This window comes from Delphinus delphis, chromosome 17, assembly GCF_949987515.2.
Source record: "Delphinus delphis chromosome 17, mDelDel1.2, whole genome shotgun sequence".
NCBI lineage: Eukaryota > Metazoa > Chordata > Mammalia > Artiodactyla > Delphinidae > Delphinus > Delphinus delphis.
This window is the reverse complement of record NC_082699.1, coordinates 23791935-24080292: the sequence shown is the minus strand read 5'-3', so window position 1 is coordinate 24080292 and position 288358 is coordinate 23791935. Positions and strand designations below refer to the sequence as shown.

Below are 288358 nucleotides of genomic sequence, written 5' to 3'. Positions count from 1 at the left end.
TTGCCTTCAATAGAACCGTGTTTCTTTCTTTCATAGCAGATAATTCAGTTTGTAATCATACATTTATATAATTGTGTAATTAATATCTGTCTCTTCCACTTAACTGCAAGCTTCATGAAAGCAGTTAGTTTTGCGGGCTTGTGCTTGTCACTGTATACTCAGCATCTAGCACAAATAATATGTGTAACAATATAAATAACATAACGTAGAAATAAACAGGTGTCATAACAAAAGTTCATTAAGATGTTAACTGAGCTCAGAAGTGGAAGAGGTTTCATTTAGCTGAAATAATCAGATAAGGCTCTATGGCACTGAAAGACAACTGGGCTGCATCCTGGAGTCATGTGGGGAACTTTGAGGCATATTGATGTAGGGGCCTCAAAATATTAAACATAGAATTACCATATGATCCACCAATTCCACTTATGGGTATATACACAAAAGAAACGAGAGCAAAGACTTGAACACATATTCATACACCAATGTTCATAGCAGTATATTCACAATAGCCAAAAGGTAAAAATAATCCAAGTGTCCACCAACAGGCAGTGTGGTATATATCAATACATACAATGGAATATTGTTCACCCTTAAAAAGTAAGGAAATTCTGATATATTACAACATGGATGAAACTTGAAGACATTAGGCTAAGTGAATAAGGCAGACATGAAAGGACGAATGTATGATTCCGCTTCTGTGAGGTACCTCGAATTGGCAAATTCTTAGAGACAGAAAGTAGAATAGTAGTTACCAGGTTGGAGAGGAAAATGGAAGGAAGAGTTAGTGTTCAACGGGAACAAAGTTTCTGTTTGGGATGATGAAGTTCTGGATACGGATGTTGTTGATGGTTGCACAACTCATGAATGTACTTAAGTGAATGATTAATGAACTTGACCCTGGAGAATGGATGAAGTGGTAAATTTTATCTATCTTTATTTCACCACCTTAAGAAAAAAGGTCTCAAAAAAGAAAAAAGTCCTGATGACCACATCCAACCTCTGTAGGTTCTGACTGAATTGGTCTGGGGTGTGGTTTGGACATTGGGATTTTTCTTAAAACTGTTGTGCGGTCAAGGGTGAGAAACACTGTTGCTGGAGCCCAGGAAGCACACTTGGCTGTGAGAGACTGAAAAATGACGGAACAGGGCAGTGACATCAGCAAGATGGCAGACTAGGAAGCTACAGGCACTGTTCTCCCATAGAAACACCAGGTAAACAACATACACATCAAAGCACTTTTGTGGGAACTGTAGACATCAGTTGGGATCTACACCAACAAGGCAAATCCCTAAACAAGAAGAAGCCACAGTCAGAATGGTAGGAAATTTCAGTGTTTTTGTTCACCCTTGCCCCATTTCCATCCCAGCGTGATGAAATAAGGAGGAAGCCACCCAATTCCCAGTTCCTTTCTCAGGATGAAATGAAAAAAAGTGGAACTTGTTTGCACCCTTCAGGCTTGTCTGGGGGTTACCAAAGTGACTGGTTTCACTCTTGCCTGACACAGAGGGCTGCTAGGAATCGTGCTATAATTGGGATATCAAACTGGAGGCGGCTGAAAGCAGTGGCCATAGGGAGAGCTGCAGGAGGACTGCAGCCCAAGAGATTACAGGCAGAAGAGTGCAATAGAATATCTAAGGCCCTGAGAAAAAGCAAAAGTGAGATTCTAAGGGAAATTATGACATCTAAAAGTAGTCATGTATGTGGGTGAATTGGGGTGGCAGGGGAGAGGAACAGGACACACATAGGCCCAGGGAAGAGGCATCAGCAACTACCATGAAAATAGACATATAGCTCAATGGAACAAAACTGAGAGTTCAGGGGTGAAAAAAACACCTTCATATTTGTGGTCAATTGATTTTTGGCAAGGATACCAAGGCAGTGCAACAGGGAAAGAATAGTCATTTCAACAAATGATGCTGGAACAACTGAATATTCACATACAAAAGAATGAAATTGGACCCTTAACTTACAGCATACACAAAAATTATCCCAGAAACTCTTAGAAGAAAACACAGGCATAAATTTTCATGACTTTGGATTAGACGGTAATTTCTTAGATATGACAAAAGCACAAGCAACAAAACAAAAAATAGATAAATTGGACTTCATCAAAATTAAAAACTTTTATGCTTCAAAGAACACCATTGAGAAAGTGAAAAAACAACTCACAAAATTGGAGAAATTATTTTTAAATCATGAGATTTAACAAGAGACTTGTGTTTAGAATATATAAAGAACTCACAACTCAATAACAAAAGAATAACCCAATTTAAAAATGAGCAAAGGGCTTCCCTGGTGGCGCAGCGGTTGGGAGTCCACCTGCCGATGCAGGGGACACGGGTTCGTGCCCCGGTCTGGGAAGATCTCACATGCCGCAGAGTGGCTGGGCCTGTGAGCCATGGCCGCTGAGCCTGCGTGTCCAGAGCCTGTGCTCCACAATGGGAGAGGCCACAACAGTGAGAGGCCCGCGTACCGCAAAAAAAAAAAAAAAAAAAAGAGCAAAAATTTGAATAGATATTTGGGCAAAGAAGACATATGAATGGCCAAAAAGGACATAAAAACGTGCTCAATATCATTAACCATCAGAGAAATGCAAATTAAAACCACAATGGAATACCATTCTACTCCTGGTGAAAATGCTGTGAATTGTTGAAATGTCAATAAAGGATTGAGAATATTACATACACTTAGTTGATAAAGCAGTGTCAGGGTTTCAGAGGATTGACTTCAATTTTGAAAGAAGGTATACTGTGGGTAAGATGCTATCAAACAGCATTGTATGCTACAGAGAAATCTTCTATGAAATCAATCAACGCAGAAAACCTCATTATTTTCTTGTTTTAAGAAGTTGCTATAGCCACCCCAACCATCAGCAACCACCACCCTGATTAGTCAGTAGCCATCAGCATCAAGGCAAGACCCTACATCACCTCTGAAGGCTCAGATGTTGGTTAACATTTTTTAGCAAGAAAGTATTTTTTTTTTTTTTTTTTTTTTTTTTGCTGTACGCGGGCCTCTCACTGTTGTGGCCTCTCCCGTTGCAGAGCACAGGCTCCGGACGCACAGGCTCAGCGGCCATGGCTCACAGGCCCAGCCGTTCCATGGCATGTGGGACCCTCCCGGACCGAGGCACGAACCCGTGTCCCCTGCATCAGCAGGCGGACTCTCAACCGCTGCGCCACCAGGGAAGCCCAAGAAAGTATTTTTAAATTGAGGTATGTACATTGTTTTATTAGACATAATGGTATTGCACACTTAATAGACTACATTATGATATAAACATAACTTTTATATATACTGAGAAACCAAAAAATTCATGTGACTTGCTTCATTGCAATATTCAGTTTGTTGCAGTGGTCTGGAACCAAACCCAAAATAGTTTTGAGATATGCCTATACCAGAAAAACTGGGGAAATCAGAATAAAATCGGTTGTAGTAATGTCAATACCCTAGTTGTGATATTGTACTACAGTTTTTACAAGATGTTATTACTGAGGGAAACTGACAAAGAATACCTTAAATTTCTCTGTATTATTTCTTACAACTGCATGTACATCTACAATTATCTTGAAATAAAAAGGTTAATTAAAAATACATAAAAGAATACAATAAAATAAATATACAATAAAATAAAAATTTTGACTTAAAAAACATTAAGCAGAAGAAAATAAAGGGAGAAAAAGACATCATAGCGTGCAAAAGACAAAAAGTCTAATCTAGATAAAAATTTAACTCAAGCTACAGAAGCATATTACTCAACTCCCTTCTCAATATAGCACAACCAAATAAAAACATCAGATCCGTAAGAAAGGCAATAAAATTTTTAAAAGGACAATTTCTAGATGAAGTAAACAAGTTGAAAGACAAAACAGCAATATTTTAGAGCTAAAAAAATTAAGACAGAATAAAAACTGCTGAAAATTAAATTACTGACCCAGTGAATGCAAATGAAAAAAACAAAACAATTATACAGAAGACAATATATATGTAGATAAACATAATCCAATATAAGAATAATTGATACATGAGTCAAAAAAACCTCAAAATAGGAGATATATTCAAAGATATAATACAAGAGAATTGTCTGAATTTTAAGATATTACTGAAACTATAGATGAAAAGTGAATACCATGTTCTGGAAACATTTAAATTAGAATATCAATATCAAAGTTTATTCTAAGTACACCACTGAACTTGAAGAAAATCTTCAGGCATCTACCAGGAAAAATAAATCACCTATAAAGAAGAAAATCATGTTGGTCTCAGACTTGCCTCAAACTCATTTACTGCCAAAAATAATGGAATGATGAAATTCGATTTGCTCACTACAAAATATGGCTCTGTATACTTCTTTTCCCAGGTAAGTATAAGTAATAGACACAGTAACCAGAATACTGGAGCCATAATTCATGTCATAGCAATATAGGAAAGGAGCATGAGACATAGAAAGGAGCTCATGTTCTGAAACTGTCGGTGGTACCAAATTAATAGCAAGCTATTATCAGTAGTTCAGGGGATAAAACACAGATATTATCAATCAGTGATTATTTTGTACCCCAAAACTTTGCCACGGCTTTCCAACACTTCTATAACACAGGTGTCTCACTTTACAGAGAGAAAATTAATGCTAAGGTAGATGAATCATACTACATTCAGAGCATACATTGCTCTGAATCATACCGTTAAAGCTGTTGTTTGAATTTTGTTCTACCTAACTCAAAGTCAATTCTTACCTAACAGTGTAATCATATCTAGATAGAATACAAAATTTTAATTTTCTTCTTTTGGCTTATTTTTTTCTAAAGTTTCAACATTGACATGTGTTGCTTTTCCTATTTAAAAAAAAAAGTAGGCTTTTAAAAGATTCACGCAAAGGTTCTTTTTCATAGATATAATATATAAATCTAATCCTTGGAATTTTAAATCTCTTGATGCCAGTATGGCAGTTGAAATTGGTTGGTCATTTGAAAGCTTAGTGCACATAGTTTTTCTCATTTTTTAACTCATTTTAAGAGGGTTAAATACAAAATAAATACGGAAATAATGGTCACATGGCTTGGACATATATACACTACCAAATGTAAAATAGATAGCTAGTGGGAAGTAGCTGCATAGCACAGGGAGATCAGCTCAGTGCTTTGTGACCACCTAGAGGGGTAGGATAGGGAGGGTGGGAGGGAGGGAGACGCAAGAGGGAAGAGATATGGGGACATATGTATATATGTATAACTGATTCACTTTGTTATAAAGCAGAAACTAACACACCATTGTAAAGCAATTATACCCCAATAAAGATGTGGAAAAAAAAAAGAAAGAAATAACGGTCACAAATTCAGAAATTAAATTGGCTGGATTTTACTAGTCTAGACTAACACAGTCTGTTTCCTGGAAATGTGTCTAAGCCTTCTGTCTTTTTTTTTTTTTTAACTGTTTGGATAAAACACACACACACAACACACACACACACCACACACACACACACACACACACACACACACACACACACCACAGTACCACTATTCCTGTGGTGCAGTATGAAGCTGTATGGATTAGGACGCCAGAGGGATCCAGGCCTCACCCAATTCAGGGCCATTGCCACCCATGATGGGCAAAGGTCTTCTCCCATAGAACAGAGCATTGTAAGCCTAGTTGGAAACAAGCTTCCCTGGAAGGGGACAGATGATTCCGGCATGAGATGGCAGACTCAGCCTGGCCAGTTGACATCTCTCGCCAGACAAGCAGCCTCTGTCTGTCAAGTTCCTTGAACTTTGAGTCACTGGCTTGGGTGCCAAGCTAAGAACATGGCCAAGTCCTGAGCAGAACGCCTTTTCTCCCCGAAGAGCCAGCGAGGAATCAATGATGAGGAACCTGCCAATTTTCTGTCGCTTGGAAGGCTTCCAAACCCAGGATCATACTCAGGGAACCAAAGTCCCAGAGGCCTGTGTATGGAAGCAAACAGGACTCTTTTTCCTCTTTCAAAACATTGCTACAAGTAGGTCTGAAATACTGTGAGGAAATAATGTATTTCTAATTTGTCAGATAAGCAAAAGCAGGCAGTTAGCAGAGAAAAAGTGATCTCATGAACTGGCAAGTTTTTCATCCTTCACACTCATTTATGTTGGGGTAAATCATTTTAAACAATTTCCTCTGACTTGGAAGTTTTGAAACAGAAGGGAATTCAAAGCACAGTTTTTGGTTTGGTTTGGTTTGCTTTGGTAGCTGTTCCTCAGAGTTCATTAAGGAAGGAGACAGTGGGACGTTGAGAGATTTAATGTCCCAGACTGTTTTTAAAGCCAAGGTTTAAGAAATGTTACCTCATACATAAACAGGAATGTTCAGTTACACTCAGGCAATTCTGTTATACTGTGGCCTTGTAAAGGGTCCATGATCTGGGGCAGTTTGTGGTTCCCTCTTCCTACCCCCCATTTTAAACAAGTACCCCTAGAGCAATCCCTTTGATCACACAATGGATGAGGTAACAGCTAGAAATAATCTTTGAAGAAGTGATGATTTCACCAGAACAGGGGCTCAGATGATAACACTGTAACCTTTTGAAAGTCTGAAAGCAGTAATTAGAGGGTTACTTTCTGAGGGGCTGTCTTTATTTTCTTAGACTAGAAAACATCCATTTTCGAAAACAAGAAAAAAAATGGATACCTTAAAATGAGCAGAGCCCTTTGTAACTATGGTCATGGTAAATGGACTAAATGAAACTCTCACCTAGTTTATGACAAGACCTTCAATTTCCCTGAAATTTCATTTGGAAAGCAAGGAGGAAATAGCTGGTTGAATGAATGAATGCCTCTGGAATGTAATCTTCCTAAATCAATTGATCTCAAGTCCTTTTAAGAGTTCTCTTAGCTTTCGAACTTCCCAGGATATTGGCTGCTTCTACAACTGTGGGTAGGTTTCAACTCATGTTCACAGAAGGGGAGGGGCAATTTCTCTGAAAGAAACGTGATTTGCAGAGATACAGCTCCATCTGACTGAACCACAGAAAACCAGGGCTCCTGCAGAGACAGCCCCTTTAAGCATCTCAGTCTAAATCATACAGAACAAGTTTCCAATGTCTCACAGGAGAGTTCAGCTTCTCAGAGCTATTGGCTTCTCATCGATCTTTATTTCATTCAATGATCTTTGAATCATTTGGGTTTCTTTCTTAGAACAAATAGAATTTATACCAGGGGGTATTCAAGTCTCTACATTTATTGTGTAACCCAAATATAAGCAGATCTCCTGTGGTCTCATCTCTATATTCAAAGGACCAGTCCAGCTGCCAGGTAGCAATTTAAGAGGATTTGAATCTTTATTTTCATCTCTCTCAGAGGTTCTAACTGAGAAGCCCCAAGCCCCTTCTTCCCCAGCCACAGGTTTTGTACCTCCTGCAGAGCCTGCAAAATCCAGAATCCCCTCTCCAGCACAGCCCACTGCACCTTCTCTGCCCTCTTCTTCTTGTGTAGCTCTGCATTGTCATGCTAAGAAATTTGCCCCATCTTCCTCCCTTTCTACCAACCTTTCCATCTCAGCCCTCAATTCTCTGATCCCTTTTTTATCTAGTCTACCCTCTTCCGTTCTCCCAAGTTTTCTTCATAAACCATCCAGGAACCCAGCTGGATTCTCACTTAGTAGGTGGGAAGGGAGAAGCAGAAATCCATGGATAAGTTGAGGGCCTGGGAAGGAAGAAACTGAATACATTTGTCCATAAAAACTCCACCCACCGCACTTGCAAGACAGAAGCACAGCTTGCAAGCACAGCTGATACCATCTTTCCCCAGATCCTAGAGCACCCATCAAAACCTCCTGGACCCTAACCTGCTGCAAATCTGTATTCTATTTCCCCTCTCAAGGGAGCATCTGCCAGAAAGAAGCTTCTAAGCACCAAGAAGCAAGGAGCAAGATAGCTGTGAATCCCAAGGGTCTGTAGCCACTCATACCTTCTTTCCTCCCCCTTCTCCCTTCTGCATTTTGACCCTAAGAATTACAGTTTTTTCTTGTGTGCAATTTATGGAATTCACACCCAATCTAACATGGCCAGAATATTGGGGGAGGGGGGGAGGGTGAAGGAGGGTAGAGGAGATGTGGAAATCTTTTCATTAAAGGACCCTCCGAGCCAATTTGGGTGGCAATCCCAGTCACTGGGCTTGTTGCTCTTTCCCCCGGAATCACATCTTGGAAGGTGCTCATTGAGAACGCTCTATAATCAGACCTGCTGCTCCACAGAGGTAGAGCCAAATATTAGAGCCTCATGTCCTGAAATCTGTTGTACTGTCTGGTAAATGTGTCAATACTCACCAAAGTGCCCTGACTATTCTTTCTTTATTGCACCCAGGAATGTTAAAAGATGAGGCCCCTTGATGTGAACATTCTCTCTAAAACTGAAACGTGGATTACTTCACAAGTCAGGGCTTGCAAAGCTATGCATGTGGCACTAAATTTATTGACTTTCTTCCCACCACAGAGTATCAACCATGCCATTGACTTTAAGATGGCTTTGTGTAAACTAGTCCATTGCTTAGAATTTAATGGAAAAGTTGCTCTATCTCCCTCTCATTTAATACACACACGCATACATTTTTTTTCCCATTCGCATCACCTTTATTATGTCCTCCTACATAATTCCTGGGCTCATCTCTTATGCCTGGCCACCCAAGCCTCAACTTATTTCTTCCCTCATCCACCTTTTCAGTCCTGAATTACCTGACCCCCCGCCCTTTCTTTCTTCTCCCATTTAGCTCCCTTTATCCCGGCCAATACCGTCATCGACAACAATTATTTGGTGCTTAGTAAGTGCTCCTCACAACTCTGTTCATTTGGAGAAACACCAATCAGAGGTTTCCAAAAAGTGGCAGCACGCCCTGAAAATAAAGCTCAGAACAGGCCGTCTCGTGTCTATGCTTGAATAAATCCAGATCTCTCGGACCTCGTTGCTGTTTGGGTAAAACAAGAAAGCAGGTTCTGATTCAAGTCAGCAAATTTTTAAAGGAAATTAAGCAAATGGGTGCAGGTCAAGAGATTAAACTGAACTACTCTCTATGGAAGAGCTTCCGGCCAGTGACTTTACCCTGGTACCCCTCCTGAGGGACGGATGCGCTGGCATGGTGCGTGGACCTGCTGTTTTATTTGTTTGATTGTTTTGACCATCATACACTTCACTCATTCAAACCAGGGTTTCCTGAGTGGTGTTGCTTTCCAGGAGTGCAGGTGTGCAACAGGGAGAAAGGGGCTTTATTGGGGAATGAGGCATCCAGAGATCTGAGTTCATCAAATTGCTTAAACCTTGCTGGGTCTCAGTTTTATCTATAAAGTAAGGAAGTCACATCGAGAGACCCCCTAGATTCCTTGCAGAGCTGCTGATCTGTGATTCTTATTGGTTAAGAACTGCAGTGCTGTTTGCTAGCAATGTAACGTACAAAGTAACGCATTGTAGTTCGACGGCTCTGCAGGTAAGTAGTGAGGGGCGGGCATGAGAAAAGCAAAGTCAGGAAGTCTACAGTGTTTTGGCATTTGTAGACGAAAAGTAGTATATTCAAAATCCTGCCCTCACATAGGAAAGGAAAGCTACAGAATGGTAATTTATTTACTTATAATAGAAAGCTAGATTAGCCCAAATTGAGAATGTATTAGCTGTTTAGGTTGTGATTATGATTGCTGAAGAAAAAAAGCTTTAAAATGCTTTGGGGGAGATCTAATTTAAAAGAAACAAATAGATTACATTTTCTTAATTTAGCAGTCAGTTAACTGTGACTCATCCTCCTTTCTCTGCTCATGTGACCAGGATAGTAAATACGGTATTGACAAGAAAATCTAGCCCGCCTGTCAGAAGATGCCAACCCTCCTCAGACTGAAACCCCAGTGAAAATGCGTTTATTTCCTGTTTTCTTTGCATAACCCAATTGCAGGGACGATGCCAGTGTTTATTATAGTGCCCTATGTGAAAAGGGGCTGATTGCTTATTTCTAACTTATGAACTGCAAATATTGTGGCAAACCCTCGCGCCTTCCACTTCCTGCTTTTAGAGAGCCCTGAGTCTGAATGAATAGAGATGAATAGGTGCTTGTCTGCCTCCAGTTCCTGAGAGGATCTGCCCAAGCTCTGGAAAATCTCCTTTTCCTTCAAGGTGTTTTTCAACAATAAGAGCTTTAAGACAGATGTGCACTGGTTCATAAACCAGCTCTGCCTCCTAGAGTCTGTGGGACTTTGGGAAAGTTACTGATACTCTCATTGCTTGGTTTCCTCATCTACAAAGAAGATAAAAGTACACTTCTTTCATACAAACGTTGAAAGTAAATGGTACGAATTTTAAAGTACTTACAAGCATTGTATCTTTAGGGTAAATGTTGACGATGACATAGTAACTACTGCTGGTGTAATCATAGCAAACATTCATTGGTATGAGTTGTAACTAAGGTAATAATATAAATACACCCCCAACAGAAATACAGAGACGTGTACCTATATGGAGAGAAACCATCCCGCTCCATGCAGGGTAGCAAGCAGGGGTTTTTGTTTCCTCAAGGAGAAAATGTGGATCCACTTACTGTGGGTTTTTTTTGTTTGGTTTTTTGGTGTTTTTTTCCCACTTACTGTGTTTGGAACCAAAGGACTCCAAGGTGAGTTGATATTGCTGCATTTGAGTGATGATTGGTAATGCTACACAAGTACCAGTGAGACAGGCTGGGACCTGGGACCTGGGACCCTTTGCTGCAGTGCTTGTACCTGGACAACCATCTCCTGGAACAAAATACAAAGAAACTCTAAGGGACTAAAAATAACTGTGTGCTTGCCCAGCTGGGGCAAATTATGAACAACAAGGTACAAAAAGACCAAAAACCTAACTGCCACTTCTGAAGAGCCAGGAGCAAAAGCAGGGTACTGCGCACGCCCCGTGCACACACCACCACCAAAGGGGTGGGCAAACAACCTAAGACACCCCTCCGGCCAACCCTGGACACACCCCTATCCTCCCGGCCGCCCCCCACGCCCCTGCCCCAGGGAGGGAGCAAGGGAACTTGTCGCTTGTTCTCACTCCCCCACTGCTGCAGCAGGAGCCCCAATAAAGCCTTGCCGGAATTTGTCTGGCTTCTTGTCAATTTCTATTGCTTAAGGAGGCCAAGAGCCCTGGTCAGTAATACCAGGCAAGCAGGAAAGCGGCTGTCTTGCGCTTGGGCCAAATACGGAAGGACACCAGGGAGCCCCTTCCTACCGTGCTAGTATGGGGGTTAGGCTCTCTGCTTTCTTAGTCTAACGAGAGAAGGAATTGGTTGTGGAGTTGCAATTGCCAGGAACCTGAACAGTAAAATTTGAGGTACCTCTCCTTTCTTCTCCTTCCCTTCTCCCTCACCCCCAACCAAGCAAACCAAAACAATTTCTCCTCCTAGCCTGTCCTAAAGCTTAACTCCTGGAGAGTGATGATATATTTGTTTGGAACTCAAAGAGTTTGAAATTTTCAAAAGTCTTCTATGAAAATGCAAAGACCAATGGAACGCATACACACTCAAATCGTAGTACCCCAAGAAACGTAAAGAAAATAGAATATAATGCCCTTATTTTTCCAAACTCAAAAAGTGAAACCCAAAAGCATTCAGTGATTTGTTTAAAACTACACAGTGGGATGGTGGCAGAGATGGGAGGAGATTGCTCAGTGAAATGCTCTTTCTACTGCCTCTTCAGAGCCATCATCAGCTGTGAATATTCTTGGGGAGGTAGGAGTATTCGTAGCGTGGCCTATAACACTGGTTTTCAAGCTCAGTGTGGGCCAGAGCAACTGCTCTTTAATCTCATACACATATTGTCCCTATAAGGCTTTGTTTCAGGAATAGTCTATGATTTAAAATGTATGGTTTTATGGTATTCCTTTACAGCCACAAAGACCTGCTGGACAGCCGGCCTTGCTGAAGAAAACACAAAATATGTTGTCATGTGGATTGTGGTAAGAAGTGGAGAAGGAAACCCAGAGCTCTCGGTTCTAGAGAGGGAAGCTTAGTAAAATTAACACCATGAGGGGGTCTGTGCAGTGAGGGCAGCACCAGACGCATGAGGACTTGGGAGCAGAGGAGGAGCTGAGAGGGAGAGGAATGAAAAGAAGTGAAAAAAGGGCCACAAAAATGTTTTTTGCTACAGTTACATTGTAAATCCATGTGCATTTCATTCTGGTTTGTTAATGGTGTGCAACAGAAATGCACCCTGATTATTTTACATAAAAGGTCATATATTGGGCTTCCCTGGTCATGTGCTCACTTCCTGGTTGCAGGAGAGGAGGCTCTGGCCCCTCATCTTCACTAGTAGGAGGCAGGTATTACTCTCCACCCAGGCCATATCGTTTGGGGGAAAGGAATTTTCTGAAAAAAGAATTAGGGGTTCTTGAGTACAAACCTGCATCTTAGTTGGTGGATAGGAGGATGATTCTGAATACAGAATGGCACCTGTCATGTGGCCCTGATCCCCACCCTGGTCCCCATGCACTCCTAGTTGAGTCAGACAGCAGATGGGCTGTAAACGAAAAGCAAAAGAGCTTTTCTTACATTTTTAGGAAAACACTAGAACTACAGCTCTAGACATCAGGGTACCAGGGCACAAGCAGCACTGCTTGAGTTAAGGCTGATGTGAGTCCTCCCTCTTCCCCGTTTGCCACAGACCACTGGACAATATGCCCTATGGGGGAGGGAATCCCACGGAGGCAGAGGTGCCGCCACAGCACAGGAGCAGCTCCCAGCAAGAGAAGAAGCGTGTGAGCCAGGCTCATGCAGGTGGGAGTGCCAGCCATTGACATCCGAGTTATTACCATCAATGTGACCTCATTAGATTCCGAAGCCTAATGAGGAAAAATTCAATATGTCCTCCAAAGAAAATTTTGAAGAGGAATGAAAGGGGCGTTGGGACTACCTGGAGTGCCCAGGGGCTCTCCTTCTTACAACCTGAGTCATCTTGGGCAAGTTACAGAATGCCTTTGAGATTCAGTTCCCTTGACTGTAAAATGGAAACCCTAATCCCATGGGTTATTGTGAAAATTAACTGAGGTTGCCAGCTAAAAGTTGGTACCTGCCATCTGCCGCTACAAGGATTAAGTCGCTCGCTGCTGCAGTCCCTGACCTTCAACACACCCTGAAAGGAGTTCAGGGTGGAGATCAGGCATGAGGCACTCTGTGCTCTGGGAAAAACTAGCAGAACAGGTATTTAGGTAGGTAGATATTTTCAGAAGATTTTATGAGCCCAAATTCTTGCATCTCCTCGTATCTAGAAAAGCACTAAAATCATTATCGGAGACATCTGCTCCTTGTGACTAGCAGTAAACGTCAGGAGACTAGCAGCAACATTCCACGAAAATGTGTGCTTGACTGCACGTCTACCCCTTCACAAAATCACGTATGTACTGGCTTCCCCACTGCCTGCCTGCTCGGAGCAGTTCCTTAGAGTTACCTGAGATGCTGTCTCCCAGGCTATAGTCCTCATTGTGCCCCAAATAAAACTTAACTCATAACTTTTTTTTTTTGCGGTACGCGGGCCTCTCACTGTTGTAGCCTCTCCCGTTGCGGAGCACAGGCTCCGGACGCGCAGGCTCAGCGGCCATGGCTCACGGGCCCAGCCGCTCCGCGGCACGTGGGACCCTCCCAGACCGGGGCACGAACCCATGTTCCCTGCATCGGCAGGTGGACTCTCAACCACTGCGCCACCAGGGAAGCCCTTAATTCATAACTCTTACATTGTGCATAATCTTTTCAGTTGACAAGATGAAAGGATCAAACACAGCCCAATAGGCAGTAATGCTCAACACATGGGAGAGAAATGTCTGCATAATAATCACCATAAAATGCTAACAACTCAATGAGTGCTTCCTCTGCTCAGGCAGACTGTAGTTCTACCTCTGCTGTCAGACATCCCAGCTTCAAAATCCTGCACCTGCTACTCAGGAGCTAGCTGTGGGGCCTTTAGGCATGTTCCTCAACCTCTCTGAGTTCTCAGGGTCCACCTGCCTGCTCTTACTTACCTCACCGGTTTGTTGAGAAGATTAACTGAGATGAAACGTGTAGAGCAGATGAAACAATGCCTGACATATACTAAGTTCTCGATAATGTGAGACATTATTGCTTCTGGTATTACCCTTATTTTCCACAATGCTACCTACCCAATATGAATAAAGGGGCTGCACTACCCTCACCTCAGTACATTCCTCCCCATATTTGGCCCACTGGGTTAAAGCAACAAAGGGTGACCAAAGATGTTGACATCATGGAGGAGAGGGGAAAATAAGGCCAGAGGAGATGAGGGCAAAGAGGGATAAGAGGAGACCTTGGTGCATTGATATCTGATCGTGGGAGATGGGCCCCCAAGTCACATTCATGCACCTGTTTGGGCTCCAGCATTTTCCACCAAGCCCTGTAGTCTAGAAGAGCCCTCTGAATGTGATTTTTTTCTAAAGTTTGTAAGCAGGTAGGGTAGGGGTCCCCGAAGAAAGAGAGCCAGCCATGACTTTCTTGACCTAAGAGAAGCCAATGGTGTCCTAAGCCATTTTGTGATGTAAACCTGGCCACAATGTTTGCCCTTGAAGAGCTCTCAGTAATGATCTTAAGGGAAGTAAGGGAATGCAGGAACAAAGGAAAAGCAGTCAGGAAACAATAGTTCCGTGATAAACAGGGTCCTATTTCCTCCTAAGGGATATACATAATAATCTGGCCCTCCTGACTTCAATCAGCTAAAGCTTGGACTCCGGCAACCTTTGCCCCAATTCTATGCTGAATTCTCCTCTGCTCAAGACCCTTTAAGCATGTACCCTTAGCTTAAAACTTCCCCAATTTTACTCCTTGGAGAGACACTGCTTTGGGAAAAATCCTCGGTGTTCTCCTTACTCGCTGCCAGCAATACGTCCTTTCTTCTCCCAATCTTTGGCTTGGTTGTGTCTTTTGGGTCAACACCCACCGAGAGGTGAACCCAGCTTTCGGGTAACAATATGACTGATCTTAGGAAGCAAATATTTCATTAGTACTCTCTAAGTGTGAGGACTGCTACAGAGGTATTAAATTGGTGGACATCCGGGCAAGATTTAAGGAGGAAGAGCCTTATTTGGGGGAAAAGTGATTCCAGTGCAATGATTAATGACTGGATTAGAAACGTGTAGTGCTCAGGGAAAACCATCTGTATATTTGAGATGCCCCAAAGTGCCTGGTATCAAGACTGTTTACAAAACATTGTAAAATCTTGAGAGATGTATGTATGAGGAAAAAGGAACACTGAAAAATAAAAAGAGAAAGAAGCTTAAAAATAGCAAGATGACCAAACCCAACTGCCTGCATTGTTTCAGGCTTTTAAGTAATGAGTGAAGGAGACATTTAGAATCAGGCAATTGAAAGAAGAGAAAAAAAGTTCCAGACGATGGTAAAATTACTAAACATATAACAAATTCAAAAGGGAGAGCACACAAAAAACATGTCATTTAGGAATACATGGGTGTCTGCTGTCTTGAACATCTTTGAGATCAACGAAGCAGAGAGATTCAAGGAGACAGCAGGGCTCAAAATCAACTCAACTCCAAGAGCAGACTGATATTCAAAGAGAAATGGAGCAGAAGTCTTTGTTAATCATAATAAAGAATTTGCTGTATTCAAATGAAATAACAGCAAAGTGGAAGTATGCCAGGGCAATACCAGTTTTCCAAGCAGGAATAAAGGGAACGCTAGGAAATTACAGAGCATTCATCTCAATGTCTGTAATTTGCAAAATAATGGAAACAATAGCAGGGTAAGTTTGCCAAATGCATTTACAAATGAGTATCATTCCCTTTAATCAAGCTAGAGATAACCAACAAAGCAGGATAGAGGACTGGGGGGTTTGAATCTCTCTCTCTCTCTCTCTCTCTCTCTCTTTTTTTTGATGGGGCTATGACACAATTAATAATTACATATGACTTATTTAACTTTAATGTCCAGATTATTTTTATATAGTAGCTACTTCTCATGTGGCCATTAGAGACGAGAGTAAGATAAAAGTAAAGCAGAGAAAGACAAAGTACTCTGTCTCCATTGTATGGGATGTACTACTATATATTTTTTTGCTTAACAGCAAACTGTGGCAGAGAGCTAAAAGGGAATGTAAAAAATCCAAATAAGCCATCCTCTGAGCATGGAATCAGACCCCCCTGAGGTGCATTTATACCTGAGGGCAGGTTGCTCTCTCAGCCCGCTCTTAGAACATCCTTCTTTCTTGACACTTTGCTGCAATTTAAGACCATTTTCTATTGTCCTGTCTTCAGTGAAGACCAAACTGCTAGACAGCGTCCTCCTGATGCTGGAAAACCTGCCTTTGGTCACCACTGGCAAGAGTCCACAGATTCAATGATTTCGCCATACTCCTTTGACATTGGTTTTATATTAATTTATTAACTTGAATACTTAGCTCATTGGGAAAGAACCCTGAGCTTCTAGGAATTAGACAGCGTGGTGAAACCAGGCTACTAACCCAGGTCAAGCGTGTCTGACCCGGGTTGGTACTGTGAGATGAGCAAAGCACTTGAACCTCTGGACGGCTGGCTGACAGGTGTCCCCACTAACCCATGATTTCTCCAGTGGTTCCAATACCCCATTAGTTCCACTTTGTTTCATTCCTCCAATGTCCACAGCAGGTATAACAACATTGCCCTCCAGTTCCTATCCTCTTTCTCGATTCTTCAGCCTTGAAAATGGCCTTCTTCTTGAGTAATGGAAACCACTGGGTTTTAAAGCTCCTAAATTTTCCTTACACATACACACAACCTTTTTACGTCCATTGCCATTCTTACCATTTCAGGAGAAGATGCATTCTTTTCTTCGTTGAAGATTAATGTCTCCAACTGTGTGCTTCAGAATCCACCCCCTTCTGTCCCTCTGAGAGCCTCTCGCTCTTCAGTCTCCTTTTCAGCAGGCTCTTTCTCCTCCATCTATAAGCATTTTCAAGACTCTGACACATAAAATGCTTCCCAAAACCCAGTGCCACCTTCTAACTACTTACTTTTTCTCTCCATGCCTTCAAAGTTAAGATTCTTGACGAAATAATCTCTACTCACAGCGGCATTTCTTCACCCCCAAACCTGGATGTAACTAGTTTCCCATTCCTAACAATGCAGGGAAAGATACTCCAGCAAAGGTTTCCAGCCTAGTTCATAGTGCCCAGGAACGCCCTGTGTAAGTGATACAGTTGCCAGATGAATGACGGCTGTTCTGTCTTACGGTAGTAGACTGCCACTCCATAGGGCTGTTTAAAAAATCTGTGTGGGGCCTCCCTGGTGGCGCAGTGGCTGAGAGTCCGCCTGCCGATGCAGGGGACACGGGTTCGTGCCCCGGTCCGGGAAGATCCCACATGCCGCGGAGCGGCTGGGCCCGTGAGCCATGGCCGCTGAGCCTGCGCGTCCGGAGCCTGTGCTCCGCAACGGGAGAGGCCACAGCAGTGAGAGGCCCGCGCACCACAAAAAAAAAAAAAAAAAAAAAAAATCTGTGTGTTTGGTCACTGCATAAGAACATGTAGATGTGTCATTACATATTAGTGAAAAACATGGGGAGGCTGGCCCACCAATCCCCTTCCCTGAGAACTCTGGGGTGAGATGCTAGAGTCACGTGTGATCCCCCCCACATGCTCCTCCCTCCAAGTTGTGAGTCTCAGCCAATTCAGCAAGGAATTAACAAGGGTGGGGTGGGGGGAGATTCAGTCTCCCCCCATGAGATTCAGTCTCCTCTGGGTCTTCGAACTTGGAAGATCAGGTAAGGTCCAATCTGGGATTCAGAGACAGCAAAGCATGCCTTCACGGGCATGTGAAGGAGGCGGGGAAAGAATGTGAGGGAGAGAGAGAGAGAAACAAAGAAAGAGACAGAGACACAGAGAGGGTAGCTTTCCAGGCCAGGCTCCAGGCTTTCCTGAGGCCCAGCTGTGCTTCCAGACTTCGGGTTCTGTAAGCCACCATGTGTCCTCCTGAAGAATTCTCTCCATCTACTTTGGCTCCTATGTATGGAGCAACCAGAGTGATTTTTTTTTAAAAAAACATCAAATCTGGTAATGGCCACACTGGCCTTCTTTTAATCTCTCCAACTCGCCATGTCCTCTCTGGCTACAGGACCTTGGCATGTGATGTCCTCTTTATCTAGACGTGCCTCCACCCCTGACTCCAGCCCTAACTTCTCTTCTCTAGCGCACGGTGGTAACTTTACATTTATTTATATGATTCTTTGACGTCTGACTCCTTCGTGTAGTCACCCATCAGCGTCGCTCAAATGCTTGGGCCAGTGCCAAACACAGAGTACACACTCAATGGTTTGTTGAAGGAAGGAAGAAAGAAAATATCAAAGTCACTGATTTTGCTGTGGTTGGAGATTTTCTGTTAAGTCCCCAAAATACCTCCCTTAGGTCATCCCATGATTTTAGATTTATTTCTCCCATTAGAGAGCGGACCTTCCAGGTTAGCAAGCGTCTTCTCCTCTCAGTACATCGTCTTTCACACGTTGAGACAGAGACCAGTCCTCTCTAAGGGTCTCTGAACACAAGCAGGTTTGGGGACACAAGCAAGAAAGGAAGGGGAAAGGCATCAAAGCAAGCCTTCCAAAGCTCACTTGTTACAGAGAGACACAGAGAGAGAGAAACAGAAAGAACCATAAGACACTAAAGTAAATTAAAATACACATACTAAATAAGCCACATGCTTCCGCAAAGAGCTTACAAATTTCTTTCCCATAAGCATATCAATAGAGAGGTGATTTCTTCTCACCCACAGAAATATGGTGTGAGGGTTTTTTTTTGTTTTGTTTTTTGGGTTTTTTTTATTGTCTTCTGGGAATTAGAATAAGGTGAGGAAAGTGTCCTCTACTTTTTTTTTTTGCGGTACGCGGGCCTCTCACTGTTGTGGCCTCTCCCATCGTGGAGCACAGGCTCCGGATGCGCAGGCTCAGCGGCCATGGCTCACAGGCCCAGCCGCTCCGCAGCATGTGGGATCTTCCCGGACCGGGGCACAAAGCCGTGTCCCCTGCATCAGCAGGCGGACTCTCAATCACTGCGCCACCAGGGAAGCCCTCTACTTTCTACTAATCCACCGCTGAGCCCCTGGCAGAGCATGACCTGCCACCTCCCTTGGGAAGCTCTTATTATGCTCCATCTGAGAGTGAGAAAGAATAAGGAGGAGAGGAAAACAAAGTGTGCTTTCCTACCTTCTTTTTATTTTGATTCCATAATTGACTTGGTATACCTAGCAGGGTTTCCATCTCCTTCTCCCTCACAAAATGGGTTTTGGGGGTTTGGAAGGGAACTTTCACTGGAGTAGTAAAAATTCTTAGTTACTGTATGTCTTTAATATCAGTACAAGAAGATAGTATATCCAAAGAACACGCTTAATTACTCAAGTGCTTCCCACCGGGATCAAAGAATTCCCTTGTCTTCCCTTGAAAATCTTAAAAATTCTCTCCCATGTGTTAAAGACTTCAAGTTCTTTACCTCCCAAGGAGGACCACTTTCCCTCCTTACCCTGAACCAGCACAATTCACTACTCACTACTCCAGAAAGTTTGCCTTTGATTAGCTTTAACCTACGTGTGATGCTGATGATGACAATGATGATGATTCAATCCACTCTGCTCTGTGAGCCATCAGTGCTCATTTAATTGGTTTGCAGTAGACCACTGGACATTTTTTTTTTTTTTTTTTTTTTTGCGGTACGCGGGCCTCTCACTGTTGTGGCCTCTCCCGTTGCAGAGCACAGGCTACGGACGCGCAGGCCCAGCGACCATGGCTCACGGGCCCAGCCGCTCCGCGGCATGTGGGATCTTCCCGGACTGGGGCACGAACCCGTGTCCCCTGCATCGGCAGGCAGACTCTCAACCACTGCGCCACCAGGGAAGCCCTGGACATTTATTTATAATCATGAGATTCTTAATTGTTCTCATGTGCTTGTTTCTTTATTCAGTGTCTGAAGTCCTTAAAGAAAAGGATCTTTATATACACATGCAACACACACACACACACACACACACACACACACACACACACACGCAGATACTTCTAATTCAATTACATTCCAAAAGCATTTATTCCATGGTACCAGTACCTGGCACATGGCTAAGGGCATACTGTGTACAGAATATACAGTAACTACCGAAGAAAACATTTTTAGAATAGGAAAGACACTCCTTGCCTTGGGTATGTTGATAGACACCTAATTCTGTAGGAAATATATATATATATATATATATATGTATATATATGCATGTTTTATGTATATTCATATACACATGGGAAATAGGTCAAAAATTTTAGCTGATTTGTAAACATACGTGAATGTTTAGAATGCACACATATCTGAACCAATAAGCACAACGAGAGATCATAAAAGCTGCTGAGGGGGTTGGGAAACCTTGCAGAAACAACACCTGAGCTGGGTATAGACAGATGAAGAACTTCCCAAGGAGAAGAGGAGAAGCTTCATCCCAGGTGAGAGAACAACCGTACAGAAGCTAAGAGGAGACATAGAAAACTGGAGGTTAAGAGAGCAGGGAAAAGTTGGACGTGACTTGTGATGCAGAGATACATGAGATGGGTCTGGAAAGACAGGCTGGGACCTGTTCGTTAAGAAATGTGTTCTTTACCCTACAGATAAAGAGCCTTGGAAGGCTTCTCGGTAGACATGAGACAGGAGAGAATATGTGTTTCAACAAGATTTTCCCTGGCAGCAGTTTGGAGGATGATTGGAGGCAGTGGTTTGTGAAACTACAGAACAGTTAGGTGATGTGGCTGATAATAACCACATGAAGGCTGTGGCAGTGAAAGGGGTGAGAAGAGAAGGACATCTCAGAGGAGGACTGAGGACCCATGGGTGGAGGCAGACAGGTGTGGAGGACTTGGCAGTGAGTCCCCTTGAAGATGCACAGCTTGCTTGGTGACAGAATTCCTTAATCTTGTAGAGCTATGGGTGGCTGAGTTTCTGCACCTATTAATATAGGAGTGGCATCCAGGTTTTCTGGGACCTGAAGTTTAATTAACTTGAAGAGCCCTCTTAGGAAAAAAATACAAGATAGGTACAAAATGAATATTCATTCATTTAGAAGGAGAGAAGACATCTGAAAAGCCCCACAAAATTCAGAAAATGACATCATAACTCTATTATAACTATTATTAATTAGCTGCCTGACACACCCCTACAACACTTTTCCCCTACATCTTTTCTCTGAATTCAGGTAAAAGTTACATAACATAAAGTTCACTGTTTGAAAGCATACAATTTAGTGGTTTTTAGTTTATTCACGGTCATGCAAGCATCACCACTATCTAATTGCAAACTATTTCTATCACTCCCCCAAAATCTCTGTTACTATTAGCAGTCAGGCCCAATCCCCCCATCTCCCTGTCCCTGGGGAGCACTAATCTATTTTTTGTCCTTATGGATTTGCCCATCCTGGACCTTTCATATAATTGGTATCATAGAGTATGTGGTCTTTTGTGTCTGGCTTCTTTCATAACATTTTAAGGTTCATCCATGTTGTAGAGGACTTTATATCTTTAAAATTTTTATTGAAGTGAAATTTACATCACATAAATTTAACCATTTTAGAGTGAGAAATTCAAGTGGGATTTGGAATTGATACATTCTCAGTGTTGTGCAACCATCACCTCTATCTAGTTCTGGAACAGTTTTATCACCCCCAGAGGAAACCCCATACACATCAAGCAGTTATTTCCCATTTCTCCCTCCCCCAACTTCTGGCAACCAACAATCTACTCTCTGCCTCAACGGATTTACCTACTCTGGGTATTTCACATAAACGGAATTGTGTTGTATGTGACCGTCTGTGTCTGGTTTCTGTCACTTCGCGTAATGTTTTGTAGCAGGTATTGGTACTTAATTGCTTTTTATGGCTGAATAATATTCCATTGCATGAATATATCATAATTTGTTTATCCATTCATATGTTGATGGAAATATGGTTTTTTTTCTGCCTTTTGGCTATTGTAAATAGGACTACTATGAACATAAGTGTACGTGGATTTCTTTGAGTAGCCATTTTCAATTATTTGGGGTATATACCTAGGAGTGGAATTGCTGAGTCATATGGTAATTTTTTGTTAACTTTTTGAAGAAGTGCCAAATCATTTTCTGAAGTAACTACACCATTTTATGTTCTTGCCTGAATGTATAAGAGTTCTAATTCCTCCACATCTTCCTCAGCACTTGTTGGGTTTTTTTTTCTCATTATAGTCATCCTAGTGGATGTGAAGTGGCATCTCATTATTGTTTTGACTTGCATGTTACTAATAACTAACGATGTTGGGCATCTTTATGCATACTTGTTGACCATTTGCATATCTTCTTTGGAGAAATATATATTCAGATCCTTTACTCATTTTTAATTAGGGTGTTTGTCCTTTTGTTGTTGAGTCATAAATGTTCTTTATTGTGTTCTTTGCTACCTATCAATTCTTCTATTTCCTTGCTGATCTTCTGTCTAGTTGTAGCCATTATTGAAAGTGGGACACGGAAGTCTCCAACAATTACTGTTGAATTGTTTATTTCTTCCTTCAATTCCGTTAGCTTTTGTTTCAGTATTTTGGAGCTCCATTGTTAGGTGTATGTATGTTTATAATTGTTATATCTTCCTGATGGATTGATTCTTCTATTATTATAAAATATCCTTTGCTCTAGTAACAATTGAAATCTATTTTGTCTGATATTTCTATAGCAACTTGAGCTCTTTTTGTTACCATTTATACAGAATATCTTTTTCCATCCTTTTCCTTTCAACCTACTTGTATTCTTTGGATCTAAAATGTGTCTTTTGTAGGATGACATATAGTTGGATCTTCTTTTAAGTCTGCTTTATCAATTTCTGTCTCTTAATTGGAGAGTTTAATTCATTTACATTTAATGTAACTACTTATAAGGAAGGAGAACTTCTGCCATTTTGCTATTTGTTTTCTATATGTCTTAGACATTTTTTGTCCCTCAATTCCTCTATTACTGCTCTCTTTTATGTTAAATAGATATTTTCTACATGGCATTTTAATTCCCTGGTCATTCCTTTTACTACATATTTTTGAATTATTTTCCTAGTGGTTGCCCTGGGGATTAAAATAAACCTCTTAATTTATAACAATCTAGTTTAGAGTAACATCAACTGAATATTTTTAAAATAAATTTATTTATTTATTTTTGGCTGCATTGGGTCTTCGTTGCTGTGAGCAGGCTTTCTCTAGTTGTGGCGAGTGGGGGCTACTCTTTGTTGTGGTGTGCGAGCTTCTCATTGCTTTGGCTTCTGTTGTTGCACAAGCTTCTCATTGAGGTGGTTTGTCTTTTTGCAGAGCACAGGCTCTAGGCACATGGGCTTCAGTAGTTGTGGCTCACGGGCTCTAGAGTGCAGGCTCAGTAGTTGTGGTGCACGGGCTTAGTTGCTCTGCGGCATGTGGGATCTTCCTGGACCAGGGCTGGAACTCGTGTCCCCTGCATTGGCATGTGTATTCTTAACCACTGCACCACCAGGAAAGTCCCTAACGTCAACTGAATTTTAGTATTCCAAATCTTTGCTCCTATCTAGTTCAATTTTCCCTTCTCTCCTGCTCAGCATTGTTACTATTACAAATTACATCTTCATACATTGTGTGCCCATTAACAGATTGATAAATATTGCTTTATGCAGTTGCCTTTAAATCAGATAGAAAAAAGATAGTTTCAAACAAAAAATACAGTCATACTGTTTTTTTTTTTCGCGGTATGCGGACCTCTCACTGTTGTGGCCTCTCCCTTGGCAGAGCACAGACTTCGGACGTGCAGGCTCAGCGGCCATGGCTCACGGGCCCAGCCGCTCCGTGGCATGTGGGATCTTCCCTGACCGGGGCACGAACCTGTGTCCCCTGCATCGGCAGGCGGACTCTCAACCACTGCGCCACCAGGGAAGCCCCCGTCTTTTATATTTACTCATGTAATTATCTTTATCAGAGATCTTTATTTCTTCATATGACTACAAATTACCATCTAGGTGTCCTTTTATTTCAGCCTAAAGGACTTTCTTTAGCATTTCTTGTAGGATAAGTCTGCTAACAACAGACTCTCTTTTTGTTTATCTGGGAATATCTTAATTTCTCTTCATTTTTAAATGATACTTTTGCCAGATATAAAATTTTTCATTGACTTTTTTTCTCTTTGAGCACTTTGAATGCCTTCTTCCACTGCTTCCTAACCTCTATGGTTTCTGATGAGAAATCTGCTGTTTATCTTTTTGAGGGGCACTTGTAGATGATTAGTCATTTTTCCCTTTGTGCACTCAAGATTCTTTGTCTTTGGCTTTTGATTGGTTAATTATGATGTGTATTATTGTGGATCTCTTTGAGTTTACCCTACTTGGAGTTTATTGAGATTCTTGGATTTGTAGACAATGCTTTTCATCAAATTTTAGTTTTCTAGCATTATTTCTTCAAATACTTTTCTCATCCTTTCACTTTTTCCTCTCCTAGGACTAACATTATGCATATGATGGTGCCCCACAGGTTTCTAAAACTTTATTCACTTTTTGCTTCATTCTTTTTTTCTTTTGTTCCTCATACTGGATAATCTCAATTGACTTGCGTCTGCAAGTTGTTGACTCTTCTACCTGCTCATACCTGCTGTTGAACTCCTCTGGTAAATATTTTTATTTCAGTCATTGCACTTTTCAGTTCTAGAATTTCTATTTGGTTCTTTTAAAAATATAATTTCTTTTTATTGATATTCTTTATTTGATAAGACATCATTCTGATACTTTCCTTTAGTTCTTTAGATATGGTTTCCTTTAGCTCTTTGAACATATTTCAAGTAGTTTATTTAAAGTCTTTTACTAGTAAGTCCAGTGTCTGGACTTCCTCAGGGACAGCTTCTTTTAATGCTTCCTTTTCCTGTTTTCACCATTATTTTTTCTTTGCATGCTTCATAATTTTTAGTTGAAAATTGGGCATTTTGTATCTTATAATGTGGAAGCACTAGTAATCAGGTTCTCTCCTCTTTTCAAGATTTGTTGTTTGCTGTTTATTTTACTTATTTTTCTCTATTTATTTAATGACTTTTATGAACTAATTCTGAAAACTCTGTATTCTTTGTCATATGTGGCCACTGAAGTCACTGTTCTGCTAGATTGGTAGTCAGCTAATGATTAAACAGATATTTCCTTAAATAACTCATACCAAAAATATTTCAAGTTTTTGGCCAAGGGGCTCTGTGTGTGTGGTTGGCATGCCTTCATCACTCAGCCTGGTAGTTTACAACTCTGCCTTAGCCTTCACTTTCTCTAGTGTAGAACCTCAAGGTCAGCCAGAGGTCAGATCCTACAGCCTTCTCATGTTGTTCCTGAGCACCCAGGGCATTCTAGGTTCCCAGGAATATGTGTGAGCTTTTCAAAGCCTTTATGGACATCTCATTTCCCAGTCTTTTCTCCCAAGCTTTGTGGTTTATGCCAACTGTTATCTATAGCCTCAGGCAGCAGCAGCTAAAACATTTGCCTTTAAATGCTTTGGACAAATGCCCCACTCCCTCCCAGTAGCTTTTGAACTGGACCAGTTCCAAATCAGGGCAAATAAAGACAAGTGTTTTGAGCTGGTCTTCCATGGAGCCACCAGATAAAAAGGAAATAATTACAATTCTTTGCAAATAATGTCCATTCTGTCCCTCCAGTACTGAAAATATGGGCTGTTTTTTCAAGGCTACCTCTGAGCTGGGGTGTGGGGAAGGTCCCAGGCTAGAATAAAATGTCACAAAGCTCACTGTTCCTACTGAGATTCGCCACTTTCCTTGAATAAGCACTTCCTGATTACTGCAAGCCCTTAGTTAATTTCCAGGGTTGTGGAAAAGTTGATTCTGACAATTTTTGCCAGGTTTTTCTTTTTTTTTTCTTTTTGCAGTACACGGGCCTCTCACTGTTGTGGCCTCTCCGTTGTAGAGCACAGGCTCCGGACACGCAGGCTGAGCGGCCATGGCTCACGGGCCCAGGCACTCCACAGCATGTGGGATCTTCCCAGACTGGGGCACGAACCCGTGTCCCCTGCATTGGCAGGCAGATGTTTAACCACTGCGCCACCAGGGAAGCCCCCAGGTTTTTCTTTGTTTTTCTGGAGAAGAAGAATATTGGCATTCTTTTCCACTTTCACTGACACCACCACTTCTCTCTGTATACTCTTTTATTATTTCTTCATATGAAAACAAGTTTGTAATGTGTTTCTATTGAAAAATTAGAAGGATAGTCCAGTCTTTCTTTTAGCATAGTTGATCAAACTTTAAAAAAGATTGACAGTTTAGAACAATTTCTTGCAGCTACGCGGAATGCCACATTTATAACTTCCTCCAGTTTCTTGTTCAGGCAGGGCTTCTTGCTACAGCAAGCCCTCAGAGAACTCCAGCTCTTTGATCATAGTTGGCATGGCTCCTGCAACTAGTACCCTAGCAGCTGGTTAGGTTTGGTCAGGTCCTTTCACCTCTTCCTCATATTCCTACCCACATTGGGCTGGTCCTGGGGTTGAGGGAAGACACCTGGAAGCCTGGGTCTTAAAGTACCCTGGGCGCAGCGCAGCCTCAGTCTCAGACCCTTCTCCAAGGCTCAAAATTGAAGTCCAAATGCTCCCTGACAACTGCCAGAGGCAAGGTGTCACAAGAGGCCAGGTGGATATGAAGGTAGTGCTGGCAGTCTGTCAACCCTACCCACAACTCTTGGACCACCAGTAGGGCACATACAAAATAGACACAAAAGTGATTATACAATCAACACAAATACCCATCAATTGATGACTGGATAAAGAAAACGTGGTCTATCCATACCATGGACTATTACTTGGCAGTAAAAAGAGATAAAGTTCTGGTACCTATTGCAACATAGGTGAACCTTGAAAACTTTATGTTAAACGAAAGAAGCCAGTCACAAAAAAGCACATGTTATATGATTCCCTTTATATGAAATGTCCAGAATGGGCAAATCTATAGAAAGAGAAAGTAGATCAGTGGTTGCCTGAGTTAAGGGTGTGAGAGTGGTAATGGGGAGAGACTGCTAATGGATCCTGGGTTTCTTTTTCGGGATGATGAAATGTACTAAAATTAGATTATGGTGTTGGTTGCACAGCTCTGCATATACTAAAAGACACTGAATTGTACAGTTTAAATGGATGTGTTTTATGTTATGTGTATAATATCTTAGTAAAGCTGTTAAAAATTATGTATATAGAGGGGAAGCCCAGGCTAGGGCAGCACTCTTGTCCTCAGGCATGTGCTAGAGCTACTGCTTCTTTTGCTTCTCTCTGAGGAGAGCGTGCAGCCTCGGAAGGGGCACTGATCAGTGAGGGGCCCTGAAGCTTGAGCTACATTCACTCCACTCCAAGGAAATCTGTCTTTGGATATGCTCCCAACATTCTTCTCTTTTCTTTTTTTCTTTCTTTTCCTTCCCTTCCTTCCTTCCTTTCTCTGTTGGTTATGTGACTCCTTCAGGTCGGCAAAACTTTTTTTTAATGTTGGCAGATACATACTCAGTTAAATGAACATTCCCATCTTCACTGACTCATTTGTTGGGAACAAGCTACAGGTTAGGGTGAAGGGAGGTGGATGGCAGGGCCCAGAGAGATGAAAGGAGGAGTGACATTTTTAAAAGTATCAATGTATGAGTGATAACCCCTCAACTTAAAACAATGAAAATCCATCAAACCAATCTTTTCTTTCATTTGTCTACAGACCCTAGGACAGATGGTGACATTGGGGGCAGCAACCAGAAAATCCAAGTTGGCCTCAGAAGCAATGGTAGATTTGACGGTACCTTTGGAATCACATCTAAGGGATGCCTCGGCTCATGGAATTCCATCCCAGCCCCCACCCTATAGATCCCAAGTCCCCTTTGAACAAGCACAGACATCTTTTCCTGATTCTTCCATAGTCATTTCCAGAACTGTGCCCAGGCTTTCCTATAAACAATTTTGGTTTGGTTAACTTTGGGCTGAGTCATAGACCCTTACAGGACTAGAACGTTCTGACAGTTTTGGTGAATGCCCCTCTTGGGATGGGGAGCACTGTCAGTCTCTTTCCCATTCTCTCATCACCATCACTATTTGTGAAGGGAGCCTTGCCTCTGTGACCCTGGGGTTTGGCAAGGCACCAAAAGGTCCGTTTTTGTCAAGGAGCTTACCTCCCAAAAGGAGAGTGTGTTGTGGCACAATGTGTCAGCGGCCCCCAAACCTGCCTCCCCTACACCCTGGACACACGCAGAGTCAGGCTACATTTCTCAGTCTGACTGACAGTTCGCTGGGATCGTTTTACTGAGGTCTGGCCACGTAGAATGCGGGCAGAAATGATAGGCGCCACCTCCAGGTCTGTTCCCCTACCAAAACAGCTAAGCCCATGGCTCCGCTCTGCAGTTTTCACCTGGCTGGCGACCTGAACAGCCGTAAGTTAAAGATGGCAGAGCCAAAAGCAAAAAGGGGCTGAGGCCCTGAATCACCATCAGAAGACTGCCCACATTGGACTGTTAAAAGAATGGAACTTTTATTGCGTCAGACATTGATATTTGGAGGTTTCTCTGGACCTAGGGATGCCCTAACTAGAACAAATGTATTTTAAATGGGCCTGACCATATTACAATCAAATTTCATTGCTGTGTAACAGATTTCCTCAAAATGTAGTGACTTAAGACAACACACATGTCTTATCTCCTATTTTCTGGGGGTCAGGAATTCAGGGTGTCTCTAGCTCCGGGGCTCACAAGGCTGCAGTCATTTCACGGCTCTCATGGCAGAGAAGCCACCCCCAAGCTCAGTCTTGTGGCTGTTGACAGCTGTTAGTTCCATGGCTACACACATGGCTATTAAATTCAGTTCCTCAGTCATACTAACCACATTTCAGTGCTGAATGACCACATGTGGCTAGTGGCTACCGTTTTGGAACAGTGTGGGTCTAGAACATTTCCACTGTCACAGAAAGTTCTTTGGGACCGTACTGCAAAAACAAAACAAAACAAAAAAACTGCTCTCTCTAAAATGCTGACTTTTCCCAGAATTATGAAGCAATAAACATCTCTGTTCTGAGGCACCCAAACTCTCTTTTTCTGCCTCCATTGCCACTCATATTCTTCCTCTGTCTCTCTTTTCAGGAACTCAGCTGCAACTAGCTTCTCTCCTTCTTGAGAACCTGCTCTCAAGGAAGAAGTGATTAAACTCATTCACACTGAGGTGTAAGTGACTACCTTTTAACCTCATAATGTCCTCGAAAACATCTTCATTCCAACAAGACCGAGTCTACAGCTGAAGAAATAAATTTTTAATTGTAACACTTTATTTTTTTTAACATCTTTATTGGAGTATAATTGCGTTACAATGGTGTGTTAGTTTCTGCTTTATAACAAAGTGAATCAGCTATACATATACATATATCCCCATATCTCCTCCCTCTTGCATCTCCCTCCCACCCTCCCTATCCCCCCCCTCTAGGTGGTCACAAAGCACCGAGCTGATCTCCCCGAGCGATGCGGCTGCTTCCCACTAGCTATCTAGTTTACATTTGGTAGTGTATATAGGTCCATGCCACTCTCTCACTTTGTCCCAGCTTACCCTTCCCCTCCCCCAATTGTAACACTTTAAATAGCCGCAGGGCTCATTGAGGTGGAGCTCACCCCACTGCCCAGCTGCACACCACCCACCCACCCCAGATTGGGAGTGGTTGGGGGATGGAATCCTCAAGTCTTACTAAATGCTTTTGGAACTTGAAGAATCCTTTCTGCAATGAGAATAGTCACCCCTAATCTATCTGGTTTATGATTCAGAGTTTCACACAGGAATTTTCCCAAAGTAGGTAACAATTTGGATATGGATGTGTTCGAACTTAGCAAAAAGCAAACACATCATATAGTAGAGACTGTCTGTCTATATTTATAACAAGAGGGCACAGATCGGGTGAACAGCGTTACGACATTCAATGCCTAGCTTTTCTTCCTAGCATAAATGAATCCATCATTTAACTTGTTTCAGCCAGAAGGCCAGCCTTTCAATCGCAGAGGGGAAACAAGTTCATGGACAGAAGAGGCAGAAAGCGCAGGAAAGGACTCCGTTGGTTACCACCCAGGTGCTTTTCCACCTGAGCTCACAGGCCGCTTATTAGAGCCTGGTGCTCTATATTCACCCTGGAGGCTTGAGCAAGGTCGTGGCGGGTACGCACATAATTTGCCACATTGCCTCCCCGTGATCGTTCGGAAGCGAGAGGGGCTGTCTCTAATGACAGGTCACGAACATTCGCCAGGCGGTTCCTTTATGCCTGCCTCGTCGGGCTGGGCGCTGGCAGCCCTGCCATTCAGGCACTTGTTTTTGTTATGGAACAAAAGCCTCACTCCCAGCTGTGGCGCCAAAATCTAGCTCACACTGTACGTGTAACTGACAGCTCGGCAGCCGGCGGAGGGGAGGCCGGGCTGGGCTCCTCCAATCGAGGCACCCCTGCTTGCAACCCCGCGTGTTTACAGGCAGCCGTTGCCGGGTAGGGAGCCCGGGGAAAACCAGGACGTGGAGTAGCTCGGAGTGGGCGGGCGCCCCAGGAGAAAAGTGAAAGTGTGCGGCCAGCGACTCGCGAGGAAGCCACGTTGTCACCCCGGGCCCGCGGCAAGGTGCTGTGAGTGTATTTGGTTAACGCCTGCAAGCAATTTCCCTGGCAAATCCTTCTAACTCCGTGTGCACAGTCTCTGTGATTATAGGGCGATAGAGTAGCAGAATGTGTCCTCTTCACTGGGGCGGGGGAGGGGAGGGGGAAGGAAGGGACTGATAGATACCCAGTTAAGACCTCCATACCCCATCAGGTGCTCTGCAGTGACACAGGTGAGAGAAAACTGAAGGAGTTGATGGCTTATAGTTTTGAGAGGTTGATTGCTTCCTGCAACCCTTCAAAGCAGAATGTCATTGCCATCATCATGATGATGCTTATTAAACATTAAATCGTGTTTGCCGCTGTGTGCTCAAGCCACAGGTTCTTTTTACTTACATGGTTCAATAACTTGTCTGAGCCTTGAGTAGTGAATAGAGTAACATAGCAAAGAAAGTTCCCAGAGAGTGCTTTGCAAAATGAATATGCAAGATCTGTATCTGTTACACAGCAGGCAAAATAAAACAGATTCATGCCTACTCAGTGGACACCAGGAGACTGAAAAGCATTTAGCTTTGGGGGCAATTAAATGATTGTGAGTTTGGAGTTTCTGGGTTGGACGCAGTAGAGCTCAGAGGCTGAACGGTAGCTCTGTAGTCTGCCCACCCAAGGGCTGCTGCTGCTTCTGCACCTGCTGGTTGTGTGATTTTGGACAAGACTTCACCTCCATTTTCTTATCAATAAAGTGAAGATAATACATCCAGACTTGCTGGGAAGGTTTAACAGAATAATTTATGTAACGTGGCTGGCACTTAGAAAGCGCACAAAAAATGAATGTGTTTATTTGATGCCAATGTATAATGGAGACTTTTCCACAGATAATGATATGATGATAGGCACATTCTTCCGCATGAAGAAAAAAGCATTTAGGGCAGTATACCTAGCACGTATGAGCACCCACTTATTGTTGGTGACGCTGCTGCTGAAATCAGACAGATCCTCGCTCTGCCTGGCTCTGCCAGTGCCTTAATTTTCTCATCTGTAATGTGGATGTGATAATAGTACCAATCTCATAGGACCACTGAGAGGATCAAGTGAGATAACTCATGAAACTGACACCTGGCAACACTCAGTAAGTGTCAGCTATTATTACTATCTTCAGCATCTGATGGGTGATCATTCTAGAAATTATGGCTTGGTGCTAGACTATATTTTCCTTGTAGTATAATTTAAGGACAGGAGGAGAATGAAGTTTTCCTTAGGAACATGTCCCATCATGTCTGTGCCCCTCTTCCCTTTAGATCTGGGTCCTCTCTTTTTCTCTAGGCTCCTACTGCCCTTTCGATGCCCCAGCTGCCCAGGACTCTGCATTCTGACATCAACCAGACCTTTCCTCTCTGTAGCACTTCTTTTTTAAATGCTTATTTTGAGATCATTGTAGATTCACATGCAGTTGTAAGAAATCACACAGAGAGACCCTGTGTACCCTTCACCCAGTTTCCCCCAATGGTAGCATCTAGTACAATAGTATAATATTACAACCAGGATATCATCATTGATACAATACACCTTATTAAGATCTTACCAGTTTTACATGCAGTTGTGTGTGTGTGTGTGTGTGTGTGTGTAGTTAGTTCTATGCAATTCTGTCATATGTGTAGATTTGTATGATCACCACAACAGTCAAGATTCAGAACAATTCTGTCACAAGGGTCCCTTGTCTGCCACTCTTTTTACCCTAGACCTTCTCTGATCCCACCTCCCCACCATTTTCACAAAACTTTTCTCTCCTGAAGTCAAAGACCTGCTAAGAGTGTGTGTAACCCATCACAGATAAATTCTGGCTAGGGGATTATTGGATGATAACTGTTGAATGGAGCATACCCCCAAGATCATTGTATTCTCAGAGAGAGCTTCAATAATTTTGCTCTGAGCAGTAGGAGAATATCAAGGGAGAAAGCAGAAGGAAAATGGGGTTCAGAATTATCAATCGACTTTTAATGTGCATGAAAAAGGTTGGGGTGGGGAAGAAACATAGAAGTCTCTTATAGGACCAGAAGTGTACTAGAATGATCCATCTAAATGGAAGCTAACACACACACACACACACACACACACACGTCTTAGTCTGTTTGGGTTTCTACAACAAAGTACCATAGATTGGGTGGCTTACAAATGGCAAACATTTGCTTTTCACAGTTCTGCAAGCTGGAAAGCACAAGATCATGACACTGGCAAATTCAGTGTCTGCTGAGGACCCACTTCCTCATAGACAGAGGTCTTCTCATTGCAACCTCACATAGTAGGAAGGGTGAAGGAGCTCTCTCAGCCCTCTTTTATTAGGGCACTAATCCCATTCATGAGGAGCCTGCCCTCATGACCTATTCACCTCCCAAAGCCCCCACCTCCTAATACCATCCCCTTGGGGGTTAGGTTTCAACATATAAACTTTGGGAAGGACATGAACATTCAGACCATAGCATACATCTTTAAAATGAGGTGTCTTGGGCTTCCCTGGTGGTGCAGTGGTTGAGAATCTGCCTGCTAATGCAGGGGACACGGGTTCGAGCCCTTTTCTGGGAGGATCCCATATGCCACGGAGCAACTAGGCCGGTGAGCCACAACTACTGAGCCTGCGCGTCTGGAGCCTGTGCTCCGTAACAAGAGAGGCCGCGATAGTCAGAGGCCCGCGCACCGCGATCAAGAGTGGTCCCTGCTTGCCACAACTAGAGAAAGCCCTCGCACAGAAACGAAGACCCAACACAGCAAAAATAAATAAATAAATTACTAAACTCCTACCCCCAACATCTTCTAAAAAAAAAAAAAAATGAGGTGGCTTTCAGAAACTTCTCCCCTTCACCACCACCCCCATTACCTATTGGAACAAATAAGAAGTCTATTTGCTGCAGCTCAAGAACTGAATCTCTTTCCTGTTCCCTCTGAATAGCACGGGTCAGAAGTTAAACAACCAGTCAATGCCTAGACTTGCAATCTCCACCGCAGAGCCCTGTTTGATTGCCTATGGCCAACCACAGCCTTTAAGTGCTGGTGACCCTGACATATTCTACAAGGCACAGAAAGCACTGGCTTAAAGCCTGACAGGGTGTGAGGGTGAAAAGCATTCCCTTTACAAATTTTGACATAATTAGAATGCATAATTTTCTACAAGTATTTTTTTTTGTCCCACAGACTTCTTTCAGAATCTGACTACAGCGCAAAACCGGAGAGTGAGAAGTGGAGGCCTTGGGCTTCGTATCACAAAGATGCCCTTCTATCGAGGAGCAGAGCCCAGGCACAAATCCTCCTGGCTTTCTGTGATGCTACTGGCAATTGCAGAAAGGGTAGTGGGGTTGAGAGAGACAGGTGAGAAGGAGGGACACCGCTGGAGGGGATGTTTGGCGCAGATGTCTCTTATGTTCTGAAACTGTGGTACCTGTATCAGCACCACCCCCATCTGCGGAATCAGAGACTTTGAGGCTGTGTGCCATTAACCTGTGGGGTTTTTTTTTCATTTCCTTCCCTGGTGGCGCAGTGGTTGAGAGTCCGCGTGCCGATGCGGGGGACATGGGTTCGTGCCCCGGTCCGGGCAGATCCCACATGCCGCAGAGCGGCTGGGCCCGTGAGCCATGGCCACTGAGCCTGCGCGTCCGGAGCCTGTGCTCCGCAACGGGAGAGGCCACAGCAGTGAGAGGCCCGCGTACCGCAAAAAAAAATAAATAAAATAAAATATATTTAAAAAAATAAAAAAATAAAATAAATAAAATTTTATTTTAAAGAAAACTCAAGCATTAAATCACAGTTCATACTTTATATGGAGATTCAAAGATATACAAAGTTCCAAGTATAATTAAGTACTGGTTTTACTAATCTCAACTCCTACTTATTACTAACCCATTATGTTTGTTTGAACCTGTGTTTTAATAAACGCTCCGGGTGCTTCTGAGGCACGGCTGAAGTTTGAGAACCACTGAAACTTACCACAAAAAGATGCAAAAATCAGTTTGTCAGCTCACTAGATTGGATAATCGTTCTTCCAGGGATGGAGATGGAAGAGTCGAGTATGACTTTAAATTCAGGAAAGAAATGTTTGAGCATCTACAAATGCTAGGTGCTATTCTAGCAAGATTGATGATGTCTTAACCTCACGGAGCTTGTCTTCTAGCTGCTGGTAATAAGTGCTCTAAAGAAAAAAAAAGCATCAGATTTGGAGGGCGGTTTTAGCAGGGGGGTGAGGAAAGGCCTCTTTAAGGACATGACATTTGAGCAGACGCCTGAGTGGAGTGCGGGAGCCAGTAGCCAAGCTAAGATCTGAAGGAAGGGCACTCTGGCAGAAGGGACTAGAAGAGTGGACAGCCTGACATGAACATGAGTCTGGTGTGATCAAGAAAGACTGAGAAGGCTCTGTGGACAGAAGGGAAGGAGAGGAGAGCAGGTGAGTGAGAGGTGGGATTCTACAGGGTGTTCTAGGCCTTTCAAGGATGTTTCTATTTCTTCTGAGTCTGATGGGAAATTATCGGAGGTTCTTGGATAGGAGAGAAGCGTACTTTGTTTTCTGTACTTAAGACCATTTGGCTGCTATGTGAAACCCTTTCCCTCACCTGGGTACACATTAGGGTGCCCTTAGCCACACTGAGTGGAGAAAAGAGATTGTCAAATGTTTCCAAATATGAGTATTCACATTTCTCTGTGGCACTGAAATCATGGTTCCCGGATTGAGAAGAGGAGAGGATGTGGCAATGGAGGGGTTCCTCCGCAGACCATCTAACACGTCTTGATTTCCCCGCTCTGGACCGTTGGTCCTTGTGTGAAGTGAATGATGGCAGTGCCGCTGCCACTGCTGAAGGCTTCCATCGGGCAGCTGAGCCACAAACCTGCACAGAAAGAGTTGTGCTCAAAAGTAAGACAACATAGACTTTGGAGGGGAAACATCAAAAAGAACTGTTATTTTAATGAGATGTGTCCTGGCATTGCCAAACATGTATTCCCATCCCCTGGGTGGAGTTCCTGAATTTTCTGTGCTGCCCCTGTGCCTCTGCCTCCATGCTGCCTCTCCCTGGAATGTCCTTCCTGCCACTTCATCATCTGGTGGATCCCCACTCACCTTGTAACACTTGGCTTCAGCAGGACCTCATTCCACAAGCCTTCTCTGACCTACCCTGCCCAGACTGGCTTCCTCCTTCTCCATCATCCCCAAATACCCTTGTAGACCATGCTTATGTCTTTACCAGAGGCACTGTACTAATGTGATCCCGTGGCTGTGTCCTCCGTTAGACCAGGAGCTCCTGAGTGCAGTAACTGGGTAATGGTCTGGGCATCTCAGAGTCCAGCAAAGACCTTGGCACACACAGGAGACACTCAATAGCCTTTTTTAAAGGATTGGCCTTCATGGCTGCATTTGGTTCGATTTGGTTTCATATTTTCAAATCTTGGTCTCGTGTAATCCATGGAAGGAGACAGAATGTGTACTATGTGGTGTCATTTGAAATGTGTGGGTATATGGTGTCAGGCAGGGTTCTTAGCCTCCCAATGTGACATGTCCCCTACCATCTAAACTGAACCTGAAATTACTCCATTAAAAGTCACCCCTTAATTTAAACTCCACTGGCTAATCTATAAATACCCCTCGAGAGCATAAACTTCCAAGTTCAGTGCTTCTTAACGAAACGTGCTTACAAACTACCTGGGGATCTTGTTAAAACCCAGATTCTGATTCTGGGGGCAGGAAGGTTAAGATTCTGCATTTCAAATTAGTTGCTTGTCTGCAGATCACACCGTGGTGGCCATGGTCTAGGCAGTGGTTCTCAAACCTTAGAGTGTATCAGAATCACCTGGGGGGCTTCTTAAACCCTGCCCCCAGATTTTCTGATTCATTAGGTCTAGGGCATAGCTTAAGATTTTGCGTCTAAGAGGTTTCCGGGTAATGCTGCTGGTCAATGGAGAACCACAGCACACGTCAAATGTGTTTGCCTTCTTCACTCTTACACCAGCTCTGAGAGAAACTGGAGAACTTCCCACAGTTCAACAGTGGAAACACCATTTGTGGGAGCCAATTTCAGCTGCTGCTTCCTCATGCCATGATTTGACCCTGACCTGTATCTGCTATTTCTCCCATTCTCCTGAGGGACCAGTGCTGATTTCCACCACTCTTTGGAAACCCACCAGCACAGAGAAAATAGAAGCCCTTGGGTTTGAACTAAATCAAATTCTTATCTGGTCTCCTACTTACAAAAATATCTGCAATCTATATCATTCTTGAGGTTCTTTCTCTCGTATGAGACAAATAAGTAACCCTCTACTAATGCAGTCAGTTTATCCACTGGGCTCTTAGGGTCTTTTGTCTTCAGTTACTCCTCTTTTTTTTTTTTTTTTTTTTTTTTTTTTTTTGCGTTATGTGGGCCTCTCACTGTCGTGGCCTCTCTCGTTGCGGAGCACAGGCTCCGGACATGTTGGCTCAGCGGCCATGGCTTATGGGCCTAGCCGCTCTGCGGCATGTGGGATCTTCCTGGACCAGGGCACGAACCCGTGTCCCCTGCGTCGGCAGGTGGACTCTCAACCACTGCGCCACCAGGGAAGCCCAGTTACTCCTCTTAATTCCTATTTCTTTTCTATTTTATTCTAATCATATCCAAGTCTTTCTCATCTTCAAAAAATCCTCTTTATCCTATCTCCTTCCCTCCTTCCTTTAAGAGTTAAATTTCTAGAAAACAATAAAAACCTGAAATGTACACTAATTACTTCCTTAATTCTCAGCCATTTTTTAAATCCACTGCAATCTGACTTTCATTTTTAGGAGTCCCCTGAAAAATGCTCTTGTTAATATCACCAACTTGTTACCAAACTCAATTGGCAATTTTCAGTCCTCATCTGCCATCACAAAACATGTTCAATTACATTAGCAAACATCTACATATGCTAATGAGTCCTGTACCAGGCAGGATGCAAGCAGGGAAAGAGAAAACACTCTAAATTTTAATATATAAGGAATTTCATCCCCCCTGGTGATGGAAGAGCTGAGCAAACAAACAAGAGTTGTTGAGACAACCCAGAAAGTAGTGACTGGAAGCTGCTATCCCCTAGGCTTGAGGGATGACAGGAAGAGGTGGGGCCATACCGTGGTCAATGGTTCTAGTGATCTGGTGAAAACTGGAGCCGCTGGTCTATGTGGGGCAACTGGAGCCTTGGAGGAGACGAGCCCAGCGGGAGGACACCTCTAGAGCAGAGATGGGGGAGGCATTTCCTGGCTTCTGCCTTCTCTCTAATCTCCCATCAATGCCTCTCTTTGGCTAAACCCAGTTAGCAGCCCCTGCAAAGAGTGTCTGAGAGAAACAGCTTGCAGAGATTGACAACCTACAATAAAGAGCAAATTGGGGGAAGAGTGAGGAATGGATCCAATGGCAAATTGGCCAAGGATCAGCAAAGCTCCTAAGTCAATATACCCAAAACATGATCACACAACTTGCCCTGGATGCCCATGAGCACCTCAAACTCAACATTTCCCCAAATGGTACTATCTTCCCCAATAAGCCTGCTTCCCTCTGCTCCCCTACCCACTGTGACTCTCACTAGGCTCAACCTAGTCCCATGCGTTGGAAACAAACAATTTTTCTTTGTTCCTTCTTCTCCCGTGTTGACCAATCCTATTGGTCAAGAGGTTTTGTTGATTTCTGTTTTGCATATTTCTTAAAGCTACCCTCTCCTCGCTTTACCCTGTGTTGCAGCTTTAGTTCCAACTGTCTTTGTTTCTCACTGGACTAAGGAAGAACTCCCTGCCTCTACGACCATTCCCTTCCAGTTTATGTTCTGGGCTGCTGCCGGAATAACCTTCCTAACATGCACATTGAACTGCATTCCTCCTCTGCTCAAAAATTCTTCAGTGTCCCCAACAAGCTCCCAAGTCCTCCTAGAACAGGTAGGTTCTGAATCTCCCACAGGCCCAAGCACAAGATAGCTCTCAGTTCCTAACGCAGAATTCTCCTTCGCCAAGGAAAGAGAAGAAACTGGAGAATAGGAAGTGGAAGAAACCATAAGTGTATTGTACCCACCCCTCCCAGTGTCACAGGACTAACCTGGAAATGGGGCTCACTTCATGCACTTGCCGACTGTCACCCAGGGCCCCATGCTTAGAAGATGCCACGTTTGGTTTAGTGCTCTGCTGTCTGTCTTGAAATTTATGGTCATTTTGAGCAAGGAGCCCTGCATATGTATCTTTCATTAGGCTCCGCAAATTATGTAGCTAATCCCGGCCAGGAATATCTACAGTCCTAAGTAACACAAGCTAAATGCTCTTCTAAAAGGTGACAGCTCATATACCCAGGGTGATATCTGATTTTAGATTCTAGAAGATAGGGAATGAGTGATGATTTTCAAGGTATTAAAAGGAATACAGAGGTCATTGAGAACAAGAAATTGAACATGAAGTGAGAATGGGAGAGAGGTATTTAAAGCTAACAAGAAAACAGTATCACTAACAGAATAATATAGAAGTAGTGAAAAAAAAAACCTCATGAAACAACTTGGGTGAAATGACTATGGCATCATGACTGAAACTCTGTATTGAAAACCCATAGGGAAAGATTTTAAAACTAGTAAAGATCATTATTTTTATTTTTATTTTTTTTGCGGTACACGGGCCTCTCACTGTTGTGGCCTCTCTCGTTGCAGAGCACAGGTTCCGGACGCGCAGGCTCAGCGGCCATGGCTCACGGGTCCAGCCGCTCCGTGGCACGTGGGATCCTCCCAGACCGGGACACGAACCCGCGTCCCCTGCATCGGCAGGCGGACTCTCAACCACTGCGCCACCAGGGAAGCCCATGATCATTATTTTTATATCCAAGGTCCCAACTAGCAGTTTTTTCTTTTCAGTGAGAATTGAATAAGGGAAATTAGCCCTAATTTTCTGAAGGACACACTTAGGCTAAATAGAAGAAAAACTTTTATGTGTGGATTTTTATATATAACATAGTAAATTACCAAAGATCCAAGACTATTCTCATAGTTTTTGCTGCTCACCCTTCTTGTCCCTGCCTCTTTTTTCTCCTTCCTTTTCTGTTTCTCTTCATTTTTCTTCTCTTCCCTTCCCTTAACTTCTGGAAAGGAGCAAGAAACAACAGTATTTATACCAGGTTTTGTTTGAAATTTCAGTTTAGGCCAAAGGTCTTGGAATCAGCTTTGTCGTGTGGAAGTAACATATCAAGTGGCAGTTACTGGCTGTGACTAGGTAAGGATGAAGTTACTGGGGGCATGCGGATAGCGGGGTTTATATATAGAAGGTGGTGGGACAAGAAGTTTTGCCATCGCTTTTAAAGAAATGACAGAAAAAACTTGCAAGTAATCTCTGCATCCCTAATGAAAGAAATTGAAGACGATAAAGGCTGATACTCCCCACCCCCGGCCCTCCTTCACTCCAGGCATGTGGGCCAGATGGACAGTCTCTATATCTACACTGGTTTAGGGAAAATTCTAGACCTAGTATTGAAGGTATAGAGCACCTAGGAATTTTTAGACAGTTTGCAAAATTCTGTCTTTTATTTTTCATATTAACAGGCATGATATTACCAACAACAAAAAGAAATTTACAACTAGCTTTTAAGAAATCCCAGGGGCATTTATATCAACACGTGTTAATGTCTCATTATATTTTATGGCTTTCAAGACTCTTATAATAGGTTACTGGGGTTAATTCAGGTACTTCTTTCCTTGGAATAGCTTGAGAATAAAATAACAAACATAGGAACTAAAATGGTGTAGATAAAAATAATTCTGGAAGCAGTGGGGATACATTAGGTGCTTTTGATAGCTCACCACCCTTCAACCTGAAAATAGCCTAATTGGAAGCCTGATGAAGGTAATAAATGAGAATTGTTAAATATAAGCTAACAGTTCAAAACCATTAGGTTTTTTTTTCCTTTTCTTTTCTTGCGGTACGCGGGCCTCTCACTGTTGTGGCCTCTCCCGCTGCAGAGCACAGGCTCCGGACAGGCAGGCTCAGTGGCCATGGCTCACGGGCCCAGCCGCTCCATGGCATGTGGGATCCTCCCGGACCGGGGCACGAACCCGTGTCCCCTGCATTGGCAGGCGGACTCTCAACCACTGCGCCACCAGGGAAGCCCAAAACATTAGCTTTTTAAAATTAGGTAAGTAGATGAGAAAACACAGTTTGGATTTTAGACTTGCAGCAAAGTTTCATGAGCGTAATTTGTTTCCTTCATTAGCTCAGTCACATTCACCTAAAAATGGATCTGTAAAGTAGAAAATGACCCTTGAAAGGTCTGAGCCTGCACTATCCAACCCCATAGCCACTAGCTACATGTGGCTATTTAAACTTAATGAAAATTAAATGCAATTTAAAATTTAGTTCTTATTTGTACTAGCCACATTTCAAGTGCTCCATAGCTACATGTGGCTAGTGGCTACCATATTGGACAGCGCAGATATAAACCAATTCCATTTTTATAGAATGTGCTAGCAGATGAACCAATTGTATGCTCACATTTATATTCATGTTAAATACTTTAAAGAGGTTAAGTTTAGTATTTTAAAAAACATTACTTATTAGAGATATTATTGTTTGGATGATAATTATTTAAACTTAAAAATATTTCTATTAAAATGAAGGATGGGGTTTCCCTGGTGGCGCAGTGGTTGAGAGTCTGCCTGCCGATGCAGGGGACGCGGGTTTGTGCCCCGGTCCGGGAAGATCCCACATGCCGCGGAGCGGCTGGGTCCGTGAGCCATGGCCACTGAGCCTGCGCGTCCGGAGCCTGTGCTCCGCAATGGGAGAGGCCACAACAGTGAGAGGCCCACGTACCGCAAAAAAAAAAAAAAAAGAAGGATTAAGCAAGAGTTATTAACTTAAAATACAGACAGGAAGGCATGTAATCAATACTAAGTAAATGAGAATCAAATTTGAAAACTTAATTTTAAGAATAATCAATTAGCACATTCTGTAGTATAAGGAAGTTAGTATGTTGGATAACATATAAACAAAATTGAAATGAAGACTTGCAGCAAAAATAAATAAATAAATTAAAAGAATTGAAGGAAAATGACAAAGGATGAAGTCTAGCAGAGGTTATTAGTACAAACCTCAGGGGAAAACAGTGATAGGAATTTGTAAATAAAATCAGCAAAGAAGGAAAAAGAAAGGCCCATAGACACATCTAAAGCTTTGGGGAAGAAAACATGAAGAAATTTAAAGAGAAAGAGCAAAGCTAGGGAAGTATCTGCAAAAACTATGACGAGAGGACTTTTAATGTGGAGCACTTATACCAGTGGAGCGGAAAACCCAGACTCTTATAGGAATATGGGCAAAGGATAAGAAAAGAATTTGCAGAAGAGGAAATAAAACTTGAACACATGGGGAAATACTTTGTTAATGATCAAAGGAAGAAATTAAACCAAAATGAGATTTGATGGAACATTTATCAAAGTAGCAAAGAGAGGGAAAGATGGAAAGAATGAGATATGATATGATCAAAGCAAGGGAGAGTGCAGAAAATCGGCCACTTTCCCATGGTTGTCAGAATGTCAATTGTGGTAACTCCTTTGGAAAGCCATCTAGTGAAATGTATCAAGAAAATGTGCACACCCTGGGACCACTGATTCCACTTCTGGCTCTGATCCTAAGGAAGGAATCCAGAAGATGTATAATGTTTTCTGTACAAAAGTTGGCAGTGCCCTGTTGAAAATAGCAAGACATGGTGAAATCATAGCACAACAGCTGGACAGAATATTCTGTAGTAAAAATTATGCTATGAAGAGTTTTTACTCTTTATTTTAAAGTGACCTATATAATATCTGAACACAAATTCAAGTTTATAAAAAATCCAAAAATACAGAAAGTAGGAGGCCTCCTTTACCTCTTCCCTCAGTCCCGTTCACCTCTCCCAGGGCTGGGAGGTAACTTTCAGTCACTTTCCCATCTATCTATCTACTTTTCCATCTGAAATCACATTATGTAGAGTGTACATTATACTCTGTGGGATTTTGCTTTAAACACAAATGAGATCATGTATAAATATAATTTTACATCTTGCCTTTTCCATTTAAAACTTTGAGCCTCTTCCCTTTTAGTACAGAGAGACCTCCCTCACTTTTTTTAGCTGCTGCATAGTGGTTCCCTTGTTGTCAAAGGCTTCTTTTTAAACCCTTCTCCTTTTGATGAGTATTTACGCTGCTTTCAATATTCTATTAAAACCAGTGCCGTAACAAGGACCCCCTCTGTGCTCCTTTGTGCTCATGTACCAATATTTCTCTAGGGTCCACAGCTAGAAGTGAAATCACTGGTTTCCAATGGTAAGTGCATTTTAGAATTATGGTAAATACTGCAACAGTATCCATGAGGCCCCATTTCTCCATACTGTCAGTCACACTGAATATTATCAAAGCTTTAACATTTCTACCAGTCTGATAGGTGAATATTATACTTAATTGTTTTAATGAAACTGAATTGTTTGTACTTGGCTGTATATTAATCCTTGATTTTATGTTGAAAACCAACAATCTTTTGCCTTTTAAAACTCTTTAATGGTACTTTTGCCATAAAGTTTAAAGTTATTTTTGTGTGTGTGATCAAATTTATCAGCCTTTTGCTATGGCTCTGACTTGACATCCTGTTTATAATGGCTGTCATTCCCCAGGGTTTATAAAAATATTCATGCACATTTTCTTGTAATATTTTCACAATTTATTTTTTCCTACTAGCTCACAATCCATCTACAAGTTATATTGCCATATGTGAGCAAAAGCTTAAATTATAAAACCAGGTGGAAAAACAAAACAAAAAAAACATGCATAGAAAATTTTTTAAAAAATACCAAAACAATACCAGTAGTTGTCTTTTGGTAGGGAGATTAGATTAGATGTGTTGTTTTTCCTTTGACTCATTTTTACGTTTCAGATTTTAGATAATATTGGTTATATTTATAAGACATGGTGGCCTTTTATGTTCTTTTTCTGCCCAGGACAGTAACCATCCTTCTTCCCTTTAACCATGTGGTTTGGTGAAGGCTGCCAATCACAGCACTCCACCCTTGGCCACAGACACGGACTCATAACCCAGAGGGCCACCCAGGGTCCTTTGCAGGGATTTCCTTAACTACTGCAGGCAGCAAAGAACTCCTCTCCTCCTGGTCACAAGGCTGATAGGTGTATGGCCAGAGCTGCCTATGACTTGGGTCTAGTCGACCAGACAACGAAACAAGTCACACAGACACACAGACACACAGACACACACACACACAGACACACACACACACACAGAAAGATAGAGGACCACACATCACATAAGCCCCGAATCTAATTTTCCCCAAACTGAGGCCCATCTGTGGTTGAGTTATCCAAACTGATAAATCCCTTCCCTCCTTTTTATTTTGGGTGAGTGGGGATTTCGGTTACTTGTACCAGAAGGATCTTAGATGAAAAAAAGCGATAGGAAAAGAAAGATGAGAGCAAAACTGCAGAGATATGAAAATACCATTAGTAGGAAGTAAATATACATCTTGGGTGGAGGCAATCCTCAGTTTCTAGAAAGAGATGTTAATACAAATAATACAAAATAGCAACTACTTGGTTTGTAGTCATTAGGGCAACTTATCACCAAAGAGATAACTAGTAAAATAAGATGGTAGCAAGTGTTTGCACAGTTTCAAAATTTTGCATTCCCAGCAAAGCAGCGAGGGCCAATGAAATTAAGGGTGAGGTTGATAGGAACAGAGACGGCAGTCCTAAAATACAGCATGTCACATTGGGCTAGAGGGGATGTCTATATGAGATCCTACATACATTTGTAGGTATACATGTTAGACTCCATTCGTGGATTTTAATAATGGGCATTTGGCTTAATCTCAAACTTAAATCATACTCCGGGTCCATATCTTACATAATGGATCGCGAAAGCTGAAAGACCTTAAAGACTACAACTCGTTAATCTTACAGTGGTGAACCCTGCCAAGATTAGGGGACTTAACTATTCATATGGCAAGTAATCCTCAGATCTGGATTCAAACTCACGTCTCTGGGATCCCAGTCCAGTGTTCTTTCCATTGCCTTTCAAGTGCCAATATGAGATGACTAAAATGATCAGGAAACAAACAAAATCACTCTCTCGTCTACACACACACACACACACACACACACACACACACACACACCCCACACCACCTCAAAATAGCAAATGTGTCACATAAAAAAGAAAGTAATTCTATCAGTTTTATGCTCACTAAAAAAAATAATAAATTGAAAAAACAATCCAAGTCTCTGGGAGCTATTTTAAAGAACTGTGTAGAAAGTACATTGTATTGTTAAAGAGGGTTTGAGTTAATTGCTCATGGAAGAAACATTTATCTGGGTGGAGGTTTATGCTTGACTTACACAGGCTTTCAGCCTGAAGGGTGTAATAGCTGAATGATTCTCTAAACCTTAATCTATTTTTCATACGGTGCGATGACAGTCATCATCTGAAATCATTTTTACGTTTCCCAGAAGTGTGGAAAAGCTAACTTAATCTTACTTTTATAACTTGTTTAAAGGGCACCTTTTTACTTTTAGTTTTAAAATAATTTTTGAAAGGAGCTGCCACTCTCAAGGAATCCATCTATTTAAGGTTCTCAAGGACATAAATGAGCTCTTGTGGAAGGGTAGACATTTGTTATATTTCTGCCGCGGTTATGGTTATCCTTGATGATTTGGGGAGTGTGATTATTCTTTTTCTGACTCTCGAATTTTTTTTTTTTTTTTTTGCGGTACGCGGGCCTCTCACTGTTGTGGCCTCTCCCGTTGCGGAGCATAGGCTCCGGACGCGCAGGCTCAGCGGCCACGGCTCACGGGCCCAGCCGCTCCGCGGCATGTGGGATCTTCCCGGACCAGAGCACGAACCCGTGTCCCCTGCATCGGCAGGCGGACTCTCAACCACTGCGCCACCAGGGAAGCCCCTCAATCAACTTTTACATTATGATTCGTACTGTTCGTAGGTTTGTTTTAATATATTTATTTATATTAAATATAATATGAAATATATATTCGAGAAATACATAATAAATTTTAATAAATATAATTATAGATCATTATCAATAAATATAATAAATTACAAATAAGAAATTAAATAAATATTAAATATAAATATTTACTTCTTTATATTAAACTTCCAGCACTCTCTACCCCTCTTGTGCTTTATTTTCCTCTATAGCACTTATGGCATCTATGAAATCATAGAGTTCACTTATGTTCTTTGGTGGTGTCTACTCTCCTCCCAGTGAGGGTTATTTTGTTCACTGCTGCACACCAGTGCCAAGAACAATGCGTGGCATTTAGCAGGGCTCAATAAATACATATTGAATGAATTGGTGGCGTGTTGTAAATGATGTTAAACCAGATTCTCTGGAAGACGTGCCTTCTGTGTCCCATGACTTAGAGGCACACCTCATCCTCAGTGACAATTGTTCCCAGTACTAGAAGTAAAAACATGTTACGTTTGGGGAACAGAGGAGAGGGAAGCAACACTGGCTCCTCCCCACGTGCCTGGCATCACGAGATATTTCTTGATTTCTGAGCCATGAGTTCCATAAGCAGTGCTCCACGAGCCCATGTAATGACACATTTCTTGATTCCTGATGAATCAGGTAATTTGAGTTTATTTCTCGCTATATGTGCTCTGATTTCATGAGGTTGGTCTGCAGTGGCCTGAATTTGCCTGGATAATACTGGTCTCCCTGCCCATCTAGATCCTTCTCTCCCTGCCCATCTAGATCCTTCTCTTCTCTCAAAGCCCAGCTTGCACCAAACCTCTTTTGTGACATTAGCCTTAACTTAGTGGTCCCAATATCAAGGTCAGTCTTTTTCTCCTGCTCAGAGGGCAGCATCTTGGGCCCAGTGAAGCCAGGGAATGGATGTGTGTGGGCTCCACTGAGGTGGCCTGAGAGAAAGAACAAGTTGATTTCAAAGTACATGTAGCAATTTTGAAAGAAAGTACAATGGTGTAAATTAGTACCTCCTCCACTAAACCACAAACACCAATCAGGAACTCATTTTACTCCTCTGTCTTTCCTCTCAGTTTTCAGGAAAACACTTACTTTCCATCATCTATGACAGTTTTAGACATAAAAAGCTTACCTTTGGCCTGCCCATAGCCCCTTGATAAGATGTAGTCAGGCTTTAAATGCAGGTTCTTGTAGTCACTGACAGTTCTGAGCTCGCTAAAAGACAGCTACCTTGTTATTCTTTGACAGCACCCCAAAATACCTTGTTTATACACCACCATCAATACATTTAATGTAACAAGCCCTTATATAGATCTTCCTTGTGCCAGGCACTCTTCTAAGATGATTACACATATTAACTCATTATCCTACAAAACAACTTTACTATTAGGAAGGTTCTACTATTATCCCCATTTTACAGATGAGGAAACTGAGGCACAGAGAGGGTGAGTAAAGCCATATAGCTGGTAAATCCAGAACTGGGATTCAGACCCAGGTACTCTGGCTCCTGAGACCACGTGTTTAACCATTAGTCCACTTGTCTCACCTTTGTTCTTCTCCACCAGCCTCCCTGTACCTATCAGCCAACCCCTTGCCACTGATCTTTTCTTTGCGGTACACGGGCCTCTCACTGTTGTGGCCTCTCCCGTCGCGGAGCAACAGGCTCCGGATGCGCAGGCTCAGCGGCCATGGCTCATGGGCCCAGCCGCTCCGCGGCACGTGGGATCTTCCCGGAGCGGGGCACGAACCCGTGTCCCCTGCATCGGCAGGCGGACTCTCAACCACTGCGCCACCAGGGAAGCCCCTTTGCCTCTGATCTTTATTCTTCCTGGTCAGAGAAAGACCCTGCGGCCTTTTTCTAAAATCATCCCTCAAATGGACCAAGGTAAATTTCTTGCAATTGAAATCATTTCAGTGACCTTCATTCTTCACAAACACTCACCGATGCTGATTAGTTTACTTCTTGGCTGACCCCTGCTTTTCCATGCTTTGATCAAACACAACCATCTCTTAAAATGCTCAGACCATTTTCTTTTCTCTCTCTGCATTCTCCAATGAAATGTTGGCAAATGGAAAGTTCAACCGGAAAATGCCTTGATCTGAATGAAGTTTGGGGAAGATGAATCCAGTGCTGATGGTTGGAGGGGGTCAGGGCAGGGTGTGTTATTGAGAAACTGGGTGTAGAAAGCTTGTTAGATAGAAACTTTAACTTTTGTGGTCATGAAATTCTGTAGGAGCTTTGGGAATGGAAAGGAAGGGGTGGATTCAAGAGGCATTTCAGAAAGAACAATGGATTGGACTTGTGGGCAACTGCCTCTAGGAATAAGGTGGAGAAGGGAGTGAACATGATACCGCTATTTTGGGCCTGAATGATTATAATGAGAGTGTCGTTACTTGAAATAGGTCTATCAGGAAGCTACTCTGATTCAGGAAGAAGAAAAAGTTCATTTTAGAATTTTTGTCATCATCCCACTGGAAATGTTCAACAGTTGGAAGACACCATAAGTGAGCATTTAATGAGCTGCCTTCAAGTGTCTAACAGGGCACATGATGTTAAATCTCCTACAGTAATTACCATGAAGGGGAGCTGAGGGTGAGGTCACCTTTTACACTGGCCTCATGGAGGCACTTGCCAGAGTGTGTGGTGAGTGAGATCCTCTCCAGCTCTCAGCTACAGAGGTGGAATTTGGCTTATGATTTGAATGTAAAGGACACGGCTTACCATACAGCCTAACCCCAAACAGTAGCAAATGACTTTTCTTTGTCACACCTAAAAATCCTTAGAAAGTGACAGTGCCATTAGTTATGTGGCAAACTGGTTCTGTGTTTGATCTTACTTCGTATTAATTTTTACAATAACAAACTCAAGTGATCTTGAGCCCTCGCCCCGGTTTGTTTCTCCAAAGGCCCGGACAGTGCCAGCAGTCTACACATTGAATGGTGAGAACCGAAGGCTTCTTGAAATTTAGCCTTATAATCAGGCACTCAAGGTAAAAATGCAGAAATAAAAGCTGCAAGTCTTAGCATAGCGCCAAAAGAGCTCAATAGGAAGGGCCTAGAATGGTGTGTTCAAGGAGACGGAGAGATTGGCGGGCAATGTCCTGAAACAGTACCTCAACAATCCAAAGGAGTCTGATGATTCAGGTTAGGAATTAACGCCAAATCTCGGGTTGGTACACCCTCCCCGATTTCATATAAGCTCAAGAGTAGTCGCCTTGCCCGGCAGAGACCATTAAATGACTTGCGGCAAATCTCTTCCTTCAAAAGTCTGACTTTGACCGCCAACCTTACTTCCAGCCAAGTCGATCCCCCTCCCTCCAAAGGGGATAAGCTGCCACGGGTTAGCGTGGGCCCTCGCGGCTGGGCCGACTGTTCGGAAGCACCCGATTTTCGGAGGCTGTGGGACGGAAAAATAAATCCAGTCCGGGTTTTGTCTGCGCGGGGCGACCGGAGGGCTGCGAGGAATGGCTCGAGAAGAGGGGGGCGGTAGTGGAAAATACACAACACAAACAGCTCGCGCCGGGGCACGGCAGCTGCAGGCCCGGAGCGCGCGGGCCCGGTAGCCGGCCGCATGGAGCGAAGCGCGGCCCGCGGCTCCGGGGCGGCGGCGGCGGCGAAGGCGGCAGCGCGCCGCTCGCTCACACCCACCCCCGCCCGCGGCCGCCGCGCCGCCCCGCCGTAGCCGCCGGCCGCCGGCGTCCCCACGGGCCGGTCCAGCGAAGGCGGCGCCCGCGCCTCTGCAGCCAGTGGCAGCCGGCGGCCCGGGGAGGCGGCCCCCGCAGCCCCCCGCAGCCCCGCGCCCCGGGCGCCTGCGACCACAGCGGCCGCCCGGGGAGGAAGAGGAGGAGGAGGAGGACGAGGGGGGAGGTGACAAACTCCGGCTCGGCGCGGCGGCAAGCAGCCCGCGGTCAGGCATGCAGGCGCGGCGTCTAGCCAAGCGCTCCAGCCTGGGCAGCCGCCGGGGGAACGCCGCGCTGCAGCCGCCAGGCCCCGCGCCCGCCCGGGAAGGCGCGCTGCCCGGGCTCCCGCTTCCCGCCCCGACCCCGGCCCCGGCGCCGGCCCCAGCCCCGGTCCCGGAGAGCTGGAGGCCGCCACTGCCGCCGCCGCGCAGCGCCGGGACCGGCCCCCCTCGGGCCGCCGGGGCCGCCGCCGCCGCCTCGTCTCCGGTGCTGCTGCTTCTGGGGGAGGAAGACGAGGACGAAGAGGGCGGGAGCAGGCGGCGGAGGGGGCTCGGGCGGGTGCAGCCGAAGCCCCGAGGGGGCGCGGAGGAGGAGGATGACGACGAGGAAGACGAGGACGAGGAGGTGGTCGTCGAGGTGGTGGACGGCGACGACGACGACGAGGACGGCGAGGAGCGCTTCGTGGCCCTCGGCCCCGGCCGCCAGCTCCCAAAGGGCCCGGGCCGGGGAGCATTGAAGGTGTGTGCGGGTTGCGGGGACTAGCGCGCGCGGGACCCTCCTGCGCGGTGAGGGGACGGGCCCGGGGGCCCGGCGCGGAGCGGGTTGAGGCCGGTACCGGGGACCGCAGAGGCCGGGCCGGGAGGGGTGTGTCCGGCGGCTCGGGTGGCCGCGCGGGCAGAGCCAGGGGGCTGATGAGCTCACCGCTCGGGCCCCAGCACCTTCACCGGGCGGCCGCTCCCTCTTTCCTCCAAGGCCGAGGCCGGCGTGCTGTCTGATGTGGGTGCGGGCAAAGGACGCTTCTCCCGAGCGAGGCGGGGAACTTGGCGATGGGACGAGGTAGGCGCCGGTCTGCGGCCGGTGGGGACGGGCGAGGTAGGGAGGCAGTGAGGTTGTAGTCCTTCCCGAGGAAGCACGAGTGGCCCCCTTCCCCTTATTCTGAGGACTAGTCAAGCTCATAGGAATTAGCAAACAGCTTGTCTTCTCAATCTCTCAACCCCTCCTGCCTCCAAGAACAATTGTGGATGAGTTTCCGTCAAAAGCGCCTGTGAGGGAACCGGTAAACCCAGAAGAGCAAAAAACCAAGTCCCGGTGTATACATGCATTTTGCTGGCAGCTTTTGGCAATGCCGCCCCGCCCACCCCGTACCCGCGGCTTAAAACTCGACATTGTTTGGCATTGGGGTTTTTTTCCCCTCCTCAACATAGCAAATGGGAAAAAAAAATAGGAAACCAGAGAAAGTGGGGGGGAATTTGCCATTTAAAATAGACGTGAGTTTCTGCTGAGAATTCAAGCAAAGGCCCTTGTGTACTGAAGCACCGAGAGATCTTTCCGTTTGTATATCTTCAGGAGATAAGGGCTTTATTATTACACAACTGACTGGCTGGGCTTTCAGGCATGTGATTGGCCAACGCAAACCACGTTGAGGTTCTTGCACAGTGTATGTTGCTAAGAAGTTTTGAGGGCAGCAAGTGGGAAGCAATGGAGAGAGTGATTTTTCTGAAGAGTGGTGCTTAAAATCAACTGGATAAAACTATTGATCGGAGTTTTCAGAAGATATTGGTATTTCAGGAAGAAAAACACATAAACAAATGAGCTTACTAGTTAGAGACTATGAAAAAAAAATCTTAAGGGGCTTGCAGAAAAAAGTCAGCTCCTCAAAGCATGAAATTGCAGTTCCAAAGAAATATTAAACGTCAGCATTTAGAATAGCCCCAGAGTAGACATGGGCACAGACTTCTTTCCTAGACCACCCTGGAAATACCAACTCTGGGAGTGAGAAATTTTCAGCAAGTAGTCGTTTGGGATGATAGTTTTTGACAGTTGCTTGTTGGAATTCAGACCATGACCACCATCATTACCGTGGTCTAATAAAAAGCCTGCATCGTATGGCTACAGGATATAGCTGGGTTTGGAATTAAATCACATGACATCAGTGACATTAAGGAACAAAAGTAGGACTTTTTAGCATTTTTGTCCAGAAATACTGAAAAGATGTCTTGTGGTTTGGACGGTGGTTGCACAGCTTGTGATAGAAAAGTTGATTATAATTTATGGTCCGTGCTCAAAGCAAACTCAATGTAGAAAAAAAAAATCAAATATATAAGAATAAAAGAACTAGGGTGTGATCATTCACACTATCAGAAAAGATTTTTCACATCTCCGAGCAAATTTCTGCTTAATTCTTTCAAAAGGGGCTTCATTTTATACTGTTGTTGTTTGCCCACAACTTTTCAGGAATTTATATATTGAGTAGCTTGAGGTATAATTTTTATAATCTTTTCCTGCTTTAAAGCCATCTTGACACTGCATCTGAAGAGGTTTTTCTGATGAATAAAATAGTATCATCTTATTCGAATGCATAGATGAATGTCAATATCTTATATATATTTAGGCATTCATTTATTCGCATATTTATCGAGCAACCTAATATGTGTCAAGGACTATTCTAGAACACAGCAGTAAGCACCTTCCAGATGCCCACATCCAGCAAGAGAAGCTGGAAGCAGAGCAAGAAGCAACCAAACAGACAAATAAATAAGCATGGTGCTTGAGATTGTGATGCATGCCATGAGGGAAATAATGATACCTCAGTGTCTAGGAGGAAGGAGACAGCTTGTAGGGAGAAGGCCTCTCTGAGGAGGGGACATTTGATCTGAGATTTGAGACATGCAACTTGGGAAGATCCTTCCGGAATAACAGTTGCAAAAGTCTTGAGGTGGGAAGGAGAAGAGGATGAGTATGGCTGGATCTTGCTGGAGATATGTCAGGGAGACAGGTAAAGGCCAGCGACGTAGAGCCTGGTGGACCTTTTTAAAGTAGAGTAAGAAGTCTTTGGAATGTTTTAAACATGCAAAATGTTTTGTATTTTTAATAAGGTCACGCTGTGTGGAGTATAGAGGACAGCAGGGAGGAGCAGGGGTCCAGTTCGATGGCGATCGTTGAAGTCCACGTGAGAGGCGAGGGCACTTTGGACTAGGAGTGGTGTTAGAGAGGAGGGAACAAATTCAGGATCGATCGTGAAGATCCACCTGCAATAACTTGCTGATGGATTATGTGGCGGGGCGGGAGGGTGACAGAAAGAAGGCAATGCAGGATGAGGCCCCAGCGTAAAGGTTGGCCAAATGTGCCATTTGCTGAGATTGGGCAAACTGGGAGAACAACAGGTTTTTGTGAAGAGAAAAATCAAGTCTTCTCTTTGGGGCCTGTTAAGTCCGAGATGACGCTTAGACACCGGCATGGAAACTTCAAGTAGGCGGATGGCTGTAAGGTGTGGAGCTGAGGGGAGAGGCCACGGCTAGAGAGAGAAATTTGGGAGATGTGTTGATGTCATTTAAAGCTGGGGATGAGAAGGAGAGTACAGCAGGCCAGAGGAGAGTACAGCCTTGGGCCGGACTCTGGGGCACAGCACTGTTTAAGTTTGGGTGTGGGAGGAGAAGCCAGCAAAGACGATTGAGAAGCAGCAGCTAAACATGTCAAAGGAAAACTAGAAAATGGATAGTCCATTTAGTTCCAGAAGTAGGGAGTAATGAACTGTGTTGAATACCACTGGGATATGCGTAGGATAAGAACAGAGACATGTTCATGTGGATTCGATAATATGGAACGTATGGGTATCCGTAACCAAAGAATGTGAAGTCAGGGATGCGACCCAAGTGGGCTGAGCAGTGAGTAGAGGCAAGGACATAGTGAAAAACTCTCTTGTTGGAAAGGAGAACAGAGAGAAGGGGGAGAGAGCATATGGTTTAGATTGTTTTGAAGATAGGATACTGTACACTCTAATGTGACTACAGCATGTTGGGAATGATCTGTTGTGTGTGTAGGAAGTGTATTTGTTTTCTGTCGCTGTGTAACAAAGCACCACAAACCTCTTGGCTCACAACCATCCTCCCGGTATCTGTGGGTTAGGAGTCGGGGCCAGGCTTGGCTGGGTCTGCTGATGAGTCTCACAGGGCTGCAGTCAAAATGTTGGGTGGGCTGTGGTCTCTTTGGGAGGCTTGACTGGGGAAGAATTCACTTCTCAGCTCCCTCAGGTTGTTAGCAGAATTCATTCCCTTGCATCTGTTAGGTGTGAGGATCCAGCTTCTTGCTGCCTGTTACCTGTAGGCTGCCCTCAGCTCCTAGAGCCCCTCTCCCCCAGCCACTCTCCCCCACCCCACCTCTACTCCTGCAGTACTTTATTACATGGTTTCCTCAACATGGCCTCTTACTTCATCAAGTCAGCAAGGAGAATCTTAGCCCCTGTCTGCTGGCAAGATGGAGACTCATATAAGGCACTGTAATCACAGGAGCAGTACTCCATCATCTTTGCCATATTCTATTGGTTAGAAGTGAATCATGGGTTCCACCCACACTTAAGCGGGGGAGATATGCAAGGGCATGAATACCAAGAGGTGAGGGTCGTCAGGGGTTACCGTGGGGAGGAACCGAAGATGCAGAGAAAAGAGGGATAAGTTCAGGAGGAAGGTCCTTAGAAAAGTCATAGGGCAGGGGACCTGGAACCCAAGTATAGGGATTGGTCTTTGACAGAAGCAAAGACCCTTCTTCCATTAGGGAGAAGGTAGAGAAAGTAAATCCAGATGTGGGTAGTTGTATATTGGATGGTGGTCAGAGGAAGTAGTATTCACCTGATGGCTTCTGTTTTCCCCCTGCAGCAGGAGGGAAGGCCATCAGCTGAGAGCAAAAGAGATTTGGGATAAGAGCTAAAGAGATAGTGTTGTGGGAGAGTGGGAGAGCAAATGTACCAGGGAAATCAGATAGAGTTGCTAGACGGTATCAAGGGCCCATCTGATGTTTGTGGTTCTACTTGTACAGTGTAAGCAGTCTGTCTGGGTATGTGATTTTCCCCACCTTCATTCCATTAGCTCAAGCATAGAGTGATAATAACAAACAGAATGCCAGCTAACGTTTATTAAGTTATTTAATTACCATGCTAGTGCAAGTCTAAGTGTACGGTCTCATTTAAACTTCATTACCTATCCCTGAGTCAGGCATGATTATAGCATCCTCATTTTACTGAAGTGATAAGCAGTTTACTTAAAGATACACAGGTGTGAGGTGGCAGAGCAAGGTTTTGAGCCCTGGGCAGTCTCACTCCAGAGCTAGTACCATGAGGCCTTACACTTTACTGTCTCTTGGAGACAAAGCAGAGAGCTGGATTCAGCAGAGATGCAGTTTAGCCAGGTGGGTGAGCAATGACAAGAGAGAGAACACACTGTTGACGAAGTTGGCACTGCTGTGACTGTAACGATGGACTATGGGATCTAAGAAAAGTAAGGACAGGAAGGGGCCATGGGCTGGTAAAAAAGTCAGGGGTCAGTGGATTGGAGAAAACAAAGAGGAATCAATAAAATCATTAAAAGAATGGGAATGAAATGCAGGACAACTTGGGTTCCAAGGTAATGTTAATATGAATGAATATTTGCTGAATACTTATAAGCCAAGAGCTGCACTAAATGCTTTCTATGAAGGAGGATCTATGAGAAATTATGGTTTGGGAATCAATATTCTCCAGCTGAGTATACTGACTTGGATGTGAATTAGCACACCTGAGGCTGTATGGGCACAAGCAGAGCCCTGGTTCACATCCATAGCCTGTGCTTTTAATCTCCCTCTATTTATTTGTGATGTTTATGCCCACTTATATCCAGGAGTATTTGGGAAGGCTGAAGAAATAGAGGAATAGATGCTACTAAGTATCTGAGATGCTTGATTACTGTAATGGCTGCTAATTTGGGCTTTAAATGAGACAAGAAGACAAACTGGGTATTACACAGTTTTCAGTTTCTGATCGAGGAAGCTTACATATTTATGGGCAGTGATAAGATTCCACACACCCCCAAAAAACAAAAAAATAGCCTCCTGGGCCCTTGAATGAGGAACACCAGGTAAATAATGTCTCCAACCAGAGCTTAATAATAAAATTTTAAAAAAAATACAAGGACACTGTCAAACGGAGGAAGGATTCTAAAATAAGTTGCTACTCAGTGGGCAAAACAGTAGGGGGCTGAGATAACTAGGCTCAGAGCTGTGCTCTGCGATGCTGTGTATTAGTTATGGACAAGAGCCAGAGAGTCTGAAGGGATTGATAGTGTAGTGTCATAATAAGGTTAGGAGACACCTGGACCTGAAAGACCGCTATTAGTTCTATCAAGAGTACATCTGTTGGAAAACTGGGAAGAAAGTTTGTTTTTTTTTTAATTTTTAAATTTTTAAAACAAATTTAGTTATTTATTTATTTTGGCTGTATTGGGTCTTCGTTGCTGCGCGCGGGCTTTCTCTGGTTGTGGTGAGCAGGGGCTACTCTTCTTTATGGTGCACGGGCTTCTCATTGCAGTGGCTTCTCTTGTTGCGGAGCGTGGGCTCTAGGCACCCAGGCTTCAGTAGTTGTGGCACATGGGCTCAGTAGCTGTGGCGCACGGGCTTAGTTGCTCCGTGCGGCATGTGAGATCTTCCTGGACCAGGGCTCGAACCCATGTCCCCTGCATTGGCAGGCAGATTCTTAACCACTGCGCCACCAGAGAAGTCCAAGGGAAGAAAGGTGGTTGTTTTTTTTTTGCGGTACGCGGGCCTCTCACCGTTGTGGCCTCTCCCGTTGCGGAGCACAGGCTCCGGACGCGCAGGCTCAGCGGCCATGGCTCACGGGCCCATCCGATCCGCGGCATGTGGGATCTTCCCGGGCCGGGGCACGAAGCCGTGTCCCCTGCATCGGCAGGCGGACTCTCAACCACTGTGCCACCAGGGAAGCCCGGAAGAAAGGTTTTTAAGTGAGATAATATATGTCAGAGTGCCCACCTTCAGTGCTTAATAAATATTAACGGAGAGGAATCTGTTTCATGTGTGCCAGCTCTTTGGGGTGGTTAGCACATCTATTAGACTGTCTCTGGGCTATCAGATGGCTTTAAGAAGCCTTTGGCAGGGACCCGTGCAGCAAGCACTGAATTCCAGTTTGCTGATAAGTATGTGTGTTGCAAATGGTCTGCGTTGGCTCGAGGGGAAGGCATGTGCATCTGATACCAGGCAAAGTTGTCATTCACTGAATTGTCGACTGCCAGACTTGGAAGGGAAACAGAGATTATCTGGTAACCTGACACCCCCTTTAGACTGCTCAGGACACCGGGACTAGGGAAGGTGAAATGCCTTGTCTGGCTAGGGCTGCTTAGCCACTTAGGTGGGACCAGGATTAGCACCCTGGTCTGCCCAACCCCAAGTTCTCGCCCTCCTTGCTGGGTTAGTCCTTTGTGCCTGGAATGATCTGCGGTTAGTTCACTGCCTTAGAGTTGTGGTGAGAGAAATCACAGTTTCCTGAAGTCATCTACCACTCACTGCTTATCAACTTCTATTTTCGGAATGCTCTTCCTTCCTAAAGTACCTCAGGGAGAGGTGGTCTCATTTCTGGCTGTGGGAGGTGGGCAGGACCCTCTGTGAATCCTGTCCAGGTCAGTCCCCCTCCCTGTGCAGTTCCCAGGGGACACGTGTGCCCAGAGGATGATAGAGAATGGCAAATGAGCCCCATTTCATCGTGAACCGAGTTCCCTTCATCTCTGGCTTGGTGTGCCTGGTAGACTGGCCTGGAAGACGTAGTTTATACTCAGCCCTTAACTAGGGCCTCTCCTCCACCAGATTTGACTGCTGGTTGGGCCTGCAGTGCCCCGTAGCACAAGGGTTAGAAAAGGAGGAAAAGTGAGAAGTCAGCCCTGCCTGGAATCCCCTCACCTGAGCTTAGTGAGGAGGCGCCAGGGAGCTACCGCTGGGATGTCCTTGATCTCTGAGAGCCCCCGGAGCCTATTCATTGGTAAATGGGCCCTGGTCACATTACCCTGTCTTCCTGCTCATGGGTGCTCAAAGGGAAGAAGAGTGGGAGCCTCTCCCTGCCCACTGCAGTGTGCGCAGTCAGAACTTCTGGTCTGCACACAACAACCAGTCTTGTACCATGGCTTGATACAATGTCTGCTAAAGCTGAGGAAACTTGACCTTTAATTGTCCTGTCCCATCTCTATGAAGGTAAATGCACGGTTTCCATTAGACTTTCTGAAATATTTGAGAATACTTAGAGACCCTTATAGCCAACCTTCCAGCCTAGTCGAATCTCTGAAATAAGAATGATTTTCTTTGGGTTTGCTGTCCATGTTTCTGGTCATTCCCTCAGGAGATGTTTATTATGGGCCATGGCTTGCCATGTTCCTGATATGCATGTGGGAAACAGCAGTCAATAAGGCCGACTTCCACTTCCGGGGAGCCTACAGCCTGGCAAATTCCTGCCAGATTGTCGATAAAGAAGTTCAAAGCCCCTTTTCCTCTTTATCCCCAAGATGAAGGTTACATCTGCCAAGAGACCTTGCTAGGCTACCACAGTTTGGGATGTAATTTTGATGCATATCCTAAAACATTTGTAGCCAGTCTATATGAAGAAGATTATATGGGCTGGCCAGGAGGTAATTCCTGAATAGCTAGTCAAAGGATGAGTTTAGATCACCAAATCTGGCACATAACTTCAGTTGGTCTCATTTACTGGATGAAGTGGAACGGAATATAACTCTGAGATTCGTGTAGTGGAATTAGAGTGATTCAGTTCTCACACTTCATTGAAGATACTATTTGGAAAACCCAGTGTTATAATTTATACATAGGGGAAATAGGCTTGGCTCTAGAGTTTTGAAGGAGAGTCTGTAGTTTTAGGGTAAGAACTTTGCAGTAACATACAAGAGGGGATCTCATCTTGCAGAAGACCATGGAGCCTTGAGGTGCAAAGAATTAAAAGGATTCTGCCTGTCCATGGCTCCATGAGGACTAAGAGTGTATAGTCTCCATGCTACACATGGCAATTTCCAGTGACACACTTGCTTTCCTTACGTTCTTGTCATAATGGAAGGCTGAGCGAAAGTAAAGCCTCACTGATGCGAACTAATTGGGGATGGCTGGTCTCTCCTTGTGGTGATGGAAGTGTTCTGTATTTTGCCTGTGGTGGTGGATACACATACCTACATATGATAAAATTGCATAGAACTAAATAATATGCACTTGCACACATACACAAGTGAATACACGTAAAACTGGAAAAATCTGAATAAGGTTGGTAGATTATATCAATGTCAATTTCCTGGTTGTAATATTGTACTATTATTTTGCAAGAGTTACCACTGGAGGAAAAAAAAAAAAGTGCTCCAACATTTTAAATTAAATCCAATTTTTTCAAGGCAATGTGCCTTGAAATATCATTTAATAAAACGTACAGACAGGATAATTTTAGTCCATTAATATGACCTGTGTAGTGGGCTTGTTAGTAAGATGGGAGGGAACATGGTTGAGTCAAAGCAGATGATTCCTCTATCTGGCCCCCTCCCCACTATTTCCTCTGTGAGGTAACAGGCCCTGGGTTCAAATTCTGGCTTCTCCCCTTGCTAGTTGCATGGCCTTATCAAGTAACTTGATGTCTCAGTGCTTCAGTGTTAGCAAAGAAAATTGGTATAATATTGTTCTGTCTTTGCCTATTGTTATTAAATATGGCCCACAGACCTCCTGCAATTAGACATGGATGGCAATTTATCGCCTTTATGGTTCCAGAAAAGAATCTTTTGTAAAACTTCGTTCAAGGCTTCAAAATCCTACAGTTAGTTTGACCGTTACAACCGCCTGCTTGTTCCACACTACCAAGGTATTTCAGAGAGCTGCTTCCTGAAGTGACTTCGTTCATCTGAACTCTGGGGTGTTCCATTGTATCGGTGGTGAGCTTGAATCTTCCCTTTCATCTCAGGAAGCTGTGAGTCATTTATCTACTTGTGCGAAGAGGACAGAAACATTCTAGCTCTCAGGCTCATCAGTCTGTTCAGATCTATAGCTCTTATATTGGAAAAAACCTGGCTAGTAGCCATACAGGTGGGAAAAGGCTTACCACGCACGTTGAATTATGTGTCTATGTGTCGTTGAAGCCTGCGATGGAAATACAGTGATGTCACCTTTCACCTCTAACTTGCATGTGGCTGAGAACCCCTGAGGTGTGAATTCGCCCTTTCCATCCTCCTCTGCACTGGTGTCTACGACCTGTTGTGCTTTTGTTTGGTGAAGAACTCACTGTTCTTTGGGTAGATGGGGATGCAGAGCCCAAAGTATACTTCTAAACTCTTGTAAATACTTGCTTCTACTATTGGAAGATATCTAGATGGAGGAGAAATGGACTCTGGTTAAACAGCATGGGGAAATTCCAGTCAAAAAGAGAGATACAGATTTTTTTTTAAGTTATAAAATGTTTTAAACATAGAGGAAATTGAATGAGTAGTACAACACCCATATACCTATGAAGAAGTTATTGACTATAGATGCCAAGGGCCATTTTGAATTTCTAAGAAGGTGAATATAGATTGTGGCATTCATGTATTTATTGGACTACAGAGACTTTTTTTTTTTTCCTAGAACGTCTTTCCCTTGGGATACATTTTGGGAAATACCAGTTTAAAATTATTTTTCTAAATGGGAAACCCATGGATAAGTGGCTTATACTTGGGATAACTTACTAAAACTACATGATTAAAGAAATAAATTGTCATACGCACAAAGAAAGGTTAAAATATTGTTAGTGGGTCCAGCAAGCTTTGAAATATTCTTTCTCATAAAGCTGCTAATTTCTTCAGTATCAAGTTTCTAAAAAAAAAAAAAAAGGAGTATTTTATGTGGTGAATTTTCACTTGTGTATCCGTGAATACCATTCCTGTGGGTGAAATTTAAAAACCGGTAGCAAACCCTACTTCTCTTGGCAAATCAGGCTCCATGATGGGTCTAGTGGAGGAGATAGGAGGTATGGGAAGTGCTATCATGACAGAATTACAAGGTTCCCAGGGAGCAGAAAAACACACGGTGCTGATACTCAGGCAGGTATATTTAATAATATGTTTTCCACATTCTAGAAGAAAAAAGATTGAAAGTATCACAATTGTTTAAATGAAGAGAATGTATAAATTCAGTAGGAGACTAGGATTGACACATTTTCTGTCAACAACAGTATGACTACTACAAATAAAGGGGTTAAGCATTTGTGAACACAGTACCTTGTGTAAGGACTCTTTACTAGCTATTGTTCAACATTTATTTCAGTATTACCCAACATTTAATGCATTATAATTTTTAGGGGGCTCTCATAGCTAACTTGGTAATCTTGGAAGGTGGATTTTATTATCTCCATGCTATACATGTGGAAAATAAGTGTTGGAGAAGAATGGAGCAGTTTCTGTGGACAAAAAAATAGAGAGAGAATTTTTTTTTTTACCAAATGACATATTTGTCAAACATTTCAGAAAACATTTGGGGCCAACAGATTTAAAAAATAATTGGAATTGTTACCTAAGCAACAATGGAAATTTAAGGAAAGAAGGGCTTTATTTTGCAGTAAATTTTAAATTAAAAGAACATGAAATACAATTTTCATAGGTTGCCATAATCACTTTCATGTAGCTTATTTATTCTTTGAAAGTCGCTACAAGTGCTTGCTGAAGAACAAACCTCACTAATATGTATCAGTTTGGGTTAGGATCCAAAGTTTAACTTAAAGAACATTTTTTTTTTTAAATGTAAGCTTTTGACAGTGTTTCAGTGAACAAGTTCGTATACTTACAACTCAAAACTAGTTTAACAAAATGTTAGAAAAATAGTAGAAATATTAGCATAAGGATCTTACGACTTACAAAAAAATGAATATGTGGAGAGTATCTGAAGGAAAAATTGTCTTTTTCATCAGATATTACTTGCAATAAAAATTATCTCAGAAAAAGGAGGAAAATGGGCCTCTGAGCCTATGTAAGCATCCACCGCACACTATAGCATCTTAGAGTGGGAAAGAGGAGGTGGACAGTATGGGAGGAGCCACTAGAAGGTTTGAAATGACCCAAGGTAGGGTTTATGGAAAGGGAAGAGGAACTGCCATGCCTGGTGGATGTTTATGAGGTTCTGAAAATGTGCTCTTAGCCATCTGTTGGGTGACAGCAATATTCTTCAGCTCTTTATTCTTATTCTAAAAGAGAGTTCTATTCAAATAGGTCTCTCAACTCTCTGTATTGATTTTGTCACTTGAAATTTTCTTGCAATCTAGCACAGAGGTTATAAGAGAAAATTCTTTTTACTTTAAAAACTATCATAGAAATAATGTAGTTTTCACTGCTTGTGAACTATGGCTATCTTTATGTGTTAAAATTGAGTTATCTCAGAGATCTTCTTTAAATTCAGTGACAAGTTAATGGTTTGATTGTTTAAAAAATTTGCGTGGCAGGTGGTTGCTACTTCATTCAATCCCATGGTTATTTCATTCAACAACTATTCACTGAGCTCCTACTCTTTGTCAGCTCCAAGGACACAGGAGAGAAGAGACGTCGGAAGGGTTCCCGTTCACATTCTAGCTGGAGAGACAGACAGTAAACTTTGCGGACGGTTGTGCGTTGCTAAGCTCGGAACGCATGGAGGAAGAGAAGAGTTGGGTTGGAAAGGGGAATCGAGTTCTGTCTTAACTATGTTAAGTGTGAGATGCCTGTAAGACCCCCATGTGGAGATGTCAGGTAGGCTGGAGGTAGGTGGAGAAGACAGAACTAATGATAAAAATCAGAAGTCATGGGCACATGGACAATATTTAAAGTGATGGGATTGGGTGAGAATACCTACAGCGCAGGTAGAAAGAGAAGGTGCCTAGGACTGGGCCCTGGAACGCTTCAAATGTAATTCTCCATCTCTCTATTTCTCTCTCTCAACACCTTTCTTATGATTTAATTCAGGTAACATACCATATAATGCTCCCTTTTAAAATACACAAGTCAATGTTTTCTAGTACAGTCAAAGAGCTGTACAGCCATCACCACAATCAAATTTTGGAATATTTTGTCACCCCAAAAAGAAACACTGTACCCATTAGCAGTCACTACTCCGTACTGCTTTGTATGCATCTATACTTGTGTTGTTTTACTTTATTTTTCAGTGCCAGTAAGTCTTTATTCATTCATTGTGCTTCTTCAGGAAGAAAAGAAAGCAGGAGGGAGAGAAGGGTTAACATGCGTTAGAAAACAGTAAGAGGAGGGAGAGAAAAGAAAAATCCAGTACAGCAAACTCAACCATTTAATGAATAAACCCCAATGATGGGGTCACCACAGCCCAAGGGAGTCTAGTCTACTGCAGTTCAGGAAAAAGGGGAAAGGAATCAGAGAAAGGACACAGACAGGTCCTCATTTTCCTCCCCCACTCTCTTCCTTCTTGTAAATTCCAGATAAAACTTTGGTTTCTAGCAGTAAACATGGAGTTGAATTACATCCAGTCTACATCCTATTAGATGATCTTGCATTCACTTTGACATCGGATTCTTGCATCAGCAGAGGAGTCCCTGAGTGCATTGGATAGACTTTCTTTCCCTTCTCAGTCTCCCACTCTGAGTTTCTATGGGGAAGCCCCTTGCTATGGGTTGGAAATGAGGGCTAAAGAATTCCTAGTTTATTCAGGTTTTATGCAAGTCTTTTAGGGTTTAGAGTCATCCCGAGAATTAAATATGTATGTGTGTCTTGTTGTTTGTTTTGGCTAAAGGTGGGACAGGAGGCAAGTTTTCAGGACAGCAGAACTTGTCCAAAATAGGAAGTAAGGGAAGGAGAAGGATGAGAAAATGGGCAAGGAAGTCCTGCTTTGTGAAAAGTGGCACTGAGCTTATAGTTCACATCTTCTGGCCTGGTGCAGACTCTTTTGACAAAAATGCTTGGATTATTTTTCTTTCAATACAAAAAGAAATGTGTAAACAAGAAAACCCCAAAACAACATAAGAAAGACCAACATATTATATTTACACAAACTAGATCACATAGCAGTCACCAAACCAGCCACTGGTGATGTCCTACAAAGCTTGGATAAATCCAGAAACTGGAGAGAGCTCGATTTTGGAAGACTGCACCCAGGATGATACACCTCGCCCACTGTTTTCTATTACATTTGCCATATTTCAGCACACAGTGCTCGGCGAGGTAGGTCTGTGCTGCTCTCCCGCTTTGTCAGTAGAGTTCTCTTTTCTCCATTAGCTACCCGGGCACTGTTGTTACCCCTGCAGCAGGGGACACTGGCCCTGGAACCACAAAGAAGCTCTTGTTTAGAGGACCATCTGGAAGCCACACAGAAGTACAGAGTTTTGAAAGGTTAAGGATTCTAAATTTTGTTCCAGGCATACATCCCAGGCAGCATGGGAGAGTACAGAAGTTTCATTCTTAAAATCTTGCTTACCTAACACTATCTTGAGATTTTTATACATGCAAGAGTGCGTGTGCTTACACACACACACACACACACACACACACACACACACACACACACACACACCCCTACACACACCTTTGTGTAGTGTAGACTTAGCTTAATCCAACGGAAGATAAGATCTCATGTGGAAAGTGAGCCAGTGTCCCAGAATTAAAGGTTTGGTCAGGAATCCTTAAAAAAATAATACACACACACACACACACACACACACACACACACACAGGCCTTACTCTTTGTTTTCACTCAGACCCTTTGGTCAACTCTGACCTGTTTTAACCTCTCTGTGTCACCTTCCTGTTCAGGGCTGATTTACAGTCATCCGGTTGTGAGGTAAGTCAAAGTCGTTCTTTAGAGTAAAGTTATTCCTGCTCTGGAGCCCTGAGATTCCTCCTATACCTGAGAACACAGTGTGCAAATGAGGGCCTCTCAGAATAGTGTATTCAAAAATACAAAGCCAAAAGAGTTATGTTAAGAAAAATAAAGAAAAAGATTTAAGTACACAACAAATGTCATTCCTACATAGCTAGTACTTTGGCATCCTGAGGGGAAGCATGACCCAAGTTAGAGTTATGAGCAAAGAAAATTGTAATAGATCAGAATGGCAGGGGAGTGAACCCTCGTGGCAGCAGGCCTTCAGGTGGTCCCCCAACACCCTTTTTTCTACTATCATAACCCGTGGCTTAGGATAGTTCCTAGAACCCTGTACCAACAGTGGGTCATAGAGGAGACAAGACACGGAAGAACCCTGCCCTACCCCGAGAGAGTCCCTATCACACAAAGTAGTAGCTTCTTGAACCTATTAACCTGGTCTTAACGTTTTATCTTTTTATTGACACTTTAGCATAGGACATAGATCCCTCTTCAAAAGGAAAACAGCTTCCCTATCTAGGCCATTTTCTAGCCTAGAACCTAAAACCTATGATCAGAGATAAAGGAGAATATCTCATAAAGTTAAAAGAGTCAATTTATCAAGAAGACATAAAACCCTAAATATTTATACACCTAATACAGCTTCAAAATATGTGAAGCAAAAGCCTACAGAACCAAAGGGAGAAATAGACAAATCTACAGTTATAGCTGAATATTTTAATTACACTCAATTATTGATGGTTGGTAGCAAGAAAATATAAGAATATAGAATATTTGAACAATATTGTCAGCCAACTTAACCTAATTAACATTTATAGAACACTACACTGAATAATTGAAAAATACTGCTTTTAATTGTATAATAAATATTTACAGAGATATACTGTATACTGGAGGGAAAGCCAAGTCTCAGTAAATTTCAAAGGATTGAATTAAACAGAGTAAATTCTTTAACCACAACGGAATTAAATTTAAAAATCATTTAAAAAGTCACTAGAGGGCTTCCCTGGTGGCGCAGTGGTTGAGAGTCCGCCTGCCGATGCGGGGACACGGGTTCGTGCCCCGGTCCGGGAGGATCCCACATGTCACAGAGCAGCTGGGCCCGTGAGCCATGGCTGCTGAGCCTGCGCGTCCGGAGCCTGTGCTCCGCAACGGGAGAGGCCACAACAGTGAGAGGCCCGCGTACCGCAAAAAAAAAAAAAAAAAAGGTCACTAGAAAATCTCCAAATATATGAAAGTTGGTCAGTATTCTTCTAAATAATCACTTGGAAGAAAGAAGAAATCACAGTGGTAATTAGAGCTTTAATTGAAAATTAAAATGCATCCTATCAAAGTTTGCAGAAGTTAAATCACAGCTTAGAGGGAAATATATAGCTTTAATTCAGTGATCTAATCTGCCATCCAAAGAAGCTAGAAAAAGGAGAGGAAAGAAATAAAAAAAGGTACGGTGGGAAATCAATGAAATAAGAAATAAAAAACAATAGGGAAAATATATGAAACCAAAAGCTGATTCTTTGAGAAGATCAAATCCTAGTTATACCGATTTTATAAAGAGAGAAAGCACAAACTGCCAAAATCCAGAATGAAAGAGAGGATGTCTTACAGATCTACAGACTTTAAAAGCTTAATTAGGACATATTACTTTATGTTAGTAGAGGACTTTATGCCAGTATGTTTGACAGCTTGGATGAAATGGGAAAATTCCTTGAAAAACCTAAATTAACAAAACTGACCACCAGAAGTAACAGGATGTTTGAATAACCTACCATCTGTTAAAGAAATGGAATTTATAATTGAGAACCTTTGCACGTGGAAAACTCCAGGCCTGGATGCTTCACTAATGAACTCTATCAAATACTTAAGGAAGACATACGTAATACTAATCTTACAAAACCCTTTACCAAAAAAAGGAAGATGGTATATTCCCAATAAATTTTATGAGGCCAACATAACCCTAATACTAAAAACATACAATGACATTACATATAAAGAACATTATAGAACTTTAATATACATAGATACAAAAATACTAAACAAAATATTAGCAAATCAAATCTAGCCATATAAAAATGGATAATACATTATGACCAAAGTTTCTTTTTTTTCTTCCAGGAATATAATTTTTGTTAAATACTTGAAAATCAATTGGTGTAATTAACTATATTAATTAGATAGAAAGGAAAAAGCCACATGATCATGTCAATAGATGTAGAGAAAACAAAGTTCAACACCTATTCGTGATTTAAAAAAACAAAAACCTCTCAACAAATTAGAAGTAGGATGGAAATTCTCGAATTGATAAAGAGCATATATAAGAAACCTATAACATCACACTTAACAGCAAAAGACAATTTCCTCCACCAATATTAGGAACAAGACAAGGATGTATGCTCTAACTCCTTTGTTCAACATAGTGCTAGAGGTTTAGCCAGTGTGATAAGGCAAGAAAAATAAATGAAAGGCATAAAGATTAGGAAAAAAAGAAAGTAAAACTGTCTCTATGTGCAGATGATATGATCATCTATGGAGAAAATCCTAAGGAATAACAAAACTACCAGAAATGATGAGTGAACTTAGAAAGGTCACAGTATACAAGGTCAGTTTAGAAAAATCAGTTTCATGTACCGCATTGAAAAAATGAAATTTAAAAAAAATGTTTATAATGGCATCAAAATCTAAACATTCATGGATAAAATTAATGAAAATATACAAAAAATATGTGTGAAATCTATTAGACAGTGATGGGAGTAGTTAAAGAAGACCTAAACAAATGAATTGACCTACCATGTTCAATTAGTAAGCTCAATATGGTTAAGATGTCAGTTCTTCACAAATTGATGTATAGATTCAGTGCCATTCCCAGTGAAAATCTCAGCAGGACTTTTTGTAGTAATTCACAAGCTAATAGAAAATGTCTGTGGAAATACAAAATATCAATATATAATAGAAAAATAAGAACAAAATTACAAGACTTACTCTACTTGATTTCAGGACTTACTATAAAGTGAGAGTTATCCAGACATTGTGCAACTGGTGCTACAGGATAGAAAGGTAGAGTCATGCAACAGAATAGAGAGGCCAAATACAGACTGACATAGAAATGGCTTAACAAAGTCACCAAAGAAATTCAGTGGAGAAGTCTTTTCAACTAACGGTCATAGAGAGAAAAGAAAAAACCTCTATCCCCACCTTGCACCATACACAAAAATTACTTCAAAATGAATCATATATATAAATATAAAAGCTAAAACTTATAAACTTCTTGAAGAAAATAGAGGAGAAATCTTTTCAACCTCAGGGTAGGTGAAGAATTTCTAGACAAGAAAGCACTAACTATAAAAGAGAAATAATTAATGAATTAGATGTTATCAAATTTAAATATGTATGACCATCAAAGGACACAATTAAGAAAATAGATTAATAATTAAATAGATTTCCTCTCTTATTACTTTTACCTGGGAATATCCAAACATTGCATTGATTTTTTGCTTACTCTGTACCAGTCCCTTTGCTGGATGCAGAGGATATACTGTTGGACAAGAAAGATGTGGTCCTCATGGAACATTCAGTTTAGTGGGAGAAATAGACAACCAAATAAATAATTACAATATGAAATGACAACTGCAAGGATGGGAAAAGTATAACACTCATATTATGGTTTTCATTTTACAAATGTAGAAACCTGGCAGTGGTTAAGAATTTACTAAGTTGCAAAGGCAGTCTTAGCTCATACTTGCTGACTCCTATTCTCCCCCTTGCCCTCCACCTTTTTTTTTTTTCTTTCCATTCTAAGCAAAGGGAGCAGAATTTTAAACTTAAGCTTAGTGGCCAGGATCAAGTAGCAAATGGTATTCACGCTTTTAGTATACTAGGAAGAGAAATGGAATTGTAGCTATTTAAAGAAATTCCATTTCAATGTTGCTGTTTTAAAGCCTTGTTTTAAAGTTAGTTTTTCAGACTATGACGTCGACATCAAAGTTAGGCAAGTTTCTCAAAGGATATTCTCTTGCTGTATAGTGCCCAGTGAGTTGCAAAGGAGAGCTCTGTGCAGGCAGCCCGTCTGATCTTTGCTTTGGTAACTAGTTTTGGTGTATCCTTTTTTTAAAAGTTGGCAAAGTTAACAGGAAGGTGCTGGGAAGCAGAAGTAGAGAAAAATATAGGACTTGGAGCATCTCACTTGGGAGAGAAGACTTTACGTTTTAAAGTAAATGTGTAATGGGAAATGCATGCTTTTGTCCTTCTTTTTACCCTTGCATTTGTGACAACAAAATATTTATTGTGTCTTGTGCTCTTACAGTGCTTTGTACTCTTTAGAATCATTTCACATACAGTACCTTTTGTATTTCTTATGTTTTTGACAGTCACCATCATTTCAGTTTAATCATGAGGCAACCCTGGGCAGAGGTTAAATGGCTATTTCAGGATGACTTCATAAACAACTTTGAATCCTTTCTTTCTGATTTTCCCCCTGTTTTTGTCTCATCTGCCATATATTTGTAGATTTTCATGTTTCATTATGACTCATTCTTGCTTTAGTCTTCTGTTTTCCCATGTCGAACTAGTGATACTTATCTTGTCTCCCAGTGACTTCCAAGCCATCATCGTCTTTCCTTCCTCCAAAAAGTCGTATTATTCTGACTTTCTCCATTGTTAGTGGTACCAGACCCCATTAAAGATACTTGAGTAGGAGTGATTGCTCAATAAACGTTTATATGCGTAGAAAATGAAAGAACAAGCATGCCATTGTACATTTTCTGTTGATTTTCCTCTACCACCTTCCTTCTCTGTATCTCATTTATTACCAAGCCATATTTATGTTTTCTACCATGTTTTTTTCTTCCCTAATAATTACTCTCTTTATTCCTATAGTATCATCATTGCGTACTTTCTGCTTCCATTCCCTCCTCATTAAAGTCTGTTTTCCACAAACCTGCTAAAATAATCTTGGGTTTTATGTAACTTTTTCATATCATAGAAGTAATATTTGTCCTTATAATTCACAAGTCCCCATAAGAAGAAGGAAGGAATTAATAATCACCTAGAATTCCACTCATCTTTCACCTTGCTGTGTATATTCTTCCGGACCACAAAAATGATATCATTTATAGGGAGATCACTTATCTGGCAACCTCTATTCTTGGTGACCTACCTTAAAAGAAAATTAAGCTAACAATGCCTGAGGAACTGAAATAGATGTAAAAATACAGCTCATATGTGTTTAATTCAAATCGGAAAACATTTATTTAGGACCATGGTATACAAAACACCATGCTAGGCACTTTGAGGGCTCAAAGGTAGCAACGATTATTTATTTTCTAGGAATAGTCAGTCCAGTGAGAAGCGCCAGCCTGTTGCCTTATTCACGCTTAACACTCAGTCCCAACAAATGAGGTTATGTGGTTTCTTGGCCCACAGCAAATGAAAAGTTGGGAATTAGCAGAAAGAGAATACATCTCTCCATTAACCGTCAGTGTCCTGAGAGCAGCAAGCATAAAACTGGTGTTGATGGAGCGTATGGAACCTATATTAAAAACACTGTGCAAGAGATCATATGAAATAAAAAGTTTTAAAACTCTGGATCCGTGGCAAGGAGTTCCTGAGGGCATATCACTCTATGTTACAGTTTAATAACCTTTCTATAACATTGTACCATCAAGCGAAGTTTGTTATGCTCAGTAGGGAAGCAAGAAAGCAACTAATACATTTCTGAGAAATTTACAACAACAATTATTAAAGTTTATCAGCCAAAGCAGTAGAAACTTCCTTTATTAAAAATTGATTTATGTGGCATAAGTGTACCAACATTGTTAGGCTTATCTTTTTTACCATGAGTACATCAGTATGGAGGTACGTCCCCAAATAATTTCATTCATCCCCAACAGTTGTCTAAGGGTCCTTGTCACCAAAGCCCCATGTTGTTTCCCTGCCCTTCCTTTCCAGGTGCAGATCTTAAAGATACAAGAGGTGATATTCTAACCTTAGTGTCCAGGGTACACTGGACATATAACATGGAGTGCGTTTTTTCAAGAGGATCCCTATTGACTGAGGGCACTGGATTTCTTTCTTAGCTATTGCTTTCCAAGTTGTATTGCCTTCTAGATTCACCTACCAGAAAAGTAAGTCCCACCCTACATGGCTACTAGCATACAGGATTCTGAACAAGCATGGCTTTTCTCTCTCAGCTCTTACTTCTAAATGGGAGTCCTGAGAGATCCCTGCCTGGGCCAGCTGGAAAAAAACAAAAATGTCCCAGCCTGTGTACTTGGCGCATGCCTTTTTCCTAGATCATGAGAATAAACTTGCCCCTGTTTTCCAAAAACGAAACAATAGCCTAATCCATCAGGCCAATGGTTGGGGCCAATCAGGAAGCAAGCCTGCTCAGTGTGTCACCTGCTTTATGTCAGGCGCTTTCCCACGGTCCCCACCTGAGGTGTTTCTGTCAAATAGGGGAAACAAACATGTTTGCGATATTCACAGTCCAGCCTTTTGAGTTCTGTAAGAACAAGCTCAGAAGTGTTCTGGGAACACAGAAAGGGGGAAATGACTACTCACGGGAGTCCATGAGGGCTTTGGAGTAAATGATGTTAGAACTGAGTCTAAAGGGTGAGAAAGAGATTGTAAAGTGAGAAGGGGGAGAATGCCACTCTAGGCGAAAAGCAAAGCAAAATAAAACAACAGCGGGAAGCACAGAGCAAGTGCAGAGACCAGGGGACAGGAAGGAGCCTGGTGGAAGGACAGGGTGAGGGTGGCAGGCCTTAGTGCCAGACTGCATCCGTTTTGCTGACTTTACCGGTGACATGCCATCATCTAAGAAGCATTTCGAGGTTATAGGGAGATTTTTTTTTTTTTTTAATTTTGGAGGGAGGGGGATGCTTAAGTACTTTTTATCCCATGCATGTATTATACATGATTTTTAAGTTGTGTTTCTATAAATACAGAAATAATGAGCTGTGGAAAGATTGTGATAGCCTGTCAATTCTGAAAAAAAAAAAAACCCAACAATGTGCAAACAGTGAAGTTTCTATGTTAGAGGATACAAACAGAAAACAAACAAACAAACAAAAAAACCCTCATGGTGTGGTGAGTTTAATCCCATACCATGCATGTGATATAAAGCAAATAATGGGGCTGTAATTTAAAAGCAAGCCACAATAATAGTCAAGATTAAGAATGAATTTCTATCCAGTACATGATTGAAAAGCAAATATAAAGGTACAGAGTCAGCAAAGTTACCAAAAAAATGAGTAGGAACCTGAAAGTTACCATTGAATATGAATGCAAAAAAATATTTCCGAAAAAAAATATTTCAGGAAAAACTGATGTGAAACACAGCAAAACAAACTGAATGGAATCCTGGTATGTGATGCTCATGGAACAATAAAAACACATATTTTATCGGGCAAGAAAAATTGATTTCTAAAAAGAAACATATTTCAGTGAACTTTAAAGCTATATAACAAGCTCCTAAAATGGTAACAGAACTATCATAAAAGTTTTAATCTTCATCCTCAGAGCTGAAAAGTCCATCATCTTCAGAGCCAGGTAAACAGAGCCTGAAAATCCACCATCATTACCAAAATCCAAATCATTATTGGAACTCACTGCAGTGCAAAATTAGTCAGCCCCCTATGCAGGTTACCACTCTCCAGTTCCTTATAGTGTTTTGTTGCAAAGTTTCTACTGTTAAGATGGAACTGAGTATTATAGTAATGCCTTTGTCATCATCTTTGGGCCACAGATTACAATAGTAATAAATTTAAATCTTAAGTGTGAGGGAAGTAATTAATTCCACCTCAGATGAGCTGGACTTACCTGTTGCATGTGGCTTATTTCTGTGAAGAAAAGGACCGACCTGAGTCTTTCCTAGGATGTTTTGTGTTGCTGGGCTTGCCACTGAGGAGGGCAGGGGCAGGGTAGTGCAGTGGTGTCTGGTAACCAGTAGCTGGTGATTACCATCTCCTGTGGCGGTCCACCTTCTGCCCATAACATGGTATCCTAAGCATAGAACATATTTGGAGGTAAATCTGGGCATCTGAATAGAAGTCTCTTTCATACGTGTTATTGCATATAAATGAGGTTACTTGCCTTGAATTTGTTCAGATTTGCAGAATTGTGTGACAAATACAAGTCTGTACCTTTTTTCTCTGAGTTATTATATTCTTCTTATTATATATATTCTTATTATATTTAAGATAGAACCGTATAATACTTAAATGTAGTACTCACTTATCCCCTTAATATTATTCCATGTATCCTCAACTACAGTTTTAGCTGCTTGAAGGTACCTTTATTATTTTAATCCCCCAGTATGGGGTGGGACAGTAGTGATTGATTATTTTATTATTTGTGTTAAGGACTGTGGCATAGTGGGAAATTCAGAGGCCTAAATCTTATTTTTAACCTAGCTCTTAACTAAAAGATTACACTGTAATCTTGAGTAAATTTCTTTACTGCTTGTTCCTTTGTTCACCTGTAAAATGGGAGTAGACTATATATTTTTCTTTCTTACATTTTTTAACTTTAAAAAAAGCTTTAAAAGATAATTGTAAATTCACCCACAGTAGTTCTAAGAAATAATACAGAGAGATCCTGTATATACTTCACCCAGTTGCCTCCAGTGGGACCATCTTGCATAATTCCAGTGCAATATCACAACCAGGAAATTGACATTGATAACAGTTCACTGACCTTATTCACATTTTACCAGTTTACATGCATCTGTGTGTGTGCGCAACATTGTCACATGTGTAGATTCATGTGACCGATACCACAGTGAACATAAGGAGCAGTCCCATCACAAGGATCCCTCTTGTTGCCATTTATTTATTGATTTATTTAGGCCATGTGTGGTCTTAGTTGCGGCACGTGGGATCTTCATTTGTGGCATGTGGGATCTTTAGTTGTGGCATGTTGCCCTTTTATAGCCACAGCTACCTCTTTCCCACCTCTAAATCCCTAACCCCTAGAAACCACTAATCTGTTTTCCATGTCTATAACTTTATCACTCAAGAATGTTATATAAATAGAATTGTATAGTCTGTAACCTTTTGAGATTGGCTTTTTTCATGCAACATAATTCCCTTGCGATCCACCCAAGTGTTGGAGGAGGTCATTGAGAGGATGTGACCACCGGTTGACCCCAGAGTTGGACCTGGGCCATTGGAGGCTCCTCACCCCCGCCCCTGTCCTTGGGATGTACATTCTGCCCACTGTTTGCACACTAGGAGCTGTTTCAAGAATGCAGCCTTAAGAGAGAAAGGTGTTGCTGAGACCACCTGGACTAGATAGTGGCTGAACCCAGTTAAGGCCTCTGTACAAGCTCTTAAGATTCTGGTGGGTGTGTGGAGATTTAGTCATCTTGCAGTCGCCCAAGGGAAGCCTCCTGTGTAAGTTTCCTCGCTTATTAAAACCACCACCCAACAATCTGGAGTGGCTGCCTCTTTCTTCTGTCTCTCCCTGCCCTCTGTATATGGGGACCAGTTCCAGATTTGACCTGGGAAGCCCCCAAGGTTTTGAACGAACCCCAAGTAGTTGCATGTATCAGTAGTTTGTTCCTTTTAATTACTGAGTGGTATTCCATGGTACGGATGTATCACAGTTTGTTTAATTGAAAGACATTTGGTTTGTTTCCTGTTTTGGGCTATTATGTATAAAGCTACTGTGAACATTCATGTACACATTGAATTTGGTGTACACTTTGCTGTATACCTGAAACTAACACAACATTGTAAATAAACTATACTTCAATTTAAAAAAAATTAGGGACTTCCCTGCTGGCGCAGTGGTTAAGAATCTGCCTGCCAATGCAGGGGACACGGGTTCAATCCCTGGTCCAGGAAGATCCCACATGCCATGGAGCAACTAAGTCCATGCGCCACAACTACTGAGCCTGCGCTCTAGAGCCTGTGAGCCACAACTACTGAAGTCCGTGCGCCTGGAGCCCATGCTCTGCAACAAGAGATGCCACTGCAATGAGAAGCCCGTGCACCACAATGAAGAGTAGCCCCCACTCGCCACAACTAGAGAAAGCCCACACGCAGCAACGAAGACCCAACGCAGCCATAAATAAATTAATTAATTAATTTGAAAAATGAAAAAAAAAAACTTTGCTGGGATTTTGATAAACCTACATTGACAACTTTACTAGGTTGGGTCTTCCAATCCTCAATATGTCTCTGCATATATTTATGTCTTCCTTCATTTCTTTCAGCAGTGCTTTTGAATTTTCAGGAAACAGATTATTCTGTATATGTTTTTGCTAGATTTATATCTAAGTATTTCGTTTTGAGTGATTGTAAGTGTAACTGTGTTTTAAATTTCAGTTTCCATGTGTTTGTTCTAAGTATATAGAAATGTGATTGTTTCTTGCATTGTTAATCTTGTATCCTATGATCTTGGTGAGCTAGATTTGGAGTCCTTTTAGCTCTGAAAATCTAAAAGTACACTGACTAATTATTCTTCATCTCCAGTGAAGATGGAATGAGTGGAAACCAAGTTGAGTTTCTCTGGAGTGGAAACCAGGTTAAGTCCAACCAAAGAAGAACTTATTAACCAAAAACAGGACCACTTCAATAGACCACCTAGAAAATGCCTCCTTCTCTGAGAGTTTTGACAGCGCTATAGTTAGCTTTTCATGGAAGACATACTGCTTGGCTTTAGATAATCTATTTAGTTCCCCAGTAAACCCCAAAGATCTCTTGATTCCTTTAAAAATGGTCTGGTAACAGTATCCTCAAAGTAGGAGAATTAAGACTTGAATATGTGTGTGTGTGTGTGTGTGTGTATTAGGTCTCTTTACTTTAAAATCTGGGTTACTCAGTAAGTCTGGAATGTTTTTTAGTTGTACCCTCCAAAATAAATATCAATTATATTTTAAAGTTTCTGCTTAGGAAATAAATAGTTGCTGCTGGAAACTACATGCACGTTTCACTCACAAGCACCTGCTAAAAAACACCAGTGAAGAGTATGTAAGTCGTTGTCCATGAAACGAGTCCCTCAGTATGGCCCTGGATTACTTTGGTAGGGATGCAGATCTCTGCAAAACCAAAAGGCTGAGCTAGTCATGCATGATTCATGAACAGCGTTTCCTGATAACAGTCCAAGGTAGCTTCGTCCTGTCCTTCGAAAGCTTGAACATCCAACACATAAACCCAGCAATATAGAAATCAACAAGACATTCTTTATTTCATTTATTTAGTATTACTATAAACGAATAGTGCAACACAGTTTTTGGTGTCGCAGAGGTTAGGGGTTCAGGCATTTGACTTTAGCAATTAAAAAAAAATCTTCTAAAATTAAAGCACATACTTCCCTCCCCACTGAGAATGAACATGGTGACTTAGGAATATCAGGTACTGGGGTTTTAATGTGGAGACTCTTATGTCATTCAGAGTTATTAACATCTGAGTGAAATGGCCCCTAATTGCTAAATTTTGCAGATTTTTTTTTGTGTGTTCTTCCTTTGGGGGTATTTGGTTGTGCCTCTTCTGCTTCAAAATCTTACTTGATAATCAAGTCTAAATTCATGATTCTGAGGATGGTTTCTTATCATCTTACTAACAGTAAAGCCCACAGTCTTGAAGACTGATGGTTCCTTTCTCAATGCTGAGAGACCTTCCAAATTCTTGGTGATGTTTGTAGAAGTCTGTGTCTAGACGTGTGGCGTACTTCTGTCCTTAAAAGAGGAACGCAGAGTATTGGAGTATACCAGCTCTTTTTTGTTCTGATATGAGCTAGGCAATTAGTGAGAGAGACGCAAACAGCACAAGTCACATCAGCACCACTTTTAATCATCAAGTGCTTGAACCTCCTAAGTGTAGCCAAGACCCTTCTTATCAGCAGGGTCAGCTTCCGGTGTGAGGAAATTGAAGTGCAAGTGCAGGAAATGACCTGCATTAGATTTGGCATCGAGAAGGCCCTACTGATGACTGTGTTTGCCTAGAGCTCAGTGGGATCAGAGTCACTACAAAAGCGAGGAAGGGTGTGGCATAGGTGCTGTAGGGCTATATATTATGAAGTAATATGTGTTCTTCTATGTATATTAGGTTTCGGTGGTCTTAAGAGGCTAAAAGTTTATTGAGGAGAGCATAAATATATGATAAGCAAATAGAACAGAAGAGAAGAATATAGGTCCTCTGTAGATTCCATTTGTAAATCTTTATGGTAAGCACCTCAGGGGCTCCAGGCTTTCTTGAAATCAAAGTCAAGAAATATTTCACATGCAGAAATAATTTTTAAACTGAGGGTTTTGATCGTCTCCACATAAAATTTTAATAGCCTATTTAGCTTGGAGGTAGCATTTTAAAATTTAAACTCCAAGATGAAGTAAAATGAGAAAAACAGCTTTTGTTTCCTGCCTTCAGATCTTTAAATGCCTTGTCAGATCCCTGACTCCCAAAGTGGGATGGTAGAGCCACCGCTCTGCCCGTATTTGGAGGTTGTAGGAGGGAAGTAAAGAACACAAACGCTTCTCACTGGTTCCCTCTCCTTCACTTCTCCCCCAAATCAAACCCGGCACCCACTCCTGTTGATTTTACTTCCTGAGTATTTCTCAAGTCAGTCTCCTCGCCATCCGTGCCATCACTATCCAAGCATCTCTCCACTAGGCTGTTGCCTACAGCCCCCTGGCTGATCTCCCTGTGTATTAGGGTTCTGCTGCCATTGTAAGAGGTTACTGGACCACAAGTTTAGTGGCTTAAACCAACACAGATGTATTCTGATTTGGAGGTCAGAGGTCCACAGTGGTTCTGACTTGGGTAAAGTCAAGGTGTTGTCAGGGGTGGTTCCTTCTGGAGGCTGTAGGGGTTGCAAGATCCTTAATCCCATCTGCAGAGTTACTTTTGCCGTATAAGGTAACATTCACAGGTTCCTGGCATTAGCATGTGGATGTCTTTGGGGGCCATTATTCAGCCTACCGTATCTTGCATCCACTTCGCCTCTCTGCTGTTCACCTTGACACTGCAGCCAGAGCAAATGGCACATCTGATCTATAACCCTTCCTCTTCCCAGTTTAAACCCCATCCATGAATTCCATGATCTTAGGATCAAGACCATAGTTTTTACCATTCCTTGCTAAGGCTGCCATAACCAAATGCCATAGACTCTGGTACTTAGGCAACAGAAATTTCTATTCTCACACTTCTGGGGGCTCGAAATCCACGATCAAGGTTCTGGCAGGTTTGGTTTCTTCTGAGCTCTGTCTCTCCTTGGCTTGAAGATGGCCACCTTCTCTCTGTGTCCTCACATGTTCATCCTTTGGTCTGCATGTTTTCTCTGTCCCAATCTCCTTTTCTTAGGAGGACACCAGTCATATTGGATTGGGGCCCACCTATAAGACCTCATTTTGTATTAATTACCTCTTGAAAGGCCCTGTCTCCAAATACAGCTACATTCTGAGGTACTAGGAATGAGGATTTCAACATATGAATTTGGGGCATGGGGGGACACAATTCAGCTCCTAACACATGGTCTAGCCCCCTCTCTCTCGTGTCCTCATCTCATACTCCACACCATGCTTTACTCTGGTCTCCAGCCTTACTGACTCTCTTTCAAGTTCTTAAGCTCGCCGTGCTTTCCTGACACAACCACCCATCACCTGGTAGCTCCACCTCTCATCAGACCTCAGTCCATCCGTCACTTCCTGCTATGGACTGAGTGTTTGTGTCCTCCGCCCCCAGCCCCAAATTCATATGTTGAAGTCTAATACCCAATGTGATGGTGTTTGGAGATGGGACCTTTGGGAGGTATTCGACTTGGATGAGGTCTTGGGGTAGAGCCCCATGATGGAAATGATGTCCTTATAAAGTCCGGCGCTCTCTCTCTCTGCCACAGAGGACACAGCTGTCTATGAACCAGGAAGCTAGCCCTCACCAGGTAGCAAACCTTCCAGGGACTGGATCTTGGACTTGTCAACCTCCAGAACTGTGAAGAATAAACGTTTGTTGTTTAAGCCATCCAGTCTATGGTATTTTTGTTATAGCAGCACAAACCGACAAAGACGCTTTCTCAGAGTTGTCTTCCCAGACCTCTCTGATTTTTCACCTTTCATGTGCTCATAGCTCATATACTTCTCTATCAGAGCATTTGTTGCAGTTGTAATATTATTTATGTTTGTGTGGTTCATTTATTTCTGACCCTCCTTCCCACTGATCTCAAGCTCCATGGGTATAGCGACCTTTGTACTTTTTTAATGTATAGATATGTGTATTTATCACTCTTATCTCTTGTGCCTACAGTACCTAGTAAAAATATGTGTTAAATGAATGCCTACTTTTCAAGCAAACACTCTTCTCAAAGGTCTACTAAAATACCTTTCTTTCTTATTATCACTAGGAAAAAGGAGATGGATTTATGTGTGGGTTGGAATAAATATTCAAGCTTTCGAATTTTTATCTCCTTTAAAATCTTTTATACAACCTCTTTTAGAAAGTGTTCCAGGAAAATGATCTTTAAATAAGAAAATTAAGAGATGTTTTAGTTGGGAATTAATGTATTAACATATACTTTAAAATTGTGTGTTATACAGAGATACAGAAGGTGTTTATATAGTGTCTATCACTGGTCTGCTGTTTTCCTGGAAGAATGTACATGCTTCTGGCTGTAAACAACTTATTTGCCTTTTGAAGCTAGAGAATAAATTGTGGCTTATTCATATTTTACCTTTTTCCTTTAACAGAATATCCTATAAATAGCTAACATATGAACAAAAGAGTTCAACTTTTAAAAACCTGAATGTGTGCTCTTTGACATTCATAAACATATGACATATGAATCATTTGCTCTGTGTAGGGTCCTGTGATAAGTAGTATTTGGCTGCCAGCCAAGTTTCATTTCTTCTACTAGGGGTGTCAGGGCCGCATGGTTGTGTTTATCAGGTGAATTTTAGTATACCACGCCTGTCAAACTACTTACAGAATCCCACCGTCTACAAATTCTGTCTTTGAAAGTAGTAAATTAGATGCCACCATTCTAGAATATACGTTCCTCTTTCATTAACTTAGTAAAGTTTATACTAATACAAAGCTCCTGTTTTTTTTAAAAAAAACTATAAATTGAATTAATCCATAGGCTAAATATTTTTTAAAAATTTTCTTCCATATGATTTGCAGCAGTAAACAGCCATGGATACGTTTTAATATACGAGATACGTTTTAGCAACAGCCAAAGTAGAGTTGTCTTTTTGCTCATTTCTTGAGTTGAAGATGAAAGCAGATGTCTGCAGGTGAGAAGGTGAACCTCTATTTGGCATGTTTTCTAGCTTGTAGGCTTGCCCTCTGTGTCTGTTAGGGAGACTCGTGCAGGATCCTGTTGATGTGAAGAAGATTGCTACTGTTGTTGAACAAGGTTTGGGATGTAGAGCAGAGCAAGGGATGATGTGCTATCACTGAACACTTCCTCTTCCTTCTTCCTGCCCTTCCTGTGCGTTCCTGAGTAAGTGGGATGGTTTGGACCATATGGTCAGAGACACTGATGGCACCCCACTGGGCTCACTCCAGGCAAAAACTTTTAACGGAGAGATGGGTTTCGTTATCTCTTCCTGGGTTGTTTTTTTTTTTTTGCTATTTCTATTTTTCTTATGACCCGTTTCCCACTCAAGGCTCCCAGAAGCCTTACCTACCTCTAGCTGCCCCTGGTGACCCAAACTCTTCTCTCTGAGCAGAGCCCCATCTCCCCCACCGGAACCTCCTGTTTTTGTATGTTTGCGTGTCCTCTGATGCACTAAACCTGTGTCAGATTGCTACAGTACTTTGTCTTTCACTTCCCAGCACACTGGATATTAACTAGTCTCACAAACTAATTCTCAGTAAGGTATTGCCAGAGAGAAATGATGTCTATTTACCGTGCATCAGTCACTTTACTAGATATTCCCCTTTGGTCCTTTCTACCAACCTATCATCCCTGTGTTATAGGTGAACACCAGACCTTGAAGTGCAGACAGGTTAATAAACTTTCCCCAGATCAACTACCTAGCAAGTGGCAGGACTGGGATTTGATTTCAGTTGTACATGATTTCACAACAAACGTAGACTCCTTTTCCTGGTTTAGTTATAGTTTAACCAAGGATGCTGGGTTAATGATATAATGAACCCTATGATTTAACCCTATTGATAATATTTCTGGCATTCTTAGCCATTGGAACGTATATCTCAACCAGGTATCTTTATGGCATCTTCAAGTTGTATCACATAGGTAGTTGCCTAATTAAATGATGTTTTTATAAGTTTTATAGCTATAACTAAGAACACTAGTTTATTAGCATTAATTTTTAAATGGTATGTTAAAATTATGAAATCTTCTTTCTTATTTTATTCTCTCAATAACATTCTGAGAAGTTAAGAGTAGAAGTGGGTAGATTAGACCAGAAGTTATTGTAGTAGTCCAAAAAAAAAATGATGGTGGCAATAAAAACAGAGAAAAGTACATAGATTAAAAATATGTGTTGGGGGTAGCAGATAGAGGAGGCTGCAAAGAAAAGAAAGAAAGAAATCCGGAAACGTGTGGTGGCATGGCAATACTGTACATTGGCTCGTTCAACACCTCTGTATCCCCTTCGTATATTATTTTTCTGTGCTGCTGTGGCTGGAACTTCCCAGATACCTTGCAGCTAGAATTCTGTGTGACTTAGGTTCTGTCAAAGCAATGCACCCACCTGAGGCATGTGACTAGGCACAAATAAGGCAGTGAGGGGTAGCCATGTACAGAATCGACCTTCTGGCAAAACACAGTGTCAGAGTTTCCTGGCGCTGCAGGAGCATCTGTTGTGGAAGTTGTAGCTTTCAGTACCTGTTGTCGCGTGGTACTTCTGCTAGTTCAGACTTGGGATGTGGTCAGACCTTCCTCCCGGCTCTGTGCAGTTGAACATCCCAGCCTGACTCTCCAGGGTTCTTAAAGAGTCTGTTGTCTTGCTCTGCAAATAAGAATTGGCACTGGGGCTTCCCTGGTGGCACAGTGGTTGAGCATCCGCCTGCCGATGCAGGGGACACGGGTTCGTGCCCCGGTCCGGGAAGATCCCACATGCCGCGGAGCGGCTGGGCCCGTGAGCCATGGCCGCTGAGCCTGCGCGTCCGGAGCCTGTGCTCCTCGACGGGAGAGGCCGCAACAGTGAGAGTCCCGCTATCGGAAAAAAAAAAAAGAATTGGCACTGGTCCTGCTATCATAAAGCCAAGAGAAGATGATGCTTCAGGGAGGCTAGTTGTGTTTAGTACTGAGAGAATGGAAATTTTAAAGTATGTATTTATTACATTTAGTGATGTACTCTGTATAGTTCACTGTGACTCTAGCAAAAGCATGCTTTCTTTTTGTTTTGGAGGAAGTAGAAATCAATGACAATAAGCTGAAGAGTAAATAGGAGGCAGGGAGTGAAGACAGCTCATGTACACATCTCTACTGATAACTCGACTTCAACAGGGCATACAGCAGAGGTGCAGTCGTTGAGGATGATCAGAGGTCAAAATAAGGTGGGTTCTTTTTTTAAAGATAGGGGATACTGGAGAATGTTTGACTGCTGATGGGAAGTATCCAGGAGAGAGGAGAGAGCAATGAGGGCAAAGACCTGTGAGACCTTGAGTCAGTTACGTAGTAATTTTAGTTTTAGTTTTCTTATCTATAGTTTTCTTACCTATAAAGTTTGGTTAATAAGATCTTCCTCTTAGGATTTTTTGGGACTGGAATGAAATAATGTATATGAAGAAATTTTAATGCAGTGTCTTGTACTTAGTAAGGGTTTAATAAATGTGGCCATTGTTATTATTCCTACTACTTTTGCTGTTGTTATTGTCTTCTGTATACTTCAGAGTATTGTGAGTATGGAATCACTTCTGTCTCCAGATTTTACAAGTCTTCCTTTCGGCTCCTATAGGCTGGCCCCATTGCTGTCTTATCATCACGTAATTACATTAGTTAAGCAAACATTTACCAAGCACCTTGAATGTGCCAAGTGTGCATACATCAGGTGTCTGGGATACAAAACTGAGCAAAACTTGTTCTCTGCGTCTAAGTAGCATCTGGACCACTAGAGGAGAGGTCTAGGGGAAGCATGACTACCTTATACAAGTTTTATATTGTATCAGTCAGGGTTCTAACAGGAGCAGAACTGCTAGGAGGTATGTGTGGGTGTGTGTATGTGTGTTGTATTTTTTCATTTGTACGTACATGCATGCACACACACATACAGGCACACATTTGCTTATTTATTATAGCTGGCTAAGCAAGCCTGAAGTCCACGGCCAGCAAGGCAGGAAGGAAGGATCGTGACCAGACTGAAACCCCACGAGCACACCTTTCTATCTTAAGGTCTTCCTAAAGCTCATTGTCATGGGTTAGCCCAGCTCTTCCGTTGAGCCATCTACCTTCTTATGAAGGACTGTGTTGAAGTGGAACGTATTTCTCTCTCATGTTCCCATCTACTCTCTCATACACCTGTTGGACCTTTATTCTAAAGAATTAAATTTATGATAAGCAGATTTACAGATTTATTCTAATATGTACTGTTTAATTTCTTGAATACACTCTAGCTGCATTTATTAGCAGATTTTATTTAGTCATCTGTGCAGCTAGTAGAAGTAATTGGCTGTCTGTGAATTAAGAGCCACATGCAATCTAAAATGTGAATTCATTAGCTTTCAACTTGAGTTCTTAATTTCACCTGCTGTTTACTGCGCAAAGGAATGACAAATTGTATTTAAATAAAATGTATATTTAAGGAAGAACACTTAGCAACTGACAATTCTTTTTTACTTAAAAGCTGCTTCTTAATCTGCTCTGAAAATTAAAGAGGTTGTGTTAGCCTGTGGCAACCACCGATGAACTGGAAATGCTGCATTTATAGTTCTTATTGCCAGAGGAATTCAAGGCATTGGGTTAGTTAGTCCAACTCTTTTTGTTGCAAGAAGTTGAAACCAGCTCAGGTTTTGCAAAAAAAGAAAGGTGGGGTGAGGGGGGGGGCGGAGATTCTGATAATGAGGCGGGAGATGCAGGTGTCCAGGCACAGAGGCGACCTACAGACAGTCCACTCAGGCTCAGGGTGGACAAGGACTTGGGGGGCGGGGGGATGAGGCAGCTGTCAGACGCCTGGTCTGTCTGAGGACCTTCCTGCCCTCTGTTCCTATTTCTCTCCAAAGTGTTCCTCACTCTTTCCTGGTTTCCTCTACTTTCTCACATGCCCGTGGCCTGACCTGGTCACCCATGCTGTCACTCCCAGCCACTAGTACTAATTGACATCAGTTTCTGGTCTCTCAGATTAGGTTCTTGAAAGAAAGGATTTTCTTGGTCCTGTTTGTGGCCAGAGAAATTGTGCATTGTCCTTTTCGAGAACTGATTTGTCCTTTAATTTATATGTATCAGGAGTACATTCTCCAACTTACCAAAAAGTTCTGTTCCTACCACTTCTGGGAAATGTGTGGTTTGGTCAGAAAAATCATGTTTTAAAGTCTCATTTGATTCCCAGGTCAATGGCAAACAACCATATAAACCCATGAAGAAAATGAACTCAAACACATTGCTTGAATTGCCAAGAATCTCTTCTTTTTTGCTGTGTATGTTTGTGCCTAGGATTCAGGCCAGGTGGGGACAAGGTTGCTCAGAGACCCTCAGTAGGGGAGGAGAGGAGACTTCAGGGAGATGGGGATGGGCTCCAGTAGGCGGCCACAGAAGAGGCTCTGTGAAGTATACAGTCTCCAGAGTAGCTCTCTGTTTCGTGTGATGGGCAGAGGAAGGTTCCAGTGAGAGGAGACTGTGAGATTCGCCTGGGGCGAAATTACAAAGAGGAAAGGTCAGAGACAGTGATGCCTATTTTGTGCCCAGGGGCCCCGGTCCTCCTGGCAGTGGTGGTGGGCAGTGGCAATCGTGGGCTCTATGTGGCAGTCATAGCAATTGATATGGACAAGTCTTCCGTAGGTTAGCTGCCCCTCAGCAAAACAGCTGTCTGTCCTCCTTCAGAAAGAAACTTCTAAGAAAATACTTCAGGTGGGACCCAAACCCTATCAGCAGAAATAGTTACTATGAACCAAATGTGGAAGAAATGAAAGATGACATTGAATTTCATATTGTTATTCTTTTTATTTTTATTATTTTTTTTGCCGTACGCGGGCCTCTCACTGTTGTGGCCTCTCCCATTGCGGAGCACAGCCTCCGGACACGCAGGCTCAGCGGCCATGGCTCACAGGCTCAGCTGCTCCGCGGCGTGTGGGATCTTCCCGGACCAGGGCACGAACCCGTGTCCCCTGCATCGGCAGGCGGACCCTCAACCACTGCGCCACCAGGGAAGCCCCATATTGTTATTCTTGACTATAAATGTTAGAATTGATGGGGAGAATAAGTGGCCTGGATTTGCTATGAGCCTCAGATAGGTGTGGGAAGTGTTTCTGGGCATCCCTGGGGACCAGACTGCTCCATGTCCTGCCCCTTATAGGAATCTCCACTCCCCAGGAGTTTTGAAAATTATAGAACTTTCTAACTGTGACTTGGTTGTGAAATTCTGCCTTATCTCTCTACAGGTTTGTCCTGGATTAACTGGGCGATATTTGTAGAAGGAAAGTTCAGAGTCCCTTAATTTAAAAGTAAAACAAACCCTATTTTCTTTATAGATTTTATTATACAATAAAGATCGCATTCCTGGAGATAAAATCCTCCATGAAATAAAATTCAACACTTGATAAGGAAAGGAGTAATATAGGCCATCCTGTAATTACTTCTCACCTCTTCTCCAAATTATAGCACAATTCACTCTTTCCTTCTTGGTAGCTTAGGAAATTTCTATTGAATATGACCCCACTCTTTGCAGGTCCAGGAACTTGGCATCCATCCTCCTCAGATTTTATTAGTAGGTGCTACCCTATAGCACATATAATCACCTAAAAATGCATTCATTTATTGACTCCCTAAATGCCTATTGAGGGCACCCTCTGTTTCAGATACTCTTCCAGGTACTGGAAACATCAGTACACAAAATAAAACTACCCTCGTAGAGCAAGATTCTGGCAATGCAGCCTGGACAATAAACATAATAGATAATAAATTATGCAGTTTGTTGTAAGTGCTGTAGAACAACAGTAGAATAGAATATGGGAGATGAAGAGTGGGAGATGCACACTGCAATTTAAATAGGAGGGTCAGAGTTGGCTTCACTGAGAAAGAGATGTTTGAACAAAGGCTGAAAGGGTGAGGAAGCCAGCAGTGTGGATGTATTGATACGAAGGAAGAACAGTCCTGGGAGATGGGGCAGCCAGTGAGAAGGCCTGAGGCAGGGGTGTGCCTGGCCTGCTCAAGGCCAGCAAGGGTCGAGGGAGAGGTAAGAGGGGAGGCAGGAAGTAGGAGAGGGTAAAAAGAAGGATTTGGGGGGGCCAAACCAAATGGGGCCTTGGAGGCCATCGCCAGGACCTTGGCTTTTATTCTTTGTCAAATGGGGAGCCACTGGAGGGTGCATGATCTGACTCTGGTTGGTAAGGGACAAGGTGGCTACTGTTATTCAGAAGGAACTGGAGGGTGGGAAAGGCATGGCAAGGAAGGAGACAGGGATCCAGGGAGGAGACTATTGTACACATTCAGGCAAGAGATAATGGTGGCTTGACCAAGATGGTAACTGTGGAGGTGATAAGAAGTGACTGGATTCTGTATATATTCTGAAGGTAAAGGCCACAGGGTTTTCACATGATTGGGTGTGATTGGTTGAATTAAACTCTGACTTATGTAAAATAAATGGAATACCTAATTACTGTATTAAGTTCAAAATTCTCTATACTAAAGTTAAATCCAGTGAGGTAGATCCCTATTGATATTTCCTCTCTCTCCTTACACCTGGTTGGAAAAAATACACAGGTGACTTTAGCCCGGCTTGAAGTTAATATTGAACTTTATAGAAATAGGTATTTCCATTCAGGATTGTAGAAAGGATTTTTTAAAATACGCAGTTTGTTCTCACTTGCATCATGTTAATAGAAGGCTTGAAACTTCAGCCAAGTAGTCGTCCACCAAAAATGTTTGCAATAACTTTCCTAAATGTGTGTCTGACTCATCTGCCATTAGGCAAACCAAGTCATGCTTTGTTGAATATTAAACTGTCAAGATATTAGAGGTGAAACGTGCTGTAGTAAACCTGGCGTTAACAACACTGATCGCTGCGGTAGTGTAGCTGTGTGGCTGCCATCACGGTGAGGGTCTCGGCACTGTCGTGCTGAGTTTTACTTCTTGCACCATCATCACACCAGCAAACCAGAATGATTTTCACCAGCTAGTTACTCTGTCTTGGTATAGAGAGATAATAAACTTGAGGGTAAAGCAGTCAAAAAACACTTCATTGTTTTCAGAGGGCTAAGGGAATAATATAATCAAGGGACTAGCAATTGGAAGCAATTATTTTTAAAGTGTTTCTACTACAGCTATTCATTAGGACTGGATAGATTTGCCATCCAACTTATTTTTCTGTGTACATAGCATGAAATTTGAAGCATTTAATTTGAAGTGATGAGTAAAGTTCTGTTGACTGTTTTTGGACACAGTCTTTGTCAGTCGACTCAAGAGTCTGGTCTTTCTTTGACCATGACCCTTAGTAGTAATATTTTAAATTAACTTAAAAATCAGTTGTTCCTATTATTAACATAACCTTTGCTTCTTTTGTAGCATGTTTCGAATTCTGGGAGTCTGATTACGTGCTCCACACTGTAGTTGGCGTGTCATTGTCATCTGTTACTAAATATGTATATTTATGTGTTTTGAAAGCAAGTTTAAAAAATAAATCCTAAGGTGGGGAAACACAATCTGAAATAGGGAAAATTCTCTTATAGTTTGTCAGCTGGGACTGTGTGGTTGCCTGGTGAATGCAAGAGTCTTAAAGCGTTGCTTGGCCAAATGGACCATTCACTTGCCTCCCGTGGCTCGCTCTCCGAGAGTGGTTTTTGCTGTGGCCTGAATTTCATTTCCTTTTCCAAAATTTCTATACTACTTTCTTACTATTCAGAAAGCCCCAGAAGGCAAATGGGTTGACTTTTTGCAGATTATTCCTGGAAATCCAGTTAATCTCCAGAGCCAATTCCTCAAATCTTATTGGGTTGAGATGAGTAAGTGAGGACAGTTTCCAAGAGTGAGTGTTGACACATGCGTTTTGGCATCTTATTACCGTATATTCATGGGGAGGGTGTTGGGATTAAGGTAGCCTGGAATGCACTTGAGTGTAGACAGAAGGAAGGATTGACCAAGCAAGTGGACTGATGCTAGAAGCCATTCTGTTTTCTGATGTGCTGTTAGAATCCTCCTATGGAAACCAGATGTTTTTGTATTGAGAAAAGCTGACGAGCTTCAGTCCAGTTTACAAAGGACACCATTTAGAGAAATTCAGGATTGAAATAGATACTGTTAACTTCTTGTTTAAAAAATTGCAATTTTCCCCAGTATATCATATTTACAGTTAGGCTGTTTATCTTCATTTAGGAAAACAAAAGCTGTTCGTTGGAATAAAAATTTTGAGTTTTATTTGTCAGTTAGCTCAAGCTTTGTCCCCTTGCAGGAAATTACACTGGATAAAGCGTGTGTCTGTGATGTGCTATTGAAGGGCTTCTGTGTTGGGTAGGAAGAAGGAATTCAATGGTAGTGCTTGTAATACAGGATAGCTGAGAGGTGCTGGTAAGCAAGGAAAGTAATAGTGCAGTTGGATGGATCATTTTAAGTAATTCATTTTTCCCCTTTAGTATGTGCATATATACTAGTAACTGAAAGCTAAGTAGAAGAAAAAGGTATTAGTTATATAAATGCCAGATTCTTGAGAAACTTAATTATGTAAAAATGATGTGTATTTTTTTTAGAACAGAATAACTTTATAAATTTTAAAATACCAAACTATACACGAACATTGTAAAAATTGCAAAATTGGACTGTAATTCTGCTTCCAAGGAGAACCATTCTTAACATTTTGGAATGTCCTTTCAGAATTGTTTTCCTCTTTATATATATACATCCCTCCGCCCCGAGATTATATTGCATAAACTCATTTGGATTTCCTTTTTTCAATTAATGTATTAAATGTCTTTCCATTTCAATAAATAAAGAAATATATCTTTGTTTTTAACTATACATTTTATTTGTTCATATTTAACCCCAAATTTATTGATGGATGTTTAGGGAATTTGCATTTTTTTAATATTGTAAGAAATTCTGTGCTAAATATTCTTGTGTGCTTTTCTAGGTAATTTTTTTCCCCTTAGATGTAGAATTGCTAAATCAGAGGGGTGCACCATTAAGTTCGCTGCCTTTTGCCATGCTGTCCTCCTTCAACATGTATATCCCTACCAACAGGTGTTGAGAGTGCCAGTTCCCTCATATGTTGACCAGCACGGAGGATTATTCCTCCTACTTTTTGTGAACCTCTAAAAAATTCTCTTTGTATTAATTTTTAAAATTTGAAAACCTTAAAAAAGTAAAAAAATCCCCCATAATCTCACCACTTGGAAGTTGTGTGTGTGTCTGTATGTGTGTACGCGTGTATCTAATTATACAAGAAAAGAAGTAGAAGAACCTTCTTGGCCCAGAAGGTGTGTAGCTTTTTAGCAAACTACTTTGTTTTTGAAAAGCAGTGAAATCACGCCTAACATGCTAGTCTGCAACTTACCTGTTTCTCTTAGTAGATCATGAGCAAATGTGTTCCTCTTAATAGATTGTGGATTTATTCTGATGCCCTTCTTTTTAGTGACTTCATGGTTAAGTCCATTGTATGGGCGTTCCATAGTTTGTTCCCCCATAAAGAAAATTTTGGTTGGTTGAGTCAGCAATTCGAACCTCCACGTTTTCCTACAAAAATGCTTGCACAAGTATAAAGGTACATGCATACATACAACAAGGATATTCATTGTGGCATTATGTTTAACGATGAAAAATTGAAAAATACCTCAATGTCTGTGAGGAAGGGATGGGTTAAAAAATATGATCCTGTGAAATGTTATAGTATTCAAAAATTTTTAATATAGTACAACTAACATGAAAAGATGCCCATGATTTATTGTGTATTGCAGAGCAATACATGCAGTATAAGCACATTCATGTTTAGACACTCCAGACAGTATATATACGCAGATAGGTATTTAATGCCTTTTAAGTAAGTTGAAGTTTTGCAGTAAATTGTTAAAAGCTATTCTTTCTAGGGGTTAGACCTGAGGGTGGGGAAGAATAGAAAACTGTCCCCATTTTATTTTATACACATTTTTACTGAAATTTTAACAACAAGCATATATTTTGTAGTAAATGAACATTTGAAAAACTGAAAAGTGCATTCAGATTCTATAGGAATAGTGCAAAATAAAATGTTTATGTGAGACTAGGTAGTCTCTGAGATTCCACCTGCTTAACAGATTATGAGTCCATGAAATCACAGTCAAGTAAAAAGTAGTAAATCTTTCTTATAGATACAAAATGTCTCATTCACAGTGTGGTGGAAGAGTGAGAAGAAAAGAGGAAGAGAGAGTAAACCATAAGGTCAGAATGCGGTCAGCCAGAAGCAAGAGTGGGCACCACTGATCCTGGTTCCGGAGGAGCACGGAACTCAAATTCCTCTTCAAAAGGGCTCTAACACGTATTTAAGAGAAGCTATGGGGGCCTTAAACCTTCTGTTTTTTAGATGAAATATGCCCAGATTTCTCCCAATAAGATCCTTTGTCATCCTGATCACCCTGCTGTGTTTATTCCGATTTGTCAATGTCCATCTTGAAATTTGACAACCAGAATCATATTCTACTGCCTTCCAATTTACAGTCTTGTCACTGTGGGATACAGTCAGATTAACCCTTCCTCATGCAGGAGACACTTTAAAAAAAATCTAGACTAAGATTATTCCCAAACCTCTGCCTTGTATTTTCTCCTCGAAATTCCTGGTTAAGAGTTTTGCTGTTTTTTCTTCATTATTTGCCACCTAGGGCTTCTAGATTTGGGGCATTTGTTTGTTTTCTCTGGTTGTCTTCTATTGTTGAACCTTTGCCTCCCCTTGAGCTGTTTCACAGAGAGATTTCTCAGATTTCCCCAACTTTTCTTTTAACAAAAATATCAGCTCATGTGAGTCACATCATTAATTGATACCGGCTTCAAGGAAGGAAGCTAACTCGGCCCAGGCCCTGCAGATCACCAGAAGGGTTTCCTTTTGTCACCAGGGCATTGTGCAAGTTGGGAAAAAAATAAGTAAGAGTGCCCTCTCTGGGCAGATGAAGTACAAAAAGTTCTTCTCCGGGTGGATGAATTAGAAAAATGTCCCTTTTCCATGGGTGAAGAGGCCTGGGGACCTGGCTTGAGTGGGGACTGGATTTTAGCTGATCTTTCTTGTGTGCAGGGTATAACAGCACAGCTACTTGCAGCAGCCTGGGTTGTCAAGCACCTCGTGGCTGCCTCTTTGTGGCACCGTTTCCCAGTTTCTGGTCCAGGTGGTTCTTGGGGAATATACTTTCTACACCAGTTACTCCTGGTTTGGTTCTTTCCTCCTTTCCTTTTTTTTTTTTAAATCAACAGTACTATCGAGGTATAATTTACATACCATAATATTCATCCCATTGTAAGAATACAGTTCAGGGATTTTTGATAAATTCATAGCATTGTACAAATCACTACAGTCTAGTTCCAGAACATTTCCATCATGGCAAAAAGTTCTCCGGTGCCCGTTTGCAATCAGTTCCTGCTCTCAACCCCAGCCCCAGGCAATCCCTGGTCTGCTTTGTGTCTTTATGGATTTGCCTTTTCCGGAAATCTCATATAAATGGGCTCATATCTTCCTTTATCTGCTTTCCTCAGCTGATCTGCTGGAGGTGCAATGGCTGCCCCCTTTTACTCCTCCTCCAAACCCTCACTCATCCCTTCCTTTCCATCCTGCCTCAGCATTCAAATGGGCTCTATTACCTCCCATCTTAGAGCATTCTCCTTTGTCCAGCATCCAACCCAGCCACCACCCTATTTCTCTGGGCCATTTCTGAGCCCATGTCTTAAGATTTGACTTCATATACTTGCTCCATTCTCTTCTCTCCGTGTACTCTCCTTTTAAAAAATATTTTTAAATATAATATCTGATATGAATAAAAGAACATTAAAAAGAAACTATAGGGGCTTCCCTGGTGGCGCAGTAGTTAAGAATCCGCCTGCCAATGCAGGGGACACAGGTTCGATTCCCTGGTCCGGGAAGATCCCACATGCCATGGAGCAAGTACACCTGTGCGCCACAGCTACTGAGCCTGCTCTCTAGGGCCCCAGTGACATAACTACTGACCCCGCATGCTGCAACTGCTGAGGCCCACGCGCCTAGAGCCCGTGCTCCGCAGCAAGAGAAGCCACCGCAATGAGAAGCCCGCGCACCACAACGAAGGGTATCCCCCGCTCACTGCAACTAGAGAAAGCCTGTGCACAGCAATAAAGACCCAACGCAGCCAAAAATAACTAAATAAAATAAATTTAAAAAAGAGAACATGTAATATACATATACATTTAAGGCATAGTGATATAATGAACATCTACACCTGTGACCCACTCCTTCCACCAGCCTTACAAACAGTGGAACCTATGACTCAAAGTATCTAAAGTCTCTTGCTCACCTCTACACTTTTTTCTCTTCTTTGATCATTTCTAACTCATTTTAATTCCACTTTTAAAAAGGAGTCTGGGCTAAGTAGTCTTTGAAATTCATTACATTGCTAAAATTTCCTGATTATTATTGAGAGATTAATTTTATGTTTAGAATGTATTATGGAAGATTTATAGCTTACATTGTTGAATATTACCATAATTTATTTTATTATGAAGTCTCAGCTAAGAGCATGACATACAATTATAATATCATTTCTATAGGAAGTTTATTCTACTTTGTATTAATTTGCTTTAGATGCTGGCTTTTTTCCCCAAATATTTGGAGCTAAAAGCTAAACTTTCTGTAATGTTCTCCCTCAACCCTCCTCTCTTTGGATTGAATTCATTTAACCAGTCCAGTTGACCCCAAGGGAGGTATGGATGTCAATTATTGCTACAACTTAATACTAATGACTACTTAAATATTTAATTACTGTAACACTTGACACTTAGGGAGAAACTATTTATAATCATCAAAACCACGCCTTTGTTTTCATCTTTCATGCCTGGCGTTTGGCATATTCCTGTTGTAACATCGCTGGGAATGAGCTGCTCTAGAGGTGGAAAAAATGCCTCCCTCTCTCTTCCACCTCCAGGCAGAAGAAGTTGCACTGAAAGTGATTAGTGATGGATATTTTAAAAATTTATAATTACATTAGTCAGTTTTCCAAACTACGTTTTTATTGAAAATTTATTGCATTTTAGAAGTGTGAAATATTTTCTTATTCCTTTCTATTGAGTATCGATGTCATTTAAACAGTTAGCTCTTAAAAGCACTCATTTTTCTTGGACTCTTACTTTGCTTCATTAACTAGTGCATTCTAAGAAATATGGTAACTCTTTAATGAGTTGCAAGTAGACCCAGGTGGCTGACCATTGTCCTGTGGAGCTGGGGCTCGGTCTGGCAGGAACACCATGGAAGATACTCTCTTTTTCCTGACAAGTGCAGGCCAAGGAGAGCAGGGAGCTCAGTTTAGGGCTCTGTGTTCTTGTGAAAGATACATTCCAGCCAAGGCAATCCTGAGGCACAAGTCATCCCTGGGCTCGGGAAGAATACATATGTGAGCAGGTCCTGTGACTCCCAACACACATATACTTCAGAGTTTTCCTTTAGTCTGAGGGTTTCTAGTCATTAATACCATACTTTGCCAGTCTCTGCTGTTACTGGGCCCACATATTCTCATTTTATTCTGAAGATGCTGTATGTTTATGGCTTTAGCTCCTATTATTCTAAATCTGTTTGATCACATGCTTTGTGCTTTTCCTCCTAACTAAAATTAAAAAGAAACAAATAAGCATATCCTCTATTTAAGTGGGCGAGTGAAGCTTTACTGACTATGTACACTGACTTCATGAAAGGGAGAGACTGTCTCTGGACCTGTGAAATGTCTTATAGATGCACATATTTTGAAACATACTCTGCTGATGAGTGAGGCTCTGGGTTGCCAGATAGTCTGGTTCTTCTTTGTATACTTAGGACTTTAACAAGTTCACTCCAGACCTCATTTACAGCACCAATGACATTACAAAATCCTTTTTCTTTTTTAACTTTAGTCTCCTTTTTCAGTCATCACAGTCCTAAAATCTGAAATGTTCCTTTTCTACCGATTCACTTTTTGTAATTAGAATTTCATTTCTTTTTTTATGAAATCAAAAGTATCTTCTCTAGAAAAATACATATTTTTCTATTCTTCTACCAAATTTGTCAAACTTTATAAAATTATAGGCCTCTTTATTTTCCTTAACCAGTTTTAATTCCTTGAGGTCTAAATTCATATTAGTCTTAAACTTTAATCACCATTGCATTTAGTAAAAAATCATAAGAAAAATTAATATGACTTTTTAATTGTCATACTAATGAAGGATTTCATTAAGATCTTAACTGCTATAAATAAAGGATAAAAAACAATTCTTCATTAGATAAAGAGTGTGGTTAAGATCAGTATCATAGTCAAAGATATAAGGCTTGATTTTATATATATAGCTCTCTTCATTAAACATAATCAGCATGAAATATTTAAGAATTTATTTACTTAATTGAGTTTTCTCAGTTGTAGAAGAGAAAACAATAATGTTTTAAATTTTTAGATTTTTCTAAGTCTCACGCTTTCAAGCCTTCGAAGTTTTTGCACATCTGAAAGGCTTTTCTCGTGCTTGCGATGCTTCTTGTTTGCATTATGACAGGTGGTGCCTCAATTGTGCATTACTTTGTAATGTCAGTTATTTGATTTCTGTGTGACTTTTTTCCCATTTAAACTATAAAATCTTCAAGATGAACAGGGACAGCAGAGTCTGTGGTCTCCCGTCATGGCCATCTGCACATAGTCATGCAAAGCTGATATTTTGGGTGACTAAGAATTTTTGCATTTCATTTCACAGGTGGGGAGCATTAAGCGGGAAATGGCCTTCACATTTCAACCAGAGGACTTAAAACGTGACTCTAGTAAAAAACTGTCTCATCAACACTTGTTCCCCTTGGCCATGGAGGAGGATGTGAAAACAGCAGACACCAAAAAAGTCAACCGAGTCCTTGACCATGAAAAAGAAAACACTCGCTCCATCTGTCTCCTTGAACAAAAACGAAAAGTTGTTTCTTCCAATATTGACGTTCCTCCAGCAAGGTAAGGGACCGTTAGACCTTATATGTGTCTGCTCCAGGAAGTCAGTGGAGAGCATGTATAGTCTCCGCCGTATCTCTCTAAAGTATAGACTTAGGAAGGTTTTTCTGCCAAGAACATTTTTCTGTTGCTTGTGTGAAATAGAGCAGGTGGCCGTGCTCTTCAGAACTGACTCAGGCTGTAGTAGTTGGAACTACTGTGGCTCTAGAAAAGAATGTTTTATTAGATTTTGGCAAATGAACAACAAGAGCAAAAGAATAAATATAAAAAAATAAAAGAAACATGAAATGTATGACCGAGCGTAGCCACTTAAAAGCAAGAATACTCATATCTTTTGGTCAGGTGTTGGAGAGCTATGGCTGTAGGGCAGATTCAGCCCCTGGCCTGTTTTTGTTTGGCCTGCCAGATAAGAATAGTTTTACATTTTTAAAGGGAAAAGTAAGTGTAGAATATGGGATATAGATCATAGATGGCCTGCAAAGCCTAAAATATTTATGTGTGACTCATTATAGAAAAAGTTTGGTGATCCCAGGTTTATATCATGGTAATCCTTTTAAGACAGATCTAGCTTAGAACTGGGCCAAGAGGGTTTATCTGAAATATTAAAAGGCTTTTATTACATTGTAATTCTATTTAAACCACATCCAGCGCCATTGAACCAAAGGACAACATTATGGCAGAATGACAGTGGAACAGTAGTAGAATATACATGCTAGACCTTTTACTTATTTTCTTGCCTGTCATTTATCTCACCTAGAAAGTAAGTTCCATGTTGGCCGTGATTTTAGTCCATCTTGTTCAGTGGTGTAGCCCTAGTATTAAAACCATGTTGAATTATATATTAAGAGCTCAATAAATATTTGTTGAATGAAGAAAAGAAAGGAGATGCTGTAGCATGAAAGCTTGCTTATTTTTAATATGTGAAATATATTTTGTTACCAAAAAACATCTGTAATGAAATGTTATAAGCAATTGTTTGAGAAGTTCTGCGTTTGTTTGAGTGGTTTCTGATAGCTAACTAGGAAAATAGTATCTTTAGAAAAGGAATAAATGTTCCTTTTCTACTGATTCACTTTTTGTAATTAGAATTTCATTTCTTTTTATATGAAATCAAAAGTATCTTCTCTAGAAAAATACATATTTTTCTATTCTTCTACCAAATTTGTCAAACTTTATAAAATTATAGGCCTCTTTATTTTCCTTAACTTTTAATTGAAACTTTTCATATATTCATTACCTCTGTTTAACTACTTGGAATTATTTGCTTTTCTCATTTATTCATATAAAATACATGCTGAATTCTTTAGGATTAGTTCCTTTAACTGGGGGTTCATTATGAAATGTCTTATCATGCCCTGAACCTGGTAGGCACCTCAGTTCATATCCGTTATTTGGTTGACTCATAGGTAAAATGACATGTAATTTGAAATGTGAAGAGCTATGGTTTTATTTTTTTGCTAAGCCTGTAGGACAAGAATTAGACTTCCCAATATTACATAGTTTAGGGCCAACTTGCAATTCTGTAGAACTTACTCTACATAAAATTTTCATTAGACCATTTTATATGTTGAAAGACCTGGAATTCATAATTTTAACTTGTCATCGATGGTTTTAGGTATATCTTTAGTCTTTAATTTTTACCCACTTGCAGTAGTTTCTGGGGAAAATAATGAAGAGAGGAAGAAGAAAAATGTTTTCTGCCTTTTCTGGCTCTGTTGTGTGGAATATTCTTTCTTCCCTCTCAAATTCACTGAGTGCACTTAAAAGTCAAGCCAGTGTTATTATGGAGTTCTTTAAACAATATTGGGACATTAATTGGAAACCCAGTTAATGTGCAGCAACAATTCCCCAATGACAAGGTATAGCATAGATGTGTTAATCTATTATGGGAAAGACTAGTTAAAGCTTCATTGTTTGAGATCTCCAGTGATACACTTATTTTCATTGCTGTAGTAAGAGTTTAATTATCACAAATATGCCAACAGTTGGTGAAATAAATTACTCTTTTTTAAAGTGATGATGAAGGAATCAGAAGTTGTGGAGTTCATCTAACTCTCCACTCTTTCTGTTCTATTTTCTTTTACTGTTATCAAGTTATTTTGTAAATGTAAACTTTCCACTGTCATCTAAATAGATCAATATTTTGTTTTAAAGAAACTCCTTTACTGGACATGTAGGAAGATACAGGATTTTTCTTTTTGTTTTTTTTAGAAGAAATCGTTATATCTGTTGGCAGTACGTAAATAATGAGACTTGAGTAAGTCTACGGGTATACGGGAATATTGGTATGAGTAAACCTTTATATCTATATCTTATATAGTATATCATATATAACACACGTGTATTATATATACCCCATATACATATTCTGTATCGCTATATCTAGCCACATGGTTATTGCAACTTATTACTCTTCTAAATCCAGACATTAGGTATTGGCCAGCTCTTAGAAGGGCAGGACAACGATTTTAGGTGAATAGAGTATGACTGGTGCAGAGCTCCTCATTGGTTTAAAATCAGTTCTCTATAATCTTTCTCATTTTATATTTTGCTTATTGCCACTGTAGCTAACAGGATTTTTGTTGAACTTCACTTTCTGTGGTTTGTAAGATGAAATATGAAGTTTTTTCTATGGTTTGTGTAATGAAAACAATGGGTATATTTTATATGTTTTTTCATATCCCTAGAAAGTTCTGAGAACCACGCCCCTCTTTAATCACTGTACCTCACTGCAATTAAGCATCACTGATTTCATCTCCATTCAATAGACATTTATTGAGTACCTGCTATGAACTCAGTACTCAGTAAAAAAGTGAATGAGGCAGCATGCTAACCCTCCAGGACCTTACCATCAGAGAGCCAGACACCTAAGTGGTTAATATCAAATAACTTGCTCTCTTCTCATTAGAACTGGGTGAATTTGTATGTAATGGAGAATCTCTTAGTATTAGGAAAGTTGTTAGTGTGACACAACTATTTAAAAGCCTAATTTCCTTTTATTAATATCTTTTTCAAGATGGGGATAAATGGAACAGAGGAGGAACTCTGTATCTGAGATCTGCATTACAAAATCCGTTTCTTTACCCATTTTCTGAGGACGCACTTAAGAGCTGCTAGTTTCAGGAAAACATAAATTTAAGTAAGTTATTAATCCAGATGTGTCAGGCTGGGTCATCTGAGAAGCAAATGCCAAGATAGGATTGAACGTGCAAGTGTTTTATTAGGATAAACACCTGGGGTGGGTGGAGGCAGGGAAGGCAGGAGGTGCGAGTCAGACTAAGGTGCAGGTCTGAGCCCAGTGAGGGAGAGGGGTGAGGGAAGGCTGGATGGAAGTGTCTGAGACTGCCTCGCAAGGCCACCGGGACTCCTGCATTATATTAATTACATGAGTTATATTAATGCAAGAGAGTCCACTTACCCACGGGATATTGCTTGATTGATTTCAGGAAGAAACAGTGTTTTTTTTCTTTTTTTGTTTCCCGGTGGGGGGCAGGCGGGGGGTGGTGCAGAGGGGTGAATGCATTATAAGGTGAGGTCCTCAAAATATCCCTTGAATTATTCCAGGTTCTTCAGGGGAGAAAACTAAATAGGAAGAGCACAAGAGTATGTAAAAGAGCATGCGAATGAGCAGTGTTCGTCTTTGGACCTAAAGATCTATCGTTGATGGAAAAAAAATTCTTTCCAATTTTAAAGATGATGGAGGAGGAATAAGTTGGTGGGGCGTGAGGTGACCTGTACGAGGCGTGTCAGTGCTAACAGTGGGGACAGCAGCCTTTAAATGACTGATCCCTCTCTCTGAAGGTTTCATCACTTATTCATTTAGTAATGTCTGGTTATAAAAGATAACAGCTCCCTCCGAAAGAGACTGTGAATTGAAAATGAGGAGTTACTAATTATAAACATGTTATCTTAAGTATTTTTTAATCTTCAGGGAAAATACTAGCTTTAGTGATCTCTATGGCGAGTTAGGAAAATGAGCTTTAAGAGGATAAGGAGAGGAATACAAAGAGACGGGGGTGTGAAGAGTTGAGCCAGAATGAAAATCCAATACTGTAGTTTGGCCCAAGAAGTGAATAGGAGGCCAAGGTCAGTAAAGACAAAGGCCAGTCAGAGATTTCCTGTGGGCAGAGCTCAGTGGTCCATTAGCCAAGACAGTATTTTAGCCTTATTGGAAAAAGATGATGAGCCTGGGCCCAGATAATCAATGAAACATGCCCAGTTTAGTGGTGGAAATTTGGGGAAAAGAAAGAAAGATTTGAAATCCAGAGTAGGGAATTTAAAGATTTTTCCAGGGATGTAGGGCGTAGAACTAGTCGGAAGGAATTGTTCAGTTCTTGGGATGTGTGCCAAGCTATTGCAGTAGCACGAGACTTCTGTGAATTGGCCTGACTGAATACCGTTGGTAACACCAAATTCTTTCAAAGTCCAAGTAATGCTCATTTCAGTGTTTGACCTGTCCTGATGGGTAAACTAGGCATGTTGGTAAAGCCTGTAAGTACCAGAAAATAAAACATAAAGGACTCAGGAGAGCCACTTTTGGAGGAGAAATTTTCTACTCATTTTAACTCTGCCTGGTTATAGGTAAGGATTGAGGTTTCTTTTTATTTTCCCATATGGATATCCAGTTGTTACAGTTGTTGGACAGATTAGCCTTTCCCCATTGCATTACCTTGACATCTTTTTCAAAATCAACTGACCATATATGTGCGTGTCTAGCTCTGGACTCTGTTCTGTATCTGTGTGTCTATCCTTATGCCAGTACTACAGTCTCTTTTTTTTTAACATCTTTATTGGAGTATAATTGCTTTACAATGTTGTGTTAGTTTCTTCCGTACAACAAAGTGAATCAGCTATAGGCATACATATATCCCCGTATCCCCTCCCTCTTGCGTCTCCCTCCCACCCTCCTTATCCCACCCCTCTAGGTGGTCACAAAGCACCGAGCTGATATTCCTGTGCTCTGCAGCTGCTTCGCACTAGCTATCTGTTTTACATTTGGTAGTGTATATATGTCAGTGTTACTCTCTCACTTCATCCCAGCTTACCCTTCCCCCTCCCCATGTCCTCAAGCCCATTCTCTATGTCTGTGTCTTTATTCCTGTCCTGCCCCTAGGTTCATCAGAACCATTTTTTTTTTTAGATTCCATATATGTATGTGTTAGCATATGATATTTGTTTTTCTCTTTCTGACTTACTTCACTCTGTATGACAGACTCTAGGTCCCTCTTGATTGCTGTAGTAAGTCTTTTTTTTTTTTTGTAGTAAGTCTTGATAGTAGGTAGTATGAGTATGCCAACCTTGTTCTGCTTTTTTAAACATATCTTTCTAGGTTTGCTGGATTTCCATATAGATTTTAGAATATTCTACCATTTTCTACCCTTCAAAAAAGCCTATTGGAATTTTAATTGTTATTACATTTGAATCTATAGGTCAGTTTAGGGTGAATTGATATCATAAAAACATCAAATCTTCCAATTTATAGACAGAATGTCTTTACATTCACCCAGTTCTTTTATTCTTCTCAGTAGCATTTGTAGTTTTCAGTGCTTAGATCTTGCATTAGTTTGTTAACTTAATTTGTAAGTACTTTATGTTTTTAGATACTGTTCTAAATAATATTTAATTTTTTTTGGTAATCTTTTTTCTTCCAGTTTTATTAAGATATAATTGACATACAGCACTGTATAAGTTAAGATGTACAGCATAATGATTTGACTTACATCATGAAATGATTAGAAATCTAGTGATTAGCACAATAAGTTTAGAGAACATCCATCATCTCATATAGATACATTAAATAAATATAAAATTATCTTTCCTTGGGATGAGAACTCTTAGGGTTTGCTTTCTTAGCTTTCATATATAACATACAACAGTGTTAATTATATTTATCATGTTGTACATTACATCCCTAGCACTTATTTATCTTATACGTGGAAGTTTGTACCTTTTGATTGCCTTCATCTAATTCTCCCTCCCCAACTACCTGCCTCTGGGTAACCACAAATCTGATCTCTTTTTCTATGAGAGAGTTTGTTTTTGAAGTATAATTGACCTACAGCACAATGTTAGTTCTTACTACATGACAGAGTGATTGAATATTTCTGTACATTTCAAAATGATCACTGTGATAAGTCTGGTTATTATCTGTCACCATACTAAGACATTACATAGTTTTTGACTGTATTCCCTACACTGCATATTGAATATCTGTGACTCATTTATTTTGTAACTGGAAGTTTGTACCTCTTATTCTCCCTTACCTATTTCTTTCCTCTTCCCCCCGGCCCTGCTCTGGCAATCACCTGTTTTTTTCTCTGTATCTATAGCTATTTCTGTTTTGTTATATTTGTTCATTTGTTTTGTTTTCTAGATTTTACATATAAGTGAAATCATACAGTATTTTTCTTTCTCTGTGACTTATTTCACTTAGCATGATACCCTCTAGGCCCATCCATGTTGTCACAAATGGCAAGATTCCATTCTTTTTTTATGGCTGTGTAATATTCCAGTGTGTGTGTGTGTGTGTGTGTGTGTGTGTGTGTTATCTTCTTTATCCATCTATCTATTGATGGGCACTTATGTTGCTTCCATATCCTGGCTAGTGTAAACAATGCTGCAATGCACACAGGGTGCATATATCTTTTTGAATTAGTGTTTGTTTTCTCATCAGAAAAATACCCAGGAGTGGAATTACTGGATCTTATGGCAGTTCTATTTTTAATTTTTTGAGGAATTTCCATACTGTTTTCCATAGTGGCTGTAACAGTTTACATTCCCACCAACACTGCACAAGGGTTTCCTTTTCTCCACATCCTTACCAACACTTGTTATTTCTTGCCTTTTTGATAATAGCCGTTCTGACAGGTATGAAGTGATATCTCATTGTGGTTTTGATTTGCATTTTCCTGATGATCTCTGATGTTGAGCATCGTTTCATATGTATGTTGGCCATCCGTATGTCTTCTTTGGAAAAATGTGTAATCAGTTCCTCTGCCCAATTTTTAATAGGGTTGTTGGGCAACTTTTGATACTGAGTTCAATGAGTTCTTTGTTTATTTTGGATATTAACCCCTTGTTGGATATATCATTTGCAAATATTTTATTGGCATATAATTGTTCATGGTAATCTTTTATGATCTTTTGTACTTCTGTGGTGTCAGTTGTAACTTCTCCTTTTTAATTTCTGATTTTATTGACTTGGGCCCTGTCTCCTTTTTTCTTGATGAATCTGAGTAAAGGTTTATTAATTTTGTTTATCTGTTCAAAGAACCAGCTCTTAGTTTTTTTGTCTCTATTTCATTTATTTCTGCTCTGATCTTTATCATTTCTTTCCTTCTACTAACTGGGTTTTGTTTGTTTTTCTAATTCCTTTAAGTGTAAGGTTAGGTTGTTTCTTTGAGGTTTTCTTGTTCCTGAGGTGGGCTTGTATCACTGTAAACTTCCCTCTTAGAACTGTTTTTGCTGCTTCGCATAGATTTGGGATCATTATGTTTTCATTTTCATTTGCCTCCAGGTATTTTTAAATTTTCTTTGATTTCTTTAGTGATCCGTTGGTTGTTTAGTCGCATATTGTTTAGCCTTCATGTGTTTGTGTTCTTGAGGTTTTTTCCTTGTAGTTGATTTCTAGTCTCATGGCATTGTGGTCAGAAAAGATTCTGGATATGATTTTTATTTTCTTAAGTTTACTCTGTGTGGCCAGGGCCCAGAGGGTGTTGGGGCTGATGCCTTGTCCACTGGTGGGTGAGGCTGGTCCCAGGGCTAGTGCCAGCCCATTAGTAGGTGGAGCCAGGTTGTGGGTCCAGTGTGGAGCCAGGGCCCTGTGAGTCCAGGGGTTGGTATCAGCCTGCCAGTGGGCAGGGCCAGCTGTGGAGATGGCTGGCTGTGGGACCCTGGGGGATTCTAGGCCTAGTTTCAGGTCTTGGGCCCTCTGGTGGACAGGGCTGGGTCCTGGGGCAGCTGTGGGTTCGGGGGTCTTAAAGAAGCCCGCCTGCTTGTGGGTGTGGCTCTGTCCCTGCCCAGCTAGCTACTTGGCCTGAGGTGTCCCAGTACTGATGCCTGCAGGCTGGTGGGTGAGGCAAGCAAGGTCCTGGTGCTAACATGCTCGAGGGAGGATTCCAAAGTGACACTTGCCAGCCCCAATGTCCTTTTGGTAGAATGAGCTCTCAGAATGGTTGCTACCAGTGTCTGTGTCCCCACGCTGAGCTCTAGATGCCTCCTGCCTCTCAGGGAGTCTCTCCAAGATCAGCAGGTAGGTCTGACTCAGGCTTCTTTCAAACTACTGCTTCTGCTCTGGGTCCAAGAATGTGTGAGATTTTGTGTGCGCCCTTTAAGAGTGGAGTCTCTATTTCTCCAGCCCTCTGGCTCTCCTGAAAGTAAGCCCTGCTGGCCTTCAAAGCCAAATGTTCTGGGAGCTCGTCTTGCTGGTACCGGAAACCCAGGGTGGGGAGCCCGGTGTGAGGCCTGGACCCCTTCCGCCTTGGGGAGAACCTCTGCAGTTGTAATTATCCTATCATGTGTGGGTTGCCTACCCGGGGTTATGGCCTCTTGACTGTACCACATCTTTGCCCTGCTTACCCATCTCACTGTGGTTCCTTCTTTATATCTTTAGTTGTAGCAGATCTTTTCCTCTTTTCTTCTGGTCATTCGCATCAATAGTTGCTCTGTAAATAGTTGTCATTTCGGTGTGCCCGTGGCAAGAGGTGAACTCAGGGTCTTCCTGCTCTGCCGTCTTGGCCACTCCCCCACCAAATGATATTATTATTATTATTTTTTTTTTTTTTTTGCGGTACGCGGCCTCTCCCGCCGCAGAGCACAGGCCCCGGATGCACAGGCTCAGCGGCCAAGGCCCACGGGCCTAGCTGCCCCGCGGCATGCGGGCCTCTCCCAGACCGGGGCACAAACCTGCGTCCCCTGCATCCGCAGGCGGACCCGCAACCACTGCGCCACCAGGGAAGCCTGATGATATTATTTTAAATGTCAACTTCAAGTTATTCATTGCTGATACAGAGAAATACAATTTATATTTTGACCAACTATACTGAAAACTTACTAAACTCAGGCATTAGGTTTTTTAGTTTTTTTGGTAGATTTGTTTTTAGGAGGGTCTACATAAATGATCATGCTGCCTGCAAATAAAGACAACTCATTACTCTTCCTCTCCTGTATGTATACCTTTCATTTATGTTTTGTCTTTTTGCACTGGCTTGCACCTCCAACGTAAGACTGAATATAAGTGGCAAAAATGGGTATCCTTATCTTGTTCTTCAAGGGGAAAGCACTCAGTATATTTCACTGTTAAGAATGATGATAGCTGCAGGATTGTTTTCTTTCTTTATGAGAGCATGGAAGTACTCTTCCATTTCTAATTAGCTGATGAGAGTTTTTATCATCAATAAATGTTGAATATTGTAAAAAAAATGCATCTATCTACGTGAGCATACTTAACAATTATTTTAATGTGTCGAGTTACATTCATTGGTCTTCGACCATTGAGTCAGCTTTGGATTCCGGAGCTAAAACCCCCTTAAATATCAAAGGATCAATTTTTGCTAAAATTCTATTAAAGATTCATTCATTTCCATCCACTGACCTATCATTTTATTTACTTGGATATTGTTGTGTGGTTTTGATATCAGTTTAATGATGGCCTCATAAAATGGGTTAGGAAGTGTTCCCTCCTCCTTGTTTTCTGAATTTGTTTTAGGACTGGTATTACTTCTTCCTTAAAGGGTAGGTCTACTGATGAAGCCATCTGGACCTGGAGTTTTCTTTATGGGAGTGTTTTTCATTACAGATTCAATTTTTAAGATTGATATACAGTTGACCCTTGCACAGCACAGGTTTGAACTGTGCGGGTCCACTTATACACAGATCTTTTCAATAGTAAATACTATAATACTACATGGTCCACAGTTGGTTAGATCTGTAGATGTGGAGGAACCGTGAAAACGGAAGGCCGACTATATTATACGCAGGTCAACCCCCTCGTTGTTCAAGGGTCGACTGTAGTGCTATTCAGCTTTCATGTTTCTTTTTGAATCAGTTTTGGTAATTTGTGTCTTTCAAGGAATTTATCCATTACATATAAATTGTCAAATTTGTTAGCATGGAGTTGTTCATAATATTGCCTTTTTAAAAAAGATGGAGAATCTACAGTAATGTTCCCTCTCCCATTTCTGATATTGGTCAGTGTGTCATCTTTTTTTTTTAACCAGTCTAACTAGCAGTTTATCAGTGTTATGGCTGTTGTCAAGGAGCCAGCTTTCACATATATTGATTTTCTCTATTGTTTGTCCATTTTCTATTTCATTGATTTCTTCTTTTATTATTTCCTTCCTTCTGCTTATTTTGAGTGTAAATTCCTCCTCTTTTTCTAGTTTCTTAAGGTAGAATTTTAGACTGTTAATTGTAGACTTTTCTTCTTTTATGTTATAAGGATTTAATGGTATAACTCCTAAGCACTTCTTTATATGCACCTCCCAATTTTTGTTAGGTTGATATTTTAATATTAGATTTTTTAATATTAGATTTTTAATATTTTTATTAGATTATTAATATTTTTTAATATTTAATCTTTTTATATTAGATTTTTAGATTTAATATTTTTTATTATTAGATTATTTAATATTTTAATATTTTTAATATTAGATTATTATAATTAGATTTTATTTTAAAAAGTAAGAGATACAAAACATTTTTCATCTTATTATTTATAATTGAGAAAATAATCCAGAGAATAGAAATATAGAGTATATTCTTGAAATAGGATATTTTACTCACTGTATTCATTATAGTTACTGATATGTTTAGAATTTTTCACCATCTTAATTTTTTTTTTCCCCCCGATACGCGGGCCTCTCACTGTTGTGGCCTCTCCCGTTGCGGAGCACAGGCTCCGGACGCACAGGCTCAGCGGCCATGGCTCACGGGCCCAGCCGCTCCGCGGCATGTGGGATCTTCCCAGACCGAGGCACGAACCCGTGTCCCCTGCATCGGCAGGCGGACTCTCAACCAGTGTGCCACCAGGGAAGTCCTTTATTTCTTTTTTTTTTTTTTTTTTTGCGGTACGCGGACCTCTCACTGTTGTGGCCTCTCCCGTTGCAGAGCACAGGCTCCGGACGCACAGGCTCAGCGGCCATGGCTCACGGGCCTAGCCGCTCCGCGGCATGTGGGATCTTCCCAGACCGGGGCACGAACCCGTGTTCCCTGCATCGGCAGGTGGACTCTCAACCACTGCGCCACCAGGGAAGCCCTCTTTTTTTCTTTTTTAAACCATGCTTTACTATGTTTTCTTTTTCCTACCTTTTGTTTTATTGATCTAGCTTGATTAGAAAGTTATATATTCTGTTTCTTTTTTCTTTTTTTTAAGATTTGTTCCTCAATACCTTATTTTTTAAAAGACTTTATTTTTCAGAGCAGTTCTAGGTTCACAACAAAATTGAGACGCAGTTACAGAGATTTCCCATATACCCTCTGTCCCCACACACGCAGAGCACCCCTCCTGTTATCAACATCTGTCATCGTTTTTGTCCTCAAGTTTACTTCCCTAAATGTTAGTGTTGTATATTAAATGGGTTTGGACAAATATATAAGGACATGTATCCCTCATTATAGTACCATCCAGGGTATTTTCACTGCCCTAAAAAATTCTCTGTGCCCTGCTTATTGATCCCTTCCCCTACCCTGAACTCCTGGAAACCACTAATCTTTTTACTGTCTCCATAGTTTTGCCTTTTTCAGAATGTCTATAGTTGGAATAATATAATATGCAGCTTTTTCAGATTGGCTTCTTTCACTGAGTAATGTGCATTTTTTAAATTTATTCAACATCTTTATTAATTAAGTGGATTTTATGTGCCAGCTACTGGAATACAAGGTAAAATAAATAGACATATTTCCTGCCCTGGTAGAATTGAGGAGAGAGAGAGATTCTAAACAACACAAATATAAACACATAATTATACATTATAATAATTTTAATAGATGGAATGTACAGGGTGTTATGAGGTCCATAAGTAGGAAGACTTATTTTAGAATGAGGCATAAGGAAAGGCCTCTTTAATGCAAGTACACTTTAGCTGAGACCTAAAGAATGAGGAGGTGTTAGACAGACTGACTAGAGAGGAAGGTATTCCAGGTAGGGGAGAGTATGCCTGCAAGCCTCAAGGTAAGAAAGAAGGCCAGTGTGGCTGAAGCACAGAGAATGGGGGAGAGCGGCAAGAGATGAGGTTGGAGAGGCACCCAGGAGGCAAATCATATTGAGCTATATTGATTGTGTTAAAGATTTTTAAAGTATATATTTAGATCAATTAGAAGAATTTTATGGAGAAGAATGATTAATGTTCCTTTTGTATTTAGGACTGATCACATTAACTGTTACATGTACATTGGGTTTGAGAAGGACAAGGTGGGTGCAGGGAGACTAGTCGGGAAGCTGCTCCTTTAGTGCAGAACAGATGTCATGGGAGTCTGGACTGCATAGAGTGGTGACAGCTGAGATGAAGACAAGTGGACAGACTTGAGATGCATTTTTGAAGTAGACGTGAGGCTTCTTGGTTGTAAGCAACAGAAAATGACTAGCTGATTTAACAAAGGATGGAGTTTTCTGAAAGACTTACAGAGTTTCTAGGGAGGCGGTTAGAAAGTGGGCAGGAGGGTGGGGAGCTAGAAACACAGTTATGTTCATTCATTCTACCAGGGCCTGCAACTGAGCTTTTTGGCTTCTAAAGCAAGAGATGTATGTGTTTGGAAATTCTCCGGGCACTGGAAATAAATTCAGGCATTGGAGCACAAATTTAACAAACGACAGACCTAAGACTGGGAGGTTTCTGACCCCAAGTGAATTTTTGTTTCTTATTACCATCATTAGTGTTTATCAGAGAACATTAATTTATTGTCAGTTGCAAATGTGATGCCTTAAAATACATTGATAATTCTAATATCACTTGCTGTCCAGACTCTAAAAAACAATAAAAACTCAACTGTTAGGAAAACATTATTAGATAACCTGGATCATTAGAGCATGGCATTTGTTATCCTCTTTTTGCCAGACATTGTTTTTTTGGAAGTACTGATGCTTAAACGGGTTGGATTTCACCCAAACAGCAATTACAATTTGATTACGCAAAGTAGAAACTGTCTTCTAATTATAACTCTAAAGCTAAAGAAATCTATTAGCAAACCAGTTGTAACAAGGGAAAAAGAAAAGTTTGGCCAAAAATATTCCTAACAACAATTTATTAGAATACTCCAGATTGTTAGTTTGCTGTTGGAAAAAAATTGAACCATACGGCACTGTTTGTTTTGCAGGGTTTTAAAATATAGTGATGTCATATATATCACTTGCTGGGTAAAATGAAGTCATCTTCTCCTTATAGAATGCCTCTTTGGGAACTGTATCGTTTAGAAAGAACTTGAGAAACTCATTAACCTTTGAGTTCAAAGTTAGGAAATGACCCGAGCTTCAAGCAATATCTCATGTTGACAATGGAAAATTGTGAACTTATTTGGGCTACCATTTTCAGTGGTGTTCTCTACATTTTCTCCTTTGTCTTTTATGTACTATATATTACTTATAGAAAAGTCTTTTATGTCAGACTTGGAATTAAGTGAGAGATAAGGCAAAATTGGTATCATTATATCTGAATCTCCAGAAGCATAGCAGTTTCTGGAGCAAATGTTTAATGTTTAAATGTATTAAAAACTTTTTAGGTCACAAACTCTGTAACCAATATGAAACTACTGAAAAGACGGAAAAGTTTAAAAGGTCTCTAAGCTTATCTCATTGAACATTTTCTTTTTAAAAAAATATATTGGGGGCTTCCCTGGCGGCACAGTGGTTGGGAGTCCGCCTGCCGATGCAGGGGACACGGGTTCGTGCCCCGGTCCGGGAGGATCCCACATGCCGCAGAGCGGCTGGGCCCGTGGGCCATGGCCGCTGGGCCTGCAGGTCCAGGGCCTGTGCTCCGCAACAGGAGAGGCCACAGCAGTGAGAGGCCCGCATACCACAAAACAAAACAAAATTGGGAGGGCAATATAAATGTACCTACCCGTGTTGGAGAAAGACTAATACTATGTAATTGTTAAGAACCAAAGCAATCTCCTCAAAGTAGCTATGAAGACCATCTTTTCCAGGAAACTTTTTTTTTTATTTTATTTATTTATTTTTTGGCTGTGTTGTGTCTTCGTTGCTGCATGCGGGCTTTCTCTAGTTGTAGTGAGCAGGGGCTTCTCTTCGTTGCGGTGCATGGGCTTCTCATTGCGGTGGCTTCTCTTGTTGCGGAGCACAGGCTCTAGGTACGCGGGCTTCAGTAGTTGTGGCTCGCAGGCTGTAGAGCGCAGTCTCAGTAGTTGTGGTGCACAGGCTTAGTTGTTCCGTGGCATGTGGGATCTTCTCAGACCAGGGCTCAAACCTGTGTCCCCTGCATTGGCAGGTGGATTCTTAACCACTGTGCCATGAGGGAAGTCCCCTCCAGGAAACCTTTATCCACTTCCATCCCTTCCCATCCTTTTAGTAATTCAGGTCAGCAAGTAACTGTTGTTCCTGTTTTCTTGCTTCAGTCTGTCTGTTTGTTACACAGCAGCCAAAATGATCTTCCCAAAGCACAAGTATAATCATGTGGATAGAGGGACGGAAACAGGAAATTGCTAGGAACCGACATAATTGACATTATGACTTAATGAAACACATTGTGCCATCAGAACACAATCAAGTCACCTCTTGCTGGGGATTTGATTCTAAAGTCAACAAATAAATCAAGATTCAGTAGAAACAAAATTATTATTTACAACGTCTTTGATCACCTGTGAGTCCAGAACCCACTATGAAAGACTTGAGATTGGAAACCAATTGAAAAAAAGACAATTATTCTCCCCCTTCCTACTCAGAATTTCATTGAACGGAATGGTGGAATTTATGCCTTTTTTTTTTTTTTCAGTAAAAGAATGGATTCATTTATTAGCATCTGTAAAAGAGACGTACAACTTGAATAAAAGAAGGATGAAACCATGTAACATGATGTTCCGAAGTATTTGAGGCTTGCTAATTTCTTTTCTACTTCTAGAGGCAAGAACCATGAAGTTCTAGATTAGAAATGGTCTCTCTTCTAATGTTCTGTCCATTGTAAGTCTGAGCTAAGAATGAGAAGACATGGTAGGATGCTGATGAAGTTGATCGTTTTTATGCTGTCTCTTCAACTTACTATCATATGAACTTCTAGTTCTTGGCAGAATCTGGGGCAGCCTTGAGCCATAGGTCTCTGGGGATGAGGTTCAGTCTAAGATTTCCCTCGGATTGTTTCACTCCTCTAATATCTCCTCAATTTAAATCTTGTATACCCTGTTACAGCCCCTGAACTAAACATCTTAGTGAAGTTCTAGCAAATAATACTCATAACCCTCGCTCTGAAAACAGTCCAGGACTGAATAAGATCTCAGATGAAGACACGATCTTAGCTCTGCCACCCACACCCCACCTCTGCTTATGGAGACAGTTATACGGGGGGCCCGGGGAAAGCACCAGGGAGGAGAGGCGGCATACCATCAGTGCTGACCAAGAGTTCACAACAGGAAGTGGACGATCAGAGCACCTTTAGTTTACCTGTGTTTTCAAACAATTAATAACGTAACGTAAGGAAGAAGTGAATTAGGGGGAAAACTTGTAAATATCCGTGAGACTGACAAGGCCCATGTTCTCCAAAGGATGTTTGGGGCCATAAAGCTGAGAATAATTATTAAAGCTTTTTAAAAAATATATAGGTATCTGGTGTTGAGGTAGGGGAAATTTTCCCCTTGACCTCTCTTGAGTTTTTGTGACTGAACTAATATTAAAATTTACACAAGACAAATTAACAAGAGAAAAGGAAATAATTTTTAATTCATGTGCACAGAGGTCTCATAGAAATGGGACCTAAGAAGTGGTCAAAGCAGGGAGCTTTTATACTTTTTAGACAAAGAAACGATACATTTGAGAGGAATTGATAGGACAAAGAAGCTTAGGTTTGGGGTGCTGGATTCGTGAAGAATCTAAACAGAGTTTGGGCCTGAGGTGGTAAATAAAATAAGTAACAAGGTTTGTTTATATAGGCTTCTAAGCCCCGAATTCCCTCTCTCTGGCAAAAAGGGTGTCCTTCTACCTCCAGATGCAAGGAGTATACCTCTCATGTGCGAGATTTATTTCCTACTTTCAGGAAGACAGAAATATACATGGAAAAGAATATGAAAAAATATGAATAAGGATATATCCTTATTCATATTTTTTTCCATTATGGTTTATCACAGGATTTGAATATAGTTCCCTGTGCTCTACAGTAGGACCTTGTTGTTTATCCATTCTATATATAATAGTTTGCATCTGCTAACCCCAAACTCCCAATCCTTCCATCGCTGATTCTTAAGTAACTTTAATTCAAAATAATCAATATGCCATTGTGGCATATTTAGGGGCAGCCCCCCGAAGCCCTAACACTGGTATGAACCTCCTTAACAGTGTCCCTTTTCTTAAAATCATTTCAGAGAGATGGGAAATGACCAGATTCTCAGGGAACAGCCTTGGCATTTGGCTTTGTGTAAAGAAGTCTGGTGAGTGGAGAAGAGATTTTTCCTGCAACCATAGGCCAGGAAAAGTCCCTACAGGAAGCTCCTTGGTGTTGTTCCTGGACGCCTCCCTACCTTTAAGGAAAGACAGGAGGTCTGTTATGAGTTATAGCCTTGAGACCACAGTCTTACAGAACATTCATTAACAACATCTTGTCTCACAATGTTTTACACACAGCTATGCATCAGGCTAGAGAGCAAGTTACTTACTCCTTTATTTGGTCTGAGGCCAAGTGACCCAGAGTTAAGAATTGAGAGAGACTGAACATGGATAGAAAGTCGAATCCCTGTTGTTTTTTTAAAGTTCTCTCTTCCTGCCAAATGCTTATAGTTGAATTTCTGTAATTTAAATGCACATATGCTACAACTCTACTCTCATAATATTCTACAAAATTATTAAGGAAGTTGGGGGGGATGGGAGGGAGATCCAAGAGGGAGGGGATATATGTATACATATAACTGATTCAATTCGTTGTACAGCAGAAACTAACACAACATTGTAAAGCAATTATACTCCAATTAAAAAAAAATGATTCAAAAATTATGAAGGAAGTTAATAAGGTGAGTCAGAGAACCAGCAGTTCTAAACCAGCAGTTCTCTTTCCCGTACTGACACCTATAGCGTTGACTGACATTATCTTTATTTTCTTAGTGATAACTTAGGAAAGCTTGTGTTTTGTGACATAAATTTGGCTCAGTTAGTTTATGTGTGTGTGTTTGAGAGAAAACTTTACACACTTGTTTGTGTTGACTTTATTTTTTTTATTGGAGTATAATTGCTTTACAATGTTGTGTTAGTTTCTACTGTACAATTAAGTGAATCAGCTATATGTATACATATATCCCCTCCCTCTTGGATGTCCCTCCCCCCTCCATCCCACCCATCTAGGTCATCATCACAGAGCACCAAGCTCCCTGTACTATACAGTAGGTTCCCACTAGCTATCTATTTTACACATGGTAGTGTATTTATGTCCAATTCATCCCACCCTCCTCTTCCCCCCACTGTGTCCACACGTCCATTCTCTATGTCTACGTCTCTATTCCTATCCTGCAAACAGTTTCATCTGTACCATTTTTCTAGATTCCACATATATGCGTTAATATACGATATTTGTTTTTCTCTTTCTGGCTTACTTCACTCCTTGTGACAGACTCTAGGTCCATCCACATCTCTACAAATGACCCAATTTCATTCCTTTTATGGTTGAGTAATATTCCATTGTATATATGTGCCACATCTTCTTTATCCATTCGTCTGTTGTTGGACATTTAGGTTGTTTCCATGACCTGGCTATTGTAAATAGTGCTGCAGTGAACACTGGGGTGCATGTGTCTTTTTCAGTTATGGTTTTCTCTGGGTATATGCCCAGTAGTGGTATTGCTGGGTCGTATGGTAATTCTATTTTAGTTTTTTAAGGAACCTCCATACTGTTCTCCATAGTGGCTGTATCATTTATATTCCCACCAACAGTGCAAGAGGGTTCCCTTTTCTCCACACCCTCTCCAGCATTTATTGTTTGTAGGTTTTTTGATGATGGCCATTCTGACTGGTGCAAGGTGATACTTCATTGTAGTTTTGATTTGCATTTCTCTAATAATTAGTGATGTTGAGCATCTTTTCATGTGCCTTTTGGCCACCTGTATGTCTTCTTTGGTGAAATGTCTATTTAGGTCTTCTGCCCATGTTTTAAATGGGTTGTTTGTTTTTTTGATATTGATCTCCATGAGCTGTTTGTATAGTTTGGAGATTAATCCTTTGTCCGTTGCTTCATTTGCAAATATTTTCTCCCATTCTGAGGGTTGTCTTTTTGTCTTGTTCATGGTTTCCTTTGCTGTGCAAAAGCTTTTAAGTTTCATTAGGTCCCATTTGTTTATTTTTATTTTCATTACTCTAGGAGGTGAGTCAAAAAAGATCTTGCCGTGGTTTATGTCAAAGAGTGTCTTTCCTATGTTTTCCTCTAAGAGTTTTATAGTATCCAGTCCTACATTTAGGTCTTTAATCCATTTTGAGTTTATTTTTGTGTATGGTGTTAGAGAGTGTTCTAATTTCATTCTTTTACGTGTAGCTGTCCAGTTTTCCCCGCACCACTTACTGAAGAGGCTGTCCTTTCTCCATTGTATATTCTTGCCTCGACATTTCAAATTCACCTATTTCCAATCATTTTGTTTTATATCCCTTTATTATAAGCACACATTAGTACCAAACTAGAATGTACCACCTGTTTATAATTGCATTTTGAATTTTGGTTATTAATATGGATTTTTAAAATAATAATTTATGTCACTTTGCTATTAATAAAGGATATGCTCTCTGCTTCAATTGGGTAGTATTGAATAAAATACTGAAAGTGTAACCCAGAGTATATTATGCTTACTGAAATAAGTCAGACAGAGAAAGACAAATACTGTATGATATCATTTATATGTGGAATCCAAAAAATAATACAAATGAATCTATATGCAAACCAGAAACAGACTCACAGACATAGAAAACAAATCTATGGTTACCAAAGGGGAGAGGGGAGGGGGATAAATTAGGGGTGTAGGATTAACAGATACAAACTACTATACATAAAATGGATATAAAACAAGGATTTACTCTATAGCACAGGGAATCATACCCTATATCTTATAATAATCTATCATGGAGTATACTCCTAAAAGAACAAAAACAAAAAACAAACAGAATCACTATGCTGAACATATGAAACTAATCCTGTATTGTATATCAACTATACTTCAGTTTTTAAAAAGTGTGACATTCAGGCATTTGCAGGCATCACTTTCAGAGAGTCTTTGGATAGTTAATAAATGCTCTTCTGTCTAAATCATTTATGGCAGCAAAATGGAGAAAATTTAACCCCCGAAACTTCAGGTGGACCAGTAGCTCTGTTGTGCTACAGTGGACCGCTGACTTTGTTGCACAGGTTGGGTATATGGGGATATTCCAGAATGCTTAGGAGTGCCATTATTCTGCCTTCCCGACGCCACTGGTTGCCTCTGAAGAATTGGTTTATGTTTAGATTTTACACATCTTTTTTTCTCTCTACTTCTGTTCAAAATTTAAACAGGTAGTAGAAATAATTGGATTTCCACTACCTTCCACTCCCCACCTCCTCCTGCCAGTATAAATTCTATATTCTGCTTTTATCACAGTAAGGCAAATAAACAAGATGTTTGTCATTCACTTATTTCAAAAGAATCACGTTTGAGCAGCGTTTTACAATACAAATTTAATGAGCTATATATGTAATTTTAAAATTTCCAATAGCTGCTTTAAAAACAGGGTAAAGGGCTTCCCTGGTGGTGCAGTAGTTGAGAATCTGCCTGCCAATGCAGGGGACACGGGTTCGAGCCCCGGTCTGGGAAGATCCCACATGCCGCGGAGCAACTGGGCCCGTGAGCCATAGCCGCTGAGCCTGCGCGTCCGGAGCCTGTGCTCCGCAACAAGAGAGGCCGCGATAGTGAGAGGCCCGTGCTCTGTGATGAAGAGTGTCCCCCGCTTGCCACAACTAGAGAAAGCCCTCACACAGAAACGAAGACCCAACACAGCCATAAATAAATAAATTAATTAATTAATTAAAATAACAGGGTAAAGAAACAGGTGAAAATAATTTTAATACTGTATATTATTTAACTCAACATATCCCAAATATCATTATTTCAGTTAATCAGTATAAGGTAGCCAGAATGGTTAGTGACGACTGTTGAATGGTGCAGGTTCAGAGTAAAGCATCGGTTAATTATACATTTCAGTCCAGCTTATCATTTATCCCTAAGACGGTGCTTTCTCTTTTTTTCTGCTCTGACGACACACGTGAAGAAAATGCCTCACTCACACTGATAGGGTGGAATAGTAGCTTTCTAAGGCAGTGTTTCTTAAGGGTTAGGGAGGGAGGAAGGAGTATCCCATGTAAGGAGAGAGACATTTCAGCATCTGTGGTCAGGAAAAAATCTACAGCACAATTCCAGGATGTGTCCTAAAAGGAAAGTCAGTCCCACTTGTGAATAACTGATGTTTTTGTACAATTATAATTACTATGAAGATGTTTAAATTTCATCTAAATAAAAGAAAGGTTAAAGTGATATAGCCACAGTTCTCGTTTTTAAAAAATATGAAAGCAGCTTCATTTCCAGAATTTGAAAGGGCCTCTTTACTTGTTACCAGATACTCTGACATTCCTTACGGTAGCAACTGTTACCAGTTTTAACAGGCCAAGTCAAGGACTTTAGGCTTGGACGTGGGTTGTCACACTTAATGCATTTCTTATGTTTTTTTATATAGTAACAAAACAGTTAATGAATACATGCTACTTGTAAAGTAGGAAATGCAACAGATAAAACATTTTTTAGAAAGACTCCTAGGAACAATGGGTTTACTTTGTTTCTAGCTTAAACTGTTATTGATTCTTCTTTTAAATATTAACCTATGTTCTTCCCCACTCCACACCCCAGCCTAAATAGAGTTTAGAGTAGAGGGTGGGGAAGTGTTAAGGGATAAGGCTGGAGAGTTAGGCTTAACTTGGAATACTTTCAGAATTTGATTTTTATCTGTTAGGTTATGGAGAGCTATTCAAGTGATAACTTAGACTGACATTTCAGAAAAGTCTTCTGGTATCTGTGGAGATGAGGAGGTAGGGAGGATGTGTATATCAGTTTTGACACCAAAGGCAGAAAGAAGAAGAGGCAGATGTAGAAATCTGAGAGAGATCATTGTGAAACCTTTAACTAGTACAGAAGCATCACAGAAGAGGGCTGTGTTCAAGAGAGTGTGAAGTGCAGATTCTACAGAACTTGGGGGAATAAAGCAGATGGGAAGCTCAGTAAGTACTCGGGATGGTTCCAGAATTTCTGGCATGGGCATCTGGATGGATAAAGTGGTTGGTAATGCTGTTAAAAAAAAGAAGTAATTCAGAAGTAATACAAAAGAAAATAGATTGGGTGGAGGGAAGGGGTTTGGTTTTAGACATGCTAAATCCAAGTTGCCTTTAGAAATAAAACTGTAGTAACAAAGACTTGCACGCTTTAAGCAAAAGTCATATGCATAATAAATGTGTTTATGAATAATGGTATATAGACCAACTTAAATAGTCAAAACATAATCATAATGTAAACACATTACTAAACGTGCTTGCTAGTTTAAGAAATTTTGTTTTAAAATAAATACTACCTCCCTACATTTTGATTTATATATATTGGCTTTTCTTGAGGCGAGCTTTAATTGTACAGCTTAATCCCTAAATGATGAAAAGATTTTTTATTAATTTATTTATTTATTTTTGGCTGCATTGGGTCTTTGTTGCTGCGCGCAGGCTTCTACTCTTCGTTGCAGTGCACAGGCTTCTCATTGTGGTGGCTTCTCTTGTTGTGGAGCATGGGTTCTAAGTATGTGGACTTCAGTAGTTGTGGCATGCGGGCTCAGTAGTTGTGGCCCATGGGCTTAGTTGCTCCGCGGCATGTGGAATCTTCCCAGACCAGGGCTCAAACTCGTGTTGCCTGCATTGGCAGGCGGATTCTTAACCACTGCGCCATGAGGAAAGTCCTGATGAAAAGATTTTTTTTTTTTTTTTTGCAGTACACGGGCCTCTCACTGTTGTGGCCTCTCCCATTGCAGAGCACAGGCTCCGGACGCTCAGGCTCAGCGGCCATGGCTCATGGGCCTAGCCGCTCCACAGCATGTGGGATCTTCCTGGACCGGGGCACGAACCTGTGTCCCCTGCAGTGGCAGGTGGACTCTCAACCACTGCGCCACCAGGGAAGCCCCTGATGAAAAGATTTTGATGGCTCTCCCCCACTCAGGATTTGTTTTGACTTGATTTGGCAAACGTTCACTTCTTCAGTGGAGCGCATGAACTCCCCTTTCCTAAATGAACCCTCAAGTTCAGTCACATGATAGATTTGCCTAATTTCACTGCCCCTTGGTAAGAAGAATATCTCATAAGGTCATCTGCTATTTTCTATATCCAATTTGCGACCACATACTAAAAATTAAATAAAATGTGTCTTTCATCTTCAGAAAGTGAGATTTCATCAAATCACATTAGAAACTTTCATTTTTGTTCCCTGGGATTGATTACATCAGGATAACTCTCATCTTTAATGTTACTTGGATGTGACCAGACTGTTCCCAGTTCTGCGAAAGCCACTGAATAAAACACAACACTGAATCTTAGACACTGGTAATTGTGAGCTGTTTTTGGAAAAACTGTATTCTCTAACCACAGTTGGTAAATACATTAACCATGTGGTTTTCAAAAATATCACCTCAGTTCTTTGCACATGCAATGTAATTTCACAAATACTAAGCAGGTAACGTTAATGATCATACAGAACTATCACTGGCAAAAGTGCCAGACAGCTGCACCACATTTATAAGGAGGGCTGGGGGCATGGGGAGCATGGCATTTAGCCTGTATTGTGCCTCGTAACCTTCATAGAAAGCATTACCCCCATTGAAAGCTATATTTAAGAGTTGTGTTCCTCACATGTTTAATTTTCAGGGCTAATAAGCTTCCCTTTTGATTCGTTCCTAACAACTAAACTGTGCCATCATATTTTCCACATATCTGCAGATAATGACACAGAGTGAAAATTAACATTTGCATTTGTAGAGGAACTGCTACAAACCTAAGAAGAAATGAATTTTTGTGATTTGCCACCAGTATTTTATCTCAAATCCATCTTCACATTCAATTAATAACTCTCCCTGTCTCTGTAGGCCATTTAAACAAAATAAAGTAAAATTCTCAAAAAAAAAAAATCTGCCGTAACTTTCAGATCACTTTGGGAAGAGTATAATTTTAAGGAATAAGAGAGTTCTTGAAGAGCATACCTCAACATAGTAAAGGCCACATATGACAAACCTACAGCCAACATCATACTCAGTGGTGAAAAGATGAAAGCATTTCCTCTAAGATCAGAAGCAAGAGAAGAGTGTCCACTCTCGCCACTTTTATTCAACATTGTATTGGAAATTCTAGCCACAGCAATCAGAGAAGAAAAAGAAATAAAATAAATTCAAATTGGAAAGGAAGAAGTAAAACTGTCACTGTTTGCAGGTGACATGATACTTTATATATAGAAAAACTTAACACCACCAAAAAAACTATTAGAACTAATAAATGAATTCAATAAAGTTGAAGAAATATGTTGTGCTTCTGTACACTAACTAATGAGTTATCAAAGAGAGAAATGAAAAAAAAAAATCCCATTTACAATTGCATCAAAGAGAATAAAATACCTAGGAATAAATCTAACCAAAGAGGTGAAAGATTTGTACTCGGAAAACTAAAAGACATTGATGAAACAAATTGAAGACGACAAAAACATTGGAAAGATATACCTTGCTCATGAATTGCAAGAATTAATATTGTTAAAATGGCCATACTCCCCAAGGCAAGCTACAGATTCAGTGCAATCCCTATGAAAATACTAATGACATTTTCCACAGAATTAGAACAAATAATTCTAAAATTTGCATGGAAACACAAAAGACCCTGAATACCCAAGGTGATCTTGAGAAAAAAAAAGCTGGTTGTATCATGAGCCCTGATATCAAAATATACTACAAAGCTACACCAATCAAAACGTATGGTAACATGGTCAAAAGGCACATGAAAAGATGCTCAACATTGCTAATTATCAGAGAAATGCAAATCAAAACTACAAGAGGTATTATCTCACACCAAATCAGAATGGCCATCATCAAAAAGTCTACAAATAATAAATGCTGGAGAGAGTGTGAGGAAAAGGGAACCCTCCTACACTGTTGTTGGAAATGTAAATTGGTACAACCACTATGGAGAACAGTATGGAGGTTCCTCAAAAAACTAAAAATAGAGCTACCGTATGATCCTGCAGTCCCACTCCTGGGCATGTTCCCAGAGGAAACCATAATTCGAAAAGATACATGAGTTCCAGTGTTCATACCAGCACTATTTATACAATAGCCAAGACATGGAAACAACTTAAATGTCCATTGACAGATGAATGGATAAAGAAGATGTGGTGTATGTATACAATGGAATGCCATGCAGCCTTAAAAAAAAGAATGAAATAATGCCATTTGCAGCTACATGGTTGGACCTAGAGATTATCATACAACTAAGTCAGAGAAAGGCAAATATCATATGATATCACTTATATGTGGAATCTTAAAAAATGATACAAATGAACTTATTTACAAAACAGAAACAGACTCACAGATATAGAAAACAACCTTATGGTTACCAAAGGGGTAAGGTGGGAAGATGGATAAATTAGGATTTGGGGAATAACATATACACATTACTATATATAAAACAGATAAACAACAAGGACCCACTGTATAGCACAGGGAGCTATACTCAATATTTTATCATAACCTCTACGGGAAAAGAATCTGAAAAAGAATGTGTGTGTGTGTGTGTGTGTGTGTGTGTGTGTGTGTATGTAGGTATGTATAACTGAATCACTTTGCTGAACACTTGAAACTAATACAACATTGTAAATCAACTATACATCAATAAAAAAATTAATGAGTTTTTTAAACTACAAAAAAACCCACAACAGTATGGTACTGGTACAAAAACAGACACATAGTTCAATGGAACAGAACAGAGAACCCACAAAAGAACTCATACTCTATGGACAGTTAATCCGTGACAAAGGAGGTAAGGATATACAATGGGGAAAAGACAGCTTTTTCAATAATGGTTTTGGGAAAACTGTACAGCTACATGCAAAAGAATCAAACTGGACTACGTTATCACACTGTGTACAAAAAATAACTCAACATGGATTAAAGAGCTAAGTCTAAGATGTGAAACCGTTAAACTTCTAGAAGAAAACACAGGCAATATGCTCTTTAACATCGGTCTTAGTAATATTTTTTTGGATCTGTCTCCTCAGGCAAGGGAAACAAAAGCAAAAATAAACAAATGTGATTACATAATGCTAAAAATGTTTTGCATAGCAAAGCAAACTCTAAACAAAACAAAAATCCACCTACTGAATGGGAGAAGATATTTGCAAACAACATAACTGATAAAGGGTTAATATCCAAAATATACAAATAGCTCATACAACTCAACATCAAAAAACAAACAAACCCAAACAACCCAATTAAAAAATGGGCAAAGGACCTGAAAAGACGTTTAAGAAGATATACAGATGGCCAGCAGGCATACGAAAAGATGCACATCACTAATCATCAGGGAAATGCAAATCAAAACCACAATGAGATAGTACCTCACACCTGTCAGAATGGCTGTCATCAAAAAACAAAAAATGACAAGTGTTGGCAAGGATGTGGAGAAAAGGGAACCCTTGTGCACTGTTGGTGGGAATGTAAATTGGTGCAGCTACTATGGAAAACAGTATGGAGATTCCTCAAAAAGTTAAAAATAGGGCTACCGTATGATCCAGCAATCCCACTTACGGGTTTTTACCCAAAGGAAACAAAAGCAGTATTTGAAAAGATATGTGCACCCCAGTGTTTACTGCAGCATTATTTACAATAGCCAACATATGGAAGCAACCTAAGTGTCCATCAGTCGGTGAATGGATAAAGAAGATGTGGCATATATACACAGTGGAATTTTGTCAGCCATAAAAAAAAATGAAATTTTGCCTTTTGCGACAACATGGGTGGATCTAGAAGTTATTACGCTAAGTGAAATGTCAGACAGAGAAAGACAAATACCACATAATCTCACTTATATGTTGTATCTAAACAAACAAACAAAACAAAACATAAACAGAGTCATAGATACAGAGAACAAATGCCTGGCTGCCAGAAGGGAGGGGTAGGAGAGTAGGGAAAATAGGTGAAGGGGATTAAGAAACACAAACCTCCAGTTATAAAATAAATGAGTCACAGGTTTGTACTATACAGTACAAGGAATATGGTCAATAATATTGTAATAACTTTGGGGATAGATGGTTACTAGACTTACCATGGTGATCATTTCATAATATATGCAAATGTCTAATCATCAAGTATTACACCTAAAATTAACATAATATTATACATCAATTAATATATTTCAATTTTTTTAAAAAAACACACTTTTCTGCACTGAATAGGTGTTCTGTAGGAATCTGATTAAGTGGGCTCTTATCCATTGCTCTTGGCCATGAGGGCTCCCTGGTCATTCATCACATCATGGCAAACTCTACTTAGCAGTGGCAAAGAGTAGCAGCCACTGAACCCACCTGAATGTGCCACCCAGGGACAAGGTTATTGCCTACTCTCTGGACAAGTAGGAGGCCAGGGCAACACATCCAGTAAGGAACAGGTTTCCACAGCTTTTCATTGATGTTTTTGAAGTTTCCGGACTCAGCATTTTCTATATGTACTGAATCATTCCTTCTGTTACCACCCTTGTAAATAGAGGGAGGCACTCTTACGCTGGAATTATAAAGCTGCTTGCATTTCCTTCGGAATCATGCCCCGCGGAGCTGACTGAGTCTAATGTTGGCTTCCTTTGATCTCAAATGTGAATCCACCAGTTTGCAAATTTGCTCCAGCATCCATGGCAAAAAAAATGTAACTTCTGCTTCAGCCATTCCTTCAGTGTATGGTGAAACTATGTGCAAACATGGAAAACAATTTCTTTGTGTGTCTATGGCATCAAGCTGATGACAGCATGGCCCTCGGTAGCAGTTGTCACATCTGGAAGTTACCCAATGGCAGAGGTGTTTGCCGAGAAGGGCATCACTCTACTTGGTGTCAGTCTTCTTCTTTCTTAGCCCCAGTCAAAACTGGCAGAATTCCCTGCATTTGCAGGGATCTGTTGGTGGCAGAGGGACAGTTCCCACTCTTGGTTATGGTGTTTTGTCTTCACATTATTGAAAGTTCACGTGTCCTATTTGGCTTCAGAGAAACTGACCTTAATAGGGGGAAAAAAACCTTCTTTCAAGAACAGAAATGAAAAAACACTAAGTTTTTCTGAGTCTATAGCTGAAACTTCAAAGTCCAAATATGATTGTTGCTTGCTCTTTATTTCCCAGACTCTGAGTACTTTAATTATATAAATTCTAATTATCCACAGAAAGCGAAAACACAAGCCCTTTATTCTGCCTTCCTGGGCTAGAAATGAAATAGGCTATTTCGTCTGGATGATACCTCTAAAACGTGTCAGGCATCTGCACTGTATGTGCCAGAGTAGTGCTGTGTGTGATGGTCATCATGGTATGCCAGGATGTTGTCACAAATGTCAGGTTTTCTATCTCACAGAGCAAAAAGATGTATGCGCATCTTGAAAATCATCTGGTCTCTCCACATTATTTGAAAGATGGGAAAACCGGTTAAAAAAAAAAAAGCTCAGAGGTTGGGTTTGAAAAATGGACTGAAACACTTTCTAAAAGCTGATTTTTCAGATTTTGCCACATTTTCATTTGTGAGGCAGCACTTAAAATTCATCGAGCACGACTTTATTTGCTGATGTGCTAATAGTCTTCCTTCTTGTTTGAAAGGAAGAGATACTACTTTCTGCTCCATCCTCTGAAACACACCACCTGCTTTACCAAGCTGGAATGTGGTATTTTTCCACTGAGGAGGGCACTTGTTTTTGCAGTTAGAACACAGCAGTGCTGTTTGAAGACTACACTGTTGATGGCAAAGGATCAAAGGTGGGAGGCGATAGCAGGTGGCAGCTTAAGGGGTGATCAATGCAAGCAGTGTGATGCATTGCAGCATGCAGATGCACGGGAGCCCAGCGAGAATCCTAGAGTAAAGGAGAAAAGCTGAAAATCAAAGGCAGGCTATAGTTTCACGTAAATCTGATCATTCTAGGTAATATTAAAAAGGCCACTGTTACTCTACTTAGAATTATGATCCATCTCTTGGAAAACGGATTGTTTAAGTCAATGGATAGAACACTTATCTTTGTTCTCTTATTCCTGTACCTTTGGACACTAAAAACAAGTGAAAAAAAATTTAAAAATTCAGTGAGAAAGAAAAAAATTTGTAAACCTATAGGGAGAGAGATGGAGTATCTAGGTTTTTTTGGTTTTATTTTGTTTTTTTTATTTGAAGTTTTTTAAATTGATTTACAGTGTTAGTTTCAGGTATACAGCAACGTGATTCAGTTATACATACATATATACCTGTTCTTTTTTTTTTCTTTCTTTCTTTTTTGCGGTACGCGGGCCTCTCACCGTTGTGGCCTGTCCCGCTGCGGAGCACAGGCTCCGGACGCGCAGGCCTAGCGGCCATGGCTCACGGGCCCAGCCGCTCCGCGGCATGTGGGATCTTCCCGGACCGGGGCACGAACCGGTGTCCCCTGCATCGGCAGACGGACTCTCAACCACTGCGCCACCAAGGAAGCCCTATACCTGTTCTTTTTCAGATTCCTTTTCCTTATAGGTTATTACAAAATATTGAGTATAGTTTCCTGTACTATACAGTAAGCCCTTGTTGGTTATCTATTTTATATATAGTAGTGTGTTTATGTTAATTCCAAACTCTAGTTTTAACGTTCATTCCTTTTCTCTCGGGGACTTTCTTTCTCTTAGTTAACTGAAATTACTCCCAAGAAACATTTCCTGTGTTATCTAAGAGGAGATGTTAGATCAAGGCTAGGTCCCCCATGATTCCACTAAAGACTCTGCTGTTGAGTTGGTGTTGGTCCCAGGTTGTAGACTCAGGAACGCAGGGCAGTGTCTTTTCAGAGAGCGGGGAGTTCCTAGCTCCACTTTGTTTTCCACGTTCGCCAGAGCTGCACATCACAAGCCAAAAGTGCTGAGGAAAAGCATGGGATGACTGCTTCAAAGGCAATGATAATTTAGTTAAATGACAAGGTAGATCCCCAAGCTTGAAACTTCCACAGCAGGCAACTGGTCTGTTGAGGAAGAATGAAATTTTATATACCTAGACTTGGCCTTCTTCAGTGGTAAGATATTTAATTTTTATTTGGTCACGTACCGATAGTTACATCCCAGTAGCATTTTTAAAAGAAGACCTAATAAGCCTTAGTGGTCATTGACTGAATGCCTGCAATGGGGATCAGAAATAAGGAACTGGTAAAATAATCAAGTGGTATATTGGAGCCTATACACACTGGTCCATGATGAAGTTTTCAGCCTAATGGGCAGTCTTTTGTGTAGCTGCTACATTTTTTGGTGTTAGAATGGCTTTTCTTTTATGAAGTCATCGTGATAGGTGACAGGGTGTTTTTCATCTTTAAACTGTGGACAACTTAGTGACCTCTTGTTAGTTTTCAATTTTTTTAAATATCGTGAGGTCTTGAAATCCCAAAATTTGCAAACGAAAGGAAAGAACTCCCCTAAAAGTCAAGAGACTTGGATTCTTCTGTTTTGTTGATTGCATACCCTTGGCTTATAAGAACCTCCACTTTGTCACCTGTTTTTACAGATGTCTTAGGCAGTTGGACCAGTTGAGCTCTTAAAATCCCTTCCAGCATGGAGAGTCAAGAAACATCAGGATTCCTTATTAAATACTGTCTTGTTTCAGGAGAAATCAGCCTTTACCTTACGGTTCAGGCCTATAAATTAAAAGATAAATCCGATTAAACTCTAAAACATTTTATGATTGAATACTTCAGCATAATGCATTATTATAATTATTCCTTGCAAATTTTATACGTATTATTAGAAGCCTACAATTTGGAATGTTAACAGTATTTCCAGGTTTTATTTGGTTTCTAAATATGGATCCACTTTTCAAAGAAGCAAATGGTTATGCCAGTTAAAGAACACAGATATCACAACAGTCAAAATCAATTGTTTTCGATAGGTGATTATTGTCATCCCTACCACAAAACCTCATTCCACTCAGGAAACATTTAGAAATGTTTAGGAGGCAGTTTTGGTTGTGCAAAATAGTCCGGCACAAGGAGGAATTCTCTTGCCCCAAATACCAGCCCACCCTCACTGAAGAACATTGGTTGCTTTCATATTTATGACGAAATGGTAGAATAACAGCTGAATATAATTTGATTATGAAATTAACTGCACAAAATACTGAGCATAAAGGGTAGTTTATCGTCAGGTGAGCCTTGCTGTGAATCAGAACACAGATGCAGTCTTTTGAGACATTTCATTTTTTAGCTTAACATAACGTAAAACTGTGCTTTCCATGTTCCAGTCAGTCCTAGATATATTTGGCTGATAGTTTGAAGAAATAAAATCTTCCTGCAGCCTTCAGTTATTAAAATAGAACCAACCACCCACTCATTTTATTACATTCTGTGGAATGTTTTTCAATGACAGTCTAAGTATTTTAATTGGTCTCCCGCTGATTTATAACCCCTTGTTTTCTGTTTCACATTTTATATCTCAAAATTACAAGTTACAGTGCCATTTTTATACTGTACCATTTAAACAGAGCGAACAGCATTTTTTAGAAAGAAAAAGTTTCATTCAGAAACCCAAGGGTCATTCATTTGCATTGTCTGTCTTTTCTGGTGCTGGTGCTTCTTGGCTGTCCCAGCTGCTTATCTCTGGCTGCTATTCATGTAGGTTCTCCGTGTGTGTTGGGGGTTAGGGGAAAGACAGCTGGATCCTCTCTACATCCGGGAAGTAAGATATGTCACTCATTTCCCGGTTTTGAATGCAGACTCGCTCAGTTCTGTGTTCACCCTCTGCAGTTCTGTCCCCATGCGATGCTTCATGTGCCATACATTTATGCCGTGGTTCCTCACTTCTGTTTTCATAAACTTGCATGAAAAAAGTTCCTTAGAATTCCACTCATTGGACCATAGAAACCAGGCAGGGAAAATAATCCTAAAAATTTTCCTCCAGCCCTAAGCCTTAGTTACAGTTTCATCATTTTACATGTTTACCATCAATGGTTCACTTATTCAAAACTTATTCACATCCACTTGTTGGTTTGTACCCAGACACAGCTTTGTGTGTGTCTAAACAGAAGCAGAATCTGTAATTAACTCTGCATTTGTTTGCAAAGACCTTGGTAGTTTTAGTGTTTGAGTTCCTTGGTCTAGGAGCTGTTGTTTCAGGTTCATAGCTTTCTCCCTGAGAATAAGGGAGACAGGTTGGGAAATTAAAATTACTTTTTATACTCAGCCATAAAAAAGAATGAAATAATTCCATTTGCAGCAACATAGATGGACCTAGAGATTATCCCACAAGTGAAGCAAGTCAGACAAAGACAGATATCATATGATATTACTTATATGTGGAATCTAAAAAAATGATACAAATGAACTTATTTACAAAAGGGAAATAGAAGACAAAGGGGAGAGAAGGGGGAGGGATAAATTAGGAGTTTGGGCTTAACAGATAGATACACACTACTATATATAAAATAGATAAACAACAGGACTTACTGTATAGCACAGGGATCTATATTCAGTATCTGTAATAACCTATAATGGAAAAGAATTTGAAAAAAAGAATATATAGATACACATATATATATATATGTATGTATAACTGTACATAGTTTGCTGTACACCTGAAACATTGTAAATCAACTGTACTTCAATTTTTTTAATGCAAAAAAAAAAATAACATTTTAGTTTTTTTCAGTGTGATATCTTGCTGCCCCAAAGAGTTGATTTGTCTCCTGAAGAGTTTTTTATAAATTTATTTTATTTATTTATTTATTTGGCTGTGTTGGGTCTTCGTTTCTGTGCGAGGGCTTTCTCTAGTTGCGGCGAGCGGGGGCCACTCTTCATCGCGGTGCGCGGGCCTCTCACTGTCGCGGGCTCTCTTGTTGCGGAGCACGGGCTCCAGACGCACAGGCTCAGTAGCTGTGGCTCATGGGCCCAGTTGCTCCGCAGCATGTGGGATCTTCCCAGACCAGGGCTCGAACCTGTGTCCCCTGCATTGGCAGGTGGATTCCTAACCACAGCGCCACCAGGGAAGCCCCTGAAGAGTATTTTTATATTGGGTGGTGGTCTTTTTTATGGGCTGTTTCCTAGAAAAATTTTTGAAATGTTGAGCTACAAAATGAACAACAGTTTTCTTTGATAGTTAACTTGATCTAATACTTTTCTTACATAATTATCATTAGAATCAAACTTTGAATGATTACTGTATGGATATATTTTTTAATAAGGCCAATAGAATGGAAGAAACTCAAGTTCCTGCCCTAAAATTACCTGTATTCTGAAGAAAGAGATCAGCCAGGCCCCCCCAAAAAATCAAAACAGTATTAAGATTTCCTTAGCAACAACACATTTCTCTTCCTCTGTGGTGTGTACACATCTTGTCTATTTGTATTTGCACTGCCTGGTTCCTCTCATTTTTGTAACTTTGTTACCTCTGTTTTGTCCAATTGATGTCAATTTTCTTATTATTTATACCATGTATCAATTTTAGATGTTGTCCATGTAATCCTATCCATTTGTAGCAATTATGATGTCTCTGTAATATTCTTTGAAATTCTTCTATTTCTTTGTTTATATTATATACCATCAAGTACATCCAGCCAGTAGGAACTAATCACTTACCCTTCTTCCACTGATTAAGAGATGATGCCACATTGTCTTAGTTAACCAGTTGTTTCTTTCCGGCCAAATCAAATCAAATAACTCTTCTCAGTTTTCACCGTGGCACATAGAAGGCAATCAATAAAAAGAATGAATGAAACGTCCTTAATTTATCATGGTATTCTATGTTTTTGATGATCCCCGTTTATTGTTCTTTTCCTCTTACTCATACATTTAATTGTGCTTTTTATTATCATGCAGTCCACAGTCATTTTAAACAATTTGTGAGTATAGATAAGCAGAAGAAAGACAACCAAAAAACCCAAAACACGCTTAAGGCAATGATTTGATGATAACTACTATTAACACCTTTCTATGTATAATTCTACTCACTCCTTTATATTTGCACATATATAAAACATATTTATTCCAAATAATGGTTTTGTGGCACAGAATATTTTGGACTTTTAAAAAATATAATGAATACACTGCAGACATATTTCATAAGTATTTATATTCATCTATAGCATAATTTTAATAGGTGAATTATACCATATTTGTATACTTTTTTATTCAACCAATACCTGGTCATTTTGGTTTATTTCCATTTATTTCTTATTACAAATAGCACTGTAGTTAACTCAGTTATCTATTGCTGCATAAAACATTACTCTAAAACCTATTGGTTTAAGGGAACCCACAGTTTCTGTGGGTCAAGAATCTGGGCATGGCTTAGCTGAGCCCTCTGCTTCAGGATGTCTTACAAGTCTGCAATTAAGGTGTTATTAGAACTGAGTCTTATCTGAAGGCTCAACCAAGGACCCATGCACTTCTAAGCTCATGTGATTGTTGCACAGTTCACTTCCTCAAAGGCTGCTGGACTGAGGACCTCAGTTCCTAGCTGGCTGTGGGCTGGAGGTGGTTCTCAGTTCCTTGCCGTATGGGTCTTCCCAGCATGCCACTTTGCTTTAGCAAAGCCAGCAAGAGGAATCCTTCTCTACCCTGGACGTGTTCAAATGATAGCATGCACTTACTGTGCTGGGGAGAGTGAGAGCAAGATAGAAGTCACAGTCTTACGTAGCCTAATCAAAGAAGTGATATCCCATCCCCTTTGCCGCATTCTCTTTGTTAGAAGCAAGTCACTAGTGCAGCCCCGAACTCAAGGGAAAGAAAGGTATTTTAAGGGTGTGAATACCAGGAGGCGGAGATCATTGGGATTCATCTTAGAGCATCCCAGCCACGTTAACTATTCTGTAGCTAAGTCTTGTGCATGTTCTTTCATACTTCCAAATGAAAAACTCAAGAAAAAATATGCCTGAGTAAAAGCTGTGCATACGTTGGGAAGGTTTTGATGTCTGTTGCCAGATGGCTTTGTAAACGCTGTTCAGGCTCACATCCCCGGCAGCCATTGCACTCCCCAAAAACCTGAGCGGTTCTCCCTAGTGACAATCTTTATCAATCTAATAAGTGAAAATGGGACTACCCAGAATTACTCCCCTTGACTTTCATGGTGTTGAACTTTCCAGAAGTCCCACCCACTGACCATCTCCTTTCCATCTCTTTTCTTTAACTCTTCTTTCTACTCCCCCGCCCCCCGCCCCCATTAGAGGTGCCCCGAGGCTCATCTGCTCCAGTCATTCAGCAGGTGTTTGAGGGCCCACAATGTGCTGTGCCTGTAGTAAGCTCACCCACTCATGGGACAGGGAGCCCCCATTGAGAGCAGATTCCCAAGCAGAAGTCCAGCCTGGCCCTTCTCCTGGGCTCTGCGCCTATTATTCTGACCACCTACAGCTGTGCCTGCCTGGATGTTCTGGACATACCTTAGACTTAACCTCTCCAACTAAGCGCATCACTTCCTTGGTCCTTCCTCCCCACGAAACCTGCTTCCCTTCCTGGCCTGTCCCCTGCTGCCTTGCTGACAGGGCTGCCACCATTCTTCCAGCCCAGGTAACTGCACACAGAAGACAGCAGCGGGGTGGGGGTCGGGGGGCCTCAGCAGATTTTCCCTGCAAAGAGTAAGGAAGTGTTTTGAGGTTTAGGTAGGAGTCCCTCTTGGGGTAGGGGAGTTCAGTGAGCCTTGTAGGCCTGTGAATCAGTCTGCTAATAAGACAGTAATGGGCTCCTGTGGCTGAACGCCCATGGGTGAGCCACCAAGCGCCCTATCATTTCCTGCCCCTGGGGTAGCCTTCACCTCTGATAATTTGTAACTCTGGATCTCGCACTTATCACCTGCTCTGGCTGGAGATGAAAATCTCTTTACCCTTTTCAGGGAAGATTCTGTATTTATTTCTGCTTAAGGATCTCCAGGGACAGGGACTGCACTAACTAATGACACACTAATTTCCCGCTTCACCCCTATACATGCTCCTCTCTCACAAGGGCCGAGCATGAACAGAAGGTCCTTGTTATCTATCTCCTTCCACCCCAAAGTGCAAGTAAGTTTGCACATGGAAAATATTCTTTTACATCCCGTACTCTCATCTTGATTCCATTTCACCTGTATATATTGGGCAGAGCAATCGTTTTTCACTCTCCATGAGCTGTAAGATCTCATGCATTTACCAAACCAGCTCCACTCCAACCTGTAATTCTTTGCTGGAGTGCCCACTTTTCCCTTCCCACCCCCAACCTCATACAGCATCTTTAAATACTGTGTGGGCTCTGTTCCTTCATTCACCCTCCCTCCCCGCTGAGACAGGGTCCTTGCAATGTACAGTTTCTTTTTCCCTTTTCACAGGGTTCTCTCAACCTGGATTTTTGGTTCCCTCTTTCTTAGTTGTCTGCAGCTCCTTCAATGGCTCTTTTCATTTTGTTCCTCCCCCTTTTCCTTTGGTGTCCCCAGCATCCTCCAGTGATCTTGGTTCCATGCCCCCAAAGGTTCTTTTCTCCAGGTTACCCACTCTGCCTAGTTTGCCCCCGCTCAAGTCATTCCACCTGGGACGCTGCTCTTCCTGCTACTGTATCTCTGCACTGGCCCTAATCCATTATGCTCCTCGCCCTACTATTGTTGTCACCTGGTCACTTCCTTTCCCAGAATTTTCCATTTCCTACCACTGTGTTTTTTTTGTTTTTTGGGTTTTTTTTTTGCGGTATGGGGGCCTCTCACTGCTGTGGCCTCTTCCGTCATGGAGCACAGGCTCCGGACGCGCAGGCTCCGCAGCCATGGCTCACGGGCCCAGCCGCTCCGCGGCATGTGGGATCTTCCTGGACCGGGGCACGAACCCGCGTCCCCCACATCGGCAGGCGGACTCCCAACCACTGCGCCAACAGGGAAGCCCCCTACCACTGTTTTTAAAAATGGCTATGAACTGGTCCCATCTTACATATGTATGTATCATATGTATTTTTTATTTCCCAGAACTTTCTAATACACTCTCTCCACTGTTCATCACTGTTTTTTGCCCTTGGTCATTCCTTCCTCCATCCCTTTTCTATTTCCCCTTCTAGAATACTCATCTTCCTTCTCCCCACTGATCTATTGTGCTGCCCATCCCCAAGGTCCAGCTCAAGGCCCATCCCCTAACACTCCAGCCCAGGGAATCTCAACCCTAACTGACATCAGAATCACCTGAGGTGTTTTTTAAATAATATTTTACCTGGACTGGGTCCTGGAACAGTTGAAACCTGAACTCTTGTGTGGGATGCAGGCATCTTGGTTTTTGTTCTACATCCCCCCCCAGGTGATGCTGACGCATGCTCAGGAATGAGAACAGCAGCTTCCAGCTGATACAACACGCTGGCAGTGCTGTGGCATTTATACGCAGCTCCACGCAGCCCCACACTGATTTTTTTCCCCACCTATTTACCTTTATTCTCCGACCAGATGCTGAAGTGCCTACTTGTCAGTAAATATCTGTTGATCGACATGTTGATTTTAACATACAGATAACACATTTGTGAATATCTAGCCTTCCTCTGACTATTTCTTCTCAACCACGTTTGTTGAGTCTAATAATCTTTATCCCCATCAAACAGAAGCACAACCTTGGGAGAACGGCAGAAGCTTGGAGGACACTTCATTGTATTCGTCCAGCATTAATTGTTGAACCTGAACCCCAGGGCTTGGTTTTGGTTATTATATATGATCTTTGTAGTGTTCTTGGTGTTTGCCATCTTTAACAATCAATTTAATTTAGCCCGTTACAGTACTTCATCTAAATTTACAGTATATTCTATCTTTGTTGATACGCCAATCTAAGTATGATAACTAAAATTAGACGTGATAATCAATAGCTAGTTCCTGTCCCACCAAGAACCTGACGCAGTTTCGCTGAGACCCTCTCAGAAGCACGTGTTGATAGACACACAGTGTAACTCCCCACAAAGTTAGGCCAGTTTTTAATTGTCTCTTCACTTTAAAATGCTCATCAAAAATGCTGTGAAACACAGCATTTTCTTTCACAGACTCATTCTGGTTTCTCCCTAATGAGTGTTTTTGGAGTATGTTTACTGATGTTTTCTCTTGGGTTTAGCATCGTGTCATTGTATAGGAAAAGCTCAATAACTGAAACTAATTACTGCACACATAACAGTATTTCATTTTACTTGAAATACACAGCATTTCACTGTGTAATGCTTTGGCACACATCATCCCTCAAACAATGACAATTTTAATTTTAAAATATTCTTAATGGAAACAGTACATTACTTTCAGGAGCACATATTTATTCAAACTCAGCCAGCAATATTTCAGAGTAGAGGTCCTCAGGAGATCTGCTGTGAGAACAGTTGGGTAGTGGTTAGTCTATTAGCTGCTTTCAAGTGGGTATTTTTAAATTACTTGAGGGCGCTCAGCATTAGCTTTATAGTTAAAATTGGTTTGGCAACATGCAGTAGAAATCTCACTAAGAGTGGCTTAAACAAATTAGTTTTTTCCCCCTTTCATGTAATAAGACATCTTAAAGAACCACTACATGGTTTATACAATAGCTCAGGATGTCATAGGAGACCCTTGCTTCTTGACGTCGCTCTCCACCTTCCTTCCTAGGTGGCTATCATCCTCCTAGACTCAAGATCCTTTCTGTAGTTTCCAACATTGAACTTTTTTCCAGGCAGAGACAAGGGGAAAGGCAGAGAGCAAAAGGTGAAAAGTTGAGCTTGCTCTTTTAAACAACTTTCCCTGAATTTCCCTTCCCTGAAGGCTACCCTGTGCCTTCCAATTACATCTCATTGGACAGAATTGTCACTTGGCCACTTCCACAGCCTGGGAAATGTAATTGTTTAGCTGAAAACATTGCCGTCTCAAATAAGCCAAACATCCTGGTAGTAAGAAAGAAGGGCAGACTGATTATAGAATTGGTAGCTGGCAGTGTCTTCTATTTCATTGATTATTTTAATTTTTCTATCATAATTTGTTGCTAAAAGTTATGAACTTTATCATCTTAAAAGAGTTATTAACTCAAGACTGGCATTTGCTAGATTTTTATAAATTATAAATGAGTTGGGTTCAACTGCGTAGAGTTTTACTCTATTGGTTTTCCTTTTTTCTATGTTTATAGAAGTATCCAAATACTTTAATTGTTCCAAAACTTTTTAAAAATCATGTCAACTGCATTTGTACATAATTCTGATTATCGTCATGCATGGAATTTTATTAATAAAAATAAAATGTGTCATTAAATTCATAGTGCCTGGTGTTTTGATTTTGAGATTTGAAAATATTCTTGAAATCCCTGCTAATATGGGAAAATAGGAACCTGCTGAATCGTTATGGCTACAATACGGCAAAGAAACTGTTTCTCTCCTTTCAACAGAGTGGGCATTTTTAGATGGAAATCTATTGTAGTTAAGATTTTATAAAAGATCATTTTTTAAAGAAATAAATTTCTTTATAGTTTTTTTCTTCTCTCATTACAACATACTGGTGGTACCCATGGGCCATTTTCAGTCGCAAGCTCCATTGTGGCCCTTGGACCCCAGTTATTGGAAAGATGGAGAGTGGAACTGAGTTTGTCACCACAAAATATACTGGGAAGGGATGAACACGAGGCAATAAAAATTCGCCTTGCTGTTAAAAAATTTAAAAAGAAGGAAAATTAGATGAGTCAGCCATTCTCATTGACTCAGTTGAAGTACTTTTTTTTTTTTTCATTTAAATTCCTGACGACTTCATCCTGCATAGTTCATAAGGACATAGGTACCTGTGTAAATACAGTTACCCTCTACATGATGCCATGGCCGTGTTTATTGAAAGCTTACCTTAGGAAGCTCTTTCATCTCCTGTTGTAGGGTTTGTGTTATTCTTTTCCTGAATAGGAACATCTGGGTTGCTAGTGATGTGTTGGTGACATGATTAGATCTTTATCACTTACTTAAGGAGAGTGAAAGTGTATGTGTGTGCCTGCACCTACACGTGCTCCCATATGCGTAATTTTTGAGGAGGAGGAGAGGTAAAGAGAATAAAAAAACCTGGCAGCATTTCTGGAAAAGGTGTTCAGAATTACCTGATTTCCTTGGATGCTCTCCCAGAAGCTTCTCATCAGATGAACTAGCACACAGCGTACAGCAGATGTAAAATAACGCTTGAAATCTTTTCTCTGCATGAGGTTATTGCAATGGTTCAAATATTTGCTGTAATCTTAGCAATTAAAGTACATACTATCCACCTCTACTTCAGTCACACTTATTCAATAAAAACAAGCCTCTTCTGTTCTTTAGCATATTTTACTTCCATATTTAACAACTAAAGGAGACTTACTAAAATATGGGGGGTTTTTTGTATAATAATAATCAGGAGTTTCATTTATTCATTTCTTGATAATAAATCTCAATCTTTGGGGATTAGATTTTGGTCTTAGAATTTAACACCATTTTTATAAAAGCAGCTCTTATTTTAAGACTCATGGCTCTCAGTGAGTCCAGTATATGCCCAGTACCAGAATCTCCACCATAACGTCCAGGACAAGCTAGTGGTGATCCAGCCTCTGAGCACATCTATTTATACAGAGTTTATGACTTTCAAGACCAGCTCATTCCTTTTTAAAATAACGTTCTGATTTGTACATATTTTTTCTTAATGTTAACTTCAAATTGTCTTCCATAAAAAGCTTAATGGTTGGTTCTGGTTCTGTCCTATGGAGCTACCCCACATGATCTCTCTTTTATGCAACACTTACTCAGATATTTGAATGCAACTATTATATCTTTCTAAATATTTTCTTCTCCAGACTGAAAATCCCCATGGTGTTTGAAGCAAGGGAGGAGTAGCGTGTAGCAGGGCATTTTTTCAAGTAAAGGCCAGTAGGCTTAAGGCAGACACAGAAGCTGGATCTCTTTAGAATTGACCAGGTAATTGCATGTGACGCAGCACCTAGGCAGCTCACATGAGAAGGCGGTTTAAATGCAGATGCCACATTTATAGATATGTCTGTATACGTGAGTGAGTAGACACACATATATTTCCTTCTTCTGTCAGCTGAGATGGCCGAGAGGCAACAACACTCCTGCAGCAGCAAGCACACCGCACACTCGGATCTTGGTTTTCAATACTGTTCTCTCCTAAAAGGAACAGAGGATTGGAAAAATGACCAATGCTAGGACTGAGGCAAGAAATATACCAGATGAGCCTGGAGCCTCTCATCATGCAAGAAGGTAAGAAGTAAAAAAGAAGCAAACAAAAAACCACATTGCTAGGTACACGTTGAAGAGCCCAGATGCAACAGAACGTACTTCCAACGTCCAAAGCGGGGCTTCCCTGGTGGTGCAGTGGTTGAGAATCCGCCTGCCGATGCAGGGGACACGGGTTTGTGCCCCGGTCCGGGAAGATCCCACGTGCTGCAGAGTGGCTGGGCCCGTGAGCCATGGCCGCTGAGCCTGCGCGTCCGGAGGCTGTGCTCCGCAACAGGAGAGGCCACAACAGTGAGAGGCCCGCGTACCGCAAAAAAAAAAAAAAAAGAAGAAGAAAACAAAGCGGAAACAATTTAAACAGCAAAATAAAGCAGAGTCAGATGATAACCCAAAGTATTGGCTAAATATCCATGAGCCTATATATATATAGAAACAATTTGATAAATAAATTACAGGGGAGAAATTAAACAAATCTCTTGGCAGAAGAATTCCAAAGAATTTATGTAAATACTCCCACCTCAAGGACATAGAGCATAATATACTCTTCCATTCCTTCCGTATAAACTGCTTAGAAGGTGACTTCCTTGTAAAGAGTACAGTATAGAAAGGAGGAAAAAGAGGTAATTGGTGGAGCAGACTAACAAATACAGTTCAGCCAGGTTATCAAGGTCATCGTCAACAGGGATAAGTCATGTTATGCATACTGTACACTTGATATGATGTGACGAAAACGGCATTTTATACTTCTGTGGTCTTCTTCCCCCAAACCAATAACCCCAGTATAATCATGCAAAAAACATCATACAAATCCCAGATGAGGACATTCTATAATGTACTTGACCTGTATGCCTCAAAACTGCAAGGTCACCAAGAACAAGGAAAGTCTGAGAAACTATCACAGCCAAGGGGAGCCTAAGGAGACGAGACTGTATTCAGTGTTGGTATCCTGGATAGGATCCAGAAAAGAGAAAGGACATTAGACAAACTAAGGAAATCTGAATAAGAATTATGGACTTCAGTAAATAATAATGTATCAATACTAGTTTATGAATTGTTCCAAAAGTATAATACTAATGTAAGTAGTTAGTAATAGGGGAAACTGGATGAGGCGGTTTAGAGGAGCTCTGTACTATCTTTTCAATTTTTCTGTAAATCTCAAATTGTTCTAAAAGGTAAAGTTTACTTAAAAAAATATTAAAAGATTCCTAGGAGAAAACCTGGAAGATCTTAGGTATGGTGAAGCCTTTTTAGATACAACATCAAAGGCATAGTACGTGAAAGAGATCATTGATAAGCTGGACCTCGTTAAAATTGAAAACTTCTGCTCTGTGAAAGACAGTGACAAGAGGATGAGAAGACAAGCCACAGACTGGGAGAAAATATTTGCAAAAGGCACATCTGATAAAGGACTTTTATCCAAAATATACAAAGAACCCTTAAAACTCAATAATAAGAAAACAAACAACCCGATTTAAAAATGGACAAAAGACCTTAGCTGACCCCTCGCTAAAGAAGATATATAGATGGAAAATAAGCATATGAAAAGATATTCAACGTCATATGTCATTGGGAAATTGCAAATTAAAACAACAATAAGATACCACTACACATCTATTAGAATGGCCAAAATCTGGGACACTGGCGACACCAAATGCTGGCGGGGTATGGAGCAACAGGAACTCTCGTTCATTGCTGGGAATGCAAACTGATACAGCCACTTCAAAGACAGTTTAGCAGTTTCTTACAGAACTAAACATACGCTTACCATATGATCCAGCAAACACACTCCTTGGTATTTACCCAAAGAAGTTAAAAACTTGTGTTCACCCAAAAACATGCACACAGATGTTTATAGCAGCTTTATTCATAATTTCCAAAACTTGGAAGCAACCAAGATGTCGTTCAGTAGGTGAATGGATAAATGAACTGGGATTCATCCAGACAATGGAATATTATTCAGCACTAAAAAGAAATGAGCTCTCAAGCCATGACAAGATATCACACATACTGTGTGATTCTGACTATAGGACATTCTGGAAAAGGCAAAACTGTGGAGACAGTAAGAAGATCAGTGGTCTCCAAGAGTAAGGGAAGGATGAATAAGCAAAGCACGGAGGATTTGTAGAACAAATCTGTACTGTATGATACTACAGGGGTGCATACGGGTCATCATGCAGTTGTGAAAACCCATGAGGAATGTACAACACCAAGTGTGAACCCTAATATAAACTGTGGACTTTGGGTGATAATGATGTGTCAGTGTAGGTTCATCGATTGTAACAAACGTACCACTGTAACAGGGGATGCCAGTAGTGGGTGAGGTTGTCCGTGTGGTAGGATGTGGGGTGGAGGGTATATGGGAACTTTCTGTGCTTTCCACTTGGTTTTGCTGTGAGCCTAAAACCATTCTAAAAAATAAAGTTTATTCATTTTTCAAATAAGCAGTGTATTACATTCTCTCCTGGTAGGCAAGCTGAATCAAGGTCATATCATCCCTGGCTTAACCAGGTTGCTAGAACATGGAATAAGGACAAGAAGAGACTTAAGTTGTATGATTTAAATTGTGAAATGACTTCAAACCCCAATAATAGAATGTTCTCATCTTTCTCTGACGGACAGACCTTCTCTCCCTGTGCAGTGCAGGATGGGCAAGACGAGTGTCTGCTTCTGTGGCTCCCTTTTGCTCCTGCCTCCTGGTAGACAGCCACACCTCTGCTGGAGCACACATTATGTTCTACCTTGTACCTTCAGGTCTGCTTTCCAGGAGCCAAATGGATAGACTTTATGCATTTATGGCTTTGACCCATTATGCTTTGATTGTGTAGTTTAACTTTCAAAATGTGATGTTTCTTTTGTTTCCAAATATTTCCAAGTGCTTCCTCAAAAGCACTGCTGACAGCTCCAACCCCTTCAAATATTCTCAATGAAATATATTTTTCAGTTTCTCTCTTACCCTATTCTTCCTCCTTTGTTTACACTCCTATTACTAAATACCTTTCCTACTATTTTATTTTAATGTTCCTTTTAAAACCTAATGCCCAGCATTGCCAAAGGACTCTACACGTCATCTGATTACTTCAGAGTACAGTGGACTCTTGTATTCATCTGGACATTGTAATTGCATTAATGCAGCCAAAAATTATATTAAGTACTTTAGCAGCCCCATCTCACTAGCTCTTGTTGAGACTGCAGTTAAAAACATCCCTGAGGCCTTTATCCTGTGAACTGGTGCATCACACAGCTGCTCATAAAGTCTCTCCTCCAACTTGTGCTTTTATAATCAAATCTCTTTAAATGTAAATGCAGACAATTACATTGGTCCTAGTTAAATTTCATCTTATTATTTTGAGCCGGGAGTTTCAGCCTGTTGAGATCTTACTGAATCTTCGTTCGGTCATGGATTTCTGTTATGTTTACTTGCTTCTGTCTACAACCCGTATAGAGGAAGTTTGCAAAGAAATCTATGCAGCTGGACTAACTCAAAGCCAGAGGAACAGAGAGGAGACAGCAGTGATGATTGCCCAGGAAGGGAGAAGACAACCTGCCTTCTCTAACAAAGTAGCAGTTCTCTAATATTTTTAGTGACAGGTTACAATTCGACATTGTGAAATATATTGAAAGTCGTTTGTTGCTAATTGCATTTAACAAATTGAAATTTATAAAGGACTTAAAAATTAGAGTGAACTTGGGACCATCTCTGTCATCCCTCCTACTCCCTTGCATTCTCCAAGACATTCTTCAATGGGAGAGAAAGGTGGAATGAAACCATTGGAAACCAAGCTTTCTCATGTAGGCTCCAGCCTGTGCGCTGGGTTTGCCCATCACTGCTCCAGCACAATGGCCCTCAGTCTATTTTTAAGTCCATGGCACGCCTGGAGGATCATGTTCGCATGAGTGGCACCCTTTCTCAGTGTGATTGCACATCACGGCTGCTGCTTTAGCATAGGCTGCCAACATGCTGGGGATGATCCTGGTGCATCAGATGTTCACCTCTCCTCTCTCTCCTGCTGCTTCGTGACATGCCACTGGCTAGAAAAATCTCAGCTCTAACATTTAAAGCAGCAATTTGCCAACTACAGCATGTTAAAGCTGGAATTGGCAAGCTGTGGCCCATGGACCAAATCTGGCTCACCACCAGTTTTCGTAGATTGTTAAATGGTTGAGGGGGAAAAAAAATTAAAGAATAATATTTCATGACACATGAACATTATATGAAATTCAAATTTCAGTGTGCATAATAAAATTCGATTGGAATGCAGCCCCTCTCATTTGTTATATATTGTCAGTGGCTGCTTTTGAACCACAGTAGCAGATTCAGGTACTTGCGACAGAGACGTTATGGCCCATAAATGCTAAAATATTTACTATCTGGCCCTTCATAGAAAAAGTTTGCTGACTTCTATGTTAAAGGATCATTTGCGTCAGACTCACATGGGATGCTTTTGAAACTGTATTTCTGAGCCCACCCCTGACCAAAGGGATCAGAATCTGGAGATATGGGGTCCAAGAATGTGCCTTTAAAGCAAGCTCATGTATTGCACAGCTAGACGAACACTAAGGCAAAACTAATGATAATGAACTAGGATATGGGGAAGGAAGAGATTCTGCCCTGCTTTTTCTGCCCAACTTACTGTCTTATCCTATGGGCCATATTTTTTCTACAAACTGTGTAAATCATATTGGTCAGTTTTTAAGCACTTCTCAAAATCAGCTCTCTTCCAGACTTTTCTATCTTATAGTAAGAATGCTTTTATTCATCTCCTAGGGCCACCATACAAATTACCACAAATCGGATGACTTAAAACTACAGAAATATATTCTCTCACAGTTCTAGAGGCCAGAGTTCCAAATATCCAGCAGACCTGTGTTCCCTCTGGGGGGCCTCAGGGGAGAGTCCATCCTTTGCCTCTAACAGAGTCTGGTGGCTGTTGGCATTCCTTGACTTGTGGCCTCATCACTCCAATCTCTGCCTTATGGCCACCTTGCCTCCTCTTCTTCTCTACATCTTTTCTCTCTGTCTCAAATCTTGCCCTGCCTTGCTCTTATAAGGGCACTTATTGTTGGGTATTCGGCCCACACAGATAATCCAAAAGGATCTCATCTCAAGATCCTCAACTTAATTGCATCTACAAAGACATTTTTTTCCAAATAAGGTCAGGGATTAGGACATGGATGTATTTTGTGGGGACGCCACCATTCAACCCAGTACAGGTGCCATTGTCCTCCCCTCCCCCCAACAACCATTCAATTTCCAAATCTTGAAGATTCCGTCCCACCTTCTCCAGTACCATTATGATTCCATTCTGTCAACAGGAATTCCTGACTTCAAAGTTTATAATGGTGTCCTACTGTTTGCAAAATTCCAGATACATTTCTGAGCCTGGAATTAGGAGCTTTCTGCAGTCATGTTGCCAGCAGTATTTTCCATTTCCTTCTCCCTCTTTTTCCCTATGTGTCCCTTAACTTCCAGCCACACTGTGCTATTTGCTGTCACCCTCCCTGCTCCCGCCCTCTTCCTGAACTCACCCACACTGTTCCTTCCTCCTAGAAGACTGGGAGACCGGCTCTTCCTCCATCATCATCACCACCCTTGCATCACCTAAGACCTAAGCATCTTTTAAAGTCCATTTGCGGTCCTGATTCCCCATGGGAGCGTCACTGCTTCTTCACACTGGATGTGAATCTCAGAGCCTTCTGCACCTTTTATAGTATTTAGCTTATCCCGCCTTATGTCATAGTGTCTGTACTTGCATTGTCATGGCTTTAGATGTAAACCTCCTCTAGATTAAACTCCTTAGGTCAGGGACTGTGAGAGACAGTCTTACTCAGTGGTTAAGAACTAGGGCTCTGAGTCAGACTGCCTGATAGACCTCCAGTCATTTACCGCCATGTATCCTTGGGCAGGTTTTTTAAGGTCTCCTTGCTATAGTTTTTTCATCATAAATGGGGATAATAATAATAACTCCTTCCTGGGATTACTGTAAGGATTAAATGAGAAAATGCATTGTAGAGTACCTGGAATACAGTAAACATGCAAAATTTAGCTGTCATTATTGTCTTATCTCTATTTCCTGATGCTAATACAAGGACTTCTCTAAGTAGGTACTGAATAAATGCTTATAGAGTTTAACTGATAAAATTCAAACCTGAGACCAGAAACAGTGACCTGAGTTCTTCTGTTGGAACCCCATCTCTAGGTATGACATGTCTTTAGCAAGAACCAACATAAATAAACCAACTTTCTGTCTTTTGCTGGATATGAGTATTCTTAAAATTCTGTTACGATGTTCTTTTTGATGCTCTTTCTTTTCAACAAATGGATAGTTGGTGGTTAAATATGGTTTTCATTTTTTAGTGATCTCTATCATACAGCCTAGTTTGTAGCCAAACAACAAATAGCCTGAAGTAACCAAAGGGTAGAGACTTTCATTTTTATGAAGTTCTTTGATGGGAGCAAGTGCCTGGGAAAAGGAAAGGGACTGTGGGCCTATGATACCTGCCAGTTACTATTAATGTATAGATTTCTTTTCAGCCTTGTAGTGATACTCATAAGGAAGAGTGCCCTTGTAGCAAGTCCCACTAAATATGGCCCTCGAATACTGCACTTGCTTCATGATTCATGATCTAACAAGCTCTTCTGTAGGACAGGGGTTCCAGGTAGAGGACACTCCTGGTGGCTGCAGGGGGTGCCCAGCTCTGGCAAACCCTGGGGCCGGATGAGTTTAGAAGGTGGCTGGTCTTTAAGACTTTTAGCCTAGTTGATGACCATGGTTACAAAGAGGATTTAAAATGTGTTTTTCAAAACATCAGTTCTGGGTGTCATGGTCGGAAGTAGTAAAGGAATGTGGGCAGAGCTGTGGCTTAGAACCAAATTTTGAACACATTTTGGAGGAGTTGCTCTGATTATAGAACTTGGCAATACAGTTGGATTGCCAAGGTCAATCTGCCCCAATACGAGACTGCAGTTTATAAAGAAAGGACCTGATTAAGCTGATACTGGGTTCTGGTGTTGGGCTTTCTGGTTTCACAGGATTTTGCTCTTTGAAAGTTCTCTGGAATTTTACTGAACAATCCTATTGCAGGCCCTTTTAGATATTATTAAACTTCTTTCAGACATACATAAATTCCCCAACAAATGGATTGTCCTTATTTATGAATCATTTATTATGGAATTCAATGTATGTTTTTCCCATGGAAGCAAAGTTATTAAGGTCACTTCAAAGGATAATAAAAAAAAACAAAACCATGTTTAACCCATAATGTAGCCAAAATGTAATACATTGGCAATAAAATGTATCCTTAAAAACATACTATTGGACTTCCCTGGTGGCGCAGTGGTTGGGGGTCCGCCTGCCGATGCAGGGGACGCGGGTTCGTGACCCGGTCTGGGAGGATCCCGCGTGCCGCGGAGTGGCTGGGCCCGTGAGCCATGGCCGCTGAGCCTGTGCGTCCGGAGCCTGTGCTCCGCAAGGGGAGAGGCCACAGCAGTGAGAAGCCCGTGTACCGCAAAAAAAAAAAAAAAAAAGAAAGAAAAAAACATACTATTTGTCAGTCTTTCCCCACCCTACCTATCCACAGGGAGGATCTTGCCTCTTGGCAGGAATCTCACCCCTCAGAAACCAGGGAAGAATAGACAAGTAGATAATTTTCAGCTTTCTCTCCAACTCTCTCCTTGTACTGGGCTCTGGAAAGTCTGTTGGTTAAAAACTAAAGCTGTCGAGATTTTAGGGACAATGTCCCTAAAATAGTAGCTTCGTTTGCACAGTTTGTGCCCAGGTCTGATATATGGCGTTTCTCATTCAACCTGGAAACTCTGTGCCTAAAGAATAACTATTATATGATTTTAGAAATAATAACTAATACACATATAGCACTTACTCTACACCAAGCATGGTTCCAAACACTTTACATATGTCTCTATGAGATTCATTTAGTCTCTACAACTCTATGAGATTTGTTTTCACCATTTTCTGGATATGGGAAACCAAAGCACTAGAGAAGTTAAGAAAGATGCTAAGATCAAACAGCTAACAAAACCAGATCCAGGATTCCAACTGAGGCCATCCATCCCCACTGTCCAAGCTCTAGACACTGTCTGACCATCACTCATTCCTCTAGGCAACCTTAGATGCTTTTTTCTAGTTACTGCTGTACTCTGCATATAACACTCTGACCTCAGGAAATGAGCTGTACACATGTTCCGTTCCCAGGGATGCCCCACTGCCCTCCACTGCATTACCTGGAGCTGCCATTGGCCTTTGCATTGCCCTGCCCCTTGTTTGTACGTGACTGGTGATGTTGCCCCTTTCCCAGAGCCGCTGCTTTTGCCATGGACTTTCCAAAACTCCAGCTTCTCCTATTTGTCCCTCGTCCATGTCCATTTTCCTCCCCTCCAGGCCTGTGTCATGCAGGTGATGATGTGGTGTCCCCTAGCCCTTCTGATACCCAAAGCTGGACCAGTTTAATACCACTTATTCAAAGAAAGCAAAACAGCACAAAGAGCTAAGAAGATGAACTTTCCTACTCTTTTTTTTGGCTGTACCGTGCAGCATGCAGGATCTTAGTTCCCCGACCAGGGATCAAACCCATGTCCCCTGCATTGGGAGCACAAAGTCTTAACCACTGGACCACCAGGGAAGTCCTGAACTTTCCTACTCTTGATGCTAATAAGGAAAGAAAAACGAGTTTAACCAGAGGAACATGTAGGGTGAGAATGTAGGGAGGGATTTGTGAGAGTCAACAGGAAACTTAGTTTTTTTCAATGACATAAAGCTTCAAAGAACTGAAGCTTTATTAGATCTCATTTCACTTCATTTCTTATAGTGCAGTCTTCTCAGTACTTGTCTTAGTGAGCTGAGGAGTGATTTTCGTGAGATACATAGGAAAGCGTGGAAGCAGAACCTGTGTGAAGCCCTTATGCCCTGAGTAACAGCCTCTTGTGATGACTTTGATGCTTTGTGTTTGTTGGAAGGGAAAACATGGCTTGTATATGATCTTTTTAAGGTAGAAAAAATGGTGACGTAAGGAAGAGAGGTGTTGTGGCTTGTGTGGGATTCTGGGGCAGCAGTGCTGACAGGAGAGGTAGGGCTGGGGTAGAGCAGGGATGGGGGTAGAGATGGCTGTGTGCCAGGCAGCTGCTAACACTTGTTTTGTCAGCAACTTGACTTACACCCTGGGCATTGTCTATAAGTACGTACATCTGATTATAGACACAAAGTAATACAAAATACTTTGTTTTCTCAGTGCATGCATTACTTTTATTTTAAAAGTTCTTTGAAAAAAATGTGCTGGATTGCGGCTAAAATAGACATATGAAGTGTATACAAAATTAAACGTTTAAACAAAAAAATACAAGAATTTATTCCATCAAAGGAGAGTTGTAAATTAAAATACTGGTATGGTTATTAAGTAATTGTAATTCCTGGCTTTCAGAAAGGCTGCTTTTGTTCAAAATGTTTTTGGAATTCTTTTAGAGGCGTCTTTTCTCAGTGTCTTTAAGAGAGAAGAACGATCACTATCATATTCATATTTAATATTGTTTTAGAAAATTTTGGTCACATAGATAATATGTATATGAGAAAGAAGAGATAACATTATTATTATTGTAAACAGGTATTTTGATTGCATACCTAGAAAAATTTAAATAATAAGAAATTAATAGAAGTAATTCTAGAGTTTAGTAAAGTGCCTGCAAATAAGATAAATACAAAGAAGAAAGCAGCCGCCCTCTAGTTAGAGGGTGACTCCAGTTCATAACTAGTAAGAAAATATAACTTTAAAAAATTCTCAATAGCCAAATCATGTAACTAATGTTACAAAATAATATTACTAAGTATGTGATCTATATGAAGAATTTTAAAAATTTTTTGAGTTACAAAAGAAGATGTAGAAGAAGACTTTTAAATTATATAAAAATACCCATTCTTCATAAATTTGTTGTTAAGAGTCAGTGCAGTTTTCTCTGGACTACTTCAAAATTTTATTTATATAATTACAGTAGGATCCAAATTCCAATAGGATTTTGAAGGTAGAATTGCACATGAAGAGAGGAAGAGATGAGACTGGAGCTTAGAATAATTCCAAAATTTATTAAAAATAATACTCAAGTGAGGACATTGTCAGAGAAATCCAAAGTTTAAAATATTCTGTGAAACAGCTGGCCTGGACCTTTAAAAAATGTCATATCATGAAAGTTAAAGAGAGAGAGAGAGAGAGAGTTGGAGAGAAAGAGTGAGAGAGAGAAGAAGGTAGAAGAGAAGAGGAGAAGGGAGGGAGGGGGAAAAGAGTGAGGCAAAGAGAGAAAGAGAAGAAAGATGGTCAGAGGACCTGTATTAAAAGAGATTAAAGAGACATGACATCAACTAAATGTAATGAATGATTCTTGGTCAGATTTTTTTTAAGCTGTAAAGTTACCTGTGGATGAATTGAGGGAATTTAAATATTGACTGTTTAGTGGATAATGATATTGAATATAATAATGTATTGTGGTTATAAAGGAGAATGGCTTTGTTCTTAAGAGATGCATACTGAAATATTTAGAGATGAGGTGTCATGATGTCTCCAGGTTACTTTCAAAGAGTTCAGAAAAATAAAAAGTATATTTACATGTACTGTTGTATACAAATATGTAGAGAGAAAATAAAATGTGACAAAATGTTATTAATTGTTGAATCCAGATAAAGGGTATACAGGTGTTCATTGTAGCCTTCTTTCAACTTCTCTGTAGATTTGAAATTGTTCAAAATAAAATGTTGGGGAGGGTGGAGACTAACACACATGAGAGAGAATATTAGGGAAAATTCTTAAACATTAGTGATGAGGGCTACTAGCCCTGTCAGATTCTATATTCATTGAACAAGTAGTCAGTGACTGCATGCTATGTTCTGTATTGCTGCAGTAGTTAAAACAGTAATGGCTCAAGGTTAAATAGGGATCAGTGGGCCGAAATAGACAGGCAGAGGACTTGGCAGAACTAAGAATTTCTCACATGATAAATCAAGAATGAAGGGCAGGATTATTCATGAAATCATAGTGAGATAAATTCTTAGCAATTTTCAAAAAACACTCCATCAGCTTTGCCCTTCCATTCAAAACAAACACTTAACTAGATTATATTGGATAGAAAGTTTAAAACATACATAAATATAAAAAGAAAAAGAAGAGCAGAATTATAGTGAATGACATTCTAAGCCTAGAATAAACTGAACAAATCGCAAAGAAAAGAATCAGAAATTTTAACTTTATAGAAATGAAAACCTTATTACATTAAGAAATATTAAAGACTGATTTGGAAAACAATTTTCAGGTTAATATTTTAAGTATTATAAAGAATTCATTCAAATCGATTTAATATAATCCCCAAATCCGAGGAGATGAATGGCAAAGGCCAACCACAGATATTACACAGAAGAAATAAAACTAGTAAACAACTGCCAACTCAAGCATTGCAAATTAAGCAATTAATATTTCAACTCTAAAGTCACTTTCTGTTTTTCAATAACAGTGACTTGCTGGAAAGGATGCAGACAAGCTCCTCTTCTCTTAACATTGTTGGTGGTGTTACAAAGCCATTCAAGTCTGTTGGGAAATAATTTAGCAGTTCTTATTATGAGTCATAAGAACCATCATACCATCAGTTCAGTAATACTATTTCATGGGCTCTAGCTTAAGAAAGTAATCCAAAGTAGTGGGTAGGGTGAAAACTATGTACAAAAACTTGCCACTCATTTTATTATTTATAAAAGTAAAATGTTGCAAGTGAGTTAAATGTTTAGCAATAATGGACTATTTAATGAATTATGATACGCTGCCCAAAGGAATATTGTGCAGCTATTAAAAATAATGATTATACAGATTGCATGAAAAAATTATTTTGAAATGTGAAGTTTTAAAATGTTGAAAAATTACATGTATAATACAAATGATATTTTTAAAGCCAACTTTATGAACTGCTCTTTATCATTAAGATAAATCTTCATTCAGCTTACCAAAGTTTTTCCCTAAAGGTATATCTTTTTCCCCAATCAAGGAAGAAAAATAATTCAATGAAATCTCCCACGTAAGTCATTTATCTATATATTAGAGCAAATTTTTATCACTTGCCATTTCACGCTAGAATTGTCCAGAAAGATAAGTGTTCAAACGACTATATTTTACTGTCGCTCTTGCTGTATAATTTTCTCATCTTTCCACCCTATCATTTTTACCACACTCTGAGTAAATCAACAAGCAGACTGAGGGAAGATATTCCCAGAGAATGATATATTTGGAATATTCCACTAAATAAGGGTTACTATTCTAACATTTTTGCCTACCATAGATTTGGCCCCATCTGTGTACAGACTACACAGGTCTACCTATACAGCTGAGTATAGTCTGTACCAAGCTACTCTGTAAACTGAAAAATAACTTGTTGAAAACAACTTTATGATTTATTTTGCCTTCAAGCTCTTTTTGTGGCTTCTCAGGTGCCACTACTATACATTTAGAAAGGCAGAATGATAGAACACCCAAATCATTAGCATCCATGCTTTTATCTAACTGTAGGTAGAGAAGTTTATATTCTAATTTAAAAACTATTCTATGTCATGTAAATAGAGAATGAAGCAAAGATCACAAAACCCAAAATCTTCTCTACAGATATTGTCAGTAAATTCTTTGCAGTTAATCTAAGAAAAATCATGTTTTTATAAGCAAACTATTTGATGCTTCATAATTATGGCAAGAATATCAACTGATTTGTTGGGATCCAGTGGTGGGTTTTTTTGTTTTTATTTTTTGGGGGGTTTTGTTTTTTGTTTTTTATTCCTAAGGTGACAAAGTAGTTAAAAAAAAAAAAATAGCTGAGTGGGAGTCCAGCTTTCCAGAAGATGGGGTAAATATACTTTTGCCTATTCCTTCTCCTAAGAACAACTAAAACTTCTGGACATTTTATATAAAACTAACATAAAGGTGAACAATGGAGACAAGGCAGACTGGCTAGAGACCTCTGGACCAGAGGAATAATGGGGGTGAATTCCCTGGGTTTTCTTTTTGCTTCATATACACCAGACTTGCTGCTGAAGAAGCTGGCAAACAGGAGATGCCAACGGCACAGACAAAAAAAGCTCTAGCAAACAACAAAAAAGCCGCTCTCTCTTAGCCCAAAGACAGGAAAGGGACAACCTAGGAAGACAGAAAACTTTTAGACAATAACCATTCTACTTCAGCCGAACACCACAGAAAAAACTGTGGGCCCAGCCCCACCCACACCAACACAAGGACAGTGGGGAGTCTAGACCTCCACCCTCGTGAAGCTATGAGGGCCCCACCGGGGTGTTCCAGAGAAGACCAGGTAGGGGGCCTAGATTTTCATCCCACTGGGCAGTAATGACCCCCCGCAGTGGAGCCCAAGTGGAGAACTGAAACTCCCACCCCCAACCAGCAGGAGCCTCCACCTCAGATGTCAACAGGCCCTTTGGGGGACCTTGACTTCTGCCTCCACTTTGCAGTAACCAGACAGGACCTCCCCACTTCCCTCGCCAGAGGCATGCCAAGAAAAGCCAGTTAAAACAGGAGGGTTAAATTACATCCAGAGTTTCATCACACAATACAAAAATGTCCAGGTTTCAATTGAAAGTCACGCATACTACAAAAAAAACAAGATCTCAAACTGAATGAAAAAGGCAATCAGTAGAGGCTAACACCAAGGCAACAGAGATGTTAGGATTATCTGACAAAGATTTAAAAGGAGTCATGATAAAAATGATTCAGTGAAAAATTATGAACATGCTTGAAACAAAAGAAAAATAGAAAGCCTCAGCAAAGACATAGAAGATATAAAAAAGAACCAAGTGGAAATTTCAGAGCTGAAAAATACAATAACCTAAATAAAAAGCTCAGTGTATGGACAGAAGAGCAGACTGGAGGGGTCAGAGGAAAGAATTAGTGAACTGGAAGGTAGAACAATAGAAATTACTGAGCCTGAACAACAGAGAGGAAATAGGCTAAAAAGAAATGAACAGAGCCTCAGAGACCTATGGTCCTATAGGAAAAGATCTAGCATCTGTGTCATCAGATCACTGGAAGGAGAGAAGAGAGAGAGGCTGAATAATGGCTAAAAACCATTATTGGCAAGAGACTTAGCCCTACAGCTTTAAGATACTCACCGAACCTCAAATAGAATAAATCTAAAAAAATCCATGCCAAATGTATTAGTTAAGGTTCTCCCTCCCTCCCTCCCTCCCTCCCTCTCTCTCCCTCCCTCCCTCCCTCCCTCCCTCTCTCCCTCCCTCCCTCCCTCCCTCTCTCTCCCTCCCTCCCTCTCTCCGCTTCTCTCTCTCTCTCTCTCTCTCTCTCTCTCTCACACACACACACACACACACACGTACACACACACACACATCCTATTGGTTCTGTCTACCTTGCAGATTTTGGACTTGACAATATCCACAATAATGTAAGCCAATTCCTTAAAATAAATCTCTCTCTCTCTCTCTCTTTCTCAGAGCTACAGAACTAATAGAATGTGTGTGCATTTATATATATATATTTTTTTACATATATGTGTGTTATATATACAAGTATATATAACACAAATATATATGTGTAACCTATATGCATGTATGTATATGTGTGTGTTATATATGTAATACACACATATATACACATACAAATACATATGTATATATAATACACACACATAGAGAGAATACATATACACATACACCCGTACACACACATCCTGTTGGTTCTGTCTCTCGGAGAGATTTATTTTAAGGAATTAGCTCACATGACTGTGGAGGCTGACAGGTCCAAAATTGGCACAGTAGGCCAGTAGGCTGTAGACCTAGGGAAGAGTGGATGTTGTAGTTCAAGTCTGAAGGCAGTCCGCTGGCAGAATTTCCTCTGCCTCAGGGGAGGTCAGTCCTTTTTCTATTAAGGCCTTCAACTGATTGGATAAGGTCTACCCATCCAATCAGGATTATGGAGGATTATGGAGGCTCATGTGCTTTACTCAAAGTCTACTGATATAAATATTAATCTCATCTAGAAAAATATCTTCACAGAAACATCTAGAATAATATTTGACCAACTGTGAGTAATGTGGCCTAGCCAAGTTGACAGATACAATTAACTGTCACATCAAGATATACCATAATTACACATCTGAAAGTTTTCTTTGTCTGAGACAAATCTTGGAAGTAGCCAGAGAAAAATAATTCCTTACCTATAGGGGAAAAACAACCTGAGTGACAGTAGGTTTCTCAGCAGAAACCAGTAAGAAAAAAATGACAATATATTCTATCTCTTGAAAGAAAAGAGCTATCAACCCAGCATTTATACTTAGCAAAAATACCCTTCAGTAATGAACTGAAAATCAAGGCATTCTTAAGTGGAAGAAAACTAAGAGAATATGCTGTGAGCAGATCTACCCTAAAATAATGGCTAAAAGAAGTTCTCTAAACAATAAATGAAGGAATCTTGAAACATCAGGAAAGAAGAAAGCACATGGTGAGCAAAAATATGTGTAAATACAATAGGCTTTTCTGCTCTTGAAGTTAATATTACCCAGATACCAAAACCAGACAAAGACAGTACAAAAAAAGAAAACTACCAAGCAATATCTCTCATGAATATAAAATTGAAAGTCCTTAGCACAATATTAGCAAATAGAATTCAGCAATATATAAAACAAGTTTTACATTATGGCTAAATGGCATTTATTTTAGGGATGCAAGGATGATTCAATGTTTGAAAATCAGTCACTGCAATCTACCACATTGACAGTCTAAAGAAGAAAAATCATATCATATCAATGCAGAAAAAGCATTTGACAAAATTCAGCACTCATTCATGAAAAAACTCTAAGAAAAATAGGAATAGAGGCACCTTCCCAAACCTGATAAATAGCAACTAATATTATATATAATGGTGAGAAACTGCTTTCCCTGTAAAATTGGAAACAAGACAAGGATGTCTGTTCTCAACACTCTTATTCCACATACTGCTGGAAGTTCTAGCCAATGCAATATGGCAAGAAAATGAACTAAAGACATACATGTTGGAAAGGAAAAGAACTGGCCTTATTTGCAGATGACATAATTGCCTATGTAGTACATTCCAAGGAATCTACACACACACACACACACACACACACACACACACACACACACACACACAAACCCTCCTAGAACTAACAGGTGAGTTAAGTGCAATCACAGGATACAAGATAAACATACAATTGTATTTCTGTATGCTAGCAATGGACCCTGAAATTAAAAATACAGTATCACTTACAATTGCTCAAAGCAGAACATGTATACTTAAGTGTAAATCTAACAAAACATGCATAGAACTTATGTCCTAAAAACTACAAAACTAATGAAATAAATCAAAGAATATCTGAATAAATGAAGAGATCAATTCTCCCAAATTGAGATACAGGTTTAACATTACTGTCAAAATCCCAACAAGATATTTTGTAGTTGTACATAATAGTATTCTAAAATTAAATGGAAAGGCAAAGGAACTAGAATAGCTAAAACAATTTTGGAAAAAAAAAGGATCAAGTAGAAGAATAAATTTCAAGTCATATAGTAATCCATATGTGTCTATTTGCAGAGAGATGGTCACATAGATCAATAGAACAGAATAGAGAACCTAGAAATAGACATACACAAAAATGCCTGATTTTTGAAAAAGGTGTAAAAGCAATTCAATGTAGGAAAAGATAACATTTTCAACAAACAGTGGTGGAGCAATTGGACATCCAAAGGGAAAAAAAAAAAAGGACCTTAGCCTAAGTCTCATATAAAAATTAACTTAAAATGTCTCATGAATTTAAATGTAAAATATACAACTAGAAAAAAATAGGGGAAAAACTTTGCAATGTAGGGCTAGGCAAAGAGGTCTCAGATTTGGCCCAAAAGTACAGTTAATAAAAGAAAAATTGTAAATTAGACTTTATTAAAATTAGAAACTTTTATTTGCAAAGGACTCTGTTAAGAGGATATAAAGGCAAGCTAAAGAGTGGGAGAAAATATTTGCAAACCACATACCCAACAAAAGGCTAATATCTAAAATATATAAAAGTTTTCAGCACTCAACAGTAGAAAAAAAACAAGTGATCAGAGTAAAACATGGGCAAAAGACATGAACAGACCTCCTTTCATTGAGGATATACAGATAGTCAAATAAACACATGGAAAGATACTCAAAATCATTAGCCATCAGGGAAATGCAAATTAAGACTGCAATAAGATACTACTATGTCTATCAGAATGGCTAAAATAAAAAATAGTGACAACACTGAATGCTGGAGAAGATGCAGAGAAACTGGATCATTCATATATTTGCAGATGGAAATGTAAAATGTTGCAGCCACTCTGTAAAACAATTTCTTAAAAAACTAAACATGTGGGACTTCCCTGGTGGTGCAGTGGATAAGATTCTGTGCTCCCAGTGCAGGGGCCCAGGTTCGTTCCCTGGTCAGGGAACTAGATCCCACATGCATGCTGCAACTAAGAGTTCTCATGCCACAACTAAGGAGCCTGCAAGCCATAACTAAGGAGCCCACCTGCAGCAACTAAGACCCGGCTGAACCAAATAAATAAAAATAAATATTTAAACAAACAAACAAACAAAAAACTAAACATGCAGCTACCATGTGACCCAGCAATTGTACTAAGAGGCATTCATCCCAGAGAAATGAAGACTTATATTGACCCAAAAAGCTATACATGAATGTTTTATAGCGGTTTTATTCATAATAGCCAAAAACTGGAAGCAGCCAAATAGCCTTCAGTAGATGAATGATTAAATAAGCTGTGGAACATCCATACCATGGAATACTACTCAGCAATAAAAAGGACTTGCCAGTGAATTATGCTGGGTGAAAAAAAACGCCAATTCCCAAATGTTACACACTGTACAATTCCATTTATTTAACATTTTTGAGATGACAGTACTACAGAAATGAAAAACAGACTACGTAGTAGTTGCCGGGGGTTAAGGAGAGGGTCAGGGTGGGAGGTGAGGGGGTGTGGCTGTAATAGGTCAACATGAGGGACTTGAAGTGATGGAAATGTTGTGTTTCTTGATTGTATCCGTGTCAACATCCTGGCAGTGATATTGTGCTATAGTTTTGCAAAGTATGATAAAGTAGTAAAGGGCAGTGAATAAAGGATACATGGAGTCTCTCTGTATTCTCTCTTACAACTTCATGTGACTCTACAGTTATCTCCAAATAAAAGTTTAATTTAAAAAATAGCTGAGTGAGTGTGCCACGCTATTGTTAAATCACCAAATCAAATATTTCAACAGTTAGTCTTTATACTTTCAAAAAAAAGGGCATATTTTTTTAGATTCCATTTCATTGTCTAATAGAGTTTTTTAGAATCTGTCAAGATTCTGACACCATCAAGGACTATCTAACTCAGCTGGGATAGACTAGAATTTTAACTGGTCCATACATTTTAGTAAACTAAGCTATAAGCTGTTTTATGGCACAGACTGTAGGTTGTCTTTGTACCCTCAAAGTTTATCACAAGATCTAGCTTGCACACATTAGACTTCAATAAAAACTTGTTAGATGGATGGATGAATGGATGAAAGCCGTGTTTTGTTGGTAAATGTTTAATAATTAGCACTCCAGAAGAAAAAGAAAGCCCTGATTTGCATCATTTGCTGATTTCTCTGGTGTAAATACTCCTACTTGGCCATTTTCAGCCAACTCACAATCTCTAAACACGAAGTCAGGAAGAGGTGTTAATGATCGCCCTTCATGAGCCAGTATGAACTGGGTGGAACCAAGTTGGATAGTGTGTGATGCTAAGTGCCCTTATTTTCTGATGTCAACCTTGTGTCGTCCAGTTAAAATTACAGAGAAAACTGGGTGTCAGGTTATTGTCTAGTCTCTTCCACAAGGATATTACGTTGGTTTAAGAGATCCAATGAGAATTAGTAAGTAGTTGGCTCAAAGTAAACCTATGATCTCCACCTAGCAAATAAAAATAGAAAAGAACATGGCTTATTGTTGGTGAATACAGACCTTTTCATGATGGATAGGATGTTTGAGTGGAGAGCTGAGAAAGGTGTGAATTACAGCGATTTACACTAGTCCAGCTACGGTGGAAGCAGGCTAACTTTTCCTGCTTAGCCTTTTGATTTCTTCTTGGGGGTGATTACTTATGGATGATGTACTTAAAAGGACATACAATATAAAGCTTTCTGTTTTTAAGGAGTCTAAAAAGGAGAAATCTCCTGTCGGCTCTGTACTGTCGGTTTGTTTCTCAGTATTAAAGCCTTACTTCTAATATTAAAGCCTTACTTCTAACATCTGAGTAATCGCACTTACCTTCTGCTTGTTTTCAGTCTTGTTGAATGTTTCTGAAAAGTGTTTCAGAAACAGTATTTTCTCTTCACTCTGTCCTGCAGCTGCTACCTAATCTACACTCAAAGCTTGTGTTGCATCACACATGCCCTTGGGCCACAGTCTCTGCTTGCTTTGGCATGGTTTATCTATTCCAAAGGTATCTGTACATTGGGGTTGTTATAGAGACTTCAAGTCAGCTAAACCGTCCAAGAAAACCTCAGAGAAGGCAGTTTAGTATCTTCTGAAACTCAAGGTGATTAACAGACCTGGATACTAAAAATTGTGCTTAAAATTTGTGCTGCAAGCAAAGGAACCCATAGCAAGTGTGATTTACTGACACTGGCTTGAGAGGGCAATTTTGAAAGCAGCAAAACAGCTGAGTAGAGGGAAGTGGGAGAATTTCTTTGTAAACACGGTTATGAGAGAACACCCAGGGTGTTGATTAACATATTAAGGTCTGTTTCTTTGGGAGATTGGATTTTAACTGCTCAGTATTAAAAAGTGTATAAAAACTAGCCTAAGAATTACATAATTCAAGGTCATTGCTTATATCAACTTCAGACCTAAGACATGAGTCATTGTTTTCTTTCTGCCTTTCTGTATTTTCGTATTTCCTTTAATATGTAGTATCTTATGATTTAAAATCATACATGATTAGAAAATTAGAAACAGCATTATTGATTATTAAATAAATGTAATTATTCTTATTATTTGTGTAGCAAATATTACACAGTCTAGAAGTGAAATGGTTAAAGTAAACCAGAGTATAGATTAGTAAACACAGAGTCCCTTATATTTAATTAATTTGAAAACCGGTGACCATGTGTTTTTCATGTGGTTAGAATCAGGAATGAGTACTTTTATGGGTGAAATCAAATAAACTGTTCTTAAGTTTTATGTTATTTATTAATTAACCAAGTTAATTACAAGTCTTTGAAAGGTGACAGATTTGTGAGGGAGCTTTATAACAAAAGTCAAATTCTTTAAATTAAGCCTCTATAAAATCTTCAAAGTAATGCTATATGATAGACATCACTCACTGGAATGGGTACAGAAGGTCAAGTTTTAGGAAATTCTGGCATGAACTAACTTTTATCTTGGAAAGTACCTTCACTATAAAGGAGGTGCAGTTTCCTCCTTTATAAATGGAAATCAGACCATATAACCCCTAACGTCTCTCTCACTTTAACATTCTGTGGTACAGCAATCAGCTGGGTGTGGTGTAATTTAGCAATAGAACAATTATTTTTAGACAAATATGAGGGGCCCAGATATTTGAAAACATCAATAACATAGATCAGGAAAGGACAGTCTGAAACAGTGAAAAATCTTCATCCATGTATTACCTAAGTCTTTTTCAGTGGAGGTGACTGAATCTCAGTGGATCCTTGCTAGGATCTTAGAGTGAGTTTACAGTTAGGTTTCTGTGACCTGGAGAAAGGGCAAGGGTGCAGCTGGACTTCGGGAACTCCATCAGCAAGGACTGGAAGGAACCAGGCTGTCCCTGCCTGTCTCTGCTTCTGAGTATCAGGCTGTTCTCTCCTCCTATAGAATGTTTTCCTGCAAATTGCAGGGAGCATGGCCATTGAGAATTCAAGCTGGTCTCTCACAGCTTTAGAACTCAAGAAGGACTCTCCGTTACTCTCTCTTGCCTCACATGAAAACAAAATCTTGGAGAAAGATTCTTGTTAGCCCATCCTTGGTTGATGAGGTGCCCAACCTTGGATCAGTCACTGTGATCGGTGAAATGAGTTAGATAAGATAAAGACCCACTAGAACAACGTGACTGGAGTTAGCGGAAGTAGCATTTTCTAGGAGGAAAGGTTACGTTTACCAAGAGAAGGGGAGTAGTTAGACAATAAAATGATAAAGTCCACTAACCTTTTTGAAAAATTGTCAAATAAAATGAATATTTAATATTTCTTGTATATGCAGTAACTATACTAATGAACTGTTGCTTGGTAAATGTGGCCCTTGATTCGCTAATACCATGCTAGAATTTACCTAGTGGGTGCTCAATAAGTGGTAGTGGGTGCTCAGTAAGTGGTAGTGGGTGCTCAATAAGTAAGTGGTAGCTGTTATTTTTCAGATGTAACCAAGACATTAAAATCACAATTGGAATATTTTGGTATCAACTATTTGAGAACATCGTAAAGTTCCACGACACAAAGAAATTTACCTTTTCACCAAGTGTATTAGTTATTTATTACGGCAGAACAAATTACCACAGACTTGGCAGTGTAAAATAACACACATTTTTTATCTCATAGTTTCTGTGGGTCAGAAATCTGGGCACAGCTTAGCTGGGCCACCTGCTTGGGGACTCTCTCATGAGGTTGCATTTAAGGTGTTGGCCAAGGCTAAGGTCTCATCTGGAAGCTCAATTAGGGAGGGATCCTCTCTCAAGCTCATCTAGGCGGTTATCGTCAGGATTCACTTCCTTTAAGGTTGCTGGATTGTGGACCTCAGTTCCTAGCTGGCTGTTGTCCAGAGGCAGCTCTCAGTTTCTTGCCATGTGCGCCTCCCCAGTATGGCAGATTGCTTCACTGAAGGCAGTAAAACGGAGAGTCTGCTGAAAAGATGGAATTCACAATCTTAAATAGGCTAATCACTAAGGTGACAGTCCATCACTCTTGCCATATTCTGTTGGTTACAAGTAAATCACAGGTTCTACCCACACTCATGGGGAGGGTGTTACACAGGGTGTGAATAGTAGGAGGGGAAGACCGTTGGCGGCCATCTCAGCATCTGTCTGTCCCACCAAAATGTTGATTTAAATAGTACTCACCCAGGGCTTCCCTGGTGGCGCAGTGGTTGAGAATCTGCCTGCTAATGCAGGGGACACGGGTTTGAGCCCTGGTCTGGGAGGATCCCACATGCCGCGGAGCAACTAGGCCCGAGAGCCACAACTGCTGAGCCTGCGTGTCTGGAGCCTGTGCTCTGCAACAAGAGAGGCAGCGACAGTGAGAGGCCCGCACACCACGATGAAGAGTGGCCCCCACTTGCCACAACTAGAGAAAGCCCTCACGCAGAAACGAAGACCCAACACAGCAAAAATAAATAAAATAAATTAATAAACTCCTACCCCCAACATCTTAAAAAAAAAAATAGTACTCACCCAGTGTAAGGCTAGGAGTGAGATATTTAGCTAGTAAAAAAACAGTGCTTAGTGGAAAAAAAATAGCCCTGTAAAGGAAGTCCAGGCTTAGATCTGCTATTACTCTAGAGTCCATCAAAAAGGTACTAAGCTAAACATTCTAGTTAACGGCTCAGATACCCACAGTCCCTAGTTAGTCCTATGAAAAGCTGTCTTACTCATCTCTGTACCCCCAGCATTCCCAGCTTGGTGGCTAACTCATAGTGGATGCTAAGTGCTGAAAGAATAAATGTTTATTAAGCCTGCATTTCCATGTGGTGGGAAGCAGTATAGTGTACCAGTTCAGAGCACGAACTTCGGAGCCAGAAAAAGCTGGGATCACATCCTTGCTCTGCCATTTACTTGCTGTGTGACCTTGGGCCAGATGCTCAAATTCTCCAAGCCTCAGTTTCTTCATCTGTGAAATGGGGCTAATCATACCATATTTTTTTCATCTGAGGCACCATGGATTTTAGAATATAGCATCATTTTATGTGTAATTCATAAAGAAAAATTGCTACCAAGTAAACTATGATATAACTGTCTTTAAATTGAAGTATAGTTGATTTATAATGCTGTGTTCATTTCTGCTGTACAGCAAAGTGATTCAGTTATACATATATATACATTCTTTTTCATATTCTTTTCCATTATGGTTTATCACAGGATATTGAATATAGTTCCCTGTGCTATACAGTAGGACCTTGTTGTTTGTCCATTCTATATATAATAGTTTGTATCTGCTAACCCCAAACTCCCAATCCATTCCTCCCCTACCCTCCTCCCCCTTGGCAACCGCAAGTCTTTTCTCTATGTCCATGCGTCTTAAACTGTGATATAACTTGATTGATTATAAGATGTACCCTGTTTGCAAACACATTAGAATATGGAAAAACATGTGTGCTTTAGAATTGATGTATTGTGCTGGTGCTGACCTGATGTGGTTTTTATAAAGTTTAAATGAGATGGCATGCATCAAACACCTAGCAAATGGTACCTTTCATATAGTAAGAGCCTAATAAGTATTAGCTATTATCCTTAGCAATTATGGTCATCTTGCAAATCCTAAAACAAATCATTGTGTGTTGTTTTCTTTTTTAATATCTGAAATCAAGTTGCAGAACATATCTACAGAGCCAGTGTTGATTTTTGCAAATAAGGAGTGAGGTATCAGCAAAATGTCTGTATCAGACCTGTGATTCTGTCCAAAAAGCTTAAGTGTGACACTTGACAAAGGGCTTTTGGTGGGAAGTGTGCTTCCCACATTTCATGTCTTGAACAAAGGTAGAATAAAGGCCCAAATTATGCTTAGTAACTCAACAAGTTGAAAGCCAGCTTTTAATGCACCTCTGCTCTGCTTGCCTGCTCCTGTGATAGCTGATAATTTGATGACTAGCTGAGCAGTTGCTCCACAGTAAACCACAGGAAGGCCTTTATGCCCAAAGCCAGCAATGCTTCAAATGACAATGAAGAGCTGTTTGAAGCAACATGATATTGATACCAGTTGCTCTGAAGGTAGAGCTATAAGACAGCACCAGAGAAGGACAAAGCCTGGACAGAGAGAGTGTATGTTAAATTGACTGCAGTTATAAGAAACAAAGCCCAATGCACTTCAAGTGTATGGAAGGACAGCTGACCATTCTTTGTCTCCATGGACACCTTGAAAGACTTCATAATACTTGTCCCATCATACCCCTAAGCACACGATTCTTGCTATTTAATTGCCTGTGTGTCTAGCTGGACTCTAAGCTCAGAGGGGGGTGTGATTGTGTCTCTCCTGCTCCCATTCTATCTGCAGTAACTAGCACTCAGAAGGTTCTAAAATCTTCACTGGATAATTGATTGAATACTGTTTAACCTTAAGCAGAGGAGTGAATAATGTATAATGATGCCAAACTCTGTCAAAACTTCAATTTAAAATAAATCCATTTGAATTTGAACAGAAAGGATTCGTCAACATGTATTTGTCAAAATTCTGCGTTATGGTCTACATTAAGGCATGTTCTTTCGATTAAAGCAAGTTCCTGGGAAATAGGTATTGTGACGATGGGAAGAGCAATAGAGAATTGTTGCAAACCACCTGTCCCTCAGCTTTACTCCAGGTGATGGGGCAGATTGTGAACACCTCTGTTCTCCTTGTTCTTCAGTGATGTTCATAGCCATGTGATGGTGGGCAGGTCACTTAAACTTGTAGTCTGAATCGCCTAGTCTCTAAAATGGAAATGATAATAATACCTCCTCATGGGGTTGATGTGAGGATAAAAGGAAACCATATCTTTAAAACACCTAATATTATTCCTGGTGCATAGTAAGCAGTGAGTGAATGGTAAATAACATATCATCATCACAGTGGAAACACATGCATTCATATATCTGGGTACAAAGAGACTTCGGATGTTCTTAGGGGGAGAGAGATTGTATGGTGCCCTTGAATATTCTCTCCTGGTATCCAAAAGACTTGGGTTTCTGATGTTCTTTGAGGGACTCCAATGATACTCTTGCTAACACACCCCATATATCTATAGTGTCCCTTAGCCCAGTTGACTTTCCACCCCGACCCTGAATCTGTACTGACCTTGTGCTCAGAGTGGGACCCCTGACTCCCTGACTGTTAAACAGTCACATACTATAGTTTTATAGGAATTAGAACTACTGCTTCTGGTTACTCCAGGGATGGAATACTAACAGGATGAGATGACCAATGAACCATGGATTGGGAATGTGTTCTGCTGCTGGACTAGGGGAAAAGTGACAACCCCAGTACCTAAGGACACTCATTTCATGTAACATGAACATGCTAGTTAACGGCACTGTTGTTGGTGTATTTCCTTCTTTCCTGGAATATTTAATGTCCCAGGACTGAAAATAACCAGAGCCCAGAAATGTGAAGCCATGGTTCTCAAGCCGGGAGACCACAGGGGGAGACTGGGAAGAAGTACAGATGCCTGAATTCTAACTGGAACCAAGTAAATCTGAATCTTTGGAGCTGGGCCCAGATGAGCACTCAGTGTTGAGAACATTGGATTTAGAGATTCTAGGAATCACTTTGTTTCTCAGCATTCATGTCTGTTTTCCTTAGCTGGACCCTTTCTGTTTTGTTTTTTCTTAAGTGTTTTATTTGCTTTGAGTTGTTTTTTTTTTTTCTTTTTTTTTTTTTTTGCGGTACGCGGGCCTCTCACCGTTGTGGCCTCTCCCATTGCGGTGCGCAGGCTCAGCGGCCATGGCTCACGGGCCCAGCCGCTCCGCGGCATGTGGGATCTTCCCGGACCAGGACACGAACCCGCGTCCCCTGCATCGGCAGGCAGACTCTCAACCACTGCGCCACCAGGGAAGCCCTGCTTTGAGTTTTGATAGAGCTGCTAGGAGATATCATAGAAGTTGACTAGCTATGAATATTAAGCTGTGGTGGCTTGGGGGCCCTTGTAAGGATGGACTTGGGTGCCTTCTTGGTACCAGGACCTGTGACACAATTATCTTCTGCTAATTATTATTAATCGTTTCCTCATTTACTATATTGATCAGTTAGGCTTGGTTTGCTGTGGTAACAAGCAACCCCCAAATCTCGTTGGATTCCAACAAAGGTTTATTTCTGGCTTACATGCTTCATGTCCGTCTAGGACTCGGGTAAATGTAGCGAGGAAGAGAGCACAGAGGCCTGAGCACCGGTATTAGAAAGGTGACATGTGTCGCTGCCACTCACATTCCTCTGACCCAAGCAAATCATGTGCCGTGCCCAGCTTCAGGGGGGCAGGGCTTGAATTCCACCCTGGGCCTGGAGGAAGGAGGCCTTGTGAACAGTCCCAAAGACCCAGACACTGAGAGTGTCTTTTTGTTTGACAGCTAGTCAGTTTCCTTTGCATTTGTCCACTTATGAAATCCCAAACTAGAAGAGGTTTTATATAAAGCTATAACTTTCAGATGTGTTCACACTTCACATCCAGTGAGCCTATCTTGCATCCATATCATTTAGTATTTTTAAGAAATTGGGGGGAGAGTTTTTTTTAATTTAATACTTATTTTAGTTTTTTGTCATAATATTAATTTTAGGGTGGGAGAATGGCCGCAGAGCTGCAGATCTTCTTTCCTTTAGTATATTTGTTGAAGTCATTAGAGGTGATGGCCCACGCCAACGTGGAGGAAATACTCCCTCAAACCACTGAACGGCTGTGCTGCTTGACGCTGTGTTTATGGACGAGCTTGGCTGTCCTGCTACTACATTTCTAGGCAGCGAGTGCCATGGCAGGATATTGAGCAAAAGGAATTGTTGAAATTAACTCAGTAAATACGATTGTAAGAAAAAATACACTGGAAGAAAAAAGTCGGGAAGGGCCTTTAGGTTGGAGAGAGCTGTTTGCTTTGCTCATTTCTCATACGGCCTGGCATTCCACGGTTTGGAATGGGCGTGGGTAGGACTTGCAGCTACTAGCTCAGGCGGTGTGTATCAAGGCCTCTGCCCATGTCACTTCTCTTCCTGGTAAAGAACCCAGATGGTCCCAAATGCCAGATGTTCGTGTGGCAAAACAGCAGAATACTAGGGAGTGTTTCTCGCTGGGTCTGCATTTGAGGTCTGGAGAGGCCTGGCAAGTTAGCACTGCATGTTCTTTTCCCATCAGCTCTGCAGCTAGCTTTGGCATGTAACTTTGTGCAGGGGCTAACACATCTTTGGGGAAGTCGACAATGCCAGCCTGGATGATATTACTTAAAAAATTTCAAAACATTCTGTCCTTTTTATAGAAATTTGCTTCACTGCTTCCTTTAGAGTGTAGGACACATTTTACCGATTAGAATTACGAGAAAAAAAGCATTCTTCAGGGCCACATCCAGTACTCACTGCTTTTGAAGAAGGAGTGATGTTTGACACAGAAATGCATCAGTGGGGAAGGGCACATTTAACGTTTGTTGTTTGGGTTCAGCGCTGGAACCAAACCAGTTTTTCTTGTCTCCCCCTTTTTTTTTCCTGTCTGAGTGGCAGAAAGCCCAGAAATATAAGTTTGCATGCCAAGAGATGGCTCTAAATATAGTGCTGGGTGGGCAGGAAGATTGTTTCCTCATGAATGCAACTGGTGTGTGCTGAGTATTCCTCACTACCCTCCAGTGGGAAGGGGCTGCTTTAGTTGCGCTGCTCTCCAGACGCGGGCTCTTCTTCTGACTGCAGAGGACAGAAACGTGAGCCTGAACAGGTTTGCTTTGCACTCGCATCTCCAGCCAAGGGGTGTAGATCAAACAATCACTACCTAGCTGGCTTCTTTACTCTTCAGGATTGAGACAAGTAATTAAACACGTAACAATGGCCAGCTTTTAGAGACTGGGGAGAAGGTATTGTGGATGCCTTGTTTAAACACAGATTGTTTATAAGAGGTAGAAAAAATGTTGCTTTGCCTGTGTTTGCTTGGCAATACAGGAGGGTGTTGCTGGCTACTGTCTACCAGCCACCTGTGAAACTTGACTATTTTTCTCTTGTTCTCCAGGGTGGCTTTTTATCCTTCCTACCTATTTACTCTTGATGCAGTTGAAAGGAAATAGAGCTAGCAGGATTAGCAGACCAGCTTGAAAGTGCCAACTTTAAAAGATTGTTTTTCAGTTTTCCCCAAAAGCAGAGCAGGTCAGTACAATAAAGAGCTTAGCTCAAAAACACCTCCCGAGCTCTTGCCCTCAGCAATTAAATAAAATATAATTTAGAACCTCAGTTTATAAATCAGATTGCCCGGAGGGAATGGAGAAAACTGGTTTGATAACTGTTTGGGTCCAGTTTCTTGTTAAAGGTTTACTTTATCTCACATTGCTTTTTTCATTTTTCTCTTGGCAGTGGACATAAAATGACAGCTTTGCAGATTAACGTGGACTTGGTTTTTAAAATCAACGTTCATAAAATGACAGCTTGCAGATTAACGTTGATTTCGGTTTTGGTAAAAGCTTATTATGCCTAAGGAAATACTGCAAAGTAGCAGGTACATGTTATATAATGCAATCATCTATGTTGAATGTATTAGCATTGAGCAGTTAATCTCAGCATGCTGTTGGTCCTAAACCAGTGTTTCTTAACCAGAAACATGAACTCAATAACAAAGAAGCAGTGGGAGGTTCCCATCTCAGGAGAACCCTGGCTGACAATGAGCTGTACCACTTGAAGGAGAGCGAAACTGTGATCTGATGCGGACCAACTTGGTAAATAGTCGTTTGTGATACCGCAAGGCCACACCTCAGCATCAGGCAATTTCACAAATCCTCACACATACTTTTAGATTCCATCAATTGCAGGAAATGCAAGGGAGAGATAACTGCTAGTAATTCATTAATACTTTTACATTAACTTTTATCTTACTCATTATAATATCTTCCATCTGTATTTGGGAAATAGTACAAATACGTGGGAGACAACGTGCAGCCCCTGAAACAGTGCTCACCTCATAATTAGCAGTCAGTAAATCGTTTTGACTGAAAATTGAACATTATACAGTCAAGGGACAATAGTTAGTGTCCAGGCAGACTCTAAACGCATCAGGGCCCACAGGTTGGAAACCAGGATGCAGTCTATTTCTGTGCCACTTTCTGGGGCTCTTGTCTTGCCACTGTAAACAAAGATCCAGAAAGAAGCAGTGGGCAGGCTGACGGAATCATCCTTTGGTCAGGGCAGAATGCCCCAGCGCTGAGAAGCATCGTGCTGCCCACTTCACTTGGCAGTGTGATCATTATTGTGCTTGCCAGCTGAAAGTTTAAAAAACGTCCTCAGCTTTGCCACTTCTCAAATGTGTCCAGATATTAAGATTTTAGTGGCTGAAAAGGCGCACAAGTTTCACAATAGCATTCTTTTGTCCAAATAAAGTTAGTAATCAATGTTGCAAAAAATAGTTTTCCACACGGAATTTATTAGAGCTATTATTTTGTAAACACTTTATTTTTCCTAAATTAATGTTTATACAAAAATTTATCTTTGAACAAGATGTCCTGAGAGATTTCACTAAACTCCTTAGAGCTGAGCTCTCCAGTACAGTTACCATGGGCCTCAGTGGCTGTTGAGTTTTGAGACGTAGCTGGTCAGAACTGAGATGTGCTCACACAGTGGGTTCTGAAGACTTTGTAAGCGAAAAAGGATGAAAAATATCTCAGTAATTTTTATCTTAATTACATGTTGAAATGACAATATTTTACATATGTTATGCTAAATAAAATACATTATTAAAGTTAATTCCTCCTTTACCTTTTTTTTGTAATGTGACTGCTAGAAAATTCAAAATGACGTATGCAGCTTGTGTTGTTTTTCTATTGGACAGATGTTTACCGAATGCTGCCTGAGAATATGAGGAGACCCCCCACCCCAAGTCAGTGAGAGTGAGGAATAATAGCTGGCCCCCAATTCGACACCACTCAGCACTCGTTGCCTCTTCTAGGAGTAGACTGGGTGGATCTAAGTGACCCCAAGGGATCATTTCCTGTGCCAACCCTGATGAGTGTCACAGCTGCCTGAGGGGTGTGTTGGGGAGGAATATGGGGCCATACCTTGGTTGAGCGGGAAAGAGCGCTCTGAACTCTTAGCCTCAACTCACTTGCCCACCCAGGAGGAGTTCTTGATCCGCCTAAAGGATTTTTTTTTTTTTTTTTTTTTTTTTTTTGCGGTACGCGGGCCTCTCACTGTTGTGGCCTCTCCCGTTGCAGAGCACAGGCTCCGGACGCGCAGGCTCAGCGGCCATGGCTCACGGGCCCAGCCGCTCCGTGGCATGTGGGATCTTCCCGGAGCGGGGCACGAACCCGGGTTCCCCGCATCGGCAGGCGGACTCTCAACCACTGCGCCACCAGGGAAGCCCGCATGTAAATTTTTTAGAGTATTCTGTGTACTAATATTATAAGTTTAAGGTATCGCCCTCATTTAAATAAACTTTGGCTGCCATGGGTGGTCGACATATTAAGATACTGGACATTATCAACACACAGTGTTATTTGTCCTGGAAGATTTTATGCCCATCTGTAGTTAGACTGCTCTTCAGAACAGTTTTCTGGTGCTGGAACTTAGCTGCATAATTGCCACAGCCCTATCAACCGTAACTAAGGAATTTCCCTCTGTGCTCAGGGGATTCTTTGAATTGAAATTTCTCTTTTTATCTTGATTGTCTTTGAAATTTAATACAGTAGATAATAACATTGAAGAAGTAAGGGATGCCATCAGAAATATAATGTTAACACCGCTTTAAAATTCCACAGGGGCTCAAAAGAAGTAAAATTATTTAGTTCCTTAATTATTAATTTGGGGATTTTAAATTTTTTATATTAAGTATGTTGAGATGGTGATACCTATACTTAAATTATATTATGGAAAAATCAGAAACAGAATACTACATGCTGTGATTGATAGGAATGGAAGAGATGGGTCTCCTTTAAAAAAAAAACCCCACAATTTTTATTCTAAACTTAGTTACACCTTTTAAAAGTTAACCATTCCAAATGTAAATGTTTTTCTTAAATGATTGACCATAGATTTCGTTAAAAGAGAGTTTGTCAGTGCATACAGGGGCTGTTTCTTTTTGTCTGTTTGTTTTGTATTGTTTTGATTACTTTTTATAGCAATTTACTACCACAAGGGAATAAGTTAAAAGTTTAGGAGCTACTGAGTTTTGAGGGTCCCTCAAAAAGGGAGATGCATCTGTTTATCCTCTAGTTCAAATAAACCATGTAATTAGCTATGTGAATATTTAATATTGGTTAGTCCATGTGTGTCTGCCCATTACCTCTAGCCTCCCCAACAGTAAAAGGGACAGTCCTTTAGTTAAGCACATTATTTTAAGCAAAGATAACTCTTTCCCTGGCTCTGTGCATAAATAAGTGTATTTGTGTCAGTTGAGTGCATTTGTGGATTTTGATAAAAATGTCATGCATTAAATTGCAGCCAGATTAGATCAAGACAAATATAGCAGGGATGACAAGAACATTTCTTGAATGGATATTTGAAATTTTCCGTGATTTGAAAGTCCCTAAGCTCTTTGCTCTCATAAGTGATTACGCACTGCAACAGGGGAGACTATATTTAATGATTTGATAAGCAGTTTGTGCATATTTGGCTTCATGCTCCCTTGTAATTGAGTTACTTTCAAGCAGTATCTTAGGGAGATGCATTAACTCTTACATGGCCGAGGGTATAATTCATTGAAGTATTTCTCTCAATGCTATTTCAGTGTTCTAGAATGGCTCAGTCCAAAAATATATATTGCAAGACACATATGTAATTTTAAGTTTTCTGGTAGCCACATTTTAAAAAGTGAAAAGAAACAAGTGAAATTAACTTTAATAAATTCTATTTTATCTAACCCAACATGTCCAAAACATTATCATTTCAACATGTAATCAATATTTTTAAATTATTAATGGGATGTTTTAGATTTTTTTTTTTTTCAAAATGAGTCTTCAAAATCCGGCATTTATTTTATACTTACAACACACCTCCGTTTAGGCTAGCCTCATTTCAAGTCTAGAAAGATCTCCCTATCCTGCTGCCTGGAAGCCACTCACTTGGTTTTGTCCTGAACATTCCTAACTTTTTTCCTTAATTTTCCACATTTCACTATCCTGAAGTCTTAAGATCATTAGAAAGGGACGTTTTGATAATTATACAAGCCATCACATACTGAACCATCCACTGTGCTAATAAGCATGTGTTGCATTAATTAGTTATCTCATTTACTCTCATGTGACCCTATGCAGTTAGGCACCGATATCTCTGTGTTACACACGAGGAAACTGAGATTCAGAGAGATTGATTCACCTGGCTAAGGTCACCTGGGTAGTAGGTGACAGGGTCAAGGTTGGAACCTCAGTATGCTGGGCCCTCCCCAGCTCACTGTGCTGACAACGATGGGCTGGAGAGGAGACTCCGGGCTGATTGAGCTACCAGGAGCCCTCAGATATCCGCTAGAACGGAGAGGGTGCAGAATGGCACAGCACAGCTGAGCGAACTGCTAGGTCAGCTCTGAAACCTACCAGCTTTTCTGAACATCCCTGGGCCCATGCTTCTCTCTGTCCAGACCACGTTTTAGTTCGTATTTACTTAGTGGGACATGGAAGGACATTTACCCACTAACATCATAGAGACACGTCCTTAAGCATATTTATAAATTCTCCTCAGTCCTCACACCCCACATTGTTTGGTGGAGAGGCTTTTTCTCTTTCTCTGGAGTCTGTTAGTATGTAGACCTGAGAGTCTCTTAACTATAGACGTAGGCGAGGAAGTAACCTCCCCCTCCTTTTCTCCTGCTCCAGGAGAGAGAGCGAAACCAGACGTGGCTTCTGAACATACTTTCCTGCTAAAAGGCTGAAGAGAAGGAAAACATTTTGCAGTGTAACTGATCTGATGAACTTCCCTAAGTTCGTTAGCACGTTAACCGTATCCGCAGCTGGCCCCTTCCTTTGGACTACTTCCGTTTGTCCATCTACACAGCAAACAGGACAAGGTCAGGAAGGATGGGGAGAGAAGATTGGAGCTTTGCTGCCTTCCTCTCCAGAGGAAAGGTTCGCTTCTGCATCCCAGGGAGACAGGGTGTTCCAATTAAACCGAAGTATGGGACACCCACCCACCTGAGCCATCTGGATACCTGCCATGTAAGAAAGGTTGACAGAAAGACTAATGGTTTCCTGGAATCTAGACTCCCAAATACCCAAGATTTGGAGAAAATGACTTATTATGTATGACCCAGAAACATGATTCCTAATCCTTGGTGGGATGAAAACAATGCCCTACTATAGAAACCCCAAAATTATACTCATAGCCTGAGTGGATCTCTGGGCTGAGCATTCGTTAAATAACCCAAATTGGTATCTGCTCTCATCATAATTGCTCATTAAAGTAGCAACAGAAAGAGGGAAAACTTTAACATTTGCGGCTTTTCCTACAGTTCTAGCCTGATCCCCAGGTTCTATTCAGTCCTTCTGGTGTGAACCTGTCGTATCTCGGCTCTTAGCCCTGGGTCTGGGCATGAAGGGATCAACCACTGTGAGTTTTGGTGTCTCCTGGTAGCCACTCAAGACAGTGTGGGAAACAGTGAGGAAAAGGAGTCACTTTCTTTTCAGGCAGGAAGTATTTCCTGAGTACCTGTGTATTAGGTGCTCAGGGGAGACAAAGTATATAAAACTATGTCCCTGCTTTCAAAGTCTGATTGAGAAAGTCAGACATACATCAGGGAAACAATATGCAACAAGATATAAGCAAGCAAGCCCTGTATTGCCCTTTCTAACAAGTTCTTGGGAATTTTGTAGAATATTAAAAATATGTTTGAATGGTACTAAAAACAAGTTCTTAGTAGTGCAAAGTTTAAGGGGCTCAGTAAAAGAACGTAGACTCTGCAGTCAAACCAACCTCATGTTAAAGGCCAGGTCTTACTAGCTTTGCACACCTGCATGTGCACACCTTTAAAATATGTCCACCCAAATGTTCTCTACAAAGAATCCCAAATAATTTAGGTAGATACCCCTCCTCCAGGAGGTAGATGTTAACTCCCCTCATTTTGAGTATGGGCTAGACGTAGTGATTCACTTCCAAAGGAGAGAGCATGGAAAAGGAAAAATAGTAAATTTACAGTGGAGAAGCCTGGTAGATACCCCTTTAACCAAATGATCAAGGCTGACATGATGAGAGAGACGTCATGTTGATATTATCTCCCTCCTGAAGGGGTGTGATGAGAAAAGCACTTTACCTCTGTGGTAATCCCTCCAAAAACGCATAACCGCAGTCTAATCATGAGAAAATACATCAGACGAACCTAAATTGAGGGACATTTTACAAAATAAATGACCAGTACCTCTTAAAACCAGTCAAGGTGTTGAAAAACTTGGAAAAATTGAGAAACCATCACAGGTCAGAGGAAACATGGCAACTAAATGCAATGTGGTATCCTGGATAGATCTTGGAAGAGAAAAAAGACATTCATGAAAAAAGTCGGGAAATCCAAATAAAGTCTGGAGTTTAGTTAGTAGTAATGTACTAATGTTGGTTTCTTAACTTTGACAAACATACCAGAGTACTGTGAGATGATAACATTACGGGTAAGTGAAACTAGGGGTGTACGGGAAACCTCTGTATTGTTTTTTTCAACTTTTCCATACATCTATTTGGAAAATTGTTCCAAATAAAAAGTTAATTTTAAAAAACATATGTCTGTTTATTTTATGCAAATATATAGAAAGGCCTCATATCATACATGGTGCTCATTGATAATAATGGTCACCTGGAGGGAAGGGCCTGGAAATTAAATGTGATGGTGAAGTAAGACTTAGTTTTATCATAATATTTGCATATTTTACAATGAGACTACATTTACATATTCACTATTATTTGTATAATAAAACAAAACTTTAACATATTTTGGCATGTTTAGACTCAGCTGGAATGGGTTTCAGGAGGTATCTCTATCCAGCAGCTTAGCTAGTGTGGCAGACAGAATAATGGTCCCCCCAAAATGTCCATGCCCTAATCCTTGAAACATGTGAATATGTTACCTTACATTGAAAATGGGACTTTACAGATGTGCTAATTTAAAGATACTGAGTTGTGAGGTTATCCTGAAATATCTGGGTGGGCCCAATGTAGTCATAAAGGTCCTTATAAGAGGGATGCAGGAGGGTCAATCAGAAGCCGATGTGACAGTGGAAGTAGGGAGAGAGACTGGAAGATGCTACACTGGCTGCTGGCTTTGAAGATGGAGGAAAGAGCCACAAGCCAAGGAATGTAGGCTGCCCGTAGAAGCGGGAAAAGGAAAGGAACCGTGTTCTCCCCTAGCATCTCCAGGAGGAATGCAGCCCTGATGATGCGTTTTGAACTTCTGACTTCCAGAATTATTATAATTAACAAATTTGTGTTTGTTTTAAACGTATATATATCCACAAATTCTTGGATACCTCCGAGTTTGACTGCCTTCCCCTTGGGTGGACTGTATTTAGTGAGTCACTTCTAGCGAATAAAATGTGGCATAATTGATGATACGTAATTTCCAAGACTACGTCATAAAAGGCAAGTGACTTCCTCCTTGCTGTCTCTAGGATCACTTGCTTTGGGGAAAACCAGCTGCCATGTTGTGGAGTCACTCAAGCAGCTCTGTGAAGAGGCCCACCTGATAAGGAACTGAGCCCTCCTGCCAGCAGTCATGAAGGAACTACATTTTCCTGCCAACCCCCTTGCCACTGAGCCTTTCTATAAAAGGGCTGTCCAGCCCCAGTCAGGCCTTCAGATGACTGCAGTCATGGCTGATATCTTGCCTACAACCTCAAGAGAAACCTTGAACCAGAACACCAAGCTAAGTGACTCCCAAATTTCTGACCACAGAAACTGTGAGACACAAATGCTTGTTGTTTAAGCCATTAAGCTTTAGGGTCATCTGTTATGCAGCAATAGATAATTGATATAGTATGAAACATGGTTAACATGCTGCCTGGTATACATATATAAGTACTGAATAAATTATAGTTTTTATTCTTATTGTTAAGAAACTTATTTTTCTTCCCCTGTTATTCTAGTCTTCCCATTTTCTCTCCACTTGGAACAGTGATCCTTAACCATAACTGCACATTAAAATCAAAAAACAAAACAAAACAAACAAACAGAAAAAAAAACCAAAAACAAAAACAAAACTAAAAAAAGCCATAGGGCCCAAAGCCTTAGGCCAGATTAATTAAATGAAAAATTCTGGATGGGCTCACACATCAATATATTTTGAAAATTAACTGTAGCAGTTTTCATGGACAGGGAGGGTAAAGGGCCACTGCTATAGAAACAGTAACATTTAAATAAGGACTGCTAAAATTCTATGACCTCTGAACTTAAGAGCATAAAGTTGTATTTCTTGCTAATTCATCAAAATAGGCTTTACACACTGAGGAAAATGTGTTGCAAAAAAAAAAAAAAACAGTTTAAAAACTGTCCACTGAAATAACATGTGATCTTATAGCCAGCCTCCTTTGAAAGGAATGAAGCAATCTTTAACTAGAGGAGTTTATCAACTAGGCAGAGAGACCACAGGATAATTCTGTTGACCTTGCAGCAGCAAAATGGACTATTTGTGGATTGTATTCCAAAGGACAGTTAATGTTTTCCTTGGTTAATGTGCTGAACTGGAATTCCTTCTTTCCTGTTTATATTTTCTTTCTCTCTGTCAAGCATAAGTACCAAAGAAACATTTGCTGAATATGAATTATCTGCTTAAGGCATCTAGGAAAAAATTAATTACAAATTTGTTTAAATATCTTTTAGTTGATAAAAAAAAAAGGTCTGCATATTTCATACTGAAAATACGGAGCCACGAAATAGGGAATCTATAATTAACATAGAAGAGTTTGTCATTTCATCCCCTTGCATAACCCAGGGAAAGAAATAATCCACCAGGAGTCAGGTCTCTACCAAAATGAGTTTTTACCTTTCTATCTTGTCATCTGGGTAGCTCATTGGCAAAGGAGTGAATCATATGGTAATTCCTGGGCTAAGCAGGCTCATTATGGTCCAATGAAAGTCTGTTACTAAGATTTGGACACTAAGTTGCATATATTTAAAGGCATTTTGTTGAATGTAGATTTTGTGGGTGGCGCTTTAGATTATGAAGATTCTGCCCCTGACTCAGCAGGTTTGCAACACCATTGACAAAATGAAAGTTGGTATGTAATGCACTTCAAGTTTTTGCATTTTAAACCATGAATAAAATATAATTTCAAAGAAAAGGATTACAAGCATGGATCAAATTTGATAGAGAAGGTAAGTAGGAGAAGGCAGTATTTGGTTCTAATAAGTAAGAGTGCTAGGTCCTTGGTATTTGATGACCAGATCATGATATAGTTGGAATAAATAAGGAGAAAGGAGAGCATCTAGGCTGGAAGAGAATCACAAAAGCAAAAATAAGCATCACGTGGGGAGTAGTGAAATGACTGACTTATATAAAGTAGAAGTTTAGTTGAAAAGGAGTAAGGAATAAGGAGACCAAGACCATATGATGTTGAAGCCTTGAAGACCAGGCTGAGTACCCAGAAGTCACTGAAGATTCTTGAACAGATTGAAATTGGGGGGATGTGTACAGAGAAGAGGGTAAGCGGAGTAATCAATATGCTGGCTGATTTGGAAAGAGTAGAAAATTAGAGAGAGAGAGAGACAAATCTCAGACATGGTAGAGATGAATCAAGAAACTTGACTTGCTGATTAATTAGATAAATAGTCTCCCTTTAGTGGGTATGTTTTACTCTGAGGACCAGCTTCATGTGGCCAGTAGCCATCAATAGATAGTGATGGAGATAAAAATATAATCAACAAATAATTTACTTTGTACCACATCTTCATTATCCATTCCATTCTTTATCCATATCCATGGAAGCAACATGGTTGCTTCCATGTCTTGGCTACTGTAAGTTTTTTTGGGGGGGTTGTTTGTTTTTTGGCCATGCTGCACAGCATATGGGATCTTAGTTCCCTGATGATCAACCAGGGATCGAACCCAGCCCCTTGTATTGGAAGTGTGGAGTCTTAACCACTGGACCATCAGGGAAGTCCCTGATGTCTTGGCTATTGTAAACAGTGCTGCAATGAACATTGGGGTGCATGTATCCTTTTGGAGCATGTTTTTCTCTGGATATATGCCCACGAGTGGGATTGCAGGATCATATGGTAGCTCCATTTTTAGTTTTTTAAAGAACCTCCATACTGTTCTCCATAGTGGCTGTACCAATTTACATTCCCACCAACACTGCAAGAGGGTTCCCTTTTCTCCACACCCTCTCCAGCATTTATTGTTGGCAGATTTTTTGATGATAGCCATTTTGACTGGTGTGAGGTGATATCTCATTATAGTTTTGATTTGCATTTCTCTAAGAATTAGCGATGTTGAGCATCTTTTCATGTGCTTCTTGGCCATCTGTATGTCTTCTTTGGAGAAATATCTATTTAGGTCTTCTGCCCATTTTTTGATTGGTTGTTTGTTTTGATGATACTAAACCACATGAGCTGTTTGTAAATTTTTGGAGACTAATCCCTGTCGGTCACATCATTTGCAAATATTTTCTCCCATTCTGTGGGTTGTCTTTTCATTTTGTTTATGGTTTCCTTTGCTGTGCAAAAGCTTTTGAGTTTAATTAGGTCCCTTTTGTTTATATTTGTTTTTATTTCCATTACTCTGGGAGATGGATTGAAAACGATATTGCTGCGATTTATGACAGAAAGTGTTCTTTCTGCCTATGTTTTCCTCTAAGAGTTTTATAGTGTCCGGTCTCACATTTAGGTCTTTAATCTATCTTGAGCTTATTTTTGTGTATGGTGTTAAAGAATTTTCTAATGTCATTTTTTTACATATAGCTGTCCAGTTTTCCCAGCACTATTTATTGAAGAGACTGTCTTTCCACTATTGTATAGTCTTGCCTCCTTTGTCATAGATTAATTGACCATAGGGGCATGGGTTTATTTCTGGGCTTTATATCCTATTCCATTGATCTGTATTTCTATTCTATTACTCAGCCATTAAAAAGAATGAAATAATGCCATTTGCAGCAACATGGATGGACCTAGAGATTGTCATACTGAGTGAAGTAAGTCAGACAGAGAAAGAGAAATATAGTATGATATTGCTTATATGCGGAATCTATTGATAAAAAGAAATGATTCAAATGAATTTATTTACAAAACAGAAACAGACTCACAGATTTAGAGAATGAACTTATGGTTACCAGGGGCGGGGGTGGGGGGAAGGGTGGGGAGAAGCGATAGGGAGTTTGGAATTGACATGTACACACTGCTATATTTAAAATGGAGAACCAACAAGGACCTACTGTATAGCACAGGGAACTCTACTCAATATTACGTAACAACCTAAATGGGAAAAGAATTTGAAAAAGAATAGATACATGTATATGTATAACTGAATCACTTTGTTGTACACCTGAAACTAACACAACATTGTTAATCAACTGCACTACAATATAAAATAAAAAGTTAAAACAAAACAAAGAAAAACCAAATAACCTACTTTGAACATTTGAGTCACAAATCTATAAATCAGGAGTGTGATTCTGTAGTCCTGTAATTCTTGTAAAATCCTGTAATTCAGTTGGAATACATGGAAAAACTTCCAAAGACATTTTCAGTAAATGTCCATCTTTCTCTTTTAGATAAACTATATTTCAGCAGAAAAAAAGGTTTCGACTGTGATACATACCTAAAATATTCCTTTTAAAATGACATTGTTACATGTAGGAATTTGTTTCCTCCATTCCTAATCAAAAGTACCTGACATTTTAAGTTCTAGTTTATCTTGTTTGATCTTATGCTAGACATCTAGTACTCTAAGTGGGAGGGTTGGTCTAAATTTTGTCCCTTACAAGAAGTGTATATTGTTATTAATAGTCATATTACTATAAAAATAAGATTTCCTTATGTGTTTGAAACATTTCTTTTGCTCAGTAACTAACTTTTAGGTAGGCTTTCTGATGTAATGATAGTATCAAATGATCCAGAAAACAGTGGGGAATATTCTCAGTGGCCTGTAGGCCTCTCCATAGTGCTGACTGAGTGTCCTCACAACATGGCTACTAGGTTCTCCACAGAACTAGAGCCTATGCCCTTTTCTGAAGGCTAAATGTGCGGAGCAATGGCCTCCCTGTCTAGTGATTTGGCCTTGGAGGAATTTGCTTAACATTCTCTAGAAACGGTTTATTTCTATCAATAGGGTTTTTTTCATATTCTGTTCTGACCAGCTGACTTGTCATAAATGAGTGGATTGGCAGCTGTTTACAACTTTATTTAAAGAATACTAGTTCCTGTAGTATGAAAGTGGTTTGACGAAGTAATGCTATTAGACCCTTAGCAAAACAAAGTACATCTTTTGTTTTTGTTTTCTGATGTAACTGTATTCTAGATTAGCTAATAAAACAATGCAAGAACTTCCACTTCTCGTAAGGGTCAAAATTTAGGCCAGTCCTCCTACTGAGAACAATAAAAGCTGGACAAAATATACTTGCTTGGAATTGCTTGGAGACATCAGAGATCTAACAAGGCAGAATTATGGGAAAGACATAGAAAATAAGAAAATCTAGAGAGGTGAGCCTGCCATAAGGGGCCACTTTTTCACTCAGATGTCTGCTGACCCCAGAAAACATACCTGAAAGGCTGAGAAACTGAACAGGGCTCCTGACAGCCCTATGAAATAGAGGAATAAAACTGGAGTCTAGAACCCTCCAAAGCTGGGGTGAGTCTGGTAAATACCCCAGGCTTTGGATTGAGACACTGCATAGCTACCCACTAGGAGTAAGAATGAACTGTAAGTAGACTGTCCTCTCAGAGCCTAAAGCTCAACTTCAAGTCAGTTTTAATCCTTGAAATTGAATCAAGCTGATCTCAGGTTGCCAGTTTCTAAACCTGCTGATAGCAAAGTCAAGTCTCTCTCAAGGAAGAGAATGTCATCAAGGTCTCAAATTATTTCTACAAATGTTCACATACCATGTCCACTATTTTAATAATAGTCAGGCTCATGAGGAGATAAAACAGGACGGATGAAAAAAACAATAAAAATAGAAGGTAGTGGAAACATGGGGCTCCACATAATAAATTTAGCACACACAGACTTTTAAAAAATACTCTTAACATGTTCTGTGAGATTTTTAAAAAGACTGGAAATTTGTGAAGAGAACTAGAAACGATACAAAATGAACCAACTGAAAAATTCAAGAACTGTATTTTAAAACTTGATTGATGGGTGGATTAGCTATTTATTGCTATGTAACAAATCATCACAAGACTTAGTAACTTAAAGCAGCAATAATCACCTAATCTTTCTCATAGTTTCTGTGAGTCAGAAATTCAGGAATTCTCTTATGAGGTTTCCATCAGTTATTGGCTGGGGGACAGTTATCTAAAGACATAACTGGGGCTGGAGCCATCTTGAGGGGGTTCACTTATATGGATCGGAAGTTGGTTCCTTTCAATGTGAGCTTCTCCAAGGAACTACTCGAGTGTCCTCATGACATGGTGGCTGGTTTTCCTCAGAACTAGAAATCCAATAGCATGAGGCAGAAGATGGAATGCTTTTGATGACCTAGCCTCAAAACTCTCACACCACCACTTCTGATATACCCTATGATATTCTATCATACCTATCTGGTCATATAGATCAGCACTGATCTAACGTAAGAGGAAGCTACCCACGGGTGTAAATACTAGATGGTGAGAGTTTTGGGGGTTGGAGGGCCCACTTGTTAACTGGCTACTGTGAGTAGACACAGCAGAAGAATTAGTAAACAGGGAAAGGGAATTAGTGAACAGACTAGAATACAAAGAAACAAAAGGATAGAAAATCCAGAAGAGGGGGTATGGATATGACATGTAATTGGATTTTCAGAGGAGAGGAGAGAGACTAAGGCGGAAGCAGTATTTGAAGAGATAACAACTGTGAATCTCCCAAAACTAATGAAAGATATGAAGGTACAAATTCAAGAAGCCCTATGAATTCCAAGCAGGATAAAAGTGCAAAACCATTGTCTCTCCCACACTATATGCACATATAATTGGTCTTTGCTTAAAATTTTTAGCCTCTATTTGAAAACATTATTGCTGGTTTGAATGCGTTGTTCATTTTTATAATTTTGGAAGAGTCCTGCCTTAATATGATGTGAGGGTTTGGTATTGTTTGTATTTCATTCTTAATTGTTCCTAGTCCTTGGTTATTAGCCTTTGGATCAGCCTGAAGCACTATATAAAGGGAAAATGTACATTATGACAAAGAATAAAACTCTCATTAACTTGATGTTATCTAGCTATCTAGCATTCAACTATTACTAACTGGTACTTTCATACATGTAGAAAGCGGTGACAGTTGAAATTTATGAAAATGATTTTGAAGTATTGAAATCCCATCAGAATCTTTCTTTTAACATTATGATGTATTTATTATATTTGGGAGGTTCAATACATCATCATGTAATCCAGTTGGTTAGAAATTGACCGTATGTGTAACTTTAGTAACTGAGTATCTGAATAACCACAAACACCATTCCTTGGCCATGCTGTATCAACAACAGTTAACTTGCTATATACCTGACTCTTTTGTTTAGAAACACTGCTACTCTTGCTTCTACTAGTTGTTTTCAAATGGCAATTATTTTAAGTGATGGCAAGAATTTAACAATAGAAATTGATTAACATCAAGCCCCCGAAATGTTGGGGGGATTGGTACGGAGTGTCCATTTAGAGGATGCTGTCCATTTTGAGATGGCATCTGGTTCTTGTTCATGACAGGTAGGGATGGCTATTCCAGCTTAACGAGTAATTTGGTGGCTGTCATAAGGAAGCAACTACCTTAAAACAGATTGGATTTAGCCCATTATCTCCTAGACTGGCCTCTCTTTCATTCAAAAAAAAAAATCCTCAGATGAACTTGATTTTCTCTAAATATAAGAGCATTTAAAATAAGTGTCTTAAGAAGTCAGTTTCCGTTATCAAACTATATGATTCTATTTGTTTCTTCAAAGTTTAATAAAAAAACTTGGGCATATGAGGCATCCACATTACACCTTTCATTTCCCAATTTGTAACAAATTCAACTCATGTTGTTTCACGGTTTTCAATTTCATTACAAAGAATGACTTCATCCTAGTATAAACCACCAGCTTTACTGTACCAGGGCAAAGTTCAGAAGTAATGTTGTTTGTAAACATCCAGTTTAAAATAGTGGGGAAGGAGATGCTCCCACAGTTGGAGAAAATAAATCTAACCTTTGTAATTAGAAATTAAAGTACATTTTTTACTGTTGGTAATTATTATGCTTTATCATCTGAGACCACAAATAGCTAAATCCACAACTGTTATGAAGGACTGCCAAACCAATACAGCATGATTTCAGATATCATGAAGTGTACAAACAATATTTTCTGGAAGGGTGTGTACTTCTCCTTTTAAGTGTAAGAGAAGAAATGCTTTCATAGGAATTACATTTTTTAAGTCTACTTCCTCGCCATGTGACTGAAGTTTAAAGTTCCTTTCTTAGTGCATCTCCCCAGGAATGTTCTGTTTCTGGCACCCTGTGGCACAGATTTTGGTGCTGTTAAAAATCAAGCTGCCTAATTAGTTTAATAGGTGTTAGAAGTGGTCATGTAATTTTATAGACAGATATCTTAGGCACAGATAAGAAGTCGCCCTCCAGGTGATTCTGTGCTATAGGGCTGATCAGAAATTTGATCCTGGCTCTGGGTGGGTTCCCATAGTAATCAAAATCTGTTCTCCATGCGTGAGATTTCATTATACCTAATCAGCCCAGATTTAATGAAATCTCACACATAGTGTATAAATTCTGTATTCCGTTGGAATCCCCCAGAGCCATGATTGCGCTTCTGATCAGTGATCAGCTCTACAGCTGAACTGAAGTGCTCAGTTACCTGCCAACTGGGTGATGCTTCCACACTGTAACCAGTGTTGGAACTAAAATGCTTGGAAGAGAGTGGGCTGGGAGTGAGAGTGTTTCTGGTGGAAAAAATCTTCCCCCAGATTCACAGAAAAGTGATCGGTTCCCACTTAATCCAGTGAAACATGGTTACTCTCTGCGAACCAAGAGGACACCAGGTTTCCAGCACCAAGAAGGGGATTCTAGGTTTCTACCCTTAGTCATCCTGCCCTGCTGTTTACTGAGCACACCAGGCACTAGGTTCAGAACTGTGCTTTATCTTTTTTGATCTTCACAATGACACAATGAGGAGTGTATTATCACCCCCATTTTACAGATAAGAAAACTGAGGCTCAAAGCCTTTGAGTCTATTTCATGAGGCCACCGAACTTTTGTAGTAGAGCTTGTACCCAAACCTAAATCCTCCAGACCCTCAAACCCTACACATAACCATTATGCCACATCGCATTTCCTCTCCTTTCAGTAGTTTTCATCCCACCTTCTCTGTCTACTCTTCCTTCTCCTCCACTGGCATCTGAAGTGAGGCAAGGGGCTCAGTCACCCAAGATCGCCCCCCTACTTCCAGCACCAATCACAAGTCTAGGTTTTACCTGTACTTCTAAGCAGTCAGCTACAAATCAAAGGTTCCCACAAGCCCTTCCCTCAGGTTCCTTTAATTTGCTAGAGCAGTTCACAGTCCTTGGGGAAAACAGTTTACCTACTGTTTACCAGTTTATTATAAAAGGACCAGGGGAGGGGGTTGGAGGAGGGATGGAGTGGGAGGTCAAGGTCAGCAGAGGCAGGCTTTTACATATGAAATGGATAAGCAGCAAGGTCCTACTGTATGGCACAGAGAACTATGGTCAGTATCCTGTGATAAACCATAATGGAAAAGAGTAATTTTAAAAAGAATGTAGCTAAAAATAAATAAATAAAAGGATCAGATAAAGGATACGGATGGAAGGGATGCACAGGGCAAGGTGTGTGGGGAGGTGTGAGGAGCATCTCCATGTGTTCATGAACCTGGAAGCTCTCTGAACTTTGGGGGATTTTTATTTTTATTTTCACATAGGCATGATCAATTATTAACTCCGTTTCCAGCCCGTCCCCTCTCTGGACACTGGGGGGTAGGGCTGAAATTTTCAAGCCCCTAATCATCGCTCGGTCTTTCTGGTGACCGGAGCCCACCCAGGAGCCCACCAGGAGTTACCCCATTAGAGCAAAAGACACTCCTATCACCCAGAAAATTCCAAGGGATTTAGGAGCTCTGTGCTAGGAGCCAGGGGCAGAGATGAATATATATTTTTCCTACTATTTCACAGTAGGTTCTTAATAAATACTCCTCTCCCCGCCGTTCCCCTTTACAAGATGGGGTGTCTAATGAGGTGAGAAATGCCAAGCATGGCAGATACCTCAGCTTTGGCCTGTGATTTCTTGGGAGAAACAATCCTCTCTTCTCTATTTTATTGAGTTGTTATTACACAGACCTGTCCTGGGGCCTACAGAGCAAGGTAGCATAGTGATTAACAATATGGGCTTTGGACTGGAATCCCTTGGCTTTGCCAATTGCTGCTGTCTGACCTTGGCAAATTACCTACCTCTCCAGGCCTCCGTTTGCTCATGTTTAAAGTGTAGGGAGGGAGGGAATGGGGGATATGCCTACTTTGTAAGGTTGTAACAGGGACTAAATTAAATAACATATATAAAACATTTAGTACGGTTCCCAGTATACAGTGAGCTAAATAAATGATAATGATTATTACTATTATTTAATATTATTGCTATGGTTATTCTTTTTATACTCTTCGGCTAAAATAACTTTAAAGAAATGCCGAGACTATCTCTTGCCATTTTAATTGGACCCTGTTTTTGAAGAAAGCCGCTTACCTTCCTAGTCTGATAAGGGCAGTAATCAGTGACTTATTTACTGATAAGCTCTGTTTTCCTTTGGCACAGAAGCTGATCCTAACGCAGGCAGTGTGTTCTGTTTCCCACGACACCTTTGAATAAAATGCCATTTCCTCAGGAACAGCTAGAAATACCGATGCTAATTTTTCCTGAGCTCAGGAAAAGCAAGAGCGCTCCCACTGTGGTGGGCTGAAGGAGCTCTCCAGAAGCATTACGTCATCCTAATTTGCACTGCCAGGGGATGAGCTCATGGGGCGGGGTCTCACGGGGCTGCAGCTGTGCCGGTTCCTCACTTGCGGGATGTGCGTCCTCCAACTCGCCTCTCCCTGCTGCCCGCCCACCCACCCACTGCCGCCTGCGCCACACAAGAGGCACTGCGTGATGAATGATTTAAAACGGGAGGTGAAGTCCTGCAAAATATACTCAGGCATCAGAAGGCACAAAAAAGGCAAACTGTGCATTTTCGTCATTTTGTATTACTTTAGAAAGAACACACACACAACTGCAGAACAGTTGTCAGTGAGAAGAGACTTGTGTTGGTTGTCTTTGCTTGTCTTTGTCTAGAGCAGCATCTTTCCGCTTTTCTGCTTCACACAACAGCTTGATCTATGGCTGAACCCAGGCTGGATCTGAGAGGATCACAAGTCTGGCCCTGAGCCATAGCTGTGGCAAGGGTGAAACATGCGAGCCATTTCCCCTTCTTTTCATTATTATATGTATTGTGAGTATAGTTATACTCCTGCTAATCTACCTGGCAGTATAGGGAAGGGTTAAACACACAGACTTCAGAGTCAGGCAGCCTGAGCCGGGATCTCAATACAGACACATGCACTATCTTTAGGACAGTGAGAACTGTCACCTCTGCAAGCCTCAGTTTTCCACCTGCAAAATGGGGATAATAGTGAAGACTAGATCAAAAGACTGCTGCAGATATTAACTGAATATTGCATGGTAATCCCTAAGCACAGTGCCTGGTCCGTGGAATGTACTCAGTAAATTGTGAGTGATCATTAATAAGATAAACATGCTCAACTGCTCTATTAACTAGTCACTGCAAAAGTATATATATATGTACAAATATATATATTTAAAATATAGATTGGAAGGTGGATGTAAATGTATTACAAGATATACTTCCAAGGAAATTATTCATTCATGAAAAAGACCTGTTTTTTTTACCTTTTATTATAGAAATTTTCAAACATACACTGAAATCGAATCATATACTCAACCCCTCACATACCCGTCACCCCAGTTCAAAAATCATCAACATTTTGGCAGCTTTGTTTCATCTACTCCCCACCCTTTCTTTTTTTAAAAAAACATTTTTTTAAATTTATTTATTTATTTATTTTTGGCATTGGGTCTTCGTTGCTGCACGCGGGCTTTCTCTAGTTGCAGAGAGAGGGGGCTACTCCTTGCTGTAGTTCGCAGGCTTCTCATTGCGGTGGTTTCTCTTGTTGCAGAGCACAGGCTCTAGGCTCACGGGCTTCAGTAGTTGTGGCACACAGGCTCAGTAGTTGTGGCTTATGGGCTCTAGAGCGCAGGCTCAGTAGTTGTGGCGCACGGGCGCAGTTGCTCTGCGGCATGTGGGATCTTCCGGGACCAGGGATTGAACCTGTGTCCCATGCATTGGCAGGTGGATTCTTAACCACTGCGCCACCAGGGAAGTCCCACACGCTTTCTTTTCAAGTGGAGTATTTTAAGGGCAAATCCCAGATATTATATCATTGTACCTATAATACTTGAGTGTGCGCCTCTAACAGAAAAGGATTTTATTTTTAATTTAACCCTACAACGTAAAATAATTCCTTGTTATCATCTAATGTCCGGTCCATATTCAAATTTCCACAATTATTCAAAAGTGTTTTCTTCTACCTTAAAAAAAATCACAGAAAATGTTCCTCAATGCGTTTCTAAATATGTGAATTCTTGGCTTTTTCAGAGCTATATTTCAAACATTAATAAACACAGATATTGATATTCATGCAGTAGGACCAAAACAGATTACTAATTTGCTTTTGTTAATTGTTAATCTGAATGATTTGTCTTAAAGTAAGAGGCTCTGTGTTGGTTAGAATGACTAAATAAATAATGAATATGTGTTAATTTTTTAGTCGTTAATTTTATATCTGTGATTCAGACGGCCAGTATTTTAATGTGCTCGTTATCTAAGCATATGACTTTAAAATCTTACTTAAACCAACACTTAGTGTATAAACAAGATCATAATTTATTCTTTTTGCTGCAGATACTAGCTTGTTTCATCTTAATTTAATGTCTGTGAATCACTATACAGTAGAAATTTATTTGGAAGGTATTTTAACGTTCAGATTGCCAATAGCTGTTCTTGGTTAAATGTAAACATTTAATTTAACTTTCAGAAAATACATCTTTTTCCATTTAAGGGGAAGCTCTGTATGACTCCTGATGTGTTTAAAATTCATATAGTCAGTGTTACAGTACATCTCCAGGGAGGCATGAGTTATGTCCACAAAAATTTATGTGTGTGCTCTATTTTTCATAAAGGATAGAGTCTCTCACTGCTGAACATAAGTTCCCAGGATGACATCATATTCTTTGACAAGGCAAGGTCACTCAAAGCCTCTGTGATCTGGCCTCATTCCTTCCCTAGCAGTCTCCCGCATAACTTCCGCTTTCCCCCGTCCCCCATATACCTAAGGCTCCAGCTGTGTTGGACAACTGGCCTTTCTCTTTGTGCTTTTCCATCCCTGCTCTCTTCTCAAGCTATTCCACATACCTGAGGCAGAGTTGCCAAATGTAGTGAATAAAAATACAGGAGGCCCAGTTAATTTTGAATCTCAGATAAACAATGAATACATTTTTAGTGTAAGTATATCCCCAGTATTGCATGGGACATACTAATACAAAAATGTTATTTGCTATTTATCTGAAATTCAGATTTAACTGACAGAGTCCCGGGTTTTGTCTGGTGATGCTAACCTAAGGAAACTTTTCAAGGGCTGGCTTTTCTTCCAAGTAGCCTTCCTGAGTGCCACCCTGCTACCACAGCATTTTGCTGGAACCTCTAATTACATATGGAAGCACCCCAGTATTTTTTAACTAGTCGTATGTATGTGTGTCTCCTTACCACTTTATAACACAAACACCGTGTCTTAATCCTAGAGTTCTGGGATTTAGCATTTACACCCCACTCCCCCTTCCTGCTCCAGAGGTTGGATAACATTAACCCCTCACAGCATTTTTCCCAGTGCTTTTGGGGTTTTTTTGTTTTGTTTTGTTTTCTTCATGTAAATCTGTATGGCCTATATTCACCATTATTGATTCCTAACAATGTACCAGGCACTGTGATAAGCAGTGGACGTAAAGAGGCAAATTAGATAAGTTCTGACCATTAGAAACTCACAGTTCATGGTCTCAAGGTAGAAGCACATAACTAGATAGGTATTTTGGTAGGTATGATGTATTTGATAGATATTTATTAAAAACCCAGTATATGTCAGGCACTGTTCTAGGCACTGAGCGTGCAGCCAACACAAGGAAAGCCCATGTTCTCCTGGAGTTCATTTCCTGAAGAAGGACTATCCAATGGCTAGATGTGAGTGAGAGTTTCCAGGTAACCTTCCAAGACTTCCCATGAATAGCTGAGTCCTAAAGTAAAGTAGGAGTTTGCTAGACAGGTGAGGGGCGGGAAATGAGCACTTCAGGAAGAAAACTGGACACATGCAAAAGAATGGACTAAAAAAGCCCAGAATAGAGCCTCTGTAAGGACAGGGACTTGGTCATGTCTGCACTGATATGTCCCCATGCATTGACTTGTGATGGGCACAGAGGAAGCACTTGATAAATAGTTGAAGGAATGAATGAAGGCAAGCATGGTGTACTCAGGGAAAAGAAAGGGGATTGGAATGACCCAGGGCTAAAAGCTGGGAAGTGTCACTGTAAAAGCAGACAATGGGCAGATGATGAAGGGCTTTATAAAACATACTTAGAAATGTGAATTCAAATTATAAACATTGGCGAGACACTGGAAAATTTTCAGACCTAGAGTGGCACGATTCCATTTAACTTCTGAAGAGGTTGCTTGGATGGCATTGGGGACAATAGGTTAAATGGCATGGAGACCAGGGAGACCAGCTAAGTGGCTATTGTTTTGGGAGGATGGACAAGGGCCAGTATTAGGCGGTGGTGGTGAAATATCAAAATGGGAGACAGATTTTAGGGTTATTTCTAAAGTAAAATCAACAAAAGGTTGGATCAGTTCGGTCTAAGGGGTCAAGAAGGGGGACAAGGCCTGGACAGCTCCCACATTTCTGGCTTCTACAACTGACTGGACAAAAAGGTTCCATTAGGGCACAACAGGAGTACAGTTTTAGAACATCTGGACAGGAGATATTGGGGGAAATCATCAGTGACTATTGAGAGTTTAAGCCATGATGATGGATGAAGCCAGCCAGAGAGAGTATATAAAATTAAATTAGAAGGGGGCCTGGGGAATGCCATTTTGCAGATATGTATTTGTCATGTACACACACACACACACACACACACACATATGTGTGTGTGTGTGTGTGTGTGTATATATATATATTTATGTATTTGCATATGGTTGAATGAGCCCAAACCTAACATCAGCTTGGAAAGGGAATAGCAAGTCATTAATATGGCCTTGCTATTCTATATCCAGAATGTTTTTATAAATAGGAAGAGTCATTGGTTTTATTCGATTTACTGTTGACACCATCTTTGACTTCCTATGGAAAGATCACTTAACCCCTTTCTGACTACCTCCTACATATTTCATCAGGCTTTGTTAAAGACGGATTGAATACAGTCTACAAAGTACTTTGAATAGCACGGGAGAGAAAAAAATGAAAATTCCAAAATCATAAGATAATTATTGATGACGATAAAATATTATTTAAAAGCAATCCCTTCTACGAATCTTCAAAGCAGCCCTATTTTTATGTACATGCAAAATATAATACAGTTCCACCTAAAGGCTTGTAATGGCTTTGGAAGTGTAAAAGCTGATAAGAATCAGGGTGTGAGTCACCACCAAATAGCATTTCCCTCATTAATAACTAAGTAATGATGATAAAGGTCTTTTGAAACTTTAGAACTGTAGAATGTCTTTGAACTGACTCCCTGGATTAACCAGTGTTTTTCGTTCTGATACTGAAAACTCAAAGCTGACAGGCTACCCTCGGGATGATCGTCTACAAAAGTTCTTGCTCATGAATTCTGAGCAAAGTCTAGAGAATGTTGAAAACTGTGCACCCTTCACACATTTTAAAGGTGACGTCTTAAATTGTGCATAATAGATTTAAGTAGGAATTTAATTTCATTTCATTAGTAATTTAAATAATAATATGGATATTTTGATTAAAAAATGGTAGCATGACTTTAAAAATATCCAATAAAATCTAAATACCATAGAGATTTGATTCCACCATCATCCATTTTTCACAATACACGAATAAACTTTTTAACTGGCAGAAAGTCTACTTGTTCCTTTTCTTTTTAACTCAGTTTCCATTCCACCTTCTCCACAGAACTTTATCCTAATGTAATATATTTATGCTTTAAAGGTTTTTATTGATCACTCTACCATAATTCTCTGCAAAATATATATATATATATATTTATAAATTGAAATTGAAATAGTTTACATTTCGTGTGACTGTATGATTCTGAGTACTTAACATTTTGTCTGGTATAAGCTATACTTAAAATTATTAGTAGTGCACACTTGACCAACACAACACACTAAAATTTTGATAAGCAAGTGAATATAAAAAAAGTTTTATTAAAACTCTATCTCTAATGAGATACAGGATTTTTTTAAAAATTATTTATCTGCTTTTAAATATTACATATTACTAGAATGAGACACTATTCAGCATCATCTTTAGTCCCATTTTTCATTTTTAATGTGAACACTGAAAAAACGCTTGTACACACAGGTAGATGGGAAGAAAAAGGGTTTCATTATATCAGTGTCACTCAATGAATTGAATTGCTTTCAAGTGAGATAAGTGGCAAATATCACAGCACTGTATCATCAAAAACTATTTTTAATGATCTAACTTGATTAGGTTCTCCTTCAGTTCTCTTGAAACCAAAGAACTGGAAACCACTTGAATTGTAAAAGAACTTTTTAAATCCAATACGCAGTCATTCACTTTTTCTGACACCGACACTAATTTTTCTAATTGACTCGAGTCGCCACCTAGGAGGTCTTACCACACTGAAAACAGATGAAAAGTTGCCTTTTTTCATAAAGTGAGAGAAGGCGCTTTGGGGTACAGACAAAAAGAACTCACCCTTCCCAATAGCAAATATATTCTCAGACCAGCTGTAGAAGATGTACATACAAGTTAAGGATTGTAGTAACAAATCACTTCTATAAAAACGAAGTTGATTGCTTTGAAAAAGGCAAGTTGCTTTAAAAATTGATGACAAACTAGGTGCTACGAAACGTTACAGAAGACTGGAAAAATCTTTAAATTAGGCGCTTCTCTTGCTTGGTAAATGTCTTTACATTCTTGTTTCCCTTTAAATCACAACAACATATTCTATACAATGCATGATTTATGCAACAATAATTAACACTTATTACGAGGTTACCATGTGCCAGGAACTGTCCTAGTTAATTTGTTTGTGTTCATTATGTAATCCTCACAACAAACCCATGAGGTAGATAGCTTTTCAGTCCCATTTTACAGGTAGGAAACTGAGATGGAGAGAAAGTCACTTGCTCAAGATCTCACAGCTAATAGTGATACAACCAGGCAGTCTTGCTCTTAAGAGTCTACGTTCTTAATCAGCAAGCCTCAGCGCAGAGATCTTGATTTTGAATTAAAAATAAAATGTATAAGGTCCATATATAGCACTTTTGTGATTTTCCCCCTTTTTTTTTTTGTTTCTTGTTTTGTTTTGGGTTTTTTTTGGCGGTACGCGGGCCTCTTACTGTTGTGGCCTCTCCGTTGCGGAGCACAGGCTCCGGACGTGCAGGCTCAGCGGCCATGGCTCACGGGCCCAGCCGCTCCGCGGCATGTGGGATCTTCCCGGACCGGGGCACGAACCCGTGTCCCCTGCATCAGTAGGCAGACTCTCAACCACTGCGCCACCAGGGAAGCCCGATTTTTCCCTTTAATAAGCTTTCTTGATTAACTGATCGAGCAAGCATGTTAAGTGGTTCTCCACTGGACCATAAATGTTAAATAATAACCTATGGTTATTATTTTAGAAACTGCAAGTCAGGAATGATGCAGGGCATCTCTTAGTGTCCCAAAACTGCTTAGTCAGTTTGGTTACAACAGCATAATAAATCATTGTATACATGGTGAAAATGGATATTAAAGTATTTTCTGCAACTCTGAACAAGTTCTCCTAATTTTTGCCCAGAGTGATATCTATTCCTCTCATTTTAGTGTACCTTTCGAAAAACTATTCTCAGGGTACCTTTAGGCACATCACAGAGTATGGTTGACACTGTAAATATCAATATAGTTTAATTAAACAGACAAACCCCAGTGCAACTTCTAATACAAAGCATCTGAGACCACTTCTTTCCTCTTCTACTCCACCTTCCATGCCTTCCCTAATTCCCTGCTTTCATTTAGACTAAGATATTCAGACTGTAACATCTGCATATTTCCTTCCTTTTTATATTAAGGAAGCTCAAGCTTCCTCCTCTTTCTATTTCCTTAAAGTTACATCATTCCAAGTAAATTTAGTTTCTGCAAAATTTAACACTTAATTTGCAACTCTCTATTCAAGCATTACCTACAGGCCAGACTCTGTTAGGTTCTGGATATAGAGCAAGGAACAAAAAAGAAAGTGCTTTGTCCTTCACAGAGCTTATAGTCAAGAAGGTGTGAGCAACTGAGCCACAATCAAATACATGAAAACTGGTACAAGATGGGTAGTGGGCATACCTTGCGAAAGGTGCCCTGGCAGGGCCTAGAAGATGAGGCATCGAATATCAGCCTTTGTGTTGTAAATGCCTGACCCCTGCCTGGCCCAGTAGCATCTGACTGCCTGGTTGACTGACTGATGAGTTCACTAACTCCCTTGTTGACTAGTTGGTTGACAGAGATTGATGAGACTAACCAAAGGTCAGTGGCTGATTAACCTTTGAATGGCTCGTTGCAAGATTTTGGTCCCAGCTTTTAAGTTTTCCCTTCTGGATGAGAACGTAGGGCTGACGGAAGCTGTCCTTCTATTTCCTACTTTGCCATTGAGGGGAATGAGAAGAGCTTTCTGCAGGTTCCTCTCCTCCCTCATGGCTTTGGCAGCTCTTACTGCCGCTGCTACGTGTGGCTGAAAGGAAAAGGCCACAGACAGCAGGAGAATGACTCCTTTCCTCACGCAGACACTTAGCCTCCTCCATGCTGAGTTACTGAAGTGGAACATTCTGAACTAATGCAGGAAGAAATTTATATAGAAAGTTCCTGTGGCCACAGCACAGAGACTATTAACTAGTCTTGAAAATGCACCTCGTACTTTAGCATTTCCTATGTACAAACATGTATAAAAAGGAAGTTCTCTCATAACCTGCATGATCTTGGCTGTGAAACTTTGAGAACTGGTAGGAAAAAGGAAGGAAAGACAAAGTGGCTTGGTGGCTGGGTCTGAAAGACTTAAGGGCTGATTTCCAGTGGAGGTGGAGCACAGAAATATACATGTCCTTGTAGGGGGCTTGAAAACCTCAGAGACAACCTGGGCTGAGGCTGCTATCCAAGGAGTCACATCTGGCGATAGAAGAAGGCACCAGGGATCACAATGGGAGGCAGTGGTGTCCTGGGAAGAGCATGGGTTTTAGAGGCAGACAGACAGACTTGAATTCAAACCCAAGCTTTACCGTTTAATACTCATTCATCCTTGGATAAATTAGCATCTTTAAAGCTCTTCCTGGGGCTTCCCTGGCGGGCCATTGGTTAAGACTTCACCTTCCAATGCAGGGGATACGGGTTCCATCCCTGGTCTGCGAGCTAAGATCCCATATGCCTCATGGCCAAAAAACCAAAACATAAAACAGAAGCAGTATTGTAACAAATTCAGTAAAGACTTTAAAAATGGTCCACATCAAAACAAAAAAATCGAAAAATAAATTGAAAAAATAAAGCTCTTCCCTTTTCCCATGGTATTAGGGTGAGGATGAAATGAGACGGTGTGTATAGAATACTAGACCAATGACTGCATCCCATCAGTACTAGCTCCCTCCACATCAAGTAAGCTAAGAGATTTCCTGAGTCAGTTGGTTCTATGGAAGCCAGTCTGCGCTGGAAGGCAGACCCAGTTCTCAGTCTGGAGTCGGCTCATTGCTCAAGTACTCAGTAACCTACTTCTGTCAGCTGCAACGGTGACCTGCTTTCTCCCAGCCCTCAGCACCTAACACATTTCCTAAAAACAAAGTGGTAAACAAACCTCTTTTGAGTTAAACAGCCATGAAATAGCCCAAATCCTTGGTGAAAAGGAAGAAAATGCCCACCAAAAAAGATCTGTGGAAGCTAGAAACCCTTTTGAGCACATGTCAGAGACCCCCAAATCTGCAATTTATAAGACCAGTCGTGGCTTCTTTGTCCCAGCTCCTTAAAGCTTTGTGATAATTGACCTATGTCACACTGTGAAAAGAGTAACCCTGCCATTATTGGCCTAGCAACTAAGAGTTATTTGTGTACTAATCAGTAGTTATTGTTACTTTGATCTTTCCTGGAAGCGTTCCATGGAAGCTTGTCAGATTGTTTTGGTACCGCCATGCGGGGCACACTAGGTAGTCTTTGATGATAATCAAGACATCACTAACCAGTAGCTCCCTCTGTTGATTTTAAACCTTAATGAATTGTTTGTTCTCTAATTGAAACCGACAACAATGTATAGAATGCCCACTGGGTGCAAGAATCTGAGTCGCTAAAGAATACAAAGATGAAGAGTGTGGTTCCTGCCTACCGGAAGGAACAGACCTGTGTACATGAAAAGCTAAAATACAAAAACTATATCAGCTAGCTGTTGGCACAGCAATACCAAAGAGCAAAACACCCCAGAGTCAGTGGCTTGAAACAACAGTTGTATATCCTCACTCATTCGTATGTAAGTTGGCTGGGGGTCCGTTTGTCTAGACTGGATTTGGTAGGGCTGGGCGTCAGTGTGCAGGTTGAGTTCAGGTTTGTTTCACATGACTCTCATCCTCTTTGGACCAGCAAGTTAGCCAGAGCGTGTTCTTCTCACAGCGATGACAGAAGTGCCACAGAGGTGAATGGAAACGTGCGATGGCCCTTGAAGCCTAGGTTCAGAACTGACACACCCAAAACAATGGGGTGAGGAAGAATGCTCGACCTCTAGAGTAAGGAAAACAGGGTCAACTCAAAAAGGGCATGGACACAGGGAAAAGCGAGGGACTGGGAAGAATGTTGCAAACTATCACAATAATATAAATTAAGTTCAAAGTGTCAGGGGGCATAATAGAGAGAGTAATTAATTCTAACTGGGGAATCAGTTGTCACTTTCTGAGGAACATGGAATTTGAGATAACCTTACAGAGTGGGTAGGATCTAGATAAGCCAAGCTGGGGGTGTGTGCACTCCAGGTAGAGTGGACTCCATGGAGAACATCATAGGTTAACACTGACTTTAATAAGCAAATGAAAAATCTTTTGGGGGTGGCTAGAGCAAGGGATCATTGGAAGGTGGGAACAAAGACAAGGCAGGCACAGTTTAGCCATTTGTAAACATTCCAAAACCCAAGTTCATTTGAGAATTTGTTGTTCATTGGTCCCTACCATGTGCAACTTTGTGCATGCTCTGAAGCATTATACTAGAAAAATGCACATAATGCACTCTTAAACGTATGCAAGTTCAGCCCTATAAATATGTGAGAAAGAAGGAGACAGTTCTATAATGTGCAACAGGATATTTGAATCTCACAACGCTAAGTAATAGCCCTGCTGTTAAGGCAGGAATTATGGAATGATGCGTGGACTGTAGTTGGACTTAAGACATTGCACATATATTTTTTTCTGCTTAAACCTTTCCCTGCCAAGGAGGCTTTCACATTAGCTAAAAGTATTCAGAGAGTCTTTAACTGCTGGAGTTATTTAAAGAGTATGGAATGCCTTTGCAACTTAAAAATGGATGTGTGATAAAGTTTAAGCAGTGTTTTAATTGGCCTTTCTTAGTTTTCCCTGAGGCAGATAAACCAAACCATCAGAAGAAGCTGACAGTGAATAACAGCAAGTAATAAATCTCGCTGATCTGGCACTTAGGTATTGCTCCTGACAGCACAGGCCTACCATGTAGAATTTAATATAAAGCTCCCTCAGTAGATAAAACTGATGAATATTGTAATCCCAGTTTGAATAGACTCTTGAGTTCTTTCTTGTTTTCAGATTTTAGGAACAGACGTGCAGTCTTAAGGATACAGAACAGAGACCAGTGCCAAAAATGTAGCTCTTTTGCTTGAAATTGCTAAGTTATGAGCAAAAACAGATTAAATGACTCAAAATGGATTAGTTGAAGTTTTCTGGACATGCAATTAGACATCTGTCCCAAAACTCCTCCTGTGAATCAGGTCCTGACATAGTAAGTTTCCTGAGAGCAGTCGGTATCAGCTGTAGTGTTTAAGGATGGTCAATGTCTTCTTGAATACTTTGGCTCCAGAGGTTAGAAGGCTAAGGGAAGACGTCTTTGGGTGATCCAAGGGTAGAGGGTCTCAGACGAACTAAGATGTCTTCTGTGAGTCACTGCTTTCTTTTTAATTGATCTGATTTCCTTTGACCCTATCAAGGGGAAGAAGTATTTTTTTTAGAAAGCAGGCTGGGCAGAAGGATATGGATACTGTTAAGTATTGGAGAGAATCCTAAAGTTTTTTGACCTATAAGCACCAACAAGGCCTTTGCAATTAAACTCCCATAATTCCAGTGTGTCACGTGACTTGGTTTAATGCTCCTATTCCTGTTTATAATGAAAGAGGAAAGAAATGATATCAAGAGAGTCCCTCTGCAAGGAGTTGGTAGAAGTCCCCAGCCCCTTGTCATGAGGATTTCCTCATCTGTTAACCCCTGAATCAGACTCAGTAGTTCTTAACCTAAGCCACACATTAGTCTCCTGGGAAGTTTTAAAAGTGTCAGTGCCCCAAGGCCCACCCTAGAGATTCTGATTTAATTAGTCTGGGATGGAGCTGGGCATCTAGACAAAGGAATCTAATGTGCATGAAGGTAAGGGGAATGCAGGATTAGATCAGTTTTATAAGCAAGACTCTGAAAGGTGGGCATGGATGAACCTCTGGCCTCACCCCCTCCCTTGGGCCTTATGCTCCCCTGTAACCCCACATCCCCCAAAAACAGAAGTCTGAAGCCACAGTACCGAGGGCCTAGGAGTGTGCCACTTTAATCCAAAGAGCAAAATCACTGCCATAAATGAGCTGTTGCCTGGGGATATTGTCCCCAAAATACTGTGCCCACAGGAACCTGTTCTGAAGCCCACAGAGCCCTCCTATGGGGTCTCAGTGCCCCTGTCTTAGGGGAGCACAAAAACGTGCATCTCAGACAGTCTCATGGAAAACAAAGGACAAGGTCAAATTTAATTCACATCTTGTGTGGGCTTAATAAATTAATAGTGATCCTAGAAATGCATCCTGTACTGCTGCCCATGAGAGCAGGGGAGTGAATTCTTCTTTCGTGATATTATCTCATTCCCTGCCCTGATAGACATCAGTACCTGAATGCAGGGTATGCGTTTCTGGCCTGTATTTTAATGAGTGATTTAATTTGATGAGTCAGAATTTTGGTTTTCGCAGCCAAGAAGTATGATCAGCATGCATCTATAATTCTTTTTCATCTTAGAAATCACTATTGTTTCCATGGAATCCGTTGAATTGATGAATATTAAATCTGACTTCTCCTTGTGTGCATGGAGGCAAAATGGCAGAGAAGAAAGATCAGTGGCAATAGAGAGATTTTCTGTTAAACAAAATATATACTTACTGAAATATCACAGTCGTGGCTCTATCAGCCTCCTATTGCCATCCACTTTATGTGACCAATAGTGGGACCGGTATGTTATTCACAATTGCGCTTTATGAGATGACATCAATCAAATGGAAACCAGTGGTTGATAAGAGAAACTCAGTTCTGGAGCCCTCTTTTCTTGCAGAAAACTGCTGATGTAAATATGTGAAGCCAGGAAGAAAAAGCTCAGAGGTACCCAGAGGAGACCATTAAATAGCATCCAGTAATCTCACGGAAAGAGACTGTCTAAAGGTACCAAAAGCTCCCAGACAGTCACTAATACCCTCTTAGAGGCTTGGGAGTAGTCAATGGTCCATTAATCAAGAAGGAATTTAAAAACAAAATTGAAAAAAAAAAAAAAAACAGAAAGCTTGATACTCAGATGAACTTTTAAAAAGTCTCATGCGGGGCTTCCCTGGTGGCGCAGTGGTTGAGAGTCCGCCTGCCGATGCAGGGGACACGGGTTCGTGCCCCGGTCCGGGAAGATCCCACATGCCACGGAGCGGCTGGGCCCGTGAGCCATGGCCGCTGAGCCTGCGCGTCCGGAGCCCGTGCTCCGCAACAGGAGAGGCCACGACAGTGAGAGGCCCGTGTACCGCAAAAAAAAAAAAAAGTCTCATGGGAACCCTCCTACACTGTTGGTGGGAATGTAAATTAGTACAGCCACTATGGAGAACAGTATGGAGGTTTCCTGAAAAACTAAACACAGAGCTACCATATGATCCAGCAATCCCACTCCTGGGCATATATCCAGAGAAAACCATAATTTGAAAAGATACATGTACCCCAATGTTCATTGCAGCACTATTTACAATAGCCAGGACATGGAAGCAACCTAAATGTCCATGAACAGATGAATGGATAAAGAAGAGGTGATACATAATATACAGTGGAATACTACTCAGCCATAAAGAAGAATGAAATAATGCCATTTTCAGTGACATGGATGGATGTAGAGATGGTCATACTGAGTGAAGTAAGTCAGACAGAGAAAGACAAACATCATGTGTATCACTTATATGTGGAATCTAAAAAAATGGTACAAATGAACTTATTTACGAAACAAAAATAGAGTCATAGATGTAGAAAACAAACTTATGGTTACCAAGGGGGAACGGGGTGGGGTAATTGGGTTTGACATATACACACTACTGCCTATAAGATAGATAACTAATAAGAACCTACTGTATAGCACAGGAAACTCTACTCAATACTCTGTAATGACCTATATGGGAGAAGAGTCTAAAAAAGAGTGGATATATGTATATGTATAACTGATTACTTTGCTGTACAGCAGAAACTAACACAACATTGTAAATCAACTATACTCCAACAAAAATTAATTTAAAAAAGAAGTCACATGAACGAGAACCTACAGAAGAGGCCAAAGTTTTGAACCGTGCAGAAATTTTCCTTGATTCCCTCGCTTGTTCAACAAATATTTGTTGAATGCATCAGGTATTATTTTCAGCTCTAGGGACAAGGCTGTTACTCTTCAGTACTGATAGACTTTCATCCCAGACGTGAGAGAGGTTAGGAGTAGGTTTTCCCTCGGTATATCTCATTTGTATTAGCTTCAGTCGGACTTCCTCCTAAGTCGAATATTATTCTCTGTTGACTCTGCAAACTTCCCGCAAAGTGGTATTTTCAACAGAGAGGAAGAATATGCTTGTAGTGTTGTGGTTGCCTGTGAAAAAATTTGGACCAAAGCTCCAGTCGGCTAGTATCATTTATCCAGGAAAAAGTGGCAGCAGTGTTATCAGGCCCTCTCTAATATAACGATTTGAAGGAGTCATTTTAGGATTGCAGTGTATTCTTCTAGAATCTGAAACAAGACTCTGCTGAGTGAGGCTCGTGGACCAGCCATCCCTGCCATGTGCCCTTCTGAGTGATACCAGAGAGGATATTCTCCTTCATATCCGCATCAGATACAAGGAAGGCCTTCTCAAAGTGCACCACTCTCTGAAATGAATCTTAAGCAATGGCATTTAGACATGACTGTCTCCTAAGATGATAGCAGAGACATAATTGCAACCAAAAGCAATTGTAAATTAAAGAGATTCCCCTAAATGACCCCTTACTGAAGAAGCTCACTATTTGAAATTATCTTGTTAGTTTACTTCTGTGTTATCTGTCTTCTCTGTGCCTCCTCCATGAGGGCAGGTACCTTGTCTTCTTCACCAACCTAGACCAGTTGCCTGGTAAGAACTTTATTAAATATTCCATGACTGAGCTGAATAACTGATGATATAGAGGATACAAACCTGGGAGGGACATCAGACTCCACATCGCAACGCTCTCAACTTAGTGGAATGACCAGCTGAAATGAAAAGGTGACATTTAAGAGCAATAAAGATGAAGTCTCTCATCTGGGCCCCAATTTCCATCTGCACAAGGGCAGCATGGGGGAAGCCTGGCTTAACAGCAGTACCTATGAAACACTTACAGGAATTAGTTGACAATAAACTCAGTATGAGTCAACAGCATGAAAAGCAAATGTCCAATATCGTTACTAGAAAATGAGCCCCCCACTGCAGTCAACTGATTTTCCACAAGGGGGCCAAGGTAATTCAAGAATCGTCTTTTCAACAAACGGTGCTGAGACAGAGTATCTACATGCAGAAGAATAAAGTTAGACCCATACCTCAACCATATAAAAAAATTAACTCAAAATGGTTAAAGACCAAATGTAAGAGGTCAAACTAGGAAACTCTTAGAAGAAAGCATAGGAGTAAAGTTCATGACCTTGAGTTAGGCAATGGTTTCTTAGGTGTGACACCAGAAACACACGTGACAAAAGGAAATTAGATGCATGGGGCTTCATCAAAGTTAAAAACTTTAGTGCTGCAGAAGACACTATCAAGAAAGTGAAAAGACAGCCCACAGAATGGGAGAAAATATTTGCAAATCATATATCTGATCCTGGTCTAATATTGAGAATTTATAAAAGCTCTTACAACTCAATAATAAAAATACAACCCAATTAAAAAGGGTAAAAGACTTAAATAGACATTTTCCAAGGAAGGTATACAAATGGAAAATGAGCACACATAAAGATGTTCGACATCATTAGTCACTTGGGACTAATCAAGGCAAATCAAAAGTGGTTTCACACCCACTATGATGGCTATTATCAAAAATATAGGGCTTCCCTGGTGGCGCAGTGGTTGAGGGTCTGCCTGCCGATGCAGGGGACATGGGTTCGTGCCCCGGTCCGGGAAGATCCCACATGCAGCGGAGCGGCTGGGCCCATGGGCCATGGCCGCTGAGCCTGCGCATCCGGAGCCTGTGCTCCGCAACGGGAGAGGCCACAACAGTGAGAGGCCCGCGTACCGGTAAAAATAAATAAATAAATAAATAAATAAATAAAGATAATAACAAGTGTTGGGGAGGGTATGGAGGAATTGGAACCTTCATACATTGATGATAGAATTATAAAATGGTCCAGCCAGTGTGGAAAACATTGTCATTTCCATTTTGTCAGAAGGTTAAACATGGAGTTACCATACAACCCAGCAATTTCACTCCTAAGTACATACCAAAGAGAATCGAAAACATATGGCCACACAAACACTTGGATAGGAATATTCATAAAAATATTATTCATTATAGTCAAAAATTAGAAACAGCACAAAAGTCTATCAGCTGATGAATGGATAAATAAAACCTGATATATCCATACAATGGAATATTATTCAGCAATAAAGAGCAACAAAGTTCTGATACAGGTTGTAATGTGGATGAAGCTTGAAAATATTAGTCTGCTAAGTGAAAAAAGGCCGTCACCAAATATCACATGTTATATGAGCCCATTTATGTGAAACGTCCAGAAGAGACAAATCTATACAGAAAAGATTAGTGGTTGCCAGAGTGTGGGGAATAAGTTGTGACTGCTAATGGGTATGGGGCTTCTCTGGGAGGTGATGCAAATGTTCTGGAAGTGGTAATGGCTGCATAACTCTGTAGACATACTAAAAACCACAAAAAATACTGAATTTTACATTTTAAAAGCATGAATTTTGTGGCATATAAATTATATCTTAATAAAGCTGTTATACAAAAGGGAGTCCCCCGGAACAAGGTCCCCTTCATAGAGCACTTGTCACATCCTGCCTGAAATACTGAATTCAGTCCTGGGCATAGGACAGAAGCAAAGTAAAACTATCTGACCAATGGAAAAGCAGCTTCAATAATTAGGACATTTAGACTTGTTCCGAGCAAAACATTGAAGACATACCGGATGTTTAACCTGTTTAAAAAAGAAAAAAACAGCAGACACATGCTAGTTCTTCAAATTTGGGTGACATTTCTGTGGGAGAGGAATCAGAATTGCGCTCCGTTATGCTGGAACACTGAGCTACCTAAGGAAAAGGCTGGTGTTGCCTCAACACGAAGGAGAACTTTTGAAACATTGAATTGTCTGAATGAAGAAGGGGCTCCCTCTGGGCATGAGGAGTTCCTCACCGTGAGAGCAAGGGGTCAGAGTTCATGCGATCAGGATGCTATGGAAGGTGGCTGCGGCTTCAGATGACAGGTCGGACTGGCTGACCCCGAGATAATTTTCCTTTGAATGGATTCTATCATTTAATCCCAGGAAACTCTTGTGGGTTGTAACTGATCGCTCAGATCTCATGTGCCTGGAAGTTTGTGATACTTTTTTTTTCTAAATGCATTTATTACCTTGCAGTTTCTCACATTCACATGTACCAATGTTTTTGTCTATTTAACATAATCTTAAAATATCTTCTGAAATCCATCCTTGTCAACTAGAAGTCAGGATCATCAGCAAATCCAAACATTTTTCTGTGCCCTCATCCAGATCATTTATAAAATGGTCTAAGCAGCAGCTTCGCAGGAACGTGGTTGTTAACATGTCTCCACGCAGAGAGGTGTCCATTCATTTCCACCTTGTTTCCTGTCTGTAAGCTGGTTCTCTGTTCATGACAAGGCTCCCTCAATCCCCTGATAACTCCACTTTTTAAAAATAGTCCGTGAGGTGGAATTGTACTAAAGGCTTTTTTTTTTTTTTTTTTTTTTGGTGGTACGCGGGCCTCTCACTGTTTTGGCCTCTCCCGTTGCGGAGCACAGGCTCTGGACGTGCAGGCTCAGCGGCCATGGCTCACGGGCCCAGCCGCTCCACGGCATGTGGGATCTTCCCGGACCGGGGCACGAACCCGTGTCCCCTGCATCGGCAGGCGGACTCTCAACCACTGCGCCACCAGGGAAGCCCTAAAGGCATTTTTAAAGACTGAAGGGGGGGTTACCTTCAGCATCTTTACTGCCGCCAACTTGAAGTGGTTTGGAAGCCATGTGGGGTCTAACCCACTAGATACTATCGCTAAACATCAGTAGGGAAGATGGAGGGCTGTGAACTATTACCTTCACCGCCTCCCCTCTACCCATGTGCATATTCATCTCCTCAAGGATTTATAACAGGTGCATCAGGCATAATTTGCTTTTGCAGAAGTCATGTCATTTGCTTAGGGTTCTGTGGCCGTCCTCTTTTACTTTCACCAGCATAAAAGATAAAAAAGCTGACCCTCAGTAGTCGGTGGTTTCCACAACCCCCAGGACTCCTTCTTACAAAACAGTTATACTAGTATTCTGCCCTTTAGCACAGGGCCAGTTAAAGACAGGTTATATATCTTGAGCTCCATAGGTTCTCTCTTAAGTTTCTTTAAACAGTGAGTTTTTAACCTGCTGGAGGCTGTGGATCAATTTCAAGGAATCCATCGATTCACTGAAATAATATACAAAATCTTGTGCACATGTATATATCCCTTTTTCTTTCCTGATGCAGAGTGTACACCTGACCTGCCATTCACAGTGGATTTCTCTATTCTCATTTAGTCCCACTATCCACGAGACTGTGGCTGTTTGCCACTATTCTCTTCTGTTGCCACTGCTGCTACTATCAAAACTGTCACTGTCATCAGGACTGTTGTCAGTTTCCATCTTCCCAGTTGCTTATAGTCTCTGACATCCGTCACTAGCAGGCTAGAACATGCACAGCTCTCGAGGCAATTCAGATTGTGGCCAGAAGTACACTGGGAACCACCATTGGATGGTACCAGGAAGAGTTGTGTTTGCCCTGGCCTAAGATTCCAGGTGCCTGCCCTGCAGTGCTGCCGTGCACCCCGAGCTCATCAAGGTGAGCCCTTTCCCTCCCTGCTGCCAAGCTGGCCCAGCTTGTACAGTGAGTGTGTCACTGGTCTCCAAATTGTGGCACACTGCACTCACATGTCTGGCACCCTATCCACTTGAGGTTTTGCCAACCCTTTCCCTAGCATACTGGGTAAAAACACTGTCTTAGCTCAGGCTGTGCAATATCGTAATTTATAAGAAATATACATATTTGGTCATTCAGATGACCAAATATATATGTTTCTCACATATATTCGGTCTTCACCTACTGTTCCTGACTCACAATGCCCAGAACCCTTGGAATTTCCTGAGCAGTAAGAGCAATGGAATAATATTTGGGCTGTCATCCTCACTTCCTGAAAATGCTTCAGGAAAGATGACTTTTGGATCCTAGCAAAGGATGGGGGCTGGCTTCCAGGAGAACCAATTGTGTGATTAGAGAGTTGAAACTTTCAGTCTCACCCTGTCCTTAGGGAGGGGAGAGGGCCTGGAGGTTGAACTAATCACCAAGGGTCAAAATTTAATCATTTGTGCTTATGTAATGAAGCCACTATAAAAACCCAGAAGAATGGGGGTTCAGAGAGCTTCCAGGTTGGTGAACACGTGGAAACTGGGGAAAGTGTCACACCTGGAGAGAGCATGGAAGCTCTGTGCCCTTTCCCCATGCCTTGCCCTATGTGTCTCTTCATCTGCTGATTCAGATCCTCTAATATCTTTGTAGAATAAATCAGTAATCTAGTGAGTGAAAGCCTTTTCCTGGGTTCTGTGAGCTGTTCTAGCAAATTAATCAAACCGGAGGAGGGGGTCATGGGAGCCTCCAGTTTGTAGCAGGTTAGTCAGAAACACCTGGTTAGTCAGTAACTACCTGGACTTGCAGTGGGCATCCTGAGTTGGAGGGGTCTTGTGGGACTGAGCCCTTTACCTGTGGATGCTGATTCTAGCCCAGGTAGATAGTGTCAGAATTGAGTTGAATTCTCAGACACCCTGCTGGCACCTGAGAACTGCCTGCTGGTGTGGGGAAGCCTCCACCTTTACACATTGGAGTTGGGTCCAGAAACCCCTTTGCAGGCTGCTTTAACAAAATACCAGAGACTGGGTGGCTTAAACAACAGACATTTACTTCTCACGGTTCTGGAGGCTGGGAAATCCAAGCTCCAGAGGCCAACTCATTCAGTTCTTGGTGAGGGCCCTCTTCCTGGTTTGCAGATGGCTGCCTTCTTGCTCTTGTGTCTCTTTCTCTTATTATAAGGACGCTAATCCCATCATGGGGCTTCACCATCATAACCTCTTCTAAACCTAATTACCTCCCAAACGCTGTGCCTCCCAATACCATCACATCGAGGGTTAGGCCTTCAACATAAGAATTTGGGGAGGACACAAACATTCAGTCGGAAACACAGACGATGGTGTCCAACTGCCTAGATGGGAATGCAGTGTCCACCGCTTACTTTGCCTTTCCTCTCTGTGCCTCAGTTTCCTCATCCCTAAAAATGGGGGTAATCATAGTATTGATCTCATAGACTTATTATGAGGATTAATGGAGTTCATGAAAGTAAAACCTAGAGCAGTGGCTGGCATATAGCAAATGCTACATAAATGTTAAATATTATGATTTATTTAAGGAGGTAGGTTATACCCTGGGTTTGACCCTGTAGGGCCACAATCCAAAGGAGTTATAATAAAGGTAACTTTTGGGCAAATATCAGAGTGGTCTTTGGACAGTTCTGGAGACAGGAAATCCTCCCACATGCTTTATTTAACTTGAATGTCTTTTTCCTCTGTACCATGACAGCAAGTATAACCCATGCCAGGTCAGGAAAAACACATAGGTAGACAGCTGGTCCTCAAGGAATGTATCTCAGGGAAGGTGTCCAGCCTGGGGATTTTCGAGCTTTGTCTGAAAGCAACAAGATCCCTGTGTTAAATTGCATAATCACCAAAAAGAAATAGTACTTGTGGAGGGCATGGAAATACACCACTCAGATCTTCTTTCAAAATGAAGCTGCAGCTGCAGGGAGCACAGTTGCCGGCCAGCGTCTTGCTGCCACTACTTTGAATCCGCCGCACCTGGTAAGATCATGCCTCCCCCTGGGCTGCTCGTCTCCAAGGACCCGGCACAGCAGGGCTCCTAGAACTGGGTCATTCTGCCCGACACGGGGCTTCTCTACCGAGCAGCCTCTGCTCAGGGCGCCATCAGCTTGAGCTGAGACTTTCTTAGAACTGCTCCAAAGTACTTCCCAGCCAGTCCTTCTGTCCTCACTCCTTCCTGACAGGTGTCAGACCTGGCGGGTGGCCTGCAGGCTCCCCTGCCTTCTCGAGCTCCCACCCCCTCTCCCTTCATAGGCATCTTCCCTAGTAAGTCACTTACAGAACTGCTCTTGTCTCGGTGACCGCTTCTGGGAGGACTCAGACTGACAGAGCAGCTATTACTACCTCTCTGAACTTCTAGAAGATTTACCTGCCTACGAATGAAAGCGGGTGCTTATTTCTGTCTGTGCTGGTTGAACCTTCATAGAAATAGCATACCAAGTGAGAAAAGAAATGTCCATGAAGTAAGTGACGTGTCATACTGAAAGGGTTTTTCTCTACAATTTTATAATCATTTTAATTGGCTCATTTTCTCATCAGATTTCAAATAAACCCAGATTCTTAGTCCGTATGCATGTTAATTCCTTATCATAAGATTATTGGTTCATTTCAAGTATGTAGAAAAGCAAATGTATAAGCCTTCCTAATGATTCAAAAAAAAGGAAAAAAGACAGATAGGTAACCACTGAGCTGTTGACTAATAGGGGCCTATTTGTATGTGAAATATTTAGAACTTCATAATAGCACAGAATTGAAAGATATATTGAATGGGTAATTCCACCGTAGTTTAATCAACATGCTATTACAGTAAGTGCACCTATAAACTGCTGCTGTGCTCGTATGACAATTTAAACGAGTGAAAAATTACCAGCAGAGGTGGAAATTATTATTTATACCTGATAGCTATACAATTGTTTTCAGTAATGCTCTTTACATTAAATATTAATTCCAGCATCCTAGGCTTATAAGCCATTTATATTGTTTTCAGAAGAAATGTGAAAGAGTAGCTACAATGCTTTGCTTCCCCTGCACTGTAGACTTCTCTTGGCTTTAGCCTAAGCCTTGTTTGGCATTACTAACCTGTATTCATCCACCTCTTATTACAGGAAACTGGATATGCCCTGGCCAGTAGCCATCCAGCCATGTTACTGATCTGCTGTTATGTCCAGCAGTAACCTTTGCATTGTGTTCCTGACTGTATCAGTTTCTCCTGCTTATTCCTTTGGGGAAGTCATGTTCCTTGTACACAGAGTAGACACAGCTGAATGTGCAGTTGTTCAGCCTTTGGGTGTTCAATAAATAGGTTTGATTTCATAGTGCTTAGATTGTACTGTTATAAACACTTTAAGAATGATAGAGTTACCATTTTCTAGGGACAAGATACCTAACTGACAGTTTGAATTGATCTGTCACCAAATAATAGCTGTATGAATTGACAGAAACATATAACCTTAAGATGGTTAAAATATAAACGAGAGAACACAGGAAACAGAGCCACTGATGTTGGGGGGTGTGTGTGTGTGTGTGTGTGTGTGTGTGTGTGTGAATGAGGATCCTCTGGAGGGCGGTGTAGGTGCTTCCACTCATCTCCCAGAATCTCAACATTCCAAGTGTCTCATGTAGAACATTGACAAGGTATGGGGCAAGGAATTCTGCCTAAAGCAGTACTTTGCACATAGTAGACATTGAATTGAAGCTTGTTTGAATTATATTAACAGGAGATTATCTTCAATAAAAGCCAACTCCAGAAATAAAATTACCCACAGTACATAACTCAGGAAAGAGAACCACTGTCTGGTTCATTGATCTGAAACAATCAATTTAAAAGGCTAGTTTCTAGCCTTGAAACTAAAGATAAATGTTTAATAAGAGCAAATATCAGATTGAACCATATGAAACTACCACTTTTGTAGATTAAATAAAGAGTGAATATCAGCAATTTCATATGGTTTAACCTAACAGTATAAAACAGGTATTTATTTGGGTAGGGGTTACAATTTGGGTAGATGAGTTGAATTGAAATTTAATCATTCAAAACATTTTAAGAATATTGTAAGAATTCTATTTAAAGAAAATCCATAGAGAATCTTTTTGAAAGCAAAACACTTTTTTTAATAGGAGTAAAAAGCTTAAATTCAATCTATTTTTGTCGACTTTTATATTCTATGTTCTCATTAATGTGGAATCGCCCATGTATATAAAAGAAATCCTTTTCAAGGATTATCTTAAGATAATTTTTTTTTTTTTTTTTTTTTTGCGGTACGCGGGCCTCTCACTGTCGTGGCGTCTCCCGTTGTGGAGCACAGGCTCCGGACACGCAGGCTCAGTGGCCATGGCTCACGGGCCCAACCGCTCCGCGGCATGTGGGATCCTCCCGGACCGGGTCACGAACCCGCGTCCCCTGCATCGGCCGGCGGACTCTCAACCACTGCGCCACCAGGGAAGCCCAAGATAATTTCAAGTGTAATACAGAAAAAAAATGTATATTCTAAAACATACTGCATTAACTTCACAAATATATTTCAATTATAGAAGATGACAAGCATGTCTTGAATTTAAAACAAGGTTATAAAGAAGACCATGAAAATGGCATTAGTGTGGGGTGTGAAGACCCCACTGGGTCACTGGAATAAGGTAGGGCTAGCAGAATGGCCAAGTGCTCTTAGGAAATTACCAAAGTCTCCACATTTGTAAAATGGGGCAGTAACATCAATAAATTTAAGTGACAAAATAATGTACCTACAGCATCTGGCGTTGGGAATGCTCAATAAATATTAGCTATTATTAGAAAGAAGATGCTGTTTTTTAAAAAAGTATTGATTACATGTTTTCTTTTTTTAAGCCGAATCTGGAACTTGAGCAGCTTAAAAAGGAGTTAATTCAGTTACACCCATACCAGTTGGTCCCCTCTTTATAGCATAAGACAGTGGAGGCACCAGTCCTGCCAAAGGTGTAGCTGAAGTCTGCAAGCAGGTCCCACACAGGCTAAACATGAAATAAACCAAAATTTTAAAATATAACAACAAGCCCTAAATTCCCCCTTAGCCTAGAGCAGGGGAGCAGATTAGCCCATTGACTTGCTAACAGCTCTCCTCTGCCTAGCTTGAGCAGCCGCCCCTGGAGGGCAGGGCACGTACCCCAGCGCCTGCAGTACGTGGGCAGTGATGGCTCCAGAGCTGCTTTCTCCCCACGAGGGGGCTCCCTCTCTCACTCCCAGGAAGCCTGCTGGGGCGGCTTGGTTGGGAACAATATGAACCTCTGTCTTTGGAAAAACAGGTAAGATGGCAACAGCGGTCACTCCTAGCCCACGTTTAGGCCTGTTGCCAACATAAAAATGTCACCATAGTAATGTCTCCATAATGAAAGAGGAGAAGTAACAGAAATAAGAAAGTCTTTTTTAACCTTATTTTTAAAAAAAAAATCTAGAGAAAAAAATCACCTCTTTTCCCCTTAACTGGCAAAGCAGAAAACACTAGATTTGTTTTCTCCCAACTGCCCTTGTGAAATAACTTTCATCACCATAAAGATAGCTAGAAGTTCTTTACATTATTGAGACCTAAATGGATTTCAGGCCTCAGAGCAATAATATAATTAAGCCCACCAGAAAGTCTGGTATGACCCGACTTGGACATAAAAGTAAGAGTGAGAGATGCAATTGTGATTACAGTTTTCTTCTTGAGGGCAGCTGTGACGTTTGACCTGCAGCCTGTTAACCTGCAGATGGCCCGAATGACTCGGGGCTTCAACTCCATTAGCCTGGGCCCCACTGCCTCTGCACACAGGGCAGGCCCCGCCCGACGAGTTGCTCCCCAGGGCTCAGGGACTGACCAGCTGACGGCCCACAGCAGCCCAACCAGAAGCTGGCTGAAACATCCATGAGCCCTTTCCAGACAGTCTGACTACCTTGCTTTGGCCATTGCTGAGTAGCAGGCAGGTGCTTCATGGGATGTAAAGGGTCGGCAAGGACCTTGCCATTCCGGAGGCCAGGAAGAAAGAGACCAGCAGGCCCCGGGCAGGAGACAGGGTCTGGGGCCATGGTCATCTGCAGCTCCCTGCATCTCCTCCTCTGTGCACAGAGTGCACATGAGTCCACATGTAGACACTCACACACAGACCCAGACACAAAGCTACACAAACACACACACACACACACACACACACACTCTCACAGACACACAGAAAGACACACACTGACCCACACAGGACATCAACCCAGGCAGACACAGACACGGAGATAAACACACACGCAGGACACATACACACACATTCACAGACACACAGAGATATTCACACAGAGACATGAAGATATACACAAATACACGTACACATTTGCAGACACGCAGAGACATTCACACACAGACCCACACAGGACATCAACCCACACAGACACGAAGATACACACACACATACACACATAGGTTCACAGATACTCACAGACACACAGAGAGACACTCACGCACAGACCCACACAGGACGTAAGCCCACATAGTCACACACACACACACATACACACAGGTTACAAGAGGGGATTTGATGTGTGCCCTCTGGTCTTCTATCATCTGCTGCCTAAAGGGCCATCCCAGAAGGGCACTTCCATGTTCACAGAAGGCTTTGTGTTCGGAGAAAACTGCGTGGATTTAAGACCAGACTCGTGGCTCCCGGGAGAACATGTTGGCTGCGATCAAAAGCGCCAAATCTACACAGAAAGAAGGCCAGCCAGGGATGTTCACGACGCTTCACAGAGCTACACTCCGCAGCTTACTCACATCCAGAAGTCCAGCTAATCCCACAGAATTGTTTTCAGGGGATTTGGAACTTATTATTTAATAATGTTATTGCTGCCGTTCCAGAGTTCACAGATGGGTCTGTGAGCCTTGGTGAATACAGGAGAATGAGCCCAGACACTGGAACCACATCAGTTCTGCAGAGATAGGCCAATATCTTGTTAGGACCAGTAAAAAAAAAAAAAAGAAAATTCATGTGAATGATTTATTTAATAGCTGAATTTTTGAGAAATTGTTTTCCACACGAGGAACTGAATGCATTACCAGGTCTAATGAGCTGAGGGAGAGCGGACAGAAGAAATCTGCAGAAGTTCTTCAGATCTGCTTTCTGTGCTGCCCCCTGCCAACCCTCAGCCGCTGCCGACCGCCACTGCTTAACTCCAGTTTGTCCCAAAACCCTTCAAGAATTTACTTTAGGGCTTCCCTGGTGGCGCAGTGGTTGAGAGTCCGCCTGCCGATGCAGGGGACACGGGTTCGTGCCCCGGTCCGGGAGGATCCCACATGCCGTGGAGCAGCTGGGCCCATGAGCCATGGCCACTGAGCCTGCGCGTCCGGAGTCTGTGCTCCGCAACAGGAGAGGCCGCAACAGTGAGAGGCCCGCGTACTGAAAAAAAAAAAAAAAAAAGAATTTACTTTAAGCAAGGTTTCATGCTAGATGTTGGAAACAGATGCCAGACTGAGTCGTGATGCACGGGGGAGGAGTGAGCACAAGCAACTCAGACGACACAGCGGGGCACCTGGCATGGCTGGGTGGGTATCAGCAGGCTCCCCGGGAGTGGGACGGAGCTGCTGACGGCAGGGTGAGGAGAAACAGGCCAGGTGGAAAGGGGAGGAAGCTTGATCCGAAAGCAGAGGGCGTAGCTTGTGCACAGGTATGGAGAGGAAGGTGCGTCTTCTTGTGGAGAGCTGCTACGAGTGGGGAGCTGCTCTGCAGGGCACCTGTGCTGAAATGGGGGCAAGATGGGGAGACTCCGCTAGAGAGGGCCACGTGCTTCCTGTACAGGGCTTTGAATCTTATCCTGAAGGCTGTGGGAACCTCCCAAGAGCGTATGTCTCCACGTCGCCACTGCTGTCCGCAAGCTGTTACCTCCTGAACTCTCTTGTGAACCTCCTGCTGCCCCTCCACCTATCCCCTTCCTTGACTCTCCAGACATCCTGGTCATTCACCCTTTATTAAAAGCTTGAGCCACCTGCTCACAGCTTTCCTATCCTGGATGACATGAGTGACCATTACATACGTGGCCTCACCATGCACGATGCAGTGACCTCCACCCCTCCCCCGCCTCTGCCCTCTCCTCCTGCGGCTGAGCCTTGGCCCTGCCATCTCCCAGGATTTTTCTGTCTCTGGAATTCCATCTCTGGGATTCCCTTCCTGCTCAGAACCTCCTGTTCTTCCAGCTCTTTCTCTCTTTTGCTCCCACCACACTTGTGTTCAGACCTCATTAAGATCTCTGGTTTCCCTTCATTTGCTCTCCCATCTTTTGGTCCCCTCCAGCCTTCACTCATTTCCTAAGCCAGCCAAGATCCACGACACTCTCTCCAAATGCAGTTTTACCAAAACCTCCCACACCTCTTCGTTGTCCCCCCAGGAAAAGCCAGCGGCTGCTCCCACGCATCCCAGTTCCAGCTCTCAGCCCCCCACCCCACCTCCAGTCACCATCATGAGAGGATTAAAGTTTCCAACCTCAGCAGAGCCTTCCCTGCTGCCTGTCTTTGGGTGTCCCGTTCAGTTTTCTCTCCCGTTACCCCTAACAGTGATGTCAAACCTTCCGCCCTCCAGGGTCCCCTCCCCCACTCCCCACGGAGAAACGTGTCTGCTTCTGAGGAAGGAATTAAAGCAGAAACCTCCAAAAAGAGACATCGTCAAGTGCCCGAGCCCCACGCCTACTCATGTGCCTACGCCCAGGCCACCTCTGTTCTCGTCGTTCCAGTTATAGGGGACTGATGCCCCTCCTTCTGTGTAAAGTGAATTCCACCTGAGCCCAGGACCCCGCTCTGGGCAGCCTCAGTAAAGACCTTGTCCGCTTATTGTCCATCCTCTCCTGGATCTTAAACCTCTCCATGCCACTGGCTCTTTCCTGTCAGCATCTCAATGTACTAGAGTCCCATTCATTTGAAGAAAAAACAAAGACCGTCTAACTTCCTCCAGGAAATGCAGTCTTCTTTCCATCATGGCCAAGCTTCTTTAAAAAGTCGATTACGATCCCTGCCTCCAATTTCTCACCTCCTAGTAACCATTCACTCCTCAACCCACAGCAATGCCACTTCCTTTCCTGCTAAAGTTTCTGCTACTGCCCGGCGACCCGCTGGTCCTGATGGGCTTGGTGTCCACCTCCTTTGATACTGTGAGCCTGTCCCTCCTTGAGAGTCTCTTGTCTCTTGTGTTCTCCAACCACTGCCCTCACTCCTGTTCTACCCCTGTCCATTCCTGTTCAGTGTCCCTGAGCGCAGGTGGGAAGAAACACTTAAGCATGTTAGGGGACTGAGAAAAAGCGAAGTGGGCACAGGAGAAGGGGCAGGATAAAGAGGGGGATGAAGTTGGTACAGGTGGAGGCATGGCTTCAAGCAGGAAAAGCAACACTTGAACCACCTGTGAGGCCGAGGAAAGGAGGTGAAGAGGCAAAGTGTGAGAGAGGTCCTGCCTGTGGGCCTCAATTTGCTCTAAAATGTAGGAGGTTAGAGTATCTGCTGTTTACTAAAAACACTAATTCAAAAAGATACATGAAGCCCAGTATTCATGGCAGCATTATTTACAATAGCCGAGATATGGGAGCAACCTAACGGACCATCAGGAGATGAATGGATAGAGAAGATGTGGTACACAGATATGACGGAATATACTCAGCCATAAAAAAGAATGAGACTTTGCCATTCGCAGCAACATGGATGGACTTGGAGGGCATTATGCTAAGTGAAGTAAGTCAGACAGAGAAAGACAAATACTGTACGATATCATTTATATGTAGAATCTAAAAAATACAACAAACGAGTGAATATAACCGAAAAAAAAGAGCAGACTCAGATATGGAGAGCAAACTAGTGATTACCAGAGGGGGAAGGGGCAATATACAGGTAGAGGAGTGGGAGGTACAAACTGTTGGGTGTAAGATAGGCTCAAGGGGCTTCCCTGGTGGCGCAGTGGTTGAGATGCAGGGGATGCGGGTTCGTGCCCCAGTCCAGGAAGATCCCACATGCCACGGAGCGGCTGGGCCCGTGAGCCATGGCCACTGAGCCTGTGTGTCCGGAGCCTGTGCTCCACAACGGGAGAGGTCACAACAGTGAGAGGCCCGTGTACGGCAAAAAAAAAAAAAAAAAAAAAGTTAGGCTCAAGGATGTATTATAGAGCATGGGGACTATAGACAATATTTTGTAATAACTGTAAATGGAGTGTAACCTTTAAAAATTATATAAAAATTTTTAAAAACTTTTTAAACCGTGTAGTATTGGCAGAAAAAAGAGTATCTGCTATATGGGTTTGCAGGAGTTGAACCTTGAAGAGAGAGGTAAAGATAGAGGATAATCCTGGGTGTAGATGGAGCGTGTGCTGACCAAGGACAGATGAAGGGCCTGTTGAGGAGAAGCACAGGTGGGATCTATGCTGAGGCTGGACCCACTCAGCAGGGTCTCTGGTGGTTTCCATCAGCACTTGGCTGCCCCAGCGAGGGAGTAAAAAGCAGCCAGGGAGGATCCCACCAGGGTTTGGTTCTTCTGGGCCAGTGAAGCAAAAGGCTAGAAAGGCCAGGGATTCAAGGATGCTGATAAAAGACACGTCCAGGGCATCAACTAGTGAACCCAACCGTAGGGAAGGGGTAGACAGCGGCAAGCTGGTAACCTGGGGGAAATCGGAAGAAGCAAGAGACCGGCTGTCTCTGGGGGCAGAAGAGCAGGTGCGGTGGCAGTAAGGCAGTGTGAGCTAGAGAGCAGGGGAGTGTGAGGCTGGGGGAGAGAAATAACAAATCGTGGCCCAAATCCAGGTTTGTGTTCTTGTTTTTGATTTGTATTGTGGAAGTTTCAAATATACATAGAAGTAGAGCGAATGGTCTAATGAATCCCTCAATACCCATCTCATAGCCTCAACAAGTACTAACATTTTGCCCGTCTTATATCACTTTTGGGGATGGGGGAGAGGGAGGCTGTAGTATATTAAAGCAAATCCTAGTTTCCATGTTATTTCACCTATAAATACTTCAGTAGGTATAATTCAGGTTTTTAACCTGAGAAAAGTTCACTGAAATAAGAGTTTGGATAAAGGATAATGATAATAATAATTATTATTCACTGAGTGTTTAGTATATGTCAGGTATTTTACATAAGTTATTTAATTCCTCCAAAACCCTGTGAGGTCAGTATTATTATCATTCCCATTTATACATGAGGAATGAAGCTACACAAAGCTACGAGATTTGCCTAAAATCACTCAGCTAGTAAATGGAGTTTCTGGGGATTAAACCTCAGTCTCTCTGACTGCAGTGTCTTTCCCTCAAGTTCAGCCAGCACTCTGCTGCATGTTTTGGGGGCTAAGGGGCCAGAAATTAGGATAGTGGGTGCTTTCAGTAGATCTCCTAGGATCTCCTAGGCAAGGTAAAAATAATGGCTATAATTTATGTGCCAAAATATTCAATGACTATTAGGCGAGAGAGGTGCCGATGGAAAGGCTGGTGATGGCTAAAATAGGAAGAGGGAGAGAGAACTGCACAGCCGAGCCTCAGAAACCCAGGAGTTTTTGCATGAGGGTAAAGAGGGATGGTCTCCTAGGAGGCAGGGCAAAAGCCAGCATCCTCTCCTGACATCAGTGGGGGGTGACAGGAGAAGTAACCCCAACGGAAAAGAGGAGTAACTTCAGAGGAGAGCCCACGTACAGTACAGGGGAGAGGGTGAGGGATCATCGACAATGGGATGAGGGGCCCAGGGTGCAGAGTGACAACGGCCGAGAGAGAGAAGTCAGTGGTGGGAGGGGCCCAAGAGGAGCAGAGCGGCAAGTGGGGGACAGAGGGACAGGACTGGATGCCGTCTTTTCAGGCAAAGTGAGATGGACATCAAAGCAATTGCCTAGTTCCACGTACTCAACGTGCAGTCCATGGACCGGTGCTGGTCTGCACTCCGTTACCAGCCCGCAGTGAGCTGGGTACGGAAATCGAGAGGAAGCAGCAGTTTAGAAATGTACATAGAAATTTAACGTGGCCACATCTTCCACAGCCCATTTTTTCCCTTGTATTTTACGAAAGTATTGATCCATGACAGATTAGAAATTTCTTAAAAATGATCCTTCCCCCCAGGTCGTCTCAGAAGTACTGGCCTGTGTTGCCTTACCTATTATGATGTGTTTGCTCTCATTTTTCCGTCTTGTTTAATCAAGGCCGCTGGACACTTTAGTGCACTGGAGGCAGCTTCTCTGATCTTCCCTATAGTCTTAAAGGAAACAAAAGCTGAAATGAAATTGGAGGAGGTAACACTGACCACTTTTGCTACAAGATCCCTTTAGAAAGAAAATGAAGTTTTTGTGCTTAATCACGTTTAACAGTTACTGAATCCAGTTTTCCAAACTCTCAGGAAAAGCTTTCCCAGAATTCCAAGATTGGGGATGTCACTGTGGCCTTTCCAGGGAGAGAGACTTTATTTTCAGACTTTATTCCTTGTTTGAAGGTTACCACAAGTTTTAAAAGTAGTTGAACTCGGTCTAGACAGCAGATTTTGGCAGTTGCTAAGGAGCTGGATCGGTGCTAATCTAAGAAATGTATTCTTCATTTTTATTTCCGTTTATTACTACCACGCTTTAATTGCAGTTAAATGTCTTTTATGGCTCTCTTGGGTGTAAAACACTTCTCTCTTAGCTGGTGGGTTAGCCAGGGGAGACCGTATTTGTATGCACCCTGCAAGCAGATGGCATTCAGGCATGAAGTGTTATCAAAAGAAGAAAAATGCTTCTTGTGGCGTGAACAATAGCCGGGCTTCTCGGCGCAGGCCACGGCCGAGCGCTCGGGGCCACACCGGCAGCGCCCACCCACGCGGGAGACCCCGGGCCCGGGGCCGTGTCCCCTGCTGCTGCACACCCCCGCAACTGCCTCTTTATGTCACAAGTGATGTCCTTCTCCAACCTGCTGCCACAGTCACCAGGCAATCAATTCTTCCGATAAAAGATCGGTTGTCAAACCCCAGAAACTCATTTTCCACATGGCAACCAGAGTGAGCTTTTTGAAAAGCACATCTGATAGCATCACCCCAAGCTGACCTGACCTCTCCCAACCCCACCCCACTTGAAACAATTCAGTGCTTCCCAGGGCCTTTAAGATAAGGGCCTTACACAACTTCACAGGCCCTACCTGTGCAAGGGCCACCCCGCTCGGCCTTGTCATTCCTTTGACGGCAGCCTGGCCTGCACTCTCGCACTGCCCAGCCCCGGGCTCGTCCACGGCCTCAGCAAGGCAACACCAATGCCCCTTCGAGCCCCCCTGAGCCGGGAGTTCTCCCCTTAGCCAGGAGCACCGAATCCATCCACTCCTTCCTGGCATTTGTCACGTCTGTAAGTTTACATTTATTTGTGTGTATCCGATGAAAGTCTGGTTCTTCAACAGACTAGAGCTCCGGAGGGCAGAGACTCTGCCGAATTTTCTTGAGACTGTCTTTCCAGGAACTAAAGGAGCTCTGAGCACACAGCTACTACCGCAGGAGTGAGGGTTGAAAGCAGAAAGTTTTTCAAAATTAAATCCAAACGGGCACTCAAGGCTTTGGCAACTTGTGGACCGTCCTCAAGAGCCATGATGTCATGAGCTGTATCCTTGCCAAGGCTCCAGTGTGAAGCTCTAGCGAGGGACCCAGCAGCTGCTCTTCCCTGCGCCAGTGTTACCATCTCTTACTCTTGTGAAGTTTGTGTCTTTATGAAAAATAACACCACCAGCACAAGCCACCCTACCCTACCCCCGCAAAAAAAGAAAAGTAGGCCTTCCCTGGTGGCGCAGTGGTTGAGAGTCTGCCTGCCGATGCAGGGGACGCGGGTTTGTGCCCCGGTCCGGGAAGATCCCACATGCCGCGGAGCGGCTGGGCCCGTGAGCCATGGCCGCTGAGACTGCGCGTCCGGAGCCTGTGCTCCGCAACGGGAGAGGCCACAACAGTGAGAGGCCCGCGTACCGCAAAAAAAAAAAAAAAAAAAAAAAAAAAAAGAAAAGAAAAGAAAAGAAAAGTAATAACTGCTAGTGTTGGTGGTGAATAGGAAGAGCAAGTGAAGTAACCTAACACTTTCCTCTTTGCTGTGGGGTTATGTGCTATGGGCGTGTTCATGAACTTGAAGGTTAATAATAGCTAACATCCACGGAACCCTTACTGTAGTGAGGCTGTGTGCTTGTGCTTGCATACGTTTTCTCATTTAACCTTCTCGACAGATCTATTTTTATCTTCCTCTTTCTAATAAAGAAACAGAGACTCTGAGATGTTAAGTAATTTACCCAAGGTCACACAGCTAGTAATGGCAGAGTGGATTTGAAGCCACATGATCTAACTCATTCCAAAGTCTGTGCTCTTCACCATTACCATTACTGCCTCTCCCAGAGAGGCCCAGGACACCTCTTTAGCAGATATGTAGGGAGTCTGTCCTCAAAGACTAAATGCTATCTGTTCATCGAGCAACAGATGTCTCTTAGTCTATTACTTTGGGTTTGAATTACGGTTTAACTAAAAATAGCTAAACAGCCTACCTTTAGCTTCTTCCCTTTCCATTACATTTTCCATTTTGACCCTTCTCTAAAATACAGATTGATCATCTGTCTCTCCGCCAGTTTCATGAAGGTTCAATGGCTTCCCTCTGCTTACAAGAATACGACAAGCCACTTAGCCTGGCACATGAGGCCCCATGAACTGGCCCAGGCTCTGTGTTCTCATCTCCCATCCTTCAAATAGGACTCCTAAGTGGATTACAAGGCAAGGACTTGCCTAATTCCTTGCCTGAAATGTGATTCTCCCTTCTTGAAATCCTATTCATCCATCGAAGCCAGGTCAGCCTGAGGGGCAAATCACATATAGAGTAACAATGAATATTACTATTTTTAAAAAAAAATTCTAAATGTTATTAAGTCCCATATTACTCAACTAAGTCTGAGAGAAAAGATTAATTGAAAAAGGTCTCAACCTTTTGTAAACACGTGATTAGTAAGGTTTTCAACAGTAGATTCAGTTTCAAATTAGGAGAGAATATGTAGTATCACCTCCAGTGATTTTTTTTTTCCAGCCTCAACAACTCTAAATCTACCAGAAGGCCTTTGTAGCGATTCTCTCAAAGTGTAACAAATTCTACTTTGTATATCATCTATTTGTGTTCAATTATAAGGATTTGAATTTACAGCACCAATGAATCAGTAATTAGATAGTGCTGTACCAAAAGAAATTAAAGATAAAAACAAAAACACAGCTCAGCACAAGGCCATATCATCCGCTAATGTTTCATGTAGCAGGATAAAAATACTTCCTGAGAAAGACAAGTTAACTGAATCATTAGCAATGTATTCCTTTGATTTGTTGTTGTTGGTAATAAACTCCAATGCCAATGGGAAACTTAAAGGTAATCCAAATTCAGAAACACTCTGATTATACTAATGTTTATTCCCCTTTCTACTCTTTTTTTTTTTTTTTTTTTGCTGTACGCGGGCCTCTCACTGTTGCGGCCTCTCCCGTTGTGGAGCACAGGCTCCGGACGCGCAGGCCCAGTGGCCATGGCTCACGGGCCCAGCCGCTCCACGGCATGTGGGATCTTCCCAGACCGGGGCACGAACCCGTGTCCCCCGCATCGGCAGGCGGACTCTCAACCACTGCGCCACCAGGGAAGCCCTCCCCTTTCTGCTCTTCATCAGAAATACGCTCTATGACAGGCAATAATTATTTTGAAACTCCAGCTTTTGGAAATGCGAAATAAAAATGCATATTTTGTAATGCTATGTGCTCTATTGATCTCCATATTTAAAGAACACACAAATCAGCTTTTAAGTTAATTATCAGTGAGTCTAAAACAAAATGTGCATGTTAGATGGGAAAAATCAAAAAAGCTACAGAGCAGATTGAGGAAGGAAAAATGAAGGTCCCTGAAACCAAGAGAGGAAAACCATGACTGCATAGCAGGTCCCATTAGGGATCGGGGCAGGTGGCAAGGGGACCTTCTCCCTACAGAGTCATGCCATTTCCCTGTGCCAGGCTCATGGGCCTCTTTCCCAGGTTCTTACACCTTTTGTTAACAAAAGAGAAGGAGAAGACTGGCAGTGGGAAAGAGAAGTCAGCAGCTCCTGTAATTCAGTCTTTGAAGAGATGGCAGGACAGCCTGTTCAGGTGCGTCCCCCCACCCCCCGCCAGCCTGGAGTGATCCTGACAGCTGGGCTCTGGGCCGGTGGCCGGTCAGAGGAGCCCCACCATCTACAGAACAGTCTCTGTAGCAAGCCTTTCTCCTTCAAGGCCCCCAAGTAACTCAGTCCCCCTGTGACCATGACTACCTGGGAAGGTTGAGCCATAAAACACTCCAAGTTACCTTAAGGTGCTTTAAGTTCTTTCCCTGGCTGTTTCAGGAGCCCTCATTTCTGGGGGCAGGGGGGAAATGGCATCACTTTTACTCCCAAGTCCAAGGATCTTATAAATTGTGGGTACTGTAACATCCTTTCATGGTATGCCAAATGAGTGACTAGTTTCTTCCCTAAGTGTATGAAACTGTCTTGAAAACTTCTGTGCAATAAATTTCATTGTGTGCTCCCAAGCTCGCTTTCTAGAAGTATTTTTCTCTGAAACAAGTAATTTGTCTTTTGATGGATCCGTTGGCCAAGAGCGAGCATAAGTTACTTTGAGAAGAACTCTAGAAGAAAATTTCAAAGATTCCCATGTTTGGTACCTTAGATTGAAAGAGTATGCTTTGCTTAGTAATTCAGCACCTTGGTGAACATCCGAGAGCCAAACCGTAATAATTCTTGTAACTTCATGTTGAAATTAATCCAACCCACCTAAACTGGGAACCATTTGATTTTTCTCCGATTCGGGAATCTCTTTTCCCATTGTTGTTGTGAAGCAAGGCCATAAGGTTTCTCTGAGGGTTCGTCGCTTTTACAAATTGTACAGCACACCTGTGAATGAAAGCCACATTTGTCAAGGTGTCAATTCCTTTGTCGATATGCCTCATTAATCCTCTGGGGCTTCTTCAACTGTTCCCTTATTCGAAATGTTCATCTCTCAGAAGATGGTACAATTTATCTGATGTCAAGGTACCGCATACATTTTTGCCTCTCGATATTAACTTCTTTACTGAAATCAACTGCAGCTGGCTTCAGTTCACTGTGATCATTATCTGATGAACCTTTATTCGGGGTTAACTGGCCAAGATTAATGAACCAGAGTAACCTCTGCTTCTCAGCGGCTCTTCACTTTAACCACACGGTAACTACCCCCTGACCTAGCCTTTCTTTAGTAGAGTGTTGTGAAGCAGAGCACTGGAGTTTATACACCCCTAACTGCGTTTTCCTCCACTCTCTCCATCTCGGTAAATGGCTCTAGTTAATGCTCAAGCCAAAGACCTGGGTGCCTGCCCTTCTTCTCACCCCGCACACCAAGTACAGCAGCCGGTCCTGCCAGACCACCTGCTACTGCCCCCAACCTAGTCCCTGCCACTGTTTCCTCTTGTCTGGACTCCTAGCAATCATGTCCTAACTGGCCTCCCTGCTTCTATTCTGCCTTCCCTAAAATCCGCTCTCCGTGTAGCAGCTTGGGCCATGAACTTAAAAATATTAATCATTTTATGTCACTAGACCTGATTCAAGCCTTCTAGGGACTTCCTGTTGCACCTGGAATAAAACCGAAACACCTTCAATGGCCACACGACCCCACAAGACCAGCTTGGCACCACTCTCTCCTTCTCACACCAGTGGGTCTCTCTTGAGATCTCCGGTGCTGATTCCTGCTGCCTCGCCTTCACACAGCTGTCTCTGCTGCTTGGGGTCCATTTCCCCTTCCCCTCCTCCCTTCACACTTCACCTCAGACATCACCTTCTCGGAGAACCTTTCCTGACCCCAATAAGTGCAGCTGCCCACAGCCATCGTCATGTCAAAATGTCTGTGCCCTACATAGCACTTGTCACTCTCAGAAATTATTCTGTTCCTTTTTGGTTGTTTACTGATCACTGTGTCTCTTCCCACCAGCCTTGTGTGTGGTTTACCATGCATCACCTATGCCTAGAAGTGCCTAGCCCGGTACTGTACTCTCAGTAAACACCTGTTAGATGAATGACCAGTGAATGAAACCATCACTTCCTAATACTGTAGGATTTTTTTAATAAATCAGATTTTTTTAATTTAATTTAATTTTTTTTTTTGGCCACGCCGCGCAGCATGTGGGATCTTAGTTCCCTGACCAGGGATTGCGCCTGCGCCCCTTGCGGTGGAAGCGCAGAGTCTTAACCACGGGACCGCCACGGAAGTCCCCTGACACTACATGATTTTGACTTATGGAGTTCGGCTTCCTTACCTGCACAATAAAACCAACAAAACACTGGGTTTTCATTGGGACAAGCTAAAGGAGTAAATGTGTATGGTAGCCTGTGGTCCTTGGCGTGGTAGGTGCAGAATGAGCACAGTTAACAACGCCCCTCCCTGTTTTCCAGGAAATCCTCAGAGGAACTGGACATGGACAAGGTGACAGCAGCGATGGTACTAACCAGCTTGTCCACCAGCCCTTTGGTTCGGAGCCCTCCTGTGCGGCAGAACGGTGAGGCTGGGGTATGGGGCACAGGGAGGACCCTCTGACCCCGAGAGCAGAGCTTCTCTTTGAGGGGTCTCATTCCCGCCACACGCAGTGAACAATTAACGCTCACCCGTCCGTAGGAAGTGAGGAGAAATGCGGAAGAAGTGGACCCCAGAGCTATCAGCCTCCTCTCCGTCATCCCAAAGACCCCACTGCATCTCATTCATGCGTCCATCCTTTCACTACCCATTTATTGATCCCCATCACCTTTCCAGAACACGTCTTTGAGAACCTGTGTTCCTTTTCCCCCCAGGTAAATGGAGACTGGTCTAATGAAGTTACTTCCCCAGCTTTTTCTTTCTGTTTGGTTGGAGAGGGAGTTGGACCAAAGAGCTCTGAAGATTAAATATTTTGAAAAAGCATTATCCTAGGCTTCTTAATCTGTTCTTTCATTCAGTATGTATTTATTAGGTACCATAATAGATGGTTTGAATACATCACTGAAACAGTGTCCATACTCCCAGGTAGTGTACAGTCTCTTTGCAGGAGGGGGGGGGGGGGCGGGAAAGATGATCACAGCTGTATTAATGGCTAGCATTTATTGAGCACTTACTATGTGCCAAGTACTAAATTTGCTTTATCTCATGTAATTCTCACAACAATTCTATGAGATGTTATCACTGTTTTACAGATGAGTGAACTGAGGCACTTGGGGATTAATTAACTTGTAAAGAGCAGAGCTGAAATTCTATTCTATCTTCCTGATTCCAGATCTCCTTAGTCATGATATAATATTGACTTGCATAATTCAATATGATGAATCAGGAGGGCAGTAGGAGATGAAGTTGGAGAGCCTGGCAGGAAATCAGGGGGCCGTGTATGCCTGGTTATGAGTTTAGACATTAATCTGAGGCTATAGGAGAGCTATTAAATGATTTAGGCACTAGAAAGTTATAACTGGATTTACAGGGCAAAACAAAAAATAAACAAGAAAATCACATGTGGGTGTCCTGAATCTTGGTGGTCACAGTGTGGATACATATAGGGCATAACTGAGAAATGTGAAAAAGGCAGAATCAACAGGAGTTGGTGATAGACAGAGAGGATGAAGGAGGGGGAGTGATAAGGGTGACTTCTGTGAAGTTGCTGTGCTTCCGCAAGGAAGCGCATTCCCTGAGATGGGGAACAAAGGCAGAAGAAGACACCTGTTAGTGAATGTTTGGAGCAAGAAGTGGGGTTGCTGAAGAAGATGATAGGTCCAGCTTGAAACACGTTTAGTGCGGAGTACCTGAGGATCATTCATTCAAGAGGCAGCATCTGATGGGGATCTGGGCGCAGCCTGGGAGAGAGGTCTGGGCTGATGTGGAATTGGAAGGCAACATTTTGAAGCCATGAGCACAGATGAAATGACCCTGAGAGGGTTGTAGAGAAGTGGAGGGAGAAGAGAAGGTGGCTAAGAGGGAAGTCGTGAGCCTTCTCATCATGGAAGGAAAAGAACCCAGGGAGAGGCGGAGGGAGGGGTAACTGGAGAAGCAGAGATTAGGAGAGTGTGACTTCCTGAAAGTCAAGGGAAAAGCTTGTTTCAGGGAGCAACCTCTGATGCTTCAGAAGGTCAAGCATGAGAAGGACTCAGTTCTGCCTCACAAAGAATTTTGTGGCTTTGGCAAGAGCATTCACAGTGGATGGCCCATGGCAGAAGCCATACTGCACTCCAGTGAATGTAATGTACTGAGACCACCGGATGGAACTTAACTGTCAGGGAAGACCTTCTCTCAAAGACCAGCCTAGTCAATGATGAGCTAGCGCTAGGGTTCACCCGTAATCTGGTTGTAAGCAAGAGGTGTTAAAATAAATTTGTGGAACGTCCACTGAATCCTCACCAAAACTTACTCCAATCCATTTGTAAGTGGGAAGAATGGTCAAGATACTGGGAATTCAGATGAATACCAGAAATCAGGAGGGCCCACCGTCATTATTCACCTCAAGCTGGGGTGATGTCACCTCCTCACACAGAGTAGACACCGTGCTCTTGAGATGAGCAAGATTTCTCCTGATGTCCCTCTCAGCGTGGCAGAGCTGCTAAAGAAAGATGATAGGAAAAGCAAAAGTGAAGTCATCCCCAAAACCTATTCTAGGAAAAAGGAATTACAGAATTTCACGGAATCCTCAGGGGAAAACAGTAATTTTGATGTAATCGTTCTTTTTACCATTGAATATTTTTAATTTGAGAACATTTTTAATATTTCTTTGTATTGAAATGTTAGAATCAAAATAAACCTTTTGCTTCTTCAATACAAACTTTTCTTAGCATAGTTATAAAGAAAGTGTTCATTATGACTTAAAAAATAACTATCCAAATAGTAATCCCAGATTTCTGATATCTCTCATTTATTCTGCAAAGGGGAGGAAATTCTTAAAAAGGGGAAGCAATTTATGATAATGAAGGCTTTTTTTTTTTTAGAAATAAAAATTATCTCCAGAATGATTGTATATCAGTGAATTTTTGGAAACTGTTGTGATCCTTTGCTGTGCTGGAAAAGGATCATTTTGTTAGGATGTGGGTCGGCAAAGAGGGTGAGATTCAGCAAAATGCCTGTCTGCATTTTTAGCAAACACATGTTTAAGATAAGGAGACACTGCTCCCTGAAAAATATTATGAATTGGTTCTGACTTTTTTCTGAAGAATTTTCTGAAAAATATATTTCTAGATTTCATTGTCCTTCTGATTAAATAGTGTTTGTTTTTTAAATATTTATTTGGCTGCATCGGGTCTTAGTTGTGGCACTTGGGATCTTCAGTTCGGCACGTGGGATATTTCGTTGCAGCGCATGGGCGCAGTAGTTTTGGCACGTGGGCTCTCTAGTTGTGGTGCGCGGGCTTCAGAGCGCGTGGGCTCAGTAGTTGCAGCATGCGGGCTAGTTGCCCCATGGCACGTGGGATCTTAGTTCCCCAACCAGGGATTGAATCCGAGTCCCTTTCATTGGAAGGCGGATTCTTAAGCACTGGACCACCAGGGAGGTCCCTAAATAGTGTTTCTAAAGGAAATGTCATTCACGGGTAAACAAACAAATTAACTTTTGGCATTGGCATGAAGCAGTGTAACCACACTGTAACAATTGTTGGTTCTCAAAATAATTTCAGTTCCTCATACTTGACATGATTACAGATCTTGCACTATGCACTTGTTTTATTTACAAGTGCATGCTGTGATATATTTGTAAGCCTCCTGGGCCTGCCACGTGAGTTGGTCACACCAGGTAGTATTACCTAAGGCCTTACACTGGGCTCCTCTTGAATTCATGTTGTATTGAATGGAGCTATCAGAGGCAACTTGGGTCCAGGGAGTATATCAGTCTCTGTGGAGACTACAGGGACTGAGATGCTGATTTGGTTTTGTTGCTGCTGTCAAGGTGTGAGCCTGCATAAATGACCATGTAATTCTGTTAGAGCCTGGCTTTAAGGAGATGGTCAACTTACTTCTGCTATTCAACTTAAAACTTCATTCATCTAACTGAAATTTTTGCTTGATATAAGTTGTGGAATATTCTGGAAGCCTATAATTAGGTGAAGGTAGTTGAGAAATTTTTCCATGAATGCTAGTCTGCTATTTGTCTTCTCTTCATTACTAATTACACAGATGTTAACAGCATTTTTTTAATGAGTCATTTTGGGATTTTTTTCCTCCTTGGAGTTAAAATATAGTTTAATATATTCAAAATGTGCATTAATATGGAGAAGAAATTATCCAAAAAGAAAGTCAAATTTATACAAATGCTAATTAAGATTGGGCATTTTGAAAAGTAAAGCACATCTTCTGTGATTAAAATAGCCCCCTGAAGACATTAAACTGAGCAAAGATCTCTCTATATTAGCAAGCATTTCATCATGTTTTCCCCCACAAGTGGAAAGGTAAAATTCAACACCAGTCTTATCAGTAATTATTACCAATAACTTCTTTTACGATATCAGCTTTGCCAGAGAGAAGGGAGGATGCTCACAACACAGGGCCTGCATGCCCTGAAGGAGAAAGAAGGCCAACTGGTATACCAGGGTTTGGGGCCCTGGCCCGTCCAAGTTATATACTAATCATGGTGAAATGGCAAATCACTTAAATTCCTGGTGACTCAGGGTCCTTGTCTGTAAAAGGGGCATGATAATCCTTACCCTGAAAGATATTGTGAGAATGCAGGAGATTGTGTGAATAAGCTTTGTAAGATGTAAAACACACACCAAACGTAAGGCACGATTATTTCTTAGAAAAAGCAGGATGGTAAATGGCTTTAGGTAACTAATCAGAAATTCGTTCTCTTAGGTTCTTAAATCTTAGACTAACTCTTTCTAAAAATGTATTCCAAGAATCACAGTCCTGTAAGAAATTCCTTTTAAAGTGTTAAAATGTGGAGGTGTGGCGTGTGGGGAAATACCGCAAATGACTTCTCCCTTAGGGATACAGTCCATAAACGCCGGTCTTCCCAAACTTACGGAACCAGAACATCTTTTTTTCCCCTCGTTTTTATGTAATCTCCACTCTCATCCGAAAGAACTAGTGTTGCACAAAGCAACACCCATCAGAAAACTCTTAGAGAAACCTGTTATCGTGTGGCTAAAATAAATGTTTATAAATTATAATGGGTTTTTTTTTTTGGAAGTATAAATAGAGTAAAACATACATGCGCAGCTGTTGCAAATTGCCAAGTGGGCTGCAGCTGCCTTCACCGTCATGGAATCCGGGCCCCCGTTTCCCCTCTTACCCATGCCTGGGCTCCCCGGGGTCCGGGACTGGGTACTGACGCTGTGCTTGTGTGAACGGACAGAGGGCCTGAGCGGATCGTGGAAGGAGGGAGGCGGCGTGCCTTCCAGCACGAGCAGCAGCGGCTACTGGAGCTGGAGCGCCCCCAGCGACCAGTCCAACCCGTCCACGCCGTCGCCGCCGCTGTCCGCCGACAGCTTCAAGCCCTTCCGCAGCCCCGCGCCCCCGGACGATGGCATCGACGAGGCGGAGGCCAGCAACCTTCTCTTTGACGAGCCCATTCCCAGGAAACGAAAGGTTGGTTTCGGGTTTCAGTTGCGGGACGGTGCTTTCCCTCCGCCCGCTAAGGGCGGGTTTGATCCTGGGGTGGCGATTTTGCTACTTCTCCAACCCACGCCCCTTCCTCTCTTCCCCTCTAATGTTCTTGAAGTTTCAAAATAAATTAAGGGTCGTGGCTAAAGACAGATAGAAACGACTAAAATATTAATATGTTTCTTCCAAGGACGCATTCCCCCCATCCCATCCCCATGCTCTCCCCTGGTTGTAAGTTGCTGCACTGGTTAAGAGTTAACATCAGATAACCTGGGACTTACCAGTATTTGGAAGTCAGAAAATTGGACTTCAGGCTTGGTTTGGTAATTAACTCACTCTCTTCCTGGCACTTAACTTCTTCATCTGTAAAATAAAAGTAATATGTTTTTCTCTTTTCCGCTTCACTGAGCCCTGAAGCGTTGTTGGAAAGAATATTTTGCATCTTATTTTTATAAAACCAGGTGTGAAACATACATGAAAGCTAACATATAAACGTAGGTAGTATATAAGTAATATACCCCAAATTATACATTTATTAAATTAGAAGTGAAAAAGGAGGTCTAATTAATTGATTTAATAAATTAACTGATTACACTTTTATTTAATCCTCACAGCAGTCCTGTACGGTAAGTATTATTTTCCTGTCTTGAGAGGAGGAGATTGAGGACCAGGGAGACTATACGTTTAAGTCTCTCCTGTCCTGCAGGTTAGGAAGGGCCAGAACCGCCATTCAAACCAGGTCTGCCTTAAGCGAAAACTCATATTCTTTTCATTCTCTTCACATACATTTAAATCATTATGTTCACTCACAATTTTAAAAAGCATTTCTGTTTCATTGAATAAAGAAGTTCTACTGCTCTATCTAGAAAACATTTTAACAATATTTTTTAAATCTCCGTGTAAATATGAAACTGTTATTATCTATTACTCTTTTAATTTGCAATTGGCAGCTTCATTATTAATGACTATTCACAAACAAAAATCCAAAGAAAACCCCGAGGACTGCAGTGCAACCTTTTTTTCCCCCAGTTCATTTCAAAGAGAAAAACAAAGAGATGGCACTGATCCAACACCGTCCCTCCCTGCGTCTCTCTTAGCATCACGCAGCTTGTGTAGCAGGGGAGGTGGTGTACGCACTCTCTCTGCCCAGAGAACAGGGCATTAATGTAGTCTGCTATCCTTCCCGGAGGCAGTGGCATGAAGAGTTGCTGTTTTACACTCCAGTCCATGGGGCAGGGGGCCTGGAGTTGTTCCGGCATCCCGTGGGTCCCCACAGACACTGCGTCTTCGCTTGACTAGACGGGGAGAGAGGCTAGCACTTTTATCAGTGGGAACCCATAGGCGAGACGGCTGCGTGGACCTGTAGTCTTGTTGTGTTGCTTCAGGCTGCACAGACTTTCTCTCTGGGGCCTTCAGAGTGTGTGGCCTTGGCTCTCAGCAAGCGTGGCCCAGCCTTGTGGCAAGGACTCACAGCACAGGGAACCCCCAATGCTTGGAAGATGCGCTGCTGAAGGCCCATCACAGCCTTTCCTTTCTACTCTAGCCACGAGCCAACATTCATACTCTTGCACCGCAATTAGGTTGCATTAGTCAGACTCGTATTTAAGGTCTGTAGGCTTCAACTCAATTAGGGGATAGTCAAGTCACCAAGGGAAAAGACAAAAAAAAAAAAATCATTACCTAGTGGCATTTATTTGAAGGGCACAGACCCACTCTGCAGGAGTCGGGATAGCAGGGATACATGAACGAGTGAAAACCAAGTTCCTCCTTTCTTTACGACTTCTCCCTCTGGATTTCCGCCCCCCACCCCCACCCCGTAATACCAACAGGATGAAGCTAATAGACTCTAATTTTTAACGAGAGGATTTTACATAGACCAAGCCGTTTCCTTTTTTTAATATATATATATACAGCAGGTTCTTATTAGTCATCAGTTTTATACACAGCAGTGTATACATGTCAATCCCAATCGCCCAATTCATCACACCCGCCCCCCTGCCACTTTAGTCGTTGCCTTTTGAACTTAATGGTACTTTGAATAGTGAGCGTAACAGGAAAGTGGGATGGTTGCAATTCATTTTTTTTAATGTGTTAAGTGAACCAATATTTATTGAGCACCCAGCAAGCACAGTGCTCAATGCCCTGAGATTAAGGCGTAGCCCCTTCCTTCAAGGTTGAAAGTTGGGTGGGTGGACACTAATGTGTAAAGAGGCAATAATAATTATGAGTGATAAATGCTGTGCTCACGATGTGGTAGAAACACAGTAACTGTAATGCAGCTATTTTAGAGTTTTAAAAATTATATTTCACAAGATTTCTGAGAGTTAATTGTGTAATCCATTAGGCAATATGTTCTAGTTGGTGAAACTTTCTGAATTCATTTTATTTTCCTCTTCATTCCCTCAGATTCATAATATCCATTTGAGACCATGGGCAGTTGTGATGGTCACGTATCCTGTGGGGATTGTTTGAGAACCTTCTAGATCAGTATTTTCCAAACTGCAGGTCTCGATCCACTAGTGGGTTGTGAATCGGTTTAATGAGCCGTGAACAGCACATCTTTAATGAATAGGACAGAATAGGGTGCAACGTACATAATCAGGATAAGTACTGTTTCTTGACGCTTTGGTTCAGTTGTACACTTACATGTCTACTGTACAAAATGTATCTCTTACTGTGGCTCCTGGTCAAAAAAGTTTGGAAGCCCCTGTTCCTTATTATAAAGAGGGAACCTAGGGCTTCCCTGGTGGCGCAGTGGTTGAGAGTCCGCCTGCCGATGCAGGGGACGCGGGTTCGTGCCCCCGTCCGGGAAGATCCCACATGCCGCGGAGCGGCTGGGCCCGTGAGCCATGGCCGCTGAGCCTGCGTGTCCGGAGCCTGTGCTCCGCAACGGGAGAGGCCACAACAGTGAGAGGCCCGCGTACCGCAAAAAAAAAAAAAAAAAAAAAAAGAGGGAACATATAAGTGGTAAATGAAGGAGCCCTGATCGGAAATCCAAAGATCCACATTCTCAACTCAACTTTGCTACCCTGAGAACTTAAGGAAAACACTTCATCCCTCTCATCATCAGCTTCTTAATCTGTCAAACAGGCATTATCAAACCTCTCTCAAGACAATCACGAAGATTAAGTGTGACCAACCATAAGTAGAAAGGGCTTACAAGCCCTAAAACCCCATGTACTGGAAGGAATGTAGCAACTTTGTAATGGACATTTTAGGACCCCAGAACAAAGGGGGAGGAGGCATACCCTATACTGATTATGAAGCAATGACCCTCATCTTCCTCCACATTATAGAAACTCCTTATCGCTTTTCCTCACTGTCACCTCTTATGTGATCCGTGTTCCACTTGTGTAAAGAGGAAGAGAGACCCGTTGCCTAGACAAGGCGTTATCTCCTACTCTCAGTAGTAAGCAAGCACCAATTGCTGACAATAACTACATTTGCATATTTTGTTACAGTTTACAAAATGCTTTTAAGCGCAGCATGTCATTTAATCATCACAAAAATCCTTGGCCTAGTCATATCCCTATTGTGCAGAAGAGTCTCGCTGAGGTTATGTGATTTGCCCCAAATCCTGTATCTTAAATGTGTTAGAAATAAGATCAGTTTCGCTGAAAGAGCAAAGATGACTCTGGAGGCAAATTAATTGAAGGAATCCACATTTCCCTCTGCCGCCCAGAAGAAAACAACATGGAAAGAAAACAGACCCAGCTACAGCCAACATTACATGGCAGGGCGGGAGCGGGGTGCAAAGGGTTCGCAAAGAAATTGAAGACAGAGAGAGGCACTCCAGGCTGTCTGGTGGGGGGCGCGACTTCCCGCAGGAAGCGCCCATCGCTCTTAACAGGCCCTTCAGCCAAGGTGCGTGGGGTGCGAGGAGGGGAAATGAAAGGCTTCTTTCTCCCGGCTCTGGAGATCAGCCAGTCAACTGCATCAAGCCCCGTTCTAGAAGAATTTTTCCTCTGGAATTTCAGACTGACAGTACTTCGAGGCTGCTCGGAGAAAAGCCTGGTAGTATGAGCCAGGATTCTGGGACTACGGGGAAGGTGCAGTTCCCATCATGACCACAAGGTGGTGCAATGGCCCTAAATACAGCCGCTCCAGGCGTCTGGGAGGAAACAATTCTCTGGAAGGCCAAGAGTTAACCATCAATTCCTGACGACCTCTGGAAAAATCAAGAGGGGCTGATAGCTAATTACTAACGTGCTTCTTTCCATGTCAGATTCCTAATTCAGTCAGATTTTGGATTTGTCCACTGCTAAACAGGATAAAACAGTTCGGGCTCTGGAATTAGCACCCCAGCTGCCGTACTCGTGTGACCTTAGCAAATCCCTTGACCTCTCTAAGCCTCAGTTTCCTCATCTGTACAATATGGAGAATGATAGCACCATATTGATCATGTTGTTGTGAGGACTGTGTGAGCAGTAAATGCCGGCTGCTAATATTTTGCTTTCCTTTTTACCCGTTTGACAACAGACCGAATGGAATTTGAGAACTGTGGGTGTGGAGAGAGAAGGCTGCCTGCCTCCGTCCTCCATCCTGACCCATCCTGACCAGGTCAGGGCCGCTGCAGCCCTTCGGCCATCTCAGCCACCTTGGGCTTATTTAGGGTTAATGGAAGAGGCCAGACGACGTCAGGTGAGGGGCGAAGGAAGCAATGACAGTGGCAGAAATCAGGGCCCTGTGAGGAAATCTGACTCAGGACCCTGCATTTCAGAACATCAGCATAAATCAAAAGCCATCACAACATTCCAGCCTTTGTCATTTTCATTTATTTCACAGGTGTCTTGACCATGAACCACTTTACCTGTGGACTGGAGAGAATCTCGAGTCAGAGAAAAAACAGCTCATTTCACATAAGCTGCTTCGGTCATAGTTGTACAGTAGTAAACAGTAAACAGTAGAATTAATCATTTGCTCCATTCTACGTGTTCCGTCTTTCAGAATCAGAGAGCAGCGAATCACTTTAAATTGTGAATGATTGCTCCGGAAAGAAAACAGACCCTCAAGGCCTTCACGAATACACCTGTTGCCAGTCTCTGCACGGACTTAATTCCTAACCCACTAATTTTGAGTAGAGAGGTGCCTTCTGTGAGAAGAACTGCTGCTCCAGAAATAGACCCGTCTGTTAGAACTGCTGGGGAGGGTGGTGCTAAGAAAAGCAGCTCAGGGTCCCACTGTACGGGGTTTCACGGTGATGACACAGCATTGCCAGCCAGAGCCCAGGAGCTGATTAACCTCAGGGAGGATCAGGGTAAAGAAGAGAGATCTAGGCAATTTAATGACAGCATCTTAGAATAGTCTGCCGGGCAGTGTGTGGTCCAGGAGCTCGAAGGACTTCAGAAATCATCGAGCCCAGGCTCAACCTTTCCAAGTTACAGGACCGCTTGATCATGTCTGGAAATGTACAGATGTCCCCAAAGGTGAGATGCACTTTTAGAAATCACTGATCGAGAAAATATATAATGACTAGGGATTTCTATTAATTCAGGAATACTTTTGATGTGGTTTTAGAAATCGTTTTAAATCTACTCTATATTTAGGTATCATTTCCACGTGATAAAATGAACTCGCTTTAAATGTATATAGTTCAGTGAGTTTTGACTAATGTCTCCACCTGAGTAACCACCACTGTGATCCAGGCCAGCAATCCTTGTGTCCTCTGCAGTCAGATGCCACCCCCCACCCCAGACAGGCAGCCACTGCCCTGACTTCTGTCACTAGAGATTAATTTTGCCTGTTGAAAATGGAATCATACGGTGTGCACTTTTTGGTGTACAGAATACCAGATGTTGGCAACAGGAACCCTCATTCATTGCTCTTGAGAATGTAAAATGGTACAACCACTTTGTAAAGCAGTCTGGCACTTTCTTATAAAGGTAAATATAAAAATAAATACATAAAAATTAAAAAAATTTTTAAAAAGGTAAATATATATTCACCATATGACCCAGTAATTCCACTCTTAGATATTTACCTAAGAGATAAGAAAGGATGTCCACAAAAACACGTGTAGACAAATTTCATAGCAGTTTTATTCATTGCCACCCCAAACTGGAAACCTGTGGTATGTTATAAAATGGAATACTACACCACGATAAAAGGCAACTAATGACTGACATAAGGAGCAGTGGGTGAATCTCAAAAAAAATTAAGCTAAGGTATAGAAGCCAGATACAAGGGGATACATTCTGTTATTATTCCATTTACAAAACTCTTTTTGTTATTTTTAAATTTTATTACCACAGAATCTATAAATGGCACATACAGGTGAGAGATGTTTGATCCCTGCTTGGTACACATTGGAATTTACCCACACACCTCACAGATCCAAAATCACTAATCTTGTTCAGTCCTCTTGTTTTACGAATAAAGAAAGTCCCAAGGTGGTGAGGTGACATGTATAAGGCTGCTCTCCCAGTAAAGAAAAGAATTGGAATCCCTACAACTTCTAACAGTTACTGATTTTTTTAGGACAGCATTTATCAGCCTTTGGAACCTGCTGAAGGTCTGAGTAGAGGTGTTGGTTCTGAAAGAGCCGTTGCAGCCTCTGCCAGGGGCGTGGCTTCCCATAAGTCAGGCTGAGGAAGCATGTGTGAGGCAGCACACTCACCTGTGCAGAATAATTGGACCCTCTTCTCTCTGGGAAGCCTGGATGCATGAGTGTCCACCCCTCGCCCATCCCAACACACACACACACACACACACACACACACACACACACACACACACACACACACACACACACACACACACACCCCAACTGCCAAATAAAACATACATCAGGGGCTTCCCTGGTGGCGCAGTGGTTGAGAGTCCGCCTGCCGATGCAGGGGACACGGGTTCGTGCCCCGGTCCGGGAAGATCCCACATGCCGTGGAGCGGTTGGGCCCGTGAGCCATGGCCGCTGAGCCTGTGCGTCCGGGGACTGTGCTCCGCAACGGGAGAGGCCACAACAGTGAGAGGCCCGTGTACGGAAAAAAAAAAACAAAACACATCAGGATCTTCTCAGTTGCCTTAGAAAAGGCAACTTGACGTTAACTCCAGGCAGCTGTCTGGTAAACTGGTCATGTGATGCTCAAAGCCATGCTTATGTACCTCCTGGAATATAGCTATAATTGAACTTATCCCTGGACGTGTCATATAACACTCCAAAATCCAGCTGTGTTTGCACCCTTGGAACTGAAGGTGACCTTCAGCAGTCATCTTGTCAGTCCTGTGTACCAGTCTGGGTTCTATCAGGAAAATAGAAACTACTCCACGTACCCTGAGTATGAAATAATTCAAAACCAGCATGGATGTTTGCCATGGAAAGGGAAGCAGAGAGAAGATGAAGAAGGAAGCCTTGGTCAAAGATCTTTCTTGGCCAAAGAAGGAAACCTAGAGCCCCAAAGCAGTCGGTATGAGAGACATTCTGGAAGCTGCTGCAAAAGTGATGAGTCCCCAGGAAGTTCTTTCCAACCATCGTAGCCCACGAGGCCAAAGTTGGGTGGTTCTAAAGAGCTTTCCGGGTGATGCTGTGAATATCGCATTGGGCATGTGTGAGATTCCGCGAGTCTGCTTGTAAACTGCCAGGAACCTCAGCTTAATCAGGCAGATGTGTGGAGGACCCTAGCACGCTGTGCTTCCCAACCGACAGTGACCTCTCTCTCCCTCGGACATCCCAGCTTTGTGAACGTCTGTTCGAGCTGAGAGGAGAAGCCAGGACTGAAGCACAGAGGGGCACGTTCAGACTTGGAGGCTGCAGCTCCCCCGGCAGCTTTGCTTGGTTTGGCTCTTTGGGCAAGCTTGGATCCATGTGGCACTCTGGGTGTTTATTTAGCTATTTTCTCCCTGTTCTCCTCCTCCCATGGCTGGCTTTCCTTTAGCATAACAGTGAGTAGTCTGTAGACAAAGGATTTGTCTCCATTGGATGTAGTCAGGGGACTTTGAAAAGTACTTAAGCACCGTTTAAGGGGCCTCTGGTTCCACCCAGAGCATTCTTCACCTAGGTAGAGAGAAGTCACTTGATTTCATTAAAGTCAAGGTGCTCATGCTAGTATACTTTCATTCTCCAAAAATGAATCAAGCAAGTGTTACAGGGTGACTTTCATTTTAAATTTAAAATAGGGTCATTTTTATGTTTGCAAATTAATGTCAAAATAAGATACCCTTCCCCAATATTTCTACCATGCAATTTCTACCACGTAATTATTTGTATTACGTACCCTCCCAAATATATAATGTTGTTTATATTCTTTTATAACCTACTTTTTCCCCATTTCAATCAAGGTCCTGGGGGCAGCTGGTGGTGTTCTCAAGTGGGGTGATTGAGAAGAGGTTAATGAAGAGGTTCTTTATAAAGGTGTCGATAGGGCTAGAAGGAATCAGAAGGGATGGTGTGGTGCCCCACGGGCAAAGGAGAAAAGCAGGGAGGAAGCAAAGTTGATCATTTTTCTTCATTTCCATTACCTACTTTTCTTTGGGCAACAGATTTCTTTGGAGCCCTTAGCAGGGGCCCAAAAAAGTGTGGGCGTAATTGAGGAGATGACACACAAACACTTGCAATTGGTAGGTCTCCAAATTCCAAGGGATTTAGAGAGGATGTTGGCCCAGCTTCATCGTATTTTGGGAATTCAATACCTCTATACCAGCTATTTCCTCCTAACTAAGGAAAGGAGTTATACCAATGACATTTATTTTTCTATAATCAGTACCAAGCTTTAGTAATCAATTCAAGAAGCAAATGCTTGACGGATTATTGCAAAGACTAGGAACAGAATGTTACACATAATACTTGTTATGGCACAAAAATACCACTGTGATTGTCAGTTCCTAAAACGATCAGCAGTGTGACCCTTTACAAAATTCCGAAGATGTAGAATGAATTTGGTTCTATATGTTGTGTAATACTATTATATTCATTTCCAAAGACTTTATCTAACTGACTAATTGGTAGGAATCATCAAGTGATACTGGATAAGTCACATATCCCTTCTTACACCACTTTCTTCTGTTTGTGCTGGTAATACTACACTGTCTGGATTACTACCACTTTCCCCACCCTCTCTCTCTCTGGCTGCCCTTTCATCTCCTACATGAAATATTGGATCCTGGGCCTTCTCATCATCTCTAGCTGCATTTTTTTCCCTAGAGGGTCTCATCCAGGTCTGTTTTAAGAAATCCTTCAGCTCCTGACTCCAAATGTACATCTCTCGCCCTGACTGCCCCTCAGTTCCAGGCTCATAGATCCACGGTCCTACTTGCCACCTCCTCTTGATCAATAACAGGTATCTCAAAATTAGCATATCCCAAACAGAACCACGACTCACAAAGTTGTAGAAGTCATCCTTAACACCACCCCTTTTAACATTCCTCACGCTCAGCCCAACAGCAAGTACTGTGTGATCTGCCTCAAAAATTGATCTTTTTTTTTTTATTTTTATTGGAGGAGAGTTGATTTACAATGTTGTGTCAGTTTCAGGTGTACAGCAAGGTGAATCAGTTATACATATACATATATCCACTCTTTTTTAGATTCTTTTCCCGTATAGGGGCCATTACAGAGCACCAGAATGGATCTTGAATGTGTCTACTTTTCTCCATTCTCACTGCCTAAACCTCCTTCAGCCGCCCTCTTCTCTGACCTGTGGGAGCATCACACTGGGGACCTTAATGTTCTCTTCCCAGAAGAGAGTGATGTTTTCTTAAAGCCTAAATCATATAATGTCGTTCCCCTCCTTAAACCCCTTCAGTAGCTTCTTTATTTCAGAATAAAATCCGAATTCCTTACCTTCTCCTGCAAGACCCTGCATGATCTGGCCCTCCTTGTCTCTCCACATTATTTCAAACAGGTCACAGCCTCTCTCCTTTCCCTCTAAATTCACTGTCCTTTCTAGCCCTACAATATGTCAAGCTCTGCCCCATCTTCACACCTTTGCATTAACTCTTCCCTCTGCCTGGAAAACTCTAGCTCATAGCATGACTTGCTTCTTCTCCAACCTTCAGGTCCCAGCTCAGAAGTCACTTTCTAGAGGCTTTGTCTGACCTAACGCAGCCCACCCCCATTTCCAGTGACCTTACCATACCTGAAACCATCGTCATTTATTATCATTTCTCTGTCTCTCCCACTAGGATCTAAGTTCCTGGCGCACAGCTTCTTAGATTTCTTTCTGTCACCAGCCACTGGACTATTCCTTGCTAAATAGCTACCTGGTTTAATGAATAAAGGACTACCATCAGCAAAAAGGCTTGGAATGAATCAGAAAGTGTTTTCATCTATCATGACTTCACTTCCAGAAGGATATTTGGACTCTCAGATACCTGTAATTTTGGTTCGAGTCATTAATTCCCTTAAGTGGAGGATAATTTTTAATAGTATAGCTTCATTGTTTGAAAAACGGGCAGAAAGCATTCCTAGGGTGAGGATTTGTTCATTCATACTGTCAAGTTGTCATATGCTTTGAATAAAAAACACCAAGCAGAATTCTTTTTTGTGAACCTTGGGGTTGGGGTGGGGGGCAGGGCAAGATTTAAACTCTCCCCCTTTGGTTTATCTTACATCTCAGGCGTTTGGATCAGTGGCTCAAGGAGATCAGGGAGCCTGAAATCTGTGAACTGTCTCCTTAGAATAAACACCGACGCATCAGGATCATGTACTTTAAAGTCTAATTCTGTCTCTGCTTCTCAGCTCCCCTCATATCCCTCTCTCACCTTCTGCTCCCTCTCTTTGCTGCTGCAGCTCCTAGGGCTCAGTACTGCCCATCGCAGCGGGGAGCACAGGCAGGCTGTCTGAGATGCCCGGGAGCTACAGTGGGAATGGCTAGGTTGCTGTGTCAGGAATGCCGGCCACCTGGCCAGAGCCCCTGGGACCCCTAGGCCACTGGGCTCATGAAGCCCACAGGAAGCATGGGCTCCTTCTGCTGTCACTAATCTTTCCCAGCAGACTGTGGCCATGTGCCACCACGCTCTGTCCTCCACTTGCCACGCTGTAAGTGACCATTCCCAACACACAGGGTATCCTCACTCCGGGAAGTTGCCAGGTACCTTGTTTCAACTGAGAAACCTAGAGAAAGACTTGGGTGCGGGTGGGTGGCTGGCTGGATCAGGATATTAATCCCATCATAATAGCTGATGAATCATCCTCTAAATGTGTAAATGATTGCTTTCTAGAACAGGGCTTGAGGGCAGAAATCCTACTAGACTTGTAAACAAAGCTACATCAGTTCCGTTGTCAGTTCAAGGAAGGTGTTATGACTACTATGTTGATTGGTCAGGGTAGGCTTACGGTTGAAATAACCCATTCCCAAACGTCAGTGGCTTAACCCCGTAAAGGACTTCTCGTGTCACAATCCAGTCAGGTCAGCGGGGGTGGTGAAGGGGTGTCTCTGCCCCACACAATCCTCCAGGGACCCAGGCTCCTTCCTCCTGGTACAGAGGTTCTTAACCTGGAGTCCACAGGTCCCGGAAAGGGGGTGGACAGAATTCAGGGAGTCTGTGAACTTGGATGGGAGAAGAAGTATATCTTTATTGTCATGAATCTTTTAACTATAATATAGCATTTCCTGCAATTATGATCGAAGACATCAAACCACAACAAAGTTAATGCCACCTGTGACTTTAGTATCAATAGAAATCATGGATATTTTCAAATCACCTTTCAATTTTAGCAGATATCATGAAATATCATTTATGCTTAACACTACTTAGAAATTATGGTAGTTACTAGACTCACTTAAAGATCTTGTTATTTAATGGGTTAAAGAGTACATATATTACCATTTCACAAAATTTTTAAATATTTTGATAGCTGTTTCAGTACTCTTGCAGTTTTTCGTAATCCTATGTATTTTATTTTAAACATTAAAAAACATTATTCAAGAAGGGGGCCATGGAATTTAACAGACTGCCAGAAGGGTTCATGGCAAACAAAAGATTAAAAATCCCTGATCTAAACAACAAGGTCTGACTATATAGCACAGGGAACTATATTCAATATCCTATGATAAACCATAATGGAAAAGAATATTTAGAAAAAGAATGTGTGTGTGTGTGTGTGTGTGTGTGTGTGTGTGTGTGTGTGTGTATAAAACTGAATCACTTTGTTATACAGCAGAAATAAACACGACATTGTAAATCAACTATACTTCAATTTTAAAAATATTGAAAATTTAAAAATCTCTGATCTAGTGGTTCTACTGTCCCCTAAGTCCTTGGGTATCCCCTACCTCTAGTCAGCAGAGGGGGCTTGGGTGACATTGAGAAGTAGTTTAGGGACGAGGCTTAGAAGGAATGTGTGTCACTTCTGCCCATGTTCCCCTGGCCCTGACCCCACCTAACTGCAAGGGAGGCTGGGAAGTGAAGTCTAGTCTGTTCCCAGGCAAAAACGGGATGGGGCTTGGTGAGTACATGGAAGTGATTGTCACCGTGCCCATGGAAACAAGTAGCAAAGAGACAGCAGTCCAACGACAAGCACCCTCCCTGGAGAAAACTCACTCCCTGTCAAATTCACTCCGGGAAGTATAATCATAATAAGACCATAATAGCTGCCATTGGTTGAATAATTACTCCCGTCAGTATTGCGCTAAATGATTCACTTTCATGACCTCATTTAATCCTCATAATAACCTTATGAGACAGGTACTATTGTTCCTACTTGATAAATAAGGAAACCAGGACTTGAGAAAGGCAGTCCAGAATTGGTGCTCTCAATCCCTGTGCTGGACTGTTTTGGAAAACTTCTGAGATCCTTGTAAGAGAAGATGGAACCGTATCCTGGTGGAGAGAGTGGTTCCTGGAACCAGACTCCCAAACTTCATATCCCAGCTTTGCTGGAAGCTGGCTCATAGCCAGGGCAAGTTTTCCTGAAAGCTTTCCATGAATCTGTAAAATGGTGATAATAATAGCATCCATCTTTTAGGATTAAGTGAGATAAATTCTTAGACTAGCACCTGGCACGTGGTAAGTGCTCAGTGAACGTTAGACACTGTCATTGATGCCTAAATGACACTGTGACCACCTCAATGAAAGTGAACTAAATGTTCCAGCAGGGCTCAGTATTCATGAAGGATGCAAGAAAATCTCTGAGGTCACCAAGATCCTCCCCAGCCAGGGGGTTTCCTAGAATGGTGTGCTGAGTTATAGTCAAGAGAATGGGACGCCGCTCCTTTTCTAATGAGGGAAAAAATTAAAATTGTTGGGTTAGTTTTCATTTTAATGTAACTTTCTCTCCCATGTATAGAACTCCATGAAGGTGATGTTCAAATGCCTCTGGAAAAACTGTGGGAAGGTTCTGAGCACTGCAGTGGGTATGCAGAAGCACATCCGGACCATTCATCTTGGGTAAGGCAGCCCTCCCTTCAGAGCTTGGCGTGTCTCCATCAGTTCGATCCAGGTCACTTGCACTCAGATTTACACACCACACTGTGCCTTAAAAATTCTGAACACAGGACTAGGGACTCAGCCAGCTGGATCTTCCTAATCACCATGGAGATGCCCACTGCAGATAACATAGGCCAGTATGGCAAGTGGAAAGAAGGTGACTCACATTTGTAAAGCCTCCCTAATATACTCACTAAGTCAGGGGTCCCCAATCCCAGGACCGAGGATCGGTACCCGTCCGTGGCCTGTTAGGAACTGGGCCGCACAGCAGGAGGTGAGCGGCGGGCAAGTGAGCGAAGCTTCACCTGCATTTACAGCCGCTCCCCATTGCTCGCATTACTGCCTGGACCATCCTCCTCCACCACCCGCTCTGTGGAAAAATTGTCTTCCAGAAACTTTGGTCCCTGGTGCCGAAAAGGCTGGGGACCGCTGCACTAAGTGACATTAAACACGTCACTGATTGGAGCCTCAGGTCCTTCTGAAAATAAGGCTAATTATATCAGCCCTGCAGCGGCATGTGTGAGGGTCAAAACTAAAATGTATGTTAGAATAATTTGTAAAAGATGGACCACTAGGGTAGGGTAGGGTAGGGTAGGGTAAGGGGTCCTTGAACCCCCTGAAATTGTCTGTAAAGTTAGATGTGCACTTTTTTCCCAGTGGAGTGTATTCGTGACTTTGAGCCTCAAAGGCAGGTATAACCTGAAAAGGGTTTAAGAACCACAGTGACAATCAGTGCTGCTGTTGCTATTCTTATGATGCCTGATGACCTGCTCTATCATTTTCTGTTGCCCAAATAAGTCCTTTATTTGTACAACTGACACTTCCTTGTGTTACACAGAAACCATTCTAAGGAAAGATGAAACTAAGTTTCTAGCAACAGGGATTAGGGGGCCACTCCAGAGGGGCAATGGTAGTTCAGTTGCCTTGTGCTCTAGTCTCTGGGTTTTTCTTGTCCAGGAATCTGGGACTGAGAAGAGACCTTGAGAAGCTGTAAGTCATAACCAGTGTGCATAAGGCAAATCCAAATACATAACCAGCCCCCAAAATGCTTGGACACAGAGGAGCCCTTTCAAAAAGATGAGTGTTGAGAAATCAACACGACAGTCACTTTGCCCAGCAAGGGATAAATTTAGGGAATGCATCATCCATTAAAAAAAGTGGTAGAGGGCTTCCCTGGTGGCGCAGTGGTTGAGAGTCCGCCTGCCGATGCAGGGGACACGGGTTCGTGTCCCGGTCTGGGAAGATCCCACATGCCGCGAAGCGGCTGGGCCCGTGAGCCATGGCCCTGAGCCTGCGCGTCCGGAGCCTGTGCTCCACAGCGGGAGAGGCCACAACAGTGAGAGGCCCGCGTACCGCAAAAAAAAAAAAGTGGTAGAAAAAGAAAACAAGAACTGGTTCTAAGGTGATTTTGCTGATTGGTGTGGCTCGGCCCCTTCAGTGACTGGAGAGAAGCAGAGATCTATCTCCCTAACCTGTAGGCTTGGGATGCTGGAGACACAGCCAGACCCTTCCAGGGCACAGCACGTGGAAAGTCACCAAGCGCCGTGGGTGTGGCCCAGCAAAGCAGGGAGTCTGCTCCGCTAGCCTGAGGGTCCACTTCATCCTCCAGGAAACACCACACTGAAACACTGCGCGGCAGAATGCTCTCCTATTCCTAAAGGCTTCGGAGAAGGAGATCCTGCAGCTTCTCCCCTCAAACCTCACTGTCAGCACAGCTCACAGAGTAAATAGCTCAGAGTTCTTTAAAGGTTTAGCTATAATCTGGAAGCTATAATCAGGACTTGGGGTATTTGTTTTAAGGTCCCTCTGCCCAATGATTCGAATCCTATTCAGCACTACACAGAAACACATGCCACATATATGTATCTATAGACTAAAAACGGCATCACAGGATTTTCCTTTGAGCTTCTGGGGTGCTCTCGTGGTGGGTGAAATTCAGCGTGCAGCTGCTGTATTCACTGCCCTGGGATTCCCTTTTTACTCTGTGTGCTTCACATCGCCTTGGTGAATTAGGATTCACATCCCTGCCAGCCATCGCCCAGGAATGGGCCTGCGTTAGCAGGACTCCAAGGCTGCTCTGTCTGTATGTGAAGCTCTCATGGACCCGGGTAGGGTTCGGAAGGGGACCGCCTTTGCCTTAACCCATGTCCTCCATGATGTGACTGTAGGAGGATGGGGCATTTTTAATGAGTGTTGGCTGTGGGACCTAGGGGAAGAAGGGGGCATTCCAGACCCCCAAATATGTGTCTTGCATCTGATGTAGCTGCAGTGCACACCATGTCAGTATAAAAAGTACACTGTTTTTCTCTTAAGTCTCACCCCACTCTTATACACCAGGGGCTGAGCCTGATTTATCCCCGTGTAGGACACACAGTTTCCCCCAGGCCTGTGTGTCTATTAGTGGCACTCAGGCAGCCAGTAGCAACTCGGCCTGCCCTTTACTGGAGAGGAAGTGGGGACAGGAATAGAACAGGCGCACATTCTTCAGCCCACTCTCTGGGGTCTTCCGTGCTCTGCTTGTAGGAAAGCCAAGCCCAGCCTGACCTGGTACAGTGCAGACACCTCCCTAGACGCCTCCGCCTGAGACCTCAGGGGAAACGGAACGAGGCTGGGAGAAGCCCCCGATGTGGCTACACCGAAAGGCCGAGGAGAAGGGGAGACTTGTGTTTTAAGTTCTATACAGGGATTGTAAGTGGGAAAAAAGTTTATTCCGAGTCAGTGTCCTGCGCCTGCTGGATGTGGTCATGAAATTTGGGGATGCCCCAGGGAAGGGAGATGTGCAGAGGCTATCCCATAAAACCAAGTGGCCAGATGTGCACCATTTCCCTAGAAATTCATAAATCCAATGAATGTTATTATTTACTCGACAGTTATTTTATGCAAAGCTTTCTGTGGAAAAGTACAATTTTCCATGTCTCAGGGAGAAAAACTGCGGAAGTACTAGAAGATATTTTTCCTGGTGATAGTAAACATTGAGGCTTTTTTTTATACATATAAATTTATTTATTAATTTTTGGCTGCCTTGGGTCTTCGTTGCTGCCTGTGGTCTTTCTCTAGTTGCAGCGAGCGGGGGCTGCTCTTCATTGCGGTGCGCAGGCTTCTCATTGCGGTGGCTTCTCTTGTTACAGAGCACGGGCTGTAGGCACGCGGTCTCCAGTAGCTGTGGCACGCAGGCTCAGTAGTTGTGGCTCACGGGCTTAGTTGCTCCACGGCCTGTGGGACCTTCCCGGACCAGGGACTGAACCTGCATCCCCTGCGTTGGCAGGCGGATTCTTAACCACTGTGCCACCAGAGAAGTCACAACATTGAGGCCTTTTAACATCAGCCTTATTTTTATTTAATACGCACTCAGTGCTTATTATGTGTGCGGTACACTTCTAAGCACGTATGCAGTAGGCCTCCATACCTGCAGCTGCGGAACCCACAGATATGGTGGGCCAGCTGTGTCATTTTTTTTGTTGTTGTTTGTTTGTTTGTTTGTTTGCTGTATGCGGGCCTCTCACTATTGCGGCCTCTCCCGTTGCGGAGCACAGGCTCCGGACGCGCAGGCTCAGCGGCCATGGCTCATGGGCCCAGCCGCTCTGCGGCATGTGGGATCCTCCCGGACCGGTATGTCATTTTATATAAGGGTGCAGGCTGCCAAAATCACACACACAGCTAGAAGCTGTCAGGATTTGAACCCAGGAGATCCGACTCCAGAATTCATGCTGGGAATCACTGTGCTATAACATCAGCTTCCTTCGTTCATTCATTCAACATTTAATAGGCACCTACTGTAGGCCAGATGCGCTGATATGTGTAGTGTGACACAAAGATGAACAAGACATAGCCCTAGAGAATCAGTCTTAGGGAGGCGACAGGGGTTTTAAAAAAAATTGCAGAAATGTCATTACATAAAGTGAATTAAATAAACTGAACGCACCTCACAGGGAGCTCAGAGGATCTAACAGTTCGGAATTAAGTCCTAACACCTAACGTGCAAAATACTTCCCCGATTTGAGAGCTCAGGTCACTTCCGCCTCCCACCTCTCGCCCGGCCACTGTCAACTGCTCCACAGTCTGCTTGCTGGCCTCCCACCCCTCTTGCCCTCCTCTCCTCTATTCTCTCTCCAGACAATTGCCAGAGTGATCCTTTTAAAAAGTAACTTATGAGGGCTTCCCTGGTGGCACAGTGGTTGAGAGTCCGCCTGCCGATGCAGGGGACACGGGTTCGTGCCCCGGTTCGGGAGGATCCCACATGCCGCGGAGCGGCTGGGCCCGTGAGCCATGGCCGCTGAGCCTGCGCGTCCAGAGACTGTGCTCCGCAACGGGAGAGGCCACAACAGTGAGAGGACCGCGTACCGCAAAAAAAAAAAAAAAAAAAAAAGTAACTTATGAGTCTATTTCTGTTTTGTAAATAAGTTCATTGGTATCATTTTTTTAGATTCCATATATAAGTGGTAGCATATGATATTTGTCTTTGTCTATCTTACTTCACTTAATATGAAAATCTGTAGGTCCATCCATGTTGCTACAAATGGCATTAGATGGCATTAGAAAACAAACTTATGGCTACCACAGGGCATAGCATGAGAGGGGGTGAACTGGGGAGAGATAAATTAGGAGCTTAGGATTAACAAATACACAGTACTGTATATAAAACAGATAAACAACAAGGACTTACTGTATAGCACAGGGAGCTATACTCAATCTCTTGTAATAACCTATAATGGAAAAGAGTCTGAAAAAGAATATATATATGCTTTATATATATATATATATATATATATAAAATAAAAATATATGTATGTAATTACTTTGCTGTACACCTGAAACTAACACAACATTGTGAATTAACTATACTTCAATTTTAAAAAATAAAAAAATAATAAAAAGTAACTCAGAGTCCTCAAAATCCCTGGAAGCTTCCATCACATTCAGGACAAAATCCCGTCTTTCCCCAGGGCTACAAGGCCCTGTGCGATCTTGCCTCTGCCTTCCTTGCCACGCTTCTCTCCTTACTCTCTGCCTGGTGCCCCGAACACCAGCCACCTGCCTCTCTGCCCTTCTTGGAAAGTGCCAGGACGGCCCACCCCAGGACTCTGCATTCTTCCCACATGGTTCCCACATGGGTTTCTCCCTCACCTCATATAGACGTCTGCTCAAATATTACCTCCTCGGAGAGTCTTCCTCTGAACACACTATTTAAAATAATGCCCCCGTCATTTAAGCTGATTAAGGACGCTCTTAATGCTGCTTAATTTTTCTTTCTGGGATGTATCACTACCTGATGTATTAAATGTCTATTTCCTTATGGGTTTACTTTTTTTATGAGTTATAGTCAATGTACAATATTTTATAAGTTACAGATGTACATTCTGGTAATTCACAATTTTTTAAGGTTATACTCCATTTATAGTTGTTACAAAATATTGGCTATGTTCCCTGTATTGTACAGTAATATATCCTTGTAGCTTATTTTATACATAATTGTTTGTACCTCTTAATCCTCTACCCATATACTGCCCCTCCTCCCTCCCCTCTCCCCACTGATAACTACTGGTTTGTTCTCTATATCTGTGAGTCTGCTTCTTTTTTGTTATATTCACTAGTTTGTTGTGTGTTTTAGATTCCATATATAAGTAACATCATACAGTATTTGTCTTTCTCAATCTGACTTATTTCACTTAGCGTAATACCCTCCAAGTCCATTCATGTTGTTACAAATAGCAAAAACTTCATTCTTTCTTAATGCCTGAGTAGTATTCCATTGTGTGTGTGTGTGTGTGTGTGTGTGTGTGTGTGTGTCTCACATCTTCTATATCCTTCATCTGTTGATGGACACTTAGGTTGCTTCCATATCTTAGCAGTTGTACATAATGCTGCTATGAACATTGGGGTGCATGTATCTTTTTGAATTACTGTTTTGTTTTGTTTTTTTTTAGATATATACCCAGGAGTGGAATTGCTGGGTCATATGGTAGTTCTATTTTTAGTTTTTTGAGAAACCTCCATACTATTTTCCACAGTGACTACACCAATTTACATTCCCACCAACAGTGTACAAGTGTTCCCTTTTCTCCATATTCTCGCCAACATTTGTTATTTTTGTTCTTTTTGATGATAGTCATTCTGACAGGTTTAAGGTGATAACTCATTGTGGTTTTGATTTGCATTTCGCTGATGATTAGTGATGTTGAGCATCTTTTCATGTGCCTGTTGGCCATCTTCATGTCCTCTTTGGAAAAACGTCTATTCAGATTTTCTGCCCACTTTTTAATAGGGTTGTTTTTTTTTTTAATGTTGAGTTAATGAGCTATTTATATATTTTGGATAGTAACCCCTTATCGGTCATATCACTTGCAAATATTTTCTCCCATTCAATAGGTTGTCTTTTTGTTTTGTCAGTGGATTCCTTTGCTATGCAAAAGTTTTCAAGTTTAATTAGGTCCCATTTCTTTATTTTTTACTTATATTTCCTTTGCTTGGAGACATATCCAAAACTTATTGCTACAATTTATGTCAAAGAGTGTTCTGCCTATGTTTTCCTCTAGCAGTTTTATGGTGTCATGTCTTACATTTAGGTCTTTAATCCATTTTTAGTTTATTTTTGTGTATGGTATTAGGGAGTGTTCTTATTTCATTCTTTTACATGTTGCTGTCCAGTTTTCCCAGCACCACTTATGGAAGAGACTGCCTTTTCTCCATTGTATATTCTTGCCTCCTTTGTCGCAGGTTAATTGACCACAAGTGTGTGAGTCTATTTCTGGACTCTCTATTCTTTTCCGTTGATCTATGTGTCTGCTTTTGTGCCAGTGCCATACTATTTTGATTACTATAGCTTTATACTGAAGTCAGGGAGCATGATTCTTCCAGCTCTGTTCTTTCTGAAGATTGTTTTAGCTATTTGGAATCTTCTGTGTTTTCATACAAATTTTAAAATTATCTGTTCTAGTTCAGTGAAAAATACCATTGGTATTTTGACAGGGATTACATTGAATCTGTAGATGGCCTTGGAGAGTGTGGTCATTTTAACAATATTAATTCTTCCAATCCAAGAACACGGTATATTTTTCCATCTGTTTGTGTTGTCTTCAATTTCTTTCATCAGTGTCATACAGTTTTTTGAGTACAGGTCTTTTACCTCTTTAAGTAGGTTTATTCCTACGTATTTTGTTCTTTTTGATGTGTTCCATTATGGGTTTCTTGTCTGCCTCTCCCCCTAGACTGTATGTTCCATCAGGGCAGAGTCTATTTATGTTTTGTTCACTGTAATAGTGGGACTCTAAAAAAAGAGCCAGGACATAGTAGACTCTCAGTGAATTGTTGTTGAATAATTGATTGATTGGTTGGTTAATTGCTTTAGGAAGTTAAGGAAGGCTGCCCTGGAAGTGGACAGTTGAGTGTTGCAGGATAGGTAAGAGTTTGCCAGGCAGACAGAACAGAGGAAAAGCATTCCAGACAGAAGGACCAGCATGTGATGTGCCAGATTTCAAGGCAAGAAAATGGCTTGGGTGAGTAGGATTGTTCTGCTCTCTTTTGCATTAGGCGTGTTGGGGAGTCTGACTACAGTGATGGAGAAGAAGACTTTTACTACACTGAGATCAAGCTCAACACAGACTCGGTGGCAGACGGACTGAGCAGCCTGGCCCCGGTTTCGCCCTCCCAGTCCCTGGCTTCGCCTCCTACTTTCCCCATCCCAGATTCCAGCAGAACAGAAACTCCTTGTGCCAAAACTGAGACAAAATTGATGACACCCTTGAGCCGCTCTGCTCCCACCACCCTCTACCTCGTGCACACCGACCACGCTTACCAGGTGACTGGCAAGGGACCGTGAGAGTAATCACTTTACTCCTGACCAAAAGCAGTAGCATTCTGACTCTTTTTCTCCTTTTAAAGCCAGAATCTCGCACAGATGAAACCCTGTAGGTCCTTGGACTTTGCAGTACTGATTGAAGATCTGATCCCTGAGACGCTGTTATGAGAATTAAAATCCTTAATACTGTAAAACTCTCAGAAGGGAGCCTGGCACATGATATAAGTGCCTGTTAAATAAAAAATAAAATAAGTGAAAAGATGAGCATTGAAAAGTGCTGACACAATGCCACTTTCGTCCTGCACCCCAGTCTGGGACTTAGTGCACTCCCTTCTGAATTGGTAACTCACTCTCTCAGACTGGAGCTGTGGTTGTCAGTGTTCCCCAAACCAACAGTGTCAGCATCACCTGGAAACTTGTTAGAAATGTATATTTCTTGGGTTTGCCCCAGACCTGTGGGACCAGAAGGAGGGGTGGGGCTGAGCAGTCTGTGTTTAACAGACCTTCTAGGGGATTCTCCTTCACTCCAAAGTCTCATAAGACCTTAGAGACAAATCCTGCAAATACAGGACACGGCTAAAGCGCCTTTTCCCCCAGCAATTATGAACTCTTTTAAGTGTTGATTTAGTAAGATTTCAATACACTCAGATTTTTTAGAAAATTTTCCCATAATTATCAACCACCTTATGTAACTTTTTAGAAGAAAAATCTCCTGTACATATTTGTAATTGTGTTCTCCCACCCTTGTTTTATAAACACTTTCCATAGAACTGAATATATAACCGAATTCAATTAAATAAAAACATTAAATGGTTTTAATCATTCTTTTGTTAGGGATCTACTTTTTAGTCTATCCAGCTTTTTAATTGTCATTAGTAAATCTACAGAGGATACCTCTGTGCCAGTAGCTTTATTTTTTCCTTAGATTTCCAGAAGAGTAATTATTGAATCTTAGGCTATAACATGAACAGCTATGTATTGCCAAAATACTTTCCAGTGGTGCCAGTTACAAAACCACTGTCACTAGCAGCTGTACGTATAAAAGTAGAAAAACTAAAGCTGTAGAGGAAGAATTCAGCCATGTATTTAGTAGACTTCAACTCAAGAGCAATGGAATAGAGCTACTTATTAAATTAGTTGATGCAATAGCTTTCATTCCTGACTCTTCTTAAGGGCGGTCAAAAGAATTATTCATTCCTTTGTTCTTGTTTGTCAGTGTTGCATTTAGGTCCGAAATCGTGGGCTTGAACCAACTTAATTAAATTATTTTGCTTATCTATATAATGAGAGTTGGAACACACACTAAGGGGTCTAGAAGTTCCTTCCCAAACCATATATTCACAGTATTGGGATTTTTCTGTTTACAGATATTATAAATGCTCAGCATAAAAATATTAGAAACATAAGCAAAGAAAGAAAATCCATCCTTAGTCCCAACAACAAGAAAGCCCCTTGGTTCATATTTTTGGTATGTCCTTCAAAAGTATTCTATGTGTGTATGTATACTCATTTTTTTAAAAAAATGGAATCTATTGTAGTACTGTTTTCACTGTGCTTTGTTTTTTCCACTTAATATCCCATGAACATTTTCCCACGCCAATGAGTATTCTTCAACAACATCATTTTTAATGGCTCCGTGGCTATATCATGATATATCTACCCTTTTCCCTATTATTGGACATGTGTTTCCAGTTTTGTTAAATATAATACATAGTTCTGCAATGAACATCCTTATATCCATTTCCTGAGGATAAATTCTAGAAGTGGAATAGCTAACATACAGAACGCTAAGAATTTTTATATGTATTGCCAAATTACCCTCCCAAAGTGTTGTAATTTACAACCTACCATCACTGCATAAAAAAGTGACTCCCCAACTTGATAGTGAGGAATTGTATACCACAGATGTCCTAAAATAGGTATATGTATGTATAAGCAAATTTCTTTTCAGAAATCAGTAGTCAAAAACTTTCTCCTTTTATACCTTCATTTGCTTAGATAGATAAAAAGTTTATCTCTAGCTCCTCTCTTTGACTGTGTTTAATTTCCTCCTATTATAATTTAGTCATTAATATAGCTGAGATTAGTTCTGAGGCCCTACTTTGGAAATGACAGCTTAAGACTCTGAGGTGAAATGTTCTTTCATAACAACTTCCTCTGTTTTCTATTTGACAGGCCACGCCCCCTGTGAACATTCCAGGATCGGCCAAGTTCACCCCCAATGGCAGCAGCTTCAGCATTTCTTGGCAGTCTCCTCCAGTTACCTTCACAGGCATTCCAGTAAGTAGAAAAGCAAAAAGCCAGAAATCTGGTCAAAGCCAAACGTATATTTAGAGAACAAGTTGTAGAAACATGCAAGAAAAAGATGAAAGTTGGAATGCCAGAAGAATTCTTTTTTTTTTTTTAAATGATATTTGTAAACTCAGCGAGGTGTCTCGTGGTCCAGACAGGCCCAACTTCTTTGTAAAAAGGTGTTTTGACTGGAATTTTAGAAACTAAAAGACAATTTCATCTGTTGATAAACAACTTGTTGGAAATATATCAAGATATTTTGTGTGGGTGGTGTATTTGTATGTTTCCAAAAGGCTTTATAAAATTAATAGCTGAACTCAGACCCTGAACATAAAAGAAAGAGATCCTATACGTAAATGGCATTTATCATTATGAGTAACTTTATAAGATTTGACTTTGAAATTATTGTTTGTGGGTATGTCATTTTGCAAGTTCAAATAGTAGAAATTGAAATCACGTTTTTTCTTCCAAAGCCTGAATAGCCCATGCTGAGGGGTAATTTGCAAATAAATGAGTGCTGAAATATGCCATCGGGTTTAAGTAGTATATAAGAATTGATTTGATATGGTAAATGATTACTGTCTGAAAACTCAGCATGAATGTGCTTGATTCTTAACTATTCATTTCAAAAGATATCGGGTCTTTTATAGCTTATCACAGAATATCCATAGACCCCCATACCGCTGATGCTCAAGGGGGTTTATAACTCCTGATAAGGTTCAGGAAAGTGGCTTATGATGATAGACATTAACCTTATTTTCTCCTCTCCACCCCTCTCCCTATGGACCTCACAAAAGCTTCTTATTGCAACCACTGGCAACTCCCAGAGGTTTCCAGCAAATACCAAGGCCTCCTGTGGAGCTGATAAAAATGAAAGTGGCTCAGTCAATTACGCTGTGCTCTGTCAATGAATATTTATTAAATTCCCTAGAGGAATAGTCAACAATAAAAAGCATCCTGCTGGCAGCAATTCGAGAATTTGTGGCTTCCAGAAAATACTCCTAGAATAGGATTTTTAAACAGGATCATGGATCTGGAATAATTATGAAAGGTGCCTCCTTCACAAAGAGTGGAAGTGCTGGTTGTTCTCAAAAAGCAAGAATATGATGAATGCCCTGTTAGTCAACATTTAAAAAGAATAGCTTAGACATGTAGGTATTAGTTTTGTTTCTGGCAGGAACAGTGATCCCCTAAGGTGGGTGTCAGAGGTAAACAGTCAGCCCTTTTGGCGACTTTTTTTTTTTTTTTTTGTATAGACATAAAAAGACCCAGAGTGGCTCTGGTCATGACATTTGAGACAACCCTTCTAAGCCAGCAAGGCAGCTACAATCGCAGAATGACAGAGACCTGCTATTCTGAATTCCGTTCCTTCCCTTCTTTGATTTGAGCAGAATTTTCAAGAGCATCCCCCTAAAGCTCGTCTGGTGTAAAAACAAGTATAGTGTGTAGACAGAACAGCCCAGTTCAGACTTCCTTTCAAACTACCTCTATGACCAGCCCAAATGGAGTATTTTCCCCTTTGTTCTATTAATTAAATCATCTCCTTCTGAAGTATAGTGTGACATCATGCCGTGTGGTTGTTTTTTTTTTAAACTGGGGTATAGTTGCTTTACAATGTTATATTCGTTTCTACTGTACAGTGAAGTGGAGTTCCCTGTGCTATACAGCAGTTTCTCATTACTTACCTATTTTATACATATTAGTGTATACATGTCAATCCCAATCTCCCAGTTCATCCCACCACCACCCCCGCTTTCCCCCCTTGGTGTCCATACATTTGTTCTCTACGTCTGTGTCTCTATTTCTGCCTTGTAAACCGGTTCATCTCTACCATTTTTCTAGATTCCACATATATGCGTTAATATACGATGTTTGTTTTTCTCTCTCTGACATTTCACTAGTTCCATGTCCTCCAAAGTTCCTAAATGTCTTACACGGTAGGATACCAGCCAGGATACCTCCTCTTGTTGGTTTTTTTAACAGTGAAATTTTAAAACTCTTCTCTCTGTGGACACTGTGGACAGAGTCCCTCATTTTGCTATCGATTGGTTACCAGGGATGTTCTGGACTAGAGCTTTGACAGAAAGTACATAGAGTAACTGAGTTAACTAGGTATCCCACTAAAATCCTATGTGAGCTTCTAATTTATCCTTTCGCCAGAGAATTCCCAATCTATCTGGTTTTAGACTGTTTCAGCAGTTAAGCTTGCCATCGCTATCTAAAAATAAAGGTAAGGGGATGGAGGGAGCTGCCATTTTCGAAGGCTTTTGTTTAATTCTAGAAAGAAGACAAGGAGGCTTACTACTAAAAATGTTCTTCATGTTGCCCTACTCTCTATCAATGCTTTTTTTAAAAGAAAAAAAAAACTGGCTGTTTGCTGTCCGCCCCCTTCTACAGGGGGCTGGATCTCGCAACTCCACACCACCCAGGCATAGGACTGTCACATGTCCACTGGCTGGGTGCCAGCAACCATCCCTGAATTCTCCAGGGGTGCTAGTCCCGCCTCTAGAAGACAGGGAGCCAGGCTGACTCAGAGAACATGTGAATCCCCACCTCCTAAATTCGTGTAATAGGATTTTCAGACAGAACCTCTAAAAGTTTTAAATGATAAGGTACTAGTATCCGTGGTGGCTTCAACTTTATCCCAACTGAAGAACAGAGCAGTTGCCATTTTATTAAATCCTCATTAAAGAACACATTTCTTGTTGTACTCCAAAGCAAGTACTCTAAGGTTGTCAACCCCATTTAAGGTTTCCTTTTCTCCCATGTCTTTGAGACCTGGTATTGAAGAGGGGATGCTTTTGTATGCTTCCTAGAAAGTAGAAATAATCTCCTTCTGCGAAATCCCAAGGTTTGAAGAATTTTATTTATTCATTTGCCTACACTGGACTTCCTGAATTTGGGGCTTTAATAAGTTCCCTGGGTAAGACCTCTTCCCGGAGGTGTATAGCCCAGAAGGTCGATCTGCATATTCACCAATGGAACGTTTCAGTCTTTTCTAGCCCAAGGCTATGGACCTAGGGGTAGGGAGAAGACCATGGTTAATTACTGCTTTCTTTGACCTGTTTTCCCCCAATGACCCCTAATTATCTCCATTTCTTTCCCTCTCTTTTCATGGCAGAAAGCTGAGAGCTCTTGGCCCTTGTGTGTTAGTCTACCATAATAGACTGGGTGGCTTAAGCATCCCACATTTATTTTCTCACAATTCTGGAGGCCAAAAGTCTCAGATCAGTGTGCTAGCTGATTCAGTTCTTGGTGAGGGCTCTCCTGCTGCCTTGTCAGGGGCCAACTTTTTGATATGTCCTCACATGGCCTTTTCTTTTGGGGGGTAGGGAGACAGAGAGAGAGCCCTTTGGTGTCTCTTCTTCTAAGGGCACTAATCCTATTGGATCAGGGTCCCACCCTTTGGACCTCATTTGTCTTTAATTACTTCCTTAGAGACCCCATCTCCAAATACAACCACACTGAGAATTAGGGCTTCAACATGTGAAGGGGGGTGGAGCGGACACAAAATCCAGTCCATAATAGGCCCCATGCAAGCAAATAGGAGCTAATCAACCTGCTATCCAAGGGCCATTCCAAGAGGCTTCAGGCCAGAAAGACAGTCTCCAGACCTGAAATAGTAGTGCTTAATTGTTAGCTCTTTAGCTGGTTTGTTTTTTATTAACACTTTGATGGAGGGTTCAGAATATTATGTTAGAAGAGATTAAAACCAAGACAAGGGGCTCTTTTTCTTTTTTTTTCCCATTTGGGAGATAGAAAATCACAAAGAAAAGAAATTTCTCCAACATAGTTACAGAAGGACACAACCTCTGTATTACTGCTCTGGTGTGAGGCAAGTCCTGACTGGGATTTACAAGCCGTGACCTCTAGCCGGTCACAGGACCTCTTTCAAGCAATGCCCTTGACTCAGCTCTACAACAACCACCTTGTATCTTTGTATCATTGAACACAGTGCCTGGCACTGGCTGACATTATGTTGTACTTCCTAGTGTTGTTATCTGTGACATGTCTCATTACTGTAAAACCAGGGGCAGAGAAAGTGGATTCTCCCTATCTGGGGTTGACTCATATAACACAAATATACTCAACATATGGGAAAAATTAGCCACGATTTTTGCAGACTATGATTTAGAATTCCTTAAACTCTTCTGAGGTCACACCTAATCAGGAGACAAATTACAGGCATATAGCGCATTTTAGTTATTTAGAAATAATACCATACAGCACTCTCTCTAAGTGTATTATATGCCTTATAAACCATGTCCCCAAATAGAACTTAAAAATGGTTAAGATGTAAAACAAATAACTCTGGAATGTGGAGGCCAGTGGGAGAAGGAGCCGAATCATGTTTTCCAGGGCTTTATTCCAGGGCACACAATACTGCCATCAGTTACGAGGCAGGATGGAAGAGAGAAAAAGCGGGGCTTTGACACCATTCAGAACCAAGTTCCAAGGTCGGCTGGTGTCAGACAGCCCATATTCAAATCCCGGGTCCGCCATTTACTTTTTGCGTGGCCTCAGCAACTTCCTTAACTTTTCCATTTCCTCATCTATAAAGTGGAAGTGAGGGCTTCCCTGGTGGCGCAGTGGTTGAGGGTCCGCCTGCCGATGCAGGGGATGTGGGTTCGTGCCCCGTTCCGGGAAGATGCCACCTGCCGCGGAGCGGCTGGGCCCGTGAGCCATGGCCGCTGAGCCTGCGCGTCCGGAGCCTGTGCTCCGCGACGGGAGAGGCCACAGCAGTGAGAGGCCCGCGTACCGCAAAAAAAAAAAAATCTCCAGGAAAGCTCCCGATCAATAGCCGGAGGATATTGATCCTCCCACAGAACTAAGCCGCACGCTGGTGTGTGAACAGGGTCCTGGCTTCCACTATGCTGCAGCCTGTAGAAACCCAGGTCTGTTGTAGAACGGGAGGGGCTGCCATCAGACAGGACTAGACACGAAACACGTGTGCCCTCAACTCCAGACTTAAGAAAGCCGTTAGCAGAAATAAGGTAGAGAAGGGTTCTTCCTGCAGTGGGTCCAAACCTGCCCCTCATTCCTCCCCTAAACCTATGAGGTCACCAGTTTTCTAATTTCAGTTAAGTGGCACCCTCATCCCTCCAGCCTCTCAGGCCAGGACCTAGGAGGCATCCTTGATTCATCGAAAGATTTGTCCTCTTATTTTCTGTCCTATAGCCCATCTATCAGCAAGTCCCGGACTCTGCCTCTACAGGATACGAATCCAGCCCCTTATCCCCACCACTACCACATTCTCATCTAAATCACCAGTACGTTTTTCTCCTGAAACAGTGCAAAAGGCTCTTAAGCGGTCCTCGGGGTTCCTGTCCAGGCTCTTGCTAACCCATTCTCCAAGGAGCCAGAACGATCTTTGTAAAGCGTTAACCAGATGTCTCACTTTCTTAAAACGCTCCACTGGCTTCCTTTGCACTTAGAATCACCTTCAAATTCCTCATCACAGCTCCAAGACATGACCTGAACCCACCACCTCCCGTCCTCCCGCCTTCCTCCTGCCTCCCATGCATTGTCTCCCGGCCCCACTGGCACTCTGCACCTGGGAGGCCTTGGCCCTTGCCCGCCCCCTTTCCCCGGAGTGCTCTGTAGATCAAAGGTAACCTCCCCAAGAAGCCTTCCCTCACCACCCTGAACAAATATGTCCTCTCCTTCCATCACGCTTGGCCTGGCAGCCTATTTTATTTTCTTCAGGCACTTACCACTAAAATGCCCTTACTTGTTTTTGTAGTTATTGTCTATCTCCCCACTAGAATGTACACTCCATGAGGGCAGAGACTTTGTCTTGTTCAGTGCTGTATCCCCACAATCTAGAATAGTGCCTGGGGCATAGTAAGTATTTAATAAATATTTGTTGAATGAAGAGCATTTTAGAATCTCATATCACCCCACACAAAATTGACATATGGCAATTCTGCAAAACTTAGAACCTTCCACGTTATCCCTGGCTGATGGAAACAGTGTCACTGTCGTGTCACCTAAACATTTCCAGTTCTCTGACTGAATAAAGAGGTACTCTTGGGATTCTACAAGTTCTACAATAATTTTTAGAACAAAAATTTTTTTCATTGTCCTGAGCACTTAAAAACAAGTCATATGAGGATATTCTAGATCATCTACAGTGGTAGTGAACTCTGAAGCGTTCACTCCCTCTACTGTGCTAATACGCATCCTGGTCCCGATGGGATGGGGGATGCGAGTGGGAGGTGGGGATTCTGCTTCTGGAAGAACCCACATCGAAGGCAGACACTGAACTCCAAAGCTTTGGTTTTTAAAAAATTATGTATGTCACTCACCTCTGCTGGCCCTCAATCCACCTAACTTTAGCAAAAAGTAAAGACCAATGGTACAGAATAAATGAGACTCATGGCAATAATGGTTTAAAATGTTAGGGTTTTTTTTTCTTACGTGTTTAATTTTTTTTTAATTAATGACTAGGAAAATAACACTTATGTACATTCCTTTACATTGAAAGAAAATAGAAAATACTGGTCCCTGTACTAGAGAAAATCAATTCTATGGAATGTTCCCATGACTGTTGGTTGGTACTGGTATTTCTGTGGTCATGTTGGCTTCTAAGTGATTAAGTTGATCAATTTATTAGATGTTTGCTCTTTTGTATATGGCAATATTGTATATTTACTTGAAACATCATTTATCTTTTGTTATAAAATTAGTTTTGTGTAGCTTTTGAGAATCCCATTTGCTGGGAAGATATTTAGTGCTAGGTGAGCACGTGATACAAAGAGAGTAAGTGAGAAATGCAAGAGGAATGGAGAACAAAGGGGACCCTCCCATCATTATGACTGAGAGGTGGGGCATAAGGGGGTTAAACACATGCTCTGGCATCAGGGAGAGCTCACTGCAGCCCTGGCCATTGCAAGTTCCATGGCCTGGGGCAAGTTATTTAACCTCCCTGTGCTTGGTTTCCTCATCTATAAAATAGGAACAGTGAGTACTTATCAGGTGGAGTAGATGTAAAAGTAAAGCTGTTGTCAGTGACCCTGGCACATAGTGGATGCTCACTAAGTACTGCAAGGTTGACATTCATTCTTGATTTGCTCGGGATCTTTGCTTCTTGCCATTATCCCTGTTCAGACCCCAGAGTTTGCTATATGGACGTCTTATGCAAGAAGCCATTTATTTACTGGCTGCGAATGATCTAACTGAACAAACAGAAGGCGGAGATCCACATTGTGTGTTGCCACTGACTAGGTGTATAATCTCAGAGAATTCTCTTAACTTCTTTTCTTCTTTAAAAGAGAGACGGATGAGGCTTGGAATAGGAATTTGCTTTAAGGTTTAAAATATTCAAGTGAAAATGGGCAACTGGGAATGCAGAGATGTTGTGAAGTCATGAAGATTTGTAAAGTATTCATTGTTGCTGGGTCTTTTCTGTTGGGGGATGCCTTTAAATTCCACCATGAGCATCACCCCATCCATTTTAACATGTGGTCTCTGTGAAGGAAGCACAGCCTCTCCGTGTCTGATGGTTGGGTACCCCTGCCCACGTGGCAAAGGCTAACGAAATGCATGGTGAGGAGAGCCTGCCCTGTTAACTTTGTTTTCCATGTGCTTACTAGGTGTCACCAACCCACAGTCACCCAGTGGGCACAGGAGAGCAGAGACAGCACACTCACACCGTCTTGTCCTCCCCACCCAGAGGGACGGTCAGCCTAAGGTATGACTGCTTGAAACCCCACAATGCCTCCTCTCCAGGGAATTAACTGAAAAATAGAACAGCGAGGAAAAGAGAAACCAGAGATACAATCTTCATAAAATTCCCCTGAAATGGATGAAACACCCTTTCTTTTGTTCCCATGGTTTTCCCCATCTATTAACTCTTGATAAAGATTTGTTATTTTTCTGGGGTCACAGTTTACAGTAAATTTTCTTGCAGAATAGATAATGCTGATTACAGGGTCTCTTTAAAGCCGTGTTGCATTAACGTCTGTATGAAATGAAGTACAAAATACGAGTTTTTAATCCAGATCAAGGAGGTCCTCGCCAGGATTCCCTTAACCAGAAGACTAGAAATTTGAGAAGCAAGAGAGCATTTGAAAGTACATATTTAAAAACTTGAAAGAATTATGCTCTCTACTGGTATTTCTTATATTTACTTATTTAATTCAGTGTTATGAAGATGCCCAAATGGACATGTCTACAAATGGACAAATAGAAGCTGAAGAGTACTGGAAGTACTATAAGTAGCAAATTTTAACAGTTCGGTGTCGTGGCTGTGAAAACATCCCACACAGGTTAACGGCTGAACCTAGAGAGACCCCCTACTATGTTTCCTAACTTTTTCTAGATTTTTCCAGGGATTTTGAGCCCCGCAAAGGATGCCCATTGAATCCCTCACACTGAATACTGTTTCCTGGCCTGTCTTACAGGAAGCCCCGGGGAGAGGGCAAGAAGTGCCGGAAGGTGTACGGCATGGAGAACCGTGACATGTGGTGCACGGCCTGCCGCTGGAAGAAGGCCTGCCAGCGGTTCATTGACTAATGCACAGACCCCTGATCGTCGCCCAGACACTCCTGCCCTTGACTTGTGCTGAGGGTGTTGGAAAGCGCTTTTCCTTCTGAATAAAACACACTTGAAACCCAGGGAAAGCACTTCCGGGAACCTTGGTGAAATCACAGCAAAAAACAAAAAAAGGTCACCACCCTCACTGTTCTTGCTGAGAACCCAGCCGAGAGCAGCTGTAACTACTTTTTTCCTTAAAAAATCAACTTTTTTTTTTTTTTTGCTGTATGTCTAGCTCTGAAAACTATGGACTTCTGTAGCAGTCAAACCAACCAAGCCCATTTTTCCTGGAAAGGAGGCCTATTTTGATAACCTTTCTGGATAATGCCGTTTCTGAGGTTTTTTGGTGTTTTTTTTTGACACTTAAAAAAAAAAGCTACATGTTATCCAGTAGCATTTGTACAAAGAGCGATACCTGTTTTCATTGTGAATAGTCTTTTGCCTGTTCTCCATCGGACTTCTGGGAGCAGTACACATCACGATGTGTTGCCAGGAAACGGCAGCACTCTGGGTATCTTTTCTATGTCTTTTTTGTTTGTTTGTTTTGTTTTAAAGAATGGCCCCAAACGGAACCACGGTAGAGCCGTTAGCTTGAAGGGCCCAGGAGGGCATAAGCTTGAAAAGAGACTGACAATGGACATCACCAGCAGACTTCAGCCCCAGCTGAGTTCAGGACATCCCGCTGTCACTGTTGGGAAACGTCTGGGAGTCTTCCTCGGAAGCCTTCCCTGAGGGGTGGCCTGGCCCACTCTCTCCCGGCCACAATGCACTCAAGACCTGGCACGCATTGCCATCTGGGTAAGCCTCAAAGCTTCCTTCAGGGATGCGACGCCAACCACAGCTCGGATCTCTTCATCACTGCTTATCTGACAGTTGTTGCCAGGTCAGTGGCTCATCAGGCCTTCCTTCCCTCAAAACGCCACCACTGACTGTTTTCAGAAAAGGTAGAGAACTCCAGACCATCCCGGCGGGCGTGCTTTATTCACACAGCAGAGCACAGCCTCCACGTACCTATGTGTTCAGAAAGTTATGTGAGGTCAGCATCCATTCTGAGTGCACTTTTATAGGTTTTATGCTTTAGCATGTCTGGGAGATGGGTTAATGAACAATATAAAGATTATATGGGGAAAAGGAAGGTCCAAACCTTTATTTTTCTTATCAAAATATTGGAGCTATTCATTAAGAATTTGCTCAGAAGGGAAGATACAGAACACCAAAAGGAAAATGCGTGTTGGTATAGGAATCTCTCAATTTAATAGGACCAGGGCTTGCACTGTGTTCCATTTATTAGACTTTCTAGCGTGGTATTTGTTTGTTTGTCTGTCTTGGTGGTAGTGGTGCGGGGACAGGGGAGTAGTTGTCAAGCCCTATGAATAAGCTCATTCTCTGTCTACCCTACTCTTGATTGCCCTGCTAAAGTTATTCCTCCTATACCTATGCAAAGAAGTAAGAGCACCTTATAGGATGCACTGTGTCGGGACGGGGGCCTAGGATTAGCCATAGGAATGTTAAATGAAATTGCACAGAGCAAAGTTTAATATATTTAGAGATTGTACATATGCTTTTTTGGAAAGAGTAGAAAGAAGTCATCTAGTCATAAGAACTGTCCTCTTTTTTTTTTTAATAAGCAAGGGAAAAAGAAGGAGGTTCTACAGTGTAACATCTGCAATCTGTGCATTCGTATATTTTGGCGATTTTATTTTTTAAACTCTCACGTGGCATTTGAAGCATTATTCCTTGAAAGAGATCCTGTTTCCCTCCTTCATTTATTTTTTTCTTTAAAAACGCTTATTTTAAGAGCAGAGAAAGAGCTTCATTTAATATCACATCGTGATTACCGATCAATACAGCACCAGCTATAATGTATGTTTGAGCACTAAAAGTCAGCCAGGAAAGGGTTTTTTAAGTGCAGAAACGTATTTGCATCCTCTACCCCAGCCTGTCTTTTCTCCTCCCTGGTGTCTTGTAGCTTCACCCACAAGCGTCTCTGCTGGGAGGTGATGCTCTGGCCTGGTCCAGATGGCCCTGCACTGTGGCTGGATTGCCCAGTGGCCACAGTGAGTCCAAGGCTGGTCAGCCATTTCAGCAGGCTCACCGTGGACTTCAGTGATGGTTGAGGTGCAGTAGTGGAGCAGAGGGTTTTCTCTTCAGCAAAGTTCCATGGCCCTTGATCCTTGGATTAAGTCACTAATCAAAAGAGGTTAAAGTGACGAGGGGCTCAATCCATCCCCTACTCCCCGAACTTTGGGACACAAGGAGGGAGAGATGGAGGCTGTGGAGCAGTCCTAGAGTGAGGCTCTGTGGCTCTGACCCCAGAGGTACAGCCCATGACTAGTGCTAGGCTCTGGCCTGGTTGCCTGGGTATTAGCCAATGCACCGATACAAGCAAAGGGTAGAACTGGATGCAGCTTCCTTGGGATTTCTTCTCCTTTCTAAAGCCTTCTTCACACACACTCTCTGCATCTCACACTCATGCGGGGCTCCTTTCTGCTGGCCAGCCCGGGGCTCTCTGTGTCCTCTTTTCTAGCTCTGAGGTGGGCACAGACCCTCAGTACTTTCTGCACACAGACACTGATTCCCTGTACCAAGGCATGTAATGACTAAGGAACTACCAGGCTTCACCTGCCTGGCCTTGAAGAAAAGGGATGAAACTTCTTTTAAGCCACCCAGAAAGCTACAAATTGCAATATAAAGCACTGATTATAAATGCTAAAATTAAAAAAAAATGTAGAGCTATTTTGTTACATTTTGGAACTAAATGAAGTGCAAAGTTAAGTCCAAGATTTGTTTTATGCCTCCTCTTTTTTTTTTTAAAGATTTTCTGATGTGGACCATTTTTAAAGTCTTTATTTAATTTGTTCAGTATTGCTTCTGTTTTATGTTTTGGTTTTTTGGCCCCAAGGCATGTGGGATTTTAGCTCCCCAACCAGGGATTGAAGCCACACCCCCTGCATTGGAAGGCAAAGTCTTTCTTAACCACTGGACCACCAGGGAAGTCCCTGTTTTATGCCTTCTCTGTGGTACCACGTTCTTTTCTGTGTTCATTTGGCAGGGGGAGGGGAGTATGGGTGGGAAGGGAAGCCCCAGGGCATGTGGCTGCTTAACCGAAGCCTCACCCATCACGGGCACCTGTCTGTGCAAAAGGAACGGCAACGCAGTGGGTTCTGGTCCCAGAGTCTTTCTGAAGAAGGCATGTGGTAGCCTTTGACTTTTCTCTCCCCGTTACCCTTTCCTGTTTCTCATCTCTCTCCAAAGAAGGCATTTCCTGGTGATGGACAGGCTTCTCCAGATAGCTGCACAGCAGAGAACAGTCATTTTAAGCCTTAGTTCTTCCCAGAGAACGTGCAACCAGTTTATGGGAGGCAGTGTGACAACCGGGAGGAAACACCCGGGTAGCAAGTGGGTGGGGAGCCACAGAGGAGATACAGGAGGGCTGTGGACACCTGGCTCGGGCTCCCCATCCTAGAGCCGATCAGCTGGTGGTGACTGTCCCTGGGCACCTCCGAGGGAGCTGCCAGGTTCCCGCTCTGGGAGCAGCTGATTGAAGCAAGGAGAGAGCTCCTTTGCGGGAAGCACTCAGGCCAGGGATGCAGGACTGCTGTGCGCATCTCGGGTGGGCACAGACTGCTCTCCTCCTCACTTGCTGGGAAGTTTCCTCCCTTGTTTGGCAAAAGCCAGTGTCAGGAAGAGGGCAGTGGGCAAGAATGTGCATGCCTGTCAGCAGCTCCGTGCACCAACAGGGTGGGTGCCCTTTATGAGACGATTCTTTGTCCAGGCATAACTGTGTTGCAGATGAAAACTTTCAATACGATGTGTGTTACAGTTCTTGGGCTTTCCAACAAAACTTTTACAAAAATAGTTACGTGTATGTTGCAAAAGATTTCTGAAACTGACATGCCCTCTATCAAATTTCAAGATCACTTAAGTTGAAGTCCACTGTCGCCGGTGTCACACTTAGCCACACTTGAAAGCAGCCCTGGGTTCTGAATTAGCCGGCACTGCTAAAACCCATTTCCGCCTTCGTCCGACTTCAATAGAAAAGGAAAGCGCAGCATTCACTTGTGAATGGTTAGAGAAAAGTGACAGAACCTGTACATATGGGAGAGAATACCTTGAGAATAGTAGCAAAATACTGTAAAAAATATTCTTTTCCTCAGGGAAAACTAAAGGGTATGTGAAAAATAGATCTGGAGGATCCTAAGACTAGAAAGGTTTTTATGATCTCCAGCATCTTTTCTAGTCAGAACAGTTTTTGTTTGTTTGTTTGTCTTTTAATGAACGTGATACCATTTCAAGGCAAATTGCCATGAACTGGACAGTACCGACTTTTTGAGGTGTGGAGGAATGCTCTTTGAAGCAGAACAGTTTCTTTGTTTCTTAGACCTGCGTTCTAAGGCTGACATCTGAACCACAGCACAGTCCCTGGTGGGTTTTTACAGACTCATGTCAAGGCTGTTTGTGAATGTCATGAATATGACACCTTGGTGTTCCCTTTTATAATCAGCCGGTTGGATGACCGGTTATTAGCTGTACACAGAATTCTATAGGTGAGGGACGTGAAGGACGTGCATTTTACTTTAACAGCAGGTTAAGGAGCAAACTTCCGTGGACTTTTGTGGACAAGGTGCTGCTTTTTCTCATGACCCTGTAGAATTTCTGTCAACCACATCAACTGTAGCTCTGACCTGTACGAACGCAGGGAAGAATTTGTGCATACAAATGAGTAGAAACAGAGCACGATTCATGAATATGGATGAGGATGTGAATCATTTTGGAGAAAGCGCTGGGCACACGGGTCAACTGGAAATTTCATTTCTCTAAGAAAATAACCCAACCAGCAGCATACACGCTTTCCCTGTTCCCCATACCTGTGGGAATTCCTCCAGAGTGGAACTGCTTCCTTGTGTCTTTTGCATTGTAACTAGTCAAACCGAAAGTCAGTACATAAAAACGAGCTTAGCACTTTTAGGCACCAATTGTATCACTAAGTCATGCACACCACTAGAGCAAGAAAGTGTAAAATGCATTTAAAACCGACGGGTTTGCTTATTTTGACTGACTTTGAAAAAGTCCAGATCCAATCAATGATATACATGCTTTAAAAGGTGTATCTATCATAGGACCAGAAATCAAAATGGGAATTTTACTTTTGGTCCTGTTTTTGTAAATAGTTCCTTTTTTTTTTTTTAAGACAATCTCATGTTTTATAACTTTTCTTGTGAGTCTGAGAATCACAATGGTAATGTGTTATGTCAAAATGTAATCTTAAATACCATAATAATTATAACGTAATGTTCCAAATAAGACAAGAAATATACTGCATAGGCTTCTACAATTCTGAGAGATGTGACACTTTTATAAATAAGCATTAGTACTTCTCAAGTTAACAGAACTGGAAATATTTTACAAGATGCAGTGTTTTGTAATCACAAAGAACATGAACATTTTGTGGGAAATGACCTTGGTTTTATACATTGTAGCTTATTTTTTAAAATACAGTAATTTACCAGACAGGAAGTGTTAATATTATAAGCAATTCCTGCTCTCCAAACAAAGGGCTATGCCTCTTTTAAGCAAGTGTTCTGATGCATATCTTTTCAATTAACCCTCTGCAGCAAGGGTAGAAATGCAGATCAGTTGGAAGATTATTACAAGAGAATCAAGATGGCAACAGCTACTCCTTTTATCTTTACCAGTGTGTTTTCAAAGTACTTAGGGGGGAAAAAAAAACTTTAAGAATCATCTTATGTATCTTAAATATTTAAAATGTTAATAGATATGCTTATAGGCAATGGGAGAAATGTACTTGTAAATTCTTTAGTATAAAATGATAGATTCCTGTCACAAGGACAAACTTATTCCTCAACCTAACCAGAACCACAAAGCTGCTTTTAACCGGCAAGTATCATTTGATGGAAATTTCTAAAATCATGGTGTGTAAAGCCCAAAGATAGAATTCTTAGGTGATCAGTGATGTTTAAAATAATTTTGTCCTCAGCACTAACTAAATAACTTGAAATTCCTTACCAGAACAAGTGCTTGATTTTTCACATGAAGAATTCAGACAGGCAAGTCTGAGATCAGAAAGTCACTGTATTCCCAAGAGTCGGGAAACAAGAAAGGCAGCCGTGGAGAGTTGATTAACCATACAAATAATTTTGAGCTTTGCCAAAACCATTTCATAATGCTCTACAGTTTTTTCTAGCCCACTCACTGTTAAAGCAAGAAAGCATCTTTTCTTTCTAAGATTTTGGTAATTCAAAAGCTAGACTAATTAGTCAAGTATGCAGATAGCATCAGAAGAAAAGCTGGGATAGAATGGTCGTCCCCCCGTTGGGCAGCCCCTATAAGGTGGTCAGAGGGTCACTCTGACTTTGCTTTCTAATAGGCTTTAGAATCTGCACACATGAGGACTAGAAATGCACGGAGTTAGGGGAAGATGTATACAGCCTCATCTTTGAGATGAAGCAGCCCAAATCTCTATCTTCATTCTCTTGGAATATCTCTAATGTTGGCATTAAAAGTTCCCAAGAAGTGTTTATTGCTGCATGGTTTTGAACCAAATGAGTCTTGCTTCCTATTTAAATAGAAGCTTCCTAATCCTTTCTAAGCAGACGCCTTGGAAAGAACAGGCAGATTCTGTAAATGAGCGATTCAGATCAGGCAGAAGAAGGACCCTAAAGAATGACGGAGATCATGGTGAACCAGAGGACACACACCCCCTCTAAAGGGGCATCCCAGCTCTAGACAATCAGAACCATGCAGAAATCAGGCCTGGGGCTGCTAGATCTTCTGACTTGGAAATATAATGTTACCTGACACTTAAGCTAAACTCAAATTCTTGGCCAACCGTGTGCAGACCAAAGAGAACGTGTATGTGGGCAGATGCAGCCTTTGGCCACCAGTTTCAACTGTTGGGAAAAGCAGATTTCACCTTCCAGAGCCATCAGGCCAAGTTCTTCCATCAGCCCTACAAACTCACCCATGGGTACCATCTGGGCAACTAAAATCAAAGAAGGGAAAGAGGCCAGTTCTCCCCAGAAATCATTCTAATGGAAGACTTGAAGATAAAAATACAATATCCTTAAACTAGCCTTGCCTCTGATCAAAATATACGGAAACATTATTCAGCTGTCACTCTGCCTCCTGGCGTGCCCAGGCCAGGCCCCAAAGCATGGAATGACTGTAATCCTAACTTGCTTACTGTTTTCACTGCCGTGACCACTGTGATGAGGGCTGGCAAAGAACAGCCTTGTGCCTTTGGAGAAGGCAGCCAGGAGCCCCTGCAGTTTAAGATAGCGCACATTGCCTCCTTGTGCCAAAGCCCGTCGCCAACCCTTCCACACCCTCTCCCACTCCATCCTGCCTCGTGAGTTTGCATCCCAGGATAAAAGTTCCTTTGTTTCACCTCTGACGTGGCAAAATCCTTGCTTCAGAACTGGTAGGTACTTAGGTATTTTAGAGTGTCCAGTAACCTCGAAATGGAGTTTTTCCACGTAGAAAACCTTAACACCTTTCCCTGAGGGCAAAGACAAAATGGGAATAAATGTGTCATGGAAAAAAATTAGACGTTGCTTCCTTCATTTGGATGAACTAAGTTATTTTAGACTGTGTCTTACACCAGAGTCCTGACGGTGTTGGGATAATCACTAACCCTTTCACATATAAAAGACAGTATGTCTCTTTCAGATACATGACTTCATTTGACCTTCCCTAGAACCCAGTGTAAAATAAGAATATTTAAGATTACCATCACCACCTCCAAGGCCAACCTGGTTCAAGCGGTCTTCAACCTGTGACTCGGCCCCATTACTGCCTGGAGGGAGGAGGGAAAGGGCGTGTGAAAGAGCTCGCTCAGACCTCAGTCTTCCAGAATGATTCTAGACCTGAGAAGACCCAGGGACCCATGTTCTTCACCCATCCTTACAATCCAGGTACTTCAGCATAGAAATAAAGCCCACTCCTTCGCATTGTCAAATGCACACTCAATCACCCCCGAATTTATCCCTTCAGCGTACCTACCAGACCCCTATTCCCTAAATTCCAACTATCTAAGTAATTAATTATACGAGTTGATTAACTGGTGCCATGTTCTGAGTAAAACTTTTGACTCCTTGGAAAAAAGTTATTTTGCCACTAGCATTCGACATTTGTTATCCATGTAAACTTACACTGATGCCCCCAAATTTGAAAACAGCTCAGATTTACAATTTGTAATGATCACATTGCAAACTACTGTCAGCTCAATGTTGGAAACACCCGGTAATATGGTTAGGTCAAGTTTAAATATGGATACAGTTTCAACAACATGGGCAGTGCCTGAGATTTCTGTCGTTGTGAGTGATTAAAAGGTTGACCAGTCCATGAACGGATTTCATCTTCCCCTTCTCCCATCAGCTCCCAGGTGTCACATCCTGAGTTTAGGGTAAAGTCCCTCCCAAGTTTAGTCATGGGGCCTAAACCTTTTTGGCCCATCACCTGCTTCATTAACAGGCTTTTTGATAAAAGATACTTTTATTACGTTTCGGAAGCAATACAGTACTAGAGGAAGGAGCAGTGAGCTTTCCTCCTCGGCTGGAAAAGAAGCCCGTTTTGCAGTGGTAAGCACCAATGCCATGACAGCGGCAGGACTTCAAAGGACCCAAGGTCTAGGGAAGAAGAAAGAAGCTACCGCTCAAAAAAAAAACAAACTATAGATTTTTGAAAGAAGGTAGAGATGATGAATTCAACACTTAAACTGTAGTCCTTGTTTCTTAAAAATATTCTTTCCTATTGCGCACCGTCCACATAATTATTAACTGCGAGCTTCCAAAGGAAAGATCCCCTTTACTTATATTATGAAAGTGTTAAAAAATTAATTCTCAAGTCTGATTAACCGTTACATTTACATACTTACTAGGGGCAATTCTCTCAATTTTTAATTCAGAAAAATTAGCCAGGGGAGCAAGTAACAACTCCTGAAAAAGGCAAGGGCACTATCATGAAAGAACATAATTTTATTAAAAAATTAAAAAGTGGCTCATTTATGTTCTTCTGAATTCTCTTTACGTCTCCGATTAAGAGGAGAAACCAGCATTCAGAAGAAGAAATTGAGCGTTAAGGGAGAGAAAGGACAGTTCCCGTTCTAGTTACTAGTCTTGTTTTCCCATCTTGGCATCCACCTCGAATTCGCTAGTAAAATGTTACCCTCTCCTCTTTGCTTTTATCCACCCAAGCCAGAGGCCATGCTGTTATGTATGTTTGCTTCCAGAAGCGCTGGATGAAACGTTTTCGCTTCTGTGTTCCCGATTTCTCACTCTTCATTAAGGTCCAAGGGAATAAATATTACCGGGACCGGTATGTTAGGCGTAGCCTATGAGGCTATTCCCTTCCTTCCAGGAAATGCTTCCATTTGTCTGAACAGTTTTGGGTGATCATTCAGAGAGCAGGTCGGTCAGCAGGCAACCTGCCACACTCATCACAAAAGATTTGGTCAGACTAACTGATAAAGAATGACAAGGCAGATACCTAATCCTTTCACTTTGACTCAAAGCCCCCCTCCCAAGTCCCCCACCCCACCAGTCCCCTCCAGAGCAAAGCCAATGGAGTGATCAGGGCAGAGGAAGAGAGCTTCACATTCATGGCTCTAGGCCCTGACCTCTGCCCAGGATTACAGAGCATGAAAATGGAATTGACCTTTATTACGTGAAAAGGTAGTGGCTCCTGCAGGGTATAATTGTTTTACGTTTATATTTATGCAAAGAGAAAACTCATCCAATCTGCTCGTGTTGTGAAGCACGTGTCTCTCACCCTGGTGGAGCCCCCTTCCCGTGTTTTGGGCACAGATGGCCAAGACAGAAAGGAAAGAGGCAGAGCTTTGGGGGCCAGTGGCTCCAGAGATGGGATTACCCCTCAGGGATATACAGTGTAGCATAATCCATAAACTACTCCCACCCAAGGGAAATAAACAAAAAACAAAAAAACGGATGCATCACGGGGTGTACTTCCCTGGCGGTCCAGTGGTTAAGACTCTGCTCTTCCAATGAGACATGTGTTCGATCCCTGGTCCCCAGTTGGAGAACTAAGATCCTGTGTGCCGTGCAGTGCGGCCAAAAGAAAAAGGTGCATCACTTTGCAGATTACAAATGCTTGCTTTGCTTATGCCTTTTCCCCTACACTCTGCTAATTGGAAAGCAATGACTGTGAATTGACCAAGCCCTGTGATGATAGCAAAGCTTCTTCTTCCAAAGTATCCCGACTGTTTGGGGGAACCTCTATGATCACTGGTAGAAAGCTTTAGAAAAGATTTAGATTTTTAGGGAAGAACTCAATACCCCCCCCAAATATACTAATTCTGTGACTTCAATAACTGAAAATGTCCTGGGTGTAAAATAACCCAGGCGTGCGGATCATACACGTTTTTTAAAAATGCCATTAATCAGTATTTTCCTACAACATGACCTTAAATTCCTATTTTTATAATGAATGGTTGGGCGATAGTCAGCCATTGAAACATAAGCTCTCTGGAATAACCAGACACTAGTGTAGTTTCCAAAGTGTTTCATATATCAAAATCTATATACTTAGAGGAAGAACTCAGGATAAGAAAAAATCGCTAGGTCCCAAAGGGTTTGTGACTATCATCAAATACAACAGCCGAGTGGCCAGCGGTCATCTTTTTCAAACGAGGGAGCCGGGGAGTGAGAGAACCACAGTCAATACAAAACCTCTGTTGCCCTTCATCCATGATAGGGTTTAAAAACATTCTACTTTTAAGAATTAAGCCATCTTTCAAATTGTCTTCTACACCAAATCTAACCTATTAAAATGAAATTATAAAATAGCTAAAATGGGGTATTTAATGGAAATTGCTGAGAGTAGAAAGCGTTGCTTTTTAGTGCCTGCTAAACAAAAAAGAGAAAGACAGAAGCAGCAGCCCTTCCTGTACGATGCGGGTGTTAACATGACCGGCATTAACTCGGAATCGGGCACTAATTCAAAAGCAATGAGACAATGCTCTCCAATTTTTAGAGATCTTTCAAAATGCAATCTTACCACCATTTGGAGGTAAGTACTGGCTTAACAAAAGACTTTAATATTAGTGAATGAATGTAAAAAGTTACAAACTATGCATTTTCAAAGAGTAATGTTATTTTGTATCCAATCCAAGTCAGTTTTTTTCATAGAGACTTACCACAACTGAAAATTGTTCAAAACACACTTGAATGCATATCATTATGGGGTTGTAGGACTTCCATCTATATAGTTCTAACTGATGTTTTTAAAGACAGTGCATTGAAATTTCAGGCTCTAAACAAATTCAGCCATGAAGGTGAATAAAGGAGAAACGGTTTATACTTGACTTCTTCAGCAGAAATGGGAAATGTGGGCTGTTACAAAAATGGGCCCAGTTCTTTTAGAGGTGACTGTTCTAGTAACACTGGATTAACAAGCAAACAAAACTACATGAAGTTAATGAGTATTGCCTTGGATGAATATAGCATAGGTTGTGTCTATTGTGTTTTAAGTCGCAACCTAAGGGAAAAAACTATTCTCCAAAGGGTTTGGATTATATAGTTTTGAAGAACAAAACATCAAAATATTGTCCAGCAAAGCAAAATCATTGGTCTTTTTTTCAAAATTATTTGGAGATCATTACTTGTATTTTTTGGAAAGTCCATATAAAACATACACACATTTCTTCAGCCCTCTTTTAGATTTTGTATTTCCATGAAAACTTTTTCGCTAATAATTTATCTTTGCTCCTTAATCAGTACTTTCCTACATTACTCAGCATGAAAAACATTCCTTCCTTCATCTGGCAATGTTGAAATAAAGAACTCCATTTCCCTGCCATTCCGGATCTCTTCTGTGTCCACTGAGATATTTTCTCAGCTGTTTGTATGTAAAATATGGAAAAACACACTTCTACACCTGGTACTTGTGGTTATACTGGATATGTTCGCTACCTATTTAGAAGTTATTGGGGGTGGGGATGTGTCTTTTTATATGATTTTTAGCCAAATTCAGATGTTCTGATACTACGTTTCTGAATACCTATCCGACTGTAAATACAGCCTGACGAGGTTCAGGTTAATAAACCTTTCATGTGACTGTTCTTAGCCATGCTCCTTGCCAGCTCTGGGCACCTTGTACATAGATTTGTCGAATGTTTAAATGATGTTGTTTTTCTAAATGCTGTTCTCTAAAACAACTTTTTGAATGTTTTTTGCTTTCCATTGTTTGGGACTTTGTGTGTTGGTTAAACAAAAAAATGTTTCCTAAATATTTAACACCAGGAAAACTATTTCAAATAAACTGGTGCTAATTGAAAGAGAAGAAAAAGTTCAGATGGAAGATTGACAATATAAAATGTTGACACCAGTTAAACTAAACTGCACTTTCCCAAGGGGACAGCTGGCATCTACCTGCAGTGGGCATCACGAGGACCACTGAATGTTTACAGTTTCTGTGGCCCATTTAAGCATAAAATATAGAAATGGTGCTGTCCCCCCAGAGTTGAGGATTTGCTACGTCGGTCCTATGGAAGCATTTAAGTAGAGGTAAAAGTCTGTAGTAAGAATCACTTTAGTAATAGTCTTCTGGTCTTTGGACTTTCATGTTCTGTAATGCTTAGCTGTAACAATGAATATGGTGTTGCAATCTAGTCTGACGTCATCGTTGCCCTGTATTTCCTGCGTGTATGGTTCTACCTTGGGTTGCACTGGCACGTGCCGAGCCAGAACACTGGACTTTCAGGAAGACCATTCTGACTTCTACGGTGTCCACACACATGCATTTAAATGCACTTGTAACTGGTTAATTACCATGAAGTCTAACTTCCACTTAATAAAAGTTTTTGTGTATCTGCTTCTACTTGGGGGCTGTTTATTTGAGTAAAGGATAACTAACTGGTATCCAAGAAAGGTTCACAGGGGTTAGAGGGTTTGAGGCTTTACCTACAGTTGTAAAAATAATTTAAAACCAAAGGGATATCTTCCCCATGTCAACTGCTCGCCATGAAGGCTGTTTTTAGAAACCGGTTGTAGGTACATCTCTCATCTAGAGCAGTGGTCCCCAACCTTTTTGGCACCAGGGACCGGTTGCATGGAAGACAATTTTTCCACAGACAGGGTTGCAGAGGGAGGGGGTTGGTTCAGGAGGTAATGCGAGCGATGGGGAGCGGCAGATGAAGCTTTGCTGGACCCTGCCACTCACCTCCTTCTGTGCAGCCCGGTTCCTAACAGGCCGCAGACCGGCACCGGTCCAAGGCCCAGGGATCGGAGACCCCCGGTCTAGAATTCAGCCCTGATAATTACAACTCAAACCCATTCCCTTGGCAACGACTGCCCAGATGCATTAGCTGCTCATGCAACGCCGCTGGTCCTGTTGCCTGGGTCATGTAAACACAAGCTGGCAAACAGAGGAAAGGCAATGTCTATTCTGATGCCAAGCCAGCCTGGAGACCCTCCTCTAGGCCAAGGCCATGTCCACTAGAACTTGACCTATTCACCTGCAAAGACCAAGCATATGTATTTGTGTAGCAAGGCAGCAGGCTTTGGAGTTCAACAGTCTTGGACACAAATCCGAGTTTTGCCTCTTGCAAGATAGATAACTGGACATTTGATTTAACCTTTTTTAAGTCTTGTTTTTATATTAGGAATGATAATACAAGAGATGAAAACTAATTAGTCGGGCTTGGACAATATCCTAGTCCAATCTGCCTTAGCTGGGGTTAGGAGAGCTATGACTCATGGTCTACTGCCTGCTTCCAAGAAGTTCCTACCTCATGCGGCTATTGTGAGAATTACTTGAAATAACATGTCGTCACTCACAGAGAAGAATTCCCCAAATGGAAGCCAAAATACTCAAATACTGGAATTCTCAGAGATCCAGGATGAATGCTTTCAAACTCATGAGCGCCTTCAGAATTTTTTCAATTTCTTAAGCAGATTCTTTAAGATAAAAATGTCCGGCCTTAGTAAGTAGCTTACATACTACATCTGAATGATTTCTTGGTTACACCATTATTTCATCAATTAATAGACTGGGCAGTGGAGACAGTTTCACAGCCCAGCCTATTCAAGAACTAGAAGATTGTGCAGTTGGACACCCGCTGCTTTCTTCCACGCCAACCCCAGCCCCAGCCCATCTCCCCATCATTGAACATCTGTGATTCCCTTGTATTCGGCACAGGGTCCCTGAGCCCTTTGACCTTTCCTGAGATGCAGTGGGATGGGAGATAGGACTTGCTTTGCTCCTACAGCACAGTGCCAGGCGATGTGCCGGATGCTTCCATGTGATCATATCATTTACGCTCACAGCAGCTCTGTGTGGGGAAACCACTATCCCCATTTTATGCAGAGCTTAGGCCAAGGCCACAGAGCTTAGGATGGAAGTGGACATCCCCCAGGACACCGCCCAGTAGACGTTCTGTGTTTCGAGGGGCTATCACCTGTGGGTCTGCTGCGCGTGATCAAAGGCAGCTCTCCTCTCTGTTCCTGCTGCTTGTTGGTTTCCTCCACCTTTGAACCAGGTGAGGGCTGCTCTTCACCCCAGGCCGCCTTCCCTCTCCATCCTGTCCTCCTGCCTCTTTGCCGCTGTCCATTCTTATCACTTCTTTGGCCGGTTTCTCCCCACAAGCAGGGAAAGCACGGCCCTGTATTCATATCCATCAGTAAGAGTTCTTTCTCCCTGTTCTTCCCCCGGCATGTCTGCCAAGCCTGCGACCACATCAGATGCCTCATCCTTCCCCACAAAGCACTGTCATCCTCAGGCCTGAGGGTTCTTGAAGATGATTGCTGGACAGTTGACTTTTAGTGCCCACATGTTTGCCAGGAAGGAGGATGGACGTAACAACCTCTATGAATGGTGTTCAAACTGCACATTCCAGCTTCTTCCAGGCCTTCCTGCCAAGGTCCCAGGAAGTTCAGCTCCTCGGAGAGTCACCCAGGAAGCTGCATGGCCCTTAGGGGTAGGGAGCAGAAGAAGATATTGGGAATCTGGACTGGTGATGTTGTCCTGCAAAGTTGTGTATCAGTCATATTTGCAAAACAAGTTTTGACCAAATGCCTGCTATCTGAAGAGACGCTGCAGCAAACATCTAATGAAGTAATGGATTTTTTTTTTTTCTTTTTGCGGTACACGGGACTCTCACTGTTGTGGCCTCTCCCGTTGTGGAGCACAGGCTCCGGACGCGCAGGCTCAGCGGCCACGGCTCACGGGCCCAGCCGCTCCGCGGCACGTGGGATCTTCCCAGACCGGGGCACGAACCCGTGTCCCCTGTATCGGCAGGCGGACTCTCAACCACTGCGCCACCAGGGAAGCCCTATAATGGATTTTTTTTTTTTTTTTTTTTTGGCCACACCTCGCAGCGTGCGGGATGTTAGTCCCCCGACCAGGGATCAAACCCGTGCCCCCTCCAGTGGAAGCACGGAGTCTTAACCACTGGACCACCAGGGAAGTTCCAGTAATGGATTCTTTTAATGTAAAAAAATGAAAGCTACCTTCCCCGCAAAAAAATACCCTCCAAGATCTTACACTTCTTACACCGGCATGTAGTATGTGCTCAATAACTTTTTAAAAATAAATTTACTTACTTATTGATTTATTTTTTTGGCTGCGTTGGGTCTTCGTTGCTGTGCCCAGGCTTTCTCTAGTTGCGGCGAGCTGGGGCTATTCATCATTGCGGTGCGCGGGCTTCTCATTGCGGTGGCTTCTCTTGTTGCGGAGCACGGGCTATAGGCACGTGGACTTCAGTAGTTGTGGCACGTGGGCTCAGTAGTTGTGGCTCGTGGGCTTAGTTGCTCCGCGGCATGTGGGATCCTCCCGGACTAGGGCTTGAACCCGTGTCCCCTGCATTGGCAGGCAGATTCTTAGCCACTGCGCCACCAGGGAAGCCCTGCTCAGTAAATTTTTAAGTGAATGAATGAAAAACTGTTCAGATGGATCATTTCTTCAGGCTGTAGATACACTCTCTGCTTTCCATCTACCATTGCCTGAACAAAGCACAGAGGCAAGAAGTGAACATTCTGAAGCTTGGCATAGACATTTATTTGGTCTTAAGTGGCATTTTTAAAGTTTCTTTAGAAGATGTACATTCTCAAAATCACCAACTCCAAATGACTCGATTGATTACCTAGTAATTAGCTCATATAGGACAAAGTGTCCAGTTAACATACACTATTTTTATGTAGAAGTTCCTTGCACATAGCAAGAATTCAATAAATGGGTAAGTGAAAAAGAAATGAATGCTTCTAAACGAAATAAATTGCAGCATAGGTCTGTGCCATTAAAATCATGCAGAGTAAACGGAACAAGGCCAATAGGATTTGAGTCAATAACACAGGAGAGAGAATCTAGGCTGGCACTAAAAAATAAACACTATTTTTATGATTGGGATCTGGGTATGATAGTGATTGCTTGTATCCAGGTAATATATGTACACAGTAAAAAAAAAAAAAAAAAAGTCAGGGCAGTAAACTGCTTGTATTGAAAGCAAGCCCTGCTGCTCTGCCCCTTTCCACACCTTCATCACACTCCCAAAAGCAGCCACTTCTAACTCATTTAACTTGATTCTATTTTTTCTGAATTATATGCAAGTGCTGCCGGGCAAACAGAAAGACCAGCCCAGGCCGAGGCAGCAACGGTATCAGAAGCAAGAGAGACAAGGCCTGGCATGATGCTGCAGGAGGCACAGGGACTGGCAAAGTGCCCGGCACAGGTCAGTGCCTCTGCTCCGAGGGGGTCTCTGCACAGGGCTCAGTTGCGATGTAAAGTTCTGAGTAACACATACTTCTCTCTTCCTGGGCACCAAGACGCTGCCCTACTGGATGATCCAGGGATCTCTCACGAGATGGCCATGAATCAACCCCCCCAAAGCATGGTGAGCCCTGGGTAACCTGAAAACAACAAAGAGTCCTCGGCTCCAAGTTAAACCTGCAAACTAGCCTTGGACCCCTGACCAAAACCTTCAGCCAACAAGCTGGCTAGTGGATCCCTTGCCATCTCTTTTAATACCATCTTCACTGCCACTTCTGGCTCTCAGTATGTTCCTTATTCTGGTTGATTTCATGATAATGCCCAGATCATCACAGGAAAACATGTCAAGTCAGATTTTGCAAAAGGGCTCGGGGACCAGCTGCACACATGTGTCTCACATGGCTGGAAGCAAGTAATAATCCCATTCGAACTATATTAAGCAAACACAAGTGGAGGATTTATTGAGACAAGGTCTCTCATAGGATCCAAGGTCAGACAGTGTTGCCAGATCTCGTGGAGTCCTAGAATCAAGATCAAGAAAGCCATTGGGAAACAAGAAAGCCACACTCTCCACCTTGTCAGGCCCGTCCCCTCACCCAGCCTCCTTGGGGTGGCAGAATCAGGATTCCTCTCTTCTCTGTAACAGGTCTCTTTTCTTCTCTCTCTACATAGCTGCCTTCTTTGCTTCTCTAGCACATGGTGAAAAATGGCCACGAGAGGCCCACATTGAACTTGCAGCACATGTGGTCGAGTGGGCTAGATTCTTGGAGCACCAGTCCCGAATTCAGGAATCATTGGCCAGGCTTGGGCGAGATATCTTCCCCTGCTCCCATCAGCTAGGCTTGGGGGAGGAGTGGTGTCAGGGGTCAGGTGGGAGGGTCTCTAATAAAAAACTGTGAGGTTCAGGGTTTCCCTGGTGGCGCAGTGGTTGAGAGTCCGCCTGCCGATGCAGGGGACGTGGGTTCGTGCCGCGGTCCGGGAGGATCCCACATGCCGCGGGGCGGCTGTGCCCGTGAGCCATGGCCGCTGAGCCTGCGCGTCCGGAGCCTGTGCTCTGCAACGGGAGAGGCCACAACAGTGAGAAGCCCGCGTACCGCCAAAAAAAAAAAAAAGAAAAATAAGCATGGGTAGATTGCTGCATTTTTTTCAAACTATTTCCATGCATATTTATTTGCATAGTTGTGATCACACTGTATATATAATTTAACATGTTGCTCTTAACCGCTTAACATTATAGCATATGCATTTTCCCATGTCATTAAATATTTTCAAATGCCTGTATTTTAATGGCTGGGTAATAGTACAGCATGTAGATATATACTGGTTTCCTAAAATAGTCCCCTATTTGGAAAACATAAGTTATTTCCAATTTTAAACTCTTTGAAACCCTTAATCCAGATTGTCAAATTGCTCTCCAAATGATCTGGCTCAATTTTCTCTCCCATCAGCAAAATGAATGTTTTCCTGTATGCTCAACTGAAATGAGTATTATCATTATTTAAATCTTTCCTAAGTTAACAGATATTAAAAGGCATGTCATTGTTGTTTTAAGTTATATTTCTTGGACTTCCCTGAGGGTCCAGTGGTTAAGACTCCGCACTTCTACTGAAAGGGCGCGGGTTTGATCCCTGGTCGGGGAAGTAAGATCCTGCATGCCCCACGGCGAGGCCCCAAAAAATTTTTTTTCAATTAAAAAAATAAAATTAAAAAAAATAAAAAAATAATAAAAATAAAATTAAACTAAAAAAATAAATTATATTTCTTGAATACCAGCTGATGATATTAAACATTTTTTCTAAGTCAACCCTTTACATTTTCTATTTACAACATGTTAGTTCATGTCCTTTCCTTATTTATCATTTGAAATCTTACCCTTTCCTTATGTAGTGGCATTCTTTAGATTGTTAGGCTGTAAACTTCTGTCTTATTTGCTATAATAGTTTTCTCCATTTATGTGCATTTTTGATTGATTTATAGTTGTTTTACAATATTGTGTTAATTTCAAATGTAGTGCATAGGGATTCAGTATTTTTGCAGATTATATTCTGTTATAGGTTATTACAAGATAATGGGTATAATTCTCTGTGCCATACAGTATATCCTTTTTGCTTATCTATTTTATATACAGTAGTTTGTATCTGTTAATCCCATACCCCTAATTTGTCCCTCCCCCTTCTTTCCTCCCTTCAGTAACCATGTTTGTTTTCTATGTCTGTGTATCTGTTTCTGTTTTGCATTTACATTGAGTAGTAGTATTTTTTAGATTCCACATGTAAGTGATATATAGTATTTGTCTTTCTTTGACTTATTTCACTAAGCATAATGTTCTCTAGGTCCACCCACATTGCTGAAAATGGCGGTATTTCATTCTTTTTTATGGCTGAGTAATATCAAATTTCTGTGCATTTTCAATTCAGACATTTTTGCTTGCAAATTTTAAATCTTTATATCATTAAGTCTGTCAATGTTTTTCTTTAAAATTTTACCTCTTGCTTATAGCTTAGATGGGGCCCTCACATTCAAGTATCAGGAAATACTCCCTTATATTTTCTTTCAGGTTTTATTTGTGCTATTTTTTCCCTTGCTATCTAGAATTATTTGGGTATAGGTAAAGGTTAAAATGTATTTTTTTCTTCCCAAATAGCTGGCTAATTATCCCAATCTCATTTATAATTAACCCATCCATTCTCCAGATCTGATTATCATTAGCTACAGAATTGTTATAAAATCATGGATCTTCTCAAGGCTCTTCTGTTCCTGATTAAACTCAGTTAACCCAAGTTATCCCTGCCTCCTTTCTCTTTGGACATTTGCACATGATCAGGCATGAAGATGGTGAGGTGGACAGTTTCTGGTCCTGGAAAGTCATGTGCTGTTTTCTGCTAATTCCGTCTGGTCTTTGGACTCCTGTCTCTACCATCCCATCATCCGCTCTGTTTTTTTTTTAATACATATATTCTTTTTCATATTCTTTCCCATCATGGTTTGTCACAGGATATTGAATATAGTTCTCTGTGCTATACAGTAGGACCTTGTTATTTACCCATCCTCTATACAATAGTTTGCCTCTGCTAATCCCAACCTCCCAGTCCTTCCCTCCCCCACCTCCCTTCCTCCCTGGCAACCACAAGTCTGTTCTCTATGTCTGTGAGTCTGTTTTTGTTTTGTAGATACTTTGATGTGTATCATATTTTAGATTCCATATAGAAGTGATATCATATGGCATTTGTCTTTCTCTTTCTGACTTACTTCACTTAGTATGATGATCTCTATGTCCATCCATGTAGCTGCAAGTGGCACGATTTCATTCTTTTTGACCATCATCCACTCCTGACTCATCATCCCATCATGACTCTGCTGTGGACTCTAGTTGACACAGTCCACGGTTCATCTACTGACAGTTCCCCATGTCACTCCCTCCAGGACCCTTCCAGCCTCCTGGCCTTGTTACAACCCCTCTCCCTCTCTCCTGGGGTCCTGGGAGACTGGAGGGCTGTCTTAAGCTAGCCCAGGCCTTGGCATGCCACACTACCTCCCTTACATAGCCTCTCTGGTGCCATGATGGCTGCTGTCTGTCTGCAGCATCCTCTAGAGAGCAGGGCACAGGCCCACTCTACTTTGAAATCTCCCTAAATGTATTTGGTGTTGCTCACACCTCCCACTCCTATAGGACTTCTGGTGAGACTGCACCAGAGCTTTGTTTCTCACTCTCCTTTCTGCCTCTTTGGAACTCTTCCTCTTCCCCTCCCCCAGTTAGACTCTACCTTATAGTGTCATATGCTTCTCCCAGCCCAGGGTCATCTTTGACACCACCCTCTCCTTTACTCCTTGTGGCAAATCTGTTCCCAAGTCCATTGGATTTTACCTCATAAATATCTCATAAATATACTCAATTCTGTTTCCACTGTTCTCACCCAGGTGGAAGCCCCCATCCTCTATCACCTGTACTTGCTCAGATCTCCCTCGGCCACTTTTACATCCTTTCAATGCATTCTCCTCGCATAAGCCACTGAGATCTTAAAAACACAAATCTGATCGTGTAACTCCTCCTTTGTGCACTTTGGCAAATTTCCTTTGCCCTCACGATACAACTCCAGATCTTGCCTGGGCTGGCGCATGTGAGTCCCTGCCCACTTCAGCCGTATTCAAAGGCACCCCGCCTACCTGCTGGCCCTCCAGCCCCTTACACACACATCCTGTCTCCCATCCCAGCGCCTTTGCCCTTGTTCTTCTCTCTGCCTAGAGAGCTTCCCCTAGGCTTACTGTCCTTTTCCCTGCCCTCACCTCCACCCACACCCTTTCATCTGGCTAATTCCTCACCATCTCCTCAGGGAAGCCTTCCGCTCATGCCAGAGGTTAGGTCTCTCTTAGTCACTGCCTAAGAGCTCTGTGGAGGCAGCAACTATGCTGACCTTACTTGGTACTTCTCTGGTAGGTAGCATACAATGGGTCATGAATGAATGAATGAATGCAAAGGAAGGATGCAGGAGATCCAGGTGGGAAACATGAATTAAGTCTTAAATACCTGAAGTGTTTGTCTCTAGTCAATATCCGATCATCCGTTCTTATATGTTATTTTCCCAAATCAGCACCTTAACTTATGACACTCAGCTGGTGGTTGATCAAAATTTCTAGTGGTGAATTGGGCACATGTCTTGCCTTGTGGACATAATGTCATAACTTCTGTCTACCTACTCTACCAAAAGCAGAAATGGACGTGTAAATTCCAAAGAAACTTGGGAGGAAGAGACATCAAAATGCACTTGAAAGTTTATTAAATGAATAAATAGAATAAAACTGCAAGGCTACTTCAGTCACATGGAGTCTGATCTTCCCTCGAAAAAATGGGTTACAAAAAAAGAAAACATGAAGAGCAGCTTCTCCCCTCTAAGTTTTTTTGAGGGGATAGCAATGGAAGGAAGATGGTTTCCTGAGAAAACTCAAGCAACAGATGTTTCTGAACAGAAGCTTAAAGCCTAGAACTTTTACAATCTGAAAATCATTTGGAAAAACTGCATTATCAGCATACACCCTTGGCATTGCCTAGAGGAAAGGAATAGCCTCTTTTCTCAGGCAAATGTTTGCCATCTTCTGCACTATATTTTCTAGCATATCTCATGACCCCAAATTTTTACGTAAACCACGGTACCTTAACACGAAATTACTTATTTTAATAATAGGAAAGTTATTTTTGACTGCAATGAAACTATAATTCTGGCCTGTTTTGCTTCACTTCATTTGTTTGGATGGCCATCTGGCAAGATTATTTAACACAGTGCAGACGCTTCCCCTGTACAAGTCAAATATTTTCTATTTAAAAGTTGATGTTGTGCCGAAGCCTGAGCTGTATTTCTTTTTTCATTTTCTTTTCTTTGCTTTTTATAGCTAAATAAACAAAGGATCTGACTTTTAGAACTTCTTCTACGTCTCTATTCACCATACAATGATAAAGTAATAAAATTGCTTCCAAACGCCACATTCGAAAATCAGTGCCATAACTTTAGAGAAACCAGAACCGTCTGTAGATATTTCTGCCCTCTGGGAGAGAGGGGTCATTCATCTCTAGGTAGGTAGGTCTTTGGTTTTGAGAAAAACACCTCAGAGTGCATTGATAGTTCTTTTTAGTAGAAAGAAAAGAGGCCCTTTGGGCAAGCCTGAATGGCCAAGTTTTCTACATAATAAACGAATGGAATCTGCACAGTTGAGCTGTGTGTGTGTGTGTGTGTGTGTGTGTGTGTGTGTGTGTGTAAGTGAGTGGAGACCTGGGACTAGGAATGGAAGTAGGGAGATATGAGGAGAGAACAGTGCTGTCCAACAGAACTTTCTGAGATGATGAAAAATGTTCTACATCTAAAAAACAAAGAAAATGTTCTGTATCTCTGCCATCCAACATGGTGGCCACTAGCCACATGTAGCCACTGAGAACTTGAAATGTGATGATATTACCAGGGAACTGAATTTTTTTTTATTTAGTTTAAATTTAAATTTCCACATGTGGCTAATGGCCACCCTATTGGACATGGCAGAAAAGAGGCCCCTTCACATCAATCCCTCCCCTTCCCCAAACTTGAGCCATGAACAGCAGTGTATGACCTGAGGAAACCAGAAAGCTCCCAGGGTAGGGTTGCTAAAGGATTTTCAGGAAGCCCATGAGTGAGTGAGAGTCGAGTTTAAGTTGTTGCTTGCCCTGTGTTTCCCTCCTGTTGTCCACAAACCTTCAGGAAATGCCTCCTATACTAAGGTAACCATTCATCTCAGCTGGCCTGGGACTGCCACTTTGTGTGATGCCCTGGTGTAACTGGTAAGAGGCCCTGCTTCACTCTCAAAAGTGTCCCACTTGGACGCCCCACCTAAGCACACAGCCTTGTAGTCACAGTACCATAGAGATTTAAGGAGAGGAATGTGCAGAGAAGCTCGGACTTCCTGTCGCCTCTCCCCAGCAGCCTCGTACAAGAGCTGGGGGAGTGGGGGGTGGCACAGAGCCAGGAGCAGAGCAGCCAAAGAACATGGTAGAGCCTTCACATGGGCCTGGCCAGGACAGAAGCGAGATCAAACTGTCTTTCCCAAGTACACTAGAGGAGGGTGAAAGAGGCGAGACAGAAGAGGTGGGAGAGAGCCGGTTACAAAAAAGGAAAGAGAACTCGAGTTTTTCTGGCATTTTCAAGCATTACTAATAAAAATTGGACTGATTAAAATCTTTCCAGTTTCCTGTGCTTGATAAAATGCAGTATTAGTATGCAGAATGCTCTACTGCAGTTAAGCCCATAACAGCGCTTGTAAAATTCTTCAAGGCATAATTAAAGTTTAGAATAAAATCATCTGAGATTTCCACCAGTATATAATAAAACCAAACTAGCACGTGGAAGATAAGGTGAAACTGAAAAGTCCTAAATCCTGAGCTTTTCTCTGAAATATAAAAGTTAGTCATTAGTTTCTAACTTTGGATACAACATTTTGTTTATTCTTGTGTATTTTTGTCGCACGTGCGTGCGCGCGCGCGTGTGTGTGTGTGTGCGTGTGTGTGTGGTGAGAAGGCTTAAGATCTACTCCCTTAGCAAATTTCTTCTCCCCCTTGTCCTTCTCCTTCCTCCTCTTCTTCCTTTTCTGCCTTCTTCTTTTAACTGAGATCATGCGGTATTTGTCTTTGTCTGGCTTATTCACTTAGCGGACTGTCCTCCAGCTTCATCCAGGTTGTCACAAATGGCAGAATTTCCTTCTTTCTTGCGGCTAAACAATATCCCCTTGTATATACTTACCACACCTTTATCCATTCATCCATCCATGGACCCTTTTAAGTTCTTTTCGTATCTTGGCTGTCATGAATAAAGCTGCAATGAACTTGGGATTGCAGATATCTCTGAGATACAGATTTCATTTACTTCTGATACATACTCAGAAGTGGGATTGCTGAATCATACGGTAGTTCTATTTTTCATTTTTTGAGGTGTGAGGTAATGTCTCATTATGGTTTTGACTTACATTTCCTTGATGATTAGTGACATTGAGCACCTTTTCATATACCTGTTAGCCATTTGTATATCTTCTTTTGAAAAATGTCTATTAGCCATTTGTATATCTTCTTTTGAAAAATGTCTATTCAGGTCCTCTGCCCATTTTAAAATTGGATTATTTGTGGTTTTTTGCTTTGTGTGTGTTTTTAAAGCCCTACACAGGATTTTAAGTGATTTCCCACTTAGCAGTTTTGTAAATGAGAACTAGACCTTTTCACTACATCGGTCCTAAATCCACTGTACATATGAAACATTTGAAGAATAATTGGCTTTACTTTACTTCTAGACATACGCAAGATGTGGTTTTGTCCTTTTTATGGCCCAAGCAGATAAATGCCTAAAGTATATTTCACTGAAATATCACTGAAGTGATGGCAGCAAGAAGCAGAATGGTGGAGTGATTAAGGTGGGATCTACCATAAAAAAAAATGAAATGATGCCATTTGCAGAAACGTGGTTGGACCTAGAGATTATCATACTAAGTGAAGTAAGTCAGAGAAAGACAAATATATGATATCACTTATATGTGGAATCTAAAAAAAAAAATGATGCAAATGAACTTATTTACAAAACAGAAACAGACTCACAGACATAGAAAACAAACTTATGGTTACTAAAGGAGGAAGGGAGAGGGCAAATTAGGAGTTTGGGATTATCAGATACACACTAGTATATATAAAATAGATAACCAACAAGGACCTATTGTATAGCACAGGGAACTATATTCAATATCTTGTAATAACCTATAATGGAAAAGAATCTGAAAAAGAATATTTATATATACATATATATCTACACGTATGTAACTAAATCACCTTGCTGTACACCAGAAACGAACACAACATTGTAAATCAAGTATACCTGAATTTTTTTTTAATGGATTAAAAAAAAAAAAGAAGCTGGGCTCTGGAGTCAGACTTCGGGTTTTGAATCCTGGTTGACCAACTTAGTTTTCTCATCTGTAAAATGGGGATATTTTTAGTAATTACCTTATAGGGCTGCTATGAGGATCCAGTTAGATAATCTGCATGAAGCCCCAAGCACAGGTCCTGGCAGATACGTGCTCAGTAAGTGCGAACTATGTAGAGGAGGAAGATGACAATGATTAGCAAGTATTGATGTCAGTTATGCAACAATTATTGACCGAGCAACTGCCATGAGACCAGCACTGACTGCGCTAGATGCTAAGGACATATACCCGGGTCACTGTTGGGGTTCAGTGGAAGAAAATGTTGCTCACACAAAGGCAGAATATTCTTTTAGGGGCAAAAAGAAGAGATTACGTTTTTCGCATGTCACGTATAAATAAATCCAGTCTTTGCTTCCTGCAGTGTCCATTCTTTGTAGTCTTAGGCTCAGCTAAGGGAACTTAAAACAGAACCCAGGAAGCCTCACCTGATGCTGGCTTCAGTAGGGGTCCCTGCGCGGGAAGCAGCGTACTGGTAGGGATGCTCCCAGCTGACCAGGGGCTGGTTTTAAGGGTGTACTTCACAGGTCAGAGATGAGAGCCTAAGAACATGCGGGTGGGTGCAGAAGCCCCATATACATAAGGAACCATTTCCACTGTAACAGTCCTAGAGCCACAGCTTCCCGGTCCCAGTGAGGAGAAGCCCAGAGCTGTGCCCTCTCACCAGGCAGTTATATTCATTTGCAGACTTCCCAGTCTATATGCAGCTCACCAACCATGGGTCATTCTTACCAGAAGCGGTGTTGCCTGGTAACACAGCTAGCATTCACTTCTGTCAGACTTCCCGGCAAACAGCTAGAAAGGTAACCCAAGGTCATTTTTTTCATAAAGAAGAACATGCTTTGTTAACCTTTTACTCACTCACCCCCATTCTTGGCCCCTCTGAGCTCCCCAAATCTTATCAGAAACCACCAATGAGAAGTCTCTGATGCACCCTAAACTCAATATGTACAAGACCCATCCACGTAATTCTCTCCTGTCTCCCTCCCTGGACACCTTTTTTTTTTTTTTTTTTTTTCCGGCCACACTGCACAGCTTGCAGGATCTTAGCTCTTCGACCAGGGATCGAATCTGGGTCCATGGCAGGGAAAGTGCTGAGTCTTAACCACTGGACCGCCAGGGAAGTCCCTATGTTCCCGGTTTTGATTAACAGTCATCATCCATCCAATCTCCCCCTGCACGGCATTCTTCCATGGTTTCCATCCCCAATTCCTGAGCATAACAATGAGAGTTCTTCTGAATCTAGACGTGGTTGGCCTCCAGCCTCTTCCACACACCCGACCCTCTAGACACAGACTGTTAGTCATTCTCCCACGTGCCATGGTTAGAAAATACCAACAGCCTTTGTCCAGACCTGGAAGATCCTTCCACTGACTGCAGCTGGTCAACCAAGCCCTTCAAACCCTTGAAAAACCAACTTAAGCATCCTGTCAGCGAAACCACAGTGTCATCCCCGGTATGAACTGGTCTTCTCCTCTCTCTCTTCCTGAAGCACATTCGCAGCCTCCCTTGCAGCACTGGCCACGTGGTCCCCATCACCTACAGAGCTGCTCAGGGAAGAAACTGAGCCTTATCTGTATTGTCCACCCCAGGGCCAGGCCTCCATGGGTGCTTCCCTGCACACAGAGGACCCTCAACGTCTGCTGGCTCTAATGCAAATGGTAGCACTGAAGCTGTGCCTTAAGAAACTAGTAGAACTTCTGAGGACAAACAAGCAGAAAAAGGCCCAGAAGCAAGAAAGTGGGAGCGCATTTAGGAAATAGTCCAGTTTTCTGACACATGGGTCCTTGGAAGAAAATAGACGTTTCAAATTCAGCAGGATCCCGCCCCAACCAAGAGACTCTGTCTTTATCCAGTAGGAAATGTTTGTGGCTCACTGTTTTTATTTTTATTTTTGAAGTGGTATCAGAATACTTTAATTTATTTTTTCCTCTGTTTTATTGGGATAGAATTGGCATACAGCACTGAATAAGTTTCAGGTGTACAGCATAGAGATTTGACTTACATGCATCATGAAATGACAGTCACAAAAGTTTAGTGATCTTCCATCATCTCATATAGATACCAAATTAAAGAAATAGAAAAACTCTTTTTCTTTGTGATGAGAACTCTTAGGATATACTCTCTTAACAACTTTCACTTACAATATACCACAGGGCTAATTACCTTTATCAGGTTGTACGTGACATCCCTAGTACACATTTATCTTATACCTGGAAGTTTGTACCTTTTGACTGCCTTCATCCAATCCCCCCTCCCCCGTCTCTGGTAACCACAAGTCTGATCTGTTTTTCTATGAGTTTGTTTGTTTATTCATTTGTTTTTGAAGTATTATTGACCCACAACACTATATTTGTTCCTGTTACACAGCATAGCGATTTAGCATTTCTCTATATCTCAAAATGATCACCATGGTAAGTGTATGATCTGTCACCATACAGAGATACTGCATAGTTATTGACGACATTGCCCACACTGTACATTTCATACCCATGGCTCCTTTATTCTGCAACTGGAAGTTTGTACCTCGAAATCTTCCCTCACCCCCCTCCGCTCTGGCAACCACCTCTTTGTTCTGTGTCTTTATTTCTGTTTTTTTTATGTTTGTTCATTTGTTTTGTATTTTAGATTCCACATATAAGTGACATAATACAGTATTTGTCTTTCTCTGACTTATTTCACTTAGCACAACACCCTCTAGTTACCTATGCAAGGACTTAAAAAAAATTGAGAGGTTATACCACAATCAAGTCTCTAGGTAAGATTAGTTCTAAATGATAAAATTCATAGATATTTTGGGAACAAAAAAAAAAGATTCCTCAAGTCAATGCTATAAAAGCTAAACAAAGGATAAAATGTAAAAAGTAAATACTACAATTTTTGCATGTGATTTCAATACATGCAAATGTATTGAAATCCTAAAACACAATCTTTAAGGTGAAGGACCATCATCAGTGCTCTATAGCACGGAAATGCTAGACCCACATGAATGTCATCTTTGACTTCTGAGGATCCCTTTATACCCTGTCATCACAGGGCATCCAGTCATAATAATGAGATTATGAACACCTGCCAATTCGAAGGCACAGCTCACTGTTGAGTGACAAATGAAAGGAGCTGGGACAACCCACAGGCCAAAATAATACAAGGCTTTTGAGGTCAGTTTCAAGTATTAGAAGCTGAGAAAAGTACTAGACAAGTTGACCCAATGTACTCTTTCCATTTCTTGTTTTCTGGAAATGAATAAAACAAATTCCTCAATGTGATTATAATCCTTCCTTCTCCTTCCTCACCAGGAGCAGACTAACATTCCAGCCAATCAATCCCAGAATGGTTACTTTTTGTTTTGTTTTGTTTTAAATTTTTTAAATTGAAGTATAGTTGATATTTGTTTCAGGTGCATAGCAAAGTGATTCATTTATACGCACACACACACACACACACACACACACACATATTCTGTTTCACATTCTTTTCCATTATAGGTTATTACAAGATATTGAATACAGCTCCTTGTGCTATACAGTAGGTCTTTGTTTTTTATCTATTTTATATATAGTAGTGTGTATCTGTTGATCCCAGCTTCCTAATTTATCCCTCCCCACCCCTTTCCCCTTTGGTAGCCATAAGTTTGTTTTCTATGTCTGTTGAGTCTATTTCTGTTTTGTAAATAAGTTCATTTCTTTAGATTCCACATATAAGTGATATCATATGATATTTGTCTTTCTCTGCCTAATATGATAATCTCTGGGTCCATCAATGTTGCTGCAAATGGCAGTATTTCTTCCCTTTTTATGGCTGAGTAATATTCCATTGTATATATATATATATATATATATATATATACACCATATCTTCTTTATCCCCAGAATAGTTATTAAACACCTAGAATGTTGATGTACTCCCTCTGACACTATGAGGCAAAAAGGAAAAGGGAAAAAAAAAATGAAGTTCCTGCCATTGAGAAGTATGTCACTGGGGAAATAAAATTCAAAAAGCTAAGCCATAAGATATGGAAGATTTCCAAGATGCATTATTGAACATAAAAAACAAGGTATAGACTAATGTCTATATAATTTGCTCCTATTTGTATGACATATACATATGCCTATGTAAGCATCTTTCTGCACGAACATTTTCTATACCAAAAAATCATTGCTGGTGGTTACCTCTGGAGGGTGGATCTGGTCTGTGGGGTCAGAAATACATTTTTTTTTTTTTTTCGGTACGCGGGCCTCTCACTGTTGTGGCCTCTCTCGTTGCGGAGCACAGGCTCCGGACGCACAGGCTCGCGGCCATGGCTCACGGGCCCAGCCGCTCCGCGGCATGTGGGATCTTCCCGGACCGGGGCACGACCCCGCGTCCCCTGCATCGGTAGGCGGACTCTCAATCACTGCGCCACCAGGGAAACTAGAAATACATTTTTAATCATGCACCATCTTATACTGTTTGTTTACCATGTGCGTGAGTTTCTTTAATTTTTAAAATTGTAATAAGTTAAGCAGCACCACAAGACAGATACAATTGCATAGCACGTGAATAAAAGAAAAACCAACTTTCACTGACTAACGTCTATGAGCCAGGCATACCTCCTAGCCACCTCCCAGTCACTACTATCCCAGGGGTGTGGCTCTGATGTTTCTGGCCCCTGGGAAGCAGGCTGCAACCTCTCCTTGCACTATTCTGCCACCTCAGTCAAACCCACAGTTGGCTTCGGCTCCGCGCTTTTTCTAGCATATGGAATGCAGCCAAATTTGGATGGTTTCCCAGGGAGGGTAAATAGTGTGTTGGAGTTTGAGTTAAAACAACCAAACTCCTTTTTAGCAAGCCAATGGGATCAATCCAGCCCTTGTAAAGTACCACCTAAATTGTTTTTAGTTCCTTTGATTGCTTTTTCATCTTGAAAACTACAAAACAAACACACCCTCTTCAACCTAAGATATGTTGCTTTAAGAACCATTTACCCCATGTTGAAACCAAGCATGCATAGCTTCTTCAGTTGTGCTGCTGAAAGCAAGATAAGTACCTTCTATTATTATTGCTTAAAAAACAAAATTCTATGATATCTATACACTGTGAATGTATATATATTTCTATCAAACCCTTATCAAATGCTGCCCTCTAGCGGAATATTCATTTAAACCTCCGCTAACAATAGATGTTTAATTAAGGCTCAGATGTGTTTTAAAGGAGAGAACAGGAGTAGATCCACATCTTTTGAACTTAAATATTCACCATCCAACAATAATTACCTCTATCTTTTATAAAATGTTGACATTTTCATCATTTCCTTAAATATTTGCCTTGCTGAGAAATTTTTACCTTAATACACAAATATAGTCTATTTTCCTAAGCTGACCTGAGTTGACTTCACAAACATGCCAACCAAATGTTTAAATATACACTATTTCATAAAAAGTTACTTCTAGAACTGTCTAGATATGCACAACATTTTAAAAATCATATATCAGCAACACTGTTCTGAGTCTTAATATTGTTAAAACAGAACAAAAGAGGAGTAACTTTCACAACTTAAGGACATTTTAGCTTATTTAGAAATAAGCAGTAGGGGCACCTGGATTTGGTGTCCTTGCTCTAAACATATTGGCAGCCACTTGGAAGCTTCTCTCTTGCCTTTCTGACTCATTGCCTGGAAGTCATTCATCACTTAGTTTAATAAAACTCAGGACCCAAAACACATACATGATGCCAAGTTTTCTAAGCTTTAAAAATTATTCTTTTCCAGCCAGGCCAGACTTTGTATTTATAGAATATTTTTTCCCCTCCCTAAGAAGCCCAGGATGGTTTGTCCAGACCTCCACAGAGTGATTCTTAATCCAATTACGTACAAGCAAAGGATGGGGGAAGAGAGACAACAGGGACCAGAGCAACCTTTCAGCGCCTCGGGCAGAACCGCTGCATCTGATGACAACTCCCTTTCCCGGGCCTCATCTATCACGCGGCTTTTATATCTACCCATCCAGACAGGAAGAAAAATACATTTTAAATGTCAGAGAACCTGCGTTTTTCACAGCAGGCCCTACTCCACCTACCTTTCTAAACCGCGGTACCTGGCTCCCTGCTGCCCGGAACAGCTCAGAGCAGCGACAGCCAACATGACTGTCACTTGGCGGCCTGGCTCAGGTGAGGCCAGCGGAGGATGAGGTCCCCCCACACGCCATCCTTGGGGCGAGGAAGGCGCTCACCGTCCCCCGTCCCCCCCCGCCCCACCCCCCACCCGGTGAGCCCACCCTCTGGGTCGTGTTAGGAGGTATGGTCACGGTGAGAACACAGCTGAGCTCAGCTAATTCCTGAAGGTCACCTTTACAGCCTTACACCCGGCTCAGCCACCCGGTTTCACACTCCAGCTTCAGTGGTACTTACCCTCTCTCAGCTGACCATCCCCTGTCCTCCTTACGGTCCATATTTAAAAGCATAAGTAGGGCTTCCCTGGTGGCGCAGTGGTTGAGAGTCCGCCTGCCGATGCGGGGGACACGGGTTCATGCCCCGGTCCGGGAAGATCCCACATGCCGCGGAGCGGCTGAGCCTGTGAGCCATGGCTGCCGAGCCTGCGCGTCCGGAGCCTGTGCTCCGCAACGGGAGAGGCCACAGCAGTGAGAGGCCCGCGTACCGCAAAAAAAGAAAGAAAGAAAGAAAGAAATACCTTGCATAGGTTTGGCTTAACGAAAGAGGAGAAGGAGAGTGGGAGAGGGGCAGACGGGGGAGAGAAAACCTGTCTTCATCTCTCATCAGGACACAGAAATAAAAACAGAAACACCAGCTCCCTTCCTATATAATTTGCACACTGGCTACACAACTTGCAGGACTTAGTACAAAAGAAAAATGAGGAACCCTTTCTTCAAATGTTATTAAGACTTTCAAGTGACGACAGTAGAGTATTATACCAAGCATGGGCCCTCCTGAGTGTGGGGATCTGTGTGACTACACTACACCAGTCACATACACGAGAAGCCAGCTTTGTCCCCTCCCATAAATCAAACAGCAGTCTTGCCATGCTACCTATACTGGGGGGTCTTCTTCATAATGGTCAGCCCCTGCTAAGGTGATCAATTTGGCCTGCCTTGTTCTAGACTACCAGAGGTTTAGCACTAAAAATCCCACATCCCAGGCACCTCCTTAGTCCCAAGCAAATTGGGACAGTTGGTCACCGCCCTCTTCTCTGAGGACCTATCTAGTGGCAGAGCTGTCCTCTGGGTTTCTACTGGTTTTAATTTCTTGCTCTGAGAACTAGTGGCAATCTGGAGCCAGTCCCCGACTCTGTGGTGGTGTGTGAAGCTATTCCAAATGTCCCCAGATTTATTCCCCAATTTCTCATGTCCCCAGAGAGAAGCCTGCTGAACCATGATTCTGACTGCTCCTGTGGGTCAGAAGTAAGCTGGAATGTGCTTACATGTAGCAGAACCTGTTGGAATTTCTTGTAACTCTAGAAAGAAAATTGCATTTCAAGATTTGGTAGTTGTACACTTGTTGCATTATTTTTTAAGGTGTGAGACTCCAACGATGTATGAAGTATTATTTCTATTAAGACAATCACATTAAATAATGCATGTCCATGAAACAGAGTATTGTTTTAATTCATTAAAAGTAACAAAAAATATAACCACATAAAAACTAACAAACTGTGATTTTGTTCCAGGGGGACCATCTAAACTACAAATCAAACTTCACATGCTTGTTTACTGTTAAATGTGAACTGAACATTCACTAAGCACTTTTCTGGGCCTGGAGACATCTTGATGAATTTAGTGCCGTAACCCCCTGGAACTGCTTTGCGTTTAATATTTAG

The 288358-nt window shown here is 41.6% G+C and overlaps 1 protein-coding gene across 2 annotated transcripts; it reads left to right on the top strand.

The window, feature by feature from the left end:
- Positions 1–49307: 49307 nt before the first annotated feature.
- ZNF704 (zinc finger protein 704) lies at positions 49308–268182 on the top strand. 2 transcript variants are annotated; one of them, XM_059994812.1, is made up of 10 exons: positions 49308–49942; positions 94007–94248; positions 110761–110826; positions 218205–218308; positions 223099–223331; positions 236569–236669; positions 244236–244503; positions 246679–246783; positions 254391–254488; positions 255201–268182. In XM_059994812.1, exons 1-10 carry the CDS (start codon positions 49439–49441, stop codon positions 255310–255312), a joined length of 1833 nt encoding a protein of 610 aa, XP_059850795.1. In that variant the 5' UTR covers positions 49308–49438; the 3' UTR covers positions 255313–268182. The 2 variants fall into 2 exon arrangements, with proteins under 2 accessions (XP_059850795.1, XP_059850796.1); XM_059994813.1 differs by lacking the exon at positions 110761–110826.
- The last annotated feature ends 20176 nt before the right edge of the window (positions 268183–288358 follow it).

What these genes read in the sequence shown, in the direction of transcription:
- ZNF704 (XM_059994812.1), top strand. Translation starts at nt 49,439, where the DNA reads ATGCAGGCGCGGCGTCTAGCCAAGCGCTCCAGCCTGGGCAGCCGCCGG. An exon ending in ATTGACGTTCCTCCAGCAAG is followed by an intron (nt 94,249 to 110,760) that starts GTAAGGGACCGT and finishes AAATCATTTCAG; the next exon opens with AGAGATGGGAAATGACCAGA. An exon ending in ATCCGGACCATTCATCTTGG is followed by an intron (nt 236,670 to 244,235) that starts GTAAGGCAGCCC and finishes CTTTTGCATTAG; the next exon opens with GCGTGTTGGGGAGTCTGACT.